Source organism: Balaenoptera borealis (genome assembly GCF_965194805.1).
Source record: "Balaenoptera borealis genome assembly, chromosome: 16".
NCBI lineage: Eukaryota > Metazoa > Chordata > Mammalia > Artiodactyla > Balaenopteridae > Balaenoptera > Balaenoptera borealis.
In genome coordinates this window covers 11,665,203-11,926,518 of record NC_138872.1, presented here as the reverse complement: position 1 = coordinate 11,926,518, position 261,316 = coordinate 11,665,203, and the positions used below count along the sequence as shown (strand labels likewise).

At 47.6% G+C, this 261,316-nt stretch overlaps 5 protein-coding genes and 2 long non-coding RNA genes across 14 annotated transcripts; 5 read left to right on the top strand and 2 right to left on the bottom strand.

Moving 5' to 3' along the window:
* Positions 1-6,542: 6,542 nt before the first annotated feature.
* Positions 6,543-41,831, bottom strand: LOC309614435. The gene is made up of 2 exons (XR_014236173.1): positions 14,015-41,831; positions 6,543-10,160 (listed from the first exon to the last, which is right to left on the bottom strand). It is a non-coding gene; the product is annotated as an uncharacterized lncRNA (long non-coding RNA).
* Positions 41,832-47,249: 5,418 nt separating this feature from the next.
* On the top strand, positions 47,250-123,481 carry SLC9A8 (solute carrier family 9 member A8). Its single transcript, XM_082362751.1, is given in 18 exon segments — positions 47,250-50,814; positions 50,817-50,872; positions 50,875-50,921; positions 52,823-53,001; positions 58,673-58,753; positions 73,741-73,799; positions 79,122-79,205; positions 84,320-84,421; positions 85,536-85,570; positions 91,223-91,366; positions 96,715-96,853; positions 98,361-98,466; positions 105,798-105,914; positions 108,145-108,227; positions 111,000-111,111; positions 114,493-114,713; positions 116,815-116,961; positions 118,272-123,481. Coding segments are annotated over 18 exon segments (1,914 nt in total). The 5' UTR covers positions 47,250-50,720; the 3' UTR covers positions 118,380-123,481.
* Positions 123,482-133,176: 9,695 nt separating this feature from the next.
* On the top strand, positions 133,177-139,798 carry LOC309614434 (interferon lambda-1-like). Its single transcript, XM_082362780.1, is given in 2 exon segments — positions 133,177-136,936; positions 136,939-139,798. Coding segments are annotated over 2 exon segments (573 nt in total). The 5' UTR covers positions 133,177-136,512; the 3' UTR covers positions 137,088-139,798.
* Positions 139,799-141,574: 1,776 nt separating this feature from the next.
* On the bottom strand, positions 141,575-151,231 carry SPATA2 (spermatogenesis associated 2). Of its 4 annotated transcripts, XM_082362754.1 has the most exons (4): positions 150,888-151,231; positions 150,570-150,698; positions 144,525-144,972; positions 141,575-143,558 (listed from the first exon to the last, which is right to left on the bottom strand). In XM_082362754.1, exons 3-4 carry the CDS (start codon positions 144,858-144,860, stop codon positions 142,332-142,334), a joined length of 1,563 nt encoding a protein of 520 aa, XP_082218880.1. In that variant the 5' UTR covers positions 144,861-144,972; positions 150,570-150,698; positions 150,888-151,231; the 3' UTR covers positions 141,575-142,331. The 4 variants fall into 4 exon arrangements, with proteins under 4 accessions (XP_082218880.1, XP_082218879.1, XP_082218881.1 ...); XM_082362753.1 differs by lacking the exon at positions 150,570-150,698 and having other exon boundaries at positions 144,525-145,036; XM_082362755.1 differs by lacking the exon at positions 150,570-150,698 and having other exon boundaries at positions 144,525-145,033.
* Positions 151,232-162,109: 10,878 nt separating this feature from the next.
* On the top strand, positions 162,110-178,073 carry RNF114 (ring finger protein 114). 3 transcript variants are annotated; one of them, XM_082362777.1, is made up of 7 exons: positions 162,110-162,281; positions 166,314-166,464; positions 167,060-167,089; positions 168,530-168,636; positions 168,957-169,071; positions 174,611-174,718; positions 176,244-178,073. In XM_082362777.1, exons 1-7 carry the CDS (start codon positions 162,142-162,144, stop codon positions 176,307-176,309), a joined length of 717 nt encoding a protein of 238 aa, XP_082218903.1. In that variant the 5' UTR covers positions 162,110-162,141; the 3' UTR covers positions 176,310-178,073. The 3 variants fall into 3 exon arrangements, with proteins under 3 accessions (XP_082218903.1, XP_082218904.1, XP_082218905.1); XM_082362778.1 differs by lacking the exon at positions 167,060-167,089; XM_082362779.1 differs by lacking the exon at positions 174,611-174,718.
* A 7,865-nt stretch (positions 178,074-185,938) lies between these two features.
* On the top strand, positions 185,939-205,733 carry SNAI1 (snail family transcriptional repressor 1). Its single transcript, XM_082362776.1, has 3 exons — positions 185,939-192,314; positions 193,060-193,587; positions 197,353-205,733. The coding sequence occupies exons 1-3, from the start codon at positions 192,233-192,235 to the stop codon at positions 197,535-197,537; spliced, it is 795 nt and encodes a 264-aa protein (XP_082218902.1). The 5' UTR covers positions 185,939-192,232; the 3' UTR covers positions 197,538-205,733.
* A 16,741-nt stretch (positions 205,734-222,474) lies between these two features.
* On the top strand, positions 222,475-244,103 carry LOC309614392. 3 transcript variants are annotated; one of them, XR_014236146.1, is made up of 4 exons: positions 222,475-222,823; positions 223,500-228,120; positions 241,780-243,352; positions 243,993-244,103. It is a non-coding gene; the product is annotated as an uncharacterized lncRNA (long non-coding RNA). The 3 variants fall into 3 exon arrangements; XR_014236147.1 differs by having other exon boundaries at positions 222,475-228,120; positions 241,780-241,878; positions 241,999-243,352; XR_014236148.1 differs by having other exon boundaries at positions 222,475-228,120.
* Positions 244,104-261,316: the final 17,213 nt, after the last annotated feature.

The window sequence follows — 261,316 nt, the reverse complement described above, 5'->3', positions numbered from 1 at the left end:
TTGATGGAATCCCCACTCGGGGACATTTAGGTTGTCTTCAGTTTTGACTCACAACTCTCAGTTGTGAAGCACATCTTCAGTTTTTAAAATAAAACTTTGACATGGGATTTGCAGGTCAAAGAGCATAAACTTGGAGACTTTCCATGCATATAATGTTGGCAGGTGGTGGTACATGGGCGTGTTCTTGTTGCTGAGCAGCAACAGGTGGTGGTTAAAGGCCAGGCTTTGAAGTCATATAGATCAGGGTTCAAATCCCAGATCAGCTATTTACTACGTGGCTAATTTGGGGCAAGTCACTTCACCTGTTTGAGCTTCAGTTTCCTCATCTGTACAGCCCTGCCTTCATTGATCCTCAGCTCACTTCTGGCTGATTACAATCCCTTCTTCAGAGTTACCATTAAAATTGTAATCATTTGATGAATGGGCGTTCCCACTTCTCTTTTCCCAGGCAGGTTCTCAAAAGAGAAAGGAAAAAGAACCAACAGAGTCATTGGGAAAGGAGTAGAAGCATGGTCATCAGAATAGAAACTCAATCCTAATCCTAGTCCAACATCTTTAGATCGTAAGTAACAGAACCCACTCAAACTAGCTCAAGTGAAAAGGAGGAGCTTACTGTGTGGAGTATTAATGATGAGCATTTCCTTTGTAAGTGACAGAAGAAACCAACTAAAATTGGGTTAAGCAAAAAGAGAAGTCATTTGGCTCACTTAATTTAAAAGACCAGGATGAGTGCCAGCTTCAGGCACAGCTGGATCTAAGGCTTAAATGATGCTCTGGGTACATTCTCTCCATCTCAGCAGTGAGCCTCTCCTCCCGGGAACAATATGGCACCAGTGGCTCCAGCCCTCTCAGCAACTACAGGGCCAAGAGAGTCTGTCTTCTCACTGTCTTCTCACTCCCAGAATGGAGTCCTCATTGGTTCTAACTGGGTCATGTGTCCATTTCTGAACCACTTATCACCCTCAGGGGATAAAATGCTATGACTGGGCCAGCTTAGAGTCAGGTGAAGATGGAATCAGCTTTGCTGAACACCATGGACAGGAAGTAAAAGGGGGGTAGTTCCCCTGGGAAAATCAAGGTGCTATTTCTGGAAGAAGGGGGAATATCAAGACCTGAAAAGCTAAGACAATAGGTGTCCACTACATCACCCAGCTATCCTTATGTGAGAACCACTGTTATCATATCGAACACGAGGGCAGGAAGAGCAGTGGCTTCAGACATTTCTGGAAATAGCATCTGAAAAACCACCAGGAATTGTGGGAGCAATATTCTGCATCCCTTTATCACCTTGCCCACACATTCCTTGACCTCTGTTTCCCTTTTCCCCCTCTCTCTCTCCTCCTCTTCCCCAAACCCATGACCAAACATGGCGGCCTCACAGCACCTGAGCGCATGACCCCTTCCTTTAAACAACTACCCACAAAAATCACTAGGTCATAATCCCAGATTCACAGGAGAGAGGATCTGATTGGCTCATGTAATCAGGCGCCCATCTTTATCCAGTCAACTCTGGCTGGAGGACAGGGTCATGTAGTTGTAAGCATGGCTTCCTGGGGTGCCCACACCTGTTTCAAAGAGAGAGGTCACCAATGGACTGGGCAGGTACCACATAATGTGTCCATGACACTCTGTATCCAGAAGAGGTGATCTACAAAGAGATTGAAGCCAAGTTGCAGAAGCAGTGCGGAAACCAAGAATGTGTTTCCTTAGGACAGGACAAATTCTTGCCTCTGGGGAATGGATGAAGCTGCCTGGATGGACAAGTGGACCCAGGTGTTGGGGTGGAGCTCCGCAGGATCCCCAGAGGAGCATCCAATCAGAACAGGACCAAGAGAGCCTGATCCCACCAGGAAGTCACAAGAACACCTGCAGGAAATAATAATCATGACAACAACACAAAATAGCGCTACTAGTAACCCATCTTCAGCACCACTACCAGGCATCACTCTAGGTACTTTAAATGCCTAACTATTTTTTTTAAAGATTTTTTTGATGTGGACCATTTTTTAAGTCTTTATTGAATTTGTTACAATATTGCTTCTATTTTATGTTTTGGTTTTTTGGCCACGAGGCATGTGGGATCTTAGCTCCCCGACCAGGGATCGAACCCGCACCCCCTGCATTAGAAGGCGAAGTCTTACCCACTGAACCAGTAGGGAAGTCCCATGCAAAATGTTGTTAATCCTCACAGTGATACAATGAGGTAGGTACTTATTTTCCTCATTTACAGAACATTTGTTGACTGAATTAGCATTAACAGATCATTTGCCTCATTTATTCATTTAGTCATTCACTCAGTCTCTGAACAAATATTTAATGAATGCCGACTATATGCCAAATATGTGTGTCCTGAGTGTTGGGACCACAGTGGAGGGCAAAAATGATCCTGCCCTCAAGAAGGTTATGGTCAAATGTTGGAGGATCTGAAGGACAAATAGCCATTAATTAGGCAAAAAGGAAAGGGAAAAGCATTCCAGGCAGAGGGAACAGCATGTGCTAAGGCCCTGTAGGGAAGGGAGTAGGTGAGGCAGGAGTGATGTAGGTGGACTAATGGTGACCCAGGCAGGCGGAGAACCATTCAATTTATAATACATCTGCTGACTCAGTGAACCCTTACAACAATCCTATGAGGTAGCTACTATTTTCAGTATCATTTTGCAGATGAGGAAACTGAGGCACAGAGAAGATAAGTAACTTGCCCAAGGACACACAGCTCCACCAGCAGTGGTAGAACTGATGTTAGACCTCTCCAACCAGAATCCCAAGCAGCTCTAATCCTTAAGTAAAGGAAGGCAGGAGAAATTCATCCATTTGGGGAAGATGTGTAGTCTGGGGGCCTTCCAGGATTATTTTCACTTGCATCTGTAGCCACAGGCTTTGTGGTTTCCATAAAAGAGGGGAGAAGAGAGCACAAAGCCTTTCCTGGTCACAGACAGGAATCCTTTCAGGCAGTCAGTTACTGATGTTCAACCACAGGAGGTGCCATAGTGAGACATACAAAGGAGCCAGCCCTGGGAGAGGCAGGTGAGAAGACCAGCGTGTGTCCTGAAGTAACTCACTTCCCTTTCCATTAAGAGTGAGTCTGGACGTCCCTGGCGGTCCAGAGGTTAAGACTCCACGCTTCCACTGCAGGGGACGCAGGTTCGATCCCTGGTAGTGGAACTAAGATCCCACATGCCACGAGGCATGGCCAAAAAAAAAGAGTGAGTCTGTCAGCATAGAAAGAGCTTAGACTCCAGGGACAGGCCAAGCTCATTTCAAATGGCAGCTCTGTCACCCACTTGCTGTGGGACCTCAGGCAAGTTACATCTGAGCCTCCATTACCTTGTTCAGTCAGGAGAAGTAAGTCTCTCAGGCTCTCTCCCATGCCCAACCTGCTGCCCCCAGTCTCCCCATCCCCAGAATGCATGCACTGTTACTAGGTTCATATATCACCTTCCAGGTAAATTTGAGAGAGAGAGAAAGAAATAGATTGATGTGTATATATTTAGATGTATATATGTATACCTATACCTAATATACATACACACACACATATATATGCATATATTGTATCTGTTGGGATGCTTTTGGCTGCAAGTACAAAATAATAGCCTACAAATGTATGATTTACTTATCAAGAAGTCTGGAGATAATAAAGGCCTGTCACATGTGTGCAACTGTTACTTATTGATGTCTAATAGAAATTTCAAGCATTATATGGTCAAAATTGAACTTTTGATTTCTGATCCTCCAAAACCTACTTCTCCCTTACTGAACATCTGGTTGCTCAAGCTAAGAAGCTCATTAGAATCACTCTCAATTTTTGCCTTTCATTCACTTTTTACATCCAATCCATCACTCAGTCCTGTCTGGCTTTCCTGTAAATCTAGAGGTAGCTCTACCATGAAGAGAATGAAGGAAAAGTTCAGGGTCCCTCAGCTGCACAGCCCTTTCAATGTGTCCACAGGGTCATGTGGTTCTGTAACATCTGCAAAGTAAGGAATTTTAACTGTAATCATCAAGACTGCTGTCTCTCCACCTCCCCCCATTTCCTGCCCTGGCATCAGGTGGCACTGGGGAAGCAGAGGCACTGGGGGGACCAGCTAAAGAGAAGCTGAACTGGGGATACATTCAGTCTGTGTTCAGTGGATGTGATCACGGAGCTCACATGCTCTTCCATGCATTGTGAAAGTACTGCCTGCTGTCCTGGCATAGGAGTAGCTTCCAGAATATTCTGGCTGCCCACACTCTGACTCACCCAGTATCAAGACTCAGAGGTGCAGGGCCAGAGGTCATACTGCTGAGGCCCGAGCAGCAAGAAGGAAAGAACCTGGACCCTTGATGATATCATTGGTCCCTTAAATGAACCAACTTTAAAACGTTTCTACATCCAGACGTCTTATAAGTAAATCATATGTTTGTAGGTTGGGTGTTTTGCAGCCCAAAGCATCTCAATAGATACAACAATATATGCTTGTGTATGTCTCCAGTTTACCTGGAAGGAGATACGTAAAAGTGGTGACAGTGAATGGCTCTGGGGAAGGGGGCAGGAGGCAGTGGGAAGAGGATGAGAGGAAGACTTACTTTTTCTGGATATTTTCATTCTGCTTAAATTTTGTTTATCTCGGGTCAGCTTTTTACCATTTCAAAAACTAGAAAATAAAACTTCAAAAGCCAGTGGAACAATTGAGTTTTACATTTCTTTTAAAGGCATAAAATAAATAAATTTAATCTGGCAAGCCTGGTCCTTACCGATGTAATCTGAGAGAGGCTGGTAGGACAGCCAAAACAGAAATGTTGACAAATTCAGTTGTTAAGGGCTTCCCTGGTGGCGCAGTGGTTAAGAATCCGCCTGTCAACGCAGGTGACACGGGTTCAAGCCCTGATCCGGGAAGATCCCACATGCCGCGGAGCAACTAAGCCCATGCGCCACAACTACTGAGTCTGTGCTCTAGAGCCCGTGCTCCGCAACAAGAGAAGCCACCGCAATGAGAAGCCCGCGCACCGCAACGCAGTGGCCCCCACTCGCCGCAACTAGAGAAAGCCCACGCGCAGCAACGAAGACCCAAGGCAGCCAAAAATAAACAAAACAAAACAAAAAAATTCAGTTGTTAAGGGGTTGGAAGGTGATCTGGGACTCAGCACTGCAGAACTCGAGGGACGTTCGGAATTTCTCCTGCCTGCTTTCCTGCCACTGAGCAGCTCAACCAGCCCAGCCTAGTGTTTCAGAGGATTTCCAGGAGGCTGGCATGAGCTGCACCTCCTTGAAGTTCTTTTTGAAGGTATACTTCAAATGCATTAGTCTGCCTCCTCTCCTTCAAAGACTGGACAAAACCCTCATCTGTTTTACAAGTCAGGAAGTAGGATTTTTCTTCAAGGTCACATACAGTCAATTGGTGACAGGGTGGGAGTTGCCAAGGATTCCCCTGCTTGCCCATGTTCACTTGCTTTGGCCCCTTGATGATCCTGGTCAGCCCAGGTTCCTTATCTGCTCCGAGGGACTCCCTCGTTCTCAGTGTTAGCACTGGGAAATCCCCTGTGAAAAAGTGACCTTGACATCCACAGTCTATGAGTTTGGGGATTCCCACTTTCTGTAGGCCCCTCCTGGAGATTTATAGAGCATGTTAGCAGATTAAAGCCTCTGGAAAGTCTTGCAGTAAAGGAAACTATAAAAAAAAATTTCCCCCAAACAGAAGCTCTGGAGTCAGTCTGTCTGTGTTCAAATCTCACTGTTTCACCTACTAGCCAGGTGGGTTGGGCAACGCACATAATGACCCTGACCCTCAGCTTCCTCGTCTGTAAAATGAGGATATTGGGACTTCCCTGATGGTCCAGTGGTTAGGACTCCACGCTTCCACTGCAGGGGGCACGGGTTCGATCCCTGGTCAGGAAACTAAGATCCCACAAGCCATGCTGTGCACACCCCCCCAAAAAAATAAATAAATAAAAATAAAATGAGGATATTACTAGTACCCACCTCACAGAGTTGTCACGAGGATTGATAGCACAAGTCTACAATCCATTATCAGAAATCAGTGCTTCAAAATTTAGAAATTTTTACATTTCAGAAAAGTAATCAAACTCATTGATATGAAACACATGAAAACTCACACTAAGTGGGTTCAACAAGCCTATACATAACCTCAGATCAGGTCAGGGTTTGTTCCCAGATGAGCTTTGGCACCAGACTTTTGGGAAACTGTTGGTTTTCATAACTTAGAAAAATTCAGAATTGTGGATAAAAGAATGAGGACTTGTAATGAAAATAATAGCTAATATTTATTGAGCATTTTTTGAGCCAGGCCATGTTCCAAGCACTTCACATGGATTAACTTCGTTGAATCCACAGAACAACCCCATGTGGTTGATATTATCATATATCCCCATTAGGCAGATGAGCACACTGAGGCATAGAGGGGCTAAGCAACTCACTCAAGCAGCAGAGTTGGGATTAAATGAAGTAATGAATATGAATTGTTTATCACAGCGCCTGGCACATAATCCTCACTCCATAAATGTTAGCTATGATTCTCTTATTAATATTATCCTCATCAATGGTGCAAGAATTATGACTGATTTTTGTCTTCTTCTTTGTGCATATGTGCAATTTCTAATTTTACTATAATGAAAATAGCGTATGTGTGGGAAAAAATGTTTTTCTAAAAATGAAACTCAATTTCTGAATTGAGCCTAATCTCTCAATTGTTCTCACTTCTTCTGTAAAGGCTGATGCTGATCTGGGCAGAAATAGATTTGTCACCTCAAAGTTGACCTCCTTGGACACAGCCAGGCCAGATGCTGGGCGCCCTACAACAGTCCTGGAGGGGCACAGCTTCAAGAAAGAACTTGCTATTCTCCTGTGAAGAGCGCAGTTAGCTGACAGCCTCCAGCTGCAGCATCTTTGGGATCTGTCTAAACTTCAAGCCAAGGCCAGCCTCTTCCTTAGTAGCCCCCAGGCAATGACTGAGTATAGTGGGGAACTTGGGCCAGCCATTTCCGCCCAACACGGGGCTCCTCTAACCAACGGCCTTTGCTCTGGAGCTCCCCACATTGTTGATGAAGACTTTATCAGATCTGTATTGAAGTCTGAAGCTCCCTTGATCAATTCTGCTTTCTCCCATATTTTATATTTCATAAGTATAACAATCCTCCCACCCACTATAAACCTCTTGCATTCCTAACTCCACTTTAGCATCTGCTTCACAGAGCACCCGAACTGACACACCACCCTTTGCTACCCCACAGGCATTCCCATTCCACTTCCACATCTTCCCTCACCAAAGAACCTTGATTTGAGGCTCAGCTAAGAGGCAGAAATCCCTTGATCTTTGAAAGATAGGTTTGCTCTCCAGCCCCAGCTGATAAATCATGATCCATCTTAAGTAAGAGCAGTAATCCTATTCCCCTTCAGCAATGATTGGCCCAGGATGGGCACATGATCCAGCTCTTCGCCCCAATGGAAGGTCAGGGGAAATCTGGGGATTAACTTCATTAATAACATAGAACTTCAGGAGGTGAGAGCCTTTTGCCCCTGCCCCTTCCTTCCTGCTTTGATCAGTGTCTTGTGATCACATGATGTGGGGCACTGGAAGCAGCTGTCGTGGGTGATGAGTCTGAGAACTAAAGCCAACTGCTGGAGATGACAGAGAAGAAAGATGAGAAGAGCCTGGGTCCTTGAGAACACCATCAAGCCACTGCAACATCTTTGGAGCTGCCAACCTCCAGACATTTTGTTATAAAAGGTAACAACATTTTTTCTTTGCTTAAGCCACTACGAGTCGGGCATGCTGTCACTTGCAGTTGAAAATATCATAACCAATGCAGTCACCTTCCCAATGCCCTATTGCAGCGGTCCTCAACCTTTTTGGTGCCAGGGACCGGTTTGGTGGAAGACAATTGCTCCACGGACCAGGGAGGGGCGGGGTGGGGAGATGGTTTAGGGATGATTCAAGCTCATTACATTTAATATGCACTTACATTTAAATGCCCATTACATTTATTGTGTGTTTCTATTATTATTACATTGTAATATATAGTGAATAATTATACAACTCACCATTATGCAGAATCAGTGAGAGCCCTGAGCTTGTTTTCCTTGCCACTCACTCATAGGTTTTTATTTATTTTTTCTTTATTTTCTTTATTTATTTTTGGCTGTGTTGGGTCTTCGTTGCCGTGCGTGGGCTTTCTCTAGTTGTGGCGAGCGGGGGCTACTGTTCGTTGCAGTGCGCGGGCTTCTCGTTGCGCTGGCTTCTCTCGTTGTGGAGCACGGGCTCTAGGCGCACGGGCTTTAGTAGTTGCGGCACACAGACTCAGTAGTTGTGGCTCACGGACTCTAGAGCACAGGCTCAGTAGTTGTGGCGCACGGGCTTAGTTGCTCCGTGGCATGTGGGATCTTCCCGGACCAGAGATTGAACCCATGTCCCCTGCATTAGCAGGCAGATTCTCAACCACTGCGCCACCAGGGAAGTCCCGCTGACAGGGTTTTGATGGGTCTGCAAGCAGTTGATTTATTATGGTCTCGGTGCAGTCAAACCTCTCTGCTAATGACAATCTGTATTTGCAGCCACTCCCCAGCACTAGCATCACCGCCTCAGCTCCACCTCAGATCATCAGGCATTAGATCCTCATAAAGAGCACGTAACCTAGATCCCTCGCACGCACAGTTCACAGTAGGGTTCGTGCTCCTATGAGAATCTAATGCCGCCACTGATCTGACTGGAGGCAGAGCTCAGGCGGTAATGCGAGTGATGGAGAGCGGCTGTAAATACAGATGAAGCTTCACTCGCCTGCCGCTCACCTCCTGCTGTGCGGCCCTGTTCCTAACAAGCCACCAACCGGTACTGGTCTATGGCCTGGTGGTTGGGAACCCCTGCCCTATTGCCCAAATTGCAAGGAAGGAAACCAAAGCTAGCAAACCCTTGAAGGTACAGAGCTCAGAGTTCCAGCTGAGGTATTTGGACTTTTCCTGGAAAGATGTTTAGAAAATCCTCCCATCGCCAAATGCCAACGCCTAAATATGACACTTACTTCTCCCTTGCTTCAAATCCTCCCATGACTCACCATTGCTCTTAGGAGTTACAATCAAAAGGTTCAAAAAATTATGTAAACACAGAGAGAGACAGAAAGAGAGAGAACACAAATGATAAAGAAATTATAGAAATATTAACAATAAGTGCATTGGGGTAAAGGGTATATAGATATACTTTGTTCTATTTTTATTCATTTAACTTTCCTGTAGGTTTGATATTATTAACAAATTTAAAAATTAGAAACAAAAATTAAAATGTTAGAGACCAGACTCCTAGGCCAGCCCGCTCTTCTTACTCTCTGTGTTGTGAATGCTTGTAAAGAGCTTCAGGCAACTTTGAGACTTACAAGGAAGGTACAAAACTCAGTCCATGGCGGTAGGGTCCCGATGAATTATTAATGTTTTTTTTTAAATAAATTTATTTATTCATTTACTTCTGGCTGCGTTGGGTCTTCGTTGCTGTGCGTGGGCTTTCTCTAGTTGCAGCAAGCGGGGGCTACTCTTCATTGTGGTATGCAGGCTTCTCATTGTGGTGGCTTCTCTTGTTGCGAAGCACGGGCTCTAGGGCTTCAGTAGTTGTGGCACATGGGCTCAGTAGTTGTGGCTCACAGGCTGTAGAGTGCAGGCTCAGTAGTTGTGCTGCATGGGCTTTGTTGCTCCACAGCATGTGGGATCTTCCCGGACCAGGGCTTGAACCCGTGTCCCCTGCATTGGCAGGCAGATTCTTAACCACTGAGCCACCAGGGAAGCCTGAATAATTAATGTTTATCACATGCAAGAGCTTCATAATAGAACATTCAGAGAGCAAAGTAGGAGAGGCCTGACCAGCTTTAGAACCAAATAATCTCTGAGAAGTGGCAGCCTCCTTGCCTTAAAATTTATAGGCTGGAGGTAAATCCACTGGGGTGCTTTGGGCTGAAGATAACTGTATACTCAGTTAAGAGGGCCTTACATGATGAGGACATTTTTAATCTCAGGTAACAATAAACCAACAGGTGGAATGTTTCAGGGTTGGATAGTTCAGCATCTCAGTATTAGGGCAGTGAGTCAGCTTCTGGAGGATTCCCTTGGTCTTTCCCTCATGGTCTCAGAATGACTGCTACAGCTCCAAATGTCACAACAACATCCAAAGGCTATAAGAAGATATCTGTGAAAGAAAAGGGGTTGGGGGAGAAAACTTCTCTTTCTTTTAACAAGAAGGAAAATCCTTCCCAGAAGCCCCCGGCAGACTTTCCCTGCTGCCTCATTGGCCAGGACTGGGTCCCAAGTTTACCCCAAGACTAAGACAAAGGGAGACAGGATTGCTATGGCTGGCTTAGACCAATCAGAATTCATTCTCTGGACCCGGCATGTTGCTCTTCAACAACAAAATTAGGTTCCGTTGGCAAGGAAGAAGGGGAATAAAGCAATCCACAAAGTCTGCTTCTTGGTTTTGATGGTCTCCTAAGTCAGTGCCTTAGTTCTCCTTTTGTTATCTGGACAAAAAGGCAGCTTGGACCCACAAGAGTGCCAAGAAGTCCAGAGCCCCTGAGCACGTAGGGGAGATATATGTCCTAGAACAGGAATTCTACACAGAAAACAATTCCTCTTGCCTGTCCAGCATTCATCCCCCTATCGTTTGCTCACAGCACCCAGTATTTCTTTGGGGAATTTCCCCTCCCCCATGTCTAGTCCCTGAGGTTCAGGTGAGACTGTCCCTACCCCAACAGACAAGTGACCAGACCTGGACAATCAAAGCATTACCTCCCTTGAGTGACAGTGATTGGTTCTGAGATAGGCCATGACCTAAATTAGTCCAATCAGAGTGAATGCTGGAACTTCAGCAGAGTTTGTGCGTGTCACTTTTGTTCACATCCCATTGGCCAGGACATAGTCACACAGACATTCCTATCTGCAAGGAGTTCTGGGAAATGCAGTCTTTGGCCACCCAGCTAAAATTCAGGGATTTTGCTACTAAAAGAAACAGAAAGTCCAAACGTCCTGTCCTGGCAAGGCTTTGTCTTTATTTTCCAGAAGGAAAGCCTTCCGAGTGGACTTCAGCTTACTTCTGCTTGGCCTGAACTGTGTCTCATGGTCTCCGCTGGCCAGAATGTGGCTAGGAAAATGAAATATTTAGCTTCCTGGCTTCTCTAGTAGAGGAAGGCAAAAGGAAGGAGGAGTGGGAATGGGCAGTTTGAGCAGGGTGCCCAACTGTCCCAGTTTGCCTAGGACTAAGGGGGTTCTGGGGACACAGTGTTAAAAGCCACTTCAGGAACTGCAGCCACCCCTATGTGACTTGAGACCCTAACTCCAGTTCGAGAGGTGTATCCTCTGCACCGTCTCCTCCCCCTGACAACCTTCTCTTTCCCTTCATCACTTCCTCTCTGGCTAAAAGGTGGCCAGGCCTCTGCCCTGCCCTGCATCTGCTTACACTTAGTCCTTACTATTGGACCTCCTTGGCCCTCAACTGTGTCCTGTCTCCTGGGAACCCCAGGGGTGCCAGTCCTGCTCCCAAGTTCCCCGTGTCCCCGCCATCTTGTTTCCCTATCATCTCAGCCCCTGAGAGTCCAGGGCTTGCAGAGCTCGACAGGAGAGAGGCTCTTGCTGGTCTCACTGAAACAAAGTCAGGACTTGAACTCCCAGCCCAGGGCTCTTCCTTCTGTACCCTCAAAATCCTTAGTGCCTGTCATTCAACTGACCAGACATTTCTCCAGAGCCGAGATGAACTCTCTCTAAGATGTCCCTGTGGTCAGCAGAGGGCAGAGGACATGGCATGTAAAAGAAACACTCAAGAAGCGCTCTGTGAAATACCCCCTAGGGTCCCCCTCTGGCTCCCAAATGATCTCAGGAACTACCTGACCTGTCCAAACAGAATTTATCATTTCCACTCCATCAAACCTGCCCCTCCCCCATCCTCTGACAGCTGGGGTGGCTTTTAGACCCCAGTACACAATAACAACAACATCCTGATATAACCCAGCGTTTCTCAATATCCACACTATTGACATTTGGGGCCAAATAATTCTTTGCAGGGAGGAAGGGACTGACCCCTGTGCTGCAGGATGTTTAGCAGCACCCCTGGCTTCTGCCCACTACATGCCAGCAGCCTCCTCCACTGTTGTGACAATCAGAATTGTCTCCAGACATTGCCAAAGGCCCCCAGGAGACAAAAGTCACTCCTGGTTGAGAACCACTGATATGGACCATTGATATTTTCTTAATATTATATAAAATGTAACAACAAGCAACTTTAGAAAACAGAGTCACATTCATTGAGCTGTAGATACCATCTATGTAAAAACCTCCAACTTGTCACACAATGCAGCTTGGAGTAAAGGCCCTGGCAACCTCTGGCAGCCAGTTGGCTTCTCCCAGTGGGTCACACACAGAGATTCTGGCACTGCTGCCACTCTCCCCACCACAGCTCACACGGAACAGTGGAGCTCTCTCTGGCTCTCCAACCTTATCTACACCCCGCACTTAACTCTGCTTTACCGGACTGGGGGAAGGCCTTTATGTTATGGGCAGCTTTGTTTGTTCTAAGGCAATTAAAAAAGTCTTCTTGGCCTACACCCTCTGTAGACCCATTAACACACTTAACCTGGAGCTTCTCAGCCTCAGCACTGTTGACATTTGGGACCAGATAATTATCTGTAGCGGAGGCTATACTGTGCACTGTAGGACGTTTAGCAGCACCCCTGGCCTCTACCCACTAGATGCCAGTGGCACCCTCCTTTCACCAATCCAGTTATGACAACCAAAAATGTCTCTAGACAGCCACATGTCCTCTGGGGGACAAAATCACCCCCAGCTGGGAACCACTGTTAACTCTTACTACAAACCACTGAGGTTGGTTATATCATTACCATTTTACAGATGAGGAATCCAGGGCTTATGGAAATAGGATGACTTGCCCAGATGGTACAGGGCAAAATCAGGGATTAGAATGAAACTCTAAAACCACGGTTTCCCAAATTCTTCAACTGATAAAATTCTTGTTAACAGAGGCCCCACTGCATCTGGACCTGTAGAGAAGGGGCCAGCGTTCCGTATTTCCCACAGGATGGCTTTCCAGACATCAGCAATTTCCAGACACAAGTAAATCTCCATATTTCACCGCCTACATCCTCTGTCCTTAGAGATTTCTCCTCATATGCACCGCCAATGTTATGAGATCACCTTGCTCATTGAACAAAATGCGCCTTTAACATAATAATTCATACATATTCCAAGTAGGACTAGCAAATGGAGTTAATAAAGTCATTGTCACTAGCTGTCACCTACGAAAAGAACAAAAAGTCCTCAAACGGGGAATTAAGCCAACAGTGTTTGTCTAAGAACTGTTACTCTAACTCCTGCTGGACGTTGGGTCCTTTAGCTGGCTTAATTTTAAGGCCCACAACAAACATTGGAAAGTAAGAACTCTTCCCATTTTAAAGAAGAAACTGAGGCACAAAGAGAATAAGTGACTTGTCCAAAACCACACCGAAGGTGTTATGACACGCTAAACCCATTACTAGCAAGTGGATGTTACGGCCTTAAAGTGATTCTCTTGGACTATTTAAGATTCGTGTGTGTGCGTGTGTGTGTGTGTGTACACGAAGATACACGTGTGTGTGCACACTCACTTGGACACAGAAACATTGGGGATTGGGGACGGGGAGAGGCCCAACCTTCCCCTTAAACACATGGCAATCCAGTCCCTTCCCCCACCGCCCGCACTGAGGGTCTGCGAGCAGGAAAGAAGGCCGCAGGACTGTTATTAGCTGGGCACCACCAGTGTCCACCGCATACCTCCCTCACTTAATGGACGGGAAAGGGCCCACCACAAGTCAGCTGGCAGGACTGGACCTCGGGCCCACTGCCTGAGCCGTCAGTCTCTCCACACAGCCTGTTACAACTGGGGACTGTCTACTGGTGGCTGTTTCCTAGGGAACAGCATTCAGCCACTGGTCACACAGTTACTCAGGAACCCCCTGTCCTTCACCAACCCAGTCCCTGGGAAGTCTACACAGAACCCACCTGCTTGAAGAATAGGAGGTGACCCTCTGGTCACTAGGGGACTCTGTCCACAAAAAACCCTGTGAGTCATTCTACAAGGCTCCGGGGAAAAAGGACTCCCAGACAGGGGCCCAGTCCAGAAAGAAATAAAACCTTGGCCCAAGGCCCAGACTTTCAGGGAAACCAGCTGGCCTCTTAGGGGCTGGGCAGGGGGCGGTGGCAGGGAGGTCACCTTGAATTGAGGTCTCTCTGGAAGGAAATGTTTTCTTATTTAATCATTCATTCATCAACTATTTATAGTTGTGACATTTATTCCTGCATTCAACAAATATTAATTGGGAGAGGCTAGGTAACTCTCGCTTTTAACTATACACTTTTGAATTGTTTGCATTCGTTATTACAAAGAGCCTGTGCCGCTTTTGTTTAAGCTTCATTTTTAGTTAATTTTTAATAATGAGTGATACATAAGTACATTCTCCCTGTGACCACCATGATGCAAGGTAACTTACACCATGATGCATGGGTGGTAGCTTTCCAAACTTCTTTTGTGCATTTCCATACAGACCCATAGAAAATTATAGAATCATTTTGTGTATGTATATATATGCTACTATGAATTAGTCTGTAATTTTTTAAAAAGGAATGAAAATTTAATCTATTGAGGTGCTATTATGTGCTGGGTGTGGCTAGGTGCTAGAGATACCGCAGTAAACAAGGCACAACTGCTCCTTGAGTCTCGTGGGGGATACAACCGAACAAAGAGATCATTATAATACAATCTATTAAATGCAATGAAAATGGAAGAAACGGAGCTGTGGGAGAGCCCAGAAAGGGTATCCATCCCAGCTCAAGGGTGTGTATGGAATCAGGGAGTATTAGTCAGGTGTATTTATGTTGCAAGTGAAAGAATACCCACCAAACTAGTGAAATAAAAGTGGGAGAGGATGACTTACTGAGTTATAAGAAATCAAGATGTAAAACTGCCTTGAGGCATGACTCCAGGGACTCAAACAATGTCAAAAAATATATGTCTCTGTCTCTTCTTTCATCTCTTTCTCCACCTTTCAGCTCTGCTTTCCTCTGTTTTGGATTTGCTTTCAGACAGGCTTTCTGCACATGGTGCCAAAGATGGCCAGAAGCAACTCCAAGCTTGCTTAATTCTTGTAACTGGCAACCCCAGTGGGAAGTGAGATCCTCTCTCCCAACAATTCCAACAAAACTCCAGTGAGTCTCATTGGCCTCACTGGAATGACATGCCCATCCAGGAGCCAATCACTGTGGCCAGGGGAATGGGATATGCTCATTGGCCAGGCTCACCCGCAGAGCCAGGGGCCCATATCTGAACCCCATGGATAAGAGCTGGGGAGGTAGTGGCTCCCCAAAGGAAAATTGAGATGCTGTTTTCTGATCCAGAGGAAACAAACGTTGCATAGGCAAGATAAAAGATCCCCACTGCAGAAAGCTTCCTGGAGAAGTTGACCTCTAATCTGAAAACCCAAGGATGAACTGGACTATGAGAGGTGACGGGGAGGTAAGGAGCAGAAAGGGTGCTCCTGGCAGAGGGAACAGCATGCGCGAAGGTCTGGAGAGTACTGCTTGTTCCAGAAAATGTGAGGGATTTACTCTGACTGATGGCTACTGTAGGAGGAGGGAGAGGAAGAGATGAGATCAGAGAGAAAGGCCGGATGCCTTTAGGGAACTGAGATTTTATCCAGCCCCCTCCCACTCCTTCCCCCACCTCCCCACCCCCATCCCACTCCAGGGATCATGACTCAGTCATGGGGTTTTCACACTTTCCTGCTTCAAGCTTGGCAGCTTCTATATCTAAGGGGATGTGTCATTCATCAGCAGATCATGTCACCCCACTGAAACACTCTGTGGGTTCCGTAATGTCAGCCAATTATCAACGATTAGACCACAGATCTTCCAGGGTTGCACAAGGCAAAGGAATTCCAACTGGAAAATCAAGGGAGAGGCTTCCCTGGTGGCTCAGTGGTTAAGAATCCACCTGCCAGTGCAGGGAAAACGGGTTCAAGCCCTGGCCCGGGAATATCCCACATGCCGCGGAGCAACTAAGCCCATGCGTCACAACTACTGAGCTCGCGTGCCAAAACTACTGAAGCCCGCGTGCCTAGAGCCCGTGCTGCTCAACAAGAGAAGCCACCGCAATGAGAAGCCCACGCACCGCAACGAAGAGTAGCCCCTGCTCGCCTCAACTAGAGAAAGCCCGCGCGCAGCAACGAAGACCCAACACAGCCAAAAATAAAAACAAACAAATTAATTAATTAATTAATTTTAAAAAAAAGAAAGAAAGAAAATCAAGGGAGCATTGATACATACACAGTCCAGTGCATAGCACACAGATGTGCAGGCGAGTTTTGCTCAACTGGAAAGAGGGAATCACATTGTAACTAGGGGTACAGCCACCTTTTATTGATTGTGTCCTGTTCTCTAGCAGCTGTCTCCTTTCCTCCTCAGAAAAACCCTATGAAGGAAATGCTTTTGCTATCCCCATTTCACAGATGAGAACTGAGGCCCAGAACTTAAGAGATTTGCCCTAAATCTCATATGCATGATCTCTTTTTAATCCTCACAATGGTGTGTCCCCATTTCAAATATGGAAAACTGAGGCCCAGAGAATTGAAACAACTTGCCAGAGTTACACAGCAAAAGTAAGGTGGGGGAGGGGGGCTCATACATTGCTGGTGGGAATGTTAAATGGTACAGCCACTTTCAAAAAACAGTTTGGCAGTTCCTCAAAATGTTAAACATATAAAAAGAAGGAAGTAATGCCATTTGCAGCGACACGGATGGACCTAGAGATTGTCATACAGAGTGAAGTAAGTCAGAAAGAGAAAGACAAATATTGTATAATATCGCTTATATGTGGAATCTACAAAAATGGCACAGATGAACTTATTTGCAAAGCAGAAACAGAGTCACAAATGTAGAAAACAAATTTATGGTTACCAAGGGGGGGGAAGGGGGATGGGATGAGTTGGGAGATTGGGATTGACATATATACACTACCTTATGTAAAATGGATAACTAATGAGAACCTACTGTATAGCACAGGGAACTCTACTCAGTGCTCTGTGGTGACCTAAATGGGAAGGGAAACTAAAAAAGAGTGGCTATATGTACATGTATAACTGATTCTTTTTGCTGTACAGCAGAAACTAACACAACATTGTAAAGCAACTATACTCCAATAAAAACTAATAATAATAAAGGTTAAACATAGCATTACCATATCACCCAGCCATTCCACTCCCAGGAATATGCCCAAGAACGGAAAACATACACCCACACAAAAACGTGTACACATAGGTTCATAGCAGCATTATTATTATAGCCAAGAGTAGAAGCAACCCAAATGCTCAACAACTGATAAATGGATAAATAAAATGTGATATACCTTTTTCACAGAACTAGAACAAAAAATTTCACAATTTGTATGGAAACACAAAAGACCCTGAACAGTCAAAGCAATCTTGAGAAAGAAAAACGGAGCTGGAGGAATTAGGCTCCCTGGCTTCAGACTATACTACAAAGCTACAGTAATCAAGACAGTATGGTACTGGCACAAAAACAGAAATATAGATCAATGGAACAGGATAGAAAGCCCAGAGATAAACCCACGCACGTATGGTCACCTTATTTTTAGTAAAGGAGGCAAGAATATACAATGGAGAAAAGACAGCCTCTTCAATAAGTGGTGCTGGGAAAACTGGACAGCTACATGTAAAAGAATGAAATTAGAACACTCCCTAACACCATACACAAAAATAAACTCAAAATGGATTAAAGATCTAAATGTAAGGCCAGACACTATAAAACTCTTAGAGGAAAACATAGGCAGAACACTCTATGACATAAATCACAGCAAGGTCCTTTTTGACCCACCACCTAGAGAAATGGAAATAAAAACAAAAATAAACAAATGGGACCTAATGAAACTTAAAAGCTTTTGCACAGCAAAGGAAACCATAAACAAGACGAAATGACAACCCTCAGAATGGGAGAAAATATTTGCAAATGAAGAAACTGACAAAGGATTAATCTCCAAAATTTACAAGTAGCTCATGCAACTCAATATCAAAAAAACAAACAACCCAATCCAAAAATGGGCAGAAGACCTAAACAGACATTTCTCCAAAGAAGATATACAGATTGCCAACAAACACATGAAAGAATGCTCAACATCATTAATCATTAGAGAAATGCAAATCAAAACTACAATGAGATATCACCTCACACCAGTCAGAATGGCCATCATCAAAAAAATCTACAAACAACAAAGGCTGGAGAGGGTGTGGAGAAAAGAGAACCCTCTTGCACTGTTGGTGGGAATGTAAATTGATACAGCCACTATGGAGAACAGTATGGAGGTTCCTTAAAAAACTAAAAATAGAACTACCATACAACCCAGCAATCCCACTACTGGGCATATACCCTGAGAAAACCATAATTCAAAAAGAGTCATGTACCACAATGTTCATTGCAGCTCTATTTACAATAGCCAGGACATGGAAGCAACCTAAATGCCCATCAACAGACGAATGGATATAGAAGATGTGGCACATATATACAATGGAATATTACTCGGCCATAAAAAGAAACGAAATTGAGTTATTTGTAGTGAGGTGGATGGACCTAGAGTCTGTCATACAGAGTGAAGTAAGTCAGAAAGAGAAAAACAAATACCATATGCTAACACCTATATATGGAATCTAAAAAAAAAAAATGGTCATGAAGAACCTAGGGGCAGGACGGGAATAAAGACACAGACCTATTAGAGAATGGACTTGAGGACACAGGGAGGGGGAAGGGTAAGCTGGGACGAAGTGAGAGAGTGGCATGGACATATATACACTACCAAACGTAAAATAGATAGCTAGTGGGAAGTAGCCACGTAGCACAGGGAGATCAGCTCAGTGCTTTGTGACCACCTAGAGGGGTGGGATTGGGAGGATGGGAGGGAGGGAGACACAAGAGAGAAGAGATATGGGGATATATGTATATGTATAGCTGATTCACTTTGTTATACAGCAGAAACTAACACACCATTATAAAGCAATTATACTCCAATAAAGATATTTAAAAAAAATGTGATATACCCTTACAAGGGAATCTTACTCAGCAATAAAAAGGAATGAACTAATGGCACATGCTACAGCATGGATGAACCCTGAAAATGTGCTAAGGGAAAGACCCAAAGGAGCACATAGTATATGATTTCGTTTATATGAAATGTCCAGAATAGGAAAATGTATAGAAACAGAAGTTAGATTAGTGGTTGCCTAGGTCTGGGGTGGTGTGGGGGGATTGGAGGGAAATGGGTAGTGACTAATAATGGATATGAGATTTCTTTTTAGGGTGATAAAAATATTCTAAAATTATGGAGATGGCAGCATGGCTCTGAATATATTAAAAACCATTGAATTGGACACCATAAATGGGTGAATTATGTGGTATGTGAATTATATCTCAATAAAGCTGTTAAAGAAAGTTTTAAACAAGAAGGGGATGGACCTGTGACTATGACAGCAACCACAACTGCTGTTTGAACATCTGCTCCTACTATGTGCTTAACTGAGCCAACAAAATGGGGGAGGGGGACAGAATATATTAGCTCACTTAATGGAAAAGCCCACAGGCATTTCAGGTATGGCTGGATCCAGGACTCAAGCAATGTCAGTGGGGCTTTGTCATGCTCAGATTTGCCTGTATTGCCTTCCTTCTCAAGCAGGTGACAAAGAAGATCTCAGTAGCTCTAGGCTGCTTCTCTCTTACCATCCCTGCCACCCTGGGGAGTACTTTTTTTCACCTAGTTTTAATAAAGGTTTTGAGGGAGGGTTCCCATTGACCTGGCTGGGGTCGCCTTTGAATTAATCTCCATGGCTAGCTTTGATGGGCCAGGACTGATGACATGACCTACCCCAGAGCCAAGGGGCATGGTCAGCTTCACCCAAACCACATGGTCCAAAGTGGAAGTGGGTGAATCCCCAAAGGAAAGTTGGGATTCTGGGCGGGTATGAGCCGCAGATGCCCACAGTATTGGGCAACACTACACTGCCCAAGTTTGATTCCTGTTTCCTCCACATGCCACTGTGACCTGGGCAAAGTACTTAACCTTTCCATGCCTCAATGTCTTCGTCTGTAAAATGGAGATAATAATAGTGTGTACCTCATAGGACTATTCTGAGGCTTAAATGAGATGAATTCAGTAAATTCAGACTGGGGGGTGCCTAGCAGACAAGTATTCAGTATATTATCTGATACTATCACACACGTGCTACAGAGCCATCACCAGTTACCCGTGTCACTTTTGGGACAGCAAGAAAGTAGATGATAAAAATATCAATTGCTGGTCAAACAGGAGTTTGGGGGCAACTGTGAGGAAATGGGAAGGACAGCCTGGGTACTTCTGAGTGACTGGATCAGGGCTACTTATGGTACCTCTACTTCCCCCAGCAGTGTACCTGCCACTGTGTTGTAACTGCTCAACCCCCCGAGACTGTGAGATCGCTCTTCGATTCTTAGTGGTTATGGGTTTTGAAGTTCATGCAATTTTAGAAAAAGAACACAAACTATAAATATGAAATAGGTAAGAAAGTATTTATTGACAAGGAAAAAATATAACTCACCTCAAATTATTGGATACTTGGAGAGTCAAGACCCCTTCCTCTGGAATCTCTTCAGGCAGTTTACACAGAAATACTTCCCGATTGTACCCTGGCTGCCCCTCACTCACCCCAGAACACTCTAGAACTCCTAATACCGCCCAGTACTCGTAAATCATAGTCAATCTGCCTTTGAGCCCAATAAAGATTTTTCAATAAATGTTTGTTGAATGACTAATTGGTCAAATGGCTACACCCCTTATTAATCTTCACAATGGACAATCCACACCCACACAGTAAGAGCCAGATGCTTTTTTTTTCTTCCTTTAAACAATGAAGATCCTGCCCAACTGACGCCTCTGAGATGAGACTGACCTGGGTTAACTCCTGGTTCTGAGTTCTGCCTTGGGTGAATCACCTCCCTTCTTGGAGACTAAGTTTTCTCCTCTGTGCAATGGGCATAGTTGAGAGGAATAAATGAGAATGGTCTGGAGCATGTAAGTAGTAACACAGTGCCTAGAACATGTGTCTAATAAATGAACTTTAGTTACTTTTCACTTTTTAGTTATTTATTTAACCAGGTAATACTTCCAAAAACTACGCAAGGGTGAAAAAGTGGGGCTCCTTCCTCCATGTTCCTTTTTCCACCCCAGACGCAACCACAATTACAGGTTGCGAGACAGTTTCAAATTTATAGAAATGCTGTAAGAATAATTCAGAGAATTCCAGTACGCCCTTTACCCAGATTCACCAATTTTTAATATTTTGCCACATTTGTTTTATCATTTTCTCTTTCTTCATGTGAATATATTTATGGATTACTAATATTTATTTTTTGAAACCATTTGAGAATAGATTACAAACATCATGCTCCATGTACCCCTTAATATTTCAACATATCTTTCCTAAGAACAGGATATTATTTTGTGTAACTAAGCACGGTTACCAAATTCACGAAATTTACCTTAATATAATACTTTAATCTACCACCCATATTCCAATTTTGTCAGTTGTTACAATAACATCCTTTACAGCACTTTTTTTTCCCCTCAAGTACAGGATCCAGTTCAAGACCATGTTTTGCATTTAGTTATTATGTCTCTTTAGTTTTCTTTCATTTGGAATGATTCCTTAGCTTTTCTTTGTCTTTTATGACATTAACACTTTTGAAGAAAGCAGGCCAGTTTTTGCATAGAATGTTCCTCACTTGAGATTTGTTCTCTTAACATTGTTGTGTAACAGATTACCCCAAATTCTGAAAGGACGGAAATTCAGAAAGGGGGTAGTAAAGAAGACTTACATCCGGGCCCTCAGCTGGAACACTCAAAGGTTAGGGGTTGGAATTATCTGAAGGCTCATTCATTCCTATATCTGGCAGTTGATGCTGGCTGCTGGCTGGGGTTTAGCTGGGGCTGTTGGTTAGAACACCTATACCAGGCCTCTCCATGTGCCCTGAGCTTCCTCACAATATGCTGGCTGGGACAGAAGGGCAAGCATCCAAGTGAGAGACAGAGAGAATGGAGGAAGCCATATTGCCTTTTATGACCTAGGCTTGGAGGTCAAGTAATGGCACCTTCACTGAATTCTATTAGTTGAAGAAGTTACAATGTTCTGCCCAGGATCAAGGCCAAGGAACCTGGACTCCACCTCTAGACAAGACATGTTGATGTCACTTCATTAGAAAAGTATTTGAGATGGGACACATATTGGTGTGACCATCTTTGGAAAATACAGTCTGCCCCAGTGTGATTTAAGTTATGCATCCCTGGCTGAAATATGGCTTAAGTGATGTTGTAGCTTTCTCAGGGGATCACATTTGGAGAAACATGATGTCCACCTGCCCCTCCTTGCTGATGTCGATTTTGATTTCCTGGTGAAGGTATACTAGTCCTCCTTGAAACTAATAAGGAATCTACTGGGGGGACAAGTGAAGACCAACGAAATATTTTGTTCCTCATAAATTTCTCCAAGCCCTCAGATTAGCATTCATTGATGATTTTTGCCTAAACCAATCTATGATGGTTTTAAAATACTATATATATTTTTACTCACGTAAGTATATACATTTCTGCACTTTGGATTTGTTTGTTTTTTTGTAAAAATTTATCTTGGAGTGCATTCCACCTTGATACAATCTTTTCCAAGGGTAGTTATTATTTTAATAATGGTGAATCAATTTTATTTTAATGATGGTTGCTCCTGCTCAATTCCTTTGCTGGTTTTCTCCCTGTCTCTCTGACCTTGATGGTGTTGGATGTGCCCCACAGCTTAGTCCTCGGATACCTTCTCCAATCTAATCTCCTGCCTTGAAATACTATCTAAACACTGACTTCCCTGAATGGATGGCTTCAGCCCAGACCTCTGTCCTGAACCTGAGGGCCAGATCTCTACCTGCCCCTTCCACATATCCACTTAGAGATCTGACAGCCATCTCAAAATGGATATGCCCCAAATCCAGCTCCTGACTTTCTCCCCACCCAAACTGCCCCATCATGTTTCTAACCATCTTAGTTAATGTCTCCTTCATCTCTCTATTTGCTCAGGCCAAAAATGTGAGCTCCATCTTGGATTCCTTTCTGCCTCTCACCGCCCCCTTCATTCAATCATCAGCAATTTTTTTGGCACTACTTTCAAAATACATCCAGCATCCATACTCCTCTGTTGATACCATCTCTGGCCAAGCTACTATCATCTCTCACCCAGATTATTGCAGCAGCCTCCTCACTGGTCTCCTTGCTTTCACCTTTTTTCTCAATAACTTACTCTCAAAACAGCAGCCAGCATTAAGGTAGAATCAGATCATGTCCCTTCTCTGCTCATATCCCCCCATGGCTTCCTTCTCACTTAGAGTAAAAGTCAAAATCCTTACCCTGACCCCCAAGGCAGGGGATCTGGTTCCCTGCAATTTCTCTGACCTCAGCGCCCTACTCTCCTTTCTGGCTGGAACGTTCTTTCCTTACATCCTCACCTAGCCCACTCCCTCTTCTTCAAGTCTTTGCTTAAACGTCACCTTCTCAGGGAGGCATTCCCTGAACACTGTTAAAAATTGCAAACCCCGCCCCCAAACTTGTCTTACACTCTGTGTCTCCATCTCTGCTTAATTTTTCTCCATAGCGTCCATCACCATCTAACATACTATATATTTATTTGTTTATTTATTGTCTATCTCCCTCCACTAATAAGTCAGCTCCAGGAAAGCAGGGACCATGTCTGCTTTCTACGCAGAGGCATCCCCAGTACCCAGCACAGTGCCTCATAGGTGCTTAATTAATATTTATTGTATGAATGAATGAAACATCTTTGTACCAACCACAAACCTTGTCGAGAGCTGCATACACAGTGTCTGGGTTAATGAAATGAAGACTGAACAGCACTAGTCCCAGCTGTAAGATCAATGAAATGAGGCTGCTGTTCCGGTGACTTATGGAAGTTCCCCTGTCTAAACAAGTCTCTCCCACGGTCCAGGAGCTGATAACATGGGCAGTCAGGCTGGCTGGCACCAGACTGGACCCGGATGTGGTAATCAGGCCACATCACAGGGTAAGGGGAACTTTGTGGCCAGAGGCTCCAGTGGTAGACGCCAAGCTGAGCATTTGGAGGGGAAGCTGATGCCTGTACCTCGAGCTGAAACAGAAACTGTGGTGGCTGACGAGGAAGCATGCCCCGACCTGTGCCCCTCGGCCCTCAGCCACTGCCGGCTTTCTAATAGACTACAACTATTTTTTGGAGGGAAATTTTTATTGAAGTGTAACATACATACAGAAAAGTGCACATACACAAGTGACAGCTCAATACATTTTCACAGAGGCAACACACCAGGGTAACTAGCCCCCAGACCAAGGAACAGAACTTTTCCAGTCCCCTAGAAGCCTCCTTCCAGCCTCTATTGACACCCTGAATGGTAACCATTACCCTGATTTCCAACACCAATGGTTATTTTTACCTGTTTTGAACTTCGTGTGTTGGCACAATACAGCATTAATTCTTTCATGTATGACTTCTTTGCACAACATTAAGCTTGCAGCATCAGCTTTTTGACCCTGCCTCTTCCTCCACAAGCTCAGACTGGGAAAGGGGACCTAATAATAACTCACCTTGCTGCTGGTTTCAATGTGCCAGCAATTCCTTGGAGCCTGAAACACATCTAGTGGGCTGGAGCTGTTACTGCTCCCATTTCACAGATGAGGGCACTGAGGCACAGCCAGGTTAAATAGTTTGCCCAGCTAGGAAGTAGAAGAGTCTACATTTGAACCCAGGTCTGCTTGATCTCTGAGCTCATGTTCTTACCTATCATACACATTTCTTATCAATAAAATGACCCTTTACTGAGCACCCCCTTTGGGCTGGACATTGTGCATGACCTTTACGTCCATTGATTTTCCCAGCCCCTGCATGAATAATATGCCTTTATCCCTGCTTGACTGATGAAAACAGGATTCGGAGAGATCACATAGCCTAGGAAGGCATGAAAATAGAGACTTAAACCCTACTGTACTGATTCCAAAATCCAATGCAGGGTGGTATCAGTATCCAGTATTTATGTATATCTTTCAAATACACCTACAGAGTTTTTCAAAGAAGAGGCAACAACAATAGCAGTTATCTTTTGTAGGGCCTCTCTGAGCCAGATGCTTTGGGCAAAGATTATGAATGATTCCCCCCAATATCTGTTCCTGCCCCTCTTTCCTAGTAAGAGAACACCCGATTCTTAGCTGGACACACAGCTTCCCACAGCTTTACCACATATCCCAGGCTTCTTCGCAGCAAGGTGGAGTCATGCAACTAAGTTGTAGCTAATGGAAAGCTCCTCCCCTACATATCCCCTGGACCCACTTCTGGGTCCTGGCCTTCACAAGGAATGGGCAATGTTCTTCCCCTCACTGTTCCCTTCCAGCTGGCTGAAATGACAGACATGGTGTTGGGGAGCCTTCTTGGACCATGTGGACAAGGATGCCCCTCTAGGGATGGAGGAGCAACAAGGTAGGAGCCTAGGCCCCCACTCCATGGCGCCATCCTGGCCCTGGAGCACTCATACCCCCTCAGATCCAAGGTAGATTTAAAAAAGAAATTAAAAACTGCTCTCTTCACTGAAGTATACATTTTTAAGTGGTTAAAACGGTGAATTTTGCGTTATGTGTATTTTATCTCAATTACAAAAACAACTTTTCCCTTGTTAAGCCATGGTTATTTGGGGTCTCTAGTTTGTACTTTAATATATAGTACCTTATGTTCATAATCTTTATTTCTTAGATCAGCATCAAGAGAGAGGAAGTATGGTCTCTCCTTCATGGCTGAGGGGCTGAGGCTCAGAGCCGAAGGGATTTGCTCTAAATCAGCACCAGAGTCCACCCTCTGGGACACCAAGTCTTATGTTCTTTCATTATACTGGGAATTGGCAAACTGTGGCCTGTTGGCCCTTGCAGCTGAAAATGGTTTTAACATTTTTAAAGGGCTGAAGAAATGAGAAGGAATAGGTAGACAAGAAAAAAGAGGGGGAGGAAAGGAATATGCAACAGAGGACTTAAGTGGCCTACAAAGTCTAAAAGATTTACTATTTGACCCTTTACAGAAAAAGCTTGCTAACCGCTGAATTAACACTATTTTTTAAAAACGCTCAGTTTCTCTGCCTGGGAAATGGAGGATTAAATATTTATTTAATAAAAGCAGGAAGATATGTATTAGAGTCACACACGGCTCTCATGGATCGAGAGAAGAAGCTAGGATGGGAGGATATAAAGGGTTTGCACTGGATAAACCAACCCGATTTACTGAGAGGCCACCGGCTCCTGGTGGAAAGATGCTGGGTTAAGACAGGAAGCTAGGTTGCTGTTGTCTAACTGAATTACCTTGGGCAAGTCCCTTCCCCTATCTGGGGTGCTGGTTCTCATCTACACATGGAGAGCTTGGACTACATCTGTCCTCTTGGTTTTATCTACTCGGTATCCAATTCCCCATCCTCTGGTAACAGCACCCAGATTTCCCTGGGAGCCCCCTTCCTTACTCCCTGTCCATATGAAACATATGGGGCTAATTCCATCCTTGGCTCCAAGGGAGTACAAATGCCCTGAAGCAGGCAATCAATACCTCATCCCTCTGCCCACAGGGACTGGTTCAGGGATAGGCATGGGCCCCAAGTGGACCAATGAGTCAACCCTCAGGTTTTTTCTGGAGTCATTGGGAAAGCATTGTTTACTTTCTGCTGAGCTAGACCAGTATGAAGAGAGCCTGAAGCTCAAAGGTGGCCACTATTGAGAGAGTAAGAGAGAGACTGAGTCCTGATAACTTATGAGCCCCTGAATTTAGCTGTATGTGAAGCCAGCATATCCTGGGACATGTTATTCTCCATGAGCCAAATGTTCTTTTTTTTTTTTTTTTTTGTCTTAAGTCACTGTAGCAGATGATGTTGATCCTCTGCCCATACCCCCTTGGCAATCATTATTTTGATGCTCAACGACCTTATGGCTGCCAATTCCCAGCCCCTGTGCTCTCTGTCTGAGGGCTTTGTCCCCCATGAGCATTTAGTACAAACAGACTGAGAACGCTGGGGCGGGGGGGTTCACCCTCCCCAATGACTGACAGGAGTCGGTGGATAAATACCCCGACTCCCTTGCCCACTGAGTGGGCAGTGCTGAATTGTGTTCTGCTCTGTGTCCCAGAGCCCCATGATGGGGCTGAGCCTCAGTCGCCCAAAGTGACTACCTGCTCAGTGACCCCCCCCTTATATTGGCTTCTTTCCCTTCCCCATCTCACTTACCACTTCCTCCACCAGCGCTTCCCAGAATCATCTCCCAAATGAACTACTTGCTCACAAATCCTTGTCTCAGATCTGCTTCTGCAGGAACCCAACCTAAGCATTTCCTAAGATCGGTTTTTCTGTCACTCACAGCCAAAAGTGCTCTGGCTGACATGCAGTTTAAGCTTCCTTAGAAAATCTTTGGCTCATAACTATATTTTTCTAACATGCTTTTCAGCTGAAAAGCAGTACATGCACTGACATATGGTGGGCCCCAATAAGAGAATCCCTGCCCCGATGGCCCCGGGACAGCTCGGTGACCCACCCTGCCCGCTCCCTCTCCCTCACACAACATCCTTTCTCCAAGCCCAATCATTCCGAGGCCCCAGCCAGCTCCCCCGGCAGCCCTAGGAGACAGCCCCAGTTCCTCCCTAGGACTCTCTTTCATCTACAAGGCCTGCCAGTGATAAGACATTCCACGTCATCTTCCCGTCCCTGATCTTTGAAAGAAAGGTAACCGTCTAGGGCTTGTGATGTTACCACTTGGGGATAAAAGCAGTGGGAACAGGGAGGTTCCTAAGAGGTCATCATTCATTCAACCGAAATTTATTGAGTGCGTGCACAAGGCATTTTAAATTGCAAACAACAGAATCAACTAGAGCCAGCTTAAGGAACAAAGGATTTATTAAAGGTATTAGGCGGTACCACAGATGCTAAATAACCCCACTGTAGCCAGGAGCATCAAAGCCAGGAGAAATAAAAAACTTCACTGCTGAACTATTCCAACAGAAACATCTCTGCTGCCTCTGCCACCTGCTCAGGACTTAGGGAACTAGGGGCTGGCAGCTACAACTCCACTACTATTCCCTAGAAGGACCAGATATCTCCACCGTTGTGCTTGCCAGAAGATTCTACCACTTGGCATCCCCACAGCTTGTTTTTGCCTCTAAGGCTTACCAGGGGAAACTGGACCACATGAATCACTCCTGCTTCAAGGAAGTCTGGGAAATCTAGTTTTTCACTTTCTAGCTGTTACAGTACAAGAAGCCACATTACAAGGGGATTGGGACAAGTGTTGAGTGAGCCAGTCTGTAATGCCTGCCACAGGCCACAAACAGTGACAAAGTCAGAGAAGTTCCCTGCTTTCCAAGAGCTCACTGTTGAGAGGGGGAGACCAACACTAAAGAGTTAATTCCAGGAGGGATAAGCATTACTTAAGGGACATTTTTTTAAAGTTATGAGAACACAGACTAGGAGGACCTGATTCCTACAGGGTCTCCTGAAAGAGGTGTCACTGTATATGACTGTGAAGGTGTTTAGAGGCTAACCAGGTAAAATAAGAGCAGGAGGAAACAGCATTTCAGGCAAGGGAAAAGATGTGCAAAGGCCCAGTGGCAGGGAAGGTGAGGGGTATGGGTGGAATTGAGAGAAGGAAAGTTGACTGGAGAATTGAGAACAGGGGGAAACAGGGGAATGAGATAGAGAGGTGGGAAGGGAAAAGGCCATGACCTTGTAGCCCATGTTGAGGAGTTCAAACTGTCTCCTAAGGGCAATGGTGAACCACTGAAGACTTTTGAGCAGGGCAGTGACATAAAAATAACTGTTAATATTTACTGAGCACTTATTCAGTGCTAAACCTTTTCCTAAGCTCTTAACATGTATTATTTACTATATATTTGCAATAATCCTATAGGTTAAGTTCTATGGACCATGACCATAAGTTTCTCTGCCTCTCTATGCCTCAGTTTCCATTTATACACAATGGGAGTAATAATAGAATTTACCACAAACAGTTACTATGAGGATTGTAATGAGGGTTTGGCACATGGGGAACTGTGTATGTATTAGCTTTTGCAACTATTGTTCCCATGTTACAGATGAAAAAGCTGATGCCCAGAGAGATTAATCAACTTGCCTGACATCACAGAGCTAATAAGCAATAGAATGGACGGAACAGGGGTGGGGAGGCTGGGAGGTGCTAGTGAGCATGGAGAAGCCACTTCTGGACCACCCGCTGGGGTCCACATGGTCAGCCTCTGCTCTGATCGGTTGGTGCCCAGGTCATATTTCAATATCACCCCTGGTATTACTATACATATAATGTTGTTTTGTGACTTTAATATTTACATAAATGCTATCATACTAAGAGTTTACTTCTGAAAGTTTCTTTTTTCATTCGACATTATATTTTTAAGACCTCTTTAGATCTAGTTTATTCATTTTTGCTGCTCAATGATATTCCTTTATGGGGATATGTCACAGTTTATAATATCCACTCACCCGCTGACACCTATACTGTCGATACCACTTTTGGCCTATTATGGGTGAAGCTATCCATCCTTACAGGTGTGAGAGCTTCTCTACAGTGAATACCTGGAAGTGGGATTGCTGGTCACAGGGTGCATGCCTTTCAAATGCCAAACTGCTGTGTATGAAAGTTTCTGTTTCCCACTTCCTCACCAATAATAATACCACCATCACATATGGCGCTAAGTCTGTGCCAAGCACCTTTCTCAACATTTAACATGAAATAGCTCATGTAATCCTCCTAAGAACCTTTGAGTTAAAGACAATTCTCATCCCCATTCGACAGATAGAGAAATGGAGGCACAGAGAGGTGAAGTAACTAGTTCCAAATCACCCAGCTAGGAATGGCAGAGCATGGTACCAACCCGAGGAAGCTGGTTCCAGAGCCTGAGCTGTTAACCACTCCTCTACAGTTTGCTGGGTTTTGATTTTCAAATTGTTGCCAGTCCACAGCTGTGAAATGTCTCTAAATGTTTTAACCTGCATTGCCTGCTTTGGAGGGATCTTGAGGCTCTTGCCATCCATTTGTTGGCCAGTCAGTTGTCCTCTTTGGAAAAATGACTCTTTATAGACTTGGCTGCCCCTGAATTTCTGATCTTCAAAGCAAATGTTCCTGGAAGCCAGAACTCCAGGCAGGGCCTGGCACAGAGTAGACACTTGGTAAAAATGTACCGACTAACTGGTAGTGTCTCTCACCTGCCCTTCCTCTCAGAAGCCTGATGCTAATTAATAAAACTTCTGCTTGGATTACTGGCTGATCATCTGTGTTTTGGGCACATGAGCAGCTCCCTGTCCCCAAAACCATTTCCCCCTCTTGTGATCTGACTCTAGTCTACCTCCCTGACCTCATCTCCTTCGACTCCCCCTTCCCTTGTTTCTCATGAACCCCACTGGCCATCGTCCCATCCCTTCAGTCAGCCAACTTCACTCCCACCTCAGGGCCTTTGCATATGCCATTCCCTCTGCCAGGAACACTCTTCCAGTGGTGGCTCCATCTCATCCTTCCTGCCTTGGCTCAAATGCTACAACCTCAGAAAGGCTTTCCTGACTCCCCATGTAGAGGAAATAGAGGCATGAAGGGATTAAGCATAATTCTCAACAACTATACAGCTGGAGTATTGGTAAGATTTTAAAATTATGTTATCTTACTATGTGCCTATATTTCCAATTTTTTTCTAAAATGGTGATGTATTCCCTACATGAATTTTTTTAACCCAAATTTAAAATTAATTAAGAGCCAATCCTGAGAGGACAAATGAGTTTCTGGGGTTCTATTTCCCAAACCTCCTGCCTCAATACCTCAGCAGGGTTGAAATAAGACCCTAGCATTTTGCAACCTTCAGGATTTCCTTACTCCCCAATCCCACTCCTGTCCCCTTCCACTTGACTATTATCTGCCCTTGGCTCTGAATCATAAACCCGAAAGCAAAGCCTCAGATCCAAAAGCCTCTCTGCTAAACAACCTCCCCTCCCTTGTGAATGTTTCTGATCTGCAAAATGGGGATAATAGGGGCTTCCCCGGTGGTGCAGTGGTTGAGAATCTGCCTGCCAATGCAGGGGACACGGGTTCGAGCCCTGGTCTGGGAAGATACCACATGCCGCGGAGCGACTAGGCCCGTGAGCCACAATTACTGAGCCTGCGTGTCTGGAGCCTGTGCTCCGCAACAAGAGAGGCCGCGATAGTGAGAGGCCCGCGCATCGCGATGAAGAGTGGCCCCCGCTTGCCGCAACTAGAGAAAGCCCTCGCACAGAAACGAAGACCCAACAGAGCCATAAATAAATTAATTAATTAATTTAATTAAATTAAAAAATAAAGCAAATAATTTTAAAAAAGGGGGGGATAATAAAAGCACTTATTTCACAGGGTAGTTAGGAGGAGTCAGCGTCATGGTGCTCAAAAAATATCTAGCAGAAGGACGGCTACTACTGTGGGGAAACCACACTGTGAGATGAGTCTGGAATCAGACAAACCCTGGATTAAAGCCTGGCTTGCTGTGTGACCTTGAGCAACTCACTTGATCTCTCTGAGCTTCAGTTTCCCCATCCGTGAAATAAAGATTTAAAAATCCATACTAAGTCCATTAGCATGTCTTTTGCTAGAAAAAAGGAGCCAATAAAACACAAACTGGCTTAACTAGAACAGGCTATCCTGCTTCCCTCACAGGACGTCCAGGTCAGGCCACCTGTAGGACAGAGGTAGTTCTAGCAACCTAATGATATCATCAAGGATTCAGGTTCTTTCCGTCTCTCTGTTCTTCCATCCACAGTGTCGGTTTCCGCCTAAGGCTGGTTCTCCTCGTCATCGTAGGATGACTGTCAAGAGCTATCAGGGCTACAGGCATTCTCTTTCATGTCCAACAGGAAAAGAGGGTCACTTCCAGACCCTCTCCTGAAAGTGAGGAAGAACTTTCCAAGAAGCCTCTGGCAAACGTCTCCTCACTTCTCATTGGCCAGACTTGGGTCACATGCCCATTCCCAAACCAATCTCTGGCAAGGGGATGCAATTCCCATGATTGGCTTACGTTAAATGGGTCCCAGGCCTGTGGCTGAGCTGGAATGGATATCAAGGAGTCAACTACAACTGTCCACTACACCTGCCTCAAAGGGTTGCAGGGGGAATGAAATGAGATCGTGCTTGCAAAACCTAGCACTCCGTAGGTGCTCAACTAATAGTAGTTCTTATTACAATAATTATCAACATCATGATCCTCATTTGGGGGCTTTGGTATCAGACAGACTTCGTAAACACCAGTTCCTCCACTTCTTAGCTGTGTGGTCTTATGAAAGCTGCTAAGCTTCAAATCTACTCTGTAAAATGGAAATGGTAAGTGTTCCTATCCCGCGTCATTACTGTGTGGCAAAAAGTTAATCATGCTTTTTTTTTTTTTTTTTGGCCTTCCCAGTAGCAACTTGGGTGGTCTTTTCCCCTCCTCAGTAGATGTGGTCCAGGTGAGGGAGACTCCCTTTTGGCTCCGGGAGTGGATGCATTATCCTCACCTGCATTCCTGCATCCCTCAAGCCAATGTGACTGGCTCAGGGAAAGCATGTGATCCAAAGTGAACCAATGACAGGCAGCTCTGGAACTCTGCTGGTGTTGCCAGGGAAAGGGGTGCTCTTTTCTCCCTAGGATCGCTGAGCTGGGAGGACAGAAGCTGAAGATGTCTTGGTCACCTCATGGGAAGGGCCTGCCTGAGAGTGAAGCCAACAGAAGGGAAAGCAGAGATGGGAGCTGAAGAGAGACACAGGCCTGTTGACACTGTTGAGCTCCTGAATACAGCCATGCCTGAACCAATTATATCGCTGGACTTTTCCTTATGTGAGCCAATAAATTCTCCTTTAGACTAGTTTGAGGTTCTGTTACTTGCAATGATGAGTTTGGAGTCCAGCCCAGTTCGGCTGATGTGGGGAATCAGAAAAGGAGATAGTCCTCTGAGGGCAGGACCATACCTGCCTGAATCAGCTTAGTGTCTTGAGAATTTTTCCCAGGCCAATGCATAGAACAGAACTCCAGAAATATCTGGAGTTAAAAGCAGAAATATTCTGATGAGTATCTCTCTGGACTTTTCCTCTATGCTTATAGTAAACAGGCATATACACACACATAGAGGAATATGTTTTACAAAAGTGGAATCACACTGTATGTTTTCAACTCAAACACCACCTCCTTAGAGAGGCCCTCCATGACCACCCTATCTAAGTAGCTCTGCCTACCTCCCACTCTCTTGCATTAAAACCATGGACCTCAGATTGGGACTTGAACCCACACGCTGGGACTCGAACCCAGCCAAAACCCACGGTCTTTTAATTGAGATCACACACCTCTTTTCAGGACTTAATGAAGTTCAGGTTCTTGATGTCTCATCACAGAAAAAATTCAGTGAGAGACAAAGTGATAGATAAGAAGTGGATTTATTTAGAGAGAAACACACTCCACAGACAGAGTGTGGCCCATCTCAGAAGGCAAGAGTGGCACCAGAGTATGGGGTTGTCAGTTTTTATAGGGGTGGGTAATTTCATAGGCTAATGAGTGGGAGGATTATTCCAGCTATTTTGGGGAAGGGAGTGGAGATTCCCAGGAATTGGGTCACTGCCCACTTTTTGACCTTTATGGTCAGCCTTGGAACTGTCATGGCGCCTGTGGGTGTATCATTTCGCTTGCTGATGTGTTGCAATGAGCATATACTGAGGCTCAAGGTCTAGTGGAAGTTGATTCATCTGCCATCTTGGACCTGTTTGGTTCTAATCAGTTTCTGTCCTGTCCCCAGGCTATGTTATTCTTTAAAATGTTGTGCCCTTCCCCCTTCCCTCCTGTTTCAGCATCACAGCAATTTTCATTACCTAAATTAACTTTGTTTTCTTGTGCTCTCTTTCTCTTCTTCCAGAATTTCTGCTCTACCAGGGCAGGGGTTTTTCTCCGCTCACCACTGCTGTGTCCCTAGTGCCTTGAACAGAGTGGCTAAGAATTCAATACCTACTTGTTGAATAAATATCATTCTGTAGTTGGTTTGTTTATTTTCACTGAGTGGTGTGATCACAAACATCTTTCCAGGGTAATAGATATGAATCTGTCTCGATCTTTGAGAGGAACCATGGAATTCTGTTGATTGGATGGGCCATGTTTGTTTCCCAACCCTGTTGAATGACTGTGAGTGAAGTAAACGGCCAGATGAACCAGGGGTTTCGTGAGTCAGTACCTCCTCCCCTGCAACAAAGTCAGGCAGGGGGAAGGAGAGCCCCCCCAGCCTTTAACAGGCTGATTCACAGAGAGAGAAGTTAAGCAAACAAGGGTAACTTCGTGTTCTAGCAAGAATTTCCCAGGCAAAAACAGTCCTCAAACACAAAAGGCAAGGACAGGCAAATAACTCATTGATTGCCTCTGCAGTGGAGGGTGGAGTTGTTTATTAATTCCCCCACCCCCAAATGGAATTAACTTAAATTTTTTTTTTCTGGTTACAAAAGTAGTATTGGCTTATTATTATGAAAAATTGTTTTCAGACAATACAGAAAAGCATGAAGAAGAGAGTGAAAAACAGTTATAATTTTAGAGCAGTTTATAAATTATCTCAGATTTTTTTCAATGCATAGAAGTATGTTTAAATCCTAAAGTCCATTTGTGCTTTTTTTTTTTTTTAATTAAACAGTAACAGCTAAGGCTTAATGAATACTTACAATGCTTGTGCTAGTTGCTCTCGATGTATTACTTCATTTTGTCCTAACAATAGTTCTGTATGATAAGCACTATTATTAACCCTACCTTACAGATGGGGAAACTGAGACCCAGAGAGGTTAAGTATTTTAGCCAGCGTCATACAGCCATAGGTAGTCAAGCTGGGATTCAGACATAGGTGGTCTGCCTTCAAGGTCCATGACCTTAACCGTTATACTACATTGCCAAGGCAGAGCACAGGTCCTTTCCTAAGTTAATATCCATACATGTGAGTCATTTTCAGTGTCTGCATTTACTCTTCCATTAACGAATAATTGGAATGTTTCCACTTTTCTCCTCTTAGGAAACAGAGAGGAATTACCCTTTTGGTCTTTAAATGAGGTTAAAAACAAACAAACAAACAAAAAAAACAAAAAACAAAACTGTGGTTAGATGTCACAACAACCAGTATTTCCAACCCAGGAGAAGCAAAAAAAGTAGTGCAGCATCACTTGGAAGCAGTCTCCCCATTAGGCATACATATATTATCTGGGGAGGGGTTACTTTAATTTGAGAAACATCTAAATATGTACCTGGCGTCATTCTAAGACTTCATGAATATTAGTTCATTTAATCTAAAAATAATACTCTGAAATGCATACTGGGGAAACTGAGGCACGGGGAGGGTAACTTGCCCAAGGTGACAGAGGTAGTAAGTGGCGGTGCTGGGGTTTGGACTCTGGAAATTTGACTCCAGCATCTGGTTTCTTAACTCCTATTCTAATGGGCCTCTAGGTCTACCAGCTGGCCCAAGTGATCCAACCAGCCCTGGGGTCCTCAGAGCAAGCCTGCATTTAGTGGTGGACTGCAGGCAGCAAGGTGAATATCTTTTTTTTTTTTTTTTTCTTTTAAACTACATCCAGCTCAGAGTTCTTAGGTCCTAAGTCCATGCAGGCTCTGCTGTGTTCCATGCTCAGGGTCTCACAGGCTGAAGTCTAGACAGCAGTCTGTCTAAATCCTTATCTGGAGGCTCTGGGAAGAATCCACTTCCAGGCTCATTTAGGTTGTTGGCAGAATTCAGTTCCTTGTGGTTGTAGGACTGAGGTCCTGATTTCCTTGCTTGTTGGTCGTGGAGGCTATTCTCTGTGCAATTAGATGCTTCCCATATTCCTTGTCCCATGGTCCCTTCCACTTTTTATTTAAGGTGAATATCTTAACTGTCACTCAGATTTGTCTTGAATAAGAACCAAAGGGACAGGGAAACCCCTTAGTAACTGGTGCTCAGTTGGGACTTATCTTTTGTTTCAGTCTTGGTTGGGGCCTCTGTGCTGGTGTGAGGTGTCCCTTTCTGGAGAGAGCTGGATCATGTCTGCTGGGCCAAGAAGGGGGAGACTTCCCCAAACCAGCCCACTAAGCCTTGGCCCATCACCCTCCTTGGGGATGCATGAGGGGAGACTTGAAGACTACTTAGGAAAAAATAAAGATTAGAGAGAGTTTCCTTGGAGAGGATTTTTTGTGCTACTGTGTGCATAACACATGATAGGTGCTTAATCCAAATTTAATGACTTATACTGGCACTGTTCTAGGTATTAGAGCTTCTGAGAGTCTAAAGGGGATGATAGATAATAAGGAAGCAAATTTTTATAAGAAACAGAATATTATGCCAAGTGAAAGAAGCTAGACACAAAAAGGCCACGTATATGATTCTATTTATATGAAATGTTCAGAATAGTTAATCCACAGAGACAGAAAGTAGGTTGGTTTCTACTGCCAGGGATGAGGGGAGGGGAGAATGACTGCTAACAGGTACAGGGTTTCTTGTTGGGGTGATGGAAACGTTTGGGAATCAGACAGTGGTGATGGTTGTACAACATAATAAATAGATTAAAAGCCACTGAATTGTATGCTTTTGAATGCTGAGTTTTATGTTAAATGAATTATATCTCAACAATAATTTTAAAACATTTTAAAAAGAGAAAACCAGGATAATTTCACATGGTGATATGTGCATTGAAGACAAGAAAGTAAAATGTTGCAAGAGATAGTAGCTGGCTGGGGTAAGTGGGCAGAGTGGTTCCTGAAGGCCCCTCTGAGGAAGTGACATTTGTGATGGAACCTGAATTATAACTAGGAGGTACTATATAAATATCTAGAGGAAGGGAGATGAAGGATCAGCATGTGCAAAGGTGCTGAGCTGGGGATGAGCTTGCCACATTCAATGAGTTGAAGCCCACTGAGTTGGGGTGCAGAGGAAAAGGTACAAGAGAAGGTCAGAGACCACTGCAGGGGCAAGAAGCAGACCAAACTGGGCACTGTAGATAACTAAGAGGACTTTGGGTTTTGTTCACAGTAAAATGAGGGGCCATGGGATGGTTTTGAGCAAAAGAGTAACGTGATCCGATGAATGCTTAAAAAGGATCACTTGGACTGCCATGTAAAGTAAACAGCAGGTGAGTAAAAGTAGAAGCATAAAATGTATTGATAAGTAACACCCTTTGACACTGTGCTGTGACTAGGAACATTCAGTCATCTTTCACAACCTAGAAATATGCCAGCTTGTCATATTTATTTAAAAACAGGAAGTCAAGGCCATGGTTATTTTGATATCTCTCTCTGTGACACTGTCTCACCTCCCTATTCTGTGAGTCACCAAGCTCTGTCAATTCTTCCTTCCCCGCCCACCCTGCTTCACCTTTGTATCCTTTTCACTGTCCCCACTTTGAGACCTGGTGACAGATGGAAACACTGGTTTCCAGGCTGCCCCTGGGCAGACCTTTTTTTCTTTCTCCCTTTAAAAAATATTCTTTTTCTCACTTTATGCCATATGTTATTTGCAGACAAAAATTACTAAAATAATGACAAGTAAGAAAAAGGGGGAAAATTATCCATGGTCCACAATGCAGAGATAGCTATTATCAAAACAACATTTTAATATATGGTATGCCTGTCCTTTTTTATTTTTTGGTTTTAGATTTTATTTTATCAAGGTTATACATGCACATGAATTGAAAAGTCAAATTTTCTAAAAGCAGAAGTCCCCACTTCACTTCTTCCTCCCATTTCCCCCTCCCCAAAGGCAACGACTTCGACTACTTTAAGCTAAATTTTTTATATTTAATTCCATGTCTCTAAATAACATGCTTCTATTGATTGCCACTTCTAAATTTTTCAGTTTTCAGAATAATCTGCTTTCCCACTCTAGGATATGAGGGTTCTGCTCTCTTTCCTTACCTACACTTGGCCCCAGCACATATGTGTATACCCTTCCCACTCCCCCATCCTCTCATGATAGGTATATGGTAATTTTGGTGAGATCAATATTTACTAATTACATAATTGTGACATTCACCACTGAGCACCATGGTAAACTATGATGTCCTTTTGCTTTTCCCCACAGCGTTTTTTTGTGTTGTTGTTTGTTTTGTTTTGCTTTTTTAGTTTATTTATTTATTTTGTTTTTGGCTGCGTTGGGTCTTTGCTGCTGCACGCAGGCTTCCTCCAGTTGCGAGCGGGGGCTACTCTTCGTTGCGGTGCGCGGGCTTCTCACTGCGGTTGCTTCTCTTGTTGAGGAGCGCGGGCTCTAGAGCGCAGGCTCAGTAGTTGTGGCACCCGGACTTAGTTGCTCCACGACATGTGGGATCTTCCTGGACCACGGCTCGAACCCGTGTCCCCTGCATTGGCAGGCAGATTCTTTTTTTTTTTTTAAAGGAATTCCTTTATTTTTATTATTTTTATTATTTATTTATTTTTAGCTGTGTTGGGTCTTCGTTTCTGTGCGAGGGCTTTCTCTAGTTGCGGCAAGCGGGGGCCACTCTTCATCGCGGTGCGTGGGCCTCTCACTATCGCGGCCTCTCTTGTCGTGGAGCACAGGCTCCAGATGCGCAGGCTCAGTAGTTGTGGCTCACGGGCCTAGTTGCCCCGCGGCATGTGGGATCTTCCCAGACCAGGGCTCGAACCCGTGTCCCCTGCATTGGCAGGCAGATTCTCAACCACTGCGTCACCAGGGAAGCCCCAGGCAGATTCTTAACCACTGCGCCACCAGGGAAGTCCCAGTTTTGTTTTTTTTTAAAGTTGATTATTGTCTTGTTCTCTGACCCCGCTCAAGCTGACCTAATTTTCTCAGTATTTGTTATCAGTTCAACTCTAAACTCTTTGTCAGTGGTGCAAGTATCCTCTCAACTCCTTCTAATGCCTCAGAAACTCTATGTGTTCACCTTCTTAAAGAAATTTCCCTGGAGCCTTCAGACCTGCTGGAATCTAACCTGTTACCCACTCTGGTGCACAGCTGTCATCCTAGGATGTCCGTTCACCATCATCTGGGGATTCCATCTGCTTCTCCACTGTGCTGTGTTTCTGTTTCCTGGGTCCTGTGTCTTGTTCTTCCTTGTCTCACCACAAACACACACACCCTTTTTGGTGTAGCCAAAAAGTACAGCCTCCAGTAACTCCCTGAGAAAGAGTGTGTGGGAAGTAGAAAATTTTCAACTTCCCATATCTGAAAATGGTTTTATTCTATCTGCTCCCTTGATGATTGTTTGGCTGGGTATAGAATTCTATGTTGGAAATCATTTTCCCTCAAAATTTTGAAGGCATTAATCCACTACCTTCTTATGTCTGAATTTTGGTGAAGTCCAAAGTTATTCTGCTCTTGATACTTTGAAGTGACCTATTTCTCCTTCTCTTCACAAATTTGTTCTTGGTATTTCAAAATTTCACAATGATGTGCCTTGCTATGGATCTATTTTTATCCAGCATGCTGGGCACTCAGTAAACACTTTCAATCTGGAAACACATGTCCTTTAGTTCTAGAGAATTTTTGTGAATTATTTTATTGATGATTCCCCCACCCGACCCCGTTTCTCTTCTTTCTCGATAAAATGCCTATTTTTCAGATGTGGGATTTTTTAGACCGGTCCCTGAAACAATTTATCTTTTCTCTCCTATTTTCTATCTTTGTCTTTTTGTCCTACTTTCTGAGACAAACTCTCACATTTATCTTCCATCTCTTTTATTAAATTTTTAATATCTCTGCTTTTAATTTCCAAGAAGCCCTCTTTGTTCTCAAAATATTCCTATTTTTAATAGCATCTTGTTCTTGCTTCAGGATAACTCTCTGAAAAGTTGTTTTTGATTTTTTTGTTTTTTTAGTTTTTTTTCTTTCCTTCCTGCATTGTCTGTTTTCTTTAGTTACTTTTCTCTATTTGCTTTGGTCTCAATTTTTCATTTAAGACGGTACCCTCAGATGTCTGATATTTCTTGATTTTCTGCTCATATTTAAGAGTAGGGGACCAAGAAGCTGATCATTGTATATATTGGGAAGTGGGCTGTTGACATTGAACTGGGCCATTTGTTGGGAACCCCCTGATGTTAAAACATCTTTAGGTGATTCCTCTGAGTCTAGCCAGATTTTCTGGAGAATATTCTTCCAGTCTCCTACCTGGAATGGAGTGGCCTGGGAAAGACCACTACATATAATTTGCCTGGCCCCTGGATGTGAGCAATGGGGCCAGCCCTGCAGATGTGGCAAAGGACTGGAATAGGGTATCTCAGCGTGCAGGCCCCAAAACAGCCCCCAAAAGTATACCCATGTTAAATTCCTGGAATCTGTGAATGGTATCTCATTTGTGAAAAAGGTTCTTTGCAGCTGTGATTAAGTTAAGGCTCTTGAGATGAGGAGATAGTTCTGGGTTATTCAGGTGGGCCCTAAGTGCCATCAAAAGTGTCCTTATAAGAGAGAGGCAGAGGGAGATGAGAAGCTTGGAGGAGAAGACAATGTGAAAACAGAGCAGAAAGAGATATGTCCACAAGCCAAGGAATGCCAACAGACACCAAAAGCTGGAAGAGACAAGGGATGGATTCTCTCCCAGAGCCTCTGGAAGGAGGATGGCCCTGCTGACACTTTGATTTCAGCCTTCTGGCCTCCAGAACTATGAAAGAATATGCTTCTATTGTTTGAAGCCACACAGTTTGTGGTAATTTGTTACAGCAGTCCCAGGAAACTAAACACAAGATTTCACTTAATCCTCCTGTTTTCAATACAGTAGCTCTGCCTGAAAATGTGCTGGGGCCCCAAGTCCAGATACTCTGTTTTACTGTCTCCAAAGAATAAACCTCCAGCCTTTTGCATAGGTAGGTGGCCAGTTACCTAGAGTCGGGCGGGGGCTGGGAGGATCTGCAAATCTGACTGCTCCTCAAACAGACTTTTAGGGAATTTCCTTTATTTCACATTCTCCTCTCTGCTGCCCACTCCTCTCCCCAATTTTACTTTCAGGAATTGGTACCACCAATTCCCGAGCCTTTGGGAGGGATTTTGGGGGATAAATCAGGTTGGCTTTGACTTTCCCCTCTGCTGCCTGAGGATTGGGTTTTCTCAGTTCTGCCGATTAACCCATCTGCTTTCTGTTCTCCAAAATGTTCTCACTATTGTCTCCTCTCCCGTTCTCCAGTCCTTAACGGTTTATGCCTTTAAAAAAAATAATAAATCCCTTTACTGTCAACCTAGTGGAGCCAAGGGGTGTAGCAAAAGTAGAAGTGTGCATTCAGTTGGCTGTTTTCCCAAAAGTCTCAATGGGCTAATCTTAAAATGACGCTCTGTACATCTGCTGAAATCCCACTTCCTCCTTCCCCAGGGGTCCACGCCTAACTCATCTCTCCATTCCCTGTGCCAAGAATGGGGCCTGCCACATGGTAAGCATGGAGATGATTTTTTTTAACAGGATCATCCTCAGCAGTTGTTACCAAGTGTGATTACCATAAGAAATTCTTTTTTTTTTTTGGCCGCACCGCGTGGCATGCAGGACCTTATTTCCCTGACCAGGGATTGAACCCATGCCCCCTGTAGTGGAAGTGTGGAGTCTTAACCACTGGACCTCCAGGGAAGTCCCTACCATAAAAAAAAAAAATTTTTTTAACATCTTTATTGGAGTATAATTGCTTTACAATGGTGTGTTAGTTTCTGCTTTATAACAAAGTGAATCAGCTATACATATACACATATCCCCATATCTCCTCCCTCTTGCGTCTCCCTCCCACTCTCCCTATCCCACCCCTCTAGGTGGTCACAAAGCACCGAGCTGATCTCCCTGTGCCATGCAGCTGCTTCCCACTAGCTATCTATTTTACATTTGGTAGTATATATTAAGTCCATGCCACTCTCTCACTTCGTCCCAGCTTACCCTTCCCCCTCCCTGTGTCCTCAAGTCCATTCTCTAATAGGTCTGTGTCTTTATTCCCATCCTGCCCCTAGGTTCTTCATGACCTTTTTTTTTTTTTAGATTCCATATATAGGTGTTAGCATATAGTATTTGTTTTTCTTTCTGACTTACTTCACTCTGCATGACAGACTCTAGGTCCATCCACCTCACTACAAATAACTCAATTTTGGGTTTTTCTATGGCTGAGTAATATTCCATTGTATATATGTGCCACATCTTCTTTATCCATTCATCTGTCAATGGACACTTAGGTTGCTTCCATGTCCTGGCTATTGTAAATAGAGCTGCAATGAACATTGTGGTACATGACTCTTTTTGAATTATGGTTTTCTCAGGGTATATGCTCAGTAGTGGGATTGCTGGGTCATATGGTAGTTCTATTTTTAGTTTTATTTATTTATTTATTTATTTATTTATTTATTTATTTATTTATGACTGTGTTGGGTCTTAGTTTCTGTGTAAGGGCTTTCTCTAGTTGTGGCAAGTGGGGACCACTCTTCATCGCGGTGCGCGGGCCTCTCACCATCGCGGCCTCTCTTGTTGCAGAGCACAGGCTCCAGACGCGCAGGCTCAGCAATTGTGGCTCACGGGCCCAGTTGCTCCGCGGCATGTGGGATCTTCCCAGACCAGGGCTCGAATCCATGTCCCCTGCATTGGCAGGCAGACTCTCAACCACTGCGCCACCAGGGAAGCCCCCTATTCTTAGTTTTTTAAGGAACCTCCATACTGTTCTCCATAGTGGCTGTATCAATTTACATTCCCACCAACAGTGCAAGAGGGTTCCCTTTTCTCCACACCCTCTCCCACCTTTATTGTTAGTAGATTTTTTGATGATAGCCATTCTAACTGGTGTGAGGTGATACCTCATTGTAGTTTTGATTTGCATTTCTCTAATGATTAGTGATGTTGAGCATTCTTTCATGTGTTTGTTGGCAATCTGTATATCTTCTTTGGAGAAATGTCTATTTAGGTCTTCTGCCCATTTTTGGATTGGGTTGTTTGTTTTTTGTTTGTTTGTTTGTTTGTTTTTTTTGATATTGACATAAAAACTCTTGAAGGGAGTGTCTTAGTTTGCCCAGATGCAGAAGTGGAGAATTAAGACAGGGAAGACAGAGAAGTCAGTATAGGTTATGTTGTTTGTCAATTATATCTCAATTTAAAATATATATATATATATATATATTTAAAGTCTATAGGGAGAACATAAACAGTCTTAATTTCAGGACTCTGAAATTAATATGATTGTAAACTTCACAGACACAGAAAACAAACTTGCGGTTACCAAAGGGGCAAGGGGGTGAGGGATATATTAGGAGTGTGGCATTAACAGATACACACCACTATATATAAAATAGATAAGCAACAAGGATTTATTGTAAAGCACAGGGAACTATATTCAATATCTTGTAATAACCTATAATGGAGAATAATCTGAAAAAAATATGAATAACTGAATCACTTTGCTGTACACCTGAAACTAACACAATATTGTATATCAACTACACGTCAATTAAAATATGATTGTAAACTTGTTCAGAGTTTCATTTATAAACTGTATTTTGAGAGTATGTATTTTTTATTAAAATACAATTAGGGGACTTCCCTGGTGGTGCAGTGGTTACGAATCCGCCTGCCAATGCAGGGGACACAGGTTCGAGCCCTGGTCTGGGAAGATCCCACATGCCACGGAGCAACTAAGCCCCTGCACCACAACTACTGAGCCTGCGCTCTAGAGCCCGTGAGCCACAACTACTGAAGACCGCACTCCTAGAGCCCATGCTCCGCAACAAGAGAAGCCACTGCAATGAGAAGCCCGTGCACCACAACAAAGGGTAGCCCCCTGCTTGCCACAACTAGAGAAAGCCCGCGCTCAGCAATGAAGACCCAACGCAGCTAAAATTAAATAAATAAATAAATAAATAAAATACAATTAGGAAGAAAGTTATTTTTGGCATTGTCTACTGTACAGAATGTTAATGTTTATCAAAGATATTCTTTCATTTCCTATGTATTCAAAGCCTTCTACAATCTAAAAAACAAATTAAATGTTTATAGAATTTAAATGAGTTACTAAACATCACTATTTATACTCTAAAAATAAAAAATAAACTTTTCCAATTCTCTGTGTACTTCACAAAAATTATTTATGAATTAGACAGTGAAGTAAGTCTCTGTGAAGTCAAAAAGCAGAAAATGTTTAGTATATACTACTGAGTAAAAATATAATAAAATTGGAAATGAATAACAAAAGTTACATTTAACACTCAATAAGTAGAAAATTCTAAAACACTCCCTAAGTAAATCTTGTCTCAAAGAAGAAACTACAATGAGAGTATCATGGGTGAAAACTCATGAGATATCCTCAAAGCAGATTTTCAAAACAAAGTTAAACTCCTGAATATTTATATCATCCAAGCATAAATACATAACACACACACACACACACACACACACACACACACACACACACAGTCCTCCCTTGGTATCCTTGGGGGGATTGGTTCCAGGACCCCTCATAGATACCGAAATCCATAGAGGCTCAAGTCCCTTATATAAAATGGTGTAGCATCTGCATATAACCAAGCATATCCTCTGGTATACTTTAAATCATCTGTAGATTACTTTAATACATAACATAATGTAAATGCTATGTAAATAGTTGCCAGGGCACAGCAAATTCAAGTTTTGCTTTTTGAAACTTTCCGGGATTTTTTTTCAAATAGTTTTGATCTGCAATTTGTTGAATCCAAGGATGCAGAACCCAAGGATATGAAGGAGGGCTGGCTGTGTGTGTGTGTGTGTGTGTGTGTGTGTGTGTGTGTGTGTGTGTGTTCAAGTGGGTCACCATTGAGGGCAGCTGAAGCTTACTCCCACTGAGGGGTTCCAGGAAACTAGAATATGACCGCAGAATTGCCCCACCCAAGGGGCAAAGGATTGGGGGTGTTTATCCTCCAACTCTTTCGAGTTACTGGTTGAGGGGTGCTCTGACAGCACCAACTCCCCAGCACAGCTGGCTTGTACTGGGCTGAGAGGAAGCCCTTAGGCAGCAGTAAGACCCTCGAAGATGTTATGAGCAGGCACTAGCAGAGTATGGTAAGGGTAGGGGAGAGCCAAGAAGAAATTCAGATTCTAAGGCCCCATGCCCGCGATCCAGTAGGTCTATGATAGGACCGGAATCTGTACTTTTTCACAAAATCTCTCAGGAGTACCTACTGCACCTGACTCCACTGAATTCTACAAGCCCAATTTTTTCATTTGTGCCTGGTAATTCTAGTGCCTATTACCTGCTAAGTGGCCAGAGCCAGATTAAAACATTAATGTCAACAGGCTTTAAAAAATTATTCCCAACTCTCCCCCATGTGTAAATGAATATGACACAATGCTAAATGGTAACAAAAAATACAGGGAAAGCCAACACAGAACTTATTTTTCCATGGCATGGGAGGCAGAGTAATACCTCCCAAAGATGTCCACATGCTAATCCCTGGACCCTGTAAATATATTATGTCACATGACAAGGGGCAATTAAGGTTGTTAATCAGTTAACCTGGAGATGGGGAGATCCTTCTGGGTGGGTTCAACGTAATCACAATGCTTCTTATAAAGGAAAGAAGGCAGGACAGTCAGAGTCAGAAATGAAGTGATGACCAAAGCAGAGGTTGGAGTGATGCCATTGCTGGCTTTGAAGATACAGGATGGGACCAAAAGCCATGGAATGTGGGCAGCCTCTAGAAGCTGGAAAAGGCAAGGAAACACATTCTCCCCTAGAGCCTCCAAAAGAATGTAGCCCTGCTGACACCTTGAGTTTAGCCCCATGACACTTCTAACCTATAGAATTATAATAAATCTGTGTTGTTTTGGGAAAATTCCTTGCAATAAATCCCTTAATAAATATCTCCTATTGGTTCTGCTTCTCTGATTGAACCTTGACTAATAACCACTTGATGGTAACCACTTTGATTCCCGTTTTTAAAAAATATGAAATATCGTATTTGTTCAAAAGTTTTCATTGGTACCTCTGTTTTGTTGACAGCTTCAGCATTTTCTAAACTCTGGGAACAACAGAATGATGATCAAGACTTCAAGTTTCCACATGTGTGAAATTGGGCTAATTGGGCTAATAACCCCATAGGGTTATTAAAAGGATTAAATAAATTACTGAGCATAATGCACTTGGAATAATGTCTGGTACAAAGTGTTCAAAAAATGTTGGAAGAGATAAAGGACAGAAGAAAGGAGAGAGAGGGAGACTAGCTCCCTGCTTTCAAGGAGATTATATCCTAGAGGGGGATATGGATGATAAACTCAGGAAGGAAGGAAAGGAAGGAGGGAGGGAAGAAGGGAAAAAATATCTGATAGTTATAAGTGTCTCAGAAACACTTACGTTTAAGACTAGACCAGGGGTTGGCAGCCCACGGCAGGCCAGATCCAGACTGCCACCTGTTTTCATATGGCCCGTGAGCTAAGAATGGTTTCTACATTTTTAAATGGTTGAAAAAATAAATAAAAAGAACACTGTGTGCCACGTGAAAATCATAAGAAATTCAAACTTCAATATCCATAGAGTTTTACTGGAACACAGCCATGCCTATTTAAATCTTCGATGGCTACTTTCCCACTGCAATGGCAGAGTTGAGTTGTTGCCACAGATCAGAATGCCCACAGAGCCTAAAATATTTACTGTCTGGCTCTTTGCAAAAAAAGTTTGCTGACCCCTGCTTTAGACTGAGTGGTCAGGGAGGGCCTCTCTGAGGAGGTGACATTTAAACTGAGACCTGAATGGCAGGAAAGAGGAAGATTAGGGGTAAGAGGGCAGAGAACAGAGAACCAAGGCAAAAGCTTTCTCTCTAATCTTACAACAGCCTTCCAAAGAGGGGCTCTGTCAAAACTATGATGGGGCCCTGAGGCTCTGAGGGTGCTGTGGTGTCCCAGGGTCAGAGCCCACAGGTCCTGAATCGGGGTAGAGAGCCAGAACTGCCTGGCACCAGAGCCTGTCCCTTCTCAGCCTGGCATGGCACATGAACCCAGGAACTGCATGTTGAAAGGCTTTATTTGCCTTGCTGGGGACAGTGACCGGGGAGTTTAGATTCGTTCCCAGGAATAGGTGAGAAGGGCTGGGATTGGCTCACAGTCCTGAGAGCAGGTGTTCTACGGCCCCCCTGTTGGCAGCAGGTCCAGGACAGGCACAAAGCCCAGATCTGGCCCTGAGCAGGATCTGTGGCATGGCAAGGAGAACGGGACAGCCCTCGATGAATTCAGGGCCCTGCTTTCATCCTGACTGGCTCACAGCTTGTGGCCCAATGCAAGGAAGCCTACCTCCAGCCCAGGGGGGCCTGACTCCAGCCAGGTGGGGTTTTCTGAGGCTGGAAGAAGAGTGACAGTCTCAAGCTCTCAGTTAATAAATGTGGCTCAGAGAGAACCCAGTTCTCAATCCTTTATGGGCCAGTTCATTCCTGCCAGGCTCTGTGCTAATGGAGGAAATGTTAGTCCCATTTTAGAGCCAGAGAAATTAAGGCAGTGAGGAGCAACAGGGGGTACTGGTTAAAAAAACCAAAGACTCTGTACCTGAATCCCAGACTCAGTATTTGCCAGCTGTGTGACTTCAGGCAAGTGGCTTGACTTCTCTGTGCTTCAGTTTACCACTGATGATAATCTCTGCCTGAAAGAAATGTAAAGAATTAAGGAAACAATAGCCCAGCACCACACCCACAGAGCCCATTCTCTCAGTTAGCTTTGACAACAGGCTTAGAGGTCTTGGCGTGGCAGAGGACTCTGGCTTTGAGCCAGACAGAGCTCTTCTCCTCAAGGGCCAAAACTTGACATCATCCTTGACTCCTCTCTTTCTTTTACGGGCCACAGTCCATCAGCAAATCCTGCCTTCAATACCCACCCACAGTCCAACCATTCCTACCATACCCATGGTATCAGCTTAATCCAAAGTGCCGTCAGCTCTCGCCCAGATTATTGCAAAAGGCCTCTTAGCTGGTCTGAGATCTTCCATCCTTGCCTCCGCCCCCAGCTCTCCACAGCACTCCTCTTTTCAAAACCCTTCTGTTTCCTAACACTTCTGGAGTTAACTAACAACTTTCTTTTTTAATTTTTATTGGAGTATAGTTGATTTACAATGTTGTGTTAGTTTCAGGTGTAAAGCAAAGTGAATCAGTTATACATATACATATATCCACTTTTTTTTTTTTAAGATTCTTTTCCCATATAAGCCATTACAGAGTATTGAGTAGAGTTCCCTGTGCTACACAGCAGGTTCTTATTAGTTATCTATTTTATATATAGTAGTGTGTATGTCAATTCCAGTCTCCCAATTTATCCCTCCCCCTCTTATCCCCTGGTCACCATAAGTTTGTCTTCTTCATCTGTGACTCTACTTCTGTTTTGTAAATAAGTACATTTGTACCCTTTTTTTAAGATTCCACGTAAAAGCGATATCGTATGATATTTGTTTTTCTGTGTCTGACTTACTTCACTCAATATGACAATCTCTAGGTCCATCATGCTGCAAATGGCATTATTTTGTTCTTTTTTTATGGCTGAGTAATATTCCATCGTGTATATGTACCACATCTTCTTTATGCATTCCTCTGTCGATGGACATTTAGGTTGCTTCCATGTCCTGGCCACTGTAAACAGTGCTTCAGTGAACATTGGGGTGCATGTATCTTTTTGAATTATGGTTTTCTCTGGGTATATACCCAGAAGTGGGATTGCTGGGTCATAGGTAGTTTTATTTTTAGTTTTTTAAGGAACCTCCATACTGTTCTCCACAGTGGCTGTGCTAATTTACATTCCTACCAACAGTGTAGGAGAGTTCCCTTTTTTCCGCACCTTCTCCAGCATTTACTGTTTATAGATTTTTTTGATGATGGCCATTCTGACTGATGTGAGGCGATACCTCATTGCAGTTTTGATTTGCAATTCTCTAATAATTAGTGATATTGAGCATATGTTCATGTGTTTTTTGGCCATCTGCATGTCTTCTTTGGAGAAATGTCTATTTAGATCTTCTGCCCATTTTTTATTTTATTTTATTTTATTTGTTTATTTTTGGCTGCATTGGGTCTTCGTTGCTGCCCACGGGCTTTCTCCAGTTGCCGCGAGCGGGGGCTACTTTTGGTTGCGGTGCGCGGGTCTCTCATGGCGGTGGCTTCTCTTGTTGCAGAGCTTGGGCTCTAGGCGCGTGGGCCTCAGTAGTTTGTGGCACGCGGGCTTAGTTGCTCCACGGCATGTGGGATCTTCCCAGACCAGGGCTCAAACCCGTGTCCCCTGCATTGGCAGGCAGATTCTCAACCACGGCGCCACCACGGAAGCCCTTCTGCCCATTTTTTATCTGCGTTATTTGTTTTTTTGGTATTGAGCTGCATGAGCTGCATGAGATTAATCCCTTGTCGGTTGCTTCATTTGCAAATATTTTCTCCTATTCTGAGAATGAAATTAGAACACTCCCTAACACCATACACAAAAATAAACTCAAAATGGATTATTTATTCAAGGATCATTTTTTCTTGAGTACCTACTATATGCCAGATACTATTCCAGGCACTGGAGATAAAACAGAGAACAAGACTTCTGCATTCAGAAGTTTACATTCTCATGGGGAGAAGGACAATAAACGAATATATAAGTAAAACATGTACTATTAATATGTTCAGTGTTCTGGAGGGGAATAACAGAGGGAGAGGAAGAGGGCTTGGGTTTTAGACAAGGTGGTCAGAGAAGGTATAATGCACAAAAAAAGGGTAAACAAAAAGCCCGATAGTGGGAAAGGTGGGAGCCAAGGGGCAACCTAGGAGCAGAGCATCCTTGACTAAGGGCTCAGCAAATACATGGGTGGAAGTGTTCCTGGTGTGTTTTAGGTACCCCGAGGAAGCCACTGTGACCATAGTGGAAAGTGTGCATGAGGAGAAGAGGGGATTGACCTCACGGGGGTAAGGGGACAGGGTTCAGTCTTGGAGATTCTCTAAGTTTTTTTTTCCCTCAGATTGAGATTGGAAGCCAGTGTACATTTTGAGCAGCGGCGTGACTGCAGTTCAAAAGGATCACTGAGGCCGATGTGTGGAAAAGCTTAAAGAACAATAGCAGAGTCAGAAAGAGGGTTTAAGCAGCTATCACAGCTGCTGAGATACGATGGTTTCCACTAGGAAGGGAGGTAGCAGCAGAGGTGGTGTCAAACCCAAAGGCCTCATAACAGGGTACCAGCTCTCCCGATGGGGTTCTTCCTACCCCTCCAAGCTCACCTTGTTCTTTCCTGTATCCCCAACCCCACAGACCACTGCTAAGCTCATATAGGCGTCTAATGAGTATTTGTTGAGACAATGAACAAATTAATGAATGATCTATCCCTAGATCATCATCACCTATCTTAACGATAGGCATATGGTCAGAACTCAATAAATGTTTACAGACAGAATACCGCACGATTCTGCAAAACCCAGGTGGCTAGGCCTCTTCACAGCTGGGGAAAACAGACTGAGGAAGTATACTCCTGGGGTCCCTCTGCACAGCTTACGCTAGACGCTTCCTTTCCAATTTTACCATGGCGAATTCCTGGACACTGAGAAGAAAGAGCTTGCTTTCAGGGTGAGTCACAGGGACCTCACAGGAGTTTCCCCAAAAACGTCCCTACCCTGTGGAAGGGAAAAACCGGAACCTCGTAAGGCCGTAAGGTCAAAAGACTCAGGCCAGAGCGATGCTCGGAACGTTCTCGGAGGACCTCCCACCCTCGGGCCATAGAGACGAAAGGGCAGAAGTGCCGCCCTTGCGCAGCCGAGATCCCGCCCCCCGTTCCGCGCCTCCAGCGGAAGCCGGAAGCAAAAGCGGGCCCTGCTAGCCCCGCGGCTCGGTGGTCTCGGAGGCTCCGCAGGATTGGGGAGAAGATGGCGGAAGAGGAGTGAGTGGGCTTTTCCTGGGCGGCGGAGGCGGCAGGGCTGGGCCCCATCGGGTGACTGCGAGCACCTCAGGCCGCCCTCCGGCCCCAGAAGGCGGAGCTCCTTGTGCTGGTTGGTCAGGACTGACCATGCCGGCGCCTGCGAGGAGGGCTGGAGGGACGGGCCTGGGCCGTGCAACCTCCTTGAGGTTGGACCCTCTGGCTAGGGATCGGCTGCCCAGCGTAGGTCTCGAAAGCCGTCTTGCGGAAACCGCAGGTCAAATTTCACTTTCCCGGTTTTCGCATCCGCTGATTACGCAGCGCTTCGCCGCCTCCAGAAAGTCCCCCAGCCGCACCCCTTACGTAGCCAGTCACCTCCTCCATTGTAACGACTATTTTTCACATCTGTTTCCTTCAGTGAGTTTCATTTATTCGTTAACTGGTGGCCATCTACTCTATTTCAGGCCCTGGTCACATGGTAGTGAAGGAGGCCGACCAGGAGCCGCTCTCAGGGAGCTTCCATTCTAGTGGAAAAAGAAGACCATAAATAGACGAGATGATTTCATTGCTCTGGAGGAAGCGGAATGGTGTTGGCGTGTGGGAGGCTTCTCGGGAAGAGGTGACGTGCCACATGAAACCTTAGTGACCAGAAGGAGGGATAGGAGAGGAAAGAGCAGGTGCAAAACGCCAGGAGCAAGAAAGAGCCTAGTGCCTTTTTGAGGGACAGAAAGAATGGCAGGATGGCTAGAGTGTGGAGAGCAAGGGAGCTAACTGTACAAGATGAGATAAAGTGGGTGAAGGTGTCTCTGTCCTCCTGGTGCTGCTGGGGGAGGACCACTCTTAGTCCATCTACATACCTGCCAGGCACAGTCTGTTGCGTGTTATAGGTGCCCCATCTGTGTTTGTGGAATGAGTATGTGAAAATGAACAAGGAACCAACCCCATGGTTGAAATTTGACTTCCTCACCTGACAACTTTTCATGTATGTCTTTTGGCCTGGTGGTCATTTCATTTGGTCACATTACTTATTGAGCATCTTCTCTGTCCCAGACACTAAATAGGGCCTCAGCAGTACAAAGCAAAAGAGGTGGTATGACTCAGTGATTTCAAGTTTGGACTCAAAGCTTGATTCTGCCACTGACTGATATTCGCCAAGTTATGCAACCTCTCCGAGCTTGTTATTCATGGGTAAAAAAGAGAAAGTAGTAGTGTCCACCTCAGGCTTATTATGCCTATTAAATGAGAGTTGGTATGTTACCTGGTTCCTGGATTGAAGCAGTACTCAAAAAAACATTAGCTGTTATAATCACGGTTACAATGATCATTATGTCAATATCATGCTAGTTTACAGTCCCAACACAGTGTGAGGAGATAGTATGAGGAACACAGCAGTATCGTGGAGGAGGGTATTACAGAGGGGATTACATTTGGGCCTTTTGAACTCAGAGAAGGTTTTTGTAAAGTAGGGTAGAGCATTCCAACCAGATCAACAACTGGGCAAATTCAGTGGCTTCTTCAACTTGCAGATACCATCCAAGGAAAAGAACGTAAACTGGAGAAATAAGGCACTTAGTAAATAATGTTGGACCTTGGAATATGATGAGACTCCAGTTTGCCTCCCTTTAAATCCCCCATTAAGTGCCAAAGAGCAGGCAGCATTTGATTCTACACCGGTCCTGATTTCCCCTTGTCCCTGTCCTCTAAGTTTTTGTGTTCAGAGTACCTGAGGCCACTGGTACCCTCGTGCTGCAGCAGGCAGGAATCTTCCTAATCAGTTTCTCTCCGAGGCCTGCCTCTTGGTTGCAAGAGTTGTGAATCCCATAAAGCTCTGTGCCAAAGTTCTCTTGTCTGGTTTGTGCGTGTGTTGATAATTCGGGGCCCTTTTTCCTTTGTCTAATTCCGCTGCTTTTTATGTTCTCCAACAGGTTCCCCAATACAACTCATGAAGGTTTCAACGTCACCCTTCACACCACCCTGGTGGTCACTACGAAACTGGTGCGCCCGACCCCTGCCAAGCCCATCCTCCCGGTGCAGACGGGGGAGCAGGCCCAGCAGGAGGAGCAGTCGAGCGGCATGACCATTTTCTTCAGCCTCCTCGTCCTAGGTGAACGCGGGTCCGCGGTGAATGCGTGCGGAAACGCCGTCATCTGGCACTTTGAGTGTCTGTGTGTGCTCTCTGTATGGTTAACCCCGTGTCAGCCCCTGTTGACTTTGTCAAGTCTCCCTCCTGTTTGGTTTGCACTTCAAACGCTGAGGGTCAGCGATCAGTCGGTTCATAACATCATAACAGGGCGCTCCTTTTTCTTTATAAAATCATTGGGCTGAGCAATTCTGAAGAGCCCTTTATATATCTTAGACATCCTTTGAAAGGAAGAAGTAAAGAATTCTTGCTCTAGAGAGAACCTTGAGCATCTAGTTTAGTGTATTTCAGACTCTGCTCATGAGAGCCTGTGTGTGTGTTTGTGTGTTTCTGTGTAGGTGGTGGTGGGAGCAGGAGGTGGGTTGGGGCGTGAAATGGAAGAGCATCCAGCTTTCTGACCAGAGCAGCATTTTGTCCCTTGTACCCATTAGGCCTCCACGTAAAATTTTACTTAGTGAAGAGGTTTGCTGTGAGTAAAAGATGAGACACCCTTGCCCTAGAACCCTGTTTTCCTTAACTTCCGTCATTCCCATTTACAAATGGTCATGACTTTTGCCATATCTGTGTACCACCTGTGCTGTTATTTACCTATATAATGTTTTTCTTTAAACAGATTCACTCTCTCAAACTGAAAATCTCATTTTATTCAACTTCCTCCTTTAACAGGTGAAGAAATTTAGGCCCAGAGAGGTTACGTTATTGACAGACCTGGTTTAGGGGAGACTAGAGGCTAATATCCAGGTTGCCAGACATCGGTCAAGAAGTTTAGATAAAAGGCAATAACTTAGCTGCCTCCCAGAGACTATGGACGGTAGATACCTGTTTTAGACCAGAAGACCCAGTTGAAACTACACAACCACTTTGGATCAGCTAAGGAAGAAATAGCTTCAAATATGACCCTCCAAACTCTTGTTTGAAGAGTGAAGTTAGAAGGTTTACATTTTCTGCTTGTCTTTAATGATACTGAGTCATTTCTGATTAGATCTTTTCAGAAGAAAGGAAAGTACAAAAAAATGGAAAAGTGCAGAGTATTTCCATAGCCATAATAGATGGCTATTAGGACTGTTTTTTTGAGGAAAAGTGTAACTTCTTTCACATTTCTATTCAGACTCTGTTAATTAAATAATTTTAATAAGATACTAATTTTATTTAAAATCCCAGGACTCATCCTTGTCTTTCATAGTTTTTAAAAAACTTCTAAGTTGTATACTGAAAAAGTACACAAACCACAAGTGTACAATGTCCATTTAGATTTGATATGCCCAAATAATTTTTTACTCTTTCAGCGTAATTGAATTCTATTTCTTGGGGATTACTTTAACAATCAAGGAATCTTGTTTTCTTTTCTTTTCTCTTCCTTTTGTTACAGTAGTTGAATACAGAGAAGAAAAGCAGTTCTTTCCTTGATCAAGAAGTCTTTAATACCTGAATCCTTAAACCTGAAAGAGTATTATTAGTCTATTTACATTGTTGTCAGCATGATATGTTAGGGAATACAAAAGGCAAGCCTTGGGGAAAAAAACTTCTGTTTTGTAATCACTTTTTTCACAGGAGGGTGAAAAAGATAAGACTTTCAAAGTAACTTTCAGGGTGTGGAGCGTCTAGGATTAGCTTGTGCTTGAGATCACAAAACAGGTTTTTATAATGTGCTTTTTAATCCAGACAGAATCCTGCCCACTTTTGGCCTCTTTGAGGCCAAAAAGGGCTGAACTGTATTTAGTAGTGCTGCATATTTCTATTGGATTGTCTTCTCTTCAAACAGATCATAAACCTACACTTTAGAGTCATACTGATGTCAGATGGTTTCTGTTTTCACCTAATCAGTTGATGAGTTGGTATCTCCACTTTTTATGTGTAGGTCAGCATGCATTAGCAGAGTGGAATGCTTTCTAAGTAAATTTGAAGGCATTTTTTTCCTCTGTTCTTGTATATCAACAAATTATTAAGTATCTTGTATATTTATTTGTGATTATATGTCCAAACAGTGTAAATCTGATAAAGAAAAAAAAAAAAAGGCTGTTAATAGGTAACTTGCCAGCTCACTAAATATTCACTAGTGAATTGAGGGAAATAGTCCATAGATTATTCTAGACTTCAGGAACTCATAACCTGGAACGGATTTAACCACTTTTGTTTACTATTTTAGTCAAGTCAAATGAAATTGTAACTTTTGTGTGGAAAGGATGCCAAAACTCTTGTTACTTTTGACTTTTAGAAGCTTGAAATCCCTTGACTTACACTTAACCCTTGCTGATCTTTGACTCCACAGAGACAATAGTGAGTCATTATTATTGACTTAGAGTTAACTATTAGCATCATTTGACACATTTTATGGGCCATTAAATTTAATGGAGTTGTTAAAATTGACATGCCTATGTTTCAATATATTTTCTGTAATTAAAACTTCAGGCATGAAAAATTGGAAACACATTAACTTGTGTTACTCATACCCTCCGTATGACACAGAAGTTTTTGTCCCTTCTTGCTCTGTTTTTTCCCAAGTGTACTTGAAAACATGCACTTGTATGTGTATATATACATGTGTACATTCGTAAGCACATACACACCAACAGGCACATATAGTTTGGAGTTTGTTTTAATATAAGTGGGGTCCTATAACTTGCCTTTTCATCTCACAGAATGTCTTGGAGCTCTTTCCATGTTAGTCTTTTTGTATCTACCTCATTCTTTTTTTAAGAAAAAGGATGTGTATGTGGTAAAATAAACATAACATAAAATTTACCATTTCAAAGTGCACAATTTAGTGGCATTTAGTACATTCACAGTACTGGGCAACCATCACCATTATCTAGTTCTAGAATATTTTCATCACCCCAAAAGGAAACCCAGTTCCTATTAAAAGCAGTCCCTCCCCATTCCGTCCCCTCAGTCTCTGGTAAACACTTTTCTGCTGTCTCTAGGAATTTGCCTACTCAGAATATCTCATACAATTGGAACCATACAATATGTGGCCTTTTATGTCTGGCTTCTTTCACTTGGCATAATGTCTTCAAGCTTCATCCATGTTGTGGCATGTGTCAGAATTCCCTTCCTTTTTTATGGCTGAATAATATTCCACATTATATTTATCCATTCATCACTTGATGAGCATTTGGGTTGTTTCCACCTTTTGGCTATTGTGAATAGTGCTGCTATGAACATTTTTGTACAGGTTTTTATGTGGGCATATGTTTTTATTTCTCTTGGGTACATACTTAGGAGTGGAATTGCTGGGTTAAGTGGTTACTGTATGTGTAACTTTCTCAGGAACTGCCAAACTTTTCCACAGAGGCTGTACCATTTTACATTCCCACCAGCAATGCACAAGGGTTCCAGTTTCTCTCCATCCTTGTCAACACTTGTTACATTGATTATTGCCATCCTAGTGGGTATGAAGTTTTATCTCATTGTGGTTTTGATTTGCATTTTTCTAATGATTAATGCTGATGAGCATCTTTTCATGTGCTTATTGGCCATTTGCATCTCTTTAGAGAAATGTCAGTTTAAGTCTTTTGCCCATTTTAAAATTGTGTTGTCTTTTTGTTGTTGAGTTGTCAGAGTTCTATATATACTCAGGACACTAGACCTTTATCAGACATATGACTTAAAAATATTTTCTCCGATTCTATGGGTTGTCTTTGCAGATCTCCTTCTTTTTATAGCTGAAGACCATTCCCTGGCATTGATCATTCTTATATGTAGCTCTCTCCATTGATAGAGTTTTCTCTTTTGCTCTTAAAGCTGCAAATTGTGTGATTTATGAGAATAAACTGTAAACTTTTTTCATCCAGCTTGGTGCAAAGAAAGCAGAAACTGATTCCACTCCTTAGATCAATTTTCTGTCTACTTATGTGCTTACCTGCCTGCCTTTTTAGGCAATAGGCGTTCTCATTGTTTTCATGTACTAATGCATTGGAACTTTTTTCTTGCTCTTAGTATTTAATGTAGGATTTTTCTAACTAGGCTAAATATTTATAATAAAATAACACCACAGATTGATAGCTTAGAGCACAGAATGAAAGGACGACAAAATTTCTGTATTTACAGCTGTTTCCTTTCTCTGGCCACCTGGTGCTTCTTGGTGGGACTAAAGATAATCTAATTTGTCAGTGTGGGCTCTGAGGGTGGCCAGTTCACAGCCGTGCAGATTGTTTAAACATTTCCTTTTACCAAAAAAAAAAAAAAAAAAAAGGCAACACATTTATTTTTAGTACTATCAAGTTAATACTTTGATTGATGAGATGGCATACCACCTAGGTGCCTAGTTAGAGAAAAAGACATGCATACTAACATTTGGGTCTTGAAATTACATTTAGGAGTTATTTATGCAAAAGTGTGCTTTTTTTTTTTGGTTCAGAAATATGTATTCCTTTCAAATAGTTTTACATCTTTTTGTTTCTTTTCTTTCATGACAACGCCCCTGTGAGGAAAGTCGGATGTTATTCTTATTTTGCTGGTTGAGGAATGAAGGCTGCAGGGAGGGAGGTGGTGGGTGCCCAGGATTAAGGGCACAGGGTTGGAATTAAGCTCAACCCTGCCGCGCCTACCAGCGGTGGGACCTCTGTAAGCCTCGGCTTTTATCTTTAATCAAAGGAGGTAGTGGTGATAACAGTTCATTCAGAGGGGGTGTTGAGGGTCAAATGAGACAGCATTTGGGAAGTGCTCGGGGCAGTGCCTGGCTCATGGGAAGCCCTCAACCAGTGGGAGCCCCAGTACCCATCTGGGGAGCAAGCACCCCATCTTCAGGTCTCTGATGCTCTTATCACCAAACCAATATTACCTTTGTTCTGTTTTTTAAAAACACCCTCACTTCCTTCTGCCTTAAAAGAGATCGTGTGGTGGCAAGATACTTTGTGTCAACATATATTCTGTTGCAGCTCTAGTTGCATAAAAGTGATTGATTTCATTGACTTCCTCCTCACCACTGAGGATCATTTCTCAGAATCAGGGAAATTTGAATAATTTTAAATGGTTGTATAAGGTTTACAGCTTAGAATAGAGGTGGATGTCTGTTGCTCTTTCAACAACTGGAAAACAAACTAGTTCAGGCATGTAAAGAAATATGGAGAAAATGTAATGAACACCATGCATCTACCTCCAGGTTAAGAAATAAGAAATTGAAAATACAGCTGAAGTTTACTGTGTCATTGTCAGTTGTCCATTTCCCTGACAGCCTCCTAGAAATAACCCCTGCCTTGGACTTGGTGTTTATCATTCAAAGTTGGGCTGTTTTCTAGGGACAGGACAGGAATAAAGACGCAGACGTAGAGAATGGACTTGAGGACATGGGGAGGGGGAAAGGTAAGCTGGGGCGAAGTGAAAGAGTGTCATGGACTTATATATACTACCAAATGTAAAATAGATAGCTAGTGGGAAGCAGCTGCATAGCATAGGAAGATCAGCTCGGTGCTTTGTGACCACCTAGAGGGGTGGGATAGGGAGGGTGGGAGGGAGACGCACGAGGGAGGAGATATGGGGATATATGTATACATATAGCTGATTCACTTTGTTATAAAGCAGAAACTAACACACCATTGTAAAGCAATTATACTCCAACAAAGATGTTAAAAAACTAATAAATAAAATAAAAAAACAAAGTTGGGCTGTTTTAACAATGTCTTATTTTTTCCCACAGCTATCTGCATCATATTGGTGCATCTACTGATCCGATACAGATTACATTTCCTGCCAGAGAGCGTTGCTGTTGTCTCTTTAGGTAAGTGCTTATTGATGATCCTATAATAAAAGCACTAACTATACCACTTTTTGAGTGCCTCCAAAGTGCTAGGAACCACAAGAGATGTGGTGTATACCTGAGCTCATTTCATTGTCACTGCAAGCTGCCATGAGGATGTTATGATCCCATTTTACAGATGAGGACACTGGGGGCTCAGAGAGGGGTGATGACCTCCTAAAGGTCACATAGAAGCCCCTCTATCCAACTTGAGAGCCCTTTCTACTTCTAGAACCACCCTCAGGGCACATCCAAGGCTTTTATCCGTTTATTATATTGTAGTTACTTTATTTCTAGTTTCAAGTTGCCTACCAACGATATATTTTTTTTATCACCACTGCTTTATAAGTTAATTTTATATATAAAATTATATATACTTTATAAGTTTTCTTTGCCTTGTAGATCTGATTTAGTATATTTAGAAATTCTTTCCCAATATAGCGATGGTTTAGGTTAGCTTTGTAAATGAACATTCACACTGTTCATTCTAAGGTCTCCTACTAGGCTGTGCTGTCACTCGACTAAGGCGAATAATTGACAGTTAATTCATAGAATCACTGAATTTTACAGCCGGAAGAGGCTCTCACTTTAAGGTTTAGGATGGAGGAATGGCTCACTTTAATGTCAGTCAGATCTAAGGTCTTCAGAGAGCATTCCATTCTACCTCACTTACATTTCCCTCTTTTGTTTCCTGTGGCAATTAACTGTTAAGATAATTAGCCTCTATTTAGAATGTATGAATCACTGTAATCACAGTTGACCTCACATGTAAGTTCATTGAAGTGGTTAATGAAGCAGGGACCTTACTTTTCAGTAAGTATTAAAATCCAGATCGGTGGGGAAGCTTAAGGGATAGTAAATAGGGTTTCACTAAGGTCAGCCAAAGTTTTCATCAGCTTATTATATTGTAGTTACTTTTACTAGTTTCCACTTGCCTACTGATGATATTTAATTTTCCTTATCACCACTGGTGCTTTATAAGTTAATTTTCTTTGCCTTAGATCTGGTTTAGTATAGTATTTAGTATTTTTCGCAGTATAGCAATGGTTTAGGTTAGCTTTAGAAATGAATGATCAGACTCTGTTCATTCTCCTTCCCCTACCGGTACCAGCATTCCTACTACTCTGTTTCAACCCCTCCTATATTTTCCCTGGACTTCACAGTACTACTAAGTGCCAGGTTCTGGCCTATGAGCTTTCACATTGCCATCTCATTTGAGTCCCGTAACCCCCAGGTGATGCCATATTTTAAGGAAGATGTACCACTGGATAATTTTGATCTTCAGTAAAGAGTTAGAAATCAATTTTACTCAGAGTTCCTGCTCTCTGTTGAGCAGGCTCTTCAGCTACACATCCTGGCAGATTCTAACAAACTTAGTTAACAAGAGCCTTAGAGCTCTAAGAAGAGGAGGATCATTTGTTAACATTCCTTTCCTGATATTAGGCACCTCGAAAATAACCTATATAGCTAAAACCTATTATTCTGGGGCATTCAGTAAAGACTTAAAAAGCCACTGCAAGGAAGTTACAGTTTTGTTGTCAGTTTACCTAGTTTCTTAAGAATAAGACCTATAGTTGGTGTGTATTTAGGTATTGTGCACATGGAAATTTAAGTGGTGGTTAATTTGGTTTGGAATGTCAGGTTCCTCACTATCTCTTGAATGTTTCAGTAACTGCGGGTCACAGAACACCAGTGCTTGTACAAGGACTTAGAGCGACATTGTTGTATGCATACCTAAGAGCCATTTCCCCCTCCATGAAAACAGAACCCTCGCTTTGACCCAGTGTCTTGCCACAGTGTGCTCAAGGAAGGTGGGTCCCTCCTCCAGGTCAAGATTGGTTTTCGCCATCGTGATAATTGTTTCAAAGGGGTGGAGGCAGCAGGCAGTGTGAAACCCAGGTCTGGCCAGTGAGACCACGGGGAAGTTGCTGGGGTGAGGAGTTTTGGAAACATTTTTCCTCTCTGATAAAAAGAGAAATTTCCCCTTCCTTTGATGCTGTTGTATGAGGATGTGATGCCAGGAGCACTGGTAGCCATCGTGCAATCACTGTGGCTCAAAGACAAAAGCCAGAATGCTGAGGCTTGCCAAGGGGGCAGATGGGAAGCCCAGATTCTTGACTGCACTGTTGTTTTGTAGAATTGATAGCCCTGAAACTACCTATGTCAGAGCTGCCTGTTACATGAGATAATAAACATCCATTGTTTAAGCCGTTTTTAGTCAGGTGTTCTTTTACTTGCAGAGGAAAACATCTTAACTGATATAGGACTCTTTCCATTCAATGGACAAAATCAATTCAAAATGATTCAAAGAAAACAGATATTGGTGCGGGTGGAGTTGCACACCTATTGGCTCATGGCACCAAAAAAGCTACAGGTGGTGCCAGCTTCAGACTTCGCTGGATCAAGTCTCCTGGACTGTTTTTCTCCATTCTCAACAGTGCTTCCCTTTGTTTTGGCTTCACTCTCAGGAGGGCTCTCTCCACATGGTAAGACTTGACAGCTTCAGGCTTGCTCTCCTTACAGTAGCAGTCACGGTGGGAAAGGTGGCCTCCTCTTCTCCCTGGTTCCACCAGAAGTTGTAGGATGAAGTCTGACCAAATGGCCACCCCAGAACTGGACATGGAGTGGAGCAATGCTGGGCGTCAGCAAAGGCTGTCAGTCCACAAGGTTTCTTTCTTCGCTGATGTTGCACAAATAACTGTAGCCTATACAGCTAGGGCTTGGGAGTGGGTGATGGAAAGTCAGTCTTGCTTTCAGTACTTACTTGCTAACTCAGGTGATTGGAATACTAAGAGCACTTCTAGGGAGAGTACTGGGGTCCAGAATGGATTTTTTGTTATATTAGAGGACACTTGGTTAGAATTTAGAAACGCTGACAAAGCTATCAAAGTAGTTCTGTATTTCATAAAGCTATGTAAATGGAAGGAAAACTTCTTTCTCCTACTGGAGTGAAGTGTAACAAAATATTGAGATATCCACCGTTTCAAGAATTTCCAACTTTTGTGCCAAAAAAGAATCTAGATGAAGCTGCCAGAGAAAATGGGGTTTTCATTCTTTCAGGGGTAAGTTTTCCTAGCCTACTTTTTCTAACCAGAAGTTACTTTTTAGTCCACAGTCATTTAGAGATACTGTTGGCCTTTTGTGTTAAGCATTCAGAGTTCCTAAGAAATCGTAGGTATAGAAGAGCACTATCTGTACTCAAAAAGCACATTTCCGCGCTTCTGTTTTACTGTATTTTCAAATGAATCGAGACTTTTTTCCTTCTTTATAAAAACATAGTATCAACATGAAGTTCTAAAGCTATTTCCTTGGCCCTTGTTCAAAGCTTTCAGATACTTTCTATACTTAGGGAATTCTGTAGTTCGGGCCTTTTAAAAATATGTATATATATTTTTTCACACTTAGCTATAGAGAAGAAAAACCCTTTTCATTGACAACCAGCTCTTTTTATCATGCTTCCTTCTCTTCCAAACCATGTGTAGATGCACATATGTCCATCAGATGACTTGACTTGGTTTGAGTTTGAATCATTTTTTGTGTTCTTCACTTTTTACTGTTCTTGGCACGTATTAGTAAAGTTCACATATTTATTTTTATTGGCCATATAGTGCTGATTCACTGTTCATATATTTTGGGCTGAAATTGGTAAGGAGTGAAAATGAAATAGTTGTACTGCCTACTGTCCTCTGTTGTATATAGCAAAAATAGGAATAAATTTTTTTTTCACAGTCATACTTTATCGTAGAGTGAGGAAAGGCCTGAATGGGGTTAAGAATGGAATTTGACTACAAATGCCAGGGTTTAGCCTGAATACTGCTGATAGTTAGAAAAACCGTATTTTAACTTGTAACTGGATTTGATTGAATCATTGAATAAATAGGAATACACAAATGTGCTTCCTTGTCATAACCTGCTTAACTATTTTTGTGCTTTTAGTTATATTAACTCCTTGTTTTGACTAAAGGATTGAAATTTTTTTTTTAAGAGTAGGGCTCTTTTTGTCAATGGGGGTTTTGAGTGGAAGACAATGAAAAAAAATCACTCAGTTCCTGAGTTGTTGACTGAAGGTAATTCTGGAAAAAAGCATATATAGTGATTATATTCTAATTGTACTTAAGTTCTAAAAACGGTTTTTTTAGAGAAAACCTAAAGCAAGAATCCTGACTGTAACTAACAGCTTTCCTGACGTTTTAGACTGTGAGAGTCCAATTGTGATGCAGCTTGAGCTGTCCCACGGGTAACTCTCCCTGAATCTCAGGTACTTTGATTTTTATTAGAGAAGAAACAGGCATTCATTTGTTGGCATTAGAGTAGCTGTCTCAGAGGTAGAGGCCAAAATTGGTTGTCACATTGACAAAATGATCACATTAGACTCTAAGGATTTTCCGGGCTGTCGCATTCCAAGGAAGAGTGCTAGCGCAGACTTGTAGCCTCTGTGTTTCTGGAAACATGGCTCAGAGGTGACAATTTATTCTTGGAACGTCTTGTTGCTCTTTAGCTGCCATTAGCTAAATGTGTGCTCTGTGTGTAATAGTGCATGCTTTTGCCTGGAGTCTTGCTCTGATTCTCCTTAGTTTTATGGTCATCTGCTCTTGGCTCAGCATTTTTTCATCTTAAAGTTGTATTTTATACTTAAATCTTTTAGCTATGTCAGAATAGTGAAGTAGTCTAAACTTTCAAGGAAGAAAGGTTGTTAAAGGATTGCATTTGGAAACTTGCTACATCTGGGCTGATTTCTATAAATTTCCTCTTTCGCCACATAAATGTTCTCAACAGAATAGAAAGGAATAACATTCCACTGAAAAAGTAAGCCACTTAAAAACAAAATATATAAACAACATTTCCCCAGAAAACAGACAGACAGCTCTGAGGTCCTGATTCTCATCTTCCTGACAGCTCTTCTGTCTTTCAGAATACTATCTTTGGAGTATCTATTTTAGTATAGGCAGCAGCATCAAGGACTGGAATTTCAAAATCACCTTATTATAGCATAAGTGATTCTATGATTATAGCTAACAAAACGTGCTAACAATATTTTAAAGTATTTTCAAAAAATCATTTGTGGTTAAAAACATATTACATAAATAATTATATTCCTTTCTGCCCTATCATGTAGTAGCAGGGCTGTCTCCTCATGGTAATCAGGGTTAGTCACCCCTGCCGACGTGGTAACCTGTTTCTAGGCCTGCTGGTCTGTTAGCACAAAGAGCCCAAAGTGACCAGGCGGCAGCCGTTGTAACTCTTACTATGTGAACTCTGGTGGAAATGTCCCCTTCTGGGAGCCAGGTTCTTTCAACCCACCGAGCCTAAAGTTTCAGGCTAAGGAAGCAGAAATCCTCCAAGCAGGAATCCCCACTCTTAAGTGAGTCCCTGAGAGTGATGGTGAGTGGTGTACCCATTGTGTGCTGTACCCATGCTTGCCTGTTGGGGATGTACCACCCTATAATGGCCACTGGTTTCAGGAGTATACCGCACCCTGGAGGAGCGTGCCGTTCCTCACAATATGTCACCTCCAAGCTGGTGCATCAGCTCCATTTTTTTTTTTTTTTTTTAATTTTTATTATTTATTTATTTTTGGCTGCGTTGGGTCTTCGTTGCCGCGCCTGGGCTTTCTCTAGTTGTGGCGAGCGGGGGCTGCTCTTCGTTGCGGCACGCGGGCTTCTCATTGCGGTGGCTCCTCTTGTTGCGGAGCACGGGCTCTAGGGTGCGCGGGCTCAGTTGCTCCGCAGCATGTGGGATCTTCCCGGACCAGGGCTCGAACCCGTGTCCCCTGCATTGGCAGGCGGATTCTTAACCACTGTGCCACCGGGGAAGCCCCTCAGCTCCATTTTTAAGAGGCCATTTACCACTCTGGCTGGCTGGCAGTTTCTGGATAGGACGGTGTGGTGTCCATGTCTCATGCCCACTTCTGCACCTCCTTTGCCATAAAGTGAGTCTCTTTGTTTGACATGTTGTTGACATATTGTTATGCAGTATCCCACTTTGGTGGCTCAGACACTTATGGACCCTGCCTGGGATGGTGGTGCTAGCATACGTGTCAGCCTCAGTCAGAATGAATTGCTGCCCTTTCCAGGATGGAAGGGGTCTGATGTAATCAAGTTGCCATCATGCAGCTGGCTGGTCTTCTCAAGGGATGGTACCACACCAGGTGATGAGTGTTGATCTCTGTGGCTCTCCAGTCATACATTCAGCAGTGACCATGGCTACAGAGCAGCCTTGGTGAGAGGGAGTTCATGCCGTAGGGGCCCTGCACAGCTTCCATGTCTGCCATCATGGCTACTGTGCTCATGAGCCCATTGCATAGACACTGAAGTGGCCAATATCAGAGGCTGGCCGATTGTTTCATGAACCACGCGTGGGTTTTTTTTTTCTCCTCTGTCAGCTGGTCTTAAAGAGCTCCCCATGAGGCCGTATGTAGGAGCTGAGCTGAGAGAGAGATGTTGCTGTAACAGCTGAAGATGATATAGAGGTCTGGGCCACAAGTAAAGCATACTTGTGCCTTTTAGATCGGCACAAGTCTGATCGCTAATGTAACACTTCCATCTTAAAATGGATTGCTCCTGGGCCCACCCAGCCTGACAGTAGGTATGGCAACCCAACTTATGAAAGATGATTCTGGCCACCTGGGCGCTTGACGTTCCATGCTCAGATGCTCTGTCTCTACCACGGCCCAATAACATGCCAGGAGCTTTTTCGTGTTTTTCCCTTGGGAGTTTTTTGAGTGGTATATGTGTCTCTTCTGTAAATGGCACGACCTTGCTCCAGAGCCCTAGGGATCTATGCTGAGCGACCCTCCTATTGGGGCTTGCCGGCCTCCCTTCCTACCAGATACTTCCAGTTCCGTGGGGTCCGCCAGATCGTATGGCGAAAACAGCAGAGCTGCTTGAATTGCAGCTAACTGTTTTGGGCCTCACTCAAAACCATCAGTCTCTCAAAATCCAATAAATGGGTTGAAGTGTTGAATAGTTTTCTCAAGTGTGGAATATATTGCCTCCAAAACCTGGAGAAGGCCTACCAAGCATTGTGCTTCTTTATTACGGTAGAAGGGGCAGACCTTTTCCGTTACTTGGAGGCAGTGTCTTGGTGTGCTTCAGACCACTTGACCCCTGAATACTTCCCAGATGGGCAGGCCCCTGAAACTCTATCCTCTGAAGCATACGTGTGTTACCAAGACGTCTCCTCGCCACTTCATGCTTGTCGCTATACATTAGCATGATGTCAGTAGTGGAGCAGTGTATTGTCCTGTGGAATGTCCATATGGTCTGTGTCCTTGGGGACTGTATTATGCAGGAAGCAGTAGTTAACCTAAGGCACTTGCCTCATTTGGGGCATCTGTGTAATCTTGAAATAACCTGGGAGCTCTGTATTCCAACGGGGTGGTAGGGACCACTTCTGCAGGCCTAGAAGGTCCACGGGAACCTGAGGGTTAAAGGTGCTCATGTGCATCTCCCTAGGCACCCCTATCCCATGTCTGAGCCCCACTTCTTCCTTATCAGGGCCCTGGTAGGAGAAGGCATAGGAAATTTATCATCTTGAGTTCAGCACTCTCTGAAGATCTGCCACTCGTGCGGTTAAGACCCGTGCCCAGTCTTCAGCTCTAGAGGCCCTCCAGCTGCAGGAGATGACGGTCTGTTTCATTGCTGCCAAGGAGGCCCTCTGACTCTCACCGTTTGCTTTAAGTTGGTGATTGTTCGGGCCTTTTGTTTTCTTTTTTCAGAGCATCGGTGGCACTCAGCAACAACCATAATTCCACTTTTCTTACAGTTATTATTTCCGTCATAACCTCTTTAACACCAGAGATACTGCATGAGCCCTTGCCTCCTCCACCAGTGTCCCGACCCAGTCTGCCACAAGTGAAAGTCTTAGCAGTGGCACTGCTACCCCCGGGGAGGGGCTAGCAGTATTTTACCTCCAGTGTTGGGATCCTCTTTGCCCGGAAGCTGCTGAGTGGTCCAACTCCAGAACCCCATCCTCGAGTTTGCTTCCTTTGACCACTCCACTCCTGGAACCAGTGGTCTTAGGTTGGCTCCCTAAAAGCAGAATCTGAGACAGGGGTTTGGGGACAGGCAATGTATTGAGGGGTGCTCTTCAAGAGCAAATCTGTAACGGAGGGAGTCAACAAGACCAGGGAAGGAGAAAGCCAAACGGTGGGTGTGATCTCAGGGTAGGCCTAGCCTAGCCTCAGTAGGAGGGCTCTGGGGCAAGAACGCCAAGCAGAGTCTGTCTCTCCTTAAACCAAGGGAGTGGGACTTCTGGACCCCCATCAGTTAGTCAGTGGCTGTGAGCTGGTGTGGGGCGGGCACGGCGTCCATGATGAGGTGCCTCCCGGCGGCTGAGGGCCGTTTCCTGGAGAAGGGGGCAGCCGTGAGTGCCTAACAGCGAACACGCGCAGCAGCTCACACAGGTGGGCCCGGGGAAGGGGGGGGGGCGGGCCTCACAGCATCTGCCACAGAAGGCAGCTGACGAGCTCCTTACGGGATTAAAACTGCCTGTACCCTTGACCCAGCAGCCCCTCTGTCAGGAGTTTTGTCTGTGGCTACGCGCACACGTGTGGAATGATGTATTTACTCAGATGGCAATGGCAGTGATAGCAGAAGCCTGGAGAACACCTGAGCGCTCATTACAAGAGGACATATTGGATGGCACAGTGGAATACACTGCAGCCACTAACAAAACAAAAAGTGTGAGGGAGCTCTTTATGTGTTGATACGGAATAGTTTCTAAGAGGTAGTGGTAAGTAAAAAAAAAAATTCAGAATAGTGTAAATACTGTATTACCATTTGTTTTAAAATTTATTTTATATGTACATGCATATGCATGTATATAATTTTAAACGTACAGACACTCTCAGCAGAAATGTACAGTATAACCAAGAAACTGGTAACGGTGGTGGTCTCCGGGAAGGAGGAAAAAAAACAAGAATGGGACAGAGACTTAAGTTTTCACTGCATACTCTCTTATACCTTTCAAATTTTGTACCATAGACATCTGTTACATAATCAAGTAAAAAATAAAGTAATTCATTTTTTCACTTTTTTTTTTTTTTAATTTATTTATTTTTGGCTGTGTTGGGTCTTCGTTGCTGTGCGAGGGCTTTCTCCAGTTGCGGCGAGCGGGGGCCACTCTTCATTGCAGTGCGTGGGCCTCTCACTATCGCGGCCTCTCTTGTTGCGGAGCACAGGCTCCAGACGCTCAGGCTCAGTAGTTGTGGCTCACGGGCCTAGTTGTTCCGCGGCATGTGGGATCTTCCCAGACCAGGGCTCGAACCCGTATCCCCTGCATTGGCAGGCAGATTCTCAACCACTGCGCCACCAGGGAAGCCCGAGTAATTCATTTTTAAAACAATTCTGGATCTGCTATTTACTAGCTCAGTGATGCTTGTCCTTAGCCTCGGTTTCCTTACCTGTAAAATGCAGGCGACAAAGCCTTCACTTCATAGGAGTGCAGATATTAAACAGGGCAATGCATAGAAATCACTTAGTATAATGCCTACCTGCTAAGTAATCAATAACTGTTAGCTGCTGCTATCAATATTATTATCATTTATATTATTATGGTTTATTACCTTGTAGGGTAATCATGAGAATGAGCTTAAATAACGTATATTGTATACGGTAGCACAGTGCCTAGCACCATAGTGTGTGTGTGTGTGTTTCTTTTTAACACAATGCAAATTAATAAATGTGTGTGCATATACATATATACGTATATTTTTAAGGGAACTAGGATCATGTTCTACATACTTTTTTGTACTGATTGTTATACTTAATACATTTTAGGCACTTTCCTGTACTGTTCGTATTCAGGAATACTCGTATTTTACAGCGATAATGGTAGACCAGCAGTGCACCCTGGGAGTGGGAAGGGTGTTAGCAGTTCGTAGCAGTAGTGCAGTCTCCCTGTGTCTCCTCGTCCAGAGGTGGTAGACGGCACCCAGGAGCCAGCAGTCCACTGTCACTTGCTGGCCCTGAGCTGTCAGAAGAGGCTCTCTGAGCCTTCCTACCTGGAGCATTCTCTTGAGGAGTAAGAATGATTTAACCTGACAAATCCTGGGAGAAGGGTCTCAGCAAATAATTATGAATTACTCCTGATCCTTTGAGTGAATCCAGTGGTATCCATAATGAGGTATGTGTACAAAGATCCATAGGAGGCAAAAGGAAATATTAGAACTTATGTTTCTATTTAATTTGAATCTCCTTTACAATCTCTGTTTTTTGTGTTATTTATTTTATTAATTTTTGGCTGTGCCGCACAGCTTGTGGGATCTTAGTTCCCCGACCAGGGATTGAACCTGGGCCCTTGGCAGTGAAAGTGTGGAGTCCTAACCAATGGACAGCAAAATCCCTGTGTTATTTTAAAATACATTAATGTAGTAGCACTTTTTTTATAATAATAAAATAAAAATTTGTAACTTGAAGGTGCCTGGTCAAATTCTTTTTACTGATAGGAAGATACAAAATTGTATCTAGGGTATTATTTCCAGGGTGTCTGGTTGTATGGTATAAATTAATTTCTCCTGGACACTAGGTTGATTTGACCTAACTTTGAACCTCAATCTCAAAAGGTAAAGGAGTTTGCCAATTTAATGTTGTACCATAGTTCAGTCCTAGGACATTTCAAAAGGATTCCTCATGTAATAGTAATAATAGTAATAGTAGTAATAATATCATATTGTATTTTACAAAGCTTTCTAATGCCTCATTAATAATAATATAGGAACAAGCTTAGGCAATAGAATAATCACTGATTCTCAAATGTAATTGCTTCATGTATATTACAAAAGCATTGATCATAGTATTAAAGTTTTTGGTGTACATTTACAAAGGAAAAAGAAAGTTGAGGTTTAGTAGCACAGAAAAACACTAGCTTTAAAAATTAAATCTGAAATCATGAAAAAAGTTCCAGCTTCCCTAGTAATCAGGAATGATTACTGAGTACAGATTGACTGTAAATGCAAATCGAAACCTTAAAGTACGATTTCTTGCCCCTCATACTGGCAGAAGTGTTAAAGTCTGATGATTTTCCAGGGTTGGTGAGGATGCTTTGGTGCAAGGGGTGTAAATCGGCACAGCCACTTTGGAGGACAGTTTGGCAACGTTTTCAGAGATAAAAATGCTCATGCCATTCACTGTCTCTGGATCTGCCCTAGGGAGACACTCTTACACAAAGAGGCACATACAAGCATGTTCACTGCAGCTGTTAATGGCAAACAGTTGGAGACAGCCATCATTGGGGGAACATTAAAAAGATAGTGACTTTTAAAAAAATTAAAATGGAGGGGAGGGATAAATTAGGAGGTTGGGATTAACACATACACACTACTATATATAAAATAGATAACCAACGAGGACCTACTGAATAGCATAGGGAACTATACTCAATATTTTATAATCTGTAAGGGAAAATAATCTGAAAAAAATATATATATATATATATATGTTTACCTGAAACTAACATGACAGCGAAAATCAACTATACTTCAATAAAATTTTTTTTTTTTTTAATTTATTTTTTTAGCTGTGTTGGGTCTTCGTTTCTGTGCGAGGGCTTTCTCCAGCTGCGGCGAGCGGGGGCCACTCTTCCTCGCGGTGCGCGGGCCTCCCACCGTCACGGCCTCTCTCGTTGCGGAGCACAGGCTCCAGACGTGCAGGCTCAGTAGTTGTGGCTTACGGGCCCAGTTGCTCCGCGGCATGTGGGATCTTCCCAGACCAGGGCTCGAACCCGCGTCCCCTGCATTGGCAGGCAGATTCTCAACCACTGCACCACCAGGGAAGACCCCTCAATAAAATTTTTTAAACAGTAAAGCAGAATTTACATAACATAAACTTTATAATTTTAAAGTGTAGAATTCAGTGCTTTTTAGTATATTTACAGGGTTGTGCAACTATCACCACTGTCTTAATTCCAGAACATTTTTATCACCTCAAAAAGATACTCTCTGCACATTAGCAGTCACTGCACATTTTCCCCCTCCCCTTTCCGCTGGCAACCACTAACCTACCTCCTGTCTCTAGATTTGTCTGTTCTGGACATTTCATATGAATGGAACCATACGATCTGGCCTTTCGGGGGCGGGGGTGGGGTGACCGTTTTATTGTGATATAATTCACATACAATGCAAGTTACTCATTTTAAACGTACAGTTCAGGGTTTTAGTATATTCACAGTTGTGCAACCATGACAACAATTTTAGAACATTTCATCACCCCGAAAAGAAGCCGCATACCCTTTAGCTATCATCCCTGAAACTCTCCTCCCCAGCCCCGGGAAACCATTTCTGTCTCTATAGAGACAAAGGCAATCTATAGATTTGCCAGTTCTGAATATTTCATATCAATGGATCATAAAAGATGTCTTTTGTGTCTGGCTTCTTTTACGTAGCATGTTTTCAAGATTCATCCACATTGCAATATGTATAAGTACTCCATTCTTTTTTACTGCCGGATAACATTCCATTGTGTGGATATACCACATTTTGTTGATCCATTCATCAGTTGGTGGACATTTGCATTGTTTCCACCTTTGGGCTAATAATGCTGTTATGAACATCCATGTACAAGTTTCTGTACGAACATAGGTTTTCTATTCTCCTGTGTAGAATTGCTGGGTCATATGGTAACTCTGTTTTACTTTTTGAGGAATTGCCAAACTTTTCTACAGCAGTTGTGCCATTTTACTTTTCCATCATCGATGTATTAAGGGTTCCAGTTTCTCTATATCCTTGCCAACACTTATTTTCCATTTTAAAAAAGTTATAGCTATCCTAGTGGGTATGAACTGGTGTCTCATTGTGGTTTTGATTTCCATTTCCCTAATGACTAATGATGTGGAGCGTCTTTTCTTGTGCTTATTGGCCATTTGTATATCTTTGGAGAAATGTCTATTCAGTCTGTGGCATCTTTATGCTGTGCTGTAGAGCTGTTAAAAAGGAATGCGGCAGATCTATATGTAGTCACCCCTGATCATAACACTGAGCAAAATAGCAGGTAGTAGAAACTACCTGCTATAGGACTTCTCTGGAGGTACCGTGTGCTTCCATTGCAGGGGGCACGGGTTCGATCCCAGGTCTGGGAACTAAGATCCCGCGTGCCAGGCAGCCAAGAAAAAGAAAAAAAAGATACATTATAGTACCATAAATTTTATATAAATACACACAGGTGTGCCATGTGTTACATACACACGCACCCTAGTACTGTATGGTAAATATAAATATGTAAGGGCATAGAGAAGGGTCTGGTAGAATATTCCCCAGACTTATCAAGATGGTTGGTTACCTTGGGGCAGGGAGAGAGAGAACTAGTGGGGGTGGGATTTCATCAAAAGGGACTTTTGTCTTATTTATAACATTTTACAAAGTATTCATGAACTATTTGGTTAATAAAAAATTGTATGAAAACTCCTTAAAATATATACACAATTTAAAAATATAAGAAAAAGGAAGCAACTGGGGAACTCTAGAGAGGGGTTAGAATCAGTGCTTTCATGCCACGTGGAAGTGAATGTACAATTACTGTTCTGAAAATGTCATTGATTCCCTTTATAGCTCAGACCTATTTCGTCTTATGTCCTTTTTATCAAAACAGTTTTGTTGGTCTTTTACTAATATATAACAATACAAATAGTACAGAGGTTTATAAAGTTAAAATCAACTGATCCTCTCTTCACCTCAAACCCCTCCTTCCCCATGACAATTAGTGTTAGTGCACCTTCTTTTCCTAATAAACCTCTGTGTTCTTGTATTTTCTCCTCACCCCACCCAATAAGGTGTGTTTCTTCAGCTTTCTGTTGTTGATGGGAAAAAGCTCCTTCCCCTCTAGGGGAAAGGGAAGTCTTTTTTTTGGCTGCGTTGGGTCTTCATTGCTGCGTGCGGGCTTTTCTCTAGTTGCAGCAAGCGGGGGCTACTCTTCGTTGCGGTGCACGGACTTGTCATTGCAGTGGCTTCTCTTGTTGCGGAGCACGGGCTCTAGGCACGTGGGCTTCAGTAGTTGTGGCTCGTGGGCTCTAGAGCACAGGCTCAGTAGTTACGGCACATGGGCTTAGTTGCTCCGTGGCATGTGGGATCTTCCCGGACCAAGGATCGAACCCGTGTCCCCTGCATTGGCAGGCGGATTCTTAAGCACTGTGCCACCAGGGAAGTCCGAAAGGGAAGTCTTTATGTTTAAGCATCTGTAACAGTGGTCTTCAGCCTTGCTTTGTATCACCCCCTACCAGAGATTGTTATTTTGTAGATCCCAAGTTCTGCTCAGGTGTCTATTTCATAAAAAGCTCCCATGATGATTCTGATGAGCCCACAGGGTTAAGAATCATTAATCTAGTGAGTAACAGAGCAATCATAAATTGTACCCATGATGCTTCTTTGAGAATTATTTTTGGTAGGTTCTTTATGAGATAATAATGAGCCTGTCAGCTTTGTGGAAACATGCCTGAACTTAGATGGTCTGTTTTGTTCCAGGAATTTCACAGAATTTTCACTTTAGGTTATTTTCAGCATTGGGGCTTTAACTCTAACTAAATACTCTACATAGAGCTACCATCTGAGCCTGAGAAAGTGATCTTGGATTCCTTTTTGAAAACGGTAGGAATAAGTAGTACAGGGCAAACTTAGCTTTCTGCCATTTCAAATCGAAAATGGGTGGATATAGCAAGAATGACAGATGCTTAAATCTTCCATGCCAGGCAAACTATCCCTAGGTCTTGTTTTGTAAAGCTTTTTCACCCTTCCCCCCACCCCCACCCCCAGATTTTTGTAGACTTTGTTATAGTATGTTTGCCTGAGATGCAAGTGAGAAACTCATGTGATTCATAAAACTCCACACTAATTTCCATTTTTATGTTTTCAGACGTAAAACTTGCAGAAATTCACAGATGCCATTTAGAGACGTAATAATAATCAGTTTCTTTAGAATAATAAACCTGAGTAATCTTTCTTATATCTTAATTTTTGTTAAACTTTATATTTTCTCTTCTAGGTATTCTCATGGGAGCAGTTATAAAAATTATAGAGTTTAAAAAACTGGCAAATTGGAAGGTAGGTTTCCCCAACTGTTCTTTTTTTTAACATAATTATAATTTTTATTGGTTCTTAGGTTTAGTAACACTGATTATGGTGGCTTTCTTATCATTCCTCGACTGTCAGTGAAGTTTATATTGTCCCATTAATTTTTTAACATTCTGGTAGATTAGGGTTGATATCTTTACATCTGAGTTTTTTGAAAAAGCATAAATCTCACACTGTTTCAAATTAACATAGGAGCATTCAATGCCATGTTTTGTTATTTATTTTCATTTTTATAATCTTAGACTAACTTGCTGCATACAAGGCTCTAATTAGCATTTAACATTAAACAATGTTTACTGCTCCTAATTCCATTCTGACAGCTGAGCCCAATAAGACATATCTATCTGCCCAGCACTGTAGACCTTACAGAATGCTTTATATACTGTAGCTTCTGTCATCCTCATGACAACCATGGAGGTAGATTGACCACATATTATCCCCATTTTTACAGATGAAGAAAGTGACCTCTGAGAGGTTGGGACATGTCTAACATCACAGAGCTAGAGAGCGGTTGAGTTGGCTCTTGTGTCCAGACCATCTAGTCCTATATGTTCTATATTTTCTCCGCCACACCATGCTGTCCTCACTTGTGGATGTTCCCACCCTTACGTTCACACAATGGTCATTAGACCGTGAGGTCCAAGGACTAATTGAAACTCAAGTTTCAGCTTGAACTTTGAGCATCTATATCGAGTAGGGAGTTTAACAAGTGTGTAACAAAACTGATTTTGTGGAGGGAAATAAGGTCCATTTCAAAATATTAAAAGAATTGTATGGTTAAAATGTGTCACATTTGAGCCCTTCCTACTTTGACGCAACTCCTAGGTGTGAGGATTAATTTACCTGTGGAACTGTAGCGTATAAATTTGCAAAACAGGGCTTCCCTGGTGGCGCAGTGGTTAAGAACCCGCCTGCCAGTGCAGGGGACACGGGTTCGAGCCCTGGTCCGGGAAGATCCCACATGCCGTGGAGCAACTAAGCCCGTGTGCCACAACTACTGAGCCTACGCTCTAGAGCCTGCGAGCCACAATTACTGAAGCCTGTGCACCTAGAGCCTGTGCTCGCAACAAGAGAAGCCCACCACAATGAGAAGCCCGCGCACAGCAATGAAGAGTAGCCCCGGCTCACCGCAACTAGAGAAAGCCCACACACAGCAATGAAGACCCAATGCAGCCAAACATAAAGAAATAAGTAAATTAAAAAAAAAAAAAAATTTGCAAAACAAGCCTCATGGTCTGACGTAAAACACAATTTGAAGCTGTTATAAATAATATTCAGGATATATTGTATGTATTAAATGAATTCTCAAAATGTACATTGAGCTTGGAATATTTCTAGAGCTACCCTCAGCTGAGGAAGGGGCTAGGCAGACCCCACTGGAGCATGCTGTGTATGAAGCTCAACTGGTTCAGTTTAACCCCCCTCTCAGTGGCTTCTGCAGCTGGTTCAGTTTAACCCCCCTCTCAGTGGCTCATTCTAGGGCAGGAGCAACTGACCGTACACCCTTTCTCAACTCTTAGACTAGATAGAGCCTGATGTGTAAATACCGCCCACTAACACATTTTGTTTGATTTAAAATCAATTGATCAAAATTGGAATCGATTTTAAAACAATTAAAAAATCATTAAGTTTTTTGTTTTGTTTTATTTTGTTTTTCATGGAGGAGAAAGAAGGAGTGGCTTTATTTCTTTGCCAGGCAAAGGGGGAACACAGTAGGCTAGCACCTCAAGAACTGTGCCCCCAGTTTTATTTTAAATGTTATTAATCTATACAAAATTATAGAAATTTCACATAGATTTTTAAAAATATTTTAAACTGCTTAATTTGTAATCTTTTTTTAAAATTAATTAATGTATTTATTTTTGGCTGCATTGGGTCTTCGTTGCTGCGTGTGGGCTTTCTCTAGTTGCGAGTGGGGGCTACTCTTCGATGTCGTGAGCAGGCTTCTCTTGTTGTGGAGCACGGGTCTAGGCACGCAGGCTTCAGTAGCTGTGGCATGCGGGCTCAGTAGTTGTGGCTCACGGGGTTAGTTGCCACAAGGCATGTGGGATCTTCCCGGACCAGGGCTCAAGCCTGTGTCCCCTGCATTGGCAGGCGGATTCTTAACCACTGCGCCACCAGGGAAGTCCTCACATAAAAATTTGAACTTCTAGCTTCTCTCGAAGAAGCAGAAGCTCTCTCAACACCAAGCCCACATTCCCCACAGCAGAGATCCAAGGCACTGAGTGCAGCTGCTCCCCTGGGGAATGCTGTATGATCCCTGCTCCGAGCAGGAGGAGGAAAGGTTATCTTTTACTTTCAGTTTTATATGCTTCGGTATTATTAAGTTTATTTTTCAACAGATGTTAGTTTTCAAGTTAAATAATAATAATATATTGAGTAGTATAGATGAGTGAACCACAGTTGGGTGGTGACTGTAATTAAGTGCCCTGAAGAGCCATCTAGACAACCAGTGCTTGACCTCAGATTAGGGTGAGGTTTTTAGGCTAAGACAGCTGGGCAGGCTTTCTGGAGGAGCAGGTGTTTGTGGAAGCCAAAGCAGGAAGCAGGATCTGTTTGGAAACTGGGTGCTGCAGGGAACAGGGGAGGTAAGAAAAACAGTGAAGTTGCTGGGTGTTTTCTTTCCATGTAGGTCTGTTTCCAAACTGTCCTGCTGGGCCTGCCTTCTACCTATATTGTCTTATGCTTAATATGTTTCTTTAAGTCAACTTGCTTTTTTATGTATATGTCTTTGTAACAGTTTTTTAAAAGCTTTTATTATGGTAAAATATACGTAACATAAAATTTAGCATTTTAGCCATTTTTAAGTGTACAATTCAGTGGCATTAAATACATTTACAATGTTGTTTAATCATCACCACTATCTATTTCCAGAATTTTTTCATCATCCCAGACAGAAACTCTACCCATTATACAATTCCCTATTCCTCTCTCCCTACTTTCTTTTCCACTTTCTATTTTTCTTAGTATTTTCTATTTTTTTAGTAGCCCCTATTTTACTTTCTGTGTTTATGAATTTACCTATTCTAGGTACCTCAAATGGGTGGAATCATACATTAGTTGTCCTTTTTTATCTGGCTTATTTTATCAATACTTAGCATGATGTTTTTAAGGTTCATCCACTTTGTAGCCTGTGTCATAACTTCTTTCCTTTTTATGGCTGAATATTATTCCATGGTCGGTGTATACCACACTTTGTTTATCCATTCATCTGTTGATGGGCCCTGGGGTTGTTTCCACCTTTTGACTGTCGTGAATAATGCTGCTATGAACGTTGGTGTACTATATACATTTATTTTAAAGGAAACATTATAATACTGTTTTAAGTGGGAAACCAATATTGTTTTTATAAATAAATACGATAAAAACAAAGTGGTACATTTGCTTGCTGAAGCCTCTGAGGTCAAGCCTGTCCTCTTTGTCAAAAAGGGGGATCAGCATATTGGAGAGAGGCTTAACACGGTAGCACCAAACTGACGCGTCTGACTTAATCGGGATTGAAAAAGAATCAAAAAGGGCTGACTTTCTCAATCCGTGGGGTCGGTGGTATTCGACACACATTGCTCAAGTACCACCTAAAACCACATCAGACCACTTTAGGGGAGCTACTGCCCAAAGGAACCTGGGATCTTTCTGTAACACTATTCACTGTAAGGTGGTGTGTGCATTTCCTGTGGCTTCTGTAAGGAATTACCACAAATTGGGTGGCTTAAAACAGCAGAGATTTGTTCTCTCATCGTTCTAGAGGCCAGAAGTCTGAAATCAAGGTGTTGGCAGGGCCACGCTCCCTCAGGGGAGCGAATCCAGGCCCTAAGGGAGAATCCTTCTCTGCCTCTTCTGGTTTCGGGTGGTCCCAGGCATTCCTTGGTGATGGCAGCCTAACTCCTGTCTCTGCTTCAGTCTGTCCTCATGTGCCTTCATCTCTGCGTCTGTGTGTCCCTTTCTGTCTCTTTTAAAGACACTGTCATTGGGTTTAGGGCCCACCCTAATCCAGTATGATCTCAGCTGGATTCTTCCCTTAATTCCATCTGCAAAGACCCTATTTTCAAATCAGGTCGCATTCTGAGGTTCCAGGTGGACATGAATTGGGAATAGAGGACGCTGTGAACCCACTGCAGGTGGGTTCTCCTTTTTCCCAGGGGAGGTTTTGTTTCTGAAACTCCCAGAGTCTCTGCAGTGGCCCAGCTGCACAGATCCTGCGAATAGGTTGCCCCACAAAGCACAGGGATCGGCCCATTTCTTTTCACATGGCCCCAGTCTGAGTCATGAGCTTGTGATACAGGCAGTTATTTTAAGACTTAATAAGGCATTTTCAGAAGTCATCATTTGCTTCTATTTTGAGCCTTTTTTGAATGTTATTTTAGTCTTTATGGTAACAGCCGTACATTTGTAAGGATACATTTATCATTCTTTTGAATAGGGATTTTGACAAGAAGTCAGACTGTCAAGATTGTGACATAGAAGTTTTCATATGAAAAGGGCCTGATTTTGCAGTATTAAATAAACTGCGTATTACCTGTAGTCATTTTGGGTTTGAGAACCAGTATGTATTTTCCCCCAATCCACCAACAACTAGAGAGCTGTATTACCTTAGAAGATGAAATTATTATTCCATTCCCCCCAAAGGTGGCCATATTCTAAAAACACCTTTCATAATGGTACTTAATATTTGAATCTGAAAGCATGGCAAGGGACTCGCTTTATAGCCATGTCCCAGGTTGCAAGGGCATCAGGTGAGGACTGTTTCATCACATCAGATTTAGGAAAATAGCATAGTTGTCTATGACATGCAGAGAAAAGGCAGGGCTGTTTTAAACATGAGTAGGGTTTACTCTTCCTCTAAGTGGATTGTTTTAGGGCTTACCGTTAACCTTTTTCCTGGAGGAATCCAATTTGTGGACTTGTTTTTGAAAGTGTTCTATTTGAATTGAAATGTCTTCTATATTAAAATTAGCTTTCTTTCCGTAGTAAAGAATAAAAAGCATACCGCTTTATGTTTGGAAGTGGTTCATTCTGCTATTTATTTTGCTGGTCACCTTTTAAAATCATTTGTCCTACATTTTTAAATGCAGGTTTTGAGGTTTTTGTATATTTGTTTGTTTTTGTCTCCTTTTGTTTGGTTGTTTTTGTCGCTCCTTTTGTTTGGTTTTATTATCAGGTTGTGGTTTAAGCATTGTATTTTTCCACTGGGCCAGGTTCTAAGAGAACAGTTACTTTGGCTCATCATTGATGGATTTATTTCTTAATTACACAGATTTCATGCCTCTGAAAATATCCATTTTATATTTACAGGAGGAAGAAATGTTTCGTCCAAATATGTTTTTCCTCCTTTTGCTTCCACCTATTATATTTGAGTCAGGATATTCATTACACAAGGTAAGACTCAGGCACACATTAGTGCTTTTGGTCTGGGTGGCTCCGTGTGTTTGTAGGGCAAGTTCCTTAAAAGCTCGGGTGTTAATTTAGCAGTGGTGGCTCTGTGTGAACACCCTGGCGTGTGTGGTAGAAGCTGGACTGTCATGCCTGACTTGCAGAGGGAGCAAACATGGTCAGTGGGCTGCTTTCATGGTTTCAGGCAGTGTGGCTTACTAGTGTTTTCCATAGAGGGGTACCTTGCCTAGAAAGAAATAGCCAAAGTGATTTTGATGGTACACAGGTGTTACATTGACTCCTCTTGGACACAGACTGACCCATGTTAAGAGGACAGACTGTGTCCTGGGATGACAGGGACAGGTGCCCCAGGCCTACTGGTTCTCATGTCACCATATCGGGCCTTTCTCCTGCCTTGCACCCATCCATCCTTCAGTGTCTCCCCTCTCAGGGCACTGCCCTGGGCCTCAACTCCCAGCCATTATGCCCTTTAAGCCCCAGTCTCCATTCCTTCCCACCCTCTCCCTGGCCCTGCTTTTCCTCACCAAACTGGAGCCCCATCCTTCCCCCTAGTCTTCCACCTCCTTCTGGCCCATTCACCTACTCCCACAGTTGCTCCGCTCATTCTTGGCTCCCTGACCCTGGAGAGCAGCGTCACTGGCCCCTGCTCAGTTCTCTGCTTTGCTCTGGCATTTCTGGTCTCTGTCTTCAGCTTCCACTGGGGCTCTTTCTGCCTGGGCAGGAGCTTCTCACTTTTAAGCCAGTTTGTGTGTGTACCTGAGTCTTTTCCTTGTCTATGAGTTCCTTTTTTTTTTTTTTTTAATTTGTATAGCAAACTCTTTTTTTTCATAAATTTATTTATGTATTTATTTATTTTTGAAATTTTTTTTTAAGGAATTCCTTTATTTTTATTTTATATTTATTTATTTATTTATTTTTGGCTGTGTTGGGTCTTCGTTTCTGTGTGAGGGCTTTCTCTAGTTGCGGCGAGTGGGGGTCACTCTTCATCGCAGTGCACGGGCCTCTCACTATCACGGCTTCTCTTGTTGCGGAGCACAAGCTCCAGACGCGCAGGCTCAGTAGTTGTGGCTCACGGGCCCAGTTACCCCGCGGCATGTGGGATCTTCCCAGACCAGGGCTCGAACCTGTGTCCCCTGCATTGGCAGGCAGATTCTCAACCACTGCGCCACCAGGGAAGCCCTATTTATTTATTTTTGGCTGCGTTGGGTCTTCGTTGCTGCCTGCGGGCTTTCTCTAGTTGCATCGAGCGGGGGCTACTCTTCATTGCGGTGCGCTGGCTTCTCGTTGTGGTGGCTTCTCTTGTTGCAGAGCATGGGCTCTAGGTGCGCGGGCTTCAGTAGTTGTGGCACGTGGGCTCAGTAGTTGTGGCTCACGGGCTCTAGAGCGCAGGCTCAGTAGTTGTGGCACATGGGCTTAGTTGCTCCATGGCATGTGGGATCTTCCCGGACCAGGGCTCGAACCCGTGTCCCCTGTATTGGCAGGCAGATTCTAAACCACTGCGCCACTAGGGAAGTCCATATGAGTTCTTTTTAAATATAAGTGTATTTAAGTTTTAAAATAAAAAGGTGATTCAACTTAAAATACTAGTAATACAACAGTTATTTTGTAAATGTGATTTTAAAAAACTGTGAAGGTTGGAAGGACTAAGGTTCGGCCTATCTTTGGAGAGAGGAAAGAGCCTGGACTTTAGAGCTAGAGAGACCTAGGCCTAATCATGCGCTGCCCCCTATAGGTTCCTTTTGAGTAGAGTAGAAATTAAAAACAGAGAACAAAAAGATCCCCAAAACCCTACCTCCTAGGTTGCTTTGAGATTTACATTAGATGAAAGAATGTATGCAAAGCACCACTCACCACATTAAATAATTGGTAGTGCTTCTTGTCATTATCTATTATAACATGACTAGTGTTATTATTAATAATAATGTAATAAACTTGAGTTAAATTTATTATGAGAGTTTTGGTAAAAACATACAAATTAAATTTTTAATTTTCCTCCTGGATATTGAAGCAAAATTATTCTAAGATGTTCAGGCCAGATTGTTTTTTAAGTTATTATTTTATTGTGCATTAATCAAAAGAAAAAGTGAAAAGGAAGTTTAATATAAAAAAAAATCCCATATCTTATAAACCATTACTGACATCAGATAATTGTTAAAAAGAAAACAAGCAAGAAGGATTTGAAGGTCAGTATCTCTTACTCTTTAATTTTGTGAACAAATCTTGAAAGAACTGAGAGCAGATTATGAAAGTATTTCAAAATAGTGCTGAAGAAAATGGATTGATTTTTTTTTTTTTTTTTTTCCCCCTTTGGCTGCCACTCGGCTTGTGAGATCTTAGTTCCTCGACCAGGGATTGAACCTGGGCCCTCGGCAGTGAGAGCACAGAGTCCTAACCACTGGACTGCCAGGGAACTCCCAAAAAATGATTCGATTTTGACTTAAAAACATAAGACTGGTTATTATATTAGCACATGTAAAGTTTTTATTTTCTAATTTTTTGGAGGGAGGGGAAATAAACTCATTCAAAATTTGAGGAAAATAGTAGTTTCTTAAGAGAACATATTTTTGAAGATGGCTTTATAGCAGAAACTGTGACGATTTATGTGGGACTAGTGTGAGTTGGAATGGGAATTCAGAGATTTCTGTCCACTGCCTACCCACCCCCAAAGAAGATAGCAAGTTGACTTTATTTTAATATTGCTGTATTTGCTGATGTAAATTTGGACTTGGAATAAAAATTTCAGTACAGTTATCATCAGTTGGTATGCATTAGGTAGGCAGCTATTTGGTTCTTTAAATTATTAATATCATATAAAGAATAGAACTTTTTTTAAAAATAAATTTCTTTATTTATTTATTTATTTTTGGCTGCGTTGGGTCTTCATTGCTGCGCGCAGGCTTTCTCTAGTTGCGGCGAGCGGGGGCTACTCTTCATTCCGGTGCGCGGGCTTCTCATTGCGGTGGCTTCTCATTGCGGTGGCTTCTCTTGTTGCAGAGCACGGGCTCTAGGCACATGGGCCTCAGTAGCTGTGGCTCACGGGCTCTAGAGCGCAGGCTCAGTAGTTGTGGTGCGCGGGCTTAGTTGCTCCGCAGCATGTGGGATCTTCCCGGACCAGGGCTTGAACCCGTGTTCCCTGTATTGGCAGGCGGATTCTTAACCGCTGCACCACCAGGGAAGCCCAAGAATAGAACATTTTTTAAATTATGTCTGAGAGAAGCAGATAAATTTGCTTTATGTAGCAAAGGGAAGTTCTTACAGTGGGGCAACTTGAATGTGGGTAACTTTTCAACATCCAGATTAATATTAGCCAACTACGTAAATTATATCAGAATTAGATCCCTATAAACAGACCAAGACTTAGTGTAATCTATTTTTAAATAACAAAATTAAGCAGCTCTCTGCAAAGAAAAACTCATAGATGAAAAGCCTTTTGTTTAGGAAAAAACCAAATCATTGTGTTTGCCTTGAGCTATTTTAAAGTTCTTTGTGTGCTAAAGATTGATATGCCGAACAAAGTAATTGAATGTCAGATTATGGTCAGCCAAATCAAAATTGCAAAAAATGAAGCAAAGAAACTTCCTGAAGGAGATAGGCTTAGTGGGTTGTCAGTGCTGAGCTGAGGGCAGTCTTCTGAAGTGAGCTTTAAAGTATCAGTTCCTGGGAATTCCCTCGTGGTCCAGTGGTTAGGACCTCAGCACTTTTACTGCCGAGGGCCCAGGTTTCAGTCCCTGGTCAGGGAACTAAGATCCCACAAGCCGCGTGACGTGGCCAAAAAATAAAAAAGTATCAGTTCCTGTTGTCTATGGCTCGACAGTTTCTGAGCGAAAAAATGGTTTTCCTTGTCCAGACCCACAATCACAGACCATCAAGTTTTCCTGCCCTTATTCCTAAACAGAGTCCACAGGATTCTAATAAATAGCTTAATTTTTAACATTTTATGGAAATTTGAAAGATGTTACCATACTGCTTGGACTCAAATATTTTCTCTTAAATGCTGTATAGATGGGAATATATTTTATCTGTCATATTTGATGATACTAATAGAGTGAAATAAAATTGCTTAAAAGATGTGGACTACAAACAGGAGCTTCTGATAGTATAACCTATTATCCTGACATTCTTTGTAGTAATGTACCTTTTCTTAATTAATTGAAAAATTATAATTATATAAACTTTGGACTTTAATCAGACATGAAACACAGTTAATTCCTTCACTACCTATTCATGGGGCATCTTGTATCTGACAGGCAGTATGCCAGTGACTGTGTTGTACAAAAGCAGATGTGGTCATTGCCCCCATTGAGCCTGCAGCCTAGTGGGAAAGACAGATACCAAATAATTACATAAATAAATGTAACGTTTCAGCTATGTCAAGTGCTACCAGGGGAGAGTCGCTGTGCATTGAGAGCATAGACTGGGATCTGACTTGGGTAAGGGATCAGAGAAGGCTTCCCTCAGGAAGAGTCCAAATGTCCTGAGATCTTGGGACGATTAAAGTTCACTAAGCGAAGGGGAAGGAAGAGTGGTCCAAGCCCAGGGAGCATGATGTGTTTGAAAAACAAAAAGCTACCAGTGTGACTGGAACCCAGAGAACAAAGGGGAGGTTAGAGGCCTTCGAGGGGTCAAACCATCGAGGCTTTGGTTGGGTTTTAACTGCGTTTTGAGTGGAAGTGGGGGTCAGAGTGTAGGCAGCACAGTCAGATTTATCTTTTGCAGAGATCATTCTGGAAGCACTTGGAGAGCAGAGGGCAAGGGCCAGGGATGGTTGAGACTTGTTAGAAGTTATTGCAGTGGTCCAGGGGAGAGATGATGGCAGGTGGGCAAGGGCGGTGGGGATGGTGATGGAGCGAAGCAGGGAGATGTGAGAAGCAGGGAGATGTGTTCCCCGTGTCGGGGAACGCAGAAGCCACAGGACTTGGCTCTGCATTGCATGTGGGGGTGAGGGAAGATGCCCAGGTTTCCAGCTTGCCAACCAAGGTGGGTGATGGTGCCCTTTACAGAGAATCAAGCGTGTGAGGAGGGCCAGCTGTGGGGTCCTTGTCTTCACTGAGCAGACCAGCCTTTCTAATCATTCCTCTCATTTCTGTTCTCTCAAACAGGGTAACTTCTTTCAAAATATTGGTTCCATCACCCTATTTGCTGTTTTTGGTACGGCAATTTCCGCTTTTGTAGTAGGTGGAGGAATTTACTTTCTGGGTCAGGTAAGGAAAACATCTTTGAGAAACTTTGAAAAGCTTACATTCTTAGAGCTCATGCAGGGAAGTGGGGTAGAGACACCTCATGGGGCCTGGGTTTTACAGTCAAGGTAAATGCTCTCCTGCAAAGAAATCCAGACTCAAGCAAGGCACAGTAAAGGCATGCTGAAGTTGTCTCTCAGTGTCCTCGAGAAGCTTTAGTGTCTGGAATTGAGTGAATCTTTTCCATAATCCCCAAAAGTATTTGATCTTATTTGCAAACCAATATTGTCTTAAGTTGGAATACCTAAAAATAAAGCAGAATATATACATCAAGATCTTCAAATTATAACAGTATCAATTCTATTATCAGACTGAATCAAGGTTAAACACTGTTTCTTTAATAAAAATTTGCATTTTAAAAATCAAAGATGATTCTGAATGTCTTCACTCAATTCTAAGCTGTCCTCCTGTAGAATTATTTTCCCTGGATTTTCCACCATTGCTAAACCAATTCCCGGTGTCATCAATTGAGTGTTTTGTACTTTGAATTCAAATTAACTTGAATTAATTTAAACCAGACCTACCTAGGAAGGTAGTATCTGTAGCTTTGCATTATGCACGTCTATGCATGTCACAGTTCTTTTCCAGTATGGTCAGTTGCAGAAAGTTTGTCCGCCCTAGTTCTGCAAACGCAGTTTGAGATTCAGGCCTTGGGGTGACTGGCAGATTTCTCTTACATGTGTCAGATGTGTTTGCTTCTTTTGATGGCTATCGGTAAAAGCCCATTCCATCTGATTTTCACCTTTACTGCTGCCTCGATGGCACCAGAATAAATCTGTCATGCAACCTTCTTCATTGCTCAGCTTCCAGCATCAAATGGGAATAAACTTCAGAGAAGAAAACTAGTTAATTTGGCTTGCAAGTATTAGTGTTCATTTTCATACTTCCTATGTATGATGATTGAATGCATGCCTAAACTAAAACTTAGGAGTTTTCTGTATTTTTCAAGTGGTTTGGGGACTGAAGATTAATGTCCTTATTAGTTTGTAATAAAGCACTAATGGACATTTTAATCTTCTTGGCTGTTCTCCAGGGGGTTTTTTTTTGTGTCTGTGTGTTTGTGTGTTTTATTTTACAGGCTGATGTAATCTCTAAACTCAACATGACAGACAGGTAAACCTTTCATACTCTAACACCCATGTGGCTACTTTTCAGACTGGGGCCAAGTTTTCTCCACATTGATTCCTGGCTGTGGTACTTCTTTATTCTGTCTTTTCGTTTTGCTGACTATTTCTGCTGTAGAATCTACTCTGAATTAATTTGTGTCTCTGAAATGAATCAAAACTATATTGAGGAATTTTGAAGATCTCCAGTCAGAGGGTTGCTGATGGAAATGATTTAGTTTCAGCTTTGAAGGGAATAACTCTTGGTTAGTTAACTGCCACCTCACACACACCGCACACTGCACCATTGTCCTTTTATTATTAAGAATCATCTTCAACTCATTTCTAAGGCTTTGCAATGGCCATAATGAAAAGTTGTCTTCTTGATAGATTGGGGATGGAGTCGGGGGTGAGGTGTGAATCTTCACTCTGGGATTCCCACCAAGGCGGTGGGGATGGGGAGGGGGAAGCAGGTGCTCTGTTGTGGGCATCCTTCTCAGGCTGCAGCTACTCCATCGGGCCCTCAGAGCTGCTGTCTAGGAGCCCAATCCAGAAATTTCCATAATTGGCGTAGCAAGAAGCAACCTAGGAAGCCTAGTGCTAAAAAAGTGCCCACACACAGCGTGACCTGGTTTCCCCTCTCTGAGAAGCACAGTGAGTATGCAGCCTCGCTCTGTGTTTCTCCCCCCCGAGCACTGGGCTCTGTCTTGTGGCTTCGCTGGGGAGCTCAGAAGTAGGGCCCAGTGCTCGGCCCCGGGGTCCCTTTCACCGGGCCAGCCAGAGCTTACAGCCTTCAGCAGCAACTTGGAGATTAGAATCTTGGAGCCCTTTTCGTGAGAAATGTGCCTTTGATAGCATCAAGTCCAATCTCATTTTCTCTCCAGGGACATAAATTTCAAAGCCTTTGTTGTAAGATAGTCTTGCTATACAAACAAGTAGCGAAAGTCACATTCCTGTTCCATAAGGAGCATGAAGCCGAGCAGAACTGATGCCCTGCATTTTGTAGGTATTTTGCAACTGAAAAGAAATGCTCAAAACCCAGTGGATGTAAAAGGAAGATGTCACAGCATTCGTTCCTTCAACCTGTTTGGGGGCAACTGCTTAGAGATACAAAAAACGCTTGATAAATCCTTGTGAAATTGAATTGAACCGGAGGTTGGGATGTTCAGGAGGAGAGGAATAAAAGAACTGGCCCTTAGACAAGCAGAGTAAGAACCAGGTGGAGTTTCTCTCTGTGGGGCAGACGCTTCCTTTCCTGTTAGAAAGTGACTGTCCCACAGATGGGGGGTGCTCTGGGGGAAATTAGCCAGCGGTCGCAAACCCACACAGCTGCAGGGCCTGGCAGAACCCTTCACAGAGGGGAGCTGGCCAGGTGTGTGTCTGGAGGTGGTGACAGTGGTGAGCCAGAGAGCCCGTCGTCTGAAGGGGACAGCCACCTCTTAGCTCCACCTGCTAATTACCATGTGGGAACATGGGCCCAGGATTGCCAGATACTTAATTGTTTTTTTTCCAAAAGAGGCCAAGTTTCTGGATTTTAATAGGGAATTTTCCTGTTTTAAATGTTGCCAACTTAATCCATTTTTCAAAACACCATGCAGGTCAAACGTGAGGCCCATGGACCTCTGCACAGTAGGAAACATAAAAATAACTTTTTTGCACAGAAGGTTTTACTTCATTGGTGTTTCCTCTGGAGAGCTAATCCACTCATAGATACACCCTAAATTATTTCACCATCCCAGTCCATTTTCTTTTTCTTTTTTTTTTTTTTTAATTTTTAAATTTTATTTATTTTTGGCTGCGTTGGGTCTTCGTTGCTGCACACAGGCTTTCTCTAGTTGCGGCGAGCGGGGCTTCTCATTGCGGTGGCTTCTTTTGTTGCAGAGCACGGGCTCTAGGTGCATGGGCTTCAGTAGTTGTGGCACGTGCGCTCAGTAGTTGTGGCTCATGGGCTCTAGAGCGCAGGCTCAGTAGTTGTGGTGCAGGGGCTTAGTTGCTCCACGGCCTGTGGGATCTTCCCAGATCAGGGCTCAAACCCGTGTCCCCTGCATTGGCAGGCAGATTCTTAACCACTGCGCCACCAGGGAAGTCCCCCAGTCCGTTTTCTTTTTGTTTTGTTGACGTTGCTGTCTTTTGAGATGATGGAATAAAGAAAACACATTGTTCAGTTGAACTTCTGGCTTCTGGCCTTTTAAAAGACTGGGTCATAAGGTGTGAAGTGGAACAGCTGCGGGCAAGATTCAATGACTGCTTATATTCAGACCTCTCCATGATTCAGGCAGTTCATATTTCAGACTTTCCATGTTCACTGTCAGAAACACTGTGCCCCAATTTAGAGTCTCAGCCAAAGCTAAATGTGTTACATAATTTATGCAAAGCACTTCTCCCCCAACTTTTTATTGTGGAAATTTCAAACACACAGAAAAGGTGAAGCACTGTACAGTGGACACGCACATGACCACCTAGATTCTACAATCACTGTTTTCACTGGATTTGCTTTAACCACAGATCTTTCCATCTCTCCATCCCTCTGTCCATTCATCACTCCGTCTTCTAGTTCCTGCTGTTTGATTTTCAGTTCAGGATGCCACAGGAACTATGACAAAGAACATCAGTCAGGCCTCTTTCAGTGCAACTGAAACCCAACACGAACTCGTTTTAGCAAAAAAGAAGTTTGCTGACTCGTAGAACAGAAGTGTCCCCGGAGTGATGGCTTCCTGCATGGCAGCCTCTGGGGGCCTGTGATGTCAGGAACCTCTCCTCTCTCTGTCTTAGCTATTCCCTGGTCGACGTCATCCTCCGGCGCACTCACCCCACGTGGCAGCACCAATGGCTTTTGGCTCACCATCACCCTCGCCGTCCCCGCCAAAAGGGCCAACCTAATTCCTGGTGTCCTGGTGAAATGCCTGGCGATGGACCTCTGACCAGGCCTGGGTCCCCTGCCTACCCCTAGAGCCCCACGCAATACAGGGATGGAGAGTGGAGGAGGCCTGGCTCCACAAGGGGAAATTGGAGTGCTGTTACCAGAGCTGGTAACACCCACTGGGGCCGTGGGTGCTGTCCACCCTGCGCTTGCTGAGGGATGGAGGGAGGGGCCCGCGAGCCGCGCAGAGTCGTCGCCCGGCACACAACCCGCTGCACACTCCCAGGCTCCCACCCTGCTTTGGGATGTACTTCTTTTGTTTTTTTTTTTTTACTTACTTAGGCCTTGCCGCACAGCTTGCGGGATCTCAGTTCCCTGACCAGGGATCGAACCAAGGCCTTGGCAGTGAAAGCGCAGAGTCCTAGCCAATGGACCACCAGGGAAGTCCCCAAGATGTACTTTTTAGACGTTCTTCTTCCTTTGAGGCCTCTGTTATGTCGCTGTGGGTGATGAAAGTGGGAGTAAAAGAAGGAAAGGAGAGAGAGGAATCTCTGTGGGTTGCAGAGCAAGGACCTCAAGGCCAGCTGCCAACAAATCGTGGCCTCCCGGGTTGGCAGCTGTTCGGTGGAGTTACCTTTTCTTCCCTCCCCGATCCCTCCCTCCTGCCTGCCTTCCCCAGGTATCTCTGGGCACTCACAGTGAGGTGAGAGGCAGGTGAAGTCACAGCTCATAATGCACGCAACAAGCTCTGTGAGGACAGGGCAAGTCTGGGAACTGAAGTCTGAGCTGAGGCTGTCTTTGAAGTGAGCAGGCTCTCCTGCAGGAATTCACATTAAGCGAACTCAGGGTGCCACCATGGAAACCAGTATGCCAGATTATCGATTTATGAAGAGAACTGGAACTGGCAGGGCAGCCACGCGTCCCTTGCCACCAGCACTCCCCTCCCTGAGCCCGGAGCCAGATGCTCGTGGAAGGCTGCTGGTGACATACGGTGGACAGAGCACGCTCCAGTCCCCAGGCCAGCTAGCACCTCACCCCTCCCAGACCGCAGGCTTGGTGAGGGCGGGAAGCAGGTGGATGGTCTCTGGCTCACGTCTCTACCCGAGGCTGTCCCGTCGTGGCTCCTTGTGTTGCGGAAGGGGGCAGACCTAACCATTCTGCTGAGCTGGAAGGAAAGCAGTGCCAGGCGAGGCCTTCTGAGGGAACCAACAAGGGCTTGCAAGAACTCTAAGGGGAAGAAGACAAATGGGCTGCGAGAATAATCGTCCTGACTCCTTAGGCGGCCCCCAAGGCCCCGCGGGGTGACCTGGCCCTGCCTCCCTCCCAGACGCCAACATTTCCAGCCACTCGCCCTCCCTGCGCTGCTGCCAGGCTCACTGTTTTGTTTCTCAGGCAGCCAAGCTTGCTCCACCTCAGAGGTAGCTTGCTCTGGTCGCTGCCCCCAGGCCTTGGCTTGTCTACCTGCTTCTTGTCAGGTAGGCCCTCGTTTAAATAAGCCTCATTTCTTCAGAGAGAAGACCCCCCCCTTTCCTGACCCCCCGATCTAAGTGGGCCCCACCCCCATGCCTCCACACCACCCCGCCATGTTACTCTTTCTCTCATCACCCTGACTTCCTGTGTAACACTCGCCTTTTCTAAATTGGCCTTGGCCTCTGGGTTTTGCTGTATCCAGTGTAGCGGCTAAGAGCACCCACCCTGAGCCAGAAGGCCTGTGTTTGGATCCGGGCTCTGCCACCCCTTAGCTGTCTGACCTTGGGCAAGTTCCTTAACCTCATTGTCCCTCAGGTTTCTCCTGTGTAATCAGAGCAATACTAGTACCATTTCATACGGTTGCTTTGTGGATTATTGAGTTACTATATGTAAAGTGCTCAGAGCAGTGCCTGGCACGTGGTAAGTGCCACATAAATATTTGCTATTATTATAAGCCTTGGGACTTCCCTGGTGGTCCAGTGGTTAAGAATCCACCTTCCAATGCAGGGGACGCAGGTTCGATCCCTGGTCAGGGAACGAAGATCCCACACGCCGTGGGGCAGCTCAGCCCTCACCGCAACTCTGAGCCCGCACGCTCTGGAACCTGTGCGCTGCAGCGAAGATCCTGCGCGCCGCAGCTAAGACCCGACGCAGCCAAATAAATAAATGTTTTAAAAAAAAAAGCCTTAGTGCTTGAAACATATTAGGCAGTTAATGGCCACTTGTCGGAGGTAGTTAGACCCTCGTGGGTACTGGGGCGAGAGCTGCCGGCCTGGCGGTAGGCAGCACTGGTGTCGCTGTCTGCCTCCCAGGCTGCGCAGCTCCTGAAGCAGGCTGGAGTTGCTGCTGACTTTTGGCACTTTCCTCGATGTTGCAGATCTGAGTGGAGGCTGGCGTCGGTCACAGATGGCACTCTGGTGGCCTGGTGGCAAGGGGCAAAGCAGAGGTCAGACCCAGGAGCACATGGGCCGTTTAGGGGAGGCCCTCCGGGCCACCATGGTTCCAGCTGCTCTGACCAAGAAGGCTGGGATGGCTGTCATGTTTTTAAGCAAAAGTCTTCCCTCTGACATTGGTCAAAATAAAATCTTGGTATTCTCAGTGGAAAACCAGGCCATTCATAACAACAACTTGTAGAGTGGGACTTTCACTTCTCCACCCACAATGTCAATTAGCAGGTATTTTAAGTGGAGAAAAAACACCATCTTCTGTGGTTCCTTCAGCTACAGTGTGTACTGTTATGTTATACTACATACAGTCTTTGACTTTAATGTTTTCCTGTGTGGACCAGGGGTTAAGCATTACAGAATTACCCCTTCCTTTTCTCTTTGACAGTTTTGCATTTGGCTCCCTAATTTCTGCTGTTGATCCAGTGGCTACTATTGCTATTTTCAATGCACTTCATGTGGACCCGGTGCTCAACATGCTGGTTTTTGGAGAGAGCATCCTCAACGATGCAGTCTCCATTGTCCTGACCAAGTAAGTGTGCTTTCTTCAAGTGACGGAACTAAAGGGCCTTGTATCAGAGGGGCAGATATTTCCATGCAGCTGCGTGTACAGTTGCTTATCCTCTGGGTGATTGGTTCACTGCTTCTCCATCTTTCTGGCCTGACAAGCCTTGATGTGCCCCAGGAATATTGTCAAGGCCCAGGGTGATTAGAGGAGAATCTGCCTTTTAGGATCTACCTTTTAGCAGTGCTTTTAAACTAAACCCAGCTTGGACTTCACTGGCGGTCCAGTGGTTAAGACTCCATCCACTCTTCCAATGCAGGGGGTGTGGGTTCGATCCCTGGTCGGGGAACTACGATCCCCCATGCCATGGGGTGTGGCCTAAATAAATAAATAAAGCCCAGCGTCTCATCAGCATCACCGGGGGTGCTTATTAAATGCAGCATTCCCAGGCGCCACCCTGAGAGCTTCCGATTCAGTAGGTCTAGGGTGAGTCCCCAGATGATGATGGAGCAGCCAGTTGAGGGATCAGTACTTGGGCAGCATTGTTCCAGATGAAAGCATGTGACAGAGGCCCTATTCTCCCACTTGTGAGCTGGTGCACGTCACCTTCCTTTTTGCAGCTGTAAGGTACGGTAGTGATATTCACAGGCATCCTGCCTTAAGATGCTATTTTGTGAAAGCTACTTTGGAAATTGCAGCTCTTTTTCAGTTGTTCATTGGTATACTGCCCTTGTTGACAGGATCTGAGAAGTTAAAGATGAGCCATAAAATGTCAAGAAGTCATTGGGAAAAGCAAATGAGTCTAAGTTCATCTCAAATCCATTTGTCGGATGCGGGGCTATTTCCTTGCTATTTTCTTGGCCAGGTTTGTGGTGTTCATGTATGGGCAGGAGACCCAGACAGTTTTACCAAAAAACAAGAAGGTACAGACAGTCAAAGCAGTTGGAGAAAAGAGCCCTGGACAATGTATCAGAGATGAGCTAAGAGAATTTTAGGGGCCATTATGTGTTCTGTTAAAGAATAGTTTTTCCATTTTGATTTTGGACTTGTTTCCTTTGTTGTGGGATTCCTTGCAAAGCATAACCACTCTGTGGTTTTCTTAAAAGCCTTACTATAGACTATATTCAGCATTCTTATGTTGGAATAAAAGAACATTTTATCATGGAAAGAGCCCAGGTCTTGGGGTCAGGCTGACCTGGGTTCAAGTCCCAGTGATGGCCACTCATAGCTGTGTGACACCCTGGGTCAGCTCCTTAACCTCTCTGAGCCACAGGTGTCTCAACAGTAAAGTGAGGGTGATAATGCCTCAGCCTAGAATTGGATTTGAGGATTGAGTAGTTAAATATACTATGTGAAAAGCATCTGCCGTCGGTTAATGTGAGATCCTTTCCTTTTCTGCTCCTGTCCCCCAGCTATTGTTTGTCCTGTTTTTGTCCTGCTTTTGCAGGAAGAACTTACCAAATGTTGCTTAATTGAAAGAGGTGCTCAGCAGACCCTTAAACAAAACAAAAACATATGTATATATTCTAAAATAATACATATATTCTGCATATAAAATTTAGAAAACTCAACAAAGAAAGAAAGAAAAGAAAAAAAAATACGAGCATTGTAACTCCCAAGAGATAATTACAGTTAACAATTTGGTAGAAGGTACATGTAATTTATTTAGATGGGTATATACTGTATTGTAACTTTTCCATTGAATGGAGTTGATAAACATCATTTATATTCATAACATCATTTAACTAGTTGCAGAGTATTCTTTCTATGGATTTACTGTGATCTATTTATGGATTTACTGTGATCTATTTGACCAGTTCCCTATTGCTGGCTTTTTCATGTTTCTCTTAGCAAAAATTTCTATAGCTTTATTAGGAAATTATCATATATCATGCTGTAAGAGCTTTTAAAAAATCTGATATTTTTTCTTAAGATCTACTTTGAAAGCGTCTCAGTTTTCTGGTTTTTACCTTTATCTTGTGTCCTGGTTGTGCATTTGAACATTTGTGATAAGGAATTGTGCCTAAATTGGAGGTGACATCATGAGTTATTCTTATACATGAGGAGCTAAACTCAACTGCCTTGTCTCTAATTTATTTTTTTCTTAAATCTGTCAGAAGTAGGATCTTTTCTGAGCTTTCCCAGGTCTCCTTTGCCACAAAAAGGCCAATGGTTAGGAGATACTTTCTTTTTAAAATGAGAAAGGATGGAGTCATTGTAACTAGCCATACATTCTTCCTGGAATACTGCTTTTGAAGGCCAAGTTCACCTATGATGACAGTTTCCAAAATTGAATCAGTGGGCCACATGCATATATGGTTTCCAGCCTTCACCTCCACTACTTACCGGTACACAGGCTGGGGTAGGAGTCACTGACCTAAGTCTCTGACTCAGATGGGTTGTCCTGTGAGTCCATAGGCATTTTCAGGTAAAAGCGGGAGATGGGGGAGAAAGGGGATGTGGTAGGACTGCCTTGTTTTTGCAGTGTAGGGGGAGGTGTTGTCAGCTTTCCTTGGTTACAGGGAAGAATCATATCTTGTTTTTCAAAGTGATCTGATGATGATACATTTATCTTTGTAACTGAATATGTGAATGAATTACCCCTTTTTTAATGTTTTCACTTTCATAAGTGCCAGAAAGCTGAGTATCTTCTGTTTCTTCATTAACCTTAATTAAATTATTTTTAGCTTTGATTTGTTACTGTGACAATCTATTCTTACAATAATTGTGGTAGAGGAAACCTTTTGTTCTCTGCAGCTGCAGCTAAAGCTCATGAAATGGATCCTGAAGCATCATTGTCTTTTATTCTTTAAGGTGTGAGAAACATGACCTGAAAAAATAAAATGCACAACATTTCCAGGCTAGAAAGAGTCCGAAATCTACCTTCATTTATCTTGAGTTCAGAAACCACTGGCCTCGCCCCTGGGTCTGCTGTTAACCATTGGTGTGACCTCACCCAGTTAGCCAGTTTCTTTAGGCCTCAGTCTCCTTTGCATGAAAAGAAAGCAGTGACACCAGCCAGTGTCCCAGCTGTGGTAATGAAATGAGGTGGGGGCTGGATGCTATGCTTGTGGCCCACGGATCCCTTTGGGACCTAGAGGTGATCTTAGCCTTCAAAAGTACTTTCCCAGTAAGAACCTTGTTGGTTCCCAGCTTTCCCCAAGCTGGGATGTTAACATGGGATCTGCTGGGAAAGAAAGGGAATGGGGCTATTGGGGTGAGTTTAGAAAACTTTTATGTGAAAAAAGTTGGTTTTCTTTTTTTGCAGGACTTCTCAGAACCTTTATTATGTTATATTATGCTGTAAATCACCAGAAAAGGCTGAGGTTATCTGACCAAGCCACCCTTTTATCACAAATTATCCTGCTTTAAAATTATACCAGTTCATGAAACGCAGATTAATGAAGCTGAACATTACTATTGACAATTCTTTGTTTTGTTTACTGATTCAGCAAAAATTTGTTGAGTATCTTCTGTGTGCTGGGCTCTGCTTAGGCTCTGGACATATGGCAGTGAACAAGGTGGACACAGGCATGGTCCTCATGGAATGATTCACTAGTTCCACATGCTGTGGAGAAGTCAGGCACCAGGAGAGCCTGTAAATGGGCTGGCCTATGTGAAGGCAGGTGTCCCTGAGGGAGTGTCACTGACCCTGGGTTCTGAGAACAAGCCAGAGTCAGCTGGAGCCCAGGAAGAGTGACCTACGACCTACCTACGGGGAGGTGTCGGTGACAGTGGAGGCCGGCCCGAATGAGGAGGAGGTGGGGTGGGAGGTGTGGTGGGAGGAGTCGGTCAGGCTCAGAAGGCTGAGCTTCCCCCAGGAAGCAGCAGGAGACTGACGGGGGGTTTTGAACAGGCCAATAACTCGATCAGATGTGCATTTTCAAGGGATCGTTCAGGCCCCTGAGTAGAGAATGGGTTCTCCTAGGAAGAGCAGGATGTATATAGAGAGAGATCCGCGAGGCAGACGCCCTGAGCTGGAGGATAGTAGGGGAGGGAGGGAGAGAAGTGGATGGATTTGAGAGAAGGTGGAATCAGCAGGAGGAGGATATTGAATGAGAATAACTATTTTAATGGTGTAATGGTTTTACCTTTGGGGATAAAACCAACAGTTGAATTTAATGGCTGCTGACATTTTTCTTTGCTCTGTAGCAGTGAAAGGAAAGTCCTTTCAATTCTTCCTCTTGATGTCTCCTCCCAAATCCCCACTCTGGGCCTTACCCACTGATATTCCTTCTTTAGGAGGCTCCATTCTAGTCTGACTTCATGCCACAGCCTCAGTTTCGGGTTTTATCCCACAGGATCCCCACTCCCCCACGCCCACCCTGCACTGAAAACACTCCCTGTGACTCCCCAGGGCCATCAGGATGAAACACCAACTCCTTAGCTTGGTTCATCAAAAGCCTTTCACGGGGCCTGGCCCTGCCTGCTGCTCTTGCCTTACTCTACCACTGTCCTCCCCACCAGCCCCCTCCCCCCACAGCCAGTTCCTGTGTTCTGTCCACAGTCATCTGTGTGATCTCCTGCTCCTAGATATGCTGCTAGTATTTTGGGGCTCCCTACCTCCCCACATGCTCTTCCCTCTGCCTTGGGTGCATTCCCTCATTTCTTCACCTGGTTAACTCTTCTCTATCCTAAATTGAAACCCAGCCCATGTGTCATAAAGAACCTTCCTTGACCCCCACCAGTCTGAGTTAGATGCCCACCGTGTATTTCCTACAGCTCTTTGCTCTTTCCTGAGATGGTCCTAGTTTCCATCTTGTTTTTTTTTTTTTTCTTTTTTTTTTCTTTTTCTTTTTGGCTGTGTTGGGTCTTCGTTGCTGCGTGTGGGCTTTCTGTAGTTGCGGTGAGCGGGGGCTACTCTTCGTTGTGGTGCACGGGCTTCTCATTGCAGTGGCTTCTGTTGTTGCAGAGCACGGGCTCTAGGCGCGTGGGCTTCAGTAGTTGCGGCAGGCGGGCTCAGTAGTTGTGACTCACAGGCTCTAGAGCACAGGCTCAGTAGTTGTGGCGCACGGGCTTAGTTGCTCCGCGGCATGTGGGATCTTCCCGGACCAGGGCTCGAACCCGTGTCCCCTGCATTGGCAGGCGGATTCTCAACCACTGCGCCACCAGGAAAGCCCTCCATCTTGTTTTTCTCCCTCATTAGACTATAGAGTTCCCTAAGGGCAGGCACCTGCTCTCATCTCTAAACCCCCAGAAACTAACACAGTGCCTGGAACAAAGTAGGTGAACAAATAAGTGTTTGACTAACGGGTTGAATGATGAGTGAATGAACGAGAGAATAAGCCAGAAATAAGTTTTGAGTTCTAAGTTAATTTCTGATAACTTTGTCTATAACATTTTAACTTCTTTCTTTTTTTTCTTTTATTTCCTAGCACAGCTGAAGGTTTAACAAGAAAAAATATGTCAGATGTCAGTGGGTGGCAAACATTTTTACAAGCCCTTGGCTACTTCCTCAAAATGTTCTTTGGCTCAGCAGCACTCGGCACTCTCACTGGCTTAATCTCTGCATTAATATCCTTTTAATATGATGAACACACATGGCTGAGAAGATTATTCCTAATTACATCCATCTCTCGTCATTTTCTCCAGTTCCTTAAGGGGACCAATTTTAGTCTAAAGTCGTATTTAAGGAGGATTTTTATGCTTAGTTCTGGTTCGAAGAACACTTTAATTTAAACTCAAGGATTTTAAAATTTAACATGTGAAATTTAGGATATCACTTTTCAAAGCTTAAAAAACATGTACACTGTTGAATATCAGATCTGACTTTGGGGTCTTCTCAGTTCCCAGAGTGTGATAACTGCATTCAGATGAATTTCATTTTCTGCTGTCTCACTTTTCACATTAAGAAAATCGGAAATTAATTTCCTTAGAAAATGTCAAATTGAGAAAATCTCTACGCCACTGAAAGTATTTATCTGGAAGAACCAGAAAAGGGACTTTCAAAGTGAGCTCCATCTAAGTTATTCACACTGATTTTGTGGCTTAACAACCCATAAGCTTTTCCAGCCACAGAAGCCAAGAGACTTGTTAAGGCCGCCGACACCTTTATTGCTGTAGAAAATTTGTCACGTTTAAAACAGGAACAGGCACCAGACCATTTCTGTGTGAGCGTAAGCCTGCGTGCATCTTGGGGAGATGGCCACCTGGCCCTCCTCCGCCAGCAGTTTGTTTCACAGATGGCCGGCCAGGAAAGCCTCTTCTGCCTGAGACAGGCGTGTTTGTCTGCCATCCTGTTGAATTTTCCCTTCAGTCCCTATGTCCAGAAGTCTCAAGGCGCTATTGAGTCAGCTGACAGCTTCTCATATTGTATCAATAAACGGAATGGAAAAGAAAACTTTTTCTAGTTCAGTATTTTCCTCTTTATTTATCTCTTTCTTTAAAAGAGCGGAGGGGCGGGGAGAGCATCTTCTTTAATGAAGCCCCAGTAAATGGGTGCTGTGGGCTCCAGCACAGGCATGTGAACAACATTTGAATACGTGGAAGATTCTCCTTTCACAGGAACATGAGTTTATAAATGTCCAGGAATAGGAGAGAAGGTCCTTCAATGGGGCATTGATCCCCAGGATTCTGGAAACCCCGTTAGTGACCTCAGCTGATGTCGTCAGAGGAGTGGAAGAGGGACACAGCCCTGGAAGGGGCCTGGCAGTGTGGGTGTCCTCAGTCTGTCTGCAGCCCCAGCTCCCCACAGCCCGCCCGCCCCCCGCACCCCATGGCTCCCAGCCCTCCAAGTCAGCATTTCCAAATGAAATGACTTAGGGTGACTTTAGTTTTCCCCTACCGTTTGTCTCAGGAATTTACATCTCTTAGTATTTTGTCAGATTCCCTTCCTTAAAACAAGAGTCTCCCAGCAAAGAAAAAAATCCATCATGACAAATTTTCACCTGTTACCTTGAGATGTTCCCAAATCTTTGTATCCATTGTTTACCTTCTCTATTTGGAAGGCAGCAGTTTTGTGACTTCTCTAGATCATCCGTAAGTGTCCTTTGATTCTTTTTCCTTGACAATTGTCATTTACGTGCTAAAGCATATTGACTTGAGGAAAACGCCTTCCTTGGAGTTTGGCATGATGATCATTTTCGCTTATCTTCCATATGGGCTCGCAGAAGGAATCTCACTCTCAGGTAAGTGACGGAGAGTGTTGAAATGCTGGGGCTGATGGTCTGTTGTCCTGCCTGGTGAAAGGTTATGTCGATTGGGTCACTTTCAATCATAAGAGACAGTCACAACTCAGAAGAGCTTAAGCAATAAAGGGGACTAACTGGCTCTCTAGGGATACATCTGAATTCAGACCTGCCTGGATCCAGGAACTCAGTGTTGTCACGGTCACCTTTTCTCTTTACCCGCCATCCTGTAGCAGAGATCAAAACATCTCTTCCAATGTTGCCTGTCTCTCAAAACAAGCCCTCTGAAGGGCCTTCAGTCAAAGGATGGGGTCAGACTGCCAAGGGCAGTCAATCCCTTAGCCCGTCCCTGGGCCCCGGCACCCACTGACCTGCATTCTTCCACTATAGTTTTGCCTTTTCCAGAATATAAATGTCATATAAAGGGAATCATGTAGTTTTTAGTCTTTTGTGACTTGTTTCTTTCAGTTTTCATAATGTTCTTGAGAGACACCACATTTTTGCTGTATCAGTAGTTTTACATTCTTATTGAGCCGGTTTTTCCATTCACCCTTTGAAGGACATTTGGACTTTCCCAGATTTTGGCTATTAATATGCGTATTTTCATTTATCTTGGATAAATACCTAGGAGTAAGTAAGGTTGCTGGGTCTTAACGGTAGGTGTATATTTTGCTTAATCAGAAACTGCCGAGTGTTTTACAGAGTGACTGGGCCATTTGCGTTCCCACCAGAATGTATGAGAGAGTTTCAGCTGCTTCACATCCTCATCAACACTTATTTTAATTTTAAAAACTAGCCATTTTGACAGGCCTGTGGCAGTTTGATTTTGATGTGCCTTGGTGTGGTTCTCTTTATATTCCTCTTGGGATTTGTTGAACTTCGTGGGTTTATACTTTAAGTTTATGGCTTTTATCAAATGTAGTACGTTTTTATCAGTTTCTTGCAATATTTTTTTCTGTTCCTCCTCTGCTGCTGAGCAGAATTCTCCTTCCCTCAGGTCACTGTCTGGCGTCACACATGGGTTCTCTGTGAGCAGGTCTTGCCAAGGAGGAGGCAGAGAGGACTCTGGCCATTTTCTCTGGAGAACTTTGTAAACCTCAGGGTCTCGTTTGTTTTTAATCCCAAGCCAGTTCTCTTGGATAATTTCATCCCAGTATCTGCCATCCTGTTCCCTCTCTTATCTTTCCTGAATTTTGGCACTTACCACTACCTGTGAGTCATTTGGCTCTAGCCTAGCTATTTTTACGTCTGTTTTTCTAGATCATTCCCCACCCCTTTGAGATGAACACTGAGTACCTGGTGGCAAAGATATATTTCATGCATCCATTTGAAATTTGTGATTAAAACCAGGGAGTGTTTTTCTTGTCTTTTCTTCAGAGAGGCAGTGTTTTCTATTTGTAGGGGTTTCGTTTCCTTAGGGACCTCTGCCGTGCACGCTAATGGGGCCAAAAAGAGCACATGCAAGCCAAGAACACACGCGTCCACCTCTCGGTGACGGGCTGGCTCTGCCCACACTCTGCCGGTGGGATGTTTGTCATGCAGGGTTTTCAGAGAAGGGGAGGCTCACCCTGTTACTGTAAGGGTACAAACAGAAAAGGTGACTTTGGTGCTGTCCCCTCCTTCCTCTTTGTGCTCTGCTTTTCCTGACTGTCACAAAGGACTAAGTGGTTACCAGGACCACCAAACAGGACGCTCTCCCTAAGAATCATTTACCTAAATCTGTGTGTCTAGAACACAGCGGTTAAGGGCACCGGACAGACTCGGTTTGAATCCCAACTCCACCTCTCATTAGCTGTGTAACCTCTGAGAGCAGACTTAACCACTCTGAGCCTCCACTTCTTCATATGAAGTAGACATAATAAAAGTGCCACTCTGGGGCTTCCCTAGTGGCGCGGTGGTTGAGAATCTGCCTGCCAATGCAGGGGACATGGGTTCGATCCCTGATCCGGGAAGATCCCACATGCCGCGGAGCAACTAAGCCCGTGCGCCACAACTACTGAGCCTGTGCTCTAGAGCCTGCGAGCCACAACTACTGAGCCCACGTGCCACAACTACTGAAGCCCACACACCTAGAGCCCGTGCTCCGCAAAAAGAGAAGCCACCACAATGAGAAACCTGCGCACTGCAATGAAGAGTAGCCCCCGCTCGCCGCAACTAGAGGAAGCCCGCGTGCAGCAACGAAGACCCAAAGCAGACAAAAATTAATTAATTAATTAAATTTAAAAAAGAAAAAGAAAAACCTCCTTTCACTCATCCATTCAGTAAATATTTATTTAATGCCTACCCTGTGCCGAGAACACTCCTTGGTTTCAGAGGTACAGTAATAAACAAGACAAGATCAGGTTTCTGCCTGCAGAAGCGAGATAATAAGCAAGTAAGCAAACACATAGGGTAATTTCAGGTAGTAAGAAGTGATGTGAGGGCTTCCCTGGTGGCGCAGTGGTTGAAAATCTGCCTGCCAATGCAGGGGACACGGGTTCGAGCCCTGGTCTGAGAAGATCCCACATGCCGCGGAGCAACTGGGCCCGTGAGCCACGGCTACTGAGCCTGCGCGTCTGGAGCCTGTGCCCCGCAACAAGAGAGGCCGTGACAGTGAGAGGCCTGCACACCGCGATGAAGAGTGGCCCCGCTCGCCGCAACTAGAGAAAGCCCTCGCACAGAAACGAAGACCCAACACAGCCAAAAATAAATAAATAATTAATTTAAAAAAAAAAAGTGACGTGAAAAAAAGAAATCAGAGTAATGTGATGGAGTGTCACGGGGGCAGGAACATTATGAGGTAGCGAGTCAGGAAGGTGTCCTCAAAGGGGTGGCACTGGGGCTAAGACCTGTGTGGTGAACAGGAGCCAGTGCTGGAGGCTCTGGGGAGGGAGCGATTGGCAGCGGGAGCAGCAGGTGCCGAGAGTCCCAGATAGACCTGAGGGAGCTTGGCTTGCTCCAGGAAGAGCAGGAAGATGGCGTGGCTGACACAGGGGCGAGGACCCTGTCCCGCAGGGCTCTGTAGGCCTGGGAAGGAGTTGGCGTTCTGTTACACATGCAAAGCCAAGTGTTGGAGGACTTTTTAAAAATCACTGTGCCAGTAATACGTGTCATATCTGTAATATGATACCATTTATCACTTTTTAAAAATAAATTTATTTATTAGTTATTTCTTTTTTTGGCTGCGTTGGGTCTTCGCTGCTGCGCGCGGCTTTCTCTACTTGCGGCAAGCGGGGGCTACCCTTCGCCGCGGTGTGCGGGCCCCTCATTGCGGTGGCCTCCCTTGCTGCGGAGCTTGGGCTCTAGGCGCGCGGGCCTCAGCAGTTGTGGCTCTCGGGCTCTAGAGCGCAGGCTCCGTAGTTGTGGCGCACGGGCCCAGTCATTCTGCGGCATCCCGGACCAGGGCTCGAACCCGTGTCCCCTGCACTGCGCCACAAGGGAAGACCCTGTTTATTACTTTTTTAAAGACAGATAAACTTTATAATGGCATAGTAAAAGAGCTGGCAATCTGCATGTTGAACTGTTAATAGTAGTCACCTCTGGGCAGGCGGTGTGAATGGAGAGTCTTGTTTTACTCTTTACCTCTGAGTTCAGATGTTTTATAGCAAAATATGTTCCTTATTGGGTAATTAACAAAGAAAACTGACTATGGCCTGACTCAGCCTTCAAGAAGTACATCGTGTTTTACCCACAGTAAAGTTCAGTGCAATAGAAATTGTACACAATACCCTTTCAACTCCTGCCTTTTGGATTTGAATCCCTTTATTCCTTAATTACATTTGAAACAATGGATTTAACTGAGACTAGAAATGGATTTCCTCCCTCCTCCCTCCCTCTCTTCTCTTCCTGCCTTCCTTCTAAGAGGCTGACCGTTTGCTGCACTGCTGTCTACTTCCTTAAATGATTTTGCCTTCTGAAAGAAGTAAATATATCAGGATTCTTCATTCCAGGGCATGTTTTAAATCCCCAGGCCTTTTATCTCCAGGAGCGAGCCTGCTGGACCGGTTTCCCCTTCAGTGTCTTTGCAGCCTATGCCGGGGGCAGCTGCAGTGGGTGAGGGTCGTCTGGGTGGTAAAGTCACCTGGGCTTAGGGAGGGCACGTAGGGCAAACACTTAAGCTGTCCCTGCGGCTTTTGTACCCACTGCTGACCCTGACTCTTTCCTTTAGCCCCCGGGATTTGAGAGTTCCCCCGACCCCAGACTAGACTGGCATGAGGGTCGTGGCTGGCTGGTCACTCTTTTGTTGGCCAGAGGGCCCGTTTCTATATGGTCCAAATTCAGCCCCCAAATGGGATTTGTTTATCTCTACAGAAAATGTTTAAACATTTGAATTAGTTGCTGTCATTAAAAGTCAGAAGATTTCTGGGAATTCCCTGGCGGTCCAGTGGTTAGGACTCGCTGCTTTCACTGCCAGGGGCCCGGGGTTCGATCCCTGGTCAGCGAACTAAAATCCAGCGAGCTGTGTGGCACGGCCAAAAAAAAACAAAAAGTTGGAAGATTTCCCATAAGAAACAGATTTCTGGAGTTTCTCAAAAACCAGAAGGAAGACTGGTCAGCACTAGGCCCCCATCCACAGGGCTGCCATCAGCCCTTTATAGATGGGCTTGTGCCTTCTTTGCCCATGTGCCACTCACCCACTTATTGTTTTTATCTTTATTTTTATTGTCTGTCCCCTGAGGAGTTTGGGTTTCCAACCCCTGGCCTGTAGTGCACCAGACTAAAGCGGCCAGCCAGACCCCTTCTGCCTTGAGCCTGTCTCCTTGTTTCCTGTGGAGGAAGGCTTGCTGGCGCTCTGGCAGTGGCCTCTCCTGACGCTCAGTCCCACGAGAAGTTCCACGTTTCACTGTCAGAGCTGACTTCCCAGAACCTTTGGCTTTCTGGAGTGGCTGTTCAATGCCAGGACTCCCGTGAGCTATGACGACCTCGTTCTGTGGGCAGAATGATGACATGGGCGGAAGGCCACTCCTGTCACAACTTAAGCGGTTGTGATTCACAGCTTAAGTGGTTCAGGCTCCTCTGGGGTTGACTTTCCCTTCAGGGTAGGAACTCTAAAGCCTCAGCTTTGCAGTGAATTGATAACCCTTCTTGAAGCAGGCTGGTGAAACAAAGCCCTTTGAGAGCCCAGAAGCCAGAGCCGTCTCTAGCACTGGACTGCACAGAAGGCAGAGAGGGGCTGAGGAGCAAGTCCGTAGAAACTGAAGTGTGCTGTGCCGCGTGCTCCTCCCCCGACCTCCACGGTTCTGGTCTCTCCCTCTGTTTCCCCTCACGTTCCCTGTGGCGTCTGTGGTCTAGGTGCAGAGTCAGGAAGGAGAAGCTCTCGGGTGGTCGCCTGCAGGAACTTACTGAGAAGAGCAGATGAATTGAGGGGACAGCGGAGGTGTTGTTATCGTGTGTTTTATCTAGCGGAGCAGAGGCTCAGAACGACTCGTGACTTCCAGAGTCTTCTCACTGCTCTAAAGTAGCAAGTAAAGAAGTCTCCTGCCCTGTCCTTTCCCTTCTCCAGGCTCGTCAGGTGTGGCTTGTGGGCAGCGTTGCTGGAATTTCCCTGTCTGGCCTCCTTTTTGGGACAAATGAAAGAGCAAAGGAATTTGCTGTTTCCCAAGAGGGCTAGGAGATAACACGTTCCAGCTACTGCTATCTCTCCGGCCAGCCAATACCTGTTGGGCACCACAAAGAGCAGGGTTTTCCTCTGTTTTGTAAGGTATTGTTTACGCAGCAGGCTTAGCAGTTGAAATGTCTCCAACGCAATTCTGCGTTTTTCAGTCATTTTGTTTTGTGCCAAAACAAACTTTATTGCACCAAAAAGAAAAAAAAAACTTCATTTATGTACAGTCAGATATAAAGACATCTCTTTGACTCCTGTGCATATATTTCCTCAACTCAAGATTAGGGTGTAAAAGTCAGGCTAGTACGCCAGACATGCTCTGCCCATGGCAGGACCAAGGAGAGGATTGTCACTTGAAAGTGGGAACACTTAAATGGATGGCAGGTAACACTGGACCAACAGACCAAGGGCGTTCTTCCAAGCCTTGTACCAGCTCTGGGAATGGAAGAGGGAAATTGGAAGCAGGGCCCCCTTTTGAGTCTCCTTGTGCAGAGACCCAGCCTTCAGGTATCAAAGTGCACTTCCTGTCTAGTTCCTTTGCTTCTGCCCTCCCAAGTAGGACATTCTCCTTTGCTTCACTCTTTTTTTTTTTTTTTTTTTTTTTATTTATTTATGGCTGTGTTGGGTCTTCGTTTCTGTGCGAGGGCTTTCTCTAGTTGTGGCAAGCGGGGGCCACTCTTCATCGCGGTGCGCGGGCCTCTCACTATCGCGGCCTCTCTTGTTGCGGAGCACAGGCTCCAGACGCGCAGGCTCAGTAATTATGGCTCACGGGCCCAGTTGCTCCGCGGCACGTGGGATCCTTCCAGACCAGGGCCCGAACCCATGTCCCCTGCATTGGCAGGCAGACTCTCAACCACTGCGCCACCAGGGAAGCCCTGCTTCACTCATTTTTAAATGGAAAGTTAGCCAGTAATCTGTTTCTACAAAATGGCAGAAGTGAGTTAAATTTTTGCTTATAAAGTTTGACTTGGAATTCATGTATCTTGGCAGCTTGTTTAATGGCTTTGTAAAAATCTCAGCTTCTGCCTCGCCAGGGAGACACTGAGAGGAAACCCATGGAAGTGGCTTCAGCAGTGATTAGGGGCAGTGGACGAAAGTTGAAACTCAAATCCTGAGTACACAACAAAAGTTGTAGACTCTCTCATGGTGACCTTTAAAGAAAAGACATCACTTTTTTTTTTTAATAACACATCTCTCTTTTCATATTATAAGGTTAATTCATGGCGATTAGGGGAAAATTCAAAATTAAAGTATGACAAAGTAAATAAAAACCCACCCATTCTCCATACCCAGATTCTTATGTTCCCTTTCTGCCCCAAGAGTGGTTCACCTGCCCCTCTTATATCCATGAATGACATGGATATAGTGACGGCTCACACCTGTTCTGCCCTGGTCTTGTGAAGGGCACTTTACATGGCTTCTCTGCATTACCCTCCTAACGTTTTCCATGAGCATGGGTACTATTAGTCCCACTGTACAGTTGAGAAAACTGAGGCTTGGTGAGGGGAAGAAACTTGGCCCAAAGTCACCCAGCCGGTAATGAAGCTACCAGAGAGACGGGCCCTTAGCAGTTCTCTGCAGCCTCTGGGAGGCCTCAGGTGTTATTTTCCCATCCTTTTTCTTAAAACACCTAATACTGTAGGCTCCAGGGACTTGTAGGAGGTGTGGGGCATTATTGCCTATCACATGGAAGGTGCTTTTCCGCTCTCCTCATGCCTGTGCACTTTGCCCCTTTGTCCCTCTCTAGGCATTATGGCCATCCTGTTCTCAGGCATCGTGATGTCTCACTACACACACCATAACCTGTCCCCAGTCACCCAGATCCTCATGCAGCAAACCCTCCGGACTGTGGCCTTCTTGTGCGGTGAGTTCTGCCTCTGTGTGGTCCCACGTGGGCCTACCCAGAGCTACTTGTTCTTCCTCAGCCTGTTCCAGGAGTCCGTTGAGGTTTTCCCTGACAGAGGAGGCCGCAGAATTCCTCAGAGCCAGATACTACACTCCCTTAGCTTTTGTTTGTTACTCTGGCTTTCACATTCCATAAAGTAAGCCTAATACCTAACAAATGGAACTTTCGATGCCTATAATTTTAAGACCAAGAAATAATGAGAACTGCTAATAACGAACATTTGAGACTCATGTATTTGCAATATATGAAAGTGACATTTCTAAAAAAATGTGTTCCTTGGAACTGATATTGATGAGAATTAAGTGAAAAAAGACTCCATAGTCAAAAAACAGTTTGGGAAATCCTGGGGTAAATAAAGTTTAACAAGTTTCTGAACTTGTGAGACTTTTCCGCCAACGTGCATTGGGAATTTCTAAGAAAGAGACAGAGTGACAGCATTTCCCAAACTTGTCCACAGGATCCTTTGTTCACAAGAGCATCTTGAAGGACGTGTCTCAGGCAAATCCTGAATTAGAGGTGTCATCGTTGGCCTGGGTCACACCGTGAGGACTGTTTCTCTTAAGCAGTTTCAGTTATGCATCACAGTCTGATGAACCCGTCATGTACCTGCCCCTAGTTTACACCTGGGAGTGAAGGAACCACTCCCACACTGTCCCTTCACGCCGGCCCCCAAGTGGCTGTGCTCTGCCTGTCATCATCAGCACCTCCCCTGGCATTTCTGTGGGCTGTCTCATTTCGAAGCACCAGTTCCACACTGTCACGTGCTGGGAGTCGGGGGCAAGCTGTGCAGAGACTTCATTCCACAAACAGGGAGTCTCAGGTCACATGACCCGAGCACCGTCTCATGGCTAAGAAGTGCGTCTGGAAGCGGTCTGTCTCTTCCTGGCCCAGTGGGTATTGTTTCCACAGCACCCTTCTCAGAAAGTCATGGCGGAAGACTCTCTCACCATAAGGAAATGTAAAGCAAAACATCCATCAAATTCTATTTTGTACCCATCAGATTTTAAGTTTGGTGATTCCCCACTTCTGGCACAAACGTATAGAAAATAGGCCCTGTTGATGGGCATATACATTGATGCCATCTTTTTTGGAGAGTCATTTGCAGCATCAGTCTGAATTTAAAAGGCACATACTCTTTGACCCAGCGATTCTACCATCAGGAATTTAGTCTGTGCACAGGGATGTTTGTTGTTGCTTTTTCAATATCAGAAATAGAAACAGTCTAAATACCCATCAAGGATTCATTAAATTAACCATGACGTATCCACATAATAGTATTCATGCCGCCAGGGAAAAGCATTACGTAGATCTGAATGTGTTCTAAATAAGCTGATTTCGAAAGATGACAAAAATATTTGATAAAAACATTCAAGGAGTAGAAGGGTAAGTATACTGTCCAGCTTGTGGACTTATTCTAAAAGGATACACATTTGAAGAAAAAAAACATTGCTGAAATGTTTTAAAACAGCCTTGATGTTTTATGATGCTCAACTTTTAAAATAGTGTCTTTGTCTCCCTGGCTGTACGGTTATTCTGGAGGATGTCACAGTCTAAGCAGGGAGCCTAGCGCTAGGAATTTCTAAGGTGCTTTTTCTTAGGATACACAAGTGACTGCTTGTACAGCAAGAGTAAATGTCAGACTCTCTTTGACTTGTGGAGTGGAGCCAAGAGTTGAAATGTATTTCTTCCTGCAAATCCTGCAGGGTGTAAGCCTTCTTCTAAACTTTGTGGCAACATTAAATATGTGAAGTCAGTCATTTGGCTTTGTCCGCTCTGGCAAGGAAGTTAACAAAGGGCCCTTTCACACTAGTCACATGGTGTCTGCAGTCATTTGCTCTGAATTTTTGCCACTTTGCCGCAGTTGGGATCCTTGCTAATCGCAGTGTTCAGCAAATGGACAGATTCATATATTTATCATCGTCCCCAGGCGGGAGAGTATTTATTTGACAGCTGGCTTATTAAATTCGGAGATTCTGAATAGCAAGCACTTGTTGCTTATGTGATAGAAAAGAATGAGAGAATCAAAGGACAAGTTTGCCAAGGTACTGGTTGCAGGATTTTCCAGAAAATAAGCAAAGTGGTATACTGGATTCTGATTAACTTCTGAATGTTTGCTTGCATAACAATCCCGTGCTGTATTGGAAGAAAATAGTTGAGGCTGAATAATCCATTCTTTGGTTTGTTTCAGAAACATGTGTGTTTGCATTTCTTGGCCTGTCCATTTTTAGTTTCCCTCACAAGTTTGAAATTTCCTTTGTCATCTGGTGCATAGTAAGTATTTTCCTTGTTTTTTATTTAACTACTTATTTGTAGGTCGATAACCATGTATTCTGGATTCACTTATGTAACTGTTAACTGGTCAAAGTCAACAGCTACATAGACAACCTTCTGTTTAAAGTTTCTTTTTGTTAAAAATTCATGAACATACAATAAATGGGAAGGTATGGAATTAAGTAAATAAATATCCCTAGAAAAGAATTTTTGCTTGGTTTTAATTTTAAGTGGCCTTGAATTGTTATAGTCTTCTTTAAAAATTACCATTTTTTTCAGGACTTCCCTGGCAGTCCAGTGGTTAAGACTTCCGAGCTTCCACTGCAGGGGGCACAGGTTTGATCCCTGGTCAGCAGGGAACTAAGATCCTGCAGGCTGCACGGCGCAGCCATAAAAAAAAAAAAAATTTACCAGTTTTTAACGTTAGGTAGTAAAAGCAGATTTCAGAATTGAATGTGTACTTGATCATAACCATGTAAAAACAGCATGCATAGAAAAAAGAAAATATGTAAGAAAATGCAGCCAAATGTTCACTGGTTGTAGAACTGGGGATGATTTCTTTTTCTTTTCTACTTTTTCTGGATGATTATAATGAATATACCTAATTCTTGCTGTGGTTTCCTTCAAATGTGTCCATTTATAAGCATGACCTTGGACACTTGTTCAAGGTAAAGATTACAAGGCCCTTACCTCCTTTGGAGATTCATCTGGAGGAATCATCATCCCAGGTGATTCTTACCATTGAGAAGATTTGGGAAACAGTGTTGTAATTGGACGAGAGAGGGGTGGTGGCAGTAGGAGACAAATTAAAATGTACCTTTAAAAAAGGAAAATAGAAGTTTAATCATTTGCATTCAAATCAGATCTTGGGAATGGAATAGGAAAAAAATAAATGTTTAAGCATTTAAAAGAAAGGTCCAACTCCCTCAGGCATCTGATCAAAGTGCCGGGAAAGGCTAACATTTGGGCATTAGCCTGGTGTTGCCAGGTCCCTCGTCTGTGTCCCTCCTGTGTCTCTGTCCTGTCAGTGTGAACCCATCTCCCATAGGTCCTCCTGCTGATTTATACTCCTGTCCCTAATTTGATCTGTTTGTTGTCTTTTTAGATCCTCTATTAATTTAAGGCACTTACAAAGCACACCTTGTTGAGTTACCATAATTCATCTTGAGTTAACTTTTATTACCAGCTCCACTAAACAAAACACAGCTATTGAGAGGCAGTCTTTTTCTTTTAAATCACTGTCACCTACCATGTGCAAACCAGTGAGGCCTACCTATTTGGCATATGGGGAACCTGAGGCAGAGAAGATAAGGAACCCTAAAGAAAAAGATGTTTCTCCTTGCAATCTGGGTGCTTCTACCTTAGTCGGCACAAGCTCATTGCTTTTGTCACTGTTATGTGTCCTCCAAACTCAGGTTTTAGGACAAGAAAACAGCTGCAAAAGTCTTTTATAGAAAGTATAGTAGCCTTTAGTGTGGTCACTGGGTGAAAGGGGCCACATTTGGTCAACCCTGAAACACACATGTGGGAATGGAGGATTAGATTTCAGTGGGTGAAACAGGGAGGTGGCGATCTCAGCCATGAGCTGGGAGGGAAAGAAAAATGAGGCGATGCCTGGGGTGGTGACTCACTTTCCGCTGAGCAACTGGTCAGTCTGGCCCTGGCACTCCTAGGGACGGCCTGTGCCGTTCAGATGGATTACCTTAGACTCACTCAGTGGTCAAGGGCATGGGCTCTGGGGACTGAGCCAGGTTTGGGACTTGGCTCCACCACTTCCTGCCTGGGTCAGCTTAGACCAGTTACTTAATACTTAACCTCTCGCTGTCTCAGTTTACTTGTCTCTAAAATAGAGACAGTAATACCTACCTCATAAGACCTTTGGAAGGATGTAAATTGAACAAGATAATGCATATAAAATGATTAGAGCATTGTCTGGCATATAAATGTTAGATGATTGTGGGTAATTATTAACTTGACCTTCCAAGGCACAACAGTCCAAAGCACACTCAATTCATGCTGGTTAAAAGAATAAACTTAGAGCCTTAGAATGTCTATATATATATTATTCTGTTCAAGTTAGTTATGGTGAGAACCAAGATGAAGAAAATGGAAGTAAATTAATAAGTAGTTCTAAGAAGCCACTTAGATAAGATTTAGACTTTACATAAAGCTATATTTTGTTAAAATCGACATGCCTTTGGAGATGGCTAGGAACCAAAAGCCATGAAGCAACTGGCTAGACAGGGTGTGTGTGACCTCCTGTTAGAACCCACCTGTGCATTCCTCTTGCTCAGGGAGCAGCATTTACAGACATAGGTAGGCGCTTCTCAGTCTTCGCTCCTTTCCCTGAGGAGTGGGGCCCCCATGGGAGAGGCAGGAATACCTTGTCTGTTCCTCCAGAGCTAGCCCATTGGGAATGATTAGTGCAGGCCCGGCCCACAGTGGAGCACATTTGGAGGAGCCAGATTACCCTTAAATTAATCTCTGGGTACTTCTGCGCGGCCTCTTGGCATTACTAAAGCTGTCATTGATACCTTGTTAGTCCTCTCTTTCTGACAGTGGAAACGTAACCTACAAAGCTTTAATCCTTTCCCAGACAAATAGAAACTGGCATCTCCTGGGTCTCTGCCTAGCACTGAGTTCATGTCTTTGATGACAAGGGGATGCTGCCTTTATAATGGGTGTGTTACCAGGTCTGTGTTAGCCTCAACAAGCTTCAACTTGAAGAACCAGAGGTTTCCATGTTAAGACTTAATTTGTTGCTGTTAACAGGTGCTTGTGCTGTTTGGCAGAGCGGTGAACATTTTCCCTCTCTCCTACCTCCTGAATTTCTTCCGTGATCATAAAATCACACCAAAGATGATGTTCATCATGTGGTTCAGCGGTAAGCCCAATCTTGAATGAATGGTGGAGGGAAAGTGCGTGTTATAAAGGCACAGGCCCTGCGGAGAATGCACGTGTGTGTCCCCGGAGCCCTTGCAAAACGAGCCTGCCTCATCAGCCCCAAGTTGCACGTGCTCCCATTTAGGGGCGCCTGCTATAACACGGGCCCTGAGCGAGGCCCTTCGCAGGCGGTGCCCCTCCCCACAGCGCAGGAAGTGGGTGGTGCGTGTCTGCTCTACAGGTGAGGAAGCTCAGGCTCAAGGGTAAAGGACTTGCTCGGGACGAGGGGCCCCGGGAAGCAGAGACAGGATTTGCCCTCCTTCCCTCCACTCTTTCCTGGACAGACGGGCAGCCCAGGGCAAGGTGTGCACGGCGCCGCTCCCACCTGAGCGCTTTCTAGGCTGAAGTAACAAGGGGCTCAGAATAAAAAGGTTAAAGTTTAAACTTTTTTGTACTACAGGCTAGATTTGGATTTTTTTTTTCATTCAGTTACTAAGTTCTGATAGTTTATTTGGCCATTTCAGTTGCTGTTCAATCCCATATTCCTCTACTTTTTATAGATTTTTTTTTAAAGTATTTATTTATTTATTTACGGCTGTGTTGGGTCTTCGTTTCTGTGCGAGGGCTTTCTCTAGTTGGGGCAAGTGGGGACCACTCTTCATCGCAGTGTGCGGGCCTCTCACTGTCGCGGCCTCCCTGTTGCGGAGCACAGGCTCCAGACACGCAGGCTCAGTAATTGTGGCTCACGGGCCCAGCTGCTCCGCGGCACATGGGATCCTCCCAGACCAGGGCTCGAACCCGTGTCCCCTGCATTGGCAGGCAGACTCTCAACCACTGCGCCACCAGGGAAGCCCTCCTCTACTTTTTAAAGGATGGAAATGATTCCATAAATCTTTGACTCCTAAAGAACTGGATCCGTAGACATCTTTAAATTTACTTAGAAGCAATACATCCAGTTCTTTGTGCTTTCTTGATTAAATATTATAATTAAAATATTTCTGTGTGGGTCAGGGTATAGCAACATGCTTTGTAAGCTGTTTTCTCTCCAACAGCGTATCTGTACATTTCTCGCAGATTTCTCTTCTTTTTCAAAAGACCTTGTTTAAAATACATACATAGGTGTGTGTGTGACAGATATAGGTAGGTAGGTGTGTATATATGTGTGTACAGTGAGAGAAACTTTTTTCTTAATCTTTTTTGCCAGTGAGGGAAAAAAATCGTAAAGTAGTTGATCCAAGGTCTTGAAAATCTGGAAGAAAATCTAAGAAATGTATCGGGCATTTTACAAAGTATGTGAGCTCTTTGGGGGTTGGGGGGTGTCGTGAGAGACTCTACAGGGAAGTGGTTGGTGGTTTTAAACAGGGAGGGCTCTTGGTTCCGGGTGTCCTCAGGCTGTCCAGGCCTCCCTCCGTCCATTCCCGCCCTCTTTCCTGGACCCTCACCCTGTCTCACTGGCCCCTCCATCATTCAACAGTGGAAGATTCTCCTTTTCCCCTCAGAAAACCAACAACTTCAGCCAAAACCCCTGCTCCTCATCCCCTCCAGCTGCTTCCCCATCTCTTCCTATCGTGGCCAGACCTCTTGAGCGAGCTTTTCTTGCCCATTTTCTCCACTTCCTCACCTCCTGTCCTCAGGGCTGGACTTGGCCTCGCCTGGGTCACCAGCAGCCTCCCGCAGGCAGGCCTGGCGGGCACCGGTTAGCCCTCATCCCCCCCGCCGCCTCGGCTTGGGGCTCCTTCCTCCCACCGACCTGCCCTTTGACTGGGAGGATACCCTCTTCTCCTCTTCCCTTGGCCTCCAGGCCATGCTCTGGTTCCGCTCCTTTCCCTTGGGATCTCCTCAGGCTCCTGTCCAGGTCCCCATCTGCCTTTACCGGCACCTCAGTAAATGTTGGCTTCCTCAGGACTCAGCCTCAGACCTGCTTCATCTCTTGCGCTCTCACAAGCTCACCTGTCCTGTGGCCTCAACTTCCATCTGGTTCCCACCCTCCCAAAGCTGTTTCCTCTGACCAGGCCTTCCCTCTGAGATCCAGACTCCAGCGTCTGAATCCTCCTTGGATGTTGTGGAGCTACTGCAATCTCATTGTCTAGGACGGAACTTACCCTCCTGCCCAACCTGCTTGTTTGCCAGCATCCCCCTTCCTTCCACAGGAAACAATAACACGTGGCTGCCTCTTACGAAGTGTTTACTGTGTGCACATGCTGTCCTATGCCAAGGCGTTTCATCCTCGGGCCACCGTCATGGCAGGCCCTGTGTCTAGTTCCTCGTGCCAGCCTGGGAGGCCCCAGGGAAAGCAGGGGGCCAGGGGGTGGACCCAGGAGCCAGACTCCTGACCCCGTGCCCAGACCATCGCGCAGCAAGCCTCCTAGGACCCGGGCATCCTCCAGGCCCTTCCCTTCCCTGGTCACCCCACCTTCCCCTCGCTCCTGTGACCTGTTACTTCTGCTCCCCGTGTCTCTTTTAATTCCACCCCCTTCCCTCCGCTCCGCTGTGTCCCCATGTAGGGTCTGGGCTGCAGCAGCCAGCCCCTCATCATGCTGTGATGTGCTGGCCTCCACGTCTGGGTCAGATCCTGTCACTGTGTGCTCGGCCCGCCCTCCCTTCTCCTTCAGGCCTTCACCCTCACGAGTCCTCGTTTGACGTCTCTCCTCCCTGCTGCTCTGGGAGGTCCTGTCCCCCCTGTATGGCACCAGGCAAGCCAGGAAGTTTTTTAGAGAGAAAGTGCCATTTCCCAGCTCAGTCCACACCCCTCAGTCCAGCCAGCAGCCTCCCAGGGAACCAAAACAGGAAGTAAGGGAGAGGCCGTGATGCGGTCCCCTGAGCTGCTGGCCACCGCGGGGCTGGCATCCTCCACTACAGTGGGCATTGGGCAAATGGCATTCTGTGCCGTTGCCAGTAAAGCGTGTGGCCCTGGGAGGACACCTCATTCTCAGTCTCGGCGCCTCATCTGTGCGCTGTGAGAATAACAGGACCAGCTCTACAGGGCTTCCTGTGACAATCGGATGAGGTCGTGCCCGCGGAGCACGTAGCACAGGGCCGGGCACGCACAGGGAGGGCTCGTCTGCATCAGCTGTCGTGTTTCTAAAACGTAAGCGCTGGGCTTGATAAATCCTTAACACGCACACGCCCGGCGCGTCACAGCCCGGGCAGGTCACCTCACCCGATCCGCTCTGCCGCCCTGAGAAGTGGGAACGGAGGTGAGCGTCCGTTCCTTGCGCCTGCTTTTCTCACACCCCAGAGCCTCACAGGCTGAGTTCGCACTCTCCAGTGGGTGCATTAGAATGTCGAGCAGCCGTGGTGCCGGCCTGGGCCCAGATCTCCCGAGAACCGCTGCCCCCTCCCGCCTGCCTCCGTCCCTCTTACTCCCTTCACTGTCGCCCAGGCCTGCGGGGGGCCATCCCCTACGCCCTGAGCCTGCACCTGGACCTGGAGCCCATGGAGAAGCGGCAGCTCATCGGCACCACCACCATCAGCATCGTGCTCTTCACCATCCTGCTGCTGGGCGGCAGCACCATGCCCCTCATCCGCTTCGCGGACATCGAGGACGCCAGGGCGCGCCGCAGGAACAAGAAGGACGTCAACCTCAGCAAGACCGAGAAGATGGTGAGTGACGGCCGGGCGGGCAGGCAGGCGGGTGGGCAGGGGCAGAGGGTGGGTCCCCACTCGCTGCCAGAAAATGGAAACGAGACACGATCTGAGGATGATCCGTCCCTGGGCACGCACGCATGGGCGCACGGCACGTGCACACACGTACGCACCAGCTTCCCAAAGTGACAAGGAGGTTGGACTCAGGGTCTGAAGCGTGGCTCTTTGGGGTGGGTTGTCTGCCGGCCTCGTGAAGCCACGGAGGCAGTGGCGTAGGAACATAGACCCCTAGCAGACTCTTCCAGTAACGCTCCTCCCCTGCCAGTAACCACACCACCCCATCAGGCCGGGACTGGAAGGAGGGTTTCAAAATCACAAAATGACAAAATCATATCATTCCCTAGCATCTACTAAAAGCCTCCTGTTGGGGCTGGAGAAGGAGAAAGTGCTCACAGAGGCTTGGAGGGTCACGGGAGAGGGCCCTCCACTGAGGACAGGCGAGGGCATGATTTGGGGGTGGAGGTGCCCAGGGCCAGCTGCTGCGAGCCTGAGGCCCCCGGACCCCTGCCCACCTCTGCCTCCTCCAAGCCACCCTCCTGCCCTGAGTCACTGTGATTGTGCCTTTCCTACCCTGTGTTCCCTTGGGCCCTGGCTGTGGAGCCCCGGCCTCTTGTCCTGCCTTCCTGCACCACCCCCTGCTCCATGCACACACGTTTGCAGAAATGCATCTTTTTCTAGTTCCCTTTTTCAAGGCCATCAGTAACTTTACTCAGCCATGGAAGGCACAGAAATCCTCAACCAGAGGTGGGGAAAGGGGAGGTGGCCCACTTCTCACTCTGGAAAGTCCAGTCTGGGTGGATCTTGGCCTCCAGTCTCTGCCCGCGGCCTCTCCAGCCAGAGTTGTGCTGCTGGGAGAACCTTCAGATGACCTCAGGGAGGGCTGGCTCACAGAACTTTCCTCACTCTCTGTAGCCCTTCTCCCCCCACCCCCATCCACCAGCCTTCTTGTCTGTTTTTAACCAAAGCTCAAGTATAGGTTCTCAAAGCTTTTAGTGGGTGTCAGGATTGGTGGAGGGCTCCAGGGTCTTACAGGTCTGGGGTGGGCGCCCAGAGAATTTGCATTTCTGATGAATTGCCGGGAGGTGCAGCCACACTTAGCCAAGCACAGCTCTGGTAGAACCAGAATGTGTGCTCAGCGGGGAGCAGCTGCTGTTTAGGGCATGTTTTCTGTGGTGCCTGCGCTCTCCTTGGACTGTCCCTGATAACCTGCAGGAAGCAGATGGTCTCATGATCCCCATTTTGCAGATGAGAGCACTGAGGCACAGAGAGACCAAATCACACAGCTGTGGTCACACAGACTCTTAACCACCCCACTTTCCATCACTTGTTGTCAAGGTGGGGTTCCTGGACCAGCAGCATCGGTGGGCGCTGGTTAGAAATGCACATTCTTGGGCCCCCTCCCAGACCTGCTGAATCAGGAACTGCAGGTGGGCCTAGTGGGCCCAGCATTTTGTGGCTCCCCAAGCTCCAGATGATTCCGATGCCGGCCAGAGTTTGAGAAGCACTGCTCCATGGCAGGGAAATGCCCTCCCTGCCCCTCCCTCTCTCCCACCTCCTACACCCGGGGTACACCTGCGCTTGGGGGCGGCAATGCAAAACTGCCTTTGGTCACCCCTGCAGAGGGTGGGTGGTCCTTCCCTCCCTCCCTCTCCACATCCCTCCCCGCTGCATCCACATGACCAGCAAATGCACCCAGAGTGGGCCTCTGCAGGCAAAAAACGACAAGAGCGGCCTCCCTCGTTCAGTTCACTGGTAAAGAGACAGCCTAGAACAGCTCCCAGTCCTGGCCGCACAGCCAGCCACCTGGAGCACTTACAGACCAAGCCCCAGCCCTGAGCTTCCAACTTACTCACAATTCTGATTTTCCTGGGTGTCCATCGTGTTCTTACACACCTTCCCGCCTCCCTACAGGCTCCCAGGAGGCCTCTTGCTGCCACCGTTAGGGTTGGGGACACGGGGGGCGGGGTGAAGAGCTGCGAGGAGGTAGGCTGGGTGGTGTGAGGGCTTCCAGGCAGGTGTCAGCTGACGAGCCTTCGGCTGCCTTCCCCACCCGCCGCAGGGACACACCATCGAGTCGGAGCACTTGTCGGAGCTCACCGAGGAGGAGTACGAAGCCCACTACATCAGGCGGCAGGACCTCAAAGGCTTCCTGTGGCTGGACGCCAAGTACCTGAACCCCTTCTTCACGCGGCGGCTGACCCAGGAGGTGGGACGCAGGCCAGGGGTCCCTTGCCTTCCTCCCTCAGGGCCTGCAGTGGCCAAGAGCAGGGTGGGCAGGGAAGACCCACATGCCGGGTTGGGTGGGGGCCTCTCCCCACTCAGCTTTCTCTCCTTCCCAGCCTCGCGGGCTGGATATGCTTGCGGCACTCTGCATCTGCTGTTTTTCCTTCCTGCCGTATTTAATGCGGGTTTGTTTGTTTGTTTATTTTTGGCTGCGTTGGGTCTTCATTGCTCCGCGCGGGCTTTCTCTAGTTGCGGCGAGCGGGGGCTGCTCTTTGTTGCGGTGCGTGGGCTTCTCATCGCGGTGGCTTCTCTTGTTGTGGAGCACGGGCTCTAGGTGTGCGGGCTTCAGTAGTTGTGACACGTGGGCTAAGGAGTTGTGGCTTGCGGGCTCTAGAGCGCAGGCTCAGTAGTTGTGGCGCATGGGCTTAGTTGCTCCGCGGCATGTGGGATCTTCCTGGACCAGGGCTCGAACCCGTGTCCCCTGCATTGACAGGTGGATTCTTAACCACTGCGCCACCAGGGAAGTCTCTAGTGCTAGTTTAATAATAGACTTGTTAACCCAGTTTGGTTTTCCTGGATGATAGACTTGGGACATTGATCGGCTACTGAATCTGAGCTGAGGAATTTCAGACCTGCCAGGGCCTCGGACAGTGGCCCAAGGCTCAGGGCTCTCGCTCCACCCCTCCAGGCACCACTGGCCTGACAGTGAGTGACACACTCAGGGACCAGCTTGGGCCTGCTTTGCTGAAACCGTCATCCTGCACCGTGCAGGGTGGGGGAGGGGTTCTCCTGGCTGCTGCCCCGCTTTGGTTCTGAGCCCCGTTTTCCCTCCTTCAGCAGTCAGGATCGCTGTCAGCACGTGAGTTCTTACTGTGAGCCAGGCGCTGCACCAGACGTTTTTCATGATTGCTTCGTTTCATTCTCCCAGCAACCCATGCAGTAGATGCAGCGGGTTGTCTCACTTGATAGCCGGGGAGACTGAGGCCCAGAGAGGTGAAGTAACCCCCCGAGGTCACACAGCCAGTACGTGGCAAAGCTGGAAGCAGAGCCCAAGTGTGTCTGATTCCAGAGGCCAGGTTTTTTAACATCATGCCATCCTGCCTCCTACTCCTGTTCCAGGGTGACACCTCCCGTTATCTCCTCCCCCACAAAGAATGATCCCAGCTTGCGGTTAGTCAGTTAACACTTTGAAATTGCTTGTGGCCGTGCACCCTGCCTCCCGTCTCCTCCCTTCCTCAACCCTGACCCTGAGCCAGACCCACTGACAAGGGCTTGCTGTGTCTCCCGCCCCAGGACCTCCACCACGGGCGCATCCAGATGAAAACCCTCACCAACAAGTGGTACGAAGAGGTGCGCCAAGGCCCCTCAGGCTCCGAGGACGACGAGCAGGAGCTGCTGTGACCGAGTGGGACGCCGTGGCTCCCGGGCAACCGGGGCCGCAGCAGCGCCATCCAGCCTCCCCACGGCTCCCAGGACGAACACCCAGCAAGGGCCCCCGAGGCGTGTGCATTTGGCAGTTCTTTAGGGTGGATGGAAGCAGGGTGACGCACAGGCCACTGTCGTCTTAACCCAGGACCTCCCAGGCCTTTGGAGCCAGCCGGCTGCCCTGAAGCACCCTCTCCCCGCTCCTCACTGGGCTGGACCTCTCCCTCAGGGTGGTTTCCCAGCCCGCGGATTGGAGGGACCACCTTTGCAGGTAAATGTTTCCTTCTGCTTCTGTAGCCGGGGAATAGTCATCTGTCACGCCGAGGTGCCTGAGAGGAGAAATCCTGCTGTGGACCCACTGTGCAGGGCGTCCCGGGAGCGTGGTGTGCCGTTGCCGCCATCCCTGGCCACTGCCTTCATTACAGGGACCCTTCCCTGCTGGACGGGTGTCGGTACCAGCAGGGCGAGGAGCCGGCCGCCGCTTCCCTGTGCGTCATCAAGGCGCCTCCGCCCTCAGCAGCAGCGGTTCTCACCTAAGCGGCAGGCTCAGAAACCTTGAAAACCTCACACTCCCCTTCGTGATGTCGCTTGCACTCCCTGAGAAAGAGAAACTGAGTGACCTTTTTCTCTTTACCTCTGATTGGCACCTCACAGGCTGTCTCCCTGGGCAGCAGGCAGCTACTGCCCTTCTCTGGGAATACTGTGAATGTTTACACTGGAACCGAGCACGAGGGCACAGGCACCTCTCTAGAGCCCCAATGGAAGCCGTATCCCTGGGTTTTTTAGGGGGTGAGCGACCCTATTCTGTGGGGTCAGAGCACTCTCTAGAGGGAAAGTCTACAGGGTTTATGCTGGCCAGCAGCTGCTGTCTTAGAATTCAGTTTAAATTCATGCACTTTTATAAAGTGGTGAGAGCCTAGCAGTCCCTTCCCTGACCTCGATTCCTTACTTAGTGGTCCTTGTTTGTTCAGAGGCCCCTTTTCCTGGGCTCTGCCCACCGTTTACCTGCTGCACCTTCAGTGCTCATCGGCATCTTTTTTTTTTTCCCTCTCCCAGTTCTCTACCATCTTGGGTCCCATTTGTCCCCATGCTCCTCCTCTGCCACCCCTCCCCAGGACTCCAGTGGCCTGCAGCCAGATGCACGTGAGTCTCACCTGCAATCCCTGAGCAGCCACTGCTACCTCAGGACTCGCTCACAGAGTGCTTGTGCGCGCGCGCACACACACACCACACACACGCACACCCCTGCCCCGGCCACACACGCACACACACACACACACACACACCATACACACACACACACCCCTGCCCCGGCCACACACGCACACACACACACACACACCATACACACACGCGCACACCCCTGCCCTGGCCACACACACACACACACACACACACCCCTGCCCCGGCCACACACGCACACACACACACACACCATACACACACACACACACCCCTGCCCCGGCCACACACGCACACACACACACACACCCCTGCCCCGGCCACACACGCACACACACACACACACACACACCCCTGCCCTGGCCACACATGCGCACACGCGCGCGCGCGCGCACACACACACACACACACACACACACCCCTGCCCCGGCCACATGCGCACGCACACACACACACCTGCCCCGGCCACACACGCACACGCGCGTGCACACACACATACACACCTGCCCCGGCCCCATGGTCGGGGCCCCCGGGCCATCTCAAGGTGAGGAGCTGCCAGTCATGTCCAGAGGACATGGGGTTTCTGACTTCCCCGCATCCACCCCCTTCACCGGCCCTTTAACAAGTCTTTACCTGCTTGCTTGTGCCCATCTACAGGCCTCTGGCAGTTTCCATATGTGGCTCAGCGTCTCAGCTGGAGCCTCGGGACTCAGCACCCTCTGGCGTGGTTTAATTCATCATGTGCATGTCCTTGGTTCTGTTTCGGACACAGTGGGCCAGCGTGGACCTTGGGCTGGCGGCAAATATGTTTCCATCTTCTCAGCCTCAGGCAGCGTGGCTCTGGATGTGAGGAAGGACTGACCTTGGGACCCTCCAGGACCCATGTACCCAGCCCACGAGGCCAGGCCCCTGCCCTAACCCCTTCCCTTGCCCCAGAAGTGTAAGCGTAAAGCCAGTCAGGCAGGAGGGCACATGGCTTCCTTTTTATGCATGAACAGTAAATTTGTACTTGATAGAGCTAAAATATGATCATTTCTTTTTGTAATCTCCCACCTTAACCCCATAATTTGAGCCAAATAGGATTACTTTACTTCACCTAATATCCCCACTGGAAGATTAATGCCATGCATAATTCCAGGCTCCATCATTTCCTGTTTCTTTTTAGTGGAAAAGAGAAGAGGTCAAAGGGAGGGGACCTTTGTCCATAAGGGGATGGGGGAGGGGGCAGGGATCAGAGGCCAGATTGTTCTCTCATTCTCCAATTCATAAGTCACTGACTTTTCCCCCTGAAATTCAGAGTCTGATCTCCGAGGTGTAAGTTGCATTGTAAACTCAATAGCTTGCCGGAAAAAAATTTTTTTGGCTGTGAGTTCACAGATTAAATAATGAAAACAGGATCTTCTCAGTTCAGACTGCCCTTTGTCACCAGGTCCCACCTGTCCTCCCACTTTTAGCTGAGACCTGAGAGTGACACTAAGTAGAGAAGCACGCGGGGGCGGGGCGAGGTCTCCAAGGCTTGGCTGTGTGCAGGTGGCTGGGGGAGTCTTGCCCGGCCTGGAGCAGCGCCAACCTGGGTGTCCCGTGAGCTGCTCCTGCCCTCTGCTGGCCAAGTAGTGGCTTAGCAGCGTGGGAGGGCATTCCCCCGTCGAGGAGGGCGCCCCGTGTGCCTCAGCCATCTGTCTGTTCACCTCTGGTGGACTTTTTTCAGATGTCTTTGCCTGAGAATCAAAAATTAATGCTGTCTACCTTTAGCATTCCTAATAATTCTATTGTTTGGGGCAATATATGCCTAGAAGATTAAAAAAATCCAGCATAACTATAACTTCACACACGTTTTCTTTTAGGTCTAGGCCATGGGACAGGAGAAGTATAGCACAGAGAGAAGGTAATACTTTAGGAGGAGGTGAAGGCTGTAAGGTCAGTGCGTGCCTCTGGGGAAGCTGGTTGGCTAGCCAGTGAACTCTGAAGACGTGCCGTCTTGGGGAGCTGGGGTGTTCTGTAGCACTAAGGCCCCACCCCAAGGCTCCCCCAGCAGCCCCTCCGCAGCAGGCCCTACGATTGGGGACTTGGAATATATCACGTGTTCTGCAGCCCTGTGGTTGTAGGACCTCTGGGAGTAACCATGCTCAGAGGCTTGGCGTGTGAGGCCTCCCAGGAGAAGAAGCTGGCTTTTCCTAGGTACCCGGAGACCAAGTTCGGGCTGAGCTGGAACAGAGCCAGGCGGAAGGTGGCTCAGTTCCATCGTCTGGTGCTCACTCAGCCCAGGGGCAGACCCTCTCCCCCAGGCCACACACTGGGAATGCTGGCTGGGCCCCGGCTGATGTGAGGCTGGGGGCCCAGAATGTTGGCAGCCCCTGAGTACCCCAAGTCAGCCTAGGGAGGCCCTGACTTGCCTGCAGATTCCTCTGTGCGCAGTGGCGTGTGGAAAGGCTGGTGAGTGGGGAGCCTTCTCCTTCAAGCCCTTGCCTAAGGTGGCCTTCCGGGGTCTCAGGTCTGCACTCCCACGGGGGTCCACACATGTGGCAAAGTCCCCAGCGGGGAGGCCACAGCCAGAATCCCTCTTCTGCTTCGGTGGGGAGAGTGAGGGTGGGGCCGGGCGGAGACTGGCTTCTCCTCAGCCAGGTCCGGGCCACCAAAGGTGCGGGAAGGTGCAGGCGTGGCTTAGGGGGGCTCTGGCCTTAGAACTGACCCCTGATTCTAGTGGGAGAAGGAATCTCTCTCAACAGCAATGACTGACTGTCAGTTAGGACTTCAAATGCCAAAAAAAGAGGAAAGATCCTTTGCTCCTTCCCCATTCCCTCCAGAATGCAGGCATGTGATTCTCCTGCTGGGTGGTGGGTAGGAAATTATCTGAAACGTTCCCAGTAGAGCAGCCAGAATCATTAAGAAGTTGTTCTACCAGGAACGCAGTCTCCAAAGCCCCAGGCAGGCGATATGTTTTAAATGAAAACACCACAGTCAGAGTGACGGCTTCGGATAAGCAGCCACACTCCCGTCCACTTAGTCTCCTGCCGTTTCTCACACAAATGGAGTTGGATGTTCAGGGACTTCACCGTCATCGCCCATGTTACGAAAGAAGACTTTCTAATTTCCCCCACCCCGTTTCACCCTTTCGCACCCCAGCCGACACAGTCCCTAATCCTAGAGGGGAAAAAAATGTGTGGCTTTTCCTACCCAGGAGCTGGTCTTTGCCCAGCTGCTCTGCGTGAGCGTCCTGGCTTCAGGGCAAGAGAGCTGAGCGCTCGGAGCGCAGCCGTGGGCCCCGTAGCCATGGGATCGATGGGGATTGTGCAGTGCGGTGGTCAAGAGAGAAAGGTCACCCGTCAGCGCTATGGGACCCTGTCCAAGGAGCTGGTCAGCCACGCGGAAGAGCCACTTCTCCAGGCCCCAGCGCTGCTCTAAGGAGCCGTGGAGGCCCATGGGCCAGAGAAGGCTCCTCACTCGCTCGGCTGACTACCGAAGGTTAGGTTCGTGGCTACCAAAGGCTTTAACATTTTCTCCAGTACAGCTCCTGCAAAGCTTGATTTGTTCTCAAGATTAATCAGAATCTTGTATTCTTTTGAGTAATTTTCTTTGTAAAAATGAAGGATTTTTTAAGTACAGCTTTTTGATATAAGGACTATTGGGAAGGTCAGGCTTGTTCTTTTGCCCTCCCCCAAGTAAGATGTGAGAGGCAGTTGTTAGGTCCTGGTTCCTGAGAAATGATTTGCTGCTCTTCTTGGTGGGGCTGCGGGTTGCGGAGGGGAAGGTGGGTCGGAGGTGGAGGGACCTGCAGCTGCTCTGCTGGAGCCTCTACCTCGTCTCACTGGACTCTTTAAAGAATTCAGAAATGGATGGAAAACAGTAATGTCACTGGATTCTTATTTAGAAATAAAAATGAATGCTGCTGAATCAGACCCACTTTCTGTGTTTGTGTTCCGTGGCTTTGCAGAGGCCTGGGTCTCGCCCCCCTAGACTCGGCTCTGTCCACGCCTGCCCGGCTCTTGCGGCCAGAAGCCTGGCACAACGCAGTGGTTAGTGGGCAGGAGTGCAGGCTTTGGGGCCCAATTCCTGCCCCTGTCCCTGTTGGGCTGGACCCCGCGGGCCCACAAGCCTTGTAGTTGCCCAGCCTTGAGACCAGAGAAAGAGCCTAGAGACAGCAACAGAGACGTGAACGGTTTGCTGGATAGAGGGATCTTAACAAACGGTCCTGGAGCAAAACCCCACGGCGTGCAGCAGCCATCGGACGGGACACCAGGACACGGCAGCAGTCCTCACCACATCGGGAGAAGGAGGCTGCCATTTACAGGGGGGATTGATGTCAGGTGGGCTCGGTTACCAGGAACTAATTGAGCCCTATGATTAAGAGGACTGGATAGTCACGTGAGGGAAGCAGGGGCTGCTCGAGCAGGGGATGTGCAGAGAGCAGGAGACAGCCATCTTGAATGGCCTAAGCACACAGTCCCTCAGTGAGGAGGACGTGAGGCCAAGCAGGAGGGCTCAGCTCGGGCCCAGCCTCCAGCCTCCAGCCACAGCTGCTTCCTCACAGGTGTGAGGGACTTGTCCTCCCTGGGGTTCGCTGGGCTAGCCGCCCTCCTCCCTGCTGGGGTTGCAGACTGGCCTCTGATAGGCCTTTGACTGAAACCAGGCTCTGAACCCACACAGCCGTGCGAGTCAGATGGAAGCTGGTGGCGGTATCTATGGGGAGTCTGGAGGCTCCATTTGTTTATACTCTCTCATGCTTCCAGAAGGCAGCTGAAGCTACTTACGGTAACAGGTGCAAACAAAACATACACGTGACATAAACGAAACCAGGCAGAAGAACCTGTCCTGACCCCAGGCACGAGCCTCCTGACAGGGAGGCCAGAACCGGAACTCTAGTTCCTCTCCACCCTGCAATGCATCCCCACCCCCTACCCCCACCCCCAGGCCAGAGGAGGAAGGGTGGGGGGAGAATAAATCATATGCTGGACCCTTCCTCTACCTGGACTGCCAACTGCACGCCCAAACCAATGCCTGCTGGCGTCAGGCAGGGAACCCGGTCAGGGAGCAGGGCTGGTAGGAGGCGCACGTGGCCCTCAGCTCCCTTCCCCCTGTGACAGAGACCTGGGTTCAGAGAAGGATTCCTCCACCCTAATGAAACCGTGCAGATAACAGGCGGCACTGGAGTGATGGGCCTCTGGCACATATAAAGCAGAATCTTCCCAGGCCACTGATGGCTGCAGGGGAGGCTGGGAAACGAGCAGAGTGTCAGCCTGGACGAAATGGAACCCTGGTAGTAAAGGTGAGCAGAGCCTGAGTGGGACTGGGTATTTTCATTCACATTTCAACCTTCTCAATGTCTAGAAAAAGCACTCAGGGTGAAGGGGAGCAAACCAGGGAAGAAGTATTTTCCTTAGAGGCCAGAAAGCTGCAGGGGAGGGTCACACACAAAGTTGAGGGCCCCATGACCTCCACTTGACCCCCAGGGGAGCTGAGGGGAGATGAAGCCATTTATGGTCATTCCACTCCCCTCGCCTGAGAATGCTGAGGAATGGGCCTCTGACCAAATTCCGGCAGGAGAATGAAGCAACATCTTAGGGAATTTCCAGGACCGTTTCCTCACACTCAAACAGTCACTGAAAGAAGGGAAGCACCCTCTTCCCACAGTCTGGCCTTTGCCTCCCATTATGTGAGGATGCAGTGCTCGGACCTGCTGCAGCAATTCGGAGACAAGGGAAGGCCTCACCAACCTGCTGTGCAGAAAGACAGAGGCCCTGAGTTGTTAACAACCCTGTCGGACCAGTGAATTAACCAGTCCTGGAACCGACCTCCCTCCAGAGCTCACTGCGGGAGACAATACGTGTTCTTGCTGCTGATGCTATTCGGGTTGGGTTTTATGTTACAACAAAAATAATCCTAACTGAAAGAACTTCATGAAGTCAGATGAGCAGATTCCAAAACAACATACATAGCATCAGCCTCCAAAAATTAAAGTGATGTGTGTGTATATAGGAAAAAATGTGCAAGGATAGGTACGAAGTTTGAGAGAACTTTGGTCCTCTCTGAGTGGAAGGATAATGGGTAACTTTTAAGATCTCGTCTGAAGATATTTTCTATTTCTTTCACAAAGAACTTTTATTCAGACCAGAGGGCAGACAGCAGAAGCAAGAAGAACTACAGTTCTGCAGCCTGTGGAAGGAAAACCACATTCACAGAAAGGTAGACAAAACGAAAAGGCAGAGGACTGTGTACCAGATGAAGGAACAAGAGAAAACCCCAGAAAACAACTAAATGAAGTGGAGATAGGCAACCTTCCAGAAAAAGAATTCAGAATAATGATAGTGAAGATGATCCGGGACCTTGGAAAAAGAATGGAGGCAAAGATCGAGAAGATGCAAGAAATGTTTAACAAAGACCTAGAAGAACTAAAGAACAACAAACGCAGATGAACAATACAATAACTGAAATGAAAAATACACTAGAAGGAATCAACAGCAGAATAACTGAGGCAGAAGAACAGATAAGTGACCTGGAAGACAGAATAGTGGAATTCACTGCCGTGGAACAGAATAAAGAAAAAAGAATGAAAGGAAATGAAGACAGCCTAAGAGACCTCTGGGACAACATTAAATGCAACAACATTTGCATTATAGGGGTCCCAGAAGGAGAAGAGAGAGAAAGGACCCAAGAAAATATCTGAAGAGATTATAGTCAAAAACTTCCCTAACATGGGAAAGGAAATAGCCACCCAAGTCCAGGAAGCGCAGAGAGTCCCAGGCAGGATAAACCCAAGGAGAAACACGCCGAGACACATAGTAATCAAACTGGCAAAAATTAAAGACAAAATATTATTGAAAGCAACAAGGGAAAAATGACAAATAACATACAAGGGAACTCCCATAAGGTTAACAGCTGATTTCTCAGCAGAAACTCTACAAGCCAAAAGGGATTGGCACGCTATATTTAAAGTGATGAAAGGGAAGAAACTACAACCAAGATTTTTCTACCTAGCAAGGATCTCATTCAGATTCGACAGAGAAATCAAAAGCTTTACAGACAAGCAAAAGCTAAGAGAATTCAGCACCACAAAACCAGCTCTACAACAAATGCTAAAGGAACTTCTGTAAGTGGGAAACGCAAGAGAAGAAAAGGACCTACGAAAACAAACCCATAACAATTAAGAAAATGGTAATAGGAACATACATATCGATAATTACCTTAAACATGAATGGATTAAATGCTCCAACCAAAGGACACAGGTTCGCTAAATGGATACAAAAACAAGACCCATATATATGCTGTCTACAAGAGACCCACATCAGACCTAGGGACACTTACAGACTGAAAGTGAGAGGATGGAAAAAGATATTCCATGCAAATGGAAATCAAAAGAAAGCTGGAGTAGCAATACTCATATCAGATAAAATACACTTTAAAATAAAGAATGTTACAAGAGACAAGGACACTACATAATGATCAAGGGATCAATCCAAGAAAATATAATAATTATAAATATATATGCACCCAACATAGGAGCACCTCAATACATAAGGCAACTGCTAACAGCTATAAAAGAGGAAATCGACAGTAATACAATAATAGTGGGGGACTTTAACACCTCACTTACACCAATGGACAGATCATCCAGACAGATAATTAATAAGGAAACACAAGCTTTAAATGACACAATAGACCAGATAGATTTAATTGATATTTATAGGATGTTCCATCCAAAAACAGCAGATTACACTTTCTTCTCAAGTGCACACAGAACATTCTCCAGGACAGATCACATCTTGGGTCACAAATCAAGCCTCAGTAAATTTAAGAAACATTGAAATCATATCAAGCATCTTTTCTGACCACAACACTATGAGATTAGAAATCAATCACAGGGGAAAAAAACCATAAAAAACACAAACACATGGAAGCTAAACAATACGTTACTAAATAACCAAGAGATCACTGAAGAAATCAAAGAGGAAATCAAAAAATACCTAGAGACAAATTACAATGAAAACATGACAATCTAAAACCTATGGGATGCAGCAAAAGCAGTTCTAAGAGGGAAGTTTATAGCAATACAATCCTACCTCAAGAAACAAGAAAAATCTCAAATAAACAATCTAACCTTACACCTAAAGGAACTAGAGAAAGAAGAACAAACAAAACCCAAAGTTAGTAGAAGGAAAGAAATCATAAAGATCAGAGCAGAAATAAATGAAATAGAAACTAAGAAAACAATAGCAAAGATCAATAAAACTAAAAGCTGGTTCTTTGAGAAGATAAACAAATTGATAAACCTTTAGCCAGACTCATCAAGAAAAAGAGGGAGAGGACTCAAATCAATAAAATTAGAAATGAAAAAGGAGAAGTTACAACAGACACTGCAGAAATACAAAGCATCCTAAGAGACTACTACAAGCAACTCTATGCCAATAAAATGGACAACCTGGAAGAAATGGACAAATTCTTAGGAAGGTATAACCTTCCAAGACTGAACCAGGAAGAAACAGAAAATATGAACAGACCAATCACAAGTAATGAAATTGAAACTGTGATTTAAAATCTTCCAACAAACAAAAGTCCAGGACCAGATGGCTTCACAGGTGAATTCTATCAAACATTTACAGAAGAGTTAACACCCATCCTTCTCAAACTCTTCCAAAAAATTGCAGAGGAAGGAACACTCCCAAACTCATTCTACGAGGCCATCACCCTGATACCAAAACCAGACAGAGATACTACAGAAAAAGAAAATTACAGACCAATATCACTGATGAATATAGATGAAAAAATCCTGAACAAAATACTAGCAAACAGAATCCAACAACACATTAAAAGGATCATACACCATGATCAAGTGGGATTTATCCCAGGGATGCAAGGATTCTTCAATATATGCAAATCAATCATGTGATACACCACATTAACAAATTGAAGAATAAAAACCATATGATCATCTCAATAGATGCAGAAAAAGCTTTTGACAAAATTCAACACCAATTTATGATAAAAACTCTCCAGAAAGTGGGCATAGAGGGGAACTACCTCAACATAATAAAGGCCATATATGACAAACCCACAGCAAACATCATTCTCAATGGTGAAAAACAAACCATTTCCTCTAAGATCAGGAACAAGACAAGGAGGTCCACTCTCGCCACTATTATTCAACATAGTTTTGAAAGTCCTAGCCATGGCAATCAGAGAAGAAAAAGAAATAAAAGGAATACAAATTGGAAAAGAAGAAGTAAAACTGTCACTGTTTGCAGATGACATGATACTATACATAGAGAGTCCTAAAGATGCCACCAGAAAACTACTAGAGCTAATCAATGAATTTGGTAAAGTTGCAGGATACAAAATTAATGCACAGAAATCTCTTGCATTCCTATACATTAACAACAAAAGACCAGAAAGAGAAATTAAGGGAACAATCCCATTCACCATTGCAACAAAAAGAATAAAATACCTAGGAATAAACCTACCTAAGGAGGTAAAAGACCTGTACTTAGAAAACTATAAGACACTGATGAAAGAAATCAAAGATGACACAAACAGATGGAGCGATACACCATGTTGTTGGATTGGAAGAATCGATATTGTGAAAATGACTATACCACCCAAAGCAATCTACAGATTCAATGCAATCCCTATCAAATTACCAATGGCATTTTTTACAGAACTAGAACAAAAAAAATCTTAAAATTTGTATGGAGACACAAAAGACCCCGAATAGCCAAAGCGATCTTAGGGGAAAAAACGGAGCTGGAAGAATCAGACTCCCTGACTTCAGACTATACTACGAAGCTACAGTAATCAAGACAATATGGTACTGGCACAAAAACAGAAATATAGATCAATGGAACAGGATAGAAAGCCCAGAGATAAACCCACGCACCTATGGTCAACTAATCTTTGACAAAGGAGGCAAGGATATACAATGGAGAAAAGACAAATCTCTTCAGTAAGTGGTGCTGGAAAACTGGACAGCTACATGTAAAAGAATGAAATTAGAACACTCCCTAACACCACACACAAAAATAAACTCAAAATGGATTAAAGACCTAAATGTAAGACCGGACACTATAAAACTCTTAGAGGAAAACATAGGAAGAACACTCTTTGACATAAATCATAGCAAGATCTTTTTTGATCCACCTCCTAGAGTAATGGAAATAAAAACAAAAATAAACAAATGGGACCTAATGAAACTTAAAGCTTTTGCACAGCAAAGGAAACTACAAACAAGACAAAAAGGCAACTCTCAGAATGGGAGAAAATATTTGCAAATGAATCAATGGCAAAGGATTAATCTCCAAAATATATAAACAGCTCATGCAGCTCAATATTAGAAAAACAAACAACCCAATCAAAAAATGGGCAGAAGAACTAAATAGACATCTCTCCAAAGAAGACATACAGATGGCCAGGAAGCACATGAAAAGCTGCTCAATGTCACTAATTATTAGAGAAATGCAAATCCAAACTGCAATGAGTTATCACCTCACACCTGTTATAATGGGCATCATCAGAAAATCTACAAACAACAGATGCTGGAGAGGGTGTGGAGAAAAGGGAACCCTCTTGCACTGTTGGTGGGAATGTAAATTGATACAGCCACTATGGAGAACAGTATGGAGGTTCCTTAAAAAAATAAAAATAGAATTACCATATGACCCAGCAATCCCACTACTGGGCATATACCGAGAGAAAGCCATAATTCAAAAAGACACACGCACCGTAATGTTCACTGCAGCACTATTTACAATAGCCAGGTCATGGAAGCAACCTAAATGCCCATCGACAGATGAATGGATAAAGAAGATGTGGTACATATATACAATGGAATATTAGCCAGAAAAAGGAACAAAACTGGGTCGTTTGTAGAGACGTGGATGGATCTAGAGACTGTCATACAGAGTGAAGTAAGTCAGAAAGAGAAAAACAAACATCGTATATTAACACAGATATGTGGAATCCAGAAAAATGGTACAGATGAACCGGTTTGCAAGGCAGAAATAGAGACACAGATGTAGAGAACAAACGTATGGACACCAAGGGGGGAAAGTGGCAGGGGGTTGGTAGTGGTGAGATGAATTGGGAGATTGGGATTGACATATATACACTAATATGTATAAAATGGATAACTAATAAGAACCTGCTGTATAAAAAGTAAATAAAATTCAAAAAAAAAAAGAACTTTCATTCAATAATAAGGAACATACAGCGTGCTATCTTCACTTTTCAAAATGTGATTATAAATGAAACCAGAACTAGAGGAGCAATGCATTAAATGGAGAGATCTGATGTGATTTCAAGAGGGCTAGGGATGATACAAATGAACTTATTTACAAAACAGACTCACAGGGCTTCCCTGGTGGCGCAGTGGTTGAGAATCTGCCTGCCAATGCAGGGGACGCGGGTTCGGGCCCTGGTCTGGGAAGATCCCACATGCCGTGGAGCGACTAGGCCCGTGAGCCACAACTACTGAGCCTGCGCGTCTGGAGCCTGTGCTCCGCAACGAGAGAGGCCACGATAGTGAGAGGCCCGCGCACCGCGATGAAGAGTGGCCCCCGCTTGCCGCAACTAGAGAAAGCCCTCGCACAGAAACGAAGACCCAACAAAGCCAAAAATAAGTAATAAATAAATAAAGGAGTTCCTTAAAAAAATAAATAAAATTAAAAAAAAAAAAAAAAACAGACTCACAGACATAGAAAACAAACTTATGGTTACCAAAAAGGGGAAAGGGGGTGATAAATTAGGAGTTTGGGAGTAAAATATACACGCTACTATATATAAAATAGATAACCAACAAAATCCTACTGTATAAGCACACAGAACTATACTCAATATCTTCAGTATACCTATAATGGAAAAGAATCTAAAATATATATATATGTACAACTGAATCACTTTGCTGGACACCTCAAACTAACACAACATTGTAAATCGACTATATTTCAATAAAATTTTTAAGAATTTAAAAATAAATTTTAAAAAGATTTTTAAAAAGTGAAAAAAAAAAAAGAGCGCTAAGGAAATAGGAAGTCTCATCATGCTCTGGTGAGGGTCTAAATTGATAGAATCACTTTGAAGAGCACCTGGCAGTGCCTAGTAAAGTTAAAGACGCCTGGGACCCTTCAATCCAGCGAGTCCTCTCCTCGGTTTAAGCCCTAGAGAGCGAGGAGAGGCAAACTACTGCCTGAGGCCCAAGCCCAGCCTGTCTCCTGTTCTGTACCACCAGCGAGCTGAGCCTGGGATTTTAACGTGTTCAAATGGTTGAAAAAAAAATTCAAAAGAACAGTACTTCATGGTGTGAAAATTATATGAAATTCGAAGTTTAATGTCCATAAAGTTTTGAATGTTTTAATAAAAAATCCGTGGAAGTTTGTTTTCTCTCTTTGTTCTATATTATCTATATAATAATATATAAATAAATATATATATAGTATATATATATATATATATATATATATATACACATATTTTTTTTTTGCCTCTTGTCTCCCAAAGCCAAAAATATTCACTATCACCATTTACAGAAAAAGTTTGCCCACGCTGCCCCATAGAAATTCTTACATAGTCATGCATACTCAGGAGACACCTACAAGAATATTTGTAATAGCAAATTATTGGAAACGAGCTGTTTCCCACTAGCAGAATGGATAAACAGTGGCGCGGTCATGTAAGGAACAGTATACAGCAGCAAGAATGGATGGATGGATGAATGAATGAAACTAGAATAACATATCAACATGGATAAATCTCAAAATATTGAAAGGAGGGGAGAAAGAAAGCTGCAGATGAATAAGTACATATAAAACCAGGCAAAATGATGTTGTGAAACAGTAGTGCTTAGGGATGCAGCCAAGTGTAGCGGAGTGTGAAGAAAGGCTGGAAAAGTTAACCCCAGGATCCAGGGCTCCTCTGGGGTAGGGGAAGGAAGGTGAGGAACTGTATTTGAACCACATGACACCTACCCTGGCTTCACTTGTATCCCTGATGTTTCATTTCCTAACAGAGCCATGGGCAACCAGGAGTTAATCATATGTGCAAACTTGCAAAGGCTCCTCATGCTCTCTGAGCCTTAGTCCTTCTCCCCGCTCTGTGGTGAGTAACTGAGATGCTCTCCAAGGGCTGTCCCAGGTGACTCCCTCCTTTCAGGATCAGGTGTAGCTATGGCGACAAAATCAAAACTAGTAGTGGCTTCCCTGGACCCCTTGAGAACCAGGATCCTCAGCATGGGAATAAAAGAGAAATGAGGTTGAGCAAAAATCCTGTGGTCCTGAATTTTTATTTAAGTATAAGTATGAACTTACAACGTGGTTTGTATTTTTAGAGATATAAACCTATTGCTAGCTCTGCTCACTGAAAAGACCTGGAAACAATGACCAACCCAGTGGCAGTGAGCACCCTTAGCTCTCAGACTTTGGTATCCAAATGTCATTTCACAGCAAAAGGACCCAGGGCTCTTTGGAGAAACGTCTGAGTCCAGGAGTTGGGCAGGAGATGTACAAAGATGAACATGGAACCCCTTGTCATACCAAACAGAGAGGAAGCAATCAGAGGTTTCAGGGTCAGGTCAGGACTCAGGAGCCAGCTTGAAGACGTTCTGACTGAATAAAGACGGGAATTTGAGCATCAATAACAGTAATAATGTAATGGATTGAAATACTTAAAATATACTGAAATCAATGAGTTCATAATAATATGCTTTTAAAAAATCAGTCACTGCTGGGGAATTCTAAGGCACCAATTCATTATTCTAAGTAAAAATAAAGGCAAAGAGGGCTTCCCTGGTGGCACAGTGGTTAAGAATGCACCTGCCAACTCAGGGGACATGGGTTCGAGCCCTGGTCCGGGAAGATCCAACATGCCGCAAAGCAAATAAGCCCGTGCGCCGCAACTACTGAGCCTGCGCTCTAGAGCCCGCGAGCCACAACTACTGAGCCCGTGTGCCTAGAGCCCATGCTCCACAACGAGAAGCCACCACAATGAGAAGCCCATGCACCACAACAAAGAGTAGACCCCGCTCCCCGCAACTAGAGAAAGCCCGCACACAGCAACGAAGACCCAATGCAGCCAAAAATAAATAAATAAATAAAATAAATTTTAAAAATAAAGGCAGGGCTTCCCTGGTGGCGCAGTGGTTGAGAATCCGCCTGCCAATGCAGGAGACATGGGTTCGATCCCTGGTCTGGGAAGATCCCACACGCCGCAGAGCAACTAAGCCCGTGCACCACAACTACTGAGCCTGTGCTCTACATCCCGTGAGCCACAACTAGTGAGCCCACGTGCCGCAACTACTGAAGCCCATGTGCCTAGAGCCCATGCTCTGCAATGAGAAGCCACCGCAATGTGAAGCCCACGCACTCCAACGAAGAGTAGCCCACGCTCGCCGCAACTAGAGAAAGCCCGTGCATGCAGCAGCGAAGACCCAACACAGCCAAAAATAAATAAATAAATAAATAAATAAATAAATAAATAAATAAATAAATAAAGGCAAAGAAGTAAGCATCTATCCCCCCCCATCTTTTTTTTTGGCCGTGTGGCATGCGGGATCTTAGTTCCCCGATCAGGGATCGGACCTGTGCCCCCTGCAGTGGAAGCACGGAGTCTTAACCACTGGACCACCAGGGAAGTCCCTATCCTGCTTTTCTTAAACTATATCACTGGTAGTCAAATAGTAGATAAGGGAAGTTTCTTTGTCTTTAACTTTTTTTTTAATTCATAGATTTATAGGAAGTTGCAAAAATAGGACAGAAACGTCCCATGTACCCATGTTTCTCCCAGGGGTAACATTTTGCACAACTGTAAAGCAGTATCACAACCAGGAAACTGACATTGGTACAATCCATAGACCTTGTTCAGATTACACCAGTTTTACATGCTGTCCTCTGTGTGTGTGTGTATGTCTGTGTGTTTAGTTCCATGCAGTTTTGTCCCAGGTATAGAGTCACACCACCACAGAAAAGTTTCTTTTTATAGAAGTATTCCAGTTGCCAAACAAGGAAGACTAGAATTGGAATATCTCCATTTTGCATGCTCTGATGAAATAATGGTTCTAAGTACTGAGTAACAGCCTTAACGGCTATTAATATCCCAAAGGGAGAGAACTCGACATCATGTGCCTCCTAATGAAAGAAGATAACATCTATGAAGTATTCTTACAACAACAAAAAAAATCATACCCACATCTGAGCAAGCCTCAAAAGTCAACTACCATGTGATATAGCACATTAATAGGATGAAGAACAAAGACTACAAGATCATCTCAATTAATGCATGAAAAGCATTTGACAAAATTCAACATACTTTCATGATAAAAACACTCAACAAACTAGGAATAGAAAGGAAACTATCTCAACATAATAAAAGCCACATATGAAAACACATACACCACAGCTAACTTCATACTCAGTGATGAAAGACTGAGTTTTTCCTTTAGAAGAGGCCACAATGCCCACTCTTGCCTCTTCTATTAAACATAGTACTAGTAGTCTTAACCAGAGCAATTAAACAAAAATAAATAAATAAATAAATAGCATCCAAACTGGAAAGAAGTGAAATCATATCTGTTCTCAGATGACATGATCTTATGTAGAAAACCCTAAAGATTACACAAATACACACACCTGTTAGAACTAAGAAATGAATTCAGCCAAGTTGCAGGATACAGAATCAACACACAAAAATCAGTTGCATTTCTATACACAAATAATGAACAATCTGAATAGAAAATTACAAAAACAATTCCACTTACAATAGCATCAAAAAGAATAAAATATTTAGGAGTAAACTTAACCAAGGAGGTGAAGGACTTGTACACCAAAAACTACAAAACATTGCTGAAAGAAGTTAAAGAGACAAATTAATGGAAAGACATCCTGTACTCATGAGTTAGAAGACTGAATAGCATTAAAATGTCCACACTACCCAAAGCAGTCTACTGATTCAATGTAATCCCTATCAAAATCCCAATGGCATATTTGCACAGATGGGAAAAAAATCCTAAAATTTATATGGGATCTCAAGGGACCCTGAATAGCCAGAACAATCTTGAAAAAGAAGAACAACGTTGGAGGCCTCACACTTCCTGATTTCAAAACACATTACATACAAAGCTACAGTAATCAAAATAGTGTGGTACTGGCATAAAGATAGACATATGGTCCAATGGAACAGAACAGAGAGGCCAGAAATAAACCCTCACGTATGTAGTCAAAAGATCTTCAACAAGGATGCCAAGACCACTCAATGGGGAAAGGACAGTCTCCTCAAATGGTACTGGGAAAACTGGATATCCAAATGCAAAAGAACGAAGTTAGACCCCTACCTTACATCATACACAAAACTGAAAACAGATTAAAGGTTCAAATGTAAGACCTAAAACTAAAAAACTCCTAGAAGAAAACAGAGAGAAGTTTCATGACATTGGATTTGGCAACAATTTCTTGGATATAACACCAAAAGCATAGGTAACAAAAGCAAAAGTAGAAAAGGGGACCACAGCAAACTTTAAAACTTCTGCACATTCAAGGGATGCCCCTTCTCTGCCGCTCAGGCAGCCTCACCCACACCCGCCAGGTCCCTACCCCACTGTGAGAGTCCTCGAGCCGGTTTCCCATCCCTCCACCTGCCTCAGCCTCATTCGGAGGCTCCCCAAAGTCAGCGAGCTAAGGGCTGCCCCCAGGAGTCCTAACCTGGAGATTCTCCACGCACAGGGACTTCTCAGAAGCAAAGTTCTCTCCTGTGACTGAATTTCAGTATCTCTTTCCTTCCTGGCACAAGTCCGGGCTCACCTGGTTCGGCGACTGGCCCCCCGACTCGTGCCTTTGCCATCAAAGTGGAGATTCCTATTTCCATTTGCCTTTTCACGTTATACACATCGGCTGGGATTGCCCAGTGAACCTGGCTAAAAGCAGAGCCATGGGGCCAAACAAGCAGTTGGGATTTAGCCATGGCTGCAGCTTGGGTCCTGGTGTTGGTGACTGTGATGCTGGACTTGGCCAGAGCAGGCCCTGTCCCCACGTCCAAGCCCACCACAACTGGGAAGGGCTGCCACATGGGCCGGTTCCAATCTCTGTCACCACGGGAGCTGGAGGGCTTCAAGAAAGCCAAGGATGCCTTAGAAGAGTCGCTCTCGCTGAAGAACTGGAGCTGCAGCTCTCACCACTTCCCCAGGACCCGGGACCTGAGGCAGCCGCAGGTGTGGGAGCGCCCTGTGGCCTTGGAGGCGGAGTTAGACCTGACGCTGAAGGTCCTGGGTGCTGTGGCAGACTCGTCCTCGGGGGTCATCCTGGACCAGCCGCTGCACACGCTGCGCCACATCCACTCCGAGCTTCAGGCTTGCATCCCGGCTCGGCCCACAGCAGAGTCCCAGCCCCAGGCCGCCTCCACCACTGGCTGTGCCAGCTCCAGGAGGCCACACAGGAGGAATCCCAAGGCTGTCTCGAGGCCTCTGTCACATTCAACCTCTTCCGCCTCCTCATAAGGGACCTGAGAATTGTTGCCAGTGGAGACCTGCATATCTGAAAACCTGGACCCAGCCCCACCCCGTCTGGGACCCAGACCTTACTTATGCACTAAGCCCCAACCCTGCCTTAAGTTATTTCCTCTCACCCTTTATTTATGGAGCTGCAGAAGAAATGTTTATTTTTCTACTTTTGTACAACATATTCAAACAAACAGTAAGAAACTGGAAAAAAAAAGAAGAGCCAGCTGCCAATTTTCAGGAGGTTGAGAGAACAGAGGAACTTGATAAACAACAGCAGGGGCTGCAATCAGCAAAATTTAGACTCGGGCAAACTAAAGGACAAACAATCCGATTTCTTCAACAAATACATTTCAAGGGAAAAAAAGAGAAAGAGAAAAGTGTCCTTTTCTATAGGGACAGCCTTTAGGATAAATGTGATTTAAAGATCTATCCATTGCAACAACGTGAGACCTTATTTGGGCCCCAATGCAAACACACAGTTTTAAAAGTATGCACTTATAAGACAACTGGACCTGCGAACAGTGACTGGATATTTGTTACAATTAAGAAACTGTTATAAAAATTTAGATGTGATCATGGTATTGTTTTAAAAGTCCTTGTCTTTTAGATACAGGTACTGAAATGTTCACAAATGAAACAGATGTCTGGAATTTGCTTCTAAGGAACTTAGGAGTGGGGGAAGTGGATGGACAGGTACAGAAAAAAGTCAGATTGGCCAGAAGTTGTTAACCGTTGAACTGTTGAAGTCCTGCGTTCGATGTACATGAGGCATCATTAGAGTAGTCTCACTTCTTTTGTAAATAAAAAGTTTTCTAAAATGAGCAAATGGAAAAAATGTGGTTTAAGCTAGATAGAAGTTTACTTCTCGCATATAAAACTCTGAAGGTAGGTTGGGCAGGCCAGGTATGATGGTGGCTTCCTAAGCATCAGGGACCCAGCCTCTTCCAGCTACTAACTGCACCCCCCATCACTTGGCCTCTGCCTCAGTGTCTCACATGGCTGCTCCATTCCAGCCAGCACAGCCAGGGTGGGAAGAACAAGCTTCTTTCTTTGAAGGGCATGTCTTAGAAGCCACACACAGCATCTTTCCATCCTAGGGACCAGACATAACCGTATGACCATGCCCAGCTGCAGGAGAGGCTGGGAAAGGCGGTCTTTATTCTGGATGGCTAGATGTCTAAAACTCAAGGCTTCTATTACCAAGGGAGAAAGGGTGAGCAGAGATTGGGGTTCAATTGGCAATGTCGTGTGGTGTACAGAGCTGGCAGCAAGGCTAATGTTAATGTTGTACAGCTGGTGGGCCTGAGGATGTTTAAATATGCTTGTCATTTACATATACAAATTAAGCAATCTGCTCAGAGTCTCTGCTCCGCTTTAGATACAGGAGTGAGTGTCTGGCTTCCTTTGCTCTCCCAGGCTGGGTGTTCAGCTCTAGGAAGCTGCTGTTCCCGGGAGCCACGATGGCAGTGCCATTTCCTATGCTGTCACTAAAACCAAACCCAGCACCTGGGCCTTGGTCTGGTCCAAGGCCTGGATATTTGCTCAGCCAGTGAATGAGATGGAGAAAACCGTTCAGTCTCTTCCTCGACAGCTGAGTGGCTTCGTGGGGTCCAACCCTGCAGAGTGGTCAGCATGGTGGCACAGACACCCTACCAGTGCATAAAGACAGGATGTCCCAAACCACAGCTTCTCTTATACCACCCTTAAGATTTTTATAAGACATTTTGCTTTTAAGTCAACCTTCATTATTTATTTATTATTTATTTTTATTGAAGTAGAGTTGATTTACAATGTTATATTAGTTTCAGGAAACTTCATTTTTAAAAACACCTTGAATTGATTTTTAAAGTAATCCCCAATCATTGGAAAAGTCGTATGGCCTGCCCTAAATAGAAGGTAACTGAAAACCTAAGATTCTGCCAGAGGTTCTCAGCCTGACTCCTGCTTTCTCTTTGTTAAAGACAAACTCGCATTACACTGACCAGGATCCTCCTTAGGGAATTTAAACGGATCAAAAAAATTTTAAACGGGATTAATTTTTTCACAACGCCCTTCAATGTTATTTAATTCCTGTCAGTCACCACCAACAATCACTTCTCCTGGAGTCTGCAGTCTCACTCCTAGGAAACATGGCTGAACTCTGAACACCTTGGTTTCCCCATTGGTAAGATGGGGATCAGAGCAGGATTTATGTTATCTTCTAGGAGGATTGAGACAATTATATGAGATCATGAATGTAAAGTCTCAGCGTATAAAATGCCTGGCTCACAGTATAAGCACTCAAATGCTGGCTGTTATTTGTCAGTTTCATGGAGGAGAAAATGTGAGTCCTGTCACTAAAGAACATGGCTTGAGCAAAAACAAACAAACAAACAAAAAACCAAAAAAAAAACCACCAAAACACCCAAGCAACTGGAATTCCCTGGTGGCGCAGTGGTTAAGAATCCACCTGCCTGGTTAAGAATGCAGGGGACACGGGTTCGAGCCCTGGTCCAGGAAGATCCCACATGCCACGGAGCAGCTAGGCCCGTGTGCCACAACTACTGAGCCTGTGCTCTAGAGCCCACACTCCGCAACAAAAAAAGCCACCGCAACGAGAAGCCTGCGCACTGAAACGAAGAGTAGCCCTCACTCACCGCAACTAAAGAAAGCCCGCGCGCAGCAACGAAGACCCAACACAGCCATAAATAAATAAATAAATAAATAAATAAATAAAATTTTCTTGAAGTTAAATTTAAAAAAAAACAAAAAACCCTTTTGGCTTCCCTGGTGGCGCAGTGGTTGAGAATCTGCCTGCCAATGCAGGGGACACGGGTTCGAGCCCTGGTCTGGGAAGATCCCACATGCCGCGGAGCAAGTAGGCCCATGAGCCACAACTACTGAGCCTGCGCGTCTGGAGCCTGTGCTCCGCAACTGGAGAGGCCGCGATAGTGAGAGGCCCGCTCACCGCGATGAAGAGTGGCCCCCACTTGCCGCAACTGGAGAAAGCCCTCGCACAGAAACGAAGACCCAACACAGCCATAAATTAATTAATTAATTAATTAATTTAAAAAAAAAAAAACAAAAAAACAAAAAACCCCAAGCAACCCAAACTTCAAAGCAGCAGGGAGGAGGAACATAAAACCCCAAACACTTCATTTAACAATGGAAGACACTTTATTTTTTTTTTAAATCATCTCTCAACATTTCAACTCTTGGTAGAAATCAAATGCAAAACATCTGCTTTTTTAAATTAGCGTGTATTTATCTCGGTCACAGCAACCTCATACAATAAGATACACAACGAGGAGGAGCATGGTCATAGCATTTCCTATTCCAGTCCACGAACACAGTATTTCCGTGATGATACACACACTGGCCTTTCTCTTCCAGGACAAGTTAGTTATTCCTACTTTTGTCTGCTGTGTAAGTTACGTGGCATCACGGTTGGTTAAAAGAGTTAGTGTAGTGCTAGAGCAGTCTGGAAATGGAAAACTAGAAAACTCAGGACTGGGACAGGCACGGACACTTCTGAAACATGAAAAGGAAGAACATCAGCGATGAATGCCCCAGAATGGGTGGGTCTTAGTAATGAAGTTGGGTGAAATTCAGCTTTATATACACATTGAATATCTGCACGTGATCTACTAGATATATAGAAAAAGAGCCATAGAAGATTTTGAAAACCTTAAAATCACGCAACTGAGTTGGAAGAACATCAGCAAATTCACAGTGGCCTCAGGATTCAGCCAGATTTAAATTTGCTCAAGAGCTGAATACCTCCTTCTATCAGAAAACCCACTGCATGTAAATTCCTACAACATTCTGTACATCACAAACACTTATGGCTAAAATATACTGTTAGTTCACAAGGAAGCAGTTTTATTTTCAAATTCTTGCCCCACTCCTGCTCTGCACCCCAAAAGGAAATCCGGGGTCAGCAATTCACATGAGGAGTTTAAGAGGCCTTCGGGTTTAGAAGCTCTGAGGCTCAGCTAAGAATCTCAGGACACATCTGTCTGATGGGTGCACGCCGGCTCCTGCCCCCTTTTAGTGCAAAAAGGTCACAAATGTTGCAGAGGAATCCTGGAAGCAGGTGAAGAGAAGAGGACTGAGATGGAGGGGTGGTGGGAATCCCAAACGATTTTCCTTCTGAATTGAGACTCAAGAAGTTTGGAGTGCGAGGTTCACGCTCAGCAAGCGGCAAAGACCAGGCTGGAGATCCACAGGGTGAGGTTCCTGAATTGTCACTAGGTTGTCACAGTCTGCAGGCGCACAGACCTCTCGGTCCGGACTAACCCCCTAAGTGCACACTGGAGGTAGGTGTTAGAAATTTATTGTAGGGAAGACAGTGGCCCTCCACCAACTCAGGGGACATCGTCTCTGTTCCTCCTCTGCCCCTACAATCTCCACTCTACCCTCGGGCTGTGGAGAGTGGAGGATACAAGGTGGAAGGGCATGAGCCCCTCCCTTGGAAGACTAAAGAACCCGGGGCATTTTTATAAATAGCTACATCGTTAATGTTTTAACCACTTTGAAACACACAGCAAGTTGAATATTTATTTAAAAATAAATCTCAAAAATATCTATTTACAGTAGAGTAAGAGAGGCACGTGCAAACAACAGAAAGGGGGGAAAAGTCAGTCCCAGTGTGGAAGGTCCACCCTTCAGAGCGCTAGAGCCAACTTCACAAACCCCAAGGCTGAACTGAGCTGTGGAGGCAACAGGATGACATTAAGCGAATCCTGGACTCGGGTCACCTTCGATACGTGGAGAGGCAGGGAAGTTGGGTGGGGGGCTGCCGCCGGGGATCCTCGTGTTTGGGAAAGGGTGGTGGAGGGATGAGCCAGTGGATGAGGCCCGGTGTGGCAGGAGGGCTCATTTCACAAGCCAACAGGCCTCTAGCTCACCACTCCAGGTGGGCGTTTGGAGGGGACCTGGAGGGCCCTTCCCAGTCCAAGTTGGCTTTGCCGTGGGAGCGGTCGGCATGGCAAGAGTCCCAGAGATAGAAATCCTCTTTGAGAGACAAAAACAAAAGAACGGAACAGGGAGTGATTAGCAAAAATGAATCTGAATGCAAGTGCCACCGTCTCTCTTGCCAGGTGGCAAAGCAGCGATCAGCTGACATATCTGAGTCGATAGGGGAACTCCCACGTGAGGCAGCCGGCCGCATGATCCCCCCGCCATAACCACGTGGTCAAGTGCAGGCCTCTGCTTCTGAGATCAACGCGTTAACATTTCTTCCCCAGGAAACCAGAAAGGTCAGTGGTGTAGCCCTTGTAGCAGGGAGGTGCAAGGCGAGTCTATCTGTACACGAGATGGGAGAACTGGGCGGACTTGTAGTTCAGCTGGTTGTTGGGCATGAACTTGTGCAGCTCGCTCTTTTTGCAGCAGGGGTCGTAATGGTAGGTGCTGAGGCAGGCGTCGCAGGAGGCTTTTGAACACTGGGTGCAGGTGTTGGCGGCCCCCGGGCGGTCACAGAAGCCACAGCGGGAGGCGGCTGCAGGGGAGGGCTTGGATTTCGAGTGGAGGTGCGGCGGCCGGTCGAGGCCCTGCGTCTGGCCTGCATACTTCTCCCGCAGAGATGACCCGTGGGCCAGGCTGTCGTGGGCGGAGGCCTTGCTGGGGAAGCCGCCGGGCTTGGAGGCCGGGGAGCAGACGAGCAGGCTGTCGCAGCGCTGGCAGAGGGAGGAGCTGCAGGACAGACCGCAGTTTTGGCACTTGGAGAGGGCGGACTCTTTGGCGGGGGGCGAGCGCTTGTGGTAGATGGGGTGGGCGTCACTTCTGACCAGCCAGACGTCTGGCCGCAGGGCATCCTGCCTCCGGTACGTGGCCCTGGGCTCCGAGTCTGTGTACAGATCCACATCCTCCTGAGTGGAGAAGTACGTGCCACGCAGCAAGCCAAGGCCATTGTTGGGGGAGGGGGACGGCAGGTCATCCGGGCTGCCGTGGGGGGAGCTGGACATGGCCAGGAGCGAGGGGGACGGGCGGATGATCTCGTCCTTGAGGTCGTCCCCCAAGTCTGCTGCCACAGGCTCCTTCCGCAGGCTCAACGAGGCCTTCAGGGGCGGCTTCCGGCTCTCCCAGTAATTGTCGTAGGTGTCCACCGACCTTGAGGGCTTGGTCACACGGGGCTTGTAGTAGTCCTTGGCTGCCCGCTCGCTGGCCGACTTCTGGAGCACCACGCGGGCCATGGAGGTCGTCAGGTGCTCCCGGCCCTCGGCCCGCCGCCGCAGGGCGTCTGAGCAGCCACGCACGTCCTCCGCGCTGCTCCTGCGCTCGCTCACCACGTCCAGCTCAGAGTAGCCTTTGTCCTTGACTTGGGAGTGGATTTCCAGCATCTGTTCACACTCCACCTTGGCCAGAAAGAGCTCAAAGGAGACCATCTTCACTTGGAGGGTCTCTACCAGCTCTTTGAGCTTGTACGCAGTCCCCAACTCGGGCACGTAGCCCATGTAATTCAGGATGGCTCGGATGTCCTCTTCCAGTAATGTGGACTTGACATAATAAACAAAGGGGCCCGTGTAGGTCTAGGGGAAGGAAGGGGGGTAGAAAAAGAGAGGCGGGTTTTTCTCTCTGAGGCACACAACGCACGGAGCCTGCATCAGAGCGTATCCCATCAAGTCTGAACCGGAACACGCAGGGAGAGGAAGGGGGAGTGATCTCCAGGGCAGCGTCTCACTGCGCGAGGCAGAGGCTAATGCCTCCCAACAGCTCAGCGCGCGGGTCTGAGGGAAATGACACAGCGCTCCTTTCTTCAGCGTAGGGAACAAAGCCACTAGCTTTCTACATGGGGTGCAGTGGCTCTGCTCCTTGAGGAAGAGCAGGGCAAACGTGGGTGAAGAAAGGGGATCGGATTAGAGGCACAACAGCCATGAGCAATGAGAATACTCCTTTCTGGCATTTCTACAAAGGTGTGAAGCATACATTAGGCTTAGCCTGACTTGGTGGAAACTCTCCTGAGCCATCGCTGCCTTTGGAATGATTCAGAATTCTCTGTCTCGAATTCATCCTCCTCCCTCCTCTCTGTTTTCCTCAGCTTGCGCGGACACCTTCAGCAGCCTCCTAATGGTCTCCCCCGCCGACTCTTGCCCCTCTACAATCCATCTCCCGTACAGCAAGCAGGAGTATTCTTTTCCAATGTAAACCTGATCCCGGCACTGCCTGCTTCCCAGCCCCCTTAGGATAAATTCCAGCCCTCTGCCCTGGGCTCCAAAGCCCTGCACAACCAGGTACTGCCCACCTTTCCAACCTCAGTTTCAGATGTGAGCTGCCAGGGGTGGGGAGCCAGTTAAGAGATGACACCAGGCAGAGGGGCCAGGTGGGGAGCCATGGGGGCAGTTCTGGTTGCTATCTCAAAGGCAGTGGGGAAGCCGGGGGGGACCGCGAGCAGAGGAAGGATGTGATTAGATGGGCACAAAACCTCTCAAGATGGACTGGAAGGGGCGAGAAGGGAGAAGGGAGACCAGCGTGGCGAGCCCGTCCCGAGACCTTACCTTGATGCTTCTGAATTCCTTCTTCCACGGGTAGAGGAAAAGGTTGACACCCACCGTTTCGAGCACACTGAAGGCACAGTGCAGAGCCCGCAGACTGGAGGAGCTCAGCGAGCGCAGGGAGCTCTCCACCACCTCATAGAACTGGATCAGCCGGAATCGATAAAAGGGATCCACCTTGTGCAGGCTGAGCAGGGTCGAGGCTGCCACCCGCAGGGACTCATCACTGCCAGGCCGCTGCTTGCTGGGGGTGGTGTCCACTTTGCCTTCATGGAACTGCACGTACTTCCGAAATAAGTCATCCTTATATTTTGCATCCATTGAACTGGGCTTCCCCATCCGATCCGATCCAGGGACGGGGGCTACCTTATTTCCTCCATGGCTTCTGAGTTAGAGGCAGGGACATTGCTAAAAGCATTGACGTGTCGCCTGCCTGGACCAGCAGAATGCTCTGGAAGAGGAAGAATAAGCAGCACATCATTCCTTGAGATGGTCCACGTCCCAGCTTGCAGCTGCTGAGGCCAAACAAAAAACAGAGCTGTCCTGAGCTACACCGGGCACCACCAGCCCCTGGCCCTTTCTGCTCATTCAACACATTTAGTGAATAGGTGCACCACGTTGAAGTGGAAACAAGACAGATAAGGTCCTTGACTTTGCTGAGCTCACAAATGAAAAATACGATTGGGGCACCTAACCTGGTTTCATGGGGATGGGGGATGGTTAAAAAGCCCCTGAGAAAGTGACGGTTAGACCCAAAGGATGAGGCGTCGGCAGGGAGGAAGGCCCTGAGCTAACACTTTCAGCACTTACTACATGCCAGGTGCTTACATGGACTAACTCATTCCGTCTTCTTAAACAACTCCAGGAGATAGGCACTATTGTTATCCCCATTTTACAAGTGTGAAAACTGAGACATGGAGACATCAAGAAACTTGCCCAAAGTTACAGGACTATTAAGAAGCAGAGCTGAGATCAGAGCCCAGGCAGGCTGGCTCCCAAGTCCGTCCCCTTAACCACCACACCCCGCTTTCCTGAGGCGGGAAGGAGCCTGGCATGTGAACACAAAGAAGGCTAGTGTGGCTGAAGCAGAGAGAGGAGGGGAGTCACAGGAGATGAAGCTGCCGGCATAAGCGGGATCCTGATCCCCAAGGTCTCAAAGAGTCGTACATTTTATTCAAAGAGCCAAGTGAAGCCCCTGAACAGTTCAAAGCAAGGGGGAGAGGGACACGATCATATCTGCAATTTTTTAAAAAAGACCACTTTGGCTGCTGAGTCCTGGAGAGTGCCTTTATCCGTCTTTGGTTTTTTTGTCCGCGCTACATGTGGGATCTTAATTCCCAGACCAGGGATCGAACCCATGCCCCCTGCAGTGGAAGCGTGGAATCCTAACCATGGACCACCAGGGAATTCCATATCCGACTTTGTTTTTTTTTACAGTCCACTGTTGGGAGAGGAAAGGACATTCTGAGCTGGGACACACAGAATTTATACACTCTTGCTGTCTCCTTGGCCACTTGTTAGTAGAACATGCACAGATCCATCAGTATCCTTGGTGTTACGATGCTGGGAGCAAATCTGGATTCATGGAGGGACCTGCCAGGCCAGGGTAGGCAACACAGCATCGGGGTTACAAACAGATTGCAAAGCTGGACTGCCTGGGTGTGAACCCTGGATCTGCTTTTCTAGGTTACTTGGGCAAACTACTCAACCTGGGCCTCGGTTTTCTCATCTGAAAAAGGGGGTTAATAATAGCACTTATAGTCCAGAGCTGGTGGAAGGATTATATGCAATCAGCATAGAAAGCTCTTCAGAATGCCAGCTCAAAGTAAGCCCTTGATACACACAAGCAGACATTCCTGGTGTGTGAAGGTGCTAGACCCTCCAAGCATCCTCAAGGAGGTCAGATCAGAGTGATGCAAATGACTCTGACTTGGGGGTGGACATGCATTTTCACACTCGCCTGTCCTGCCTTTCCTGACCACAAGCTCATGGGTGCAGGGATTGCGACCAAATGACTCAATAAGGGTCACAATGCCAGAGCAGGTTACGTGCTTCATAAAGACCTGCTGCCTGAGTGAAGGGTGGGGTCCTGCTGGCTGTGGGAAATGATGAGGGACCAAAAAGAAGCCGCAGTGGGATGGGACGGACCTGTGGAGTCCTTTAGCAGATCTGAGTTCAGCTCAGAAGTTCTAAGGGCCTACGAGCCTGGCAACTACCAGGAAGTCAATAAAATCACCCATGTCTCAATGAGCCACTCCTCTGGCTTCTCCACAGTTTTGGGGAGACACCCAGGGGTCTTAACTGTGGGGTGAGGGGTAAGACATGCAGGAGAATTAGGGACACAGAGAGGTCACCTTCTCCCACCCACTGCCCTGCCAAGGAAGCCCAAGGCTTCAGGAACAAATAGAACAAATAGGCCTGAGGAGCACACAAGGCAAACAAATCCACTTGGGATCAAATTTTACCTCCTGACCGTCTCTGTGGTCCTCAAAGCAGTCTTTCCCTTCCCTCTTAAGGTCCACCCACAAGGACCCTTCTGTCTGCTCCTCAAACACATCAAGCCCATTTCTACCCCAAGACCTTTTTTTTTTTTTTTAAAGGCCAGGTAGCCTTTCTTTTTTTTTTTTTAATTCATTTATTTTTGGCTGCGTTGGGTCTTCGTTGCTGCGCGCGAGTTTCCTTTAGTTGCAGCGAGCAGGGGCTACTCTTCGTTGCGGTGCACGGGTTTCTCATCGCGGTGGCTTCTCTTGTTGCAGAGCTCGGGCTCTAGGCGCGCGGGCTTCAGTAGTTGTGGCTCGCTGGCTCTAGAGCGCAGGCTCAGTAGTTGTGGCGCACGGGCTTAGTTGCTCCGCATCATGTGGGATCTTCCCAGACCAGGGCTCGAACCCGTGTCCCCTGCATTGGCAGGTGGATTCTCAACCACTGCACCACCAGGGAAGTCCCTACCTCGGGACCTCTGCACATGTTGTTCCTTCTGCATGTTCTTCCTTTGATTCCTCCCGTTGCTGGCTCACTCCCATCATTCAGGTCTCAGCTCAGATGTCATCCCTCCGAGGCTCTCCCTGACAACCTCAGCTCAGTAAATCCCACTTGCCCTGGCCCTCGTTATTGCGTTACCCTGGGGTAATCACCATTTGAAATTATCAACTTTATTCATTTACTAGCTTCCTCTCTTTGTCTCCCGCCAATACCCAGTAAGCTCCACAAAGGCAAGGACAGTGTCTGTTTTGTTCACCATGATGCCTAACACAGCTCCTGGCACATAGTAGGTGTTTGATAAAACAGGCGAAATGATGCTTCAGTTTCTCATTTAGCTCTCCCCAGAATTCTGGGAGACCAGCGGGAGCGAGAAGAAGCCGAGGCTCCATGACACGACATGCTGTCTATAGCTCAGTGTTAGGAAAAGGTGGATCCCAGATTCCACTGGCCTTATGACTTGAAACCTGTGTACCTCCCACCACCCCATGATTCCTGAGCTCAACAAGTATGCAGCACCTACCCTATGCCGGGCCCTAGGCTGGGTGCAGTGGGGGGAATGTGGGGTGGGTAGGGGACAGTAGGGAACAGAAGTTGAGAAGATATAGCTCTGCCCTGAATTCTACTTGAAAGGGCTTACTGCCCAGGAACAAAGTATGTATGTTCTCTTAAAAAATAAAATTGTATTGCAACCTGAGAGACGACATCACTGTCCTTGCTAAAAAAAACCCATATACATATACCATTTTTTTTTTTAATCCAAAAGAAGCTTTCATCCAGCCTCTGGCCCCAGGGACTGTTTTTTAGTACACCTGAGAACAATTTAAACAGAGGGACATAAAGTCTTCTAAACACTGCTGTGATTTTTCTCCAAGGACGTCAGCCTTCAGCTAATAGAGACTGATTTTTTTTTTAAACAAAGTCAGCCGCCCTCAAGCTCAGCGTCTGCTGCTCTGTAATCACACCACAGTCCACACTCTTGTTTATGGCTGACAGATAAACAAGGAAAAGGGATCCAAATAGCCCAGTTGGTATTCAAAGTCCCAAAGTCAAGGATAGGAAACCTATCTAAGAAAAATCTTGAACCAACCTAGGTAGATGAGGAAACAGGTGAAAGAAAATGAATGCTAAAAGATAATTAAGGCAAGGAGAGAAGGAAACTAACAATTATTGAAGTCCTACTACGTGCTAAGCATTGGGCTTTCCACTTTAACTGCATCACCCAGTTTAATCCTCACAATTCTACGAGGAAACAAACCAAGGCTCAGCCATTAAACAACCTGCCCAACACAGCTTGAATGGGTCAGAGCTGGAATCTGAACTTGGGTTGACCGGCCCTGCAGCCTGTGCTTTTTCTCATTTATCTCACTCATTTATTGTTACCATTAGTACCATTCACCAAGGGATTAGTACATAAGGGCCCTTTGCTAAGTGCTCCGTGAATATCAACGAAATCCACACGACAACCCCAGGGTTAAAAAAGAAAAAACTGAGGCTCAGAGGGGCCAAGTCGCTTGCCCTACGTCACAAGGCTAGGAAGAAGTGCCTCTGAGATCTGAACCTAGGTCTGAGGCCAAAACCCTGACTCAAGCTCTGAGCTGTGCTGCTTTTAGGCAAAGCTGTCCTGCTGCTGGACAGCTCTTCTTGAAAGGGCTCAACTAAGTCAGAATGCCCTATGGCAGGGCCAGCAGAGTTGAGTTCTAAAAATTCCTGTAGTAGCAAAATTCACATCTTCTCACACAGAATGGGGCTGGAAGAGCCACAAATCTATTTATGACGTAAGCTCAAGGGCCAAGAGGAGAGGCTGACCAGAGCCGGGCCAGTGGTAGAGCAGCTGACATCATCCCTCCTGAATTCATTCCTGAGAATACAGGCTGCATTGTAGCTGGTGTCTCTTATGAGCATAGAGCCAGCAATTTATTCCTAGCACTCTGCAAAAACAACAAAAAACACGCTCTCTGCAAAAACAGCGTGGTTACAGGAGACCAAGACAGCCCGGTGACAGAAGCCGTTAATTTCTCCAAGCAACCCAAGGATTGGAACGCCAAGACGTGCCAGTGTGGCGGAAAGAAAAAAAAAAAATGGCACCGTGAACATCCCTAACAGAATCAGACGGGTGCCCAGAGCCAACAGGCCTGGTCAGCACTTCCTGCACTCACAATCTGGGCCCCCTTTGAAAAGCAAAGCAATGAAAAGAGAGATATTGCAGTCAGGGAGGTGGTGGCTTTTTAATTATTATTTTTTAAACATCTCAAAGGAAAGCTATATCTGTTTAAAACCTCACTAAACAGAACTGAAATGATTCTGGATAGCAAAGCATGAGCTTGGCTTTACCTCAGCTGGCCCATTCAAGCAGAAACATTCCCCAAGCAGCATTTGAAGGCGCCCCCTCCCTGCACAGACAGAAGCTATTTTGGGCCCGGCATCGCCCCAGTCCACAGGTTTATGTATCCCTGGTCTAGCTTCAAGCGGCTCAGAGTTCCCCTGGCCTCCAAACAGCAGCAAGGGGAGCGCAGATCAACCCCCTCCACCTCCGCACCCCACTCCTCTGCATTCATCCCCAGCCCGAGGCCCCTGAGACACATCCTAGGCAACCTTCCACTGGCTGTGAAGCGCCAGAGGGTCCCCACACCCCAACCCAGTTCCAGAGAAATTCAGAGAGAGGGTTTCCAAACCTCTGAAAATAACCTCAGCAATGCTGAAATTGGGCTTCCCCAGTGGCAGCTGCGACTCGCAGAGGGGCTCTGAAGCAAGGAGGTTCCCCTCCCTGCAGAGGACAGAAGCTGGCGACTGCTATTCCCAGCCTGATAATTCCAACAGCCTCTGAGTGCGACATCAGTTGTGAAAAACACCCTAGTCCCAAACTCGGGCCCTCCCCACGGGTCCGTGAATGAATTAACAGCAGCTATCATTTATTGGACGCCTGCTGTATGCCAGAGACTGTGCTTCGCATGCGTCTCACTTCATCCCCACCACGGCCCTAGTAGGCAGGTTCACTCCCCATTTAACTAATCAGGCAACTGAGGCTCAGAGACGAAGTGACTTGCCCAAGGTCACACAGTGAGTACAAACCCCAGTATGCCGCCAGAGCGTGAGCTGGGGACCACTGCGCGGTAACTGCCTCACGGTGGAATCGGGGTGTCCTCCTGCCGTGTTACTCGCTGTAGAGGGGGTGTTCCTCCTGAGCTGCCCTGAGCCACCCTCAGGGAGTGGGGATCCTGAGAATTAAATGGGCCCCCGGAGCGCCGAAAAGACGGGCCCGCCCGTCGCCCCCGCAGGCCGCGAAGGGACCCCGCTCCCGGGCCGGCCGAGCCCCGCCGAACCGGGGGCTCCCCCTCCGCCGGGGAAAGCCCCAGAGGCCTTTTCCGCCCGCGGCCGCCCCGCACTCACCCCGGCACTGCCGCCGAGGACGCCCGGCCGAGGGGAGCAAGAAGGAGCCGCGGCCGCCGCCGGAGCCAGGCCCCGCTGGGCTCTCGCAGCTCCGGCCGGCAGCAGGAGAGAGTCCAGTAGCCCGGGGCCGCGGCGACCCGGAAACACTCAACCAGGAAGTGACGTCTCTCGGAGGCGGGTGCAAAGGGAGGCCGGGCCGTGGCTACGCCCTGGGTCGGGGAGAGGCCGTTGCTCGCCGGCGGCGGAGGAAGAAGCGGGAGGCAGAAGAGTGAGCAGAGAGGCCGCGGAGTCCCCCTTTGGGGCCTGAAGGCCCACTGCCACTGCTGGGGCTGGGACCCGGAAATAAATGGGCCGGAAGTGACGCACGCCCTCGGTCACAGGATGGCGGCTGGCCGGGTTGTCATGGGAACCGGTCTGTAGTCTGGAGATCGTAGCTCGGAGCTGCGATCTCAGACTGAGCGACCCGCGGCCTCCTCTTCCCCTTGTCGAGATGATCTGCGGGCTGAGCTCCCGACCGCGCCTGACCAGAAGCTGACAGTTGGCTCCCTCACCCCCATTTTACAGGTGGAAATACCAGAGGCTTAAAAAGAGCAAGTGAGGTGCCCAGTATCACGTGAGCCTGGATCCAGACTTGAGAGGACTGTTGATGTTACAGGCTATGTTTAGTAAGGGTTCCAGCTTTGCCTTTGCCACTTACCAGCTGCATGACCTTAGGCTAGTTACTTAACTTCTCTGAGCCTCAGCTTTTTCACCCGTAAAATGCAATAATAATATACCGCCTCCTGAGATTCATGTGAGAATGAAGTGAGTATGGAAACAGCTTATTACAGTAGTTGGCTTATAGTAATAATCTAAATACACTTTGTTTTTAAAATCTGGTTAAGTTGGGAATTACCTGGCGGTCTAGTGGTTAGGACTCGGCGCTTTCACTGCCGTCGGCCGGGGTTCAATCCCTGGTGGGGGAACTAAGATCCTGCAAGCCCTGCCGCGGGGCCAGAAATAAATACATAAATAAATAAATAATAAAATAAAATCTGGTTAAGTTAAAGGAAATGACTTCTCTCAGCCCTCAACTTCCTTGAATGGAAACCAGGGTTGGGGAAGACCAAACCAAATATTGCCTCCTTGCTTTGTGACCTCACCAGACACCTGCAGTGTAAACTACACTGGCATAAATTCTGGTGGCTTGTCACTTCACTTCATAGATTTGCCTCCCACCCACCACATTGACCGTGAACTCCGCTTTTGTGATTCACCACTCATTGAATCCCTAGTGCTTGCAAAGTGCCTAGCACATACTCAAGACTTTGTTGAACATATTTACCATTGAACCACTCATTCTCTCTATCTTACCCCCAGACATTTATTGAAGACTCAGAGCCCACTCCATGCCAAGTTCTCTTTCTCCAACATGGTCTTGGCTCTCTGTACCTACCATACTCTTCTTCCCCTCTGGCCTCTATGCCTCTATATGCTGTTCCCTGGGTTTGAATGTTCTTCCTTTCGCCTCTTCCCTTCCTTGTTTTCTTGGCTTCCAGCCCCAGCTCAGTCCTCACATCCTTTCTGAAGCTTTCTCTGATTTCTCCAGGCAAAGACCCACCTTCCTCTGTTTTCCCACCCCATAACACTGTCTTTCATAATTTTATCTCAGCTCTTACCATAAATAAGTATATATATATATATACTTAAACCTGACACCCCCCACAAGACCTGGAGCTTCTTATTTATCTCTGTTTCCTGTGAGCTCTGCACATGAACAGGAGGTACCCAACAGATGTTGCTTGATTGCAGGATTCTCTCACAGCCTTGGAGTCCCCAGCTAAAGTCAGTGGGTCTTGTCTCAGGAGTCAATGACATAATACATGGGAGAGCATTTGGAGAACCAGCAACCAGCTATTCAAACAGCAGCAATTACTATATTTAGCTGTTGCTGTCTGAGCATCACTTAAGGTCTTTGTATACTTCAGCTGTTATCAGCTCATGTTTAAGCTCCTCTCTTAATCACCTGTAAGGTGATGGTGTTTACAGGAATTCCAGCTGAGAAAAACTGTCCTACCCAAACCCTCTGCCTTTGCAACAACTCAAAACTGTCCTTTGGAAACTGTTACAAGACTGCATGAGGCTGCTAATAAGTCCCTTCCAGCTCTGTGGTTCTGTGACAGCAAAAAAGAAAACAGATTTTTAAGAAGGTTTTACCGGTAGGAAACCCTGGCCATTGATTCTCGGTGACATTTCATATCAGAAAAATACCAAAGTCTCTGAAGGGAGACATGTTTCGCATCTTTTAGACAGGGCTGGAGGGCTGAGAGTTCTCTGCTTGGTGACATGGAATCACGGGTGCACCCTTTTCAGCTTTTATTACATAGTGATTAGCAGATTATGTAACAGTCATGTAACAATGATTAGGCACCTCTACTTTCTAAAAGCCAGCAACATGAACCATCTTCTTTCTATTTTTTAGTGTTTTTTTTTAAATCACAAAAGTAATGCATGAATTCTAATGACACAGACATGTAGAGCAAAAAATGAAAAAAAAAAAGCAAGCCTATGACCCATCAATTTGATTTCTTGGAATCTACCAGAGAAAAAGCATAAGTGCACAAAGAGACCTGTTGCATCATTGTTTGTAATGCAAAAACAAAACCCAGAAACATTCTAAATGTCCATCAATAAGGGAATGGTGTAGCCATACTAATGACTACTATGTATCACTTAAAAAGGATAATGTAAACCTACATAACTCTGCAAGACATATTTTGGAAGGAAAAAAGAGACATACCCTGAAATGGAAAACAAAACATCAACTGATACTATATATTTTCTAAGGGTGCGTATGTATGTATGCACATGTATGAAGCCAACTGTGGACAATAATGCAAATACAGATCATGTTTTTTACATCATTCTACAAATACATATTATATGATTTTTATTAATATCTTTCTCCCTTAGAAGTCAGCTCTGTGAGGACAAAACTAGTATACCTGTTTTGCTCACAATTATATTACTACTACCTGCCATACTACACTACTACTAGTAGCACACCCATTAGAGAGCTCAACAGCATTTGTTTCCAACTGAAATTTTCATTGAATGCCTACAATGTGCCAGGATTGATGTTCGATTTAAGGGGCAGAGACAGACACAAGCAAGACAGATACAGCCCTTGCCCTCAAGGAGCATGCAGCCTCCTTATCAGAAAGAGAATATTAAGGGACTTCCCTGCTGGCACAGTGGTTAAGACTCCACACTCCCAATGCAGGGGGCCCGGGTTCGATCCCTGGTCAGGGAACTAGATCCCACATGCATGTCGCAACTAAGAGTTCACATGCCACAACTAAGGAGCCCGCCTGCCGCAACTAAGACCTGGCACAGCCAAATAAATAAAATAAATAACTATTTTTAAAAAGAGAGAATATTGGGCTTCCCTGGTGGCGCAGTGGTTGAGAATCTGCCTGCCAATGCAGGGGACACGGGTTCGAGCCCTGGTCTGGGAAGATCCCACGTGATGCGGAGCAGCTGGGCCCGTGAGCCACAATTACTGAGCCTGCGCGTCTGGAGCCTGTGCTCCTCAACAAGAGAGGCCGCGACAGTAAGAGGCCCGCGCACCGCGATGAAGAGTGGCCCCGCTTGCCACAACTAGAGAAAGCCCTTGCACAGAAACGAAGACCCAACACAGCCATAAATAAATAAATAAATACTTTAAAAAAAAAAGAGAGAGAGAATATTAATAAATTAGGAGTAGGATGAACTAAAAACCAGTGATTCAGGATAGAAGGTGGCGAACGTTATGAGAGGGATAGAGAGCTTAGAGAATGGAGAAGTGACATCTGAGACGGCAAATTGGGGACAGCCTCAAGGAGGAGGTGGCATTTGCACTGGGCTTTGAGTGACTTGGACATGTAAGCATGTCCAGCTTTCCTTCCAGCTAGAGGGAAGAAAGCAATAAAAAGTAAGGACTGGAAATTAAAACTCAACTGCCTACAAACATATAAGGTAGGCATAACTTGTACTAGAGTACTATCATCTCATACTATATAGTACCAGAAATTAGTAGTAATGTAATACAACATAGTACCTGGCTCACAGTAGGCATTCAATAAATACTTTAGTGAGAAAACAAAAATTATTGAACCCCTACCATCCTCCAGCTGATTGTTGCCAATTTCCCAGATGATCATGATCAGATATTCAGGTTTCTGAAGAGGAGCTGAAAGTCCAGATTTTTAAGTGAAATTTTGCAATTATAAACACTATATGTAGATATACTTCCTAGTTCTGTCTACTGAGGGAGCCTATGAGAAATGACACCGCTGTTAGAAAAAAAAAGGGGGGGAGGGGGGAATTCCCTGGCGGTCCAGGGATTAGGACTCCCTGGTCCCACTGCAGGGGGCACAGGTTCCATCCCTGGTTGGGGAGCTAAGATCCCACAAGCCATGCAGTATGGCAAAAAAAAAAAAAAGAAAGAAAGAAAAAAATGACACCGCTGTGGCAATAAGCACTGAGCACCCATATCTTGCTTTCTAAATACCATTCTCCACTAAAATGAACCAGGCCTTGGAGAAACAACTGATTGTCAGAGCTGGGGCAGGGAAATTACAATGTGAGGCTGGCACATTTTATTGAGCCGGAAAGTAAGGAAGTGCCAAAAGAATGATGGGACTTGTGAAAAGAAGCCAAAAGGCCTGAGTTCAGATCCCAGTTCTGCCACTTTCCAGCTATATGTGACTTTGGACAAGCTAGTTACCTCGCTGGGCCTCAGTTTCCTTATCAGCAAAATGGGGTTAATAGAACTAACTACCCCCAAGGATTGAATGAGCTAATACAGGTGCCCGTGCGGAGTGATAGTTCAACACAAGCTAGCTAGGATTATTTTTGACTCAGACTCATGGGGCTTGCTAGGCTGGGGTGTACAGTAGGCCTCAGATGTTTGGGCAACATGGTTGTGCTTGATGTCTTTCTGCTCAATCCTGGGCACCTTGCATTTATGCTGCTCAGAAGAGTAGAATTTATAATATCCAGAATATATAAAGAACCCCTAAAAAAAAAAAGAACTCCTACAATTCAACAACAAAATGACAACTCAATTTAGGGACTTCCCTGGCGGTCCAGTGGTTAAGACTCTGAGCTTCCACTGCAGGGGGCACAGGTTTGATCCCTGGTTGGGGAACTAAGATCCCACATGATGCAGGGCGTGGACAAAAAAAAAAAGACAACCCAATTTAAAAATGGACAAAAGACTGGAATATATATTTGGAATAGATATTTCTCCAAAGAAGACAGACAAATGGCCAATAAGCACATGAAAAGACACTCAACATCATTAGCCATTAGGGAATGCAAATCAAAACCACAATGAGATACAACTTCACACCTACTAGGATGGCTATAATTAAAAAGAAAAGAAAAGAAAAGAAAAATAACAAATGTTGGCAAGGATGTGGAGAAACTGGAAAACTTGTACATTGCTGGTTGGAATAAAAAATGGTGCAGCTGCTGTGGAAAACAGTTTGGTAGTTCTTGAAAAGTTAAAAAGAATTACCATGTGACCTAGCAATTCTAGTCCTAGGTATATACCCAAAATAATTGAAAACATGGACTTGAGCAGAATATTGTACAACAATATTCATAGCAGTATTATTCACAATAACCAAAAGGTGAAAACAACCCATGTCCATCAACAGATGAGTGGATATACAAAATATGGTATAGCCACACAATGGAATATTATTCAGCCGTAAAAAGGAATGAAGTTTAGACGCATGCTATACCATGGATTAACCTTGAAAACATTATGCTAAGTGAAAGAACCCAGTCACAAAAGGACAAATATTATGTGATTGCACTTACATGAAATGCCTATTATAGGCAAATTCAAAGAGACAGGGACTTCCCTGGTGGCGCAGTGGTTGAGAGTCTGCCTGCCAATGCAGGGGACATGGGTTCAATCCCTTGTCTGGGAAGATCCCACATGCCACAGAGCAACTAAGCCCGTGCACCACAGCTACTGAGCCCACGCTCTAGAGTCCGCGTGCCGCAACTACTGAGGCCATGTGCTGCAATTACTGAAGCCCGTGTGCCTAGAGCCCGTGCTCCGCAACAAGAGAAGCCACCGCAATAAGCCTGCGTACCACAATGAAGAGTAACCCCTGCTCGCCGCAACTACAGAAAGCCCGTGCACAGCAACGAAGACCCAACGCAGCCAAAAAAAAAAAAACAAAACAAAACAACTAAAGGACAGAAAGTAGATTAGACATCACCAGGAGCAACCATAATATCCATTTTTCAGTTTTAGTTCTTATCGGATCTTGCTGACCCTTGATATAATACAAATTGTAAAATGCTGTGCAAAAGCAATGAGCTGGTGGAGTAACTGATGAACTGCAATTTTCTGGAAGCAGCCTTTTTACGTGGTCATCCCCTGCGTCTTTCCTGTTTATATCCAAATCATTCTCTGCCATAATTTCAACACCCATCAGGATACCTGACACCTAGAAGTTATTGGTTAAATAGACATTTATTTATTTATTATTAATTTACTTATTTATTTTTGGCTGCGTTGGGTCTTCGTCGCTGTGCACGGGCTTTCTCTAGTTGTGGCGAGCGGGGGCTACTCTTCGTTGTGGTGCGCGGGCTTCTCACTGCAGTGGCTTCTTTTGTTGCGGAGCATGGGTTCTAGGCGCACAGGCTTCAGTAGTTGTGGCACGCGGGCTCTAGAGCGCAGGCTCAGTAGTTGTGGCTCACGGGCTTAGTTGCTCCGCAGCATGTGGGATCTTCCCGGACCAAGGCTCGAACCCCTGTCCCCTGCATTGGCATGCGGATTCTTAACCACCGTGCTACCAGGGAAGTCCCTAAATAGACATTTACATGTCAGTGTCACTCATGTTAAAACTCCTTGCAAAAAAAAATAAAATAAAAATAAAAACTCCTTGCAATCCGAGACTATGTCCTTTTTTTTCCCCCAGTCTTTTTCTTTTTCTTTTTGGTTTTTACTTCCATGCTAAGTACAGTAAGCCATAGAGGTAGGGGCAGTAAACATTTAAGGAACTGTAAAGAGCAAGGGAAGCCATGATCACCTAGTTGAGCCAGGCCAGGTGAGCCTGTGAGATACTCCTACGCCCCCTAGTGGTGCAGATGGGAATTCCTCCTGGCTCTCTTACCAGTTTGGCAATCTTTTTTTTTTTTTTTAAAGATTTAATTTTATTTATTTTTGGGCCTTCGTCGCTGCACACGGGCTTTCTCTAGTTGCGGTGAGAGGGGGCTACTCTTCATTGCGGTGCAGGGGCTTCTCATTGCAGTGGCTTCTCTTGTTGCGGAGCACAGGCTCTAGGGTTCACGGGCTTCAGTAGTTGCGGCACATGGGCTCAGTAGTTGTGGCTCGTGGGCTCTAGAGCGCAGGCTCAGTAGCTGTGGCGCACGGGCTTAGTTGCTCCGCGGCATGTGGCATCTTCCTGGACCAGGGATCGAACCTGTGTCCCCTGCATTGGCAGGTGGATTCTTAACCACTGCGCCACCTGGGAAGTCCCCAGTTTGGCAATCCTGAAGAACTGGATGAAATTATCTACCCATAAATTAATAAATGTAGAAATGCATAATGGTGTAAATTCTTCCTACTTTAGATAAGCATAGTAATAAATTTTAAATGTGACCTGAGGCTGAGAGGACTCTGAGGGTTTCTTGATTTGAGGGCTGGTGTCATGTCTAATTCATCTCAACTATTCTCCCACAGGGCCTAATGCACCATTGTTTATTTTTTTACTTAAAAAGTAATGCATGAACTTGATAGAAAAGTTTAGACAATACAATAGGGAAGAGAATGACAAGTAAGTCTTGCTCCAGGCCCAGAACCTAGGCCCCGGGCCCTCAGTTTCACTTCCTGATAATAGCCACTTGTACTGGATTCTCTGGAATCCTTCCAGTAGGGTAATCAACTCATCGTGCTCTGCCTGGGACTTTCCCAGCTTTAGCACTGAAAGCCTCACATCCTGGGAAACCCCTCAGCCCCAGGCAAATTGGGATAGTTGGTCACCCTACCTCCCAGAGACATCTATTCATCATACACAAACATATACACATATTAGTTGCATTACTCAGCATCCTGGTGTTATTTTAATCAAAACTATATTTCAAACATCATTCCTTATCAGCTGTATATTCATTTAACAAATACTTATGGAGTTACCTACCATGCTCTAGGTACTGTTTCAGAAGCTGAATATACAGTAGTAAACAAAATGGGCAAAAATCCCTTTCCTCATGGAGTTAACATACCAGTAATTGTATCTGTTGTATTAATCACTTTGCTATTATGACCAATGCTGTCCTGGGCATTTGTGTGTATGTATCTTTCCTACATGTCAGTGTGAGTTGGTCTATAGCAGCACCATCCACAGAACTTTCTGTGATGACGGAAATGTCCTCTATCTGCTGTGTCCAGTATGTAACCACTAGCTACGTGGGCTATTGAGCTCTAAAAATATGACTAGTGAGCCTGAAGAATTGAATATTTAATTTTGTTTTTTAATTTAAATTTTTAAATGTAAATAGCCACAGTTTTGGATGATGCAGGTCTGTGGGAGAAAGTCCTAAAAATAGAAAAGATAAATCAAAAGATGTGTGCTCTTGTAAATTGGATAATTATAGGCAAATCGCCCACGAAGAGGTTGTATTAGTTATCCGTTGCTGTATAACAAAAGACCACAAGCTTAGCAGCTTAAGCAACACACACTATGTCACAGTTTCTGTGGGCAAGAAGTGTGGGCATGGCGGGACTGGATCATGGCATAACAGAAGATTACAGGAGCAGATTTCCCATTGATTTTCCTTAGGATCACTATTTAGTTGAATAATTTTTTAAACCATCTGTCGCCACCCACCTACCTCACTGCCTATTAGAGACCATGTCTTTCTCCCTCACACCATTTCCCCGGCACCAGAGGGCCCAGCACACAGTAGGCCCACAGGGACTCTTTGTTGCCTGAATGAATGAGTCTCCCTTGGCAGTAAAAATCAAGTTTGCGAAGCCTTTGAGCAGGACCCTTCCCCACTCCAGGCTCTCATCAGAACCCCAAGAGGGTCTTAGATGATGTAGGCCATCTGAGAGAGGCTGCCAAAAACTAAAGAGGAAGAGATGATTGTGGGAAACATTTTCCTCAAGAACATTAAGGGAAAATGGGAGGAGAAAGATCCATTCATTTGACACACATTATTAGGTTGATTGTTTTTGAAAAACAGCCAGTGTGATTGTGGGGAATGAGGAGGGCTGGCAATACATTTGCAAGCTAAGAAAGGGAGAGTGGGGACATTTTCACGGAGAATGCCCAGAAAAAATAGGAAGGGATATTGCACATATAGTCTAGTCTCAGCATTGACTGGGGCTGGGGTTGGGGGCCGGGGAGGGGGGGCGTATAATGTAGGTTAGTGGTTCTCAAAGTACAGTCCTGTCCAGCAGTGGCTGCATCACCTGGAAAAAATGTTAGAAATGCAAATCCTCAGGCCACACCCTAGATTTACTGACCTGCTGAATCAGGAACTCTGGGGGTCTGCCCCAGCAACTCTTGTTTTCAGAAGCCCTCCGGGTGACTCTGATGCACGTAAGAGCTTGAGAACGACTGGCACTCTTAAATGCACAGGTACCAAAGCCAGACTGCATGGGTTCAAATCCTGACTCCGGTTTTCCATCTGTGCTAAAAGGTAATTTAATCTCTCTGTACTTCGATTTGCATAGTTGTAAAATGTGAGTAGTAGAACCTAAGTCATAGCTTGCTCTGAGGATTCATTCATGTAAAGTGCTTAGAATAATAAGCATACAAAAAGTTCACTATTAATATAGTATTATTTCAATCCTGTCCTCCTGTCTCTGTGACTAAGTGTACGAGCTCATGGAAAGTTCATTTCAAGAGCCCAAACTGGAGGCACTCAGTGGATTTGAAGCCCGGGTCTGGGACTTCCCTGCCCTCACCGTCTTCCCCGCTCTCAGCACAGGGTCTGGTGGCAGCTACAAAGCCAACACAAAGGCTTAAAAATACCCACAACACACCTCTGCCCCCACTAAAGCACCCCCATCCCTGGAGAGGAGAAAGGGCACTTTTGGCTGGGAAGAGGTCAGATGCACAGGTGCCTGGCATAGGAACAAGAAAAAGAAATGGTAAAACGTAAGCATTGGCCCTCTAGGGTTGCTGCCTACCCGCCAGGTTATTCGTTTGTGAAAAGATGCCCACATGGCAAGCTAAAAATAATCCTCCTGCTGCCAGCAGGTCAAGCAAAATCAACCCAGAGGACTGAGAATGGGACAAATGAGGCGCAAATTTGCATTCAATTTATCTGGCTTAGTAAACATGGTTTATTTGTCCTGTGCAGACTCCTTACTGTGAGGGCTTTGTGGCCTTTCGGGGTGGAGTTTAATTGATCATTGACTTTCCTGGTTAAGAAAACCACACAGACTTGTTAGCAGAGCCTGCCTTTTAAAAAGATGTAGCTTTTGTTAAGTGGGCTATATGCAAGAGCCAATTTGGTGCAGTGAAAAGTGGAGAAATTTGAGATTCAAAACATCTGGGTTCTAGGCCTGCTCCTTTCAAGACTGAGGTTTAGTCTCTCTCTTCAAACCCGAGGCTCCCCATCTTATACAGAGCTGGAGCTGGACCCCATGGCCAGGAGGCATGTGGACACAATTTTAAATAGTTTGACTCTAAGGGAGATAGAGATTACTTCTGCTTTCACTAGGAAGTCTCAGTGTGGTGGTAGTCTGTCTTCAGCACCTCTCTAATCATGTTTAATCTCTCTTTTCAGCGGCAACAGTATCCAGCATGACTTTATAAGATTGTATTGTTTCCATTGTATTTTTCCAGTGTCCTGTAGAAATGTGATACTGATTTTCTATTTGTAGCTTGGGAGTGATAACAGATCTCCCTTTAAAATTTGTTTGCTGAAGTTTAAAGAAAGAACAACTCGATTGAAGAGAAAGATTCAGTAATAGTGCATAAGTAAATATTAAGTAATAGTAGTAACTATTTAAATTTGGGAAACAGTGGCTGAAGCACAAAGCCTGTTCCACAAAGCCAGTCTCTGGATCTGGCTCCACATTTTCCAGATTTCCCTCCCTCCCTCCCTCCCTCCCGTCAGAGAGGCCAGGAGGCGCGGCCCACCCGCTAGCCCCGCCCCCAGCCCGACGCACGTTCCATAAACCACGCCCCTAGCTCCTCCCCTCGGGCTCCTCCTTCTAGGCCGCCGTTGCCCTGCGCTCAGCGGCGGCAAGATGGCGGCGCAACTGCAGGACCGTGATGGTGGTTCGCAGCTGGCAGGGCCCGCGGCGGAGGCCGACCCCCTGGGCCGCTTCACGTGTCCCGTCTGCCTAGAGGTGTACGAGAAGCCCGTGCAGGTGCCCTGTGGACACGTGTAAGTGGAGGGTCAGGGGCCGGTCGGGGGGGCGCCTGACTGGGAGGAAAATGGAGCCGAGGAGCGAGGCCTCGGCAGGGAGGGTCTCGAGGAAGTGGAAGTTGGCGGGGTGGTCTTCTCTTCCGCCCTGCTTACACCCAAGTATCCCGCTCTTCTGTTGAGCGCCTGCTGTGTTACAGGCAGCCTGCCAGGCTCCTTCCCACGCGCGATGGTGGAGTCGCACCCTGCTGGGGGTTTGGTAGGGTCTAAAGTCGGCTCTTGGGGAGCCAGTTTCCCTTAAATAGTCTGTACGTGGCCCCTGAAGTACACTGTGTATGGCGTCATGTGTCCAGCTGTGCCAAGTAATGCTAATGTTCACTACAGTTGGGGAAACGCCGGACTAGACCAAAAGAACAAAAGGGAAGTCTTGATGTAGATCTGACCAGTCTGCCCTTCACTGTGAAAGAGGTGGGGAGTTGGCAGATAGGGATTGTTAGCATTCCTACTTGGGTACGAGGTTTGTTGCACTGTATTTGAAATTAGAAAGCCTCCATATTGCTAATAGACTGCTTATAACGACTAAAGGAGATGTGTGTGAAAATGTCCAGTACAGGTTCTGGGGTAGGTGCTTTGAGGTTGGCTGGATTTGAATCTAAGCCTTGCTCCATCAGACACACATCAGACGCTTAAGTTGAAAGAACTGTAGAGAATGTGGCTACCTTCCTCTTGCTACTGGGAGTTGGATTTTCCTCTGTGGCCTTCCCCAGTGCTCGTCACGGGCATCATCTTGGTATTGGTCTTAGGACCCCTCTGTTGGTCAGTAGGCACAATAGGCACCTACTGGACCTCATGGGCATTCTTATTTCTGCAGCACTCCTGCAGGGGAAGAGGGTTGGAGGCCATCTTGCGGGTGAGGGCACTGAGGCTCACTTAGGGCAGGTTCACCATTGTCTACTCTCCCCAGATGGACTGCAGGTGTCTGTTTGCCAGTTCAGAGAACAGTTGGCACCTGGCAAGGGCTCTTCAGGCACACTGACTGCTTTTTGCTTCTTCAAGTGCACCAAGCTCTTTCTAGCTTCAGGCTGTTCCTGTTTGCAGTTCAATTAGCCTGGAACTCTTCTTGCCCCATTTGCACCTCCCCCGTCACTATCCCAGATCCTTTCCAGACTTCAAGTCCCAGTTTAAGTTATCTCCCTTGTCACCATCCCCATTTAAATTACCTCTCTGCTTCTTTCCTGGGGTTTCTTTCTCCTACCTTGCACAGAGCAAAACTTAGAGATCACGAGGGCAGTGATCATGTCTGTTTTGCGCCTCTTTCTGTCCCAGGTGCCCAACGTAGTGTCTGAGCAACCATCTTCCAATCTTATGTTCAACTGGCTAAAATATTTGTGTGCTCACTATGTGCCAGATTTGGGGGCACAGTAGGGAACAAGGTGATTCTGCCCATGGAGTTCACAGTGCGGTGAACTGATGATAAATAAGTACTACTAATGCTCAAACTTTTGTCAAAACTCATTGTGCGATGGGAAGGTATTATAGAGATCAAACCTGGGGTGGGGGCAGGGGGAGTGATCAAGTAAGGAACGAATGAACTAAGAAATTAGTGGTGGAAGCATACTTTGTGAAAGTTGAAGAGGAGCCTAGGTAGCTTTCTCGTTGAGTCCTCCTTTCCTTGGATCAGTCCTCCTTATTATGTTTACCTAATTTTGGATTAATTCAGTGGATTTCATTTACAATTAACATTTATAAAGAGAATTGACCGAGCACAATTTGCCAACTGAAGAGCAGCAAAATTTGAGGTTTCCTTGAGCCAGATGGACCTTTCCTAGGTCAGAGGTCAGGGGGCAGTACTGGGATTCAAACCTTGGCTCTTTTCTATACTCACCATACTAGCTTCGTGTGTTCATCAGTTCAGTGCTGATTGAAGACAGATGGCTACACCTCTGTGAGGGCAGCCAAGTCTCCCTTAGCTCCAGCCAAGTGCTTTTTGCTCTGCCTGGTTGATTTTTGCTAACTTTTGTGCTTGGAAGTGAGCATCACTGCAGCTCCGGCTGCGTGGGGCATTGAATTTTTATAAAACTTTATTTCAAGCCCTGAATTTTACATCCCCCTCCAACTTAGTGGAGTACAGCTGGAGAATGGCAGGTGGCTGGGTGCCCAAGAGAAGGATTTTCTAAGTAGCATTATAACAGGAAGTGGAGCATCTAGAAGGCTGAACTAGAAAAAGGCCCATAAATAGGAAATGGAAACTAAAAGCCAGTCCAAGATACAGGGGCCATTTAAAAGCAGACTTGTTCGTCGGGCATGACTCAGTCACAGAGTGGCTTGTGAACATTGATCTCTGAGCTGAATCTCGGTGTATGCTTGAAGGGAGGCTTTGAGCCGCTTTTATCTACAAGCTGGGTTTGATTTCATTATGCTCTCTGGGATCTTCTGTGCTCTCTTGGGTTACTCTATTGACCTGCCTTTGAGAAGAGGTACAACAAATGATGGCCATAAGGCCCCATCTGCCTCTTTAACCTCATCACTTATCCTCTCCCCGTGGTCTACCACATCATGGCCTCAGAGACCTTCCCTTCTACCTTTTGGTTCCCGCTTTGCACTTGGTGTCATCTCTGTGGAACTCTTTTCATCCACGTCTGTGCGGCTCTCCTCATAATTTTAGGTCTCAGCTCAACTGTTACCCCCTTAAAGAAGCTTTCTGTGATCCCCTTCCCCCGCAGCTGATCTCTTTGCCTTGTTTTATTTCCTTCATATATTTAATCACTATCTGAAATTAACACTTGTGTTTTCCTCTACTCTGGAATATAAGCATCATGATGACAGGGACTTTGTTTAGTTCACCACTGTGCCCTCGGTTGTGAATCATTAGACCCGCTCACCTTCTCCCATCCTGGTTTAGAATTTTGTCTAGCAGCATTTAACATCTAGCTAAATAACAAAAAGGAAGAAAATTTTTAGAGACAGTAAAAAATGGTCAGATGCACAAATTACCTTTGATTATATGTCCTGAGTTCTTCCTGGCAGATTTTGTTATCTTGTCTGTCAGGTTGAGTATGTAGCCAGGGTATTTTCATGCCGTATCATTCCTTCTTTCTCTGTACCGTATCTGAGTATCACCACCTGTCTAGGCTTCGGACAGAAAGTTGGTCATCTTTGACTTCTTTGCTTTTCCAAATTCAGTAAATTACCAAGTCCTACTGATTCTACCCCTGAATCATTTCCTGACTTCTTTATTGCCTCGCGGTTTCTTGCCTTTGGCCATCTGTTTGGTTTCTACATCAAGTCTTTTCTCGTCTTTCCTCATCTAAAAAATTTTTAAAGCCGACAACTCTATTGTTCATGATAACGCCAGAGTTATTTTTCTAAAACTTGAATTTGGTCTGGTTGCTACCTTGTTTTAAACACCTGGCTCCCTACTGCTTATGAGGAAAGGTGTTAAACACTCACGATGCATCTGAGGAAATAAAAGTCTAAGTCTAAGGGCCTGGAATATTCTTCCCCTCCTGTACCACTGAACTCTTTCTTTTAAGGCTCTTTCGCGGATGCTGCCTCTGAAGTCTTACCAGCTCTGTCCTTCTTGGGTCACAACTGTTGCTCTTGACTTTGTGTTTCCATAGTGCTTTGCATTCACCTCTAGTGATAGCCGCGTCTGTTTGTGGTGCATTTCATATGTGCTAGGCACTGTATGCATAATCCACCCTCCCAACAATCCTACAAGTAGGTACTATGATCTCCACTTCACAGAGGAGAAACTGAAGTTCAGGAGATCCCACCAAGATCCCTCAGCGGCAGGGGCTGAGGTCTGAAGACTGTGCCGTAGCACCTTCTGCCATGTCGTGGGAGTTTGCATTTATTTCTGTTGCTGGACCTGTGTGTTCGTTGCAAGGAACACCCTCCCCCCCTTTTTCTTGCCCAGAAGGACTCAGTATTTGAATCAAGAGCAGGGAGCAAGTTGTTTTTTATTCATTGATGTCATTTTAAAAGTTTATCCATTTTTGTTGTCTTGTCTCCACGATGCATGACGCAGGTTCTCTGTATGTCTTGTTCTAGCTTTTGCTCTGCATGCCTGCAGGAATGTCTGAAGCCGAAGAAGCCTGTCTGTGGGGTGTGTCGCAGCACTCTGGCACCTGGCGTCCGAGCCGTGGAGCTCGAGCGGCAGATTGAGAGCACAGAGACTTCTTGCCATGGCTGCCGTAAAAATGTATGTGGAAGTAAAACGGAAGAGTCAGTGTCTTTCTATAAGATGGGTAAAATGTAGATCTGTTGCCACGTTGTTTCTGAAGTTAGAACGTGACTAAGTGACTAACAGCACGTGTGCATGCTGGTTATCTGTGGCAGTGGCTGTGCTGTTGCATTTTGGTAACCTTAATTGGTTGTGGTGGGGTTTTTTTTCCTTTAAAAATTGGTTTAGTATATTACATAGTTTAGCTTTGAAAGCCATAGAAATCAGTTGTCCCAGTTTTTTCCTACAGAAGACCTATTTTCCCAAAGCAGCATGCACAGTTTTAATTAGAATATAATGACAATGATATTTCTTAATTTTTTTAAATATAAAATGAAGTCAGTGACTCAAAGTTACCTGCTGCAATGAGTTTGAGGGGAATTTTTTTCTTTTTCTTTTTTTTTTTGGCCATGCCACCCGGCATGCAGGATCTTAGTTCCCCAACCCCAGGGATGGAACCCGCGCCCCCTGCAGTGGAAGTGCGGAGTCTTAACCACTGGAACACCAGGGAAGTCCTGAGGGGAAATTTTATAATGTATATTACTAAAGATATAAAACTTGTTCAACTTTTTAGCACTTGGCAAGGAGGAATTGTAGTGCAAAGGTCAATATGAAGTCATTTGATTATAATAGCAATATCTAACATTTGAAATGCATCCATACTCTTTTGTATGACCATGTTAGAGTCAAGAATATTTATTTTAACATCTGTTGTAACTGCACAGGTTACAACATTTTATTTTCAAAGAGATATACACAGCATTATTGGTTTTTAAATCATTATGATTTTATTAATTCCAAACAACACAAAAATATAAACTAATATAGGCTTGTTCCCCACTCCAGAGATTACCTCTTTAAAAATGCTTCAATTTAGAAGGCTGCAAAACATTTTTCTGCCCATTGACGAACACAAGTGTGGGATTTCTACAAAGTAGGATCATACTATAATATATACTTCTGCAAGTTCTTTTCACTTTTGAAAACTTTTTTACTTAATGACTTTGACATCCTCGCATGTTAGTTTCATTACTTTAACACCTTAATACGGATAGCCATAAAATGGATATACCTTACCATTTCTTTCCTTTCAGAGTGATTTAGCACTAGGGCTACACAGTGGCTGTGGTTCTGAGTAGGGCTCTTTCCCATCCCTTTTAATTGGGAGCTCTTTGATAGACAGCTTGAGGTCAAGTTCTTTAGCTGGAGATAAGACAGAAAGAAGCATCATGGTAAGCCAGAGCTCAAATACTGAAACATATTTTTCCTTGTAGTTTCGTTTGTTTTAGAAACTCAGTATACTGAAATAAAGTTTCCTGTTACCTTCATCTTTCTTTATGTATGCATGATGAGTTTTTAAAAATTTCTGTATGCTTTGTGATTGTATTATATTATACCTCCAAAAATGTTTATCTTCCCTTTACCTCCTCTTTCTTCATTCCTTACACTTTTTCTTTCTTTTTAGATCACCTGTGATGAAGCACTCTTCCTGTGGGTTTTCTTTTCTCTTTCCATCTTGCAAAGACTAGATTTTATTAGAGAAATAGAATTCAGATTCTGGGGGTTTTTTTGTAAGATCATTTATCACAATCTGGTGATAGGATATAATTGTTTAACTAGGATTACTAGCCTTTATCCCTTTTACGTAAATCATCACTTTTCTCTGCCGCACTTATAATGGAATGTGGTTCTTGGCTTGCGTAAGGAGATTAGTTTAAGTGCTAGTGTGGAAAACTTTAAAAACTTCACTGGGTTTGGAGTGCCTCTGAGCAGAGAGCATATCATGAATAAAGCAAACCTCTCTGAGAGTGATTTTAGAGTGGAAGCAGATATCCTTGTTTGGTCAAGTAAAACATCAGGCTTGGTATTAACAGAAACCCTGCAACAGTCAGAGTTTCAGTCCCATCAGCATAGCCAGGAGTCTGGTGAGATTGTTTGCCAGGGTGATATAGGTCTAGTTTTCATCTTGCCTTTGCTTTGGGACTATGTTGGACTGGGTACAAGATCCTGACTAACTTGTGGGCTCTGATTCTTCCTACTTAAGTTCTTCCTATCCAAGATCCGTGCGCATGTGGCCACCTGTTCCAAATACCAGAATTACATCATGGAAGGTGTGAAGGCCACCACCAAGGATGTGTCCCTTCAGCCAAGGTAAATGACTCTGTCACTCTCTTAGGTGGACGTCTTTCTTCATGAATTTTGGAAAGTGGAGGTATAATTGTTATGCTGGCTAAAGCTGACCTAAGGTTTTGTTTTGGGGTGGGTGTGGAGAAGGACTCTCATGTTCACTTCAAATATTAGCTGAGCTGTTACTTTCAAATCATTTGACCTGATGCATAAGTGATCATCAGAACCCCTGTCATAACACATTGAGTGAACTTTGCTCCTTTTGGGAGGGTACAGTGATTGAAATTGTGCGGAAAGGTACTCACAGAGAGGTTTCTTCTTTTTTCCTGCCTTTCATCTTCCAGAAATGTCCCAAACCGTTATACGTTTCCTTGTCCTTACTGTCCCGAGAAGAATTTTGATCAAGAAGGACTTGTAGAACACTGCAAGTTGTTCCATAGCACGGACACTAAATCTGTGGTAAGAGTAACTCTTTGAGTTTTTTGTTTTGTTATGTGGGTTTTTGTTGTTGTTGTTTTTTGAATTTTTATGGGGAAAGAAAGTCAAACTTAACAGAAAAATTACAGGGTTAGTTAAATGAACTCTATGTACCCTTCACCTAGAGTCACAGATTAATAAGCTTTTACCATATTTGCTTAACCATACTCTATATACGTATTTTATGCTAACCATTTGAGAATAAGTTACAGATATCATGACCCTTTGTCCCTAAATACTTCAGCACATGTCTCCTAAGAAGAAGTAATGTCTTCTTAGAAAACCACATTTTTTTGTGAGTTTGATTTTCACATTCAGGAATTGTAGCATTGATACAATCTAATACCTCCTTTGGAATTCATGTTTAAATTTTAACAATTGTAGTGTCCTTCATAGCAATCTCCCCTGGCCCCCAAATCCTGGATCTGTGAGTTATATTTAGGTGTCATGTCTCTTTAGTCCTCAGTTTTTCTTTGTCTTTCATGCCCTTGACATTTTTAAAGAGGACAGGCCAGTTGTTTTGTAGAACGCCCTTCAATTTGGGTTTGTCTGTTTCTTCATGATTACGTGCAGGGATGCTACACGTCCGGGTATACATCAGGCGGGTCATGTGATGTTTGTTGTTCCCATTGTTGGTAATGTTAACTTGGATCCCCTGGTGTCTGCATAAAGCTGCCATTTTCTATTTGAGTAGCGTCTTCATAGTTGTGGGGAAAGAGAATGTAGATGAAATTATTAGGAAAGTGCTTATCAGTCCTTTGATATTTAATTTATATATCAAGGCTGACATGTAGTTTTCTTTAAAAAAAAAAAAGTTTGAATTTGGTCCATCTCAGCAGTGTTATCCTTCCCTCTTAATGTGATTGACAGACTAGGTCTTAATACAACTTTCTCTATAGTTTTGTTTGTTTTCCCATTTATCTCACACTGCTTCTGTTGAACTATGTAGCAAGTTTTATGAGCAGATCTTCAGCTCCACTGCTGTAAAAGATGGTGCACAGACTTGAGAATTTGCATGAGCTTTTGCTAGTAGAATTAGGCCTGATGGCACTCTGTGTTTTTCTGTCTTAAATCTTAAGATTCAGCTAGTCTGTTTGAGAATACCTTGAATCTTCTCTTTATTGAACTCCTTGCCAAGTCCAAATTCTGGTCAGTACAGCTACTTTTTACACTGGGCTCCCTGGACTCTTAATGTTGTGCTGTGACAGATTCCACAGATGAATCCCCCTTCTCTCTGCTTTTCCCAACTCCCCAAACTAGGGAACTGGGCTGGCTTGGCCCAGCGAGCACGCTGTTTTCAGCCAGGCCCTATTGCCGCTGGCGCACACACACACTGTCTGGTGGCTATTCTGGGCACTCTCTTTTCATTAAGTTCCTGGCATGAACTGTCCCCATCTTTTCCACAGATAATGTGAGTCCTGCTTTTCACTAAGATCCAAGTACCAGGTGTGTGTTCCTTTCTTCTCTGTTCGTTCTGTCTCAGGAGCTCTCTGATCTATCTCTGAGGTCACAGACTGGCAGCCTGTCTGGCCCATACACAATTTCATTTCCCCAAACTTTAAAAATCAGCAGATTTCTCAATCTTGATACTCTACATTTGAGAAATTAGAAGTTCCGGCAAAAGTTGGCTGGCTCTGAATAGTGCTGGCCCCTCTAGATGGGATGGCTCACAGACATCCTGCTTTGCTTGTTTGCCTTTCCCGCCGGGTTCCTGTGAACACTTGAGAGTGCACCCCTCGTTCTGTGTCCTTATCATTCCCTCGTGCTGAGGAAAAGGCTCCTTTGCAAGTCTGCCTCTTCTCTGCCCGCATCCTCAGATCCAGGCGAAGGACTGAGACTAGGGCCTTGCCCTGCTCCTGAGGCTTCCTCTCCCCACCATGTTTCTCCTGTCACCTTCAGCTTTTCTCTCTACCCGCTCCTAACACTTGCTTTCCTTCAGACATGCCCAGTCTTCCCTGTCTAATTGGTGGGAGGAATATTTGATCCACTGTTTTCTCTATATAGCCTGCAGTTTCTCTTTTCCTTCAAGCTTTGGTTTGTCAGCTGCTGCTGTCTCTTCCATGTTCTCTCCTTTATCCCTTTAGAGTCCAGCGTCCACTGCTGGCATCACATTATCCAGGGGCCCAGCTGATCTTCTTAAGTCCTTGTTTTCTGTCACCTCGCTACAATTTTAAAAATTTGTTTCTTTGTATGTAGTCAGTTCCTTGTATAAGAAGTGGACTGTGGCCTCTTCCCCTAGACTCCTGGTTCCCTCTATACCATCAGTTATTCAAGTATATTTTTGCAATTTAGTTTATGTTTGGATGTAATACATGCATTATATTACCACTTGTCATTTTTGTATAATAGAAGTAAACCCAGTGTAAAAGTAAAACACCACACCATGCCTGCCGGCCTTTCATGAGATCAGTCACAAAGAATTGATTATTTTCTCTCAAAAATAAACAGCCCCATCATTTGATACTAATACCCGTCCTTCTGAGATCTGTATCTTTATTACATAGATGAGTGTTGAGGTTTCTGAGGCAGATGCCAATCTGGAATGGCCATCGCATCCCAGACCCATCTGGGATGAGCCACTTCTCAGCCGCCAGGGCTTCAGATTGATCTGCATTACACTTAGTAAATCCCCACTCCTTGGAGATGCAGATGTCCTGGCGGCCAGGGAACCTGAACTTGGCCCTGCACAGGGCCTCAACCACGTGCTCCTCGTTCTGCAGCTTGGTGTGGATGGGCATGATGACTTCGCCAACGTGGACTCTGGCTACTGTGCCCGAGGGCTTTCCCAAGGCACCCTGTGTACCTGTCTGGAGCCTAGACTGAGGACGGCCTGAGGCCAGACATTTTCTTTTCCTATGATTCCAGAATAGCTGCTCAGTACACATTCTTTGTCTGCACTAAGCATGATATGTTCTATGAAAAACACCCCAAAGCCAAGTTTTCAGCTGCTTCTTCAAGATGTTTCAGTTATGGTTCTTAATAACCAATTACTAATTGAAAGAGCAAATGAGCTTAGGCACAGAGATACACAGACACTACCACCTGCCCCCACTACCCATTTTCCATTTTAAAGTTAGCCAGATAAGCTCAACTATTTTAGTAATTATGAAAACTAAAACGGATGTTAAGTCAAATGATAGAGCTACTCAAATTCATTTCCTACCACTGTCTCCCCTGCACTCATTTCTGGAAGTGAATAAGTGAAGAAACCAGCGTACCACGCACGCTAAGTGGACTGCCCACATTGTGAAGCTGGTTAGTGCAGAACCAGTACTGGAACCCAGTGTCCTGGCTCCTAAACCAGTTCTGTCTTAACAGCATCAGAGACACCTCTGTGGAGTGCTCATTGGCCTCTGAGTAGTGCTCCACTGTGTGTGTGGAAAATACAAAATTATGTCATCCAGAGACATTTCTAGCTTTCAAGTGTATGATTCATGCTGTCCTCCTCTTTTGTCCCCCTTTGGATGCAAGTGACAGCTCATTTCTACACACTAACCAATGTTGTTGACATCTGTCCACATCAGTACATGTAGATCTGATTCTTTTTTAATGAGCTTCTCAGTTTTCCATTACTTGTCTGTACCATGATTTAACTGGTCCCTTATTGATAAACGTCAAGGTTACTTCCAGACAGTATCAGAAAATTTGATGAAAGACTGGATATTAAATGCTACTAAAAAAAATTGTTGATCGATGGGTGAGATAATAAATAGTACTGTATTTGTAAAGGGAAACATTTTTAAGACTGTTCTGAAACAGTTAAGGGTGAATTGTTGTGTCTTATTTTTAAATGCTTCATTTTTTGCTGAAGTAAGTATGCCAAACTTAAATCTAGGTGTTGGGGATAAGGGATGGTTTATCAAACTATTATCTACTTCCCTATAGTTCTGAAGTTTTTCATAGTACATTTTTAAAGACTGTCATAGATTTTAACATACCTTTGCCTATATTTACGTATGTCTGAAAAATAAAGTCTTAGCCTGCAGCCAGTTAAGCCGACCGTGCTCTTTTCTCCGTGGGGGCCCGGTGTGCAATGGCTGCAAAGAGCAGCCTCCTTGGTAGTGTATGCAGCCTGTTGCCTGTACGGGTTGCCCGAAGGGACCTTGGAGACAGCCCTTTCCAGTGGACATTCATGTCTGGCCTCAGGCCGTCCCCAGTCTAGGCTCCAGACAGGTAGGTACACAGGGTGCCTTGGGAAAGCCCTCGGGCACAGTAGCCAGAGTCTTCGTTGGCGAAGTCATCATGCCCATCCACACCAAGCTGCAGAACGAGGAGCACGTGGTTAAGGCCCTGTGCAGGGCCAAGTTCAGGTTCCCTGGCCGCCAGGACATCTGCATCTCCAAGGAGTGGGGATTTACTAAGTGTAATGCAGATCAGTCTGAAGCCCTGGCGGCTGAGAAGTGGCTCATCCCAGATGGCTCTGGGGTCAAATACATCCCTAATATTGGCCCCTGGACAGAGGCACTCATGAGACCTTGGCCCTGTCCCTTCCTCACTGAAGCCCATCAGTGAATCCCACTTCCTAACAAAAAAAGAATAGTAATAAAGTCTTAGATATGGATTAATTTGGTCAAAGGTTAAGTACACTCATAATTTTGATAGATACTGCTAAACTACTCTGTGGTATCTGGTACTGCAACCTAATTTTTTGTCCTTTTTTTCCCTCCTTTGGCTTCTTGAAATCCCTCTGATTATTTTGGCTCTGTTGAAGCCTCACTTCCTTCAGCCCTTGGTCCTCTGTTCTGCTCCTCTGCTTCTGCAGAACTCCTTAAACGTCAGTGTTTCGGCCCTTTGCTTTGGAAGCCTCCTCCTCCCCAGACTCTGGTTCTGATCATGCTCTCCTCCACAGCGCCAGCCGCCTGCCTGGCTCCTTCACCATTTTGCATTTATCTCATGTCAACCCCCTTGGTCACATATCTTCCTTGTAGATGGTGGGGTTCCATTGTCAAGCCAGACCACTTACGCCTACTTCTCCCCCCACCCCCCTCTCTGCCCCTCGCCTTGAATTTTCCATTCTAGCCAGACTCATTGGCTGCTTGCCACGTACTCTTTGTCTTTCCAAATATCTCCCGCTCTTCAAAGCCCAAATCAACCTCTTGTGTGAAGGCCCTTTAGCCTGAGCCCCCTTGTCTGAGCATTTACTTTATAAAAACAGCACGTAAGGCTGTGTTTTACTTCCTTGGGATGTTGCTCATCTGTCATTTCCTTGGTTTTCTTTGTGCTTTTAGATCATTTTGTGTGCTGGGTTGGAAGGTCGTAGTCTAGGCTCCTCCTAGGCTGACACAGTGTTCTCACCTCAGTAGGGGATCAAAAATGGGTGGTATCATGGCCTAAGCCTTTTGACTCGAGTAGGAGACTGACGGTGTCTTCTGGGATGTGAATGTGCACTTGAAGATGTGACCAGGCCCTGGACTGGTGGTCAGGAAAGCTGTCCTGGAAGAAAGGTGGCTGGACACAGGCCACAGAGGGCTGATGTCAGCTCAGACATCCAGTACCTGATACCGTGCTTCTTTATTGAAAGGTTTGTCCGATATGTGCCTCGATGCCCTGGGGAGACCCTAACTACCGCAGCGCCAACTTCATAGAGCACATCCAGCGCCGGCACCAGTTTTCTTACGACACTTTCGTGGTGAGTCTGGAGCCTGGGCTCTAACTCCTTCCCCCGGGGGATGGCACAGCTCCCTCCCTTCTCTTACCTGGAGAACTGTGGGCCTCCTTGGTGAGTTTTGTCACTGATGTGATGGGCTCCCTGGAATGACAGCTGTGTGGTATTTAAGAAGATGAACTGGCCAGTCATCTAGACTGAGATACAGTAAGCTTGCTTTTATTTTATGTTTTCCAAAACTTTTGTCCACTTCGGTATGTGGTTTCTACCTGTTATGGAACCTGGTTTAGGATCCTTAAGTTCAGGTGCCCACGGGAACCAGGCAAGTAATGGAAGTGCTTCTGCTAAGGAATGGCAAGCTGGGCGGTGTGTGACTCAGGTAGTGCAGCCCGCAGCGCCAGCTGATTGTTGTTGTGTGGGAAGACAGGCACAGCACTGCCAGGCTCCTCCCCGCCCCAGCCCCAGGAAGCTGGCAATGCAGAATTTCATATGACGTATCCCGAGTTTATTTTAAAGTACTTCAGGTCAAACGAAACACACCAACAAGCCAAGTGTGGTCATCAGGTTTATATCCTTTCTCTAGAGCTGAGTGGTTTTGAAGAGCACACTGTTGTCTTGGCATTGTAGTGGCAGACAAATCCGGCCGGCTGTTTAAAGTAAACCTTTTATTTGCATATACAGATGTCAAGTTCGGATTTTAGAATAGTATTCAGTTTTTTTGTTTGTTTTTTTGCTGCATCGAGTCTTCATCGCTGCACTCGGGCTTCCTCTAGTTGAGGTGACGGGGGCTACTCTTCGTTGCAGTGCATGGGCTTCACATTGCAGTGGCTTCTCTTGTTGAGGAGCACGGGCCCTAGGCGTGCAGGCTTCAGTAGTTGTGGCAGGCGGGCTCAGACTTGCGGGCTCTAGAGCGCAGGCTCAGTAGTTGTGGCGCACGGGCTTAGTTGCTCTGCGGCATGTGGTATCTTCCCGGATCAGGGCTCGAACTTGTGGCCCCTGCATTAACAGGCGGATTCTTAACCACTGCGCCGCCAGTCAGGCCTCTAGTATTCAGTCTTAATGACTGTGTTTCAGGACCTGAGAAGGAAAGCATGACTCTTTCCTGAGTTGTCATAAAGAGTATTTTACTCTCGGCTTAACAGAGTATCTGAAACTCAAGACTTCAAAATAACTGTCGTTTTGTTAAAGATGAATACAGTTCCCAAGTAGATAGCTTTGCCTCATTGAATCAAAAAGGCTGCTTTCACTTCGGAGCGCTCCAGGTCTGAACGCTTGGTCTGTGCCAGGCTTCACTCAGGTGCTCTCTGGTCCCCACCCTCCCGTCTGAGGGAGCCGTCATCATGGTCATCGTCAGGATGAGGCAGCCGAGGCACAGAGAGATCAAGCACTTTCCCAGAGTCATGCAGCCGGCATCGCAGACCATGGAGCTGGCCCCTGGCCTCTGGCCCCTCTCCAGAGCCACCGCTCACATGCCCTGCTTCTCTGACTGAAAGTGAGTTCTTGCAGCTGCGCACAGTTGGCTGAGGCTGAGCGTCTTTTTTGCCCGTAGGATTACGACGTGGATGAGGAGGACATGATGAACCAGGTGCTGCAGCGCTCCATCATCGACCAGTGAGCAGCGTCTGCTGGGGCTCGTGTTCCAGAGCTTCCATCACGTGCTCAGCGGGAAACATGTGACTCCTCCACCTAAACGTACAACAGATCTAGAAGTGAGCCGTGGTATTAGGACAGGGTCACTTCCGACAGGGAACAGGTCCCCAGATCAGAGCCCTCCTTTCCTTTGGGCTCTTCCCCTACTGTTTACCCTGTTTGTCACATGTCTGGTCTTGCTCCTCAGCCATGTCCTGCAGCCTCTCCCTCCTTTTTGGAAGGGAACCCAGCTTCTCCACCTGTCCTTGTTTCACATTTGAGCCTCGTGTTCGATGTTGACCTCTCAGGTCCTCTGAGCCAGCCAGGACCTTTTCTGGGTCATGAATAGCACAGATGAGACAAGCGTCTCCTCTCCTTGTCCCCGGGGTGTGTGAGCTCTGGCAATAATGCATCTGATCAGTGATGGAGCTCCTTCTGTGCTGTGCAAGTTCCTGTTAGTTCGTCCTTGGCAGCAGCTGCCAGAAGCTGGAGTTACCTCATGGGAGACATTTCACACGTCCTGTTGGGGTGAATGTTCTGGACTTAACATGCTCTGGTGCTGGAAGTTTTGCTTAGTGATATTTTCCTACCATTCCTGCACACCCTTAGGAGTAACTGGTTCAATCTTAAATGCCTGCATGGTGCCTTTTTAGGATAAAGGTGTAACCACATATTTTTAGTGAAAGTAAGTGTTTCTGGCTTAGGGAAGTTAAACTCCATTTATCCATAAGTGGGGAGGAGGGTCACCTAAGTGAGGTGGGAGGGCCATAGCTTTTTGGTTCTGATTTTCAAACTAATGAAGTATTTTCCAATGACTTGGTTATGTTTGCTTCTCTGTTGGGGAGCCTGCTTATGTTCCTGTCCTTGAAGCACAAAAAGGAGTCCTCAAATGAATAAGAAGTCTGGGCGCTCCAGTGGATACTAGTTCTTTTATTTGGTAATTTAGATTAAACTGCGTGTTGCTTTTCTATCACGAATGGTTTCCTTATAAAACTGTTTTCAGCACGTAAGTTGGTGTGTGAAGACCTGCCTCCTAAAGCAGAGGGGTTGGGGAGGTCTGGCACTGCCGCTGCTGTCTCTGACAAGACACGCTCTTCAGAAGGCACAGCACACTTCCTGGGAGCAGTCGGTAGTGGAAACTGTCCACTGGAAACTTGCTTTGCTAATAGCTCCGGAAGCTTGAAGTTCGACTGTTTCACGAATATTAATAAATACGAGGCTAAGCGCTGTCTAATCTGTAGGAGCAGAGCTTCTGATCCACCAAAAGGCATCTGGGTTTTAGGTTCATTTTTCCTTGTTAGACCTCTTGTCTGAATATGGACATTGTTTATGGTCAGTGGCTGAGGTCTCAGATGACAAGGGGCTCTGGGCCTGTGCACTGCACTGTGGGCCTCGCGCTGCCTGCCAGCGAGAGCTGCACATGCCCAGGGCCCAGCAAAGATGGGCCCTTTGGGGGCAAAGTAACTTTTTCTAATGTGCTGTTGCTTGGGAGGGCCCCGATGTTATGGTCAGCTTCTTCACTGTAATTTCTGGAAGAAGTTCATCTCAGTCTAAGTTTAGAGGGAAATTTGACAAAACCTTCATTTGCGGGACCTGATGATGGTGGTCTCACTGGTGATACCAAGAAACTGAGTTCCTTGTATTAAGTGCACTTCATGTATTTCTAATAAGACGACTTTCCAGAAAGTGACATTTGTTATGTTCTGGCTTTTAAAAGGTGAAATATAAATAAATTTCATAATTTATCCAACTGGTAAGCTGTAATGCCTGTTTTCATTAACCACCATTTGCTGAAGTCTGGGCCTGGGGGGGCCTCCGGAAGATTGTTGCTCTTTTTAAGGGGAAGGTCTTGTCTGTCACGAGTGAGTCCCATCTGGCTCTGATCTCAGCTCTGACACTTCGCCGGCAGGCTTCACCGGGCCTGTCTTGTCTGGAGAACGAACCCCCTTCCCCGCCGAACCCCGCCCCCCATGTTGGGAGCTCCCGTGAGGCAAGAAGTGGCCATGTTCCATGAAACGACTTCAGGTGCCTTAGCGGCAACCCTGAGACATCATAGTAGAGGGTTCCACACGTGAAGATCTGAGGTCATGGGCGTGTTTCCGTGCTGCACTCTGCCGCTGGCTGTAGGACATCTGGAAAATACTTCCCCCTCCCGATTTAAATAGGTTTTAATAGGATCTGTCTCCTACATGTGGAGAAGGGACAACAGCGGGGAAAGAGGGAAAGCAAAGACCAGGGAGGCTGCTGTTGGTGGTTCCGGGCAGGAGACAGCGGCTGCTTGGGGCCGTGTAGCCATGGGTGCTGAAGGTGTCTGATTCCGTCAGATATTTTTTGAGGGTAAGGTGTGAAAGCAAGAGAGGAGTTGCCATGAGAGAATGACACCAAGGTTTGGCGCTTGAATGACTGGGGGGTGGAGTTATCTTTCTGAATTGAAGGGAAGACTCCAAGAGGAGCAGCTGTGGGGGAATCAGATGTTTTAGGGATGGGTACCTACGCCTTGGGGTAAGACTTCTAGCATCATGCACAAGATACAGGAAGTGCCAGCTCAAGCAACTCAAGTAGGACTAGGACGTGCCTGGGACACTTAAATAACTCTGAAAGTTACTCTGATGTTGTCAATTACTCTGATGTCAAAGATGGATGTGGATCAAACTATTTCTTAAAATGTATGACTAGACAATATATTTCTACACTTGTTTTAAATATAGTATAATTAAAAATAAGTAGGCATTAGAAGTATTTCATCTTCAGTGGTAAAAGCTCTCACATTCAGTTTGACCAAAAAACTTTTTTGATTTCCTTATATTCAGGCATATATGGTGTTTACTAAGCACCCATTATGAGCCAGGATTGTGGTAGCCACTGGGGATTTATACACTAATCAAATGTATAATTACAGACTGTTAAGTGCTCGTGGTAGGGGATTAATAAATGGTAGCTATTTCATAAATAGTAAATACCTCCTACGTTATAAAGAAACTAGAAGCCGGAAGTCCAAAGGGTTACAGAAGCATCTAGACCTTTTATCCCTTCTCCACCTGTGCCTTCTCCCTTTCCTGTAATATTGCATGGGAGTGTAATTTCCCCAAGTTAGGAAGTGAACACCAGGAATATTCATACTAAAAAATTATTTGTTGTTTGTTTGAAATTCATATTTAACTGGGTGTCCTGTATTTTTATCCGTTAAGTCTGGAAACCCCAGTCAATGTATATTAGCAGAATAATGTCCTGAACATCTGCTATATGCCAGGCAGCTCACACCTTGTCATTAAATCATCATTTGCGCAGTTACTTGTTTTAATGGCTGCCTCACACACTAGTAAAGCTCTTGAGGGCAAGGACCACACCTGTCTCGTGCACCACTGTCCTCCATACTTGACCCCGAGTATACTCAGTAAATATTCCTAGAATTGAAATGGAACTAAAGGGAGCCCTTTTACAATGATACTTCCTTTCCATGGCGACTCTTCCAGCCCGGAAATAGGGGCCGGTACGGTGGCGAAAAGAGCCTGAAAGAAGCTGGCCCCGCTGTCCAGCGCGGGGAGGCGGGTCCTCAAACCGGAAGCGCAGGAGCCAGGACTTGCCGGGCAGAAGGGGCGAGGCCGGGGGCAGGTAAGATGGCTGCTGCCTGGTGGGGACCTGACCTGCCCAGGCCCTCGACGTGATCCCTGGAAGCTCTCTTGCCTTTTTTCCTCTCTCAATATCCCCTGGCCTTCCGCGGTATCTGCTGAATGTCCCATATGAGACTCAGCTGGGCGTTAATGAGTACAGGAATAACGACAATAGATAATCATTCTCATCCCGGGTTCCTGACACAGCGCCTGCCCTCAAATAATTTTTATTTAATCCTCCCTCCTTTCTCTCCTGAAAGGTGACCAAAACCAGTCATTCAGGATACTCCAGAAAAGTCAATCTGACTGAATCCTCTTAACCAGCCTTGCCATTACACACATGATGGAGTGGAGGAGGGAAAGGGTGAGTAATTTGCCCGAGCAGAACAGGAGCGACTCGGTGGTACAGCATAGAGGTGTGAATAGACGCATGGTCTCAGGCACACTGCACAGTCCCCAGCATCTAGTTGTGTGACCTTGGACAATTTTTTTTTGGTTTGGCCGCGCCATGCAGCTTGTGGGATCTTAGTCCCCCGACCAGGGATCAGACTCGGGCCCTGGGCAGTGAAAGCGCAGAGCCCTAACCACTGGACCGCCAGGGAATTCCCTCGAACAACTTATTCTAATCTCTTTGTGCCTTGGTTTCCTCATCTGTAACATGGAGTTAATAAACATGTCTTCCTCACGGAGTTGTGGGAAATCTATTGAAATAATCCACGTCAAGCATTAGAACGGGGCCTGGCACAAAATAAGTGCTTAATAAATGTGAGCTACCAGTGCCACTACTGTTTTTCTCCTCCATTCTTGAGACCACCCAGCAGTGCTCAGCCTCACCCAAGCAGCTAGCAGCTGTAAATGTTTGATGACTAAGTACTACTATTAAGTGAAGTGTTTCCCAAACTTGCCCTGAAGACATGAATTACCTGGGAGGCAGTTGCTCCAAAATAGATTCTCAGGCTCTTCTCTTAGAGATTCTGATTGGCAGATGTGGGTGGGGCCTGGGAATCCGTATCTTTTAAAAAGAGCCTCAGGTAAAACGCATCCTTAGGCTAGGGTAGGAAATTCTATTCTGTACACAGGCTAGTGTTACACTATTGCAGCTGGGGTGGGGCAGCCGCTCAGTTGATGGTTAGAACCAGGCGGACAAGCTCAGTTCTTACAAGACTTTAGTGCTAACTCTTCTGCTTATAAAAATCATCTAGGCTATCTGTTTGGTCTCACATGATGACCCCACAAATTATTTACAAAGGGAAAATTAGTAACTTTGTAGTGGAGAAACCTAGCAGACACCTTCTTTACTGAGGGATCAGACTTAGTATCCCCGATAATGGGACAAACCGTGGGTGACTTGATGGGATGCACTCGAGGACGCAGCACTTCCGAGGTTCCTGGCAGAAAAACGTTTAACCTGAGTCTAATTATAAGGAAACATCAGGCAAGTCATCCAAACTGAGGGACATTCTTCGAAACTCTTGAAAAATGTCAAGGTCAGATTAAAGAAGACTAAAGAGGCAAGCAACCAACTGCAATGCTGCATGATCCTGGGTTGGATTCTTGATGGGATAGGGGTTGCCCTAAAGGATGTTAATGGGCCAATTGCTGACATTTGACTATGGATTGTGGAACAAGTAATAGTATTTTATCAGTGTTAGATTTCCTGATTTTGATAATTACACCACAGTCACATAGAGAATGTCCTTATTCTTAGGAGATATGCATAGAAGAGCATATCAAATTACTCTCAAACGGTTCAGAAGAAAAGTATACATGCCTGTGTATGAATACATAAATAAAATGATAAAGCAAATATGCACAATGTTAAGAATTATAATGCTTATTGTTTTAAAAAATAACAGAAGACAGGTAAAGCAGAAAAATCTGAAAAAGAAAGTGGAAACCACTCCTCATCCCACCCCACAGACAACCAGTGATCATTTCTTTAATGAAATACTTACATGTCCTTGGATCACCATATTTTTGATTGAAACTTAAAATGGGCAAATGCTTTCCTTCTGGCCTATAACCTGCATTTTTCACACCACGATCTATCTCTCAACATCCTTCCTGTCATTGTGGTGTCATTTTTAATGACTGCATGATGCTCCTGGTGAGGATGGACCATACTTCATTTATCAATGGGTATTTAGGTTGTTTCCAGTTTGACTGTGTCAACCTAAAACAATAATACAGCCAGTTATTTTACCAACAAAATGAGTTTATCCAGGAGCAGCAAAGAATTGCAAATCGGGACATGCAGCTATGGCAAACCACATGCGAGTCTGGTAAAACAAAGGAGAGGAAACTCTTTTATAGAGGAGAAGCGGAAGTTGGGAGGGGCTGTTATAAACAAAAAGTCCATTGGAGGAAACTGGGAGTTCAAAGTATAGTGCCTTGTCATTGGCTGCATTGTGACAGTCTCTCAATGGCCGAGCTATTGTCAAGCAAGGAGAAAATCTTTCTTCCTCCTGCTGGTACTACTAAAATAGCGTCACTTCCTGCCAGAGATGCAAGGTACATCCCCTGTCGGGATTTGTATTGACTTCTAGTGGCATATGCATGAGAGCTCCCCCTTCTGGCCTCCCACCTCCATTTTAGTGAGGTTTCTTTCCCTTTATTAATTTTCACAACTGTTATGGACTGTGCTAGAGTGAGCATCCTTCCAAATATGTCTTGCCTGCTCGTCTAAGCATTTTATATACAGAGCTGCCGGGTCAAATGGAGACAGGTTGAGAGAGGCAGAAATAGGGAGAAAGACAGAGAGACAGAGGCAGGCAGAGTCCGGGGAGACAGAGAGAGACATGCCCAAGGTGAGACAGTGAGAGAGAGAGAGAGACAGAGTCAGAAAGAGACTCCCAGAGAGACAGTGGGAAAGAGACAGAGATGGAGAGAGACAAGGAGAAAGAACAAGGTGGAGGGAGAGACTGGGATAGAGAAGGGTTGCTGCTCTCCGGGGAGACTGAGAGGGAGCTGGTCTGAGGCATGGAGGCCCTGACAGCCTGGCCACAGGAATTCAGGCAGAGAGTGACTAAGCGACTTCTAGGAACACACCCTACAGATACAATTGTAGATGAGGTCAGTGTCCTTTGTGCAAGGATTATCATGGGACTGTTGCTTACTATTGTAAGCAGAAGATGAGAAGCAACCTCATTGCCCATCATCAGCAGGGGACTGGTTATATAGATTGTGCTCTAAGTGCTGGTCGGAGCCAGTCTCCAAGTAGGGCTGCCAGACTTAGCAAATAAAAATACAAGAGATACAGTTAATTTTGAATTTCAGGTAAAGAATTAATTCTGTTCCATGCAGTCTGATACTAAAAGCTTATTTGTTGTTTATATGAAATTCTAGTTTAATAGGGTATCTGTATTTTATTTGGCAACCCTATCTCCAAGATCAGTGAGAACAGCCAGGTGAAATCAAGATAGAGGGTGTGTGTGTGTGTGTCTGGGTGTCTGTGTATCTGTGTCTGTGTCTGTGTACACGTGCCTGTGAGGAGGGCTTCTGGGGTGGCTTTTCCAGGTTCTAGGTCCCAGCCTACGTGGTAGTTGTAGTTCAAGGGAAGGGACCTATCCAGGGTCACACAACCACAGGTGGTAGGGCTAGGCGGGACCCCACCTTTGTGCTTTGCAGTAATGTGCATATATGTCTTAAAAGTGTTAACATTTCTAATTTTAAAAAAGACTGGCAATCTCAAAAACTGCAAGGGCCATCTGGGGGGAAGATATTCTACAGAATGGGAACACCACATGCCAAGTCGCTGAGACCGGAGCACGCCTGGTGTGGTCTGTTGTGGCTGGAGCCTCATGGGGGAGGTGGGCTCAAGGGGCCTGGGGCTCTCTTGGCCCCGGAGCCTCTGCCATCTGAACTCATTTCTCATCCTGGAACACTCGTCTGCCCCTGGGCTTCTTAATCATGGTGGTCAGCGGTCACTGCCGCCTGGAATGTCTTCTCACTTCCCTTTCTCACCTGCCCATCCTTGTGACCTCAGCCTGGAGTCGGTCAGAGTCTCACTCCTCTGACTCACCTGGGTCCCTCGGGGTTGGCGAATTGCCCGTTACCACTCTTCCTCCCTCACCTGTGAGCTCCTCGAGCATCGGGGCTTGTTTGTGTCTGGCTGATTTATTACAATATCCTAGCCTGCTAGGCCAGGGACATCCCATCGCTTGCTCACTGTGACTTGGGCATGTTAGCATGTCACCTCTCTGAGCCTCGGTTTCCTTATCTATAAAAAGAGGCTGATAATCTTGCCTACCACTCAGGGCTTGCTGTGGGGGTCATATGGGCCAATGTGGCGGCAGTGGGCAAGGGAGATGACATTAGCATCTGGGAGGTGCTGTATGAACTGAGAAGAGCTCTGGGGAAGGCCGTCGGGGGCAGAGGGCACGGCAAGGGCAGCGGCCCTGCTATGGGCAAGAACCTGTATGAAGAGGAAGCAGGAAGGTCACTGAGGCTGGAGCAGGTGAACAGCGGGGACAGAGGAGGAGACGAGCCCCAGGTTAGGTAGCATCTTGTCAGCCAAGAGCAGGGTTTGGATTTTATTTTGAGTCCGAGACTAAGGTAGCTTTGACCTAAGGGAATAGTTTGTTCTCACTTTCCCCTCCTTGGCAATATCTGCCACACTCAGTGGTCCAGAGATGCACAAAGGTCTCCAGGTGCGAAAGGTGGGCACAGGTGGGGACAGAGGAGGCCCTGGGGCCTTACCTGGAAACAGGCTCAGCCTTCTGTCAGGAAGTGGAGATAACAGGGCGATATCAGTGCAGTCCGAGGGGCGAGGCTGCCAAGGCAAATTAGTGCGCTCGAGATAGTCTGCGAGATAACGGATGTCAGCCCCTTTGGCAAACGCATGATTAGCCAGGCAAGATGCGCTCTGCACCTTAGCGAGATCCAGGGACCTGCGTCAGGTCTGGAACATCAGTGGACCTCCAGGTGGGATGCCGGCCCAGCAGGTGTGGAGAGGTCTAGCTTCAGGGCGCCACTCAGCACCCACACATCCACCCACCACCCTCAAGGCCTTGGACAACTGCCTTTTACCCAGGGAGACCCCCTCTTCCCAGCTGCCTGGGACCGTCCCAGGACTCGCTCGGTCCTGGGCAAGCCAGGATGGTTGGTCACCCTACTTATTTACCCCCATTTACTAGATGAAGAAACTGGGTCTCAGCAGCAGGCAGTCAGTATTTGCTTGGGTTTTGTGGTTGGGTTTTTTTTCATGAAAAAGTATTTTATTTGAAATGGTGACACATGCATCTGAAATAAAACATTCATACCCTTCAGAAATGGTTTGGAGAAAAAGAAATCTCCTTCCCACCCCTGTCTGCTTCCCTCCTCAGAAGTAACCAGATTCTTGGGTCTAATTGTACAGTCTGGGCCTAAACTTATAATTTATTAAGTTCTGCACAACAGGCAGCCTCTGAGATATTCTGTTCACCTGAATTTTTTTCACTTAAAAGTGGGAATTCCCTGGCAGTCCAGTGGTTAGGACTCGGCGCTTCCACTGCAGGGGGCCCAGGTTCAATTCCTGGTCGGGGAACTAAGATCCTGCAAGCTGCGCAGCGTGGCCAAAAAAAAAAAAAAAAAGTATATGAGTTCTTTCATCCATTCAGCTAATATTTGTTGAGCACCTACTATAAACCAGGCTTAGGTCACAGCAGTGAAGGAGACAGATACTTCCTGCCCAGGTAGAACTCCCTTTCCTCAAATTGATAGCCACTGTTTGTCTATAAAAGCTGTTCTTAGCTCAAGAGCCATACAAAAGCAAACCACAGGTTGGATTTGGCCTGGGGGCTGTAGTTTGCTAACCTCTGGTCTGAAGGGCAGTCAGTAAAATAAGTAAAATATACATGATGTCAGATATTTGCTGAGTGCTGGGGAGAAAAGTCAAACAAGGAGAGGGGGTAAGGAGTGTGAGAGGCTGGGGAGGTGGGGGATGAAGTGGTGCCGGAGGAGACTTCCCTGAGGTGAGGAGCTGAGCCTGGTGGCCGTCTGGGTGGGGGGAGGGGGAGATATTCCACAGAAAGGGAACATCACATGCAAAGGTGCTGAGGCTGGCGCATGCCTGGTGTGGTCCGTTGTGGCTGGAGCCTCGTCGGGGAGGTGAAGTCAGAGGAGCCACAGGGGGCCCAGTCCCGCAGAGCCTCATGGTGGTGTGAATATTTTGGCTTTTCCTATGAGAGAGATGGGAGCCTTGGAGCATTTTTATGTACATAGACAGGCTTCAACATTTCAACAGCTGCAAAATATTCCATTGATTGGACTGTTATATATTTAACAGGTCCTCCATGATGGACAACTTTTGCTACCCTATTAAGAATTAATGAGGTTAGGGCTTCCCTGGTGGCAGTGGTTGGGAACCCGCCTGCCAATGCAGGGGACACGGGTTCGAGCCCTGGTCCGGGAAGATTCTGCATGCCACGGAGCAACTAAGCCCGTGCGCCGCAACTACTGAACCTGCGCGCCTAGAGCCCGTGCTCGACAACGAGAAGCCACCGCAATGAGAAGCCTGCGCACCGCAGCGAAGAAGAGTAGCCCCTGCTCGCTGCAATGAAGACCCAATGCAGCCAAAATTAAATAAATTAAAAAAAAAAAAAAAAGAATTAATGAGGTTAGGGACTTCCCTGGCGGTCCAGTGGGTAAGACTCTGCGCTTCCACTTCAGGGGGCACGGGTGCTACTCCTTTTCGGGGAACTAAGATCCCACATGCAGCGAGGCATGGCCATCCCCAAAAAAATAATTAATGAGGTTAATACTTGCAAATGATTAAAAAAAATTTTAAGACACAGGAAAGGGCAGATAGTAAAGAACCTCCCTCCCACTCCTGCCCGGCCGCCACCCAGATCCCCTCCTCAGAGACAATCCCCCTGTGACCAGTTTCTAGTTCTCCCTCCAATGGTTGTTTCTGTGTCTCTAAGAAATACCCACATATTTCTCCCTCTTTATATGCAAATGGCATCACATTGCGCATGCTGTTCTGCACCTTGCTTTTTACCACTTCATGTCTAGATATGATTCCACATCCATTACATCTAGAGTTTCCTTCTTTCTGACAGGTGGCTAATCTGACTGCACTGTAATGTATCAACTGGTCCTATGTGGGCCTTGGCTCCAGTGCAGGAGCGTCAAATACCACTTGGGGGTGCTAAAGGGGCACCTGTGTGGGTGAGGCTCCTGCACAGAGCCTGGCACACAGCAGGTGCTCAGTAAATGGGAACAAAAAGGGCTTATCCATCTTTTCTTGGAGCCCCCAACTCGGCCACGCCCAATGGACTTGGACCCAAAAACTTCCCTTGAAAGCCTTTTGTATCCTGGGATGGTGACAGAGCGCCTTCTGAGTCAAGGCCCGAGGCTGAATCACTATTTGCATTCAGGCAAGTGGGAGACACTCAAGAGGTTTTGTTTTTTTAAATCAAGGATAAGGGTGGAGGTTGAGCCTTGATTCATTCATTGAAATTCCCATGGACAATGTCTTCTTCCCGGTCGAGATTAACTCTCTGATTGATCCACTCTGATTGATCCGCTCTGATTGATCCACTCACTGATTAATGATCTAATAATCAACAGGGCCAGTTGGCATAATATACAAAGAGTATTTATCAGTTAGGAAGTTCATCAACTCAGTGACCAAAGGACAGACTCACAGGGATAGTTCAGGACATGGAGAAAAGGAAATGGCTTTGGAGTATGTAAGAGATGCTTCAATCATGTACATGCAAATTGTAACTAGGAGATCTCACTTTCCCTTATCAGATGGGAAAAGATAAAAAAAATTTGACAATACCCTGCCTCCACCAGGTTTTGAGAAGGGCCCCCACCTCCCTGCTGGTAAGTATAATTTAGTTTAACCTCGTTAGAGGACATTTGGACAAATGTATCAACCTTTTTTTTTTTTTTTTTTTTTTTTTTGGCCACACCACATGACTTTTGGGATCTTAGCTCCCTGACCAGGGATTGAACCCGGGCCCTTGGCAGTGAGAACGCAGAGTCCTAACCACTGGACCACCAGGGAATTCCCTCAACATTTTTTATAACATATCTTTACACTTCAGGTCAAAGGTGTGTGTACAAGACATTCATTGAAATTGCCACCTTGTTTGTAGTAGCAAAAAATTATATTCTAATCTAAATGCCTATCACAAGTCCCCTTGTTAGATAAATTGTGTGATTATGGTATAATCCATGCAATGAAAAAGTCTGCAGCCCTGCAACAGATGAAGGGAGCTACATGTGGATGATGTGGAACAACTTTGATATGGAACAACTTTGATTGGAACAACTTTCAGGACACGCAGTATAGTTACTTGGGAGGAAAGCAAGTAGGCTAGCGTATAGGCTCCAATTTGTGTTCCATAAAAAAGGGAGGTACATATTATATTCACATATGCATATATCTCCTTGTCTCTATAAAAACCATCTCTGGAAGGTCATACAAGACACTGGTAAAAGTATTTAGTTACCTTTGCAGAGGGAAATGGAGATCTGGGATGGAGGGACGCTATTTTGTTTGGTTGGGTTGTACCTCACATTTTTAGTTATTGTTCTTTTAGTGGGGGATGGACACCCGTGGAAAATGCAGGCCTTTATTCAAATTTATCTTCTCTCAGAGGCCTTTCCTGGCCGTATTAGATATTCCCAAACTGCTCTCCAAGGCAGCTGTACCAGTTTTCATCCTCGTTAAAGGCGTGTGCACCCGGCCCCACGTGACGGCCAGCAGAGGGCGCCGCAGGGCCGCGCCCCGGAGCGTAGGGCCGTGGGCAGGGCTGGGCCGGCCGGGTCCGCTGCAGCCTAGCCGCAGAGCCAGTCCATTTCCGGGAGGACCTGACACCACAGCATCAAAAGTGTCGCCTCGCCTTCACCTGCAAGGAGGCCGGGACCGTACCTCCGGGAGCTGGCTCGCCGCCCAGGGCCTCGCCTCGCCCAAAGCCCCCTCCCACCTCGCAGCCTCCGCCGCCTCTTGGAGGGAGGATTGTGAGGGTGACCTGGGAGGAGAAACCGCCGGGACAGTTCAATAGGAAGGGAGGGGACAGCCCAGATCTGAGAAAGGCCCCTCCCCCACCTTACACCTCCTCCAGGGCGCAGGTGACCGACAGAAGGAAAATGGAGAGAGGCAGGCCCAGGCAATGGTGTTTTGAGTACCAGCCTCTGGACTCTGCCCATCCCGACATCTCCAGGAGACAGAACACCCACCTTTCACAGTTGAGGAAATTGAGGCTCCGAGAGACTGGGTAACTCGCACAGGGTGACCCAGGAGGAGGTACAGCCAGTAATCAGTCATTCACCAAGTACTTGAGCCCCTACTAAGAGCTTTGAAGATAATTGAATAGGGTAATGCAATAAACAGTGATGTTGTGAGTGGGGCAGGGTGCTACTTTGGCTGGGATGATCAGGCAAGCCTCCCTTGAGGTGACATAAAATTTGTGTTAAATATATCATTCTTACCAAAAGTGTTTAAATTGTCTACTGTACAGTTTCAAGACTACTAATAAATATCTTTCTGTGCTTAAAACAACTTTATCAAGAACTCTAGAAGCACCTTCTCCCCCAGCTAACCACTCTCCAGAATTTTGTATTAAACATTTCCTTGCTTTTCTTTATAGTTTTACCGCCTCCATATACATTCCTAGACAATAAAGGGTTGCGTTTGCTTGCTTTTGAACCTTATGTAAATCCAACTAACTGTATGCATGTGAGTTGGTTCTTTTTGCTTAACATTATGTTTTTGAGATTTATCCCTGTTGTTGCATGGAGTTGCAGTTTGTTTTTATTGCTGTCTATGTTCCATTATGGGAATGAACTGCAGTTTATTAATCCTTTGATAAACATTAGAACATTAGGGTTGTTTCCACTTTTTTTGTTTTTTGTTTTTGTTTTTGTTTTGCTATTAGGAACAACGGTGCAATGAATATTCTCTTGTTTCTTCTGGGATTAGGGCTGGCAGCAGTTTTCAACCTTGGCCGCTCACTAGAATCACCTGAGGAGTTTTTTTAAATGCTAATACCAGAGGGTCCCACCCAGACTAATCAAATCAGGATGGCTCTGGGGGTGGGGCCCAGGCTAGGGTGTTCCCTGAGGGAATCTAATCTGCGGCCAGGGCTGAGAACCTCTGGGATGCAGTTGGCCTGGAAGTAGAATTGCTAGGAGGAGAGTCACCTGTTATTAGCTGATGCCAAACTTTTCCAAAGTGGCTTGTACCTATGACACTCTCGCCAGCATGGAACGAAAGTCCTGCTGTCCTCACACCCTCAACACTTGCTAGTGACCAAATTTTAACTTTTTATCTTTCTGATGGTGTGAAATGGTATCTCACTGTGGTTTTAATTTGCATTTCTCTCATTACTAATGAGGCTGAGCAGTTGGTGAAGTTAATGCTGAAACAAAGACAGAAAAGGAGCCAACATGGTGAAGATCTGGGGAGAGAGATTTAGGGGGCAGGGAAGATGAACGGCAGGTGCCAAGGTCCTGTGGTAGGCAAGGGCTGGGATGCGGAGGAACAGAAAGAAGGGTGGTATCATTGTGCAGGGGGAAGGAGGAGGGTGGCTCAAGACAAGATCAGCAGAGGTCAGATCAGCAGGGTGGAGGGCCATGGTGAAGACTTTGGTTTTTACTCTGGGTGAGATAGGAACATGGGAGGTTTTGAGCAGAGAGACACAGCCTTACTCCTCCCTCTGGATGCATGTGGAAAATCGTGATTGAAAGTAAACAGATGTAGAAGAGGCTATATTCTTCGTAATGACTGTGCATGGCCTGTCTCCCCTACCTTACCCTCCCCTCACCAGTTAGAACATGGTAAGGATTGTCTTGTTCACAGCTGTTATCCCCAGCACCTGATGACCAAAACAGACAGTTGTCCCTGCCCTCATTCTAGGTGGTGAGTGGAGGGACTTACAGGTTTTCATCGTCCTTGCTTCACAGGTGGAAACCCGTGGGCAAGACCTGTGGATTTATTTCTGTGCCACAACCCCACTCCAGGCGGGTCATGGCCCTCAAAGTTGGTGGGCTCACAGGAGAGCTGAGGATGAAGTGTCCCTCCCCTGGGCCCACCCCACAATGAATCAGTCAGTGCCCCCCTTGGAGCCCAGCATTAGGTCCTTTAGGCACAGTATTGATGTCCCCAGACAAGTGAGGAGACCACCTCAGCCCCACCCTTCCCCGCTTCTTTCTCCCACCTGCCCAGAGTACTCTTTCTCAACCATTCTAAACAGGTCCCTCCTCAGCTGAAAATTCTTCCTTGGCTCCCCAGTGCCCTTGGGGCAAAGTCCAAACTCCTCCAGGCCCTGGAGGCCCGGCAGATCTGACCCATCAGCCCTGCCCACCCCACCCCCAGCCCTGAGAGCTGCTCTCAGTGGCTCTGAAATAGTTACTGATTCTAACCTCAGGCCTTTCCCCTCGGTATTTCTTCACTTCCTCTGGTAAGTGGCACCCCCCCCCGACCCCCTGTCAAGTGACCCGCCTCTTGACTGTCACAGTGCCCTGTGGTCTCCCCTCATCAAAGCACACTTCCCTTTGCATTGGAATTGTCTGTTTACTTCGTCTGTCTCCTCCGCCGGACGGGGAGCTACTCTTCAGCAGAGACCCCGAGTGTTTTGTTCAGGGCTGTACCCCCAGCTCCGGTAACAGTGCCTGGCATGTTAGTGGGCACTCAGTAAACACTGAGGGGACGAATGCATTTTCCTAGATGATGCCCGTTTGCTTTGCAAAAAAGGCTGTGGCACTGCACAGTCAGCAACCACGTGCAGAAGTCCACTGCTCTTCTCCGTCCCCGAACTGTGTATTGTCCCTTGTCAATCCCACGCTCTTTGCGAGTCACCTTACGGGCGAAGGCACGCCCTTCCCAAACCCGAGGCGGTGGCAGTATCGGAACGTCAGGTGTCCAGACCCGCGGCGCGCGGCGCCAGGGGGCGCCAGAGGCGGGCGACCGTGCCGCGTCGGGCTGGCTGGAGCTCGGGTTCCGAAGGGGGTCCCGCCTAGTCCGGGGTTCCCGGCGCCCCGCCCCCGGCAGCCCGCAGCCGGGAGATGAGTGCAGCCCCTAGGCCCAGCGCCCGAGCGGCCCCTCCCGGCTCCCAGCGCCACGCGGCGCGAGCCCCGCCAGACCCCGGCGCACCTGCTTGGGGCGTGGCCTCCAGCGAAGGCGCGCCTCGATTGGCGCGGAGGTGACAAAGGGGCGCGGCCGTAGGAGGCCCCGCCCACCCGCGGCTGGCGTACTTAAGGGAGTTGGCGGCCAGTATCCACGCATAGCGCAGTTGCACGGCCTCGCGGGTGGAGCGTCTTGGGATCCCAGCACGACCCGGCTACCCTCGGTGCTTCGGCCACCATGCCGCGCTCTTTCCTCGTCAGGAAGTCCGCCTGCTCCCGCCGGAGACCCAATTACAGCGAGCTCCACGACTCTTCTCCAGGTGAGTGGACGGGGTGCCGGACCCCAGGGAGTTTGGGGGAGGCAGGCGAAGGCTACATGGGGGGCACTTGAGAGGCAGGGCGCTTGGGGACAAAATCGAGGGGCCAAAGTCGAGGGGCCAAAGTCGAGTCAAAAGATAACAGTCTGGGTGTGAATAGGCCGGGGCAGGTGGATCCGGGAGATTGGGAGAGGGCTTTTAGAGGCCGGTGGTCTTGGGCTGAGGGGACTAATTAACCGCCGAGAAGCCGGGCGCCTCGAGAGCACAGAAGTGAGAGGAGGCGGCTTGTGTCTGGATAGACGCCGGCCAGGGGCTGGAAAGAGTCCGGAGTCCAGAGGATTTGGGGGAGGGGGTGGGAGAAGAGATGTGTATGGAAGGGGGACAGGGGTGGTGCCTCGGCAGCGGGGGAGATTAGGGGCCTGGGAGCTGGGGGTCTTGCCTCAGGCTGGGGACTTGGGCACCGCAGGAGGAAGGAGACCTGAGAATGACCTCCTTGAGTTGGAGCTGGGGAAGGGGGGGGTCCTTCCTGTAAGATCTGGAGGTTGAGATGGGAGAACCAGGTGACCTGGCTGAGGAGGGGGCTCTGCCAGGGCAGGAACCTGTCTGTCCTGGTCATGAATCTTTTTTATTCATCTACTAAGCATTGAGTGCCAGCCCCACTCAGCCCCTGGCCCACATCAGGCTAACGTTTGCTGACTGACTGAATAATCGAATCCCTGACCTTGCCCTTTTCCCTGTCTCCCCCCAGAGTTCACTTTTCAGCAGCCCTACGACCAGGCCCACCTGCTGGCAGCCATCCCGCCGCCTGAGGTCCTCAATCCCACGGCCTCACTGCCTACGCTCATCTGGGACTCTCTCCTGGCACCCCAAGCCCAGCCGATTGGCTGGGCCTCTCTTCTGCCCCAGGAGATCCCCAAGGCCGTCGAGCTGACCTCCCTGTCTGACGAGGACAGCGGGAAAGGCTCCCAGCCCCCCAGCCCACCCTCACCGGCTCCTTCGTCCTTCTCTTCCACCTCAGCCTCCTCCCTGGAGGCCGAGGGTTATGCTGCCTTCCCAGGCTTGGGCCAGTTGCCCAAGCAGCTGGCTGGGCTCTCCGTGGCCAAGGACCCCCAGTCTCGCAAGGCCTTCAACTGCAAATACTGCAACAAGGAGTACATCAGTCTGGGTGCCCTTAAGATGCACATCAGAAGCCACACGCTGCCTTGCGTCTGTAGCACCTGCGGGAAGGCCTTCTCCAGGCCCTGGCTGCTGCAGGGCCACGTCCGGACCCACACTGGTGAGTACCCCTGCAGGCTGGCTGCCCTTCTCACTGTCCCACTGCCTTTGCTACCAGCTCTTGTAAGATGGGTTTGCTGTTATTTTCAGATTGTGGAAACTGAGCCCCCCACCCCCCACCCCCGCCCAGTCTCCTGACTCCTAGCTCAAGAGTTCAGGGGCCTGGCTCTGAAAAGTTTGGCAGAAACATTCATTCATTCATCAACTAAGCAGATGGGCTAAGGAGATAACTTTTACAAGTCCCTCTGCAGGCTCAGTTCCTCAGCCAAATGGGTTGGAGCTGGGTATGGGAAAGGTGTAACCAACACCTTGCTGTTGGGGCCAGGTGTGAAGGGGCTCACCCTGCTCCACCTTCCCCCACCCGCCTCCCCCCCCAGCCAGACAGGATGTTGTCAGACTCCCCACCTGCCTCTGAATCCTGCTTTGGGATCTTCCCCAAACTTTGGGCTACTGTTTCACCTCTCTTCGCCTCAGTACCCTCCTCTGTGAAATGAGCATAGAAACACCTTGTAGGGTTTTTGCTCTGGTTAAATGAAAGAAAGCATACAGAAATCACCTGGGACAGTGCTTGGTACATGATCAGTACACACAAAAATCATAGTTGGTATTCATTCTGCTTCCATGCTGTGTGTCTTTGAGCAAGTGATTTAACGCTCTGAGCCTCTCCGATTATAATATAATCTTACAGGGTGGGTTATGGTAGCATTTCATAGGGGGTTGTCTAGATTCAGTGGCTCCTTAATCGCTTTATAATATCATCATGGTTCTCAGATCTGCTCTCCCCACCCCGACTCACACTGCTGAAGAGATAATCTTAATCCTATCATGCAGACCCGGGAACACCTTTGCTGGCAGAAAACACAATTATGTCTCGATGTTTCAAAAAATGCAATGCTGAATGTGTAGAAAATTATGAAATGGAGCCTGTTCTAGTCTTTAGCTTTCTGGAAATGCAGAAAAGGTAGCCACTCCACCTTTTCAGAACATGAATGGTGGAGGCAACCCTGCTTGGGGCTGCTCTTTGGAGAGTGTCTGCTGAGGGAGAAGAGGGTTCAAGGGTCATGACTGTTGGTTTTGGGGGTCAGGTTGGCCAGGTTGGAGACTCAGTTGTGGCATTTCCTCATCCGGTGGCTGACCTCTGAGTGAGCCGTGAGGGTCAGTGAGGTGGTTTGTGAAGCCTGGCATTTTGCAGGCATTACTGGTGTCATCATTACTCCTACGGGGGTGGGGGCGGGGGGAGGCATCCTCCACAGCTTGCAGACTGTGGCTACTACCCATGTCTCTTACTTGGTGCACAAACAGCCCTGATTTTAACATGGAGGGGTCCAACTGCCTGTCCTCTGTCCTGGGTGCCTGCCCAGCTGATGGGGTCTCTATTTGGGAGGAGTGGAAGCCCTCAGATGCTCCCCTGGGCCCCTCAGCTTCTTTCCCCTCCCACTCGGACATTATTTTAATGTAAAGGCATGGCTCAGACACAAAAAGCCTGTTGAAATGCACCAGTGCCATCCTCATCAACTCCCATTGTGTGCCTTAATGGTGCGCCCAGGAGGCGGGGCTGGGGGGTGGAGCAGGTGCACGGGGCAGCGGTGCCCAGCACCTGTTCCGGGCCGCAGCTGCTGGCCCGCAGTGTGTCAGGCCGCTTTAATCCAGGGAGTATCGCATGTACACTGCCCCCCTCGGCGGCCTTTGTCCCGCCGGTCTGGTGCCGATTTCACACTCCAGGAGCACCATAAAGACGTGGCTGGGCTGGGGAGGGGAATCCGCGAGGGGTGGAGGTCTACTGCCTCCTGCTGCACCCCTCACATCCCATCAAGCCTGCCCCTTTGTTCAGGTTTGTGTCTAATCATAAGAAACATAAAGATAACGTTCACTGAGCACTTGGCAGTGCGGGAGGCGGGGGAAGGCGTGGTGCTCAGGGCTTCCTTCACCTGTGTCAAGGCGGTAAATCCACCAACAGTCCTAAGAGAGAGGTGCCGTCATAAACCCCATCTTACAGGTGTGGAAACTGAGGCATAGAGAAGGAAGTCACTTTCCCAAGTCACAGCCCATAGGCTGGAGCCAGGGCTCCTTCACCTCGGCCAAGGGGGTGAGGGGGCAGTGGGGATTACAGGACTCCTTCCCCTTTTCCAGACCTGCATAGCATGGGCCCTGAGTTCACAAAGGAGTGTGTGAATGAGGAGGAACTTCCCTTGGACCTCGTAGACTGCAGTCATCAAACCCTTCCGGCCTGGTATGCAGAGGCAGCTCAATAACGGCAGAGCAGGTTACTCAGGTGTCCCTTCCCCAATCCTCTGGCTAGGTCCCTGCTCTCTGCCGGTGGCCTGTTTCCTTGTATACCTGCCCCAGGAGACTGAGCCCATGAACGTGGTTCCACAGTGGGCCGCAGGCATCTGACTTCTGGACCCCGCCCTCCCTGCTCAGCGCAGCGCCCCAGGCACCCAGGAGGCTGCTGGAATTCATTCATTCCCAGCTCTCAATTCCAGCACTGGGATTCAACTAGAGGGCCTTGGCCTAGGGGCATATAAGGCTGGGAATGGAAGGATAGGAGAATGTAGTTTCTTCTGGAAAAGACTGTTCAGTATTACAGAATAGTGCCTGGCCTGTGGTAGGAGCCTGATTAGTATTTGTTTAATGCGTTACCCTTCTGACTTTATTTGGGAAATGCTGCAGCATTTGACGTTTCTGGAATGTGAGTTACAGTCTCTTGATTGGGGCAGGAATTATGAAAAGTTGGTGAATGGTGTTTTCTGGTGGTGATTGAGGAGTCAGGCTCTTCTGAGACCTTTATAAAAAAAGACTTATTGTTGTACAAGCATTTATTGAGCTCTCACTGTGTACCCAGCCCCGAGTGCAAGACTCTTCTCAATACAGCCTGGCCGGGCAGGTGAATGAGGGCCACAGGTGGGGTTTTTTTAAAAAAATAAGTCATAAGGTAAAAGGTTTCTGTAGCCTCTTGGGGGTTCTGGGCCTTGGGCTGGAAGCTTGGAATGGATTCGGGGTTGGGGCGGGGGGTGGGATCCTGCCCTCATGGGACTCAGTCTGATTGGGGGTCGGACAGACTTGAAACTACCCTGAGTGTGATCCGAGTTGATGGGGAAGCAGGATAAAGGAGTGACCTGCTGGGGGATGGGGGTGGGGTGGGGCTTTAAGGCTGACTCTTAAGCTTTGTCTCCAAGAGGAAGTAAATCCAGGGGTTAATAAGGAACACCCATTACAGCCCCCTTAACTGAGGGGCAGTCTGTGTAGTGGTTAAAATCAAGGACGCTGGAGTCGGGCTATTTGGTTCTTGCTGAGACGCTGCATATTCCCTGTGCCTCAGATTCACCATCTCTAAACTCAGGACAAAGGTGGGGTTAAATGAGATAGTGTAAAATGCTTCCACTGTCCCTGGCACAAAGTGTTCAGCAAACACAGTTGCCATCACTGTCATTGTTGAGCACTTCCTGCTGGCAGGGCAGGAAAAGTACTTGATTCAACCTTCTCTCAATTACCAGCCTCTATGAGTGGGGGATGAACAGCTCCATTTTACAGATGAGCAAATGGAGGCTCAGAGAAGCCAGCTGACTTGCTCAGGGCCACACAGTGGGAAGCAGCAGCGCTCCCTGCCAAATCCAGGCCTTTGGACACTGAATGGCCTGGCTTTTCTGGGTCGCAGGAGTTCCTCAAGGTTGGGGTGAGCCGGGGGTGGGTGGGGATTTCAGTAGACATCAGCTGTTCTCCCAAGTGGCTGAGTCTCACTCAGCTGCCTCCTGTCTTCTCTCCCCAGGCGAAAAGCCCTTCTCCTGCCCCCACTGCAGCCGCGCCTTCGCTGACCGCTCCAACCTGCGGGCCCATCTCCAGACCCACTCGGATGTCAAAAAGTACCAGTGCAAGACGTGCTCCAGAACCTTCTCCCGAATGTCCCTGCTCCACAAGCACCAAGAGTCAGGCTGCTCAGGGGGGCCCCGCTGACTCTCAAGGCTCCTTGCGCCTCTCCGGGCCCTCCCCCCACCATGCAGTGGCCTCCCCCAACTCCAGAAGGAAGGACCCGGCATCCTTCTCGCTGCCGCAGAGTTCCCTCCTGAGCTCCGCCTTCTGGCTGCGTTGGCCCCCCAGGACTCTGAGGACCATTTCCCAGTCCTCTGCTCTGAGCGCCTCACCGGGCTCTGAGGGGGGCCTTTCTGTGGACGGCTGATGGGAGAGTGGCTTGCAGCAGAGACCCCCTCCTGGCAGCCGCTGCTCCAGAGTGTTCTGGAGTTGGCCTTTCTGCGTGGGTTTGTGTATCCAGAGCTGTTTGGATACAGCTGCTTTGAGCTCCAGGACAAAAGCCAGCAGACTGATGAGAAGCTCCCACCCCACTCAGGGGACCCCAGCCTCCCCTACAGGAACCCTCAGGCCACCCCCTCCAGAAGGTGCAACTAACTATGCAAACATCCACCCCCAGGTGCACTCGCGGGGGTGGTCCCTGACACAAGGACGGCGTCTAGACCCCAGGATGCCCTAGGGCCTGGGCAGCTATTTCAGCCTCCTGTTTGTCATGGTGGCACCTGTTTCACAGGCAATTTAACAACGTCTCCAAAGGGACTGTGAATAATTGCCTTCACTTGTCCGGGGCCCAAGTGGGGTGCTTCGGCTCCACTGATGTGTCTCCCGGAACTATTTTCGGGGGCCCGACAGGTGGGCCCGGGAGGAAGATGTTTACATTTTTAAAGGTACACTGGTATTTATATTGCAAGCGACATTTTGTACTAAGGAAACGTTTTGTATAGTTATATGTTCGGTTTATTGATATTCAATAAAGTGGTTAATTTATATATAAAAAAGTCTACTTGGTTTTATAGTGGAGTGGGTATTTTAAAGGGCCCTTAGGGAGGGAGGAGGGGGCAGGGATTCGTGGAGCTCAGATACTCCTGACACAGCCTTAAATCTTGGCCTCTTAAACATCACATGGCTTTGGACCTCTGGGTTTGTCAGGGACCTTGTTTGTGCAGATGGGTTTTCCTCCGAGCCTGGATGTCCTGTCCGATGCGGAGGTTGGGAAACACCTGTGGGCCAGTGAGCAGTAGGGCTGTGTGTGCAGGTTTCTTAGTGGTCTCTACACTGCGGCGCTTACTCCTCTCGTGCTCCTGTTTTGAAGCCGACCAGGCCCACAGGGCGAGAAGCGGGCTCCTGGGTCTTAGCAGCTAGGCCTGCTGTGGGGCCTTCCCCAGCACTGCAGGTCTTTTGGGGAGGGAGCAGCGCTGCTCCCAGATGAGGGAGTGGAATGCAACGAGCAAGAAGGGGACAGAGGACGTCCTTCCTGTTTCCAAGGGCTCCAGGCCCCGCTCTGGCCTCCCTGTCAGACCCACACCTCTGTCTGGCCCCTGGGTACCAAATGGCCTTTGATGCAAGGAAATTGGCTGGCTGGAGTCGGGAGGGTGAGAAGCCAGGCCAAAGGGTAGGGGTCATTCTGCTTCCTGCTCGAGGACAGGACAGGACGGGAAGACGGTCAGCTTGCGTCCCGGGCTGAGATAATTCACTCCCGGCAGGCTGTCATGGTGACCTCACCTCTGGGGCCCTCCTGGGGCCAGGAGAAAATGAGTGTCCTTTTTGAGCACAAAAGGTGCCGAAGGTGCCAGTTTCCTGCGGGGAGCTGAGCGGGCGTCCCAGAGCCCCAGAGTCAGGCCGGGGGCGGGGGAGCTTCGTGTTCCAAAGGAGAGATGATTCTTTCTTCTAAACAGGAAATGGTGACCCGCAGGCCGGAGCAGCCCTTAATGACTTGCAGCTTTCCTCCCAAAAGAAAAAAAAAAAGTTCTCTAACAATCGCCAAATTGTAGCTGGCCTCCCTGAAGGGAAGTTAGGGAGTCGGTGGGGGGCTGGGGGCTTGGGCGTCAATTTGCTGAAGGCCTACTGTGTCCCACGTCCCTGGGTGTCATACATCCACCCGTAGTAGGTGCTGACATTGATGGTGAATGAATAATTGATTTCACACACTCCCAGAGGGATGGGCCTCATGGAAACTCCCAGCTGGCATTCAACGTGGGTGCACGAGGCTCTGATCATTCTGGGAGTCAGGTACCAGGCTCATGCCCTTGGCTCGCAAGGCCTTGGAGCAAGGCTCTCCGCCTCTCGGACCCCCAGTTGCTGCCTCTAAAACAGGGTGATGACAGCGCCTTCCTCCCCGGAGACTGTAAAGGGATGCCCATCCAATCGGTTTTGATGAGCCCCGTGTGTGCCAGGCCCTGTTCTAGGCCCCAGGGTTACAGCCCTGAACAGAGAGACAGTCCCTGCACTCAGGGAACTAATGTTTTAGCAGGGGAGACAGAAAACAAACAAGTGATTAAATAAGCTGCTTTCCTACAGTGACGTGCCAAGATGGAATTAAAGAGAGCGCCTACTAGAGAGTGATGGGGTAGGGCACCCTCTGATAAGGCAGGAGAGCTGCAGCCCAGCGCCCATTCCAACGGAGACCTGGAGAAGAGAGCTCCAGCCTCGCGAGGGAGCAGCAAGTGCAAAGACTCTGGGGCTGGAATAAGCTTGCCACGATGCTGAAAAACACCAGGGTGGCAGAGAGGCTGGGGGGACCAGGTGGGATTGATGAGCTGGTCCAGCTCCTGCAGCACTTGTGCAGGTGGTGAGGAGGAGTTGGATTTTGTTGAGCCCAGAGGGCAGCCACGGGGACAATTTAAGCAGGGGAGCCATGAGGCCTGCTTTACTTTTACACTGATTCCCCCCATCCTGGTGGAGAATGGAGTTAGCCAAGTCAGAGCTGGGAGCCAGTGAAAGGCCCAAGGCAGAGGGATGACTTCTGGCCTGGCCCAGAGGGTTGGTGGCCTCGGGGGATGGTTGGATTGAAGAATCTGTAGCAGCTGCGCCTCCAGCGCTGTGCCAGGCACACCTGAGCGCTGGTGGGTGCGAGTTACTAGGGATTATTTAAAGGAGATGTTGGACCCGGTAGCGGGGGTGGGGATAAAAAGAAGGATGGTTCCTGTGTTCTGATGTGGACAAGCCCCCACTCAGCCACATTTAGCTAAGTGAAAAAAATAACATGCAGACCATGCTCCCTTTTGTGGGAAGAAGGGTGGAATTGAGCATGTTATTCATTCTTGTTTGTATTTGCATACAGAAACTCTGGAAGGATTTACAATAAAACAATCAAAGCCATCTCTAGGCGGGTGCAGGGGTAGAATGGGGTGGATGGAGGCAGGCAGGAGAGAGCAGGGAGCCAGGCTTTTTAGATTTCTTTAAAACTTTTGATTTTGCAATAGTTTCAACCTGACAGAAAAGTTGCAAGAAAAGTACAATAAACTGGAATCTTTCGATTGGCATTTTATCAAATGCAAGTCTGCATTTTCTCTCTCTGTATACACACATGCCCACTTTTTTTTTTTTCTGAACCATTTGAGAGTAAGTTGTAGGCATGATGCCCCTTTACCACGAAGTATTTCAGCGGGTATTTCTTAAGGATAAGAACGTTCTTTCATATGACCACAGTTCAATGATCAAAATCGGGAAATTAGCTTTGGTGCAATGCTATTATCCAATCCACAGTCATAATCAGGTTTCCCCAACTGCCCCAGTGATGCCCTCCGTAGCACTTTAGGGGGTGGGGAGAGATCCAGATCCCACGTTACATTTACTTGTCCTCTTTAGTCTCTCTTATTCTGGAACAGCTCCTTCCTTGGTCTTTTGTAAGTCTGACTTTTTTTTTTTAAATAAATTTATTTATTTATTTTTGGCTGCATTGGGTCTTCATTGCTGTGCGCAGGCTTTCGCTAGTTGTGGCAAGCAGGGGCTACTCTTCATTGCAGTGCGTGGGCTTCTCATTGCAGTGGCTTCTCTTGTTGCGGAGACCAGGCTCTGGGGCCTGCGGGCTTCAGTAGTTGTGACACGTGAGCTCAGTAGCTGTGGCTCGCGGGTTCAGTAGTTGTGGCGCACGGGCTTAGTTGCTCCGCAGCATGTGGGATCCTCCCAGACCAGGGCTCGAACTTGTGTCCCCTGCATTGGCAGGCGGATTCTTAACCACTGTACCACCAGGGAAGCCCCTGTGACTCTGATATTTTTGAAGAGTTCAGGCCAGGTATTTTATAGAACGTCCCTCAGTTTGGATTTTCCCAATGCTTCCTCATGATGAGATCTGAGCTGTGCACTTTTGGCAGAACCACAGCGGTGGGGCTGCATCCTTCTCAGTGCAACGTATCATGGGGCACATGACGTCAGTTTGTCCCATTCCTGGTGACATCAACTTTGATCACTTGGTTAAGGTGGTGTCTGCCAGGTGTCGCCTGGATAAAGTCCCTCTTTTTCCCCTTCTGTACTTAATCCGTATCTTGTGGGGAGACCTTCCAGGGCCACGTGAATATCACGTTACTCCTCAAACTTCCACCCACAAGGTTTAGCCCTCACTGGTGTTTTCTGCCTAAATCAATTATTATTATGGTGGTTGCCAAATGGTGATTTTTCTAGCTCCATCATTCCTTCTATTTTTACTGGTTTGCTTTCTACCGTAGGGAAGAACTACCCTCCTCTGTCTGGGCAGCAGCTCAGAGCTGTGGGTTGGGAAAGATTGGGTGGGGAGGAGCAGGGTCTGGCCAGGCCCTTAGATCCTCCCCTGGGTTTTTCTTTAAAACGAGTCCAGGAAATAAACTGGCTGTAAAGCTGGTCTCCGTGCAAGTGTCCAGGCAGGCAGGTCTGCGGCCAGGGCCACCTCTGGGCACATCTGGGCCCCATTAGTGATCCGGTGGCTTACTCATGGATGTCCCTTGAGCTGGGATGGGGGGGTACTCTGGCGAGCAGGGATCTGGGTCCTCCTTGCTCCTTTTTGCTTTCAAATTGTCAATTTCACAAATGTTAGGGAAATTTATTCTTTCATTAAAAAAGAAAAAATGAAAAGATTAGATGTGAGGCTCAAGTGATCTGTGATCAACACACCCTATCCTGATGCCTTTACTGTCTCCAGCGTGCCACTGTGAAGGACTTAGTTTATATCTTCTAGATTAAAACAATAAATATTTACATGCACATATGGCTCCAATCTCACTCACAGGAAAAGCCAAAGTCCTCACCTTGGCCCACAGGGGCCTGCACGATCCGGCCCCATCACCTCTGCCTCATCCCCTCCCCTACCCCCCTCACTTCCTCCAGTCACGAGGGGTCCTCTGCCACCTCAGGGCCTTTGCACTTGCTGTTCCTCTGCCAGGAAGACTCAGCCCCCAGGGAAGCTCACGTGGCTGGTCTCCCCCACCATCCCTCTCCCCTTTACATTCCAGCCCCCATGCCCTGCCCTGTTTTGTTTTGTTTTGTTTTCTCCATAGCACTTGTCACCATCCGACAATCCATGTATTTCTCTATCCACAGTTTCTCTGTTGACTCTCTTCCCCACTAGAATGGCAGCTCCACGCAGGTGGAAACTTCGTCTGCTTTGTTCATAGTGCAGTCTCACGGTGCCTCTCGTCTCTCTCACAGGAGGAGCACACTCCGTAAAACTTTGCTGAATGAATGATGAATGAATATATGTGTGCCCCTAGGAAGTACAACGTTGTCACCATTCTCATGGGGCACTTTCTATGTGCCAGGCCCTGTGCTGAGTGCCTCGTATAGATTAACTCATTAAACCTTCACAACTGACTCAAGAAAGAGGAAACCAAGACCCAAAGAGGTTAAGTAACTTGTCCAGGGTCACACAGCAAGTAAGTGGCAGAGCTGGGATTGAAACCCTGAGTTCTTTTATTACTGTGGTCATTTTGTTCCTTCTCCCTTTGGGGTGGGTGTAATTAAAACTTTTTAAATTGAAGTAGAACAGAGTCTGGGTCTCTACCTACTACACTCGCCTGCCTAGACTCTCTCACGTAGAGGGGCCCGTTCTGTCCTTTAACATGTCTTCTAGAAACACCACACATCCTTCTTCAGCCAGGTAGCCAGCCAAAGGTGTGCATAGATAGAGGGGTGGTGTAGGACCAGGAAAAGAGAGTTCAGTCCCCAACGGTACCCAGTGGGGTGGGGTATCCTGTGTGGTCCCTGAAGACCAGGAGAAGTTTCAGACTAGGAGCTCCATGAGGGCAGGACCACCCACCTGGCAAGAGCTTGTTTGGTCCGACTTCCCCTCTGTACCTAGGGTCTTAGACCCACTCTGGGTGCCCACAGTTGGGTGAAAAATTAGTTTCCTGTGGCTTCCATAAAAAACTACTGCAAGTTGGGTGGCTTAAAACAACAGAAATTTATTCTGTCACAGTTCTGGAGGCTAGAAGTCCAAAGTCAAGTGTCAGCTGAGACATACCCCCTCCCAAGGCTCTAGGGGGCGACTCCTTCTTTGCCTCTTCCAGCTTCTGGCGGCTCCCGGTAGCCTTGGCTTGTAGCTGCATCACTGGTCTCTGCCTCCATGTTCACGTGGGCTTCTTCTGTGCCTTTATTTCTCTGAGTGTGTACCCACTCTTCTTATAAGGACACCAGTCACTGGATTTAAAGCCTACCCTAATCCAGTATGACCTCATCTTAGTTTGATTACATCTACAAGAGCATGATTTTCAAATAAGGTCATATTTACACATCTGGGGGTTAGGACTTGAAAATATATTTTTTTTGGTGACAGCGGGTGGTGGTGGGGGGGACCCAATTTAACCCCCTGCAGGTGGTTACAGCCAAGGGTGTGACAAGCCTTTCTCAGGGCCTGGAATGGATTTGGGAACTTTTTATTATTCACCCAACAAACCCTGACGGAGAGTTGGGAAGCTGGCCTGGAGGAGGGGGACCCTTAGGAGGAGATCTGAGGAGTCGGATTTTGTCTCTGTGGTTCTTGGAAGAGAGAGGTCTTTAGGCAAAATCTCTGCCCACCCCAGATCTCAGAAGTTACTGTGTGAGAGGGGCAGGGGGATAGGAGCCAGGTGAGAGAGGTCTGCTGGGATTAGGACCAGGACCATGTAGGCCTGGGGGGCAATTTTGTTTTTTTAAGATTTATTTTTATTAATTTATTTAATTTTTTATTTTGGGGCTGCGTCGGGTCTTCAGTTGCAGCACGCGGGCTTCTCTCTCTTTGGGGCGCGCAAGCTCAATAGTTGTGGCGCTCGGGCTTAGTTGCCCCGCAGGATATGGGATCTTGGTTCCCTGACCAGGGATCAAACCCGTGTCCCCTGCATTGGAAGGCGGATTCTTAACCACTGGACCACCAGGGAAGTCCCTGGGGGGCAATTTTGGACTTACCCTGGGGGCACTCAGGAGGGGCGGGAGGGTTTGAGCAGGGGAGGAACATGAATGAATACATTCTTTGGGAAGATCCCATGGGCAGCTGTGTAGGGAGCAAAACCAGCAGTACAGACTCCCCGCCCTCTTGGTGTCAGATGAGGCAGAGGAAAGGACGCAGTGGAGAGAGATCTGGGAATGAGGGAGCGGGGCAAGGACAACGCCTTGTCCGGATTTTTCAGCAACTGAGGGAAATAAAGACTCAGTGAGGCAAAGAGCAACCAGTCAGGCAAATAATAATAATAACAATGATAATAATAACAACAATAAACAGCTCACGACAGTTCACTATCTGTTTTGCACAGATTACCTGATTTCATCCGCATAACAACCTTAGGTCATACAGGTATAAGGCTCTGGAGCCAGACTGCCTAGGTTCACATTTCTCCTCCATGGCCTACCTGCTGTGTGACCTAGAGCATGTTGCTCAACCTCTCTGTGTCCATTTCCTCATCTGAAGGACAGCCCCTCCTTCTGGGGGTTGCTGTACAGATTAAATGAATGAATATTTATAAATTGCTTGGCCTCGGGCCTGGCATAGAGGAAAGCCTCTGTAAACATTGGCTATTATTGGGACTTCCCTGGTGGCACAGTGGTTAAGAATCCGCCTGCCAATGCAGGGGACACGGGTTCGAGCCCTGGGCCGGGAAGATCCCACATGCCGCGGAGCAACTAAGCCCGTGTGCCACAACTACTTAGCCTGCGCTCTAGAGCCCGCGAGCCACAACTACTGAACCTGCGCTCTAGAGCCCATGAGCCACAACTACTGCAGCCCGTGTGCCTAGAGCCCGTGCCCCACAACAAAGAGAAGCCACCGCAATGAGAAGGCTGCACACCACAACAAAGAGTAGCCCCCGGTCGCCACAACTAGAGAAAGCCCGCGCACAGCAACGAAGACCCAATGCAGCCAAAAAATTAAAAAATAAATAAATAAATAAGGTATTGCAAAGTTTTTATTTATTTTTTTAAATATATTTATTTATTTATTTATTTATTTGGCTGCGCCAGGTCTTAGTTGCAGCATGCAGGATCTTTAGTTGCCACATGCAAACTCTTAGTTGCAGCATGTGGGATCTAGTTCCCTGACCAGGGATCGAACCAGGGCCCCCTGCATTCAGAGTGCAGAGTCTTAGCCACTGGACCACCAGGGAAATCCCTCCCCTGGAGCCTCGAGTGGCCAGGTGGCAGGGCCCAGGGGAGCTGAAGACTCTCTGTGAAGTCCTACGTCCCCCATCCCTCTGTGGGTACAAGCTGGAAGGGCCTCAGGTGAGGGGAACCAGTGCTCCCAAACCCAATTCTATTTAGCTGGTGCTGTGGCCTGAAAAAACATTTTAGATGTGCTGAAAAGGTGACAGCAAGGAGAAAGGAGCGCCATGTATCACCCAGGAGGGTGCTTAGGGTGGGACTCCCCCAAGGAAACCCATTTTTACCTTAGGGAGATGAGCTGGGGCTGGGCAGGGGATTTCCTAAGAAACTTGGTCCTTGCCTTGTGGATCCAAGTGCCACCAATACCTCACTCTGTGACCCTGGATGAGTCCCTGCCCTCTCTAGCCCTCATTTTGCACATCAGTAAAACATGTTCAACTTTTGACCCAATCATCAAATAAAAAGTACATAAACACATTCCACCCTGAGCTTTTCAGAATAACAGGATGCCGTAAACAACCCAAATGTCCAGCACCAGGAGACTGAATGTGTTAACTGGGGTCCTTGCGTATCCTGAGAACTTTGCAGCTACTATAAATGTCCATACAATCTTTAAAATATATATTGTGTAGGTAGCATGTGAGTGGAGAAAGACAAATGTCTGGCACACGAAAAGCACTTCAAATGTTTCTCGAATGATGAAATGAATGAATGCATGAGTGGTTAGTCCTCACTGAATAGTTGTTGACAGGAAAGAGAGAAAGGAAAGAAAAGAAAAGAAAAGAAAAAAAAAGGGCTTCCCTGGTGGCTCAGTGGTTGAGAATCCGCCTGCCAGCGCAGGGGACACGGGTTCGAGCCCTGGTCCGGGAAGATCCCACATGACGTGGAGCAACTAAGCCCGGGCACCACAATTACTGAGCCCGCGCGCCTAGAGCCCGTGCTCCGCAACAAGAGGCCACGACGATGAGAAGCCCGCGCACCGCAACGAAGAGTAGCCCCCGCTCGCGGCAACTAGAGAAAGCCTGCACGCAGCAACGAAGACCCAATGCAGCCAAAAATAAATAAATAAAATAAATAAATTTATTAAAAAAAAAGAGAGGAGAGAAAAGAAAAAGAAGGATCTGTAAGAAGTGTACCCACTGCTCATCGTGATTGTCTCTGGGGGTAGGTTGAGGTGCTGGTGAAGAGGAGGGCATTTCATTCATAATTTTTAACCTTTTCCACTGCTGTGTTATTGTTGTTCCCCCCGGTGAGCATCTCTTGATTTACAGTCAATCAATGAATATTTTCATGGATAAACCTGATGCTCACAGGTTGACTTGAAAAGGAGCCGACCTGTGCAAGAAGCAGCTCACAGATCAGCCTGAAAAAAAAAAAAGTACGGTCCCATTTGGGTAAAAAGTTCCTCCACCTTTATCCATCTTTGCCTTCACCAAGAGGGATGTGTGTGCCCTGGGGGTCAAGGGTGGTTCTGTCTGGAGGGCGGAGTTGCTGAGGTTTCAATTCTCTTCTTCATAGATCTCAGAATTTTCTATAATGAGCGTGTGTTTTTCTTTGTAAACAGAAACACACACACCCACACACAGAAGAATGACATTCAAGACTTGGCAATGTCCCCAGGTGAAGGAAGTCACGCATGGTGATCACAGCCACCCTGTCACTTTCTCGAGGGCTGCAGGGTGATGTCTGGGTGTCATCGGGTGCCTCCCCCACCCCGGGCACTGCCCGTGAGCTGAATTCATCCTCGGCCTCTGTGTCTATGAGCAGCCCATCCTCCAACCCTGGTGGGGCCGTTATTCACCGAGAGCCTGGATGGTTATTGTGCAGGGCTGTTTACCGGCTGTGAGTTGGTCAATCCTTTGAGTGAGAGAGGCAGAGCCTGGGCTCAGAAAGCGCAGGGGACTTTCCCAAGGGCACACAGCTGTGAGATAATTGGTGGCACCAGCATTTTCTTTTTGCAACGGCTTTATTGAGATATAATTCACATACCATGCAATTCATCCATTTAAAGGGTACAATTCAGTGGTTTTTTGTACATGCACAAGGTTGTGCAACCAACCCCACCATCTAATTCCAGAACATTTCATCACCGGAAAAAGAAACCCCGTGTCTATGAGCAGCCACTCCCCATTTCCTCCTCTCCTGGCCCCTGGCAACCACTAATCTGTTTTCTGTCTCTATGGATTGGCCTATTCTCAACATGTTATATAAATGGATCATACAATTCAGCACGTGTCCTTTTGTGACTAGCTTTTCTCACTTAGCAGATGGTTTTTGAGGTTCATCCATGTTGTAGCATGTGTCAGTATTTCATTCTTCTTATGACCCTGTAATATTCCACGGATGGATATACCACATATTGTTTATCCATTCATCCGTTGAAGAACATGTGGGTTGTTTCCACTTTTTAGTTCTAATGAAGAGGGCTGCTGTGAACATTCCTGTGCAGGTCTTGTGTGGACCACAGCAACCTATGGGAGAGTTCAAGCTGTACTACATCCTTGCCAACGTTTTGTTATTATGGGTTCTTAGTTTTTATTTTAGCCATTTTAGTGCATAAAGGTGTGTGTGTGCGTGTGTATGAGTGTAAGAGTTTTCTCAAGATGTAATTGACATGCAATCAACTGCCAGGTATAAAGTACACATTTTGATAAGTTAGTCTCTTGGGAAATAAACGAGTTTGGGGTCATGTGGTAACTCTGTTCAGGCACCGGTATTTGAACTGGTGTCTGCCCTGCCCGTAGGCCGGGGGGGATTTCTGCTGGCGGGGCCCACTGCCTTGGGAAGGGGAGGCTGGGGTGCCCCCGATGGGCCTCAGCCCTGACTCTGCCATCTGGGTCTTCTCTCTGAGCAGAGGGCAGGTCTACAGAAGGTCTGCGGCTCCAGACGTGAGCGTCTGCGACTGGAGCTCGGTCCCGTCTGCATTCAGCACGTACACTGAGCGCCTACTGTGTGCCAGGCCCCATTCCAGGCAGCGAACAGATAGTCGAGGTCTGTTCTCAGAGAGCTGACAGTCCAGGGAGGGGAGTGACTTTGCCTGGAAAGGGTGCAGGGTGCCGAGAGACAGCAGGAGGGCGCCAGCTTAGTCAGGGCTGTGGAGGTATTTGGGGGGCCGTCCCAAGACGGTGAAAAAGCAGGAGCGAGCCAGGCAAAGAGAACTTGAGGGGGATGAGGAAGCTGCGGGCAGAGGGAACTGCAAGTGCAAAGGTCCTGGTGTGGGCATGTGCTTGGTGTCTTCATGATGTGACAAGGAGCTCAGTGTGGCTGGAGGGGAGAGATGGGAGAGGGGGTAGGAGACGTGGGCAGGGGCCGACGCCGCAGGGCCTTGTAGGCCAGGTGTTTGGGTTTTTTTCTAAGCCATGGGAAGTTGCCAGGGGGATTTTATGCGGAGGAGAGACTTCCCCCTGGCTGTGGGTGGGAAATTGACTGAGGGGACTGAAAGGAAGTGGGAGACAAGAGAGGAGGCACCTGCAGGCTGTGGCTTCCGCCTGGAGAGTCGGCCGAGGAAGAATGGGTGGGAGGTGTCTTTGTGCGTGGGTTGGGTGGGGTTGGAGAGCGACTGAATGAGGCGATGAGCAGAGGAGGGATTCCAGCACTACTGGCTGGAAAAGAGGGCGGTGGAGAGAAGATGGAGAAAGTCTTTAGAATTGTCTTCTTGCCGGACCCTCCCCCAGCCATCTCCGCTACAGCCCCCACCCCGCCTCGGTGTTCCTCGCCCGAGTCCTGACCTGCGATGCAATGCCTCTCACGCCAGCAACCAAATGGACAGCCCCCTGCACTCCACGGACCTTCCCCCCTCAACTCCCTCCCCTGGTCCCACCTCCTTTCTCAGTGAGCTTCTCTCACCGGACAGCAGCTCTGAGCGGGCAGGAGCAGCACCTGGTACGGTGCCTGGCACGCAGCAGGCTCTCAGTAAATATGTGGCGAATTAATTAAAGAAGGCTGTGGATGACCTTGGCAGAGAGTATGGTACTAGGGAGCCAGAGAGGAGTTCGGAGGAAGGGAGGCTGAGTTCTCTCGCTCACTCTCTCCCTCCTCACCCAGGCCTGTGGAAGGGCAGAGGCTCTCGGGGATCTTCACCAAGGTGGAGCAGCCGGTTCTAGAGCCCAGGAAGGAGGATATCACAACAGCCCTTGGGAGATGCAAACGCGCTCACTATCACATCCTTATTTTAAAGATGAGGAGACTTGAGTCCCAGAGGAAGGAGGCATTTGCCCAAGGTGCCCCTCAGGTGATAACGGCTGAGCAGGGATTCAAACCCAGACCTGTCTAACTGCGTAGGTCCTTATCTAATCTTTTTGTCCTCAAAAATACTTTTTAGAAAAATTAAAATTTAAAAGTTGGCAAAAAAAAAAAAAAAAATTGGGGCCTGGGGCGAGAAAGAATTCCTTTAGGTAGAGGCCCTTCTAGAGCATTCCAGGAATTAATACAGACATGTGTTTGGTGGCCTCTATGGAAGAGACCTGAGGGCTGGATTACAAATAAAACTGCTACAGACATGGACAAGTCTTTGTGTGGGCATATGTTTTTGTTTCTCTTGGGTAAACACACAGGAGTGCAATTGCTGGACTGAATGATGAGTATATGCTTAACTTTTTAAGAAACTGTCAAACCACTTTCCAAAGAGGCTGCACCATGTTGCCTTCCGACCAGAAGTGCACGAGGCTTCCAGCGCCTCCATGGCTTCACCAGCACTTGGTACGGCCAGTCTTTTAGATTTTAGCTATTCTCTTGGGTGTTTACTGGTTTCTCGTTGTGGTTTTAGTTTGCATTGAACCTCTTTCCACGCACTTATTTACAATCAATAGATCTTAATTAGTGAAGATATACAATATTCAAATATTTTGTCCGTTTTTAAATTGGCTTCTTTTATTATTGAATCTTGAGAGTTTTTTATAAATTCTGGATACAAGTTCTTTATCAGATATGTTTGGCAGACAGACTGAAGAGAGTTGTAATATACGCTGGAAACACTGGCTGGCAGTTTTATTGCTATCATTTTCATCACTGTGGTTTAGAGTGCAAGTGCTAGGATTCAAATCTCAGCTCTGCCACTCCCTGGCTGCACGACCTTGGGCAAGGGACTTCCGTCTGTGTCCCAGTTTCCCCATCTGTAAGGTGGTTCATATGACGGTTGAATACTCGAATGCAGGTAAAATGGAGTAAAGGCTGGAAAAAAAAATTAGGTATTATTATTACTATTATTATTTTAATGAAATTCAGACAAGTTCAATGGAATATCAGATTTTTGACTTGTTGTGGCAGTGGAGCTGAGGGAGCAGGTCTGTGTCTGAACAAATGTGGGGATTAGGTGACCCTGTACCAGCATCACCCTGTCCCCTCACATGGATCATCTTTCTTAATCCCCACGGCAGCTCTGAGTGATCAGAACTAATCACTGCATTTGACAGAGGAGGAGCTGAAGGCCAGGGTCCTTTATGGCCTCACCTGCCTCCTCCGAGACCCACACCAGAGCCTGGCCCGTAGAGCGTGTGCTGGGAAAGTGCATGTCTCCTCCATGGCTGTCTAGGGGCTGAGGAGGCTCTGAAAGGGGGTGACACACTGGGACTCGAAATATTAGTGAGAGTGGGGATGAGGGTGGGAGTCGATGATCAAAGGTAAATGAGACCGAGCATTGTTTAAAATAAGTAAAATAGGGGACTTCCCTGGTGTTCTAGTGGTCAAGACTCGAGCTTCCAGTGCAGGGGGTGTGGGTTCGATCCCTGGTCGGGGAGCTAAGATCCCACATGCCATGAGGCGTGGCCAAAAATAAATAAATAAATAAATAAGTAAAATAGAATAAAGAATAGAGAGAACTATAGCTGTGTCCCTCTGGTGTTAAAGATGAGAATTATTTTAAGAAACTCCTATTTCTTCATAAGCAAACGCTTACAATGGCCTTGTTTGTCCTAAGAACCAAGCGCTTTTCTCTCGGTTATTTTCAGCCACACTTGGCCTGACCTGCCAATATGTGAACACGCTGTCAGTGTCGCACCTCATCAGGGATATGAACAAGGCTTGTATTTCACTTTACTGGTTGCTTCTAAAAGTCATCATGAAACATTGGCAAAGGCCTACAGGCCTTAGAAAAATAAAAATTTAAAAGTTGGCAAAATTTAAAAGTTGTCACTACAGGACAGTTGAGTGAATATCTTCTTGTGGGCTCTATTGGTTGAAAGTCTATAAATCACTTGAAATATAAACGTATATTTACTATAAAGGAGCAAAACACAGTCCTATTTTAATAATTATTGTGAACATGGTCAACTGTATTAAAAACAAGAAGGTTCAAAGAAATCAAAACTAAGGAAATAAATAGATGGTTAATACAAAAGTGATAACTTTGGATGAAACATCATTTTTTCTCGAGCAAATGATTATAAATAATTAAACGATAGCAACAGAGCAGTAGCATTAATTCTACTACTTGTACCATTATGTGGTTTGCTAGCTTTCATAACAAATCATAAAATTCATAATAAGAATATAACCTTTAAGAATGTAATAGTTTTCAGTTATTTCATTTCCTCTTTTAGGAGTCTTTTAGGAAAAAATCTTATTTGGGCATATTTAGAAAATGAAGGAAGATTTAGAGAAAATGAGGAACCACATGATCCTTTGTCCTTGCCGATCAAACTGCAGAACCATGGATATCCTGCAAGAGCTTTAGGTACATACTTTCTATACTATTTCCTTTCTTCAGGCTACAACGCTGTACAAGCAACGTGCTATAGTTATTGCTATTCATGCAAGTACTTCAGTAGCTGAAAAGGAAGGATGTTTTAAATTTGCCCAAATCGTGAATCCTGGGTAAAAAAGTTCCATCTTGAGAACATATTATGAAAAAGTGTGTCTGGGAATTCATGGCCCTGGACCCAGAGACCAGTGATAGCCTTCCATGTGTCTGCTGAGAGGGCCCATCTCTTCAGTGTGGTTCCCTGGGCGCAGGGAAAGGGTCCCCGAGCAGCTGACAGCGTGAGAGAAATTGATCTTCCCAATGAGCTCAAAGTTTAAAATTGACTACTATTCATAGTAATAATAAAATGGACGGATAGTTTTAAATTGTCCAATAGGATTTTACATTCCCCCTTGCCTTTCAGATGCATTCCATGGTGGTGATACTCAGCTTCAGTCAGCGTTCAGAAAACAGAGATTTTAACCCTCAGGAATTTTAGTACTGAGCTGAAATGTATACATGGGGTTAGGAGGGGAGAGTGTGTAGCTGGTATGATAGATAAAAGGGACAGGGCAGAAAGGTGGCCCAGGGACAGAGAGCAAAAGGGGAGGTGGCAGAAGATGTGGAATTAGTAGGGGGTCTGAGCAGGGCTGGGAGACAGACCATACAGTGGGGGGAAGACCCTACAAGGTTGAGGCAGAGTGGGATGGTTGGCTCATGAGGGGATGGAGCTCATGGGGAAAAGAGCTGGTGCAGAGATGAAAGTCAGGGTGGGGTTGGATAAAGGCCAAAGATGGTGGAGGGAGGACCAGGGTGAATATAAATTTGCGAGATAAAGGGCATAAAGATATCTATGGATCTGGAGATGGATCAGGGTCATGGGGTGGAGGAAGGAAATAAGGTGATGGGCTTAATTGAAAGAACAAGGGGTGGGACTTGGAAAAGGGGACTAAGAAGCACAAGGGACTAGAAGACCTGGGGTATGGGGTGGGTGAGTGACAGATGGGGGAAAGGATTAAAGAGCAAGAGATGGAGGGAGCAAGAACGGGGAGGAGGAAGGGGGCCTTGGGAGGTTGGAGAAGGGGAGGGTAGAAAGGGAGTAAAATGATGAGAGAGTTGCTAGAAAGTGAGAAAAGAGAAGAAAGAGATATGAACCTAAGACAGGGACTCAGAGAGAGATGAATAGAGACAACGTGTTCCCTGAGAGGCTGGAGCCGTAGGAAGAATGGAGAGGAGATGCCGACACAGAGGGAAAGAGGGAGGAAGAGGAAGGCAGGGCAGAGGGGGCCACTAAAAGAGAGCTGGGCTTGTAGCCCTTTTCCTGGGAAAACACAGAGGAAAGCCTGGCCTCCGGAGAGGAAGGACAAAAGCAGTGATGGATGACATCAGAGGGATGCAAAGGCGGGGAAAGGGCAGAGCACAGAAGAGGGGGCAGTGGCCAGACAGCGAGAAACCAAATGAGGAGGGAAAGATGGTTTAAAATTGTCGAGAGACACTGGGAGGCTGAGAGGTGGTGTGAAGGAAGAGGGTGATTCAGTAACGGTCTTGTTTTCTACCAGTTGCTCATATGTAAGCTAGGGGATCATTGCAGCAGTGACGCAGGTACACTGGGGATACGGGGTCCCCGTCATCTGCAGTGTCACCCAAAAGGACACAGGCAAGCTGGGGAGTCACGCTAGCATGGACCCCAGAAGCCAGGACGTCGGCAGGCAGGAAGGTCCCACTGCACAGAGAAAGGGTGACAAAGGCCAGGGTGGTGAAGTCAGCCATTAGCTGGGTCTCCTCTGAGAGCAAGTGTGTGTGAGGGCGGGATGCAGGAGTGTTCCTTCTGCAGGTGGGTGTGTGACTGTGACGGGGACATGGAGAAATAGGCATGACACTGGCTTATGTCGACCCAAACCTTGGTCACATCTTGAAGTAAAAGGAGAATCATGGAGCGTGGCTGTGAGGTCCCGGGTGTGTCAAGTGGGAAAGATAAGCATGGGAACTGGAGGACGTCGGGGAGGCAATGCTGTATAAATGGGGGAGCAAAAGGAGTAACCCCCGAGGTCTGAGCCGACGGGGATTTCCTGAGCGATGGACTGACTCACACAGAAATCTGGGGATGGCTGGAGAGTAGCTGGGTGACACAGGTGACTCTCGGAGAGCTGGGCATGAATTCCTAAGTGATGGGAGTAAAAAAAAAAAAAAACATGGTATATTGTTGATGAGCGCAGCGATTCTGAAGAATGCCCAGGGGAAGTCCGGGTAGAGCAAAATAACTCTGCTGGCATCCTGGCTGGCATGGAGAGGGAAACATGAAGTTGTGCAGTGGAGGTGATAATGCAGAGGAGGCTGGTGTCGCTGGGGGAGAATGTAAAGTAGGCCAGGGTCACTGGTCAAGAGTTGCCTCTTGGTTCTGAGATGCTTGGAGAGCCAGTGAGAAGCTGGCTGAGACTGACGTGTAGTCTGGGGAGTCAGGACCGGGGGACCCTTCATGGGAGGACCCCACTCTCCTCAGATGTGGACATGGGTGAGAAACCCAAAGCTCCCAGGATACCCGAGCCCTCTCTTGACAGCAGAAATGGAAGGTAGTGTGGGGTGTGTATGTGTGTGTGTGTGTGCCCTTGAAACAAACGTGGATATAAACAAAGCAGGCAGAAGGACAGAGATTCACTTACCAAGTGTTCTGTCCTTCTGCCCTCTGAATTCCCTTGCAGGTTGCAGGACCCTGTAAGCACCAGGTGCAGGCAGCTCAGACAAACTCATCCAGATGCTGCCCTCCTCTGAGACAATCTAGGTATTATTTATTGCATGCATCTTCACACAGAGATGAGCCACCAGGAGGAATCCCACCACTAATGGATGCAGGGTGGACACTGTTCTGAAATTCTTCCTCCCTTCTGTCCCTCCCCTACTGCCCTGGCCAGTCCCTGTGCTAAAAGATGGAGAATCAGACTTGCCTTTGCCCATGTCACATCAATGTGCCACATCATTATGAGTGCAAGAGACCCTAGTTCAAATCCCACCTTGGCCACTGACCTGCTAAGGGGCCTTAGGTAGGCCTCTTAACATCTCTTGAGCCTCAATCTCCTCAGCTAGAAAAAGAGAATTATGTAGATTCCTGGACTGGCCAGAGTGGTTGAAAGGAATGGAAAAAAATAATGCATGAGAGATACCTATAGTAAATGATCAAGAAATGCTGGCTAAGCATGCTCCTGCCTCAGGGCCTTTGCACATGCTGTTTCTCCTGCCTGGAACACCCTTCCATTATCTAATGGAAGTCCACATGACTCCAACCTTCAAAGAGACCTCTCCTGACCATCCTATTATGGACCATTTCATGCACTCCCCACCCCCCTCACAGAGCCCCTCCCCACCACATTCACTCCCCAGCCCCCCTTCCTGCTTGATCTTTCCCCACAGCACTCACCACCATCTGACACTTTATTTTAGGAGTTTATTTGCCAATGTCTGGCTCCCCTACTGGAACATCAGCCACAGGAGGGTAGGAAGTTTTGTGTTTTGTTCACAGCTATATCCCAATCTCTAGAACAGTGCCTGGCACATAGTAGGTACTCCATAGAGAAGCCTGAGCTGTGCTCGGATTCATTAAAATGATCCCACACCCTCCTGTGTGACCGTGGTCAGTTTATTTCAACTCCCTGGGCTCGGTTTTCTCTCCTGCAAAAACGAAGCTCAGAAAAGCCTTTCCACCCTGAGTTTGCCAGGAGGGTCTCATGGGACGTGCTGGTTCTGAAGCTCGCTTGGTCCTTTTAGCAGGGCTCCATAAATGCCGGCTGGGTTTTTTTGTTGTTGTTTGCCTTTTGGAAATGGATATTTATGAATGTGGAATTCTCGAGGCTGCGTCCCGTCCCGGGAAGGGGGCCCTTGCTGCAAGGAGCAGGCGAGGTCCCCGCCCGCGGGCCGCCGGGCGCCCCTCCAGGCCGCGGCCCCCTCCCCCGCCGGCCCCCAGCGAGACGAATGCAGCACACGGCGGCCTTTATGGGGCCCGCAGACAGCGCGTCGCCAGGCTAACCCTGCGTGGAAAATTCGGAGGTGGAAGGCAAGGCGCCTTAATGAGGGGGCCGCCAGCAGCGGCGGCGGCGAGGGGGCGGAGGGGGCTGCCGGCCGGGCCGGAAACGTGAGCCGGGCTCTGCGGGCGCCCTCCGCCCCCGCGCATTCCCCGGGCCCCCCGGGACCGCGCTGCCCGTGGCCGTGGTCGGCAGGTGGAGGGAGCGGGAAGCGCCGTGCGCCTGGGCTCTGCTCGTTTCCGTGCCGGCTGTTCCTCCCTTCCAGGCGCCTTGCTGCTCTGTGCCTTGACTTCCTCCTCCGTAAAATGGGCCCTGCCCTCTTAGGGTGGGTGGGAGGATTAAATGCGTTGATAGATGCAATGGTGTCCAGCACATGGGAAGCCCTGGACAAAACTAGTAATTTATGGGTACCATAAACTTTATGATTTCATCAGCCACAAGTTGAGGCTGAGGTATTCAGGAGACCGCGGCACATTTGGATTTGGGGGCTGTTCTCCACCGCCTGCGGTGAGACGGGAGACAGGCTTGGAATCAGGGCAGTCCCTGAAGAAGAGGCCATCAGATTAAGGTTATGGGCCCAGGACCTGGAGTCTGACACAGCTGAGTCCCCAACTGCAGAGCCTCCATGGCGAAGCTTGAGTCAGCCAAGGTGCTGCTCTGAACCTCAGTCTCCTCATCTGTCAAATGGGCACAGGCCAGGCACTGTACGAGGTGCTGGGGAAGAGCAAGGAGCAGGACCCCCAGCCTCTGGACTCCTGGGCTTCCACTCCAGTGGAGGTGACGAGGCATTCCCTTGAAAGAGGGAAACAAATAGTTAACATAGGTGCTTATGTAACACCCTGGGCCCTTAGGGTGGAAGGAGAGAGAGGGAGGGAGGGAGGAACGGGAGGATGAAGGGAGGTGACCCCAGGATGGGGGAATTGGCGAGAAGGCAAGCTCCTGAATGCCCAGTTTCAGAGTCAGACTGGAAGAAGGCAGAAAGCAGAGCTCAGGGCAGCCAGATGGCAGCGGCCCTTCATCTGCTCCTTCCTCCACCTGGATATTCCACAGCTCTCGCCACCGCTTCCTCCAGGCCTCTACTCAAAGGTCACCTCCTTAACGAGGCCTCCCCAGACCACTATCTAAACACACTCCCACCCCGGGCTTTTCTCTTTGCCCCCGGCCCTGATTTATGTCTTGTTATTATATTATATATCTTTTTGTTCGCGTATTTCTTGTCTGAGACCTCCACTTGCCCATGAGCTCGACCAGGATGGGGATTTTGTTCACAGCTGTAGCCTCTGCTCCCAGGCTGGCACAGAGTAGGTGCTCAATAGATGACTGAGGAATGAATGAATGGACAGAGCCAAGCAGTGGAGGACAAAGAAAACCTCCCTTTTCTTTCTGGTTACTGTTTCTGGCTTGTAGGGGACAGGTTTCCTGAGCTGCAGGCAGGCAGACAGAGAGAGGGTCAGGTGAATAGAGGGACAGGGGACAGAGAGGTCCAGGGCCCACCGGCTGTTCCCTCCTCCAGGGGCCCTGCAGAGGGAAGCTCATTTTCAACTTCTGCAGCAGCCCCAGTGGCATGCGGGCCCGGGAGCTGGGAGCCTGCTCTTCCTGTCATTGCCACTGGTGAGAAATCTCACACGTTGTAAAGGCAGCTAGGCTCCCTTCTGGCTGGGGCAGCCGGCTGGATCTGCCCTGGGCTGGCCAGGACGTTCCCAGGGTCCCCAGGCTGGGCAGTGTATCTGGTGGGGCCTCCTAGACCCTGGGATCCTCTCCCTGGGGGCGGGGCACGGACCCTGCATTTTCACAGTCCCGATAGCATAGAGCTCAAGGTGAGTCAGGCTGCCCAGGTTCAAATCCCAGCTCAGCCATTTGGAGCTGTGTGATCCTGGGCAAGCTACCCAAACGCACTGTGTTCCTAACCATAAAAAGCTATAATAATATTAAAAATGTGAAATAATACAGTACCTGAACCTGGTTCAGGGGCTCCTATCTGCTTTCACGCCATGGACCCCTTTTATGTTTGTAAATTTAGATTTAAATTTATAAATTAAAGTGTATAGGATTAAAAGAAAACCAGTTATATTGAACTAGTCGAATGTTCGATACGGGGACAGCTGTACTTCTTTGCTAATGAATTTAATGATAAGATCGGACCTAATAACTAGGGTAATGTTGAAGTTGAAAAGAGGATAAAAGCTGTTTCTGAGACACTGTAGAGGGATGTGGAACAGCATGTGATTTCAGAGGGACAAAGCCACGGTCCTGCTGAGGTTCATTTCCCAAGTCCACCTGTAAGAGCAGGAAATGCTGAATTTCAGTTGGTTAGTGAAGATGTACCTTTCTTTCCCAGTCCAGGTTCATGGACCCCTGAATTCCACCGTGGGCCGTTGGAGGTGGTGGTGAATGATGAGGTCTCCTGGAGATGGTCCAGGTGCCCAGGAGCCCAGGTGAGTCTGGTGGGAACAGCCTCAGGTGTTCTAGAAAAGGAACCGGATACGGAGTCCCCTGGGTCCGACTTCCACAGGTTTCTAGGAGGGAAGATGGGGCAGGACAGTAGGTGTCAGATGGCCAGCACAGGGGTTTGGGCCCTCGTAACACCTCCCAGGTTTGGGAGATGCTAGGGTGGGACAGGGCTCTGAAGGAGGGGAGCGGCCATTCTGTGCCTGGTGGCCTCTCTGGGACCCGGGACTGTGTGTGAGTCACCGTTTTGCGTCGCTGTCATCTGGGTGTCATCTGGGTCAGGGCAGGGTGTGTGTGTGTAGGTGTGAGTGTGTCTTTGTGCGGGAGACACATTTGGGAGAGTGGGGGGTGTGTGTCAGTGGGTGGGGAGTGTAGAGTGGTTGCATGTGTGAGTCTGTGTGTATATTTGTCAGCGGGTCAGTTCTGGGAGTGGAGTGGATTGTTGTGCGTGTGTCAGGGTTTGGTGGGGGGCTCTGGTGTATTTGTGTGGGATTTGGAGGTCTCTGGAGTGTTCAGGTTGGGGGTCTTTGCTGTTAGCTGGTGTGAGCGTGAGAACACGGGTGTGTTTGGGGGCGGAGGGAAGGATGGATTTTGTGTGCGTGCACGCATCGGGGCTGGTGGGGGGTGTCCGGTGTGTGTCTGTGCGAGCGTGTGTGGCCCTGTCACCGCCGGCTCCGGGCCCGGCCACATAAACTTCGCACCCCTGCGGGCGGGCTCTGGCGGCCCCGCAGTGGCCGCGTCAGGCAATGGGAAGCAGATGGGCCGGGATGGAGGCCATATGGGGCTGGGGGCGGGGACGCATTCCTCCCTCCCAGAGCCGCCAGGAAGCCCCCTGCCTGTCGGCCCCCCATCAGGGCGGGAGCTGGAACTGACACAGTAACAAATGTCCCGCAGCCAGCGTGGAGCCGAGGGAGGCGGGGGAGGCAGCCCCTGCCCCACGGGGAGTGTGTGTGTGTGTGTGTGTGTGTGTGTGTGTGAGAGAGAGAGAGAGAGAGATGCGGAGTGGTCCAGGAGATGCTGGCTCGGGGGGAGGCTGCCTTGAGAAGCTGTAGCTGACCCCAGGGCTGTGCAACCTTGGGCACCATACATGCCCGCTTTGTGCCTCAGTTTCCCCAGCAGGGTCATAGCAGGGTGGGCATTTGGGATGGGATCCTGGGAAGTTTGGACGTACCCTCCTTCTCAGGGTAGGACCCTAACTGCAGAAAGCTAGGCAGATACCAACATTAACAGTGACAAAAACAGTAATGGCAGCTAGCCTTGATTGCGTGCAGGGCACTGGATAATGGTTAAGAGGTGGGCTCTGGAACCAGACTGGCCTGGGTTCAAATCCCTGCTCTGCCCTTTTCTGGCTGTGTGACCTCGGGCAAGTCATGTCTCTCTGTGCCTCAGTTTCTCTTCTGTAAAATGGAGGTAATAATAACAACAACAACAGCAGCACCTCCCTTTTTCCAGGCGGTCACGAAGTTTAATCCGGGTAAAGTGCTCACCGCAGCGGCCGGTCCCACACTGTGTAAGCCAGGCTTGGGGCCCCAGAGTCGCGGGACACAGGTTTTCAGTAAGTGCTAGTTGTAAGCATCAGCTTGACAACCCCACGGGGTGTCTCCTGGGCTTAGGGCCATTTTGCAAGTGAGACCCAGAGAACCAAAGCACTCACCTCACCTGGGGTCACACAAGGGTTAAGGGGGAGAGCTGGGTTCAAACCCAGGCCACCTTCAGGGGGCCTGGCTCCCCCAACCCTTGTCCTGGACCCATTGGCAGGAGCCAGCCTTGCCTCCAGGCCCTGACTAGACTCAGGCAGCACCATGTCCAGACCCTGGCTCCCCTCTCCCTGCTGTGTGACCTTGGGCAAGTGCCTGAACCTCTCAGGGCCTCAGGTGATTACCCTTCCCCCCAGGCTCAGAGATGAGGAGATGGACGGGACTGTTCTTCTCAAGGCAAATGTCCCATGAGTCATCCCTGTTACCTTTCCTCTCCTGGAGGCTGAGATGGGAGAGGGGCAGGGGTGGAGGGGGAGGGCTCAGGAGCTGAGGCCGGCTCTGGGTAGCCTTGGCCCAGTCTGTTCACCTCTCCAAGCCTTCCCAAAGGGATATTTTCCAAAGGAGATTGTCAGGAAGCTTAACAGGATCTTGTAAATAAAGTGGCACATGCTAGGTACTCAACATGTGTTAAGTCCTCCTTCTCTTGAATTCTTATCCCTTATGGGCCCCTATTGGGGACGTCTCTTGTTGGTTCCTAACCAGCACCTACTCCCCTCCTCTGATCCCCAGTCCAGGGATTTGGGGTGGAGCCAACGCTTCTCCTAGGGGTAGGGCATGTGACCCAGCACTGACCAATCAGAGCACTGCCTCCTCGCAGCCAATGAGAGGCAGGCCTGGGATTTTAGCTGGAACCAAAAAGAATGAAGTGCTTTTTATTCAGGTTGCTGGTTGAGTGGAAGCTTGGAGCATGGAGTTCATCTTGCTTCTATGAGCGGGGAGTTTGAATGAGAATGGAGGCAGGAAAAATGGAGAGAAAGCAAGTGCTGAGGATGAAATCTGAGTACCTAGATGCAGCCAATCCTGGTACCATTATGGTTCCTGCTTTGTGGGTGAGAAACTGAGGCCAAATCCAGGGTCACACAGCCAGGCAGGAGCAGAACAGGGATTTGAACCCAGGCCGACTGGCGCCAGCGGCTGTGCCCTGAACCTCTAGACTCCACAGAGCTCTTTGGTGTAAATCCCTCCCCCTAGCCTGGAATTCTCTCACCCAGCCTAGTTTTTGAACTCAGCTATTTCTGATCATCCCGAGGGAGAACGTTTCCTGCCTCTGGCAGAAAAATCAGGGGAGAAATGAGAGCCCTGTGGTCTGGCCCCAAACTCAGTTTGGGCAAGCTTGGCGAGATGAGAATTCGTTCCTTTTCTGTCTTTCTTTCCTTTCCTTTCCTTTTTTCTCTTTCTTTCTTTCTTTCTTCCTTTCTTTCTTTCTCTCTCTCTTTCTTTCTTTCTTCCCCCTTCCTTCCTTCCTTCCTTTCTTTTCCCTTCCTTCCTTCCTTCTTTCTTTCCTTCCTCTTCCTCGCTTGCTTCCTTTCTTCCTTCCTTCCTTCCTTCCTCCCTTCCTCCCTTCCTCCCTCCCTCCCTCACTCCCTTCCTTCCTTCCTTCCTCCCCACCCCCTCCCTCCTGTCTGAAATAAAACATTGTTTACTCCAGCCCACCTCACATCTGGTTCATGCTTTCACCTCTGCCTGGATGACCTCCATCTCAGCCCTGCTCCTGGCCTAGTTGGCTGCATTAGGCCCCAGTACAGCAACCATCAGCAACACTTATTAAAATGCAGACCCCAGGGCCCTGCATGGACACAGGCATGTTTGCACACTGGGGGCGGGGCCGGTGGAGATGAACACCCGGTGGAGATTCAAATGCAGGTGATTCATGGGACACTGCACGAGGGTGTCCTTGGAGGGCCTTGAAGATCACGGTTAAAAGTTGTGCCTCGGGTGGGGCGGGTGCTAGGGAGCTGGACCCCTCTGAACTGGAGTGGACTGAGGCTGGGGACCTGAAGGAGGGGCCCTCTAAGTCCTTTGGCTCTTTGGATTCAAGTTTCACCTCAACTAGTTTTTCACTCTGGGCAGGTGCTGTAACTTCTCTGAGGCTTGGTTTACTCATCTGAAAAAAGGAGATTCAAAAGAAAAAGGCTCAATATGTGTTGAACTGTTAGTGTATACAAGGCTCTGAGTTCAGCACTTTGCATGGAGAAATGTATTCAATCCTCACAACCCCAGGAGGTGAGTACTGTTACTCTTGTTAATTTTTCAGAAAATGAAACTGAGGCTCAGAGTGGTCAAGTTACTTGCTAAAGGTCACACAGCTGGTAGGTGGCAGAGCTGGGACTTAAAGCCCAGGCATCTGGCTCCAGACCCTGTGCTCTTACCAGTACTGTATAAAATTTTCGCTTTGTTTGTGTTATTCACTGTTGTGTCCCCAGGGCCTGACCCATGGTAGGTCTCACTAAATATTTGTGGAATGAATAAATGATCACCCCTTGAAGGGAGTTGACTCAATAGGTAATGGCTATTACCTCAGTAACGGCTCATTCTCCCTAAATGTGGGAGATATCAAAGCGAGTGCTAATCCTTGTTGTGAGCCTTGGTCGTCTCGCCCTGCTTTGAGTGTCAGGGATAGTAACAGTCCTACCACTGAGGGTTGCTACGGGGACCCTGTGAGATAACGCCGGGACCCCAAGCCCCATAGAATAGGCTCTGAGGGCATTAGCTGTTTCCAGCAGCTTCCTAGTCTTCACTCTGATTTCCTGGTGTGATCCTGTCCCCCTCACAGGCCAAACAGGCCTATGGCTGGTGCCAAGCACACAGTAGGTGCTCAGAGGAGAAGGATAGATACCTGAGCGCTTGCTGTGTGTTGGGCTTTTTAAACATTCATCATCTGACCCACTTTTCCCCCCAGCCAACACAAGAAAGGGGCCTGGTGCCTGGGCCTCTGTCTGTTGAATGACTGAATGAAATGCAGAGCTGGCTGCGTTGGTGGAGCGTGTCTGGCTCAAGCCCCACCCGCCACCCACTGTCTGCCAGCTCAGAGCCAAGCCTGGGTTTCCACATCTGCTGCTGCTGCCAGGAGGTGAGTGGGCCTTGGGGGAAGCAGTTCCCGGCCATGGAGCTGGGGATTTGTGGGAAGGCTGCCAGGGGGAGGAATTTCCTTCATGAAGTTAAGCCGGGTCTGAGTAATTCCTCGTCCAGCGGCGGCTGGGAGGGCAGGCATGGGGCCGTGGGACTCACAGTTCGAGCCGAGCCTGGAGCTCTGCCAGCTGTGGCTCTTGGGCCCCAGGTTCTGCCCCGGGATGAGAAGCAGCATCCAGGAGGTGCCACCGTGTGCTTGGACGAATTCCTTCACCTCTCGGAGCCTCACTTTCCACATCGGCACCGTGGGAGGGCAGCTGTCCCAGCCTGGTGGGGCTGTTCGGAGATTCAGAGGGGTCACGTGTGCCCAGCTGGGGTGGGTTTTTTCATCGCTGTCTGGGGGTGCAGATGGCCTGGCCTCAGAAGCGACAGGCCCTGAGGGCCTTGGGTGAGTCATTTTGCTCTGCAGGTCCCAACTTCCCCCAACAGCCTGAGCCTGGGACAGGAGCAGGAATGTTCTCAGAGGCAGGAACTTTTGAACCACAAGTGAGAAAACAATGACAACCATAATAATAATGCCTGTACAACAGAGCTTTCAACCGCTCCCTCATTTGTTTCTGCTTTCAGCTAATATATTTTAGCTCCGTTGGTTCATTCAGTGAACATCGCTGAACACATTTCGTGCCTGGCTAAGGTTGCCAGATTTAGCACCAACAAAAACAAGATCCATAACAACAACAAAAAGCCCAGGATGCCCAGCTAAATTTGAATTTCAGATAAACAGCAAATACATTTTTCGTATAAGCATATCCCATGCAATATCTATTAGTGTAAGTATATCCCGTGCAGCCCCACGGCAGGACCTGTGGGAGGCATTTTGCTCACACGCCCCCATTTCTTTTTCACACAGCCCTATGAGGTGAGAATTATCACCCACGTTTACTCATGAGGAACTGGAGGCTCAGGGAAGTGTGCCCACCCGCCCAGGGTCACTCGGACTGGGCGTCCTGACTGAGGGCCGGGCCTCAAGTGCCACTGGGCGGCGGGGTGCTGGGGGGGCCTTCAGTAGAGCCGCACTGACTCTCTCACCCCCTACTCACTTCCTGGATGGCAATTTCGGGAACACAAGGTCAGACTGGTAACTGCCTAGCACTTTCTCCCTGCCCCAGACTTCACCTGTTGGGGGAAGTCCCTGTGGGTCACCCAGGGCTGGAGGCTGTCACAGCCAGGACGTGGGCTGGGGAGCTGGGCGGGCAGAGCTCCCACACTGTGTGGGCAGAGTGGGCGTCCAGAGGGAGGAAGACAGATGGGGCTGCGGTCACCAGAGCTACCTTGGCCACAGCCCCTCGTCAACAAGCAGGGCCTCACTGACACCCTGGCTAAGTCCTGAGCCAAGAGGGGACCACTAGAGTCACCTCTCTTCCCACTGCATGCCCTTGGGGAACCCTTGGCCCTTTTCTGGACAGAGCCCCATCCTCTCTGCAAAGAGGCATTCTTTCATTCATTCACTCACACATTCACTCATTCATTTATTTGTGCTTTACTTCCACAGATATTTCTTGAACACCTACTATGTGCCAGGCATGGTTCTAGGCTTGAGGCATAGGGGGATACACCAGAAGACAAGACAGACCAAAAGCCTTGCTGTCATGGAGCTGATAGTTTAACAGGGGAGACAGATAATAGACACATAAAAACATAATTTCAAGTGGGAAGAGTACTAGGATAGAAATAAAGCAGGGGGAAGTGACAGAAGATGACTGCTGGGGACCCCTTGAGGCAGGGCAGTCCAGGAGGGCCTCTCGGAGGAGGTGACGTTTGAGAAAAGATCCAGAGAGTGAGAAGCAGCTGGTCGGGGGCAGATGTGGGGAAAGGGCTCCTGGCAAAGTGATCAGCACGTGCAAAGGTCCTGGGAACAGAGCAAGCCAGGTGACTGAGAGAATGTGTTGCTAGAATGTGGTGAACCAGGGGCAGCCTGGTGGGGCTGAGGGAGTTGGGGGTGAATCATGCAGGGCTGAGCAGATCACAGAGATCCTCTTGGCTCCCTGAGTCACCTCCTCCAAGGAGCCTTCTTTGATGACCTTGGCTAAACTAGCCCTCATTTCATTCTTCCTTATAATACTCATCGCTATGTGGCATCAGAGTCTCTATTTATCCCATGTATAAGGATGTACTGTCTTTCTTTTCCCATAATTGCAATGTCAGCTGGGCAGAATCACCCAGAGTTACCTATTGGCTGCCACATGGCATGGAAAATGTGGCCACAGGATCCAAGCATGGGAGCCGTTGATGGATGGCAGGGAAAACAGGTCCTGGGTTTTGTGGATTGTAGTTTTGACTTGATTTAAGCTTCACAAGCCAACTCTGGAACCCAAGCCCTGAGTACAACGAGATTCTCTTGAAATAAGATAATAATCCTGGCTAACCTTCACTGGATGCTTTCTGTACGCCAGGCACTGGGCTAAGCACTTTGTGTGTGTGTGGGTGTGTGTGTGGTAAAAGACACATAAAATTTACCATTTTAACCTTTTAAAAGTGTGCAATTCAGTGGCATTTAGTGCATTCATGCTGTTGTGCAACCATCACCGCCATCTAGTTCCAGAACATTTCCATCACTCCAAGAGGAAACTCTGTAGCCATGAAACAGTCACTCCCCGTTCCCCCCCTCCCTCTAGCCTCTGGAAACCACTAACCTACTTTCTGTCTCTATGGCTTTGCCTTCTCTGGGTATTTCATATGAATGTACTCATACAACATGAGGCCTTTTGTGTCTGGCCTCTTTCACATGTTCATTCATGTTGTAGCATGGATCAGTACTTCATTCCTTTTTACTACTGGATAGTAGTCTATTGTATGGATATACCACATTTTGTTTATTCATCCCTCAACTGATGGACATTTGCTTCCACTTTTTGTCTATTGTGACTAGTGTTACTATGAGCGTTTGTGTACAAGTCTTCGTTTGAACACCTGTTTTCAATTCTTTTGAGTATATACTTAGGAGTGGAATTGCTGGGGTCATACGGTAATTCTGTGCTTAATTTATTGAGGAATTGCCAGCTCAGCACTCTTTAGTGTCCATGACCTTGGGGAATTCTCACAGCATGCTAATGAGGGAGACTGTGCATTGCCCCCATTCTGCAGATGAGGAAACTGAGGCGCAGAAAGTGGCATTCGTGAGCCAAGGTCACACTGATAAGAATTGATGAAGTTGGGCCCGTTGGATTGCAAACCACCTTGAACCCAAGCTGAAACAGGAGGGAGAAGGAGAGCAAGAACAGGGCTGTGTCTCCGGTCCCTCTACAGAGGAAGCTAAGGAAAGCCGTAAAAGGCAGCGTTTCTCTATCAGACTTGCTTGGATTCCAATCCGCCTTGCTCATTCCTGGCTGTGTGTCTTAGGGCAAGCCGGTTCACTTCTCTGGGCCTCCACTTCCCCATTCAAGGGTGCTAAGGAGACAAATTCCCTCAGATGGTAGTTTTAAGGATGGAATAAGAAGCCTGCCCCTGCTGCTGTTATCATTATGAATGTTGTTATTTTCTGACAAAAGGGGAAGAGGTTTCTCCAACCCTGAGATCCCATGCTCTTGGTTTGGGTGGGGCTGGGAGCAGAAGAGAGTGAGGGACTCCCAGAATCTCCTCTCCAGAGGGGCTGGAAGGGCTGGGCAGCCCAGGGGTGGAAGCGGTGTCTACCTTCAAGTCTCACGTCCATGGTGACGCTGAATGTTTCGGATGGGAAAACAGTGCACAGTTTTCCAGAAATGCTTGGACGCCACCTCATCAGAAGAGAACGTAGCCTGGGTCCATTACTCCCCCAGAACCACAGCACATTTTAGGCCAGAAATAATAATAACTCGGCTTGTTACGTGGACGCCAGAGAATAAAAATCTAACTTGGACATATAACTCTAACGGGATGGAGAGTGTGACTGAGAAGTTTCACAGATGAGCTTTCAATACGAGCATGGGGGCGGGGGTCCCCAAGCCTCTTTGCTGAGCTCGGCACAGACCCAGGCTTGCAGACTCGGAGAACCTCAGGAACAATTACTGAGCACTCGCCGTGTGCCTCGACTCATTCCACACGAAAAACAGGCTTGGGAGGCGGTTCTATTGTAAGGCCCTCTGTACAGATGGGGAAACTGAGGTGCAGACACGTAGAGGCACCAGCCCAGGGTCGAACAGCTAAGAAGAGGCTGAGCTGGGGTTTGAACCCAGACAGTCAGGAACTGGATGAAGCCCACACTCTGACCCACCACAGTCTTCCTTGGGGAAGGCCGGGAAAAATGTTTTGTGTTCTGCAAAATTAAGTGACCATGTCCGGCTGAGGTCACTGGCTGATGGGTGGGAGGTTGCTGATGAGGAAATGGGGAGGGGCGTAAAGGCACCCCAGGAAGCGCCCAGTGTCCCTTTTGCTGGATATTTTCCTTCCTGGACTCTTGGCCTGGCTGTTTCTTGGTGAGTGTGTGTGGGTTGGAGGGTTAGTGAGAGAAGGGAGACCCCGATTCTGGTGCTGGGGGGTGTTGGGATCCAAGGTCAGGTCTGCAGCCCAAGGTCCCTTCTGCCTGGGAGGTGCCCGGGGAAGTTCACGGTCTGTCTACACTCCACCCAGCCTCCTGCCCCAGACTTGCCAACTAGGCACGGCCACTGCCAGCACTGCCTCCCCAGGTTGCCAGTTCTGCTTTGTGACCTGGGTAAGCGTAACAGCCTCTCTGAACCTCAGTTTCCTCCCTTGGAACGTGGGGATCCCCCCCCATGCAGCTGGGAGGGATACATGGTTGGGGTTGCCACTCTTATTCCCACTCTTGCTGCCAGCAAGAATCCACGTGGAGTGTCTGCGCGGCCGGGGTTGGGGGGGACACCCCTGGCCCAAGCCCGGTCGGACGTCAGGCGGGAGGGCCCTTGGTGTCGGCCAGGGTTGGCTCCGGCCCGGCCGCCTGCCGGATGGACGTTGGGGGAGGGAGGCCCCTCTCCCGCCAGACTCCTGAGTCACAGTTTCCCGGCGCTGCCAGCACCACGGGAAAGGGGGGAGGTGGGTGGGGACAGGGGGAGGGGAGGGGAGCCTGGGGAGTGGGCGGAGAGCTGAGATCCCAGTTGTGGCTGTTTTTGGGCGGGACGGAGAGAAAACCATCTGTCGGGAGCAAGTCAGATACGAAGGGGGTCCTGCGGTGTCAGAGTGGGATCCTTGCACCCCCGTCCTGGGTTATAGGCAACAAACTCAGTCCCTAAATACCCTAGCCCCCGTCCCCCATGTACACACGTACTACACTCGGCTTCATGACCTTCTTTCTGTTTCTTGAATTTGTAGATCAGGTCCCAGCCTCAGGGACTTTGCACTTGCTATTTCCTCTGCCTCAAACACTTCAAGGGACCGGCTCTTTCTCAACCCCAGGCTTAGTTTAGATGTCACCTCCTCAGAGAGGCTCTCCCTGCCCACCTGAGCTTTCAAGTGTCCTCTTCCTCCTTCCCCTCCCGATTCCTCGAGCTCATCCGTTCACTCATTTATCTGCCCCCAGGATACTGAGCACCTGCTGTGGGCCAGGCCTTGCTCTGGGCACGTGGGATATAATAATCAACAGAGCAGCAACCTCCCTGCCCTCATGGAGCTGTCATGCCACCAAGTGAGACAGACCAGCACTGATGAATATGCAGTAACATGGGCTGTCGTAAGGGTCAGGAGGGAAGAATCAGGCACAGGTGGTGGAGCCAGGATGCCAGAGGGAGCGGTCTCCATGTTGGGTGGGGGGTGAAGGAAGTTCTCTCTCAGAAAGTGATGCCACAGAGACTTGAAGGAAATAAGGGAGGGGACCATGTGAGTATCTGGGGAAAGAGTTTTAGGCAGGGGGAACAGCAGGTGCAAAGGCCCTGAGGCAGGAACATGGCTGACATAATCAAGGAGCAACAAGGAGGCCAGTGTGGCTGAAGCAGAGTAGGCGTGGTGGGATGAGGTCAGTGAGGGCACAGGGTGGGCAGATAATCAGGCCGTGGTGAAGATTTGACATTTGCTCTGAGCGAGGTGGCGGCCCCTGGAGGGTCTTAAGCAGAGGGGCAACAGAAGTGGTGAGACATGGCCAGATTACAGGTAGATTTAGGGGGAGAACTGTCCTGTCTCAGAGGCAGATTAGGGAGAAGGCTAGGGAGAGGGAGGTGCCAGGAAAATGCTTCAGTTGGAATCAGGACCCCTCCAACCCTCCAGGCAGACAGGCAGGGTCCCCCTAGATCACCCTTGTCCTGACAGGCCCAAGCCTTGGACCAGGACTCCGCCCCACAAGTGAATTGGGGTTTTCAAGGTCAGGCTTGAATCTGTGTTGGGCAGAGGGCAGTTTCTCACCAGTCAGCCTTCCTCCATGGAGGCTTTTTGGGGAGAGGGGGCGACCCTAAGTCTTCTCTCTTTCTCTTTCATAACCAGGAGGCTAACCAGGGCCTTGGTCAGGTCTGGGAAGTAGCTTGCGGGGAGGGGGCCAGGACCTTTCAGAGCCTTGCAGGCAGGAGAGGTGAAGTAGAAACCACTAGTGAGGGGGAGAAGCAGCCTGTGGCCAGCCCAACCCCCAACTCCCCAGGTGCGCGCGCAAACACACACACACACACACACACACACACACACACAAAAGACTTGGTGTCTCATCCCTCTGGCCATGGTCCCCCCACCTCCAACATGATCAGGCCCATGGGATCCTGTCCAGAGCCATGACCAGTGAGTCAGCAGGAATCACCCCAGACAGGAGCCAGTACCCTGGTGCCCAGACCAGAAACCACCCCTGACCTGTCCAGCTGGACAGGAACAGGGACCTAGTGGGCGGAAAAGCCCTCAGAGCAGGATAGCTGGGGGGAGAGGCAGTGAGGTAAGACCCCCCCAGTCCTAATGTAGCTCTCAGCCACCTGCCCCCGATGGTTCCCACTGGGGTCTGGATAATAGTTTGAAGAGGTGGTTTTGGTTCTTCCGTCCAGTACTGTTGAGGCCTTGAGGGTCAGCCTGGCTTTGCTGCATTGTGTTGAGTTGTCATGGTGTATCAGGTCCATTTCATTGCAGTTTCCGTTCTACTGCGTGTTCCAGTCTGTTCCAGGACCTTCCATTCCTTTGTATTCTATTGTGTTTATTTGTTTAGTCATGCAACATATGTTTATTGAGCACCTAATATGTGCCAGGCAGTGTTCTAGGTGCTGGAGTTACAACTTTGAATAAAGCAAGATCCTGCCCCAGGGAGTTCACAGGGAGACCAGCAACAAACCAAAGAACAGCATCAGGTAGTGGTGAGAGCAGTGGAGAGGAGTGGCAGCCAAAGGACAGATCATAAAATAGAGCTGAACAGGGAGGGGCTGCTTTCAGCAGTGGGATGGAGGGGGGTCAGGACTGGCCTCACTGAGAAGGTGACATTTGAGCAGAGACCTGAGGGAGGTGAGGGAGGGAGCCCCACACCTATCTGAGGGTCAGGAAGAGCATTCCAGGCAGAGGGAACAGCAAGTGCAAAGGCCCTGAGGTAGGAACTTGGCTGGTGTGTTCAAGGAACAACCAAGAGGCCAATGTGGCTGGAGCAGATAACCAAGGGGACAGTAGGAGAGATGGGGTAGGAGAACAAGTCTTCCATGCATTTCAAGCAATTTAAGTGTTTCTAAGAATATTTTCGCCTTTCCCAACAGATTTATAGCAGCAAACCCCACCATCTGAGATGTGTCTGCCGGTATTCTGGTCCAAGCCTTTGCTCTCTGGGGCCTGATCTTGCCAAATGGTCTTCCCGCTGCCTCCCAGAGCTGGACCAGCTGTAACAGGGCCTGGGACTGGTTCATTCCTTCCTTCCTTCCTTCCTTCCTTCCTTCCTTCCTTCCTTCCTTCCTTCCTTCCCTCATGTATTAATTCGTTCCACCAGCATTTACTTAGCTGAAACAGTGAGGAGCAAGATAGATACCATCCCTGCCCATGGGGAGCTCAGAAGTCCAAAAGGGGAAGCCATGATGGAGGATCCCCGAAAAAGCTGCAAACCCGGGCTGCCTCTGAAGAGGGAGGTAACACCCACTCCAACAATAGCAATGAGTACCGAGATCCCTTCCTTTTTCAGAGCCTTTATGGGAATCAGTTCATTCATTCTTACAGCAACTCTTACTGTCCCCATTTCACAGCTGGGGAAACCAAGGCACAGGGATATAAAGGGCAGGGTGGGCAGAACCAGGCTTTGTCCTTGGGTACTTGGTTCTAGCCCTGCCCTCTCAATGCATCCCACTGGGGCTGGTCATCGGGTGTGGAGAGAGGGCCCTTGTTGTCCAGTTAATCCTGTTGTTAGGTGTGAAAAAAGATGTTTTTTGTCTTTTCTGGCCCCACTGCATGGCTTGTGGGATCTTAGTTCCCTGACCAGGGATTGAACCCAGGCCTGGCAGTGAAAGCTCCAAGTCCTATCCACTGGATCACCAGGGAGCTCCTGAAAAAAAAATGTTTAATTGATAAATTGTTGCAAGCACAGCCTGGGAATCCACTGTTGGAGGAGTAGAGGGGAGGGATGGATGTGGGGTTATGTCAGATGGGCAGGCTGGGTGCCATCCGGGGAGCCTTCCTGGAGGAGGCAGATGCCAGGCAGCAGGGAACAAGAGGGACAGAGCTCCCGATGGTGCTGGTGGCAGTGTGGGTCAGCTGGGGTGGCCTTGAATGGCAGGTGCCCGTGTGAGTGCGTGTCTGTGATGTGGGCGCCTGGGATGTGTGTCTGTGTGTGGTGTTGTATATTTCTGTGTATCTATGTGTGTCTGTGCATTGGCATTGTGTGTCTGATTTGGGGCTATTTGTGCTTCTGTATTCAGAGGTGTCTGTGGGTGTGTGCAGTGTGTATGTGTGTTGTGTGTCTGGGATTTTGTGTGATTGGGAATGGGTGTCACATGTCTGTTTTTTTGATCAGGTGTCAGGTATGTGTTGAGTGTTGTGTGTCTGCTGTGTATTTGGGGGTATGTGTGTGCATGAGTGTATAGGAGAGTCTGTGTTCCTGTGATCATTTTATGGTCTGTGACAAGTGTCTGGGTTCCTGTGGGTGCAAGGCCATGGGCAGGACCCTGCCTGCAGACACACCCCAGAGCAGCAGCAATGCCCCTGCATCACAACAGACAGATCGGGGTGGGGAGGGCTGAGTCTGATCCCCAGGGCAGGAGGCTGAGTCCCCCCAACACGAGCCCGCTCCTCGCCATCACCCAAGTAGCCCCAGAGCAGCAGAAGGAGGCCTCAGGCGCAGAACGAGGGTCAGGGCTCAGCTCACCTACCCTTTCTAGTCCTCTCAGGGTCCCTGTGGAGTCAGAAGCCCCCATGGAAGGTGTGGAGTGGGTACAGTGGACACTTGCAGGCCTGGGAGTGGAGTACTTGAGCAACTTGGGGGCCATGGGGAGCTCTGGCCTCCTCGGACCTCAAGGCAGACCTGAGTTAGTGCACATGTGTGGTGAGGGCAACTACACACACTTAGCTCACACCAGAGCATGGGAGGAGACCGTGTGCTGTTGTGTGCACAGATGACACACACGTACAAAAGGGTAAGTGTGTGCTCCAGGGTAGACATGTGGGCACAGACAGACAAGAGTATGTAGGGACAAATGTGTGTGCAGTGACGACACACGTGCACACATAGACACATAAGTGCACAGGCAGGTACTTAAATGAGTGAAGAGTGGGGCAATGGGGCTTGGTGGCGACTGTGGTGGGCAGGATTCACTGTCATGCGGGGAAGTCGGCCCATTGCCATGGGAAATGGGAAGTCTGGATTTTGATGGAAATCTGGGGCAAGGAATTGAAGTTGTTTCAAACCCTGTGGGAGCCGAAATGACTCCTCTGTCCCTCTGTGGGTCTGGCTTGGTCCGTGGGCCCTCAGTTTATGGTCTCTGCCTGTTGGCTGAGACTGGGAGCTTGTTATGTGCCCTAGAAAAGTCCCAGGCCTCTCTGTGTTCAGTTCCCTGTGGCCGGGCCTAGGGGAGGACCCATGTGATAGAGGGCTGGGACTGCCTGGGGAAGAGCCAGACCGGGACTGGGAGGCACTGTCCTGCCTGCAAAAGTCATTTCTCACCACCACCTCCACCCCACCCGTCTCCTGGCATCTGTCAGGACCTTGATGGATAAAACATCCTGCCAGTGCTTAGGCCCTCCCCTCCATCCTGAGATAGGCGCCAGCTCTGGACGAGTGGCTCTGGGTGGCAGGGCCGGTGTCAGAGTTGGCCTACAGAATCCCAGAGCGAGGCAGCTCTCAGCAGGCCAGGGTCATTACGGAAGGCTTCCTGGAGGAGGCGGTGGGGCTGGAAGCTGCTGGCCTGGGAGTCAGACACCTGGGCTCAGACTAGACCCCTACAAGGTCAGTGAATATGTCATCTTGGTCACATCTGTGTTCTCAGCTCCCAGAGCAGAGCCTGGTACGTAGTAGGCACTCAATAAATTTCTGTAAAATGAAAGAACAGAAAACAATAGCTTGGGACTTCCCTGGCAGTCCAGTGGTTAAGAGTCTGCACTTCCAATGCAGGGGGTGCGGGTTCGATCCCTGGTCAGGGAACTAAGATCCTGCATGCTGTGCGGCATGGCCAAAAGATTAAAAAAAAAAAAAAAAGAGAAAACAATAGCTGTAGAGAGCATTTTCCTTATGTAAGAACTGTGAACAACCCTATGAGGTATGTGCTATTATAATCTCCCGTTTTATATATGAGGAATCAGGCATAGAGTGGTTAAGTCATTTGCCAAAGGTCACACAGCTGTCAAGTGACAACACGGGGTTCAAACCCAGGCATTTCTGGAAAGCATGGTGCACACCGCTCTTGAAGGGTTCAATGTCTATCTTTCCCATGGGGCTGTGAAGGCCACAGAAGTGAAGCTTGTCTGATCCCTGCTCATTTATTTTGGCCTGGCACATAGTAGGAGCTCAATAATTATTTGTGGAATAAGTTACAAAAGCCCTGTCTCTTTGAGTCCTCAGACAAGTCACTTCTCTCTGAGCCCCAGTTTCCTCGTCTGTGTGATGGGGCAGTTTGGATGCTGGGAATCTGGGTTCTCCCAGGCCCCTGTCTGGGTGGGCAATGACTGGCCCTGGAGCCTCTCCAACCCTGGATCTCAGGGGTGACCACTCTGATGGTCCCAAACCTGGCAACTCACCCCAGCGGGCAGGTGGAGGAGCTGGTTCTCTGGGCCTGAGGCAGGGCTAAGAACCTGCCAGCTCAAAGCAGGACAGGGCCTGAGCTCACAGGTCCAGCTGCCTAGCAGGTTTGAGCTTCCACTGGGTTAAGCAATGCCCCACCTCACCCCCAAGGAAGGAGATCAGAGCCCTGTTAAATGGAGCACCTGCTGAGTGCCGAGCCCATCCTCTGAAACCTGGCCACCAGCCTGGGGAAGTGGGGAGCAGGGCTGTGCCCATTTTACAGATGGGGAAACTGAGCTTCCCAGAGGGCCATCAATTCACCCAAGATCCCAGAAACCAGAACCTCCTGCTCCAGGCTCTTTCCTCTGCCTGACCATTCTTTTTTTTTTTTTTTTTTAATTTAATTAAATTTTGGCTGCGTTGGCGTGCGGGCTTTCTCTAGTTGCGGCGAGCGGGCGCTACTCTTTGTTGTGGTGCACGGGCTTCTCATTGCGGTGGCTTCTCTTGTTGCGGAGCATGGGCCCTAGAGCACGCGGGCTTCAGTAGCTGTGGCTCGTGGGCTCTAGGGCGCAGGCTCAGTAGTTGTGGCGCACAGGCTTAGCTGCTCCGCGGCATGTGGGATCTTCCCGGACCAGGGCTCGAACCCATGTCCCCTGCATTGGCAGGTGGATTCTTAACCATTGCGCCACCAGGGAAGTCCCCTGACCCTTCTTACGTCAGGGAGGGAGAGGTACAAGAAGGGTCCCCCCAGAGCAGGAGGGGGTCTCATGACCCCACAGTCGTCAGGAATGGCAGGCCCCACCCTCTTTAAAGGCCCGGGGTCTTTTTGTAACCACAGGAGCAGCTCAACCTAATTTTCAGATGAGAAAACTGAGGCCCATCTTGTTCTGGGTAGTGAGCACCGCTTCTCCCCTCGTCCATCTCCCAGGCCCTGAATGACCACCGCCCCCATCTCTCAGACATCCCCCCTCCTGGTTCCCTCCCCCTCACTCTGGCTCGCTGTGCCTCAAACACACCAGTTGTTCCCTCACCTCAGGGCCCTGGCGTTCAGGGGTCCAGCTGCCTGCGACCCACTTTCTCCTCTTCACTTGGCCACTCCTCCTTTTCTAGGTTTCAGCCCGAAACTCTCCTCTTCAGAGCGCCCTGCAATCGACCTCACTCTAAAGTCTCTTCCATTTGTCACCCTTATCACGTCTGAATCATCGGGTTGGTTTCTTCCCTTGCTTGTTAATTCTCTGTCTTCCCACTGGAAGGTCAGCCCCTGAGGACCGTCGTGTCTGCCTCATTCTGCTCTATCCCCAAACCCAGCCCCGTGCCTGACAAATCCGTATCTGCTGAATAAGTATTTTTCAATGAATTTGGACCTGGCTAAATGCCTGATGCATAGTAGGTTTTCAGCCAAGTTTTCAGCCAAATTGAAAGCAAGTATAGTTTTCAGCTATAGTGACAATGATGGACCAAGGAGGGACAAGTTAGAAGAATAGGAAGAACACACACAGTGGGGTTCTGGTCTTGCTTGCTGTGTGACCTTGGGCAAGTGCCTTGCCCTCTCTGAGTCTGGGCCTCCATTGTCCCAGCTGGAATAAGGGATGATCACAGATTGCCTCCAGGGTTGCTGGGAAGCCTAGCAAACTCTGTGAAAACTGGAACCAGCCTGCCTTCAGCAGATGCCCACACGCTCCCCACCCCTGCGCCCTGCTGTTCCCCAGCTGGCCAGGGTGAGCGGGGAGGCGGCCTGCCAGAGTGTGTGCGCAGAAAGATGGAAAACTCCCACTTGCTGCTCTCTCCTTAGGCCAGGGCAGGGGTCCACCTGTCCAAGGTCACAGAGCGCAGACGGGGAGCCGAGGGGGTGGGGATCGGGCGTCCTGGGGTCTCTGAGAACAAACCATCCATTGTAGCCTTGTGGGTGTTGGGGGACTTGAAGGGCCTGAATGAGGGTGAGGAGGCAGGGGCAGGTGTGGGAGCAGGTGTCCACTGTCATCTCTCGACATCACTCCAGGGGGGCGGGGAGTGTCCCCATGCCCGCCCCAGAACCGGCCTGGCTGGTCGGACATCTGTCCTCTGATGCTTTTGTCAGGAGCCATCACAGACGTGAGCCAGGCCCAGGGTGAGGTGGGTAGAGGGGGATGGGAGGATGGGGAGGTAGAATGTGGGAGGGGCCTGAGGGGTGCTGGGGGAGAGGGACCTGACATAGAATCCCAGCCCTGCTCCTTCAGGCTGGGGACACTGGGCAAGTCATGTCACTTCTCTGAGCCTCTGTTTCCTCATCTGTAAAGCGAGGCTAAAACTCCCCTCTGTATGCAGCGTCTGTGCCAGTGAATCTTCCAGGCACATGTGAGGGGCAGGGGATGGGAGGCTCTGAGAAATGCTTTGGGGCCTCAGGCTGCCCACAGCTCAGCCTCCTAAAAGAGTTTATCATTCTTTCACCCAAGAAAAGGTTACTGGGCACCTACTGTGTGCCAGAACCATGCTGGGTGCTGGGGACACAGGAGTGAGTGGGACAGAGGAGGTCCCTGTCCTGGGGGGAGAAGGCAGAAAAGCCATAGGCAGAAGAACGAGCAAGAAAATTTCCAGGGACTTCCCTGGCCATCCAGTAGTTAGGACTCCACGCTTCCAGTGCAGGGGCTATGGGTTCGATCCCTGGTCGGGGAACTGAGATCATGCAAGCCACACAGCGTGGCCAAAAAAAACAAACAAACCCCGAAACAAAAAACTCCAGACGGTGATACAGGCAATGAAGAATTAAATGAAGGCTGAGTTAGAGGGTGACGGGTGGGAGCTGCTTTAGACAGGGGTCAGCGAGGCCTCTCTGACAGGGAGGTGACCTGGAGGAGGAGCGGCTCGGGAAGGCTGGTGGGCTCCAGGCAGCCGGCACCACCGCAAGGGCAAAGGCCCTGAGGTGGGACTGAGAGCTCGTTTTGCGTTTGCAGAGGAACTGCCAGGAGGCCCCTCCGAGAGGGGATCCGGCCTGAGGGGACCCTCCTGCCCTGTTCCCAGGGGCTGAGGCCAAGGGGCAGGGCAAGGGCCAGGCTGGAGGAAATGGGGCCAAGACCCCGGCTGGCAGACTCTCCTGGGACTCCTAATATCCCGAGTGCTGGTGACAAGACCCAGTCCCAGGTGGCAGGGGGTGGGGGCCTGGGCCTCCATAAACAGCCATGACTCGTAAAGCTGATCAAAGCAGCGGGCCTGTCCTAGCCCTGGCCACTTCCTGCAGGGCCCAGAGCAGCCCAGCTTGTGGGAAGCAGCCTCCCAGACTTGCTTTGGGGTCTCTGTGTGGCTAAGGGCAGGTCCCTGAGCTTGTCCAGGACTCAGTTTCCCCACTTACCTCACAAGGAGGGGCTGAGTGGAATCTCTGGACAGCCTGTTTCATTCTACATCTTTGACAAGAGCTCAGCTTCTGGAACCGCAGATCTGGGAGTCTGAGTCCCAATCCTGCCACTGTGTGACCTCAGGCAGTGACGCCCCCCCAACTCTGTCCTCAGTTTTCAGCTGGGGTTCATGATAATATCTACTTCAACATCCTAGAGCATGGAGTTTATTGATGTAATTTGTACTGATAGTTTCTTGCTTATCTAATGGTAATGGTAACGATCCTCAGGCATCCTAGTGGAGGAGCCGTGTCCCAGGCAGCAGGTTTGACAGGTTTGTGGAGCAGAGGGTGAGGGTCTGCGCCCCACAACTGCTCCTTCTGGGCAGGTCTGGGCAAGGGGTGGCCCCAGAGGCAAGGATTTCCAGCTTGTCTGGGCCACAGCCCAAGGCCCTGGGCAGCACTTCCCAGGCCTCGTGGCCTCCTGGGGCCTGGCCTGGCTTTGGAATCCCGGGGTTCTCACCAGTTCTCTCTGAGGCTCTGTTTCCTCAGCTGCCAAAGAGGGATGAAAATCCACCTGAGGAAGATTTGTGGTTGAAAACAGACCCAGGATTCTACCATGTCTCCCCACCTCCTCTGCTGCCCTTCTGGTCCAGCCCCATCCTCTTATTGCAGCGACCTCCTCTGGGGCTCCCTGCATCCCCCGCCTCATCCCCCTGCATCCCTCCTCATCCCCCTGCATCTCCCCATCCCCCCTCATCCCCCCCGCATCCTCCCTCATCCCACTGCATCCCTCCTCATCCCCCTGCATCTCCCCATCCCCCCTCATCCCCCCCGCATCCTCCCTCATCCCACTGCATCCCTCCTCATCCCCCTGCATCCCCCCCATCCCCCTGCATCCCCCCATCTCCTGGCATCCCCCTTCATTCCCCTGCATACCCCCCCTTATCCACCTATAGTACACTCTCTGCTGGAGAACCTGGGTCAGACCACATCCTTCCCCTGCTCAGAACTCTCCAGGGCTCCCACCCCACACAGAAAGCCCCCCCCACCCCCACGCAGCCCACAGGCCCAGCGTGGCCTCCCCTCACCCTCTCCACCCCTCCCCATCGTTCTCATCCAGCCTCACCACATAAAACTACTAAAGCCCGTGTTCAGACTGCCTTTCCCTGCTCTTATCAGCTTCTAACACACTATATAAAATACCAATTTATGTTGTCTGTCTGCCTCATGTGCATGTCAGCTCCATGAAGGCAGGTTTTTTTTTTTTTTTTTTTTTTTTTTTCTGTTTTGTTCCCAGCTATATCCCCAGTTCCTAAAAAAACGGTTAATAAGTGTTTGTGGAATGCAGGAATGCATCCTCGTCCAGCTCTGGGAGGCAGGCGCTATTGTATTTTGATTTTATGAAGGAGGAAAGTGAAGTTGAGCAAGACAGGAAGTTGGTGAGTTGCCCAAGATCTCAGACAGCTGGAGTCAGGGCGATAATAATAATAACAGTAAATAATAATAATACAGCTAAGACATATTGGGCTCCTACCATGTGTCAGGCACTGGGATGTTGGAATAGAAGTGGAAGAAAAGAGCCAGGCACACGGTAAGTGCTTTACATGGGATAACTCTTGGAATCCTCAGTGGGACTCTGTAGTAGGGACTATTAAACCCATTTTACAGATGAGGAAACTGAGGCTCAGAGGGATTAAGTAACAGATCTCTAACAATAATAGCTACTATAGCCCCAGTTTACTGAGCTATGCTCTGGGCACGCTTCATATCCGGTATCTCTCTTCTTTACCACGCCTTCTACTGTACTTTACAACAAAGAAGCCAGCTTCTGAGAAGTGCTGTAATTTGGCACTGGTTGTAAGATGGTATGAGAGAGCTTGGGCCCATTTCCCAGGTTCTTCTGCCCCAGGACATACCTGGCACTGGAAGGTGGAGAGGCCCAAATACAGAAGCCCATTGCACATTTGGTGCCTCAGAGCCAGAGGACCTCTCTGGTGCCTTAGTTTCCCTAAGTCTTTTCAGGGTCTGGGGCTCAGGCTGCCCCCCAGCATGGAACTGGCAGGGGTCTTCATTCCTGTTCATAGTTGGGACTCCTGCTTTGTCTAGGGAGAGTCTGAAGAAGTGGTGGCAACTCTACTGTGTGACCTAGGGTAAGTTGCTGTGCCTCTCTGAGCTGCCAGCCTCAACTGACTCCATGGAGTCATGGTTTGCTGAGAAGGAGGCTCTGGGAACTACGCATCCAAGGCCTGGCAGCTGGGAGCACCTGCTTCCTGCCTGGAAGGACCAGGAGGAGCAACAGAGCCACCCTGCTCCAGGCCTGTTTCCCTTCCCACCCTGCCCCCTATTAGAGCTCTGCAAGTCCCCAAGAAATGGGGTCCAGCCCTGTCCCCCATCCCATCCTCCACTATTCTGGCTGCCTTTTCTCACTGGGAAAGAGCAGTAAATAATCAGGAGGCCACATTCTCCAGGCTTCCCAAAGCCGGCATCTGCACCTCTCCTGAATCTGTCTCATTCCACCTTCCCCTGTGGCCTGAAACCGCCCCCTCCCCCCTGCCCCCCCTTCCTGGCATTCAATCCCTGTGATTCAGCCTGTGCCATGGCTCTGCCTCTTCTACAAATTGGGAAAGTGAGGTGCAGAGAGGTACCTGGTGTGGTCCTGAGTCCAAGGAAGCTCCTCATCTTTCCCAGAGGGCCATAGGGATCTTTCCAAAGGCCTCCCCTGTCACACCCTTGCCTGGGGTGATAATGGCTCGTGGGTGGAGCACACTCTGTGTGTACTGTCCCCTACTTTACAGAAGAGGGAGCTGAGCTTCAGAAGGGCACAGCCACCTGTCTGAGGTCATACAGCCGGGAGGTGGCAGAGTTCTGTGACTACAGAGCGGGAGACTGAGGTCCCGAGAGGGGAAGGACCTTGTCCAAGGTCACGCAGGCCCTGTTAGGGTCTAGATCCCCAGTGAGGCTGGGCCAGAGCTGGAAGCACTGGATCCCAGGCAAAGCTTTCCCACGGCCCTGGGGTGTGGGTGGGGGGACTGCCTGGCATTTCCTGTTTGGGCAGGACCTGAGTGGGGTGATGCGGGGAGACTTCCCGTGGCCCCTCCCCCTCCTCAGGAAATAATCCGGACCCAGGGGCCAGGCCCCCGCCTTCCCCAGGATGCAGTGAGGGGCAGAGGCTGGGAGCTGGTGTCCTGGGTTCCAGGCCTGCTCTCCCTTATTGCCTGTGTGTCCTTGTTCCTGTCCTTCCATCCCATCCCAAAGTCTCTGCATCCTTGGGGGGGGGTCCCCATTCTTATCATCCAATGAACAGACTCAGCAAAAGTCCCAGGCCCTCGGGAGTCCCAAGGCTGTGACCCTGAAGAGTCACTTCCCCCTCTGAGCCTCAGTTTCCTCCTCTGTCAAATGGAGTCATTGTGGGGGTGGAATCAGAAGCGCCAGCTCAGCACATTGGAACTCCACATCCCAGAGGGAGGGAGTCATCCGGGTCTCGACACTGACCTGGCATGCGGGTTCCCAGATGGAGAATTGAAGTCGTAGAGGTCAGGGGACCCACGTGAGGACACAGCCAGCTGAGACCTCTCCACTGCCATTTCCTGCGAGGCAGCTATGCAGCGCCAAGAAGGCACACCATAGTGTTGGATACTCCAAGTTCAAACTTCAGGCCTGCTATTGTCTGGCTGTGTGGCTTCAGGCAGGTCACTCTACCTCTCTGAGGCTTAGTTTTTTCTTCTGCAGAATGGGAGAAAACTAACCTGATGGCAGGACTTAGTGAGCTAATTAAACACGTAAACCACCCATGGCAGAGCCTGGCACCCAGTAGGCCTTCAATTCATGGTAAGTCTTCTTCCCGGGGAGGAGGCTGGGCGAGGTCATCTTGGCTGTATTCAGTGGGGGAAGGGTCAAGAGTCCCAGGTGGGGTTGCCGGGAGAGTGAGGAGCAGTCACTGCCCCACAGCTCTAGGTAAGCAGGACCCGGCTCCTCTGCATCTCGGCCCCCCTTGGTGCTGCCTCTGCTCTCCGGACCTGACCTGGCAGGCCTTGCCTGCCTCACCCCACCACGCTTGCTCACTAGTGCTCTTCTCCAACCACACCGGCCCCTTTTCGGCTCCTCCATCCTCCAACTCATTGCAGCCTCACAGTTTTTGCACCTTCAGATCTCGCTCCCTGGATCTCCTTTTCCCAGTGTTTTTCCTTCTTTAACAGAAATTTTATTTTTATGTTCTATCATTAGAATCTAAAACAGGACCTTGAATCTTTTAGGCATTTAATAAATATTTGGCCCATGAATAAATGAAGAGATTTTGATTTTTGATCTAATATAAGAGTCTTTGTTTTTTAATAGACCCATTCAACCCATTTACATTTATTGTTTACAGGGATATGTTTGATCTGTGTCATCCTGTATTTTGTTTTCTGTTGACTGAATGATTGAATGAATGAATAAATGAATGAACGAAGCAGAGTAAATTCTAGGTTGCTGGGGTGGGCTAGAATTGGGGTTCTCCAAACTGCCCTGGGCCATTCAGGGTAGGAAGAACATGGAACTGACCCTGGTTCCCTCACTCTTGCAATTATTTATTCCACTGCCCTTAGCCCCCAGACAAGGGCTTATCGTCCATCTCTCCCAGGTGTCCCCCATCCCTTCCCTCCTACCCCCACCTCCCCTCAGGAAGTGCCAGGTTTATGATTCTGGGTTCTGAAGCCAGATCTGCATGCTCATCCCAGATCCCCCATTAACAGGAGGCATGGTCTTGACTTACTTCCCGAGTCTTCATTTCCACACTTGTAAAATAGGGGTCACGGTATTAGCTTCCGACAGTGATGATCGTTGGGAGGATTAAATGAAAGAACTTGGGTCAAAGGGCTTAGCACTGTGCCTGGCTTGGAGTAAGAGCTCAGTAAGCATTAGATTTTATTATTTTGTTGTTGTACCTCAGTTTCCTTCAATTGTAAATGAGGCTGCTTGTCATTTCCTTCTAAGTACCTCAGGATCCTGCCTCAAAGTCTGGAGTTGGAGAGCTGTTCAGTCTACACTCTCATCTCCATCTCCCCAAGCCCGCAGACACGGTCATCTTCCAGGACTCGAGGGGGTCCACAGAGGCCTGACCTGCCACCAGGAACTGGGGAGAGGAAACAATACAAGCTGTAAAGAGAAGTTCATTCCTTCCCCCTGGCCACACCAGCATTACCCCATCACACAGATGAGGAATCTGAGACTCACTGGCTCATTTAATCCACAGACACACCCTGAGCACCTACTGTGTGCAGGCTGTGCTGGGCCCTCTCCCACAGGGCTCACAGCTTAGCGGGTAAGACAGGGAGAAAACAACTCACCCTGTAGGATTTAGATCAAGTGCCTTGCCCAGCCCATAAATGGCTCCCAGAGAACCTACCAGCATCCCTGCTTGTGGGGGTGGACGGGGGACTGTTCCCTTTCCACAAAAGGAGAAAGCCAGGCCAGAGGGGGGCATCTCGTGCAAAGCCTCCAGCTTCCTAGGGGTGTGGCAGCCTTCCTGCCTTTGCATGGCTGGTGCCTCTGCCGGGAAGGGAAGATTCTTCGCGGTCGCCACGGATCCGGCTCTGTGTTCAGGGCGTCACTTCCTCAGAGACCCTTCCGGGATGGGAGGGCAGGGTCAGCGCCCCAGGGTTTCCTCTTGTATAACGTGTGTCCCACTCACTCCCACAGCTGTCCTCGCTGAGCCTCCTGAGGAGATGCAAACTTCGCGTTGCCCGATGAGCCGCTGCAGGGTCACACCTCCACCAGGAGACACTCCCACCCCCCAGAGGTCCAGCCACTTGCTACAGGTGCCCACGGCACCCAGAGCCTCATCCCCCTGCGCCTTCTCCAGCTGCAGTTCTGCACTTTGTTTGCAGGATGACTGCGTTGGTGACTAGCATCCTCTATATATTTTTAAATTTTTTTTCTTTTTTTTTGGCCACGCCACGCAGCACGTGGGATTTTAGTTCCCCAACCAGGGATCAAACCCGCGCCCCCTGCATTGGAAGTGTGGAGTCTTAACCACTGGACTGCCAGGGAAGTCCCAGCATCCTCTTTAGAACATCAGCTCCTCGAGGACAGAGATCTCTGCCTGTTCCATTCACCATTGTGTCTCCCAGTGCCTAGTACAGAGCCTGGCACATAGTAGGTGCTCAATAACTATCTGTGGAAAGAAGGCAGGAAGGAAGGAAAGAAGAAAGGGAGGGAGGGGTTGCAATTCATTTATCCAGTTTTGCATTTGTTTGTTCAGCAAGTACTTATTGAGGGCCAGCTGTATGCTGGTTCTGGGGAGAGAGTGGTGACAGCACAGACAGGTGTCCTGCCCTCAAGGCGCTCGCTGACTTTCTGGTCGCTGTCAGCAATTGTGATATCAGCTGGTGAAGACTGTGAGGAAAGGTGGAGCCAGGAGAGGGGCTGCTGGGAGGAGGGGTCAACCGAACTGGCAGAGGCAGGGGTAGGCTTGGGGCTCCCCCCACCCCGCCCCTGCTGGCAGATGCTGGGGCTGTCGTAACTGCGGGCAGCTCGGGTTGCCAAACGCCACCACAGCTGCGTCACTGAGAGCCTGGAGGGCCCAGAGGCTGAGGGGGGCTGGGAGGGGCCCCCTCACCCAGGCTGGTTTCAGCCCCGAGTCAGACAGAGCTGGGTCAAAGGTCAGCCCCGTGTCCACTGTTAGTCACTCTACGTAATGTGGCTGTGTGGCTACGTGCTGTTGCGGATTGCTTGCGGAAAAAGTCCAGAAATAATGCATGAGCAGCCACATTCCCACCTCCAAGAGAGAAATGAAACATGCAGAGACCGTGGGAGACCCCACCCTCCCTCCAAAGGTGACTTCATCCTGAATTTGACATCTGTGACCCTGTGTGTGACTTCACAATGTTACCTTCCTGGGCCTACCTCTGTGTGTCCCTGGGCAAGTCACTTAACCTCTCTGGGCCTTGGTTTCCTCACGTGTAAGATGGGAAAGCTAACAGTCCCTCCCTCGGAGGACTGGTGAGAATAAACAAGCCATCTGCGTAAAGTGCTCAGAAGAGGGCCTGGCACACAGGAAGCGCCACGTAAGTGCTGGCTATGATCATTATTGTCATTGAACACCCAGAAGAGGGGACAGAGAGCCGTCACTTGTGTCAAGGTCACTTCGGGTGGTGCCAGGGTTCACATCAGCGGCTGGCTCTGGAGTGGTGTCGCTCAGGTGCCCAGGCACTAATTCTGGTTCATTCTGTTCCACTTCCTGTTGGGTTTGCCTTTCCCACCAGCTTTGAAAAACCAGAGCCTGTGCCTGGCTTGTTCTCTGCTGTCACCCTGCAGAGGGTGACAGCCCAGGGTCTGGAGACTGAAGGATGGGTTTGTGGAGCGAATGAAGGGGGCTGTCTCCTCATCTGTATGATGAGTCTTGCAGGCCCAAGGAATGAGAAAGTGCCGAGTAGTGTAGGTGCTTTATAAACCCTTCTTTATTTCCTCCCCTCCCAGCTGTACTCCCCTCCCCCTCCGCTCAGGGTTAGGCCTGGACCCCACTCACTTCAGGACAGGCATTCTGCTGACAGATTGCCCCCCACTGACTCATTCATTCATTCATACCTTCACACTTTCAACAAATATTTTGAGCACCTACTGTGCTCCAGTCTCTGCTCTAGGCTCTGGGGATACCGAAACGAATAAAACATGTAAAAATCTCTGTCTTCCTGGAGCTGATATTCTGTCAGGAGAGACAGACATCAGACAACAGTGTGATTCAAGCGAAGATTCACAGGGGCCCGGGCAGCAGGGATCAGGGGAGGCCCTGCCTACCTCAGTCTCGGGGTTTGGGGAAGGCTGTGAGCTCAGACCAGAAGGATGAGGAGAAAGTTAGCCAGATGAAGGGTGAGGAGGCTATCCCAGGGGCAGGGACCGGCCTGTGCAAAAGCCTGCGGGTGAGTGGGCATGGCAATTTGGGGACCTACCTGTGGCTTGGCCTGGATGGAGGGGAGGGAAAGGGAGGGTGATGGGGGTTGAGCTGGAGGAGGCCTGACTTGATTTAGGTTTTACAAGGTTTGCTCCAGCTGCAGCATGGAGCTGGGACTGGAGGGATGAGGCTGGAGGTGGGAAGACTGGAAGGGAGCCTGGAGTCCTGTCCACCCATCAGAGGAGAACAGGAGGGCAGGCTTCATGCAGACCAAGGAACCCTGGATGTGCCGGGTGGGGCCTGGGTTTCCCTGGAAACAGGCCCAGGATGTGGCAGCTGAGGCTTCCTCCCTTCTTCCAGGGAACTGGATCAGGGGTCAGCATCACCTCCGTCCGCCACAGAAGACAATTGGGCAGTGGCCCTCCGCCCTTGCACTGCTCACCCCTGTGACTGGCCAGGCCCTTCTGAGAATGGACCTCCCCCCAGTTCCATGTGGCATGACCTCACACGAGGGTGTTCACGGCACATTTAACACCAGCCCAAGATGGAAACAACCCAATGGTGCATCACCCAAGGCCCCGTCAAAACCACCAGATCCATCCAGACAGCGGACTATTTTGGAGCCTCGGGAGAGGCTGGACGGTGAAGGGTTTCGGAGCACAGACCTGGGAGCCCGACTGCCTGGGCCTGAATCCCTGCTCTGCCAGTCACTGCTGTGTGTCACTGGGCAGGTGCCTTGCCGTTCTGTGCCTCAGTTTCCCCATCTACAAAATGGGGATGATGAGAGTGATAGAACTTCCCAATAGGAGCACTTCACTCTTATGATTCATTAATTAATCCATGTAAAGTACCTGGAACTGTGCCCAGCACATAATAAGTCCTCTAGAAACCTTTGCTGCCATTATTATTATTATTATTATTATTATTATTATTAATTTATTTTTTGGCTGTGCTGGGTCTTCGTTGCTGCATGTAGGCTTTCTCTAGTTGCGACGAGCAGGGACTACTCTTCATTGCCGTGCGCGGGCTTCGCATTGCGGTGGCTTCTCTTGTTGCGGAGCACGGGCTCCAGGCGCACGAGTTTCAGTAGTTGTGGTTCGCGGGCTCTAGAGCGCAGGTTCAGTAGTTGTGGCGCACGGGCTTAGTTGCTCCGCGGCATGTGGGATCTTCCCGGACCAGGGCTCGAACCCGTGTCCCCTGCACTGGCAGGCGGATTCTTAACCACTGCGCCACCAGGGAAGCCCTGCTGCCATTATTAATCAGCAATCATATTAACATTATGATTATTTGCAGCAGTAGTGGTAGAAATATGGATTAATCCAAGGGAGAAGTGGCAGGACAGAACGTAAAGTGGGCTGCCGGTTGCAGAAAAAGGCAAGAAGAATAACTAGATAGATGTGTGTGTAGACGCTCACACCACCTCAGAAGGAGCTCCTAGACACTGAAAACATTCGATTTGTCTGGTTGGGGAGTGGGGACCTGCGGGGAGGAGGGGAGGGACACTGACTTTTCGCTCTATGCTTTTTACACCCTCTGTGCTGTTTGAGCTGTGTGTGTGTTTCCTCTGTGCACTTGTATATATATTCAAAACCAAACATGCCAGAAAGCAATTCTGCTCGAGGTTTCCTCCAGGAAGGCCCCAGCTCTCCCCCGCCCACCCTCTCCATCCACCCCCACATCCTGGCCTGTGTGTGGCCCAGCCTCCCCGCTGCCGGTTTTCAGAGCTCTAGGCCCTGGAGCAGGTCCGAGCTGGAGTGCCCTGCAAGAAAGGGGGCTCCTCGGAGACCCCCAGAGCGGCCTTGGCTCCGGGTGGTGCAGGGTGTGGGGTTGGGGGGGCTCCCGACCCACTGATGGGAACTCTGAATACTCCCCAGCCTGGGCCGCTAATCGCTTCCAGATTGGCGGGGTCAGGGCCAGGGCCGCCGCCGCCTGCCTCCATAAACAGCCCGTCGCTCCAGATGGCGGCTGGCTCCAGCCTGGCGAGCAGGTTCACGGGGGACTGGGGGGTGGCAGCAGGTGGAGGACCCCCACCCTGCCTGGTTGGGGCAGGGAGGCCCCCGCCAGCCGGCCTTGGCTGCCGCTCATCCCCACTGCCCTGAGTCAGGATGCTGGGCCAGAAGGGGCTGTAGCAGTTGAACCCATTGCTTGGAGGAGAGAAACCGAGGCCCAGAAGGGGCAAGGGACGGTTCCAGGTTGGTGGTTGACAGAGATGTGAGGCGGGGGCTCCTGAGGGTTGACCCTGGGTTTGCTTGTGTCTGTGAATCCAGCACACAGTTGGGGGCGCAGTAAAGACCCAAGGAAGGAAGGGAGGAAGGAGAGCAGGAGGGAGGGAGGCATTATGGCCTCTTGGGTTCAAATTCTACTCTGGCTTTTAGTCCCTGAGGGAATAAGTTAGTTTTGCTTTCTGGGCCTCAGTTTCTTCATCTGTGAAATGAGGATGGCTAGAGCACAGACCTTGCCGATTGCTGGAACAGTGACCTGGCTCTCGTGAACTTCTGGGCAGTGCGGGCTGTGTACGTTGCAGGTGCTCAGTTCTGTCTTTCTCGCTCCCTGAGCCTCCTTTGATTCCTGCTTCTCCTTCCCCGCCCCCGCCCCCCCCACCCCCCCGGGGGGAACGATAGCCTCCTCTAGGAAGCCACCCTGGCTTCCACTCAGACCTCTTCCTTTGTGTCAGGCTTTGTGCCCTTCCCGTGGCCTCACTCACAGAGCCTCCCCAGCTCCACGCCATGACTGGTACCTGTGCTATTGCCCCTCTGGCAGATGAGGACATGGAGGGTCAGGAGGTACCCGTGCTGTTGTCCCCGCCCTGTCATGGAGGCAGCAGGACACGGTGAGGGCCTCACTGCCAGGGAAATGCAGAACTCGGTGTGACTGGAGAGGCTTCACCTGGTCTGAAGTCAGGTAATGTGGCTGCTTCCTGCCCCCACTCACCAACCTCTTGGCACATGAGGTGAGGACCCCGGCCTGCTGCCCCCAGGCAGGTAATGGGTTGTGATCCCTAGGGAAAGGAGTGTGGAGCCCTGGCCTGGAGCCCAGGCTGGCCCTGGATGTCCCTTGGGTGGCTGGGCGGTAGCCTCGACAGCTGAGCAGGGACGCAGCTCCTTGAGTGAGGGCTGAATCCCCCGTTTTTCACCATCTTAACCCTCATACCCAGCACAGAACACCCTGAGTTCAGCTTTGTTGAATGAGTGACTGAGAAGTCATAGTATCAAGCATTTATAAGCCAGGCACTCTTCTGAGCAATTGACTGAGGGTAACTTCCCTTTTATAAAATTTAATTTAATTTTTTGGCCGTGCCATGCAGCATGCAGGATCTTAGTTCCCTGACCAGGGATCGAACCTGGGCCCCCTGCAATGGAAGCGCAGAGTCCTAACCACTGGACCACTAGGGAATTCCCAGGGTAACTTCTTTAATATTCACATAACCTGCTGAGGGAGGGACTATTGTAATTTCCATTTTACAGAGGACAAAACAGAGGCTCAGAGAGGTTGAGTGCCTTGCCCAAGGTCACACAGCTGGAGCTGGGATTTGAACCCAGGTCTTCTAGCTCCAGTACACACACTCTCAGCCACCTGTTTCCCCTCCCAGGGCAGCAGTAAGCCTGCAATGAGTTCAGTGCCCCGCACATAGTAGGTGCTTTCCCACGCTCCCCCCTCCCCCCATCTCCATTGCCCGGCACCTGGATTCAGATTTCGGCCCAGCCTCGAGGTCAGCGGCCCGTTCTGCCCTGTGCCGGGAGGAATGTTCGTGGTGGCCTCGTCCTGGGTCCGAGAAGAAAGGCAGCCTTGTGGGCGAAAGGTGAGCTGCTGGGTGGGCGCGGGGCTGTTTACCCAGTGCCAGGCGTGTGGCTCGGGGTGGCGCCGCTGTCAGCCGCGCCGGCTGCCCCAGGCCTGTGCTGGCCTCCAGATGTGAGCTGGCTCCAGCCGGCCGGGCCCCCCCACCCTGTGCACAGAGGGGCTTTATCAAAAGCGGCTGTGAGGAGGCCCGGGAGGCCGCCTGGCTCCAGCCTGCTGGCTCCACGCCCCGGGCCTGCAGAAGCCCGGCAAGTGAGCTGGAGCTGCTGTGCCCAGGACTTGATCTGCTCCACCGCCAGCTCCTCTGCTCTGCTCGGGGCCTCTAGGGGCCCAGACGAGGGGTGCAGCCCTCTGTTCCAGGAAACCGAAGCTCCAGGAGCAATCTGGAGGGGTGACAATGCAAGAAAACTTCTTTTAAATTAATTTTCTACATCCCTGAGGGGAAAGGTAACCCACACAGAAAACAAAGTACAAAACTCAGTTAAAATTCAAGGGGTGCTAAGTGCATAGCAAAGTGAAGACACTCGTGGGAAGGATTAATTGCAGGTTCAGAACAGCAGTTCCTGTGAGCCGGGAGGAAAGTAACTGGGAGCGGTTACTGGGGTGCAGTTCTCTCCACAGTGTCTCTCTTGGGTTGTGTGGTGAGGGTGTTAGTCTTTATGTTTTCTTTGTTGGCCTGAACTATTTTGAATTAATAAATAATAATAACTGGAGGAAAAAAAAAGAAAGAAAAAACCAAGACTTCTTCCTGCTTCTGACCCTTAGCCCTGCCCCTGTTAAGAGTGTCTTCCAGTACTTTCCAGGGGTTGTCTGAGAATCCACAAACAAATCCACATCTCTTCTCGTTCCTATGTTGTTTTCCTATGTTGTTTTTGTTTTACAAATAGTATCAAGATATACATTGTACAGCACCAGGCTCTTCACAATATATCCTGGGCACCTCCCTGCAACTTTGTTCTTTTTCACAGCTGCGTAGTATTCCACCATGGGAAGGCACCTCAGCTTATTCTCCAGGCTCCCCTTGATGAACTTTTAGGTTGTTGCCTGTTTTTGCTACCACAGACCACGCTGAGGTGGACCCCACCCCCATCCATGTCTTTGGGGACTTAGGCAAGAATTTCGTTTTTTTTTTTTAGGCAAGTATTTTCTAGATGATCAGCTCTTAGAAGAATCTCAGAGGAGTCCTATTTACTCTTCTGAGAGTCGCGCTAATTTGCCCTCCCTGAAGTTTGTTTCCTTGTGTCAGCCCACCAGCGATGCTGCCGACAGGAAACTGAGACCCAGAGCCAGTCAGCTGTTCTGCGGGGTGAGCGGGGGAACAACCTCACAAGGAATCTCTCCTAAAAAAAGACAAGTCAAAACACCCCTTTCTTGGTTTTGTTTCCCTTTGAATGCAAAAGAGAAACATGTTCACTGCAGAAACTTTAGAAAATAAAGAAAACCGCAAAGTTAGAAAATAAAGCCTCCCTCCCCTCGACAGCCACCCCCGCCCCCACCCAGCCCGCCACCAGGGGCTGGATGCAGACCAGGGTTTGGGCCTCGGGGTGGGCTGGCTTCCTCTCCATCCCTATGCCTGACTTGCTGTGTGACCTCAGGCAAGTCAATCAGCCTCTCTGGGCCCCTGCGTTCTCATCTGTAACTGGGGCTACCAAGGGCTCCAGCCTTGAAAGGCTGCTGTGAGAATCAGATGAGATCACGTGGGTAAGGGGTGGCCCAGCATAAAGTGCTTCGTAAGGGGAGGCTGTGACAAGTTCTCCCCGCACCCGTGCAGCCAAATCCAGGACTTTCTTTATATTCGGATTTTTTTTTTTTTTTTTTTTTGGCTGCACCTCAAGGCATGCAGGATCTTAGTTCCCCGACCAAGGATCGAACCCGTGCCCCCTGCAGTGGAAGGACAGAGTCCTAACCACTGGACCACCAGGGAACTCCCCGAATCCAGGACTTTCTCATTGACCCTCCCCCTCAGTGAGCTCTGGTATTTTATTCCTGCTCCACCAAGGCCCGCAGCCCGATGACTCCCAGGACCCACACGTCCAGACCCAGCTCCATTCCCACCCGACACAGATCACACAGCTCCCGCCTCCGTGCTTCCTGGACCCAGTGGCTCAGCCAGAAAACCCCCATCCAACCTGTCAGCACCTCCTGTCTGCTCCTGCTTCAAACTAGATCCAGAGCCAACGGCTTCTCCCCAACACCCACCACCAGCTTCCCTGGCTGGACTGTCGCAGACCCTCCCTCACAGGTCTCCTCACTTCCCGCCTCGCTCCCTGATAATCTCTCCTTGCAGGCTAACAGGGCGATTTGCCCCCCACCCCCAGGGGACGTGTGGTCATGTCTGGGGACATTTTGGTTGTTACAGCCGGCAGAGGGGATGCTAGTGGCATCTGGAGGGTGGAGGCCAGGGGGCTGCCAAACCGTCCTCCAGTGCCTGGACAGCCCCACGACTGAGAACGATCTGACCCCAACATTAATAGGGCTGAGGATGAGGACCCTGTGTGAGATCCAGATCAAGTCTGTTCTGTGCTCTTACCTTCCATGGCTCCCACCCACCTCATCCAGAGAACAGCCAGAGCCCTCTCAGCGGCCACAAGGCCCCATGGGACATACTCCATCGCCTCCCTTCCCTCCCGCCCTCCCGCCCTCCCACCCTTAGCTCCAGCCACATCAGCTCCTCCCTCTTCCTTGGACCTGAAGGCAACCTCACACCACAGGCCTTTCCTCTGCTTTTCCCAAATGTTCTTTCCCAGACATCTAACTTTCCCTCCTCCCCTTCTGACTCTCTGTCGAATGTCACCTCCTCCAGGAGGCTGCTCTGATCTCCTTATTTAATATCTGCCGCTCCCTGAACCCTTCTGCCTTCTTTCTCCCTGGCACTGGGTCCCAATATCTTACTGATTTGTCTGTGTCTGTCCCCCAACCTAGAACACAAGCTCCATGAGGGAGAGACAGGGCTGGTCTTATTTGCCACTGAGCAAGTAACATGGCCTCCAGCTCACAGTAGGTACTCAATAAGTGCTCATGGATTGACCAGTGGACCCTACCTTGCAAGTTCCTGATGTCTGGGCAGCAGCTGTGGACAGAAGACCCGGATGCTGAAAGCTGGCCCCTGGAGGAGTGGAGGCCCAGAAAGAAATTCCCTGAGGCCATGGGCTGGAATTTCCCACATCCCTGCAGCCACACCTCGCCCTGATTGCACTAAGGGGTCCCCTCGCCAGGGACAGCAGCAAAGATGGAGGGGACCCCACAAGCAACTCCCCAGCCACCACCAGCATTCATGGAGCACCAACTGTATGCCCCAGTCTAGACTGGGCAGCATAGAGATTGTACCCCAGTGAATTCCTGGGGGCCAGGGGCGGTCACTTAATCATCTCACTGTCTCCAGGGCCTAGCATTGGCCATCCATGTATTCAAACATTATGGAGCACCTACTGTGTACCATTGACTATGCTGAGTGCATCTACCAGATAATTTCCAGACAGCGGACTTATGGAGGGGAGAAAGTCACTGCATTTTTCTATCAATGCTTTCAATTATTATTATTATTTTTTTACAGAAAGCATTCTTTTTGTAAATAAATAGACTTGAAGAATCCCAAGTTAAAAAATTACAACCTTACCACCTACTGATGCTGGGCAGAAGTTTAGGGGTCCTTGGGCGCCCAGAGTGGGCACCTGTGGGGTCAAGGAGGCTCCCAGGAGGTAAGTCCTGAGCTGAGGCCCCAGGTCGAGTATGAGGGGACTAAGAAGGGGGAGGAAGGCCACTGCACAGACCTGGGGGATGCAGCCAGTCGGCTGGGGGGATGCTGACGGTCTGGCCCCAGCCCAGCCGAAGGCTCCACCTCTGGCCGTGCGTGTCCCGAGTCCAATATTTCCTGGTGGAGTTTACTGCGCCACCATTTCTGTAATTATCTGTTTCTGTCTCTCCCCAGCCCACCTCTGAACTGGAACTCCATGAGGCCTGAGCCTGCCCTGTCTGGTTCACTACTCTGTCCCCAGGGCCTGGAGCACACAGTAGGCGCTTGTAGTGAGTTGAATAGTGTCCCTCCCAAATTCACGTCCACCCGGAAGCTCAGTATGTGACCATATTTGGAAACAGGATCTTTGCAGATATCATTAGTCCAGGATCTTAAAATGAGATCATACTGGACTGGGGGGCCCTTAGGCCAGCAACTTGTGTCCTTATGAGAAGAGGACACAGACACACAGAAGGCCACGTGAAGATGGAGGCCAAGACTGGAGGGCCGCGTCTGCAGGCCAAGGAACGCTGGGAGCCCCCATGAGCTGGAACAGCAGGGGAAGTTTCTTTCCTAGAGCCTTCAGAGGGGGCATGGCCCTGCTGACACGTTGATTTTGGAATTTTCCAGAACCATGGGAGGATATATTTCTCTTGTTTCAAGCCACCAAGTTTGTAGCAATTTGTTACGGCAGCTGCAGGAAATACATACAGGTTCCTTGTATGGATGATCAAGTGAACAGAAGGATGAGCCACGAGCAGCTCAGCTTTGGTGGGCGGTCCAGGGCCAGTCGGGTGTGGCCAGATGGCTGTTTGCCTTCATCCTTTATGACTGGGTTTGCAGACTGGGGTGCCTGCTTGGATTTCGGGGTGGAGGGAGCTGGAGGCCATCCAGCCAGTGAGGGAGTGGGTGTGAGGAGACGTTGAAGTCATCCAGCTAAAGTGACAAGGAAATCAGTTTCTGCAGGTGCCACCCCCCGCCCCATCCCCAGAAACTCATGTCCACACCCAGCTTGGACACCGGGGGCTGAGGTTCTGGGTACCTCACCACCCGTGATGCTGATGCCTTTCAGATATGCTGCAGCCAGCGCTTGTCCCCACTTCCTGGACACTCCGCAGACTGTCCACCCAAATAACTCTCAGCACCTTCCGTTAGAGCCCAGAGCCTAGGACGCTGGGAGGGAATTTCTCCACCTGTCTGCCCTTAGTCCCTCTCACTGTGGCCTCTGGAATGAGGGAGGTGGCGGGATGCAAGGGAAAGAGCCTAGAACCTGGCTCTGTGCTGAGTGATGGTTGAGTGGCTGCTCTTCCCTGAGCCTCAGTTTCCCCATCTGTAATTGGGGGAACGTCACGGGCTTCGTGGAAACCGCTATGGAGAGTGCATGAGATGAAGCCCGCCCCAGGCTGGCAGGGCACCTGGCCCATAGGTGCTCGCTAAGAGGAGTGCGCCTGTGGTCCTGCTCTCCCAGAACATGGCCCCAGATCCTAAAGGCGGGATTAGACTTTCCCTCAGATCCTTTCAAAGCCCAAGCCCTGCCCCGTGGCCTGTCCAACAGCCCTACAAGACCACCACACCCCCGAGGAACACCATATCTTCAGAAGGACCAAGGCTTGGATTTCATGCCCATAAAATGCCTGAAATCAAAGCAGGGCTCACAACAAGGAGGGTTTTGAAGTCGGCTCAGGACAGGAGGGGGCGTGAAATTCCCAGGGGTCTTGGCCCTTCTCTTGGGATCCACCATAAAGCAGGGTGTCTAGGGCCCAGGCAGGAGGGTAGTGGCCAGATACAAGGGGCGCCTGTCATTTTAGCAGTGATCTGAATTCCAACGAAGACTTAATCATCCCAAGTTCGAGAGAAGACAATTAGGAAAACTCAACTGAAAAATCCCGTTTACTTGATGTTAGAGGCAGTGAGAGAGCCAGTGGTTGGCAGGTGGGGACTTGGGTCCTGAAGCGAGCGTTCCAGTCCCTGCTCTGCCGCTTACTGTGTGACATCAGGCAAATTGCCTAACCTCTCTGTACCTCAATTTCTTTTTATTTATTTATTTATTTATTTATTTATTTATTTATTTATTTATGGCTGTGTTGGGTCTTCGTTGCTGCGCATGGGCTTTCTCTGGTTGCTGCAAGCGGGGGCTACTCTTCGTTGCGGTGCACGGGCTTCTCATTGCGGTGGCTTCTCTTGTTGCAGAGCACGGGCTCTGGGCGTGCAAGCTTCAGTAGTTGTGGCATGCGGGCTCAGTAGTTGTGGCTCACGGGCTCTAGAGTGCAGGCTCAGTAGTTGTGGCGCATGGGCTTAGTTGCTCCGCGGCATGTGGGATCTTCCCGGATCAGGGCTCGAACTCGTGTCCCCTGCATTGGCAGGCGGATTCTTAACCACTGCACCACCAGGGAAGCCCCCTCAATTTCTTCATTTGCCAAATCAGGGATAAAAAACGATCCTTCCCTCAAAGCGTTGGGTCAGGGCGACCCGAGTGACTTTATGTGACATGCTGGCCCAGCCCCTGGGCATGTTATTATTATTTTTTCCTAACGACACAAACATTAACTTCTCCTGAAGTGAGGGTCTACTGAGCCAGCCCCTTCACAGACATCGTCTCACTGAATCTTCCCACAGCCGCTGGAGGTGGGTGTGCTCCCCACGGCACAGCTAGTGATCAGGGAGATAAAGACACTTGCCCAGGGGTACACAGCTGGGGAGATGCGATATAAACCCCAGTCCTGGCTGCACAGTCCATACTCTTAATCACTTCTCTTTAAGGAATAGGACAAGCTAAAGGGAAGAAACACACCCGCCACCCGCAGTGTTCACACAGGCTGGAGCAGCGTTTCTCCACCCTGGTACCACTGACATTGTGGATTGGCTGGCTGTCTGGTCTGGCGGTGCCCTGTGCCCTGTAGGATGGTTAGCACCGCTGGTCCCTACCCATCGGATGCCAGTAGCACCCCTACAGTTGTGACAACCAAAATGTCTCCAGACACTGCCAAGTGTCCCAGGGAGGGGGCAGCCCCTGGTGGAGAACTGGCTGGAGTGAGGGTGTTAAAATACTAGAGGGTTTCCTTCTGGATTTTTTTTCCTACATTCACACACACACACACACACACACACACACACACACACACACGGCATTCCTGGCTGCTCCTCAGATTCAAGGACCCCTGCACCCGTCTCTAGGGCCCCCCAGGGGTCAGGACTGCAGCAGCTGCAACTGACTTGCAGCCCGGCCATGGAGCAGATAATCCTGAGTTGCTCAGACGCCCATTCGAGCCCCCATCATCCACCTACCAGCTGTGTGTCTTGGGCCAATGGCATCCCTCTCTGAGCCTCCGGGTCCCTGCCCACCCCCCTCCTCCCGCACCAGGGCCGTGCTGGCCTCCAGGAACTCGGGCCAGGAAGGTGCTTGGCTGTACCAAGTGTCCAGTCACGGGTGCCACTTTTGTGATTAATCTGAACAGAGCTGTGGTGGGTGCAGAGACCACCACACACAGCCCTTGCAGATCCAGCCCTGCCTGGCTGGTGTCTGCCTCCCTGGGCCTGGCTCAGAGCCCCCCAGGGTCACTGCCCTGCCAGGCTTGAGGGTCACATATCTATAGTTTCACAGGAAGCACTGGCCTTGGGTAAAAATGTCACAGGACGTCAGCCTAATGGATCCGGTCCTGGGCTGGGAGTGAGCAGGGGGGTTAAAGTATTCCTCCAGGGTCTGGGTTTTTGGGGGGGACTCAGGGCTCTGAGTCATGGCCTGTGGTCAGGCGGAGGGGACTGAGGCTCAGGGGCCAGCAAACAGCCCAAGGTCACCCAGCATTGTTAGCCTCTCCCACCACCTCAGGGCCTTTGGGAAGGATGGGGTCAGTGGAGACACCATGTGAAAAAAACACACATCCTCTAATCAATGACACACAGTGTCAGCATCCACCCACTTCTTACTTGCTCTCCTGGGAATGCCCAGGGTGGTCCCATCCTCTCCTCCCTACCTCCCTACCTGGGGTCTGTCTCTATCTCTTCCCTGGTCCCCTGTTCCACCCTTGCCCCACGGCCTGCAGCAAGAGGGACTCCGTGAAAACCCGAGTCACTTCTGTTTCTCCTCTACACAGCTCCCATCTCCCTCAGAGGAAAAGGTGAATCTTTACAATGCCCTGCATGATCTGTCCCTTGTCTCCTGGACCTCATCCTCTCCCTCCTCCCCCTCACTCATTCTGTTACAGCCACACTGGCCTCCTGGCTGTTTCTCCAATAAATAAGGCATGCTTCTGCCTCAGGGCCTTTGCACTGGCTGTTTCTTCTGCCAGAAAGATTCTTCCCCCCGGTGTCCACATGATTCAATTCCCTACTTTTTTCAAGTCTGTATTCAAATACCACCTTCTCAAATATCAGGGCTTCCCTGCCCTACTCCTATCACCAGCGCTCCCCACCCTGCTTTAGTTTCCTCCATAGAATTGATCACCAACCAATATTCTACATAATTGAATTTTCACTTGTTTATTGTTTCTCCCTGCTCCGTACACCATTACCACACCCAGAATGTCAACTTCATGAGGGCACGTGTTTCTGCCTGTTCTTCTCCCTGCTGTATCCACTGGGCACACAGTAGGTGCTCATTAAATACTTGTTGAATGAATGAATGTGGAAGCGTGGATGCTGAAGTGCCCCTGGGTTAACTGGGAAGCTCCAGGGAGCTCTATGGTTTGGAATCACCCTGTAAACTGTAGAGTGCAGTGCTCCCTGACATCCATGGCTGGGTAAGCATGTTCTCAGGTGGAGTTTGTAAGAAAGGGGCAGCTGAGGGTCCTGGGTATTTACAGTCAGATTCCCAGAGCTGGGTGCTGATCAGGGTCCTGGGCAAGAGGGGGAGGCATGGGGGCTCCTGGGTCTGGCTTTAGGCTTCTGACCACAGTGTCAAGTTTGTGGAGTGAGAAAGGTCAGGAAGGCAGTGAGAACAGTGTGGCCGGAAGTGGCCAGCCCCGTCTTCTGGCCTGAATTATCTGGGAAGAAAAATAATCACATTCCAAAGAACCCATGGCTTGGGCGCCGGAGCCACTGCGGGGGCTGAGGGTGGGGCGCAGGGCTGGCCTGGGCAGGTGGTGGCCCCGCCTGAGGCTCAGAAAGGTCAGATCATCAGCTCAGGGTGACCCAGGGGTACTAGGATTTAGACCAGGCTCGGGGAGATACCCCCAAATTGTGAATGGCTGGGGCATGGCAGCCAGGGTATGGCTCCTTGGGAGGGGAGACCACTGCTCTAAGCTGGGGTGCCCCTCAGGGACACCTGGAGCTGGCTGAGCCATCACTTCGTGCCGGGCAGTGTTCATTCCCATCCCCCAGGCCCTGGTGGGGGCAACTGGGCCAACAGGGGCGACCGCTATGCTACAAGCCACAGATAGAACCTGAAAGATTGGACAGCCCTTCTTAGGATGGTCCCGAGGCCCAGACCTGGGGAGGATGTTGGTGATTGATAATAATAGTAATAATAATCGCTCATATTGTGTTTTAGACACTTTCTTGTACTGTCTCATTTAACCCTCACGTCACCCCATGAGGAGGCCACTATCATTCTTCCCATCACAGCTCTCCTTGAGGGTCTGAGGGGTCTGCCCCCATCTCACCCTCCTCACTCCTACCGCCGACACGCTCACATACTCTGCTCCAGCCACAGTGACCTCCTTGATGTTCCTTTCTCCCACCGAGCTCATGCCTGCCTCAGGACCTTTGCACCAGCTGCTCCCTCTGCCAATTCTTTCTCCAATGAGCACTCAGCTCAGATGTCATTCCTTAGAGGTCATCTCTGACCACCCATGTAAAGCAGCTCCCACGGTTTCTCCTCTCTACCACATCAGCTCACTGTACTGTTCTTTTTTCTTTTCTTTTGGCCACACCGCTCGGCTTGTGGGATCTTAGTTCCCCAACCAGAGATCGAACCCAGGCCCGGCAGTGAAAGTGCCGAGTCCTAACCACTGGACCGCCAGGGAATTCCATCACTGTACTGTTCTTATTGTCCTGATCCAGTTGTGAAATTATCTTGTTTATTCATTATTTCTTTACTCTCTGTCTCCCATGCCTGGAATGACGGCAGAGACTTTTCTGTCCTGTCCATTTCTGCATCCCCAGTGCCTGGCACAGAGGATGCCCTCACAATATTTGTTGGATGAGCAAGAGTCAGACAGACAAGACAGATGTGTCCTCACTCTGTGTGCTGTTCATGACTGGATGTGCCAACCTTGTCACCCTTTAAGAAAGATCTCATTTCATCCAGGCTGGACCCCAGCCCAGGGCAAAGGTGGGGTGGGGGCTTCTGTAGCCCCCAGATCACTGCCTTCCTCGGAGGAAAGGCCTGATATTCCTGGAACCTCCTGCCCACCCCGGCCCAGGGAAGTCAGATATCAGCTCAGCTTCCCTCTCCACCCCACACCCCTGGATAAGCCACGTGGACTCTGGCCCAGTGTTTAGGCCACAAAAAAAGTGGGCTCAAGCCAGATTAGGGGGGTGATATCTGGGGCTGTGCAAGGGCCTTTCCAGCCAGAGATGGGACTGGAAAATTTCCAGCCAGGCTGTGTATGAGGCCAGAGTGTATGGGGAGAGGCCTGTGACCAAGCTGCTGAAACCAGAGCAGAGGCAGCTGGATTTGGGCAAGCCCTGGGTCTGTTTATTCATTCATCAGGTGTTGCCTCCCCAGTGCCCAGCACAGGGCCTGGCACAGCACAGCCATGTGTCCACTGATCCATCCTGGGGTGACATGCATCTTCCCACCCCAGGGCCCTTGCTCTTGTGGTTCCCTTCACCGGGAACTGTCCACCCTGCCAGATTCTGGGCACAGAATCTCCTCTGCACATTTGGAGTTACCTCCTCAGAAAGGCCCTCCCTGCCCAGTGCTGCCCTCCCATCCCGTGCTCTTACTGGGGTATTTCAGGTACGTGCTTCATGCTTTGAAATGACATTGCGAATTCACTTTGTCTCTTCTATTCCAATGTCAGCTCAAAAGACAGGGACTTTTGGTTTTTGTTCTCTGCTGTGACTCCAGTACAGAGATCAGCACACAGAAAATGCTCAATAAATGTTTGTTGAATAAATGAATGAATGAACGAACAAATCAGTGGATGAAAGTTCCACTGGGAAAGCTCGGGGATAGGGTTTGGCTCCTAACCCATATGTAGGAGGTGACCTGTAAACTGAGGCCTGAAGGAGGGGGATAGGGTGGGCAGGTGAAGAAAGGAGGGGACGTGGTTTTGTCTCAAAATGTCTTTCTCCAAGGGAGAGTTAAAAGGTAGCTTGGAGGTAGTAACTGGTGATTAAAATTTAAAAAGCCTTTAATCCATTGATTGACACCATAAAAATTGAGATATTTTACTAAATCTTGATGTCTGGCTTCTCTCTCAAAAAACTGAAAGTTGTGGCCATCCTGAGCCCTCCTTCCTGAGGCAAAAAGTTCAGTTTCCCAGTTTGTAGCAGCCCTCATCAGGCCCCTGAAGCATTTGTTGGCGACCCTTGAAGCCAGAGACCGCCTTGGCATCGCTGCAGGACCCCGTCATGAACACCCAGGCTGGGCGACATTGGCGACAGTCTTCTGGACCGTAGCTCAACCTGGGTAAACTGTGGGCTGGTAACGCGGGTGCACTGGGTCCTCCAGGTAGGTATGGGGTTGGGCGGTGGTTGTGCACCCCCTCCCCGGGTCTCTTGCAGGCTCCCCCTGCGCCAAATGCACACACCCAGACGCCTGAGAGCCAGCTCAGAAGTGGTGCCTCCTTGCCCAGAGGCCACATCTGTCCCCTCTTCCACTCCAGCCCTGCCCAACCCCTCCAAGCCGGCGCATCAGTCTGCAGCGCGCGAGCGCCGTCTGCTGGTTCAGAGCGGGCGCGCTGACCTGAGCCCGAACCGAGAAC

Coding starts and splice junctions, on each gene's coding strand:
- SPATA2 (XM_082362754.1), bottom strand. CDS start 144,860: ATGGGGAAGCCCAGTTCAATGGATGCAAAATATAAGGATGACTTATTT. Junction 143,559..144,524: donor AGGAATTCAGAAGCATCAAG/GTAAGGTCTCGG, acceptor TCCTTCCCCTAG/ACCTACACGGGCCCCTTTGT.
- RNF114 (XM_082362777.1), top strand. CDS start 162,142: ATGGCGGCGCAACTGCAGGACCGTGATGGTGGTTCGCAGCTGGCAGGG. Junction 162,282..166,313: donor CAGGTGCCCTGTGGACACGT/GTAAGTGGAGGG, acceptor GTCTTGTTCTAG/CTTTTGCTCTGCATGCCTGC. Junction 168,637..168,956: donor GATGTGTCCCTTCAGCCAAG/GTAAATGACTCT, acceptor TTCATCTTCCAG/AAATGTCCCAAACCGTTATA.
- SNAI1 (XM_082362776.1), top strand. CDS start 192,233: ATGCCGCGCTCTTTCCTCGTCAGGAAGTCCGCCTGCTCCCGCCGGAGA. Junction 192,315..193,059: donor GCTCCACGACTCTTCTCCAG/GTGAGTGGACGG, acceptor GTCTCCCCCCAG/AGTTCACTTTTCAGCAGCCC. Junction 193,588..197,352: donor CCACGTCCGGACCCACACTG/GTGAGTACCCCT, acceptor TTCTCTCCCCAG/GCGAAAAGCCCTTCTCCTGC.